The 288,358-nt window shown below is 41.7% G+C and overlaps 3 protein-coding genes, 1 non-coding gene and 1 pseudogene across 4 annotated transcripts; 4 read left to right on the top strand and 1 right to left on the bottom strand.

The window, feature by feature from the left end:
* Nucleotides 1–30,638: 30,638 nt before the first annotated feature.
* TRNAK-UUU (transfer RNA lysine (anticodon UUU)) lies at nucleotides 30,639–30,711 on the top strand. The gene has a single exon. It is a non-coding gene; the product is annotated as a tRNA-Lys (tRNA).
* An 82,756-nt stretch (nucleotides 30,712–113,467) lies between these two features.
* On the top strand, nucleotides 113,468–114,343 carry LOC138988310 (tropomyosin alpha-3 chain pseudogene; annotated as a pseudogene).
* A 35,424-nt stretch (nucleotides 114,344–149,767) lies between these two features.
* Nucleotides 149,768–227,543, top strand: IGFBP7 (insulin like growth factor binding protein 7). The gene is made up of 5 exons (XM_005899056.3): nucleotides 149,768–150,314; nucleotides 214,800–214,909; nucleotides 224,753–224,869; nucleotides 225,809–225,935; nucleotides 227,282–227,543. Exons 1-5 carry the CDS (start codon nucleotides 149,840–149,842, stop codon nucleotides 227,299–227,301), a joined length of 849 nt encoding a protein of 282 aa, XP_005899118.2. The 5' UTR covers nucleotides 149,768–149,839; the 3' UTR covers nucleotides 227,302–227,543.
* POLR2B (RNA polymerase II subunit B) lies at nucleotides 227,463–273,216 on the bottom strand. Its single transcript, XM_005899033.2, has 25 exons — nucleotides 273,063–273,216; nucleotides 269,721–269,793; nucleotides 265,902–266,052; nucleotides 261,096–261,208; nucleotides 260,750–260,969; nucleotides 260,231–260,389; nucleotides 255,559–255,723; nucleotides 253,613–253,809; nucleotides 253,343–253,462; nucleotides 252,388–252,574; nucleotides 249,241–249,384; nucleotides 248,863–249,002; nucleotides 248,652–248,763; nucleotides 245,145–245,299; nucleotides 243,800–243,998; nucleotides 243,338–243,506; nucleotides 236,774–236,870; nucleotides 235,716–235,810; nucleotides 234,365–234,615; nucleotides 234,195–234,284; nucleotides 233,616–233,723; nucleotides 232,099–232,212; nucleotides 231,528–231,688; nucleotides 228,222–228,417; nucleotides 227,463–227,709 (listed from the first exon to the last, which is right to left on the bottom strand). The coding sequence occupies exons 1-25, from the start codon at nucleotides 273,079–273,081 to the stop codon at nucleotides 227,620–227,622; spliced, it is 3,525 nt and encodes a 1,174-aa protein (XP_005899095.1). The 5' UTR covers nucleotides 273,082–273,216; the 3' UTR covers nucleotides 227,463–227,619.
* A 562-nt stretch (nucleotides 273,217–273,778) lies between these two features.
* Nucleotides 273,779–286,103, top strand: LOC102278245 (nitric oxide-associated protein 1). The gene is made up of 7 exons (XM_005899032.2): nucleotides 273,779–275,173; nucleotides 276,090–276,254; nucleotides 276,875–277,080; nucleotides 279,674–279,805; nucleotides 280,800–280,916; nucleotides 283,432–283,552; nucleotides 283,829–286,103. Exons 1-7 carry the CDS (start codon nucleotides 273,916–273,918, stop codon nucleotides 284,023–284,025), a joined length of 2,196 nt encoding a protein of 731 aa, XP_005899094.2. The 5' UTR covers nucleotides 273,779–273,915; the 3' UTR covers nucleotides 284,026–286,103.
* The last annotated feature ends 2,255 nt before the right edge of the window (nucleotides 286,104–288,358 follow it).

Below are 288,358 nucleotides of genomic sequence, written 5' to 3'. Positions count from 1 at the left end.
CTGAAATAAAGGAAGGCTCTCTCTTGCTCTGCTTTTTGCTCCATTAATGGGTGATGTGTCTGGTTTCAGTTTGTTTCTTCCCAAGGCAAGAATACACTGCCACAATAGTCAGGCAGGATACGTTTGGTTCCCAGCCAGCATCTTGTACCTGGAATCTACTCCTCTCTACACCTCAGAAATCTGTCTTCCTAGATAAGCTAGACTCTTTCTTTGTGGTAAATTCTCTCTCAAATTTCTACCCCATCCCCACAACACCTTTCTTGAGATATGGCTTCAGTTTATACACACATAAGTACATTTAACATACCAAATGGGTCTGAACCAAACTGCGGTAAATGCTAAAGGGTTTGGAGGCTCCTCACCTACCATGGGGGCTTCCCAGGTGATGGTGACACAGTGGTAAAGAACCCGCCTGCCAATGCAGGAAACACAGCAGACGTGAGTTCAATCCCTGGGTCAGCAAGATGCCCTGGAGGAGGAAATGGCAACCCATTCCAGTATTCTTGCCTGAGAAATCCCATGAACAGAGAAGCCTGGCGGGCTACAGTCCATGGGGTCGCAGAGTCAAACACAACTGAGCATGCGTGCACACACCTGCCATGAGTATAATAAATACACTGTGGAGCCTGGTGAGGAACGAAAGAAAGTGGTTTTTCAGCTCTATACATATATGAATATTCATTTAACAAACTTACATGGAAACTACCTTTGGCCCTGTTCTAAGGCTCTTATATATATATATTAACTCATGCAATCCTAAAAGAGCCTTATGAGGTAATTAGGCCCATCCAACACATGAGAAAACTGGGGCACATGGAGATTTGGTGCCTCAAAATCACATGAGAAGTGAGTTTTGAGGATGCTCTGGCTCTGAGGCCTTGACCTTAATCATTATTCACATGGCCCCTCAGACCAGGCTGGTTCCCCACTCCAGTGTGACAGTGATAATATTCCACTGGGGGAGAAGTCAAGATGCAAGAATAATAATAAGTGAAAAGTCTACATTCCTTGGTTTCCTTTTCTCCATTTCACACAGGTAAATGGCCATGGCTAGAAAATCTTACTTCCCCAAGAACCTGAAAAGCTGTAGGTATCTGAATAAACCCATACTGATGGCACCACATATTACATACTTTAGGCCATTCTCCTTATACTGGATTTCCCCTTAGCCCCTCTATTCTCACTCCAGTACCCCAGCAGTCCTTGGGGGAGGCTTAAGTGGGTCAGGTAGGGACACAGCACTGGCCTAAGCTCTGCCTGCTGCCTCTGGCCTTATCTGTGACAAAGCAGCCATTGCATGGTGTGACACAATTCTCAGAGGTTGCCGGAGGCAGCTGCAAGCTTGGCTAGAGTTAAACACATTTCGTTAAGCAGGCGATGAGTCCTCCAGAGCCTGGGGACTGCCTGCACAGCCAACATACTGACACTATTCAAGTGGTTTCCTTCTGTCCTGGTCTCTGTAGCCCATGCTACGTATACCAGGAGTTCACGCTGTTAACTTGAAGTTCTATTACCATAATGCTATGAAGGCTTACAGTTCAATTCAGCAACTTTTTTTATATTGACTAAGAAGAGGATAGTGGAAGAGACAAAAGGCAGCAGCATTAACATTTATTGAGTATCTACTGTATAGAAGGTCCTGACAGGAAATTTCAAATATGTTATCTCAGTTAACCTTACAATATTATGCAGTATTACAACCATTTTTAGATAAGGAAATGAAGAGAAGACAGGAAAGTGATGTAATTAAGATCTCATAAAGAAAAAGATAGATGACTATGGGTATGGAGAGGCCTTTTAGATACAGCACCAAAGGCCCAATCCATGAAGGAAATAATTGATGGGCTGGGCTTCATTAAAATTAAAATTTCTACTTTGCAAAAGATGGTATGAAGAGAATGAGATCAAGAAGAGTCCTAGGGGAAGTATAAGTGTAGAGGCCCTAGAAATGAGTTAGCCCAGTGTTCTAACAGACATCCAGAAGACCAGGAATTGCAATAGAGTGGGAGAGAGGGAGAGCAGTGCATATGAGACAGAGAAACTGTCAGGACTGACTCATGTAAGGTCTTATGGAGCACAGCCATGTCCAGGTGTACTGTGTAAAGGAAGAATTTCATTATCATGTTTAGGATAGGGTTTATATTTATTTTTCCACCCCAGTTTGTCCATTTTTATATCTAAACTTAGGTAAAAAGTACAAATGATCAAAAGAGAGAGAGAAATGAGAGGACAAGTCACAGAGCAAGAAAAAATGTTTACAAAATATTTATTTGTTACATCTAATAAAGGACTGCTCTCCAAAATATACAAAGGACTCTTAAAACTCAACAGTAAGAAAACAAACATCTTGGTTGTAAAAAATGGGAGAAAGATCTGAACAAACACCTCATCAAAGAAGATACACAGATTATATGAAAAGATGTTCCACATCATTTCTCATGCGGGAAAGGCAAACTGAAACAACAAGGAGATACAACTGTGCTCCATCGCTCAGTCATGCCTGACTCCTTGCGACCCCATAGACTGTAGCCCTCCAGGCTCCTCTGTCCATGGAATCTTCTAGACAAGAATACTGGAGTGGGTTACAATTTCCTACTCCAGGGGATCTTCCCAACCCAGGGATCAAACCCACATCTCCTGAATCTTCTGCATTGGCAGGCAGGTTCTTCACCACGGCATCACCTGGGAAGCCCAAGATACCACTACACACCTGTTAGTTAATGGCCAACATCCAGAACACTGGCAACACCAAATGCTGGTACAGATGGGGAGAAACAGGAATTCTCACTCATTGCAGGTGGGAATGTAAAATGGTGTAGTCACTTTGGAAGACAGTTCAGCAGTTTCTTACAAAATTAAGCATAGTTACAAAAAAAAAACTCATAGAAGGAAACTAGGTAAAGAATATGCTGGAACACTACATATCTTTGCAAATTTTCTATAAATCTAAAAATATTCTAAAATTAAAAGTTTGTTAAACTAAAAAATATAAATATAAATATGCTCAGACTAGCCTGTCAGGCTCCTCTGTTCACGGAATTCTCTAGGCCAGAATATTGGAGTGGGTAGCCATTCCTTTCTCCAGGGATCTCTCCAACTCAGGGATCAAACTCAGGTCTCCCACATTGAAGGAAGATTCTTTACCATCTGAGCCATCAGGGAAGACCAACTCTTACCATCAGATCAGATCAGATTAGATCAGTCACTCAGTCATGTCCGACTCTTTGCGACCCCATGAATCGCAGCATGCCAGGCCTCCCTGTCCATCACCAACTCCCGGAGTTCACTCAGACTCAAGTCCATCGAGTCAGTGATGCCATCCAGCCATCTCATCCTCTGTTGTCCCCTTCTCCTCCTGCCCCCAATCCCTCCCAGCATCAGAGTCTTTTCCAATGAGTCAACTCTTCGCATGAGGTGGCCAAAGTACTGGAGTTTCAGCTTTAGCATCATTCCTTCCAAAGAAATCCCAGGGCTGATCTCCTTTAGAATGGACTGGTTGGATCTCCTTGCAGTCCAAGGGACTCTCAAGAGTCTTCTCCAGCACCACAGTTCAAAAGCATCACTACTTCGGCACTCAGCCTTCTTCACAGTCCAACTCTCACATCCATACATGACCACTGGAAAAACCATAGCCTTGACTAGACAAACCTTTGTTGGCAAAGTAATGTCTCTGCTTTTGAATATGCTATCGAGGTTGGTCATAACTTTCCTTCCAAGGAGTAAGTGTCTTTTAATTTCATGGCTGCAGTCACCATCTGTAGTGATTTTGGAGCCCACAAAAATAAAGTCTGACACTGTTTCCACTGTTTCCCCATCTATTTCCCATGAAGTGGTGGGACCGGATACCATGATCTTCGTTTTCTGAATGTTGAGCTTTAAGCCAACTTTTTCACTCTCCACTTTCACTTTCATCAAGAGGCTTTTGAGTTCCTCTTCACTTTCTGCCATAAGGGTGGTGTCATTTGCATATCTGAGGTTATTGATATTTCTTCTGGCAATCTTGATTCCAGTTTGTGTTTCTTCCAGTCCAGCGTCATGATGTACTCTGCATATAAGTTAAATAAACAGGGCGACAATATACAGCCTTGACTAACTCCTTTTCCTACTTGGAACCAGTCTGTTGTTCCATGTCCAGTTCTAACTGTTGCTTCCTGACCTGCATACAAATTTCTCAAGAGGCAGATCAGGTGGTCTGGTATTCCCATCTCTTTCAGAATTTTCCACAGTTTATTGTGATCCACACAGTCAAAGGCTTTGGCATAGTCAATAAAGCAGAAATAGATGTTTTTCTGGAACTCTCTTGCTTTTTCCATGATCCAGCAGATGTTGGCATTTTGATCTCTGGTTCCTCTACCTTTTCTAAAACCAGCTTGAACATCAGGAAGTTCACGGTTCACATATTGCTGAAGCCTGGCTTGGAGAATTTTGAGCATTACTTTACTAGCGTGTGAGATGAGTACAACTGTGTGGTAGTTTGAGCATTCTTTGGCATTGCCTTTCTTTGGGATTGGAATGAAAACTGACATTTTCCAGTCCTGTGGCCACTGCTGAGTTTTCCAAATTTGCTGGCGTATTGAGTGCAGCACTTTCACAGCATCATCTTTCAGGATTTGGAATAGCTCAACTGGAATTCCATCACCTCCACTAGCTTTGTTCGTAGTGATGCTTTCTAAGGCCCACTTGACTTCACATTCCAGGATGTCTGGCTCTAGGTCAGTGATCACACCATCGTGTTTATCTGGGTTGTGAAGATGTTTTTTGTACAGTTCTTCTGTGTATTCTTGCCATCTCTTCTTAATATCTTCTGCTTCTGTTAGGTCCATACCATTTCTGTCCTTTACCGAGCTCATCTTTGCATGAAATGTTCCTTTGGTATCTCTGATTTTCTTGAAGAGATCCCTAGTCTTTCCCATTCTGTTGTTTTCCTCTATTTCTTTGCTTTGATTGCTGAAGAAGGCTTCTTATCTCTTCTTGCTATTCTTTGGAACTCTGCATTCAGATGTTTATAGCTTTCCTTTTCTCCCTTGCTTTTTGCTTCTCTTCTTTTCACAGCTATTTGTAAGGCCTCCCCAGACAGCCATTTTGCTTTTTTGCATTTCTTTTCTATGGGAATGGTCTTGATCCCTGTCTCCTGTACAATGTCACAAACCTCGTTCCATAGTTCATCAGGCACTCTATCTATCAGATCTAGGCCCTTAAATCTATTTCTCACTTCCACTGTATAATCATAAGGGATTTGATTTAGGTCATACGTGAATGGTCTAGTGGTTTTCCCTACTTTCTTCAATTTAAGTCTGAATTTGGCAATAAGGAGTTCATGGTCTGAGCCACAGTCAGCTCCTGGTCTTGTTTTTGCTGACTGTATGATCCAGCAATTGTGATTCTTGGTATTTATCCATAGGAGTTGAAAACTTATGTCCACATAAAAACTATACACAGACATTTATAGCAACTTTATTCATAATTCCCCAAACTTAGATGGGCAAGATGGTAGATGAGTGGATAAAGAAACTGTGGTCTATCCAGATAATGGAATATTATTCAGCATTATTATTATGTTATTCAGCATAACATATTATTAAAAATAAATGTTATCAAACCATGAAAAGACAGAGGAAACTTAAGTGCATATTACTAAGTGAAAGAAGCCAATCTGAAAAGACTACATACTGCTTAATTTCAATGATATGACATTCTGGAAAAGGTAACGCTTTGGTGACAAAGATTAGTGGTTCCTAAGGATGGGACGGTGAGAGAGGGATGCATACGTCCACCAAAAAGAATTTTCAACGCAATGAAATTATTCTGTATGATATGTTAAAATAATATGTATCTGTTATTACACAGCTCAAAACTATGAATGGCCTCATGGAGGAGATCCCTATTGCCCAGCATGAACACCCACCTTGAACAGTTCAATGAATGAGAAACATACAAACCTCTATTGTGTTTGAACTCATTGTGTATTTTGTGTCTACTTGTCACAGGAGCTTGTGTTACCTGAATACAGATAGCATATTCAGGCAAAGATTCAGATGTATTCAGGGAAATATACTGGGAGTTAACTGGAATCCTAAACAGTGGCTTGGAGAAGGAAATGGCAACCCACTCCAGTACTCTTGCCTGGAGAATTCCGTGGACAGAGGAACCCGGTGGGCTGCTGTCCATGGGGTCGCACAGAGTCAAACATGACTGAAGCGATTTAGCAAATGGTGGCTAGGTTGAGGTAGGTCACATTAAAGAGCTGAGTTTCCTTCTGTTAGCAGCAAATCAAAGCAAATCCATACTCTGACAAAATTAAACAGTATGCAGGTACAATATATTTTGAAGACTACCCATATGAGCATGTGACATTCAAAACTGAACTTTGGACATTCACATGAGTATCTTCTTATACCATCAGTCTTTTATTTTGCAAAGAAGTAAGCCTCTTGAAATGATGTCCATGCTTCAAGTTTTGCACTTGCCATTCCATTAGTGAGCACTCACTGGTTCATTAATGTGTGTTAGTTTCAGTTCCACTGACAAATGCTGTAATTAGCCCCTGACAATGGAAAAGGACACCCAAGTCAGGAATACAGAAGTGCTCCTACTCTAAGAAAAACTGAAGAACAAACAAAAACAAAGATTGCAGCTGGCATTATGCTATCAGAGAAAACGGAATGTTATCAAAGATATTACTAGGCTCTTTCAGGCATACTTTTCCCCAGGCCAGAAATGTGGAACACAGCCCAAGAAAGATTGGAGATAACAAGTATATAAAAGCAATACTGAAGGAAGGAACAAAACAGAAATTAACTTGAAGCAGAAAGCAAGCACTTAGTGCAACCTCGCTTTTCTGAATCAACAGTTTCTCTCTAAAGGCAACCTGCAAGATAAATGTTGGACATGGTCAGAAATTGTAATAGGGTTAGAAGAAGCAAAGGAAAAAAACTGTCTTTCAATTGAGAAGAAGCATGAGATAGATTTTGAGAACCCAGATTTTACTAGACTCCAAGGGAAGTTGGAGTCTAGGACTTCCCTGTAGCTCAAACGGTAAAGAATCTGCCTGCAATGCAGGAGACCAGGGTTCAGTCCCTGGGTCGGGAAGATCCTCTGGAGAAGGGTATGACAATCCACTCCAGTATTCTTGCCTGGAGAATCCCATGAACAGAGGAGCCTGGGGGGCTACAGTCCATGGGGTCGCAAAGAGTCGGACACAACTGAGCAACTAACACACACAAGGGAAGTTAGCATGAGAAGAGAAAAAAACAGGAATAAAAGTTAGAGTGAAGGCAAATAAGGAGATTCAAAGACAGAATGAGCTAACAGAAAAATGGAACATTCAGTCTGTGGCTACACCTAACTCCTGGGAAACCTAAGAGATGTAAGCCAACGGTGTGCCCCAGAAGAAAACATGAGTTTTCACAACCAAGTGTGATCCTCAGTCATTATGTTCCTCTGTGATTCTATCACTTTGCAAATGCAAAATTCAGTTGTCTCTGAATGAAACTGTCTATCCTCTTTTTTCTATTTTAGAGTGTAGACAGATTGGCATTCTTCAACATATAGCTATTGAGTAAACAGGTGTAGCTAGCAATACCAGACTTTCAGAATTAGAAAGAATGCATAAGACTTGATCCCAGCTCAGAAGGACCTCATTGTGGAAAGACTGTGCTGTGGTGTGGATAATAAGCAAACAAAATGACATCCAGGGAAACTAGTATTATAATTTTTATTTTTATTACATGTAATTTAGATTGTTATCAGCCTTGTTGAGCTGAGTTTCTGTAACAAAGGACAGAAATATATGGGCTTAAACAAGATAGAGCTTTATTTCTCTGTCACATGACAGTTTGTATCAGTCAGCATGGTGGCACTCCAGCAGGAAAGGGAAAAAGAAAGGGTGGGACAAGCTTCTTTCCTTGTAAAGGAGTGATCTTAATTTATATGTATTACTTCCTCTCACATCCCATTGGCCAGACCAATTCATGTGACTAAACCTAGCTACAAAAAAGGCTGGGAATTGTGGTCTTCTGCTGAACAGCTGCGTAAAGCAGCAGAAAAATTCTATTTGTGATGAAAAAGAGGGGGAAAATCAAATAGATACTGGAGACCAACACTTGTTAACTTCCAAAAAAAGAAAATCAATATAAGTTCCCATTCATAAATTGAAATTTTAATACTAATAACTTACTAGGCTGGTAGAAAATCACAGCCATGTTTATGGCTTCATAAAGAATGAGAGCCTCAAATTCAGCTCTGTGAGAAATGGACTGTAGAAATACTGTCACAGAAGAAAAGTACACCATCCAGAGCAATTGTTCCCAGTATCCCTGAATGTCAGGATCACCTGTAGAAATTATTGCTAAATATCAGTGTCCAAGTTCTAGACATTTTGAATCTGGATGGGATTTGGGGTCTGAATTTTTTTTACATCCACAGGAGTGAGTAGCATGCACTCTCAGGATCAAAGCCAAAAATAAAGAGAAATTCAAAGATAAATGCTCAAAGTCTTCTAAAATCTTAAACTGAAAAATGGATTTTTTTAAGTATAGATGATTTACAATATCTCAGGTATACAGTAAAATGATTGTTATACATATTATTTTTCCCAGTAGGTCCTTATTGCTTATCTATTTTATGTACCTGTAAATACTAAATTTCAAACTTATCCCCCCTGCTCAACTTGGTAACCATGGGCTTCTCTGGTAGCTCAGCTAATAAAGAATCCACCTGCAATTCGGGAGACCTAGGTTTGACCCCTGGGTTGAGAAGATCCCCTGGAGAAGGAAACGGCTACCCACTCCAGTATTCTGGCCTGGAGAAATCCATGGACTGTATCTATGGGGTCGCAAAGAGTTGGACGTGATTAAGTGACTTTCACTTTCTCTTGGTAGCCATAAGTTTGTTTTCTATGTCTCTGAGTCTATATCTGATTCATAAATTCATTAGTACCAATTTTTAGATTCCACGTATAAATTATATCATAGAGTATTTGTCTTTCTCTTTTTTACTTACTTCACTTAGGATGATAATCTCCAGGTCCATTCATGTTACTGAAAATGGCATTATTTCATTCTTTTTTATGGCTGAGTAACATTCCATTGTGTGTGTTACACACATATACACACACACATATCATCTTTATCCACTCATCCATTGATGGACACTTAGGCTGCTTTCTTTTTTAATTTAATCAGATGTGATTTTACTTTATTTTTAAATTTAATTTCATATTGGAGTATAGTTGATTAACAATGTTCTACTAGTTTCAGTACTTTCAGGTGTATAGCAAAGTGATTCAGTTATACATACATATGCATTTATTCTCTTTTCCAATTTTTTTCCCATTTAGGTTATTACAGAATATTGAGCAGAATTCACTGTGCTATTCAGTTGATCTTTGTTGGTTACCCATTAATATTTTAAATATAGAAATGTCTACATGTCAATCCCAAACTCCCAATCTATCCCTCCCCCTATACCCTTCCCTCCTAGTAACAAAATATTAATTCTCTAATCTGTGAGTCTGTTTCTATTTTTTAAGTTCATTTTTATCATTTTTTTTTTAGATTCTGCATTTTTTTTTAGATTTAAGTGATAACAAATGATATCTGTCTTTCTCTATCTGACTTACTACTTCACTTAGTATGATAATTGGAGAAGGCAATGGCAACCCACTCTGGTACTTTTGCCTGGAAAATCCCATGGACAGAGGAGCCTGGTAGGCTGCAGTCCATGGGATCGTGAAGAGTTGGACACGACTGAGTGACTTCACTTTCACTTTTCACTTTCATGCACTGGAGAAGGAAATGGCAACCCACTCCAGTGTTCTTGCCTGGAGAATCCGAGGGACGGCGGAGCCTGGTGGGCTGCCGTCTGTGGGGTCGCACAGAGTTAGACACGACTGAAGCAACTTAGTAGTAGTATGATAATATCCAAGTTCATTCAAGTTGCTGCAAATGGTATTATTTCATTTTTATGGCTAACATTCCAGTGTGTGTGTGTGTGTGTAAATACACACACATCATATCTTTATCCATTCATCTTTTGATGAACATTTAGGTTGCTTCCACATCTTGGCTATTGTAAGTGCTGCAGTGAACATTGGGGTGCATATATCTTTTCAAGTGAGTTTCCTCCAGATATATGCCCAGGAGTAGGTTTTGCTGGATCATACAGTAACTTTATTTTTAGTTTTGTAAGGGACTGCAAGGAGATCCAACCAGTCCATCCTAAGGGAGATCAGTCCTGTTCATTGGAAGGACTAATGCTGAAGCTGAAACTCCAATACTTTGGCCACCACATGCAAAGAGTTGACTCATTGGAAAAGACCCTGATGCTGCGAGGGATTGGGGACAGGAGAAGAAGGGACGACAGAGGATGAGATGGCTGGATGGCATCACCGACTCGATGGACATGAGTTTGAGTGAACTCCGAGAGTTGGTGATGGACAGAGAGGCCTGGCATGCTGTGATTCATGGGGTCGCAAAAAATCAGACATGACTGAGCAACTGAACTGAACTGAACTGAACTGAAGGGACCTCCATACTGTTTGCCACAGTGGCTACACCAATTTGCATTCCCACCAACAGTTTAGGAGAGGGATTTCCTTTTCTTCACACCCGCCCCAGCATTTATTATTTGTAGACTTTCTGATGATCACCAATTTTGAGGTGTGAGGTGATACCTCACTATGGTTTTAATTTGCATTTCTCTAATTATGACACCACACTTATGGCAGAAAGTGAAGAGGAACTAAAAAGCCTCTTGATGAAGGTGAAAGAGGAGAGTGAAAAAGTTGACTTAAAACTCAACATTCAGAAAACGAAGATCATGGCATCTGGTCCCATCACTTCATGGGATATAGATGGGGAAACAGTGGAAACAGTGTCAGACTTTATTTTTGGGGGCTCCAAATGCAGCCATGAAATTAAAAGATGCTTACTCCTTGGAAGAAAAGTTATGACCAACCTCGATAGCATATTCAAAAGCAGAGACGTTACTTTGCCAACAAAGGTCCGTCTAGTCAAGGCTATGGTTTTTCCAGTGGTCATGTATGGATGTGAGAATTGGACTGTGAAGAAAGCTGAGCGCTGAAGAATTGATGTTTTTGAACTGTGGTGTTGGAGAAGACTCTTGAGAGTCCCTTGGACTGCAAGGAAATCCAACCAGTCCATTCTGAAGATCAGCCCTGGGATTTATTTAGAAGGAATGATACTAAAGCTGAAACTCCAGTACTTTGGCCATCTCATGCGAAGAGTTGACTCATTGGAAAAGACTCTGATGCTGGGAGGGATTAGGGACATGAGGAGAAGGGGACAACAGAGGATGAGATGGCTGGATGGCATCACTGACTCGATGGATGTGAGTCTGAGTGAACTCCAGGAGTTGGTGATGGCCAGGGAGGACTGGTGTGCTGTGATTCATTGGGTTGCAAAGAGTCGGACACAACTGAGCGACTGAAGTGAACGGAACTGAACTGAACTGAATAATGAGTGGAGTGAAAAAGTTGGCTTAAAGCTCAACATTCAGAAAACGAAGATCATGGCATCTGGTCCCATCACTTCATGGCAAATAGATGGGGAAACAGTGGAAACAGTGTCAGACTTTATTTTGGGGGGCTCCAAAATCAGTGCAGATGGTGACTGCAGCCATGAAATTAAAAGATGCTTACTCCTTGGAAGGAAATTTATGACCAACCTAGACAGCATATTCAAAAGCAAGAGACATTACTTTGCCAAGAAAGGTCCATCTACACAAGGCTATGGTTTTTCCAGTAGTCATGTATGGATGTGAGAGTTGGACTGTGAAGAAAGCTGAGCGCTGAAGAATTGATGCTTTTGAACTGTGGTGTTGGAGAAGACTCTTGAGATTCCCTTGGACTGCAAGGAGACCCAACCAGTCCATTCTAATGGAGATCAATCCTGGGTGTTCTTTGGAAGGACTGATGCTGAAGCTGAAACTCCAATAATTTGGCCACCTCATGCAAAGAGTTGACTCATTGGAAAAGACTCAGATGCTGGGAAGGATTGGGGGCAGGAGGAGAAGGGGATGACAGAGGATGAGATGGCTGGATGGCATCACGGACTCGATGGACGTGAGTTTGAGTGAACTCCAGGAGTTGGTGACGGACAGGGAGGCCTGGCGTGCTGCAATTCATGGGGTCACAAAAAGTCGGACACAACCGAGCAACTGAACTGAACTGAACTGAATAATGAGTGATGTTGAGTATCTTTTCATGCACCTGTTAGCCATCTGTATGTCTTCTTTTGAGAAATGTCTATTTAGGTCTTCTGCTCATTTTCTGATTGGGTTGTTTGTTTTTTTGATACCGAGCTGTATGAGCTATCTGTATATTTTGGAAATTAATCCCTTGCTGGTCGCATCATTTGCAAATATTTTCTCCCATTCAGTAGGTTGTTTTTTCACTTTGTTCATGGTGAAAAGATTGACTTTTAAATAAATAAATATTGTGGGACTTTGCTGAGCAAGCTCAATCAAAAGGATTTTAGATTATGAAAGATTAATTATCAAAGTATACAACAGGGTTGTCTCCTGTTTCTGCCACTGACAGGCCTTGGGCAAGTTCCTAAAGCATTCTGAGCTTTATTTCCCTCATCTGTAACATGAGAACTTCAGCCAGAATGATTGCTTGCAGCTTCTATGATCCCACAGATTTTCACTTCCTGCTGGCCAGTTCTCTTCATTCACCAACATATTTTGAGTAACACCAAAATAAAGTTAAAATCATTAACATTCAACACATATTTACTGTGCTAGCTCTGCTAAGAATAAAAAGAGAACAAAGATAAATGCAGCCTGGCCTTCTTTCTCATTTGTGGACCTTACAAGGTAACAACTGCAAAAGATTGTACAGGGCTTTATACAGCATTGTTCAGAAGACTACTGATGGCCACCTTTGGGTGGTAGGAATATACACAGGTATCTGTCTCTCTCTGTCTTTCTCTCTCTGTCTTCTCTTTCATACATCTCACCCTCTTCTCCCCTCTCCCCATGTCTAAAAGTCTATTCCCTATGTTTGTTTCTCCACTGTTGCCTTGTACATAAATTCTTCAGTACCATTTTTCTCGATTCTGTATATATGCATTAGAATACGATATTTATCTTTCTCTTTCTGACCTACTTCACTCTGCATGACAGGTTCTAGGTTCATCCACTTCATTAGAACTGACTCACAGGCATTCCTTTTTATGGCTGAGTAATATTCCATCATGTATATGTACCACAACTTCTTTACCCATTCATCTGTCAATGGACATCTAGATTGCTTCTATGTTCTAGCTATTGTAAATAGTGCCACAATGAACAATGGGATACTTGTATCTTTTTCAATTTTGCTTTCCTCAGGGTATGTGCCTAGGAGTCGGATTGGTGGGTCATAGAGTGGTTTTATTCCTAGTTTTTTTAAGGAATCTCCATACTGTCTTCCATAGTGGCTGTATCAATTTACATTCCCACCAACAGTGCAAGAGCATTCTCTTTTCTCAACACCCTCTCCAGCATTTGCTTATAGACTTTTGATGACAGCCATTCTGACCAGTATGAGGGGATAGCTCATTTCTCTAATAATGAGCGATGCTGAGCATCTCTCTATGTGTTTGTTACCCATCTGTATGTCTTCCTTGGAGAAATGTCTGTTTAAGTCTTTGCCCACTTTTTGATTGGGTTGTTTGTTTTTCTGGTGTTGAGTTGTATGAGCTGCTTGTATATTTTGGAAATTAATCCTTTGTCAGTTGTTTCATTTGCTATTATTTTCTCCCATTCTGAGAGTTGTCTTTTCGCCTTGCTTATAGTTTCCTTTGCTGTGCAAAAACTTTTAAGTTTAATCAGCTCCCACTTGTTTACTTTTGTTTTTATTTCCATTACTGTAGTAGGTGAGTCATAGAGGATTTTGCTTTGATTTATGTCATCAAGTGTTCTGCCTGTTTTCCTCTAAGAGTTTTGTTGTTTCTGGTCTTACATTTAGGTCTTTCATCCATTTTGAGTTTATCTTTGTGTATGGTGTTAGGAAGTGTTCTAATTTCATTCTTTTACATGTCTTTGTCCAGTTTTCCCAGCACCATTTATTAAAGAGACTGTCTTTGCCCCATTGTATATGCTTGCCTCCTTTGTCAAAAATAAGGTACCCATAGGTGCATGGGTTTATTTCTGGGCTTTCTGTCTTGTTCCATTGGTCTGTATTTCTGTTTTTGTGCCAGTACCATACTGTCTTGTTTACTGTAGCTTTGTAGCATAATCTGAAGTCAGGAAGATTGATTCCTCCAGCGCCATTCTTCTTTCTCAACATACTTTGGCTATTCAGGGTCTTTTGTGTTTCCATATGAATTGTGAAATTTTTTGTTCTAGTTCTGTGAAAAATGCCATTGGTAATTTGATAGGAATCACATTGAAGCTGTAGATTGCATTTGGCAGTATGGTCATTTTCACAATATTAATTCTTCCTACCCAGGAACATGGAATATCTCTCCATCTGTTTATGTCATCTTTGATTTCTTTCATTAGTGTCTTATAATTTTCTGTGTACAGTTCTTTTATCTCCTTATGTAAGTTTATTCCTAGATATTTAATTGTTTTTGTTGCAATGGTGAATGGGATTGATTCCTTAATTTCCCTTTCTAATTTATCATTGTTAGTATATAGAAATGCAAGTGATTTCTGTGTATTGATTTTGTATCCTGCAACTTTGCTAAATTCACTGATTAGCTCTAGTAATCAGTAGATACCTAATGATAGCTAGTAGATAGCTCTGATACTATCTTTAGGGTTTTCTATGTCCAGTATCATGTCATCTGCAAACAGTGAGAGCTTTACTTCTTTTCCGATCTGGATTCCTTTTATTTCTTTTCTTCTCTGACTGCTGTAGCTAGGACTTCCAGAACTATGTTGAATAATATTGGTGAAAGTGGACACCCTTGTCTTGTTCCTGACCTTAGGGGGAATGCTTTCAGTTTTTTATCATTGAGAATAATGTTTGCTGTAGGCGTATCATATATGGCCTTTACTATGTTGAGGTAGGTTCCTTCTATGCCCATTTTTTGAAGAGTTTTGATCATAATCATGGGTGCTGAATTTTGTCAAAGGCTTTTCGTTGAAAGCCCTTTAGAAATTATCTTGAAATATATTTTCAACTTCCTGCTCTCTTTTGCAACAGAGATATCAAAAGTAAGCAAAATGTAGGCAAAGAGATACTTAAAGCTAAGAGAACTTGTGCAAAGGCTGAGTCTCCCTTCCATTTCCGTAGCTTTCAGGAAAGGAAATGTAGGTCCAATAGAAATGCCGTTGTGTGTGTATGCTTGTGTGTGTGTGAACACACACGCATGTACATCTTTCATAGAACAAAGGGGCAACAAAAAGAATGAGTGCAAATAAAAGACAATGAAGAAGGAACAATGAAAAAAGAAAAATAACTCTGCTCAAAAACAATTAGCTCCTTTTTCTATAAGCCAAACAGCCTTGGTAATTGAGGTTTCACAAGCAAGTCCTACAGTATTTTCTCAGTTTTCTCTGGTAACCTCCACCTTGCTGTGGATATTAAATGCTGCGAGGCTAACTACTGTTTGTTTCCTGGATACAAAGGACATTGCATTCTCTCTGAGTGATTCTGGGCTTCTCCTAAGCCTGGCAAACACCCTCCCCCGATCAGCAGGCAATTGTTCTGCTAGAGGAGAAGGACTATAGGAGGGATTTTTCAAAAGACCAGAGAAGCCAAAAGCTCTGGAATGTGTGGTGTGATTATTATTTTCCCAGATGCTTCCCTTTCCTTCCTATGTTTTGTTTAGGTTCAGGTATTTTTCATTTCCTAGAACACACAGAGAAGAAGAAAGAGAAAGATAGCCAAGAACAGGACAGGCAGTGGGGCCAGCTGACACTAGATTGCCAATGTGGCTAGCATGACACCATGTAAACGTTTTTGTATTTCATTTCTGAAAAGGGCTCACTGTGAACTCTATTGTAAACATTAACCTCGGAAACTCCTATGACTTATTAATACACTTTATCGATGCTTATTTATTATTAAGTTGTAGCATTAACCATGGGACTTACTGTTAAGGCATTGCTCTTCAATCAATATCTAGTAGAACCTCCATTTTTCATTACCTAGTAAGTTCTTCTAACAGTATTCTCCCTGGTGACCCTATAGATCAAAGAAAGGGAGGGGGGAGTAGTTATGTTTACTGCTATACTGAGTAGTAGTCTACAGCATTTTAATGGCTGCTGTAAAAATATGTTGAACATCTATATATGAAAATGTAATATCCACATATATCAAAGCTAAGCAGGAACACTATTAAATGTTTAACATTATTGTGTTCAGAGTAGAAGTGTTTTGACCCTTTCACAAAAAATTTAGTATGACATGTATACAGGAAAGCATTAATGTTTACATTTCATCTAAAGCAGTGATTCTGAACTGAGGATGATTTTGGTCCCCAGGGAACATCTGGCAATGTCTGGAGACAGTTTTGATTGTCACAACTCAGAGGCAGGGGTGTGGGCAACTGGTATCTATGCATAGAGGCCAGGGGTGTTATTAAACATCCTACAATACACAGGACAGGCCTCCCACAACAAGCACTATCTGGCCCACATGTCAGTAGTGCAGGGTTGACATACATATTTTCAAGGTACCTTCCTGAAGCACTTAAAGTGGGAGAGAAAATGGGGAACTTTTTTCCAAAACCCCAGTTTGTTGAAGAACATTGATGCCCACCCCTACACCTGGGCACCACAGTTTTCCCACTCCACATCATTTGTGTATTCCCAGGCCAGAACAACCTGGCTGCAGAGTGGAAGAGTAGTGTTCTTCCATATATAAAACAGTGTTCTACAGCTCTACAACAAGGCTTCTCATCACTGGGTGTGGGGAGGCAAGAGCCAGAGATATCTGCTAAGCTTTTTCAAAATACCGCCTCCCACCAGTTCAAATGTGTCTCTTAGTTTGGGGGGAGTGAGGGATATGTGGTCATCAACACACATCCCCAGCACCATGCAAAGTAAACATAAAATAGGATTTGTAGGAAGATGACTGATAAGTAGAGAAAAAGCAGCATGCATAAGATCACCAAGCACTCATTACCTTACTGACTTGATGAGACTGGATGCACACAGTAAGCAAATCAGTCCAGAGGGATCCACATATTTACACTGAAAGTGAAAGTGTAAGTCGCTCAGTCTACCCGACTCTTTGCGACCCCATGGACCATACAGTCCATAGAATTCTCCAGGTCAGAATACTGGAGTAGGTAGCCTTTCCCTACTCCAGGGGATCATCCCAACCCAAGGATCAAACCCAGGTCTCCCACATTGCAGGCAGATTCTTTACCAGCTGAGCCACCAGAGAAGCCCAAAAATACTGGAATGGGTAGCCTGTCCCTTCTCTAGCAGATCTTCCCGACCTAGAATCAAACTGGGGTCTCCTGCATTGCAGGCGGATTCTTTACCAACTGAGCTATCAAGGAAGCCCTTACTTACACAGAGGGAATAGCTAACTGCAGGGAGTTCTTGCTTCCAGAAATGATAGGGAGACTCCAGAGCACAGCCCTGTTCTTCCGATGAGTGACTCAGGGCTACAGAGCCAGCTCTCTACTAAGCTAAAAAGAAAGACAACAAGCCTCCAGAGATATTTAGATTGGTATCTCCTTGGGAAGGGAATGGAATGGAATGAAGTGGGCAGGAGAAATCACAATGCATTGCACACAGTAAAAGCACACATTAGTTTCTGAAACTTACATTTTGATCATGTAGGCGCATGTGCCTGGAAAATGGTTTTTGCTGCTAAAGTTGCTGCTGTTGTTACTTTGGTTCTGCTCCCTCACTGATCAGTCTCTTTCATTTATACAAGTACTTTGATGTTAGACACCAATGGACATAGATCAAGGAAATGCCCAAATTTCTGTTCAGGACTTTGGCCCAGTGTTTATTTCAGCCTTACAACTGCTGCTGCCGCTTCACTTCACTCACTACTATTGAGACTGTGATTCCTTCAGGGAAGCTTCGAGAGACTTCTTTATGAATACTTGAGGCACTACTGGGCTCACTCCAGGACAGAAGTTTACATGATTCATGAGAGTTGTGCCTGCAGTTGACAAAGACAAGGCAAACTGCACAAGAGCAACTCATCTCTTACCTAACTTTACGTGACCATTTGACAATGCAGGCAGCTATCATGGAATTCAGCATCATGAAAAAATAAATAAATAGAATTTTTTAAATGTAGGTGCACCAGAGAAGTCAAGACAAATATTTAAAGAACAGTTATACCCAAAAGTAATGTCAATGTGATAGCGACCAGGTGATAAAAATAAAATAGGTACAACATCTTTTAGCCAAGTTTAGAAATAGTCCCTTCAAGCACCAGACCATTTTCATGTTCAAGAGGATACACTAAAGAGTGGTTTTCTCCAATAGAAACCTGGAAGAGTTTGTTATGCTCCTGAAAAAATGATTGTTGTATGGTGCTTGATGTTGCTGAATAATGAAGATGCTAGCTATTTCTCTAGTGCTATTAGAAAGCATCACATTACACAGATAAAAGTTGTATAACTACACTAGGTCAGTGCAAAAGATATGATATTGTTTGGAATGATAGTTGTATCCTTAGAATGCATTCTACTGGCATGATAAAAATGAGTCTGTCTCAGAAGGCCGGTATGCTGCCTGAGCCAGAATGCCCAACCACATAACCCATCTAGGCTTTCGTACTTTTGCTGTTGATAAAGTCATGAGCCCATTGCCTGCTCGTTCAACACAACTGCCCATTCTCCAACCAAATGTATGGTTTAATTTTAATTTAATTTTATCCCCAAAGCCCATGTCTTCTCTCCTGCAAGCTGTAGATTTTTGCATCTCCCTCCACCCCAAGCTTCTGTCCCTTCATTTTTTATCAGGCAACGTCCTCTCCATCGTTTAAAGTCCATTTCAAATGTCATCTTTCAGTGAAAATTTTTATGGTCCCACTCCATCCATACTAGACAGGATCATTCCATGTAAACCTCGGTAATGCCTGGTCTGAACAGTTTCTGTGACATTATTCCCTGACTTGCCTTCACGTATTTTATTTACTTATCAATATTTATTTTTCCTCTATCTTAGAGAATTTTAAGGCATTTTATGTCTTAATCCTCTGTGTACTCCCTGCAATATCTGGCATTATGCTTTGCACTTGAAAATGCTCAATACCTGTGGCTCCACTGATCAATAACACTTGCCTTTTGACAGTTTGGGACTTGATAGTCATCCTTTTATCATCTCTGTACTTCCTTTCTCACACCTGCTCATAGGAATCAGCACACAGTGACCTCAGCTATGCCTTGAAAATACTAAAAGATCAGAAGTTAGAAATTTGACGTTCTTTGTAAAAAGTTGCTGTGCCTCTGTCTCCCTAGGTCTTATGAGATTCAAGATCTCAAAGTCCTCAGTATTGATATAATGTCCAAGTCTGGGGTTAGGTGAACTCCCCAGTATCATATATAAGGCAGAACTTAAACTAAAATCTAACATGAGGATGAGACCTATTTTTGTTCAGTGATGTTGTCATAGATATGGTTAGCTTTTCTCTTTAGGGATCTTGAGCTGATTCATTCCAGGAATGTGATTTTTAAGTATGAGCCTAAGAATATTAATTTGCCAAAATAATAATATTTAAAAGAAATTTTTCATTTACTTGTACAGCCAGCATGCTTGACCTTGACCCAAAGTTTCAACGATGAATATATCAGAGTTTACTACGTACAAGCCTATGCTTGCCTGTGACAAAATCCCTCCAGGTTCTATTGGTTCTATCAAAAACATCCAAAGAAAAATGAAGTTCAAGTAGAAACCTTTTGCTGATTTTATTCTCAGTAGAACTCAACCACAAACCGAAGTCACTGATAAATAATGTTTCGAATGAAGAGAAAATAATGAATCAATAACATGACTGGAAAATTCTGGAAATGGATCAGAGTTTTGAAAAATCTTCACAGCAGATTTTCTTCCAGGGCACAATCGCAGCATCCAAATGCATTTATTATTGGCTCACTGCGATTTCTGTGGAGCAGAAATTGAGCAAGGTCCTTCCTGTCCACTTTCATTTGTCATGTGGTTGGCTGTTATTTCACATTCTCTTATTTAAGCACAACCTAAAATCTCTCTTCTTCACACTAAATTAAGAGACTTTCATATCCTATGATTTGCTGACTTTGTAGCTTCCTTATACCTGAAAGTTAGGATGACCTTTTGCCCTAAGATTGTTTTCACTAAAGGTGTTTACCAAGTCTCAGTTTCTTTATGATACCTGTGTGTGTCATTCTCCATTAAGGTGATTACCATGTAGGTGAGCATTACATAGATCTACACAACGTTTCTCCAATGTCATAGGTTCAATAACAAAATCTTGGTGATTGTAATTAATTATAATAAAGACCATTGGAGCTATTGAACACAAACTCCTACAGGCCTATACAGCCAAACAAAAGCAACTACTTTTTCTGAATTTAGTGGTAAATTCAGAGCCTTGAATGCACAAAATCAAGAAAATTTCAATAAAGGGAGATTCATCTTTTCATATTTCTGTAGGTAATAAGAAGTCATATCTAAGATTTGCTGCATAACAAAAGCACCTTTAGTCAACCTATGTACTAGTCTAGGCAGATCTTTAGGGGAAAGTCCATGCAAAGCAGAATGCCAAAGGGTTATTTAAAGTGTATGAAAAAAATGCAGATTATAAGGAAAATCTTTTTAGTTTTGGAAATGATAAAGTCTGAGTACGAAATAACATGAGCAGCTTCTAACAGCATGACGAAATGTAAATTCTGGTTGAAATAGTTATTGTCCTTTCAAAGGGATCATCTTGGGAGACTAAACATATTCCAACCACACTGCTTTTGTTCCCAAAATGTCATGTTTTAAAAGGGTTTCAGGGGTACTTTCTGTAATCCTCATCCTTTTAAGTTGGGCTTGATTTTTGGAAACAATCTGCAACAACAGGCAAATTCTAGGGTGCCCCATGACCTCATCCCCTCTGTGTTCGTAGGGTGATCCCCTCCCCTCAAGTGTGGGCAGGGTTTGTGACTCACTCCTAGCAATAGAATATGGTAAAGGTAGCAGTGTATACAAAACTGCATGCCCATGATTATATTACCTGAGGCCGTAACCCATCTGGTTAGTAGACACTGTCTCCTTTGCTGGCTTTGAGGAGCAAGTCATCATGTTGAAAAAGTCTATACTGTAAGAAGCTGAAGGTGGCTTACAACTGACAGCCGGGCAGAAATTGAAGCCCCGAGTCAACATTCTGGAAGGAACTGAATGCTGCCAACCACCATGTGAACTTGGACATAAACCCTTCCCGGCCAAGCTTTCAGATGAGATCACAGCCCTGGCTAATAGTCTGCAACCTTGCAGAGGCGCCAACTATGCCATGCCCACATTGCTGACCCATGCTGCTGCTGCTGCTGCTGCTGCTAAGTTGCTTCAGTCGTGTCCGACTCTGTACGACCCCATAGACGGCAGCCCACCAGGCTCCTCTGTCCCTAGGATTCTCCAGGCAAGAACACTGGAGTGGGTTGCCATTTCCTTCTCCAATGCATGGAAGTGAAAAGTGAAAGTGAAGTCGCTCAGTTGTGTCCGACTCTTCACAACCCCATGGACTGCAGCCCACCAGGCTCCTCCGTCCATGGGATTTTCCAGGCAAGAGTACTGGAGTGGGTTGCCATTGCCCTCTCCGTCATGACCCATATAAACTGTGAAATAATAAGTGTGTGTTGTTTTAAGATGCTAAGCTTGTGACACTATTATTATACCACAGAAAATAACTAATACACAAACTTCGATTGTTCTGACCCAGGATTAGCCAATATGCTTTTTATCCCAGCTATCATTCTCAAATCTTGTCCTCTTAATTATCTTTTGTTTACCTTGCTTTCCCACCTATTCACTCCTAACAAAATCAAAAGCTCCCCTGAAAGGGAAGTACTTTCAAATCCACCTAATTCTTTACAGGTTAGATTAATAGCATATAGTATTTATAGGACATTTATTATGTTTCAGGCACTGGCCTAAGCACTATACATAAACTATTCGTCCACACAATCCTATTAGGTAGAAATTCTTATGATTCTTATGATTCTAAAAGATAGAAATGGAGTGAAATAATTTTCCTAAGGCCAGAAAGCTAGAAAATAGTAGAGTTGTGAAGCTAACTCAAGCAGTCAACTTCCAGAGCCTACACAATTAATACATATCTTATAAAAGATCTCTGCAAGCATTATCTCATTTAATCCAAACAAGGGCCCCACAGAGGAGCTATTCTAGTGACCAGATTTACAGATGAAGAAACTAGGCTCTGAGAGTTTAAGAGATAAAGTCTCTTAACTTGTTAGTGGTCAAGTAGAGGCTAAAAGAACCAAAGTTTTGTTGATGCCCTAATCCAGTGCTCTTTCTTACCACAAGAACACCAGCCAGTTGTTGCTCTGCAGTCCTGAGGCTGATTTCTTGTGAGCAGGTCTGGTAATGTGAGTACAGCAATAACCAAAAGAAAAGCTCTGAAGCTGTTTTGAATGAAGGCACCATCATCAAGACACTTAAGAATAAACACACCCAAGGGTTCTATTGTGAAGATAACACTCATCTCCAGGCAATATTTTTATGATCACAAAATTAAAATTGTATTACTTTAGAGTCATACCTCATGAACAGACACAAAACTAAGACATTAAATATAAGGCACATAACTGTGAAACTATGAAAGGAGGAGTGTTAGCCATGGACAGAGGAGCCTGGCAGGCTACAGTCCATAGGGTCTCAAAGAGTCAGACACAACTGAAGCGACTTAGCACATACACAGAGAAGATCAATATTTCTCAAAGTATGTTCCTGGGGACACCAACCCCACAAGATGTTAAAAAGTGTTCTGTGGGAAAAAATATATAGGGGGATGCAGGGATAGTCGAATAAGTTTATGCTATTTGCAGCCCTCTAAGAGGCTTCCCTCGGAGAAGGCAATGGCAACCCACTCCAGTACTCTCGCCTGGAAAATCCCATGGACGGAGGGGCCTGGTAGGCTGCAGTCCATGGGGTCGCTAGGAGTCGGACATGACTGAGCGACTTCACTTTCACTTTTCACTTTCATGCATTGGAGAAGGAAATGGCAACCCACTCCAGTGTTCTTGCCTGGAGAATCCCAGGGACAGGGGAGCCTGATGGGCCGCCATCTATGGGGTCGCACAGAGTCGGATACGACTGAAGCGACTTAGCAGCAGCAGCAGTAAGAGGCTTCCCTGGTGGCTCAGAGGTTAAAGCATCCGCCTGCAATGCAGGAGACCCAGGTTCAATCCCTGGGTCGGGAAGGTCCCCTGGAGAAGGAAATGGTAACCCACTCCAGTATTCTTGCCTGGAGAATCCCATGGATGGAGAAGCCTTGTAGGCTACAGTCCACCAGGTCGCAAAGAGTCAGACACGACTAAGCGACTTCACTCTTCACTCACTCAAGAGGCTTATGGTCCACATTAGAACTTAGAGGCTCTGAGAAGTCCTGCACTAAAGAAATCTATGAACCTCTGCTGAACCCAGTAGCTTCAAAACTTTTTAACTACATAATCTTTTTTCCTGAGAACACTTATTAATGTCTGCTAGGACTCTCATTTCTACCTGGGAAATTCTGTGAATTTACTTCAAGGTTAATTTTCATTTCACAGGAGGTTAAAAATGAAGTTTGACCTATAAAGTGAGTTAGAGGTAGTTTGTTTAAATTATAAAGAACTTAGGAGGCAATGGCAAATGTCCCCAAGAGCACACATTTTCTTCGGGCTCCCAATCCATTAATTTTAGTTGCCCATTATCTGTTCATTCTTCTCAAGGTACCTTGAGTTGATGATTTTTGATGAATCTGAGAATATAAAATAACATTTACAGATAATCAACCCATTTCCAGAACACAACTTCTGGGTATAACCATTTATTCTACCAGTTTGCTTCAAGTAATCCCACATTTGCCACACAGCAAGACAAAAAGGTAAATACATTACATTTCTATTACACGAGGAGTCTGTGAAGTTTCCCCCATGCCATTTCCTTATTTCAGCTAAAATAACTATGTTCAAAGGGCATATTAATCCTATTGACCTTTTCAAAACTCCTGAGCGAGATCTCACCTTTTTTATTTTTCTTTTTCTCCATATTAAAGTGCTTGATAGAATTCCCTCGCCCAAGTCATTTTCATAGTCTGTAAAGTGGAGACAATAACTTGGAGGCTTAATGATTCACGTCAGTTTTCTTTCTCAAGTCACTGCCCACACAGCCAAGTGATTAGTATCAGATAAAACAAGGATGCCTTCAGGAAAATTGTGGGTGCTGCTGTAGAACCGTTCTTTAGCTCTATGAGTCATTCTAGCTTTGGTCTCAACTTTAGGTAAATTGTTTAACTTTTCTTAGGCTTTGTGTTTTAACCCTCTGTTTTCTCATCTATAAAATGGACTTATAATAGCTCCCAGAGTTGTTGAGAGGAGTAAATGCGATAGAGTATAGGAAATACCAATCAGTTCATCTATTCAAAGAAGTATTCTTACGCCTGACACTCTGCTTTTAGGGATGCTCTACTGCCGGGGTCCAGCCCCGGTGGATCCAGGGAATTCGAAGTGGGGACGGCGTCGGCGAGGATCAGGAAACAACTGTTTAATTAAATGTTAATTAGGGATATATAGAGTGGTTAAATAAGGATAGCTCAGTGAGAAAATTTAGTGGAGAAAAGAGGCTGAATAACTTGGCTTACGTGGAAAGCTAATAAAATTCCAAAATAAGGAATTTGCATCACCTATGTGGGCCTCAGGCGTCCTCCCGTTCTCCCGAAGGAGAGGAGACACTAAGGCCTCTCTGGTCAGATCTTAGAAGCCCAGGCAAAATTAGTAGGCTTGACGAGCCTCTGTGCCCCAGATAGAAATTCAGCCAGAAGGTGAGAGAAAGAACAACATGGGGAGACCAAGTTTCAGTGAACAAAAGCCCGCACTTTATTTTCCAAAGTAGTTTTTATACCTTAAGTTGTGCATAGGGGATAATGGGGGAAGGGGTACAGTCAGCAGTAAGCCAGGCTTTCTTCCTGCAAACTTATCATAAGCAAAAGTTTAGGTGATTTACATCATCTTCTGGCCCAGAGGCCTGTTAATATTTTAAGACCCTTTCTTCAGAAAACTTATTTTTCTCTAAAGGTGATTAGTCAGGTGCCACCCTCCAAAAAAGCATTAGATACAGTTGCATTCCTATAGGGCAAAGGTGTGGTGGGCTGTAACAAGAAAAAGAATTAACTCAAGGGTCCAAGGTTACAAACATTAAAGCTATTACTTACATTCCTATACACCAATTATATTAATCAATACACTGCCAGGGACACAGTAGGTAAGGGATATGGAAACTTAGCAGCAAACATTGGCCCAACAAGTGAAAAACCCTTCACCAATACAATTTCTAATCAATCTTTTAACTGCTCAAAGGAATCTGTATTTAGACAGTTTAGAACATCTCGTGCCTCTCACGGTTGTGAACTAAAACACGCTTGTCACGCCCAGGAACTTTATTAACTGGAGCTGTAATTGAACTCTTTTTCAGACAGAGGTGGTGGGGGACAGCCCCTCGTAAAGTCAGAGGTGTAGGTGAGAGCACAAAGCAGTAAAGTAGGCAGACTCTGGTTTGGGGGTAGATGCTCGAGAATTTCCAGGGGAACTCCTGAGGCTCGATCCCGCCTTTGCGTACGCCGAGCCTCCTTCCTCATGACCTTTGCCACGGGCGGAGTTCTTCACGCTGGCTCCCAGCACTCTACGCTTAATGCTTATAATAAAACTCCTACGGTAGCTCCCCTTTATAAAAGGGGAAACAGGAAAAGTTAAGAATTTTGTTCACAATCACCAAGCTGATATATGGAGAACCATGGATTTGAGCTCTTTTCTATTTGATTGTTCTTTCCATTGCACCACACTGATGCCCAACAAACAAATTTGCCAAGATGCTGAAGGGGAAAAAAAAACAAAAACAAAACAACTTAGTCAAACCTGACCCTAGGCAAAGCTGTGATGTAATAAGCAAAATTGATCTCCTCTATTCTTGATGCCCACATCTAGGGAACAGAGTCTTCACATTGCCCCTGTAAGCCCTGGGATTTTCCCACAATGCTTCACTAGGACTACCTACCCAGACAGTAGCCAAGCTTCCAGAGCAGTGCTCCTGTATAGCTGGTCCATCAGCTGTTTGTTAGCAGACAATGACGAAATGAGAGGTTTGTACTTGAACGAATGTGAATTATGTTGCTTCCTTCAATTAGAAAAGTCACAATATCAAAAACCAAATCATTTTAATTAAAAAGAGTGTTTAGTGGTCCTGCAAGCTACTAATCACATTATAAACCAGGGGCAGTCCCCAGACTACTCTTTGAGTAGCAGTGTTCTAGAACATGCCCAGCTTCCTCTTCTCTCTCTTCCCTCAATAGAACGTAACTATATATGCTCATTTCCCATAAGTTCTACTCTTCTCAATGACTAACCTAAAAAAATAATTCATGTAAAGGTTCTGGTGTTGCTTATGGTTAATGCTTGCTGTCTCTAGAGAAAATTTTTATTATTTAAAATGGATCTACTATAGACATTCCTTAACACAGAGAATCATTCAGCAGTGGGGATCTTAGGTTCCAAGCAAGGGTGTGAGAAACAAATATTAGGGAGATACATGGTAATTCAGGTGCTACTTAAGCCACATCAAACTGGCCCACAAGTGTGTGTGCAAGCAGACATGTGTGTGACCTGTGGTAGTGTGGTAAGGCATGGAGCGACTACAGTGATGTGAGGGTCAGGGAAAGAAGCTGCTTGTTCTTAAGTCAAAATATCTCCTCTGAGTTTGCCAAGGACAGGCAGGATGAATTTAAACCTCACTTCTCTATCAGAGTCAGATGTGTTTTCTCCCTCCTCTTCCCTACTCTCGGTACTGAGGGAGGCTACGCATCCAGGGTGCCAAGAAGAGTGCCTGGCACATAGTAGGCGCTCAATAAACATACTAGTCCCTCAGCAAACATCCACTTGGCACTTATTTTGTGCCAAGCACTATTCATACAACTGAGAACGAAACACATAAAGACCCTGGTCCTCATGATGCTCACATTGAAGTGGGAGAGACATCAAATACAGGAGGAAAGAAAGTAAGGAAGAGCCTTTGAGACGCCTGAGTCAGGGCAAAAGGAGGACAGAGTATACTAAATGTGCCTAGCCTAAAACGTGTTTTTTCTCTTGCTGCTGCTGCTGCTGCTAAGTCACTTCAGTCATGTCCAACTCTGTGTGACCCCATAGATGGCAGCCCACCAGGCTCCCCCATCCCTGGGATTCTCCAGGCAAGAATACTGGAGTGGGTTGCCATTTCCTTCTCCAATGCGTGAAAGTGAAGTCGCTCAGTCGTGTCCAACTCTTCGTGACCCCATGAACTGCAGCCTACCAGGCTCCTCCGTCTATGGGATTTTCCAGGCAAGGGTACTGGAGTGGGGTGCCATTGCCTTCTCCGGTTTTTTTTTTTCTCTTGACCATATTCAAATGTTATGGTACCATGATACTTTCACAGCAGGCCTGAGTTTGGATATTTAAATTACTCCAAGAGACAGTTGGACTGTGTTTAAGGAAAAATTTTCTTTCTGGGATAGATTATCAAGGAAAGGTACAAATTCCATTCCCTGAGTTCTCAAGACAAAAATAACCTTCAAAATGAGTGTTCTGAATCCAACCCTTACTAGGAACCATTTGTAGAAGAAAGAATACTGGACAATAAAACTGAGTCCCTGCTGTGCCATTTAGAAGCTGGGTGAGTTTGACCAAGTCACCCCACCTCTATAATCCTCACTGTCTTCATCTGTGGAAAGAGAAGGGAACATTCGATGACCTCTGGGTTGTCTTTCAACCTTGCGATATCAGTGACACTAAATTCTTTCAGTCTCTTCAAGTTCGCTTCTTCCATATTTTCATTATCATAGGTTTTCACTGGAAAAAAATAGGCTACCTCACTTCTGAAAATGCAGTGTTATACTCAAGATCTTTTAAAAAGTATACCCCATTGCTAGGACTACAATTGTACAGAATGTAAGAGAGACAGAGAAAGAAAGAAAGAGAGAACCCTCAATAGCATCATCATGTCTGTATTTGCCAGGAAGCTTTCAATGTGGCTCTTACTATCATACACGGCATTTCCCACACTGTCATCATACAAGTAAACCAATCTTTATACAGTCCATACTGCTGAAAAGCCATGTATAACCCAATTTGGGTCACTGAAAGCACATCGCAGGGCTTCCTAGGTGGTGCTCATGGTAAAGAACCCGCCTTCCAAGGCAGGAGACACAAGAGACACAGGTTCGATCCCTGGGTTGGAAAGATCTCCTAGAGAAGGAAATGGCAACCCACTCCAGTATTCTTGCCTGGAGAGTCCCATAGACAGAGGAGCCTGGCAGTGTGTTTGTGGTGGCGGTGGGGAGGAGTGTATGTTTCAGTCCATGGGGTCGCAGAGTCAGACACGGCTGAAGCGACGGAGAGCAGACACACAAAGCACATTGCAAGTATGCTAGAAAAACTGCTATCAAAAGAAAACTATTTTATCATCTTTTGCAGTGTAAATAATCACACATGGTTCATTTTTTGTGACAATCTGGGTTTGTATGAATTTAAGCTTAAAATTATAGCCAATATTTACCAAAGACCCACTCTGTGCCAGGCTTTATGCCAAAAGGTAATAGAGTATTGCGTCTAATACTAAAAATATAATTTTGAAATTAGTGTTATGATTATCACCATTTTATAATGGGGGAAAATGCAGCTCAGAATAGCTAAGTAATTGATACAAACTCATGTAACCAGCAGGAAGGAGAACTAGAAGGCAAAACTACATATATCAGATCCAAGAGCCTAAGTTCTTAACCATTACTCTACTGTGCCCATGAAAACTGAGGCAAGGGTTTACCTTGGGCACATGTGGAATCTTGGGTCTCACTTTATCTTGTGGCTTCTATTTTCTTAGTGCCAAAGTCCTTACACCCATTTCTCAGCTACAAAACTTTGTTTCCACATCTGGCAAATGGGAAGGAGTCTCCAGGCATAGATGCTGCTCTCAGAAACCCAGGTCGGTGAGCAGAGATAAGTCATAGCAGGCTCAGAGAGGAGTGGCTAGACCACAAGAAGGCTCAAAGCCATATTATCTGGGGATAGTTGGAAGAGGTGGGCAGGATTGGAACGGAGAGGAAAAACCTCAGGGAACCATGCTATTAATTTAACATAGTCTTTTCACAGTTCAGTGGTCTCATTTGAGGAAGTCAGTTCAGCCAGAAGCAGCAGAATCTTGGAACATTCAGCCACACAGATACATCTTTAAAATATAGGAAGAAACAAAATGTGATCTGTACCACAATGCCACTTATTTAAATTAAAAATCTATTACAAAAGAACAATGCCTGATTTATAAGAAGTCACACAAACAGAAGGATACATATCCCACATATTAGAAAGCTTGCCTATGGGGAGCAAAGTGGAAGTGTGAAAGTGAAAGTCGCTCAGTCATGTCCGACTCTTTGCAACCCCAAGGAATAGTCCATGAAATTCCCCAGGCCAAAATACTGGAGTGAGTGGCCTTTCCCTTCTCCAGGGGATCTTCCCAACCCAGGGATCAAACCCAGGTCTCCCACATTGCAGGCAGATTCTTTACCAGCTGAGCCACAAGGGAAGCATGGGGAGCAAAGTGGCGTGTCAAAGGATAGATTTGTCCTATTTTATTTTAGTCTGAATATATGACGAAGGATGACGTGTGTTAAAAACACACACACACACACACACACACACACACACACACACTCCAGGGATAGAGTTAATCAGCAAGTCAAACTTCAAAAGCACTATTCAAAATATGTCCAGGACCCAAACACTTCCATATCTCCCCTCATCCAAAACACTATCATCTCTGGTCTGAACTATGGCCAACAACCTCCAAATTGCTCCAAGTCCACCCCTTTCACTGTATAGTCTCTTTGCAGAGCAAATCTTCTAAAACATAAGTCAGATCATATTAGTCTCTAGCTCAACCCCCTCCAGTGACTCCCCATCTTATCTGGAGTAAAATCCAGTATCCTTACAATGACCCACAAGGCCCCACATGACCTGGCTCCCATTTCCTTTCTAACCTCACATTCCACCACTGTCCCCTTTGTATTCCCCACTCCAACCACACTGGTCTTGTTGCTACTCCATGAACACATCAAGCACACCTCTACCTCAGGACCCTGGCACTTACTCTTTCTATTGCCTGAAATGTTCTTTCCCCAGAGATACTCACATGGATTATTCAGTACTTCACTTGAAAGTCACTTGTCAGTGATGCCCTTCTTGACCATCCTAGTTAAAACTGCAAGTGCCCACCCTTGTACTATCTTCCTTTCTTACTTATCTCCTGTCATGCTTTTCATTTTATGTGCTTTTATTCACTCTCACCCTTCCACAGAAAGCAAGCTTTAAGAGTACAGGATCTCTGTCTCTTCTGTTCATTGCTATATCTTCAGAATATAAACAATATCTAGCACCTGGAGCATGGTATGCACTCCATAAATATGTTTGAAAGGATTTTTGTTCAACATAAAAAACTTCCCACATGGGAATTCTCTGATAGTTCAGTGGTTAGAACCTTGTGCTTTTACTGCCAAGGGCCCAGGTTCAATCCCTGGTCGGGGAACTTACTCTCCAAGCATGTACCTGGAACAGGGGAAAAAAAAAAAAAACTGCCTATATATCCATTCATAGATAAAGTGAAATACCTCAGGAGATAATGAGCTCCTCATCCCTGGAGTTATTCCAGTGAGGCTTAGTGACCTTTTGGTAGAGATACAAAAGAAAGGCCTGGAAAGGGGAACAGCAACCCACTCCAGTATTCTTGCTTAGAGAATTCCACAGACAAAGGAGCCTGGTGGGCTACAGTCCACAGGCCTGCAAAGAGTTGGACACAACTGAGCAACTAACACATACACATATACACACACACACACACCCCCCCCCCAAAGAAAGGACTCAAGCTCTAGGTTCTAGGTATTTGGGCTAGATACTAATCCAAGCTCCTGCCAACCCTGAATGAAATACCATTGTTCTGTGAATCCTCACAAAGACGCTTAAGAAACCAGGGTCATATTTCCAGTTCCCTATCCCTAGTGAATTAAACACCACTAGTTTGGGTTTTTGTTTTCTTTCCTTTGGTTTCATTTTTAATGTAAATCTTTTAAACCCCATGAGTCCATTTGGTAACATTTTCTCCTGAATACAAAAAAAGCTGCATACATCTAATTGCAAATGAGAAATTTCAGGACAAGCCAGTGTTATCAAATAACTGTATTATCCGAAAAAACTCATCATCTCACGTAATTTAAATTCTTGCCCTTTGCTCCTTTGTGTATATTTTTGCATTTAAGAAATCTGCTTAAAATTAGTTCAATTCTTCCCTTTGGGGTAGATTTTTAAACAAAAACATGGGAGGATTAAAAACAGGAAGAAAATGACTGATAGCTGAGATTTTTTTCTATAGTCTCTGATTCCTGTATGATAAGAAGGTAGGAAGCATGTGTGAAAAGACTAAAAAGAGAGAGCGAAAGAAGGCATGTTCTAGGGTCCACACAAATTAGTGATGTCTTCCCTCCAGGGAAGAAAACACTTTGATTGTATTTTTTATAGAGATGAGAAAACTATAGGATCCAAGTCTCTTCTAAATGTGGGCTAAAGTAAAATCAAGGTATTTCCTGTACTACCTCTGTCCTCAGGTAGAAGATGTGATTCTTTAGTTGCATGAATAGTCCAGGGGTCCTACGGGTAACTGGGTGAAGACAACGAGCACAATCCTCTGCTCTACAAAGAGAAAACTCTGAAGCTGACCTGGAGACTTAGAGCAAAGAAGGTGTTTTGCCCCTGTGTGCACTTGCCTCAGCACAGAGATTGGGGACCCACGGGAATATCCAACTACAACATGCTATTCCATCTGAGATGGAGGGGCAGACCTATCCCACTCCTCTATAAACAAAGTTTTGAGTTTGTGAGTTTTCAGGTAACACACACTCTCTTCCCTGTTGCCAATATGTAGTCTGTTTTGGAAAGGAGTCCCCAAATGGACCACAACAAAGAACAGGCACCAATAATTACCACTATTCACCACTCCCTGCCAGTACAGGGATAGCTTAAGTGATCTTTTAAGGAAATTCCCCAACATTGGGCTGAAAAGTATCTATAAGGTCACCATTCCTTTTCCTGACATTTTATCTTTCATGCTACCCACACCGACTTGAACCCTGATAATGGAGCAGTTCTTCATTCTACAGAACATATGCTTTATTATAGAAATTGACACTCTAAGAAAAAATGTTTAGTAGTCATTCAGTAGTACATTCTGAGCACTTTCTACATGCCTAGCACTATGATCAGTACAGAGATGGAAGACTGATGGCCAGGGGAATGAGGGAAGGCAGATACAATAAAGGCAGATTTCTTCACACTTACATGAAGTTCACAATCCATCAGGCAGACAAGACTATCATCATAAAATAATTAAAGAGTAACATAATATGGTGCTGCTACTGCTGCTGCTGCTAAGTCGCTTCAGTCGTGTCCGACTCTGTGCGACCCCATAGACGGCAGCCCACCAGGCTCCCCCATCCCTGGGATTCTCCAGGCAAGAACACTGGAGTGGATTGCCACTTCCTTCTCCAATGCATGAAAGTGAAAAGTGAAAGTGAAGTCGCTCAGTCGTGCCCGACTCCTAGCGACCCCATGAACTGCAGCCTACCAGGCTCCTCCCTCCATGGGATTTTCCAGGCAAGAGTACTGGAGTGGGGTGCCATTGCCTTCTCCAAATATGGTGCTTCATGCCATTAAAAACAACAAGCAGAGTTAGCACTGGATTCTGAGACAAGATTCTGTGTGGTTTAACTGGACTGGGCTCTGAATGATAGAAGAAACAGAGAAGCTAGTGGGGTCAGGTTCTAGATAAGCCTGGCCAAAATCAACTAAACAACAGTCTGTCCCTCCACTGGTCCCCCTTCCACAGTGCAGCCACAGGGTGTAGTAGGGGCCCCAAATAACCTCAGGAGGGACCAGGCCACAGGTTTCTGTCCCACTTTAATGTTCCCTCTTTGGATTGTTCAGCATGTGGAATCCAATTCTCAGAAAACACACAATTAAAATAATGCGGTTAAGTCAATAAATTTTTCCTTTTCTATTGACCCAGATGATTCTATGCACATATTTGTGATTGGCTTCCCTCCAAAGGGAGAATTTTAAATGGGAACCAATTGGCAAGAAATTTTGAAAGCAGGTACAAGATCAGGGCCAAAAGGCTGGGTCCCAGAGAAGCAGGAAGGAGTTACCGCTTACATTCAGACAGAAGGAATCAGTTCTCCAAGCAGGGTGCAGCCCCAGCCTGGGAGTGACAATCTCCTATTAAAGGTCTTAGGATTCTCCCTCAGTGTGACCGTCAGGCCCCAGGAGACAGGCCCCGGCTGTTTGACGTCAGGCACGTGAATTACTGTCTACGGAGAATGGGGTAATCCTACCTACCTCCAGGAATGTGGTTGTTAGAGACAATACAGACAAAGGCACATTACAGGGCCAAGGACAGAACTTACTCGAATGGCGCTTATTATTACCATTGCTAATAACTATTTTATTATCACCCTTCCTCTCCATCAAAGCTTTTTCTTTTTTTTCCCTACACTCAAATAACTAAAAAGTAAATGCTCAGATCCCCACAGGGTTTTCTTCTCCTGTTAGTGCTGTGGGTCATCCTGGTTTAATCAGTCCTTTTAAAGAATCACCAGCCATTCTTCCGGCTGACATTTTAATCAGGTTTTCCCAAGAATCCCAAAGGAGGGAGGAAATGGAATTGCAGTGAAAAAAAAATCCACTTTTCTGTATTTGCCAGTAAATTATAACTTCACAGCCACTTCAGAAAAAAGAACAAAAGACACATGGCAGAACATTTTTCTGGTTGAAAAAAAAAACTGACAGCAGAAGAACCAAATTCCTTGCAGTATTAACAGTGAAGGGGGAGAGGGGCCAGGCAGGGACAGGGAACAGATACGGCTCAGCAGAACCACTTCCTCAGTTACTCTAATGCCATGCCCAAAGTGTTCACAGGACACCTCTATAGGGTCAAAATGCCTCCTTCTCTCTACAGATCCTCACAAAGAGTAAAAAGGAGAACACCTTTAAGGACCCAAAATAGAAGGTAATATTGAAACAATCCATTTAGGACTTTGTGCTTTGGTGCTGACTCCTCTTCTGTGGTTTAGTGTTTCTCTTTGAGAGACTTTTCCCATCCCTGTACATCAGGACTCCCCTGCAACAGCTCTGTTCCCTAAGTTGGTCCTAAGATAGATATCTGTTCTTTGGACGTGAGCCAGTCTGGCTGCAAGGGCAGAGGTGGCAGAACAGAAGTCAGACAACCTGAGTTTGCATACTGGCTCAACACTGCCATACTCTGTGTCCTTAGGAGAGTTACTTAACCTCTCTGAATCCACTGTCACCTTGTCTATAAAACAGAGATATCAATATTACCTCCCATTCAGGCTACATGGAGATTAAATGGAGTGACGCATGTAAAGAGCTCAGCACACTTAATAAATGTTTGGTGGTAAGAAGGAGGAGAGGCAAAAAGAGATAAGCAAGGGCTCTAACATTCTGATGGTACCTGCTGGCTCCCATCCTCCTCCTCCCTCTCCTACACCATGTCCTTTGCACTCACTGACTGGGGCTGGAAATCACAATCTGTAAGTAACAACTGCCACTTATATTAGTTTGCCAGGGCTGCCCCATCAAAGTACCAGGAACTGGGTGGTTTAAACAACAGAAATTTATTGTCTCATAGTTCCAGAAGTGGAAGGTCTGAGCAAGGTGAGGGCAAAGTTGGATCGTGCTGAGGGCTGTGAGAGAGATCTGTGCCATGCCTCTCACTGGCTTCTGGTGTTTTGCTGGCCATCTCTGGCATTCCCTGGCTTGTAGAAGCATTGCCCTGATCTCTGCTTTCACCTTCACTTGGCACTCTCCCTGTATGTACATGTCTGTGTCCAAATTTCCCCTTTTCATAAGGACAACAGTCATATTGAATTAAGATCCATTCTAATGACCTCATCTTAACTGATTACACGTGCAGTGACTCTATTTTCAAATAAGGTCACATTCTGCAGTCCTGGGGGTTAGTTCTTCATCCTAAGAATTGAAGTGGCAGAAGTAGGGACACAATTCAACCCATAAGATCACTAAGCCATGTGACCCAGGACAAGTCACTTGTACCTCTAGTTCCCCGGACCTCTGGTTCCTCAGGGTCGGTGCACTCCCACATGCTCTTGGGCCTTGCCAATGTGGGGCAAGAAGCCAGAACTTCAGCTGTTTGAAGGCTTTCCCCAGCAGCCAAAGTTATTCTGCCTCTGCCACACAAAGCGGAAGTTCCTGAGAATGAATCTTCCCCAGGAGAGGTCCTTAGCCAGTCCAAGACGCACATGAGCTGGTGTTTGCATACCCACTTTTTATTGATTGCCCGCCCTTTCCCATCTCACTCTCCCATTTCCTTACTGAGGTTTCTTCACCTCCCAAATAAACTATTGATACCAAATACTAGTCTTGGGTAGGCTTCTGAGAAAACCAGCTGAGACCAGCATTAGTTACTGTGATTATTAAATAAATAATTTAGAAGAGAACCTAGTTAGTGCCTCATAGTTATGGGCTATTATTATTCTTACCATCAACATTGTTTTAAATAGCATAGCTAGGCCACGCTGCACCAGTCCCAAGCAGCAAAGCCATCAGACAGGGCTGTTTTACTCCCAAGCCTACCTTGGCACATGGGTAAATGGGAAGGCAGCAGGAGCTTGCTCTTCTGCATCTGATGTGACTGTCCTCTCACTAGGGAGACACAGGAACCAGCAAGACCTCTCAGCAGTTCATTTTCCCTTACGGATGAGAACAGAGATCACTGAGGCTTCGGCCGCATAGCTGATCAGCGGAGAGGCAATGAAGTGTAGCATTCAAGATCATGCGCTCTGACCTAAACAGGCCTGAATTTCAGTGATGGTTCTGCCACTTTCTAGCAGCGTGATCTTGAGGAAGTTCTTGATCTCTCAAGCCTCAGCTTCCACCTCTGGAAAAATGGGCATAATGATAGTTGGTCTCAAGGACTGAATAAGGTAAAGCATGCACAGATAATAGTAGGAGCTCAATAAAGGTTAATTATTACTCTTACTCATCTGTTCATTCTTTTTTATACTGTAGATACGGGTCTGGGCATTTCTATGACATCTTCCTCTTCCACTAGGCCTTCTCATGTCACCTTTACTCCTCTCCTACATGCCTGACATATAGTAGCCACTCAACGAATGCTCCAAATTGTGAATGAATAAATGAATGATGCAAGGAAGACTTAAGCTATTATTCATTTCTAACATTCTGTCAGTTCCAGAAAGGATTTGAGGAAGTTGACGATTTAATTATATGAGTTAGAGTTTATCTGTTCTGACAACCACCACAGAAGGTAAAACATACAAAACTTCCAAAGAGCCCAAGCCTGGAAGCATTAATTAACTAATGCTAACTCTTCCTGCCTGAGCAAAGGCCTCAGGCTAATAACATTCTGAAATCGCTTAAAAGCAGTTAGTCACAAAACTGGGGTATACCAGGAATCCACTGGGAGCTTTAATAACATTACACCTGAGTCCTTTATGTCAGGAAGAAACTCAAGAGACCATTCACAGACTGAAGCAAGATGGGGAAAAAAGCCTCACTCAGCAAATGACATGCCATTAAATTAGCGTGTGTGTATGGTACTCAGGAAAGCAGTAATTGAGTCAACAAAGAATCAGAGTGGATAAACAGGCCAAAATGTGGGAGGGGGTAAAAACTGCCAGTTCCCAAGGAAATACAGGATGAGACAAGTTGGGATATGTGAGTCACTATATCACTGTATCTTAAGTACACTGCACACTGAAAAAATGGCAGTAGTAATATTATGATGATGTGATGGGAGTGCTAGTCAGGTAATAAAAACAGTGGCGAGAGTAGTGTGTGTTTACTATTTCCAAAGCATCGTTTTAACACCTTATTTGTACCTAATCTTCATTCAGTCATCAAACAGTCCCACAAGCTATTCCGTAATAATCCCCATTCTGCATTTAAGGGACCTGAGGCACAGAGAGGTTCTGAAACTTATTTTTCATGAATTATCTCATTTAAACTTCACCACACTGCTTTGAGGGGATCAGCATTATTTGTCCCCATTTTACAGATGAGAAAACTGAAACACAAAAAGGTTAATAATTTGACCAAGATCCCACATCTAGGAAACACTAAACCAGGGTTCACAGCCATCAACTGACCCCAGAGCCAGTTACTAATAGGTTAGTTACTACATGAAATATATTTAAATTCACCACAAGGAATATCATGGAGTTTGGTTGTATATTTATAGTATATTAACAGCAAACCCTTATATAGAATCCACTGTGTGAGCCAGGAACTGCTTTCAATAGTTATCCTTATGACAGCCCTCTGGAGCAGCCCGTTTTATGGATAAGAAAACTGAAGCTGAGCAGAAAAGGGCCTGGCACAGAGTCACACAGTAAAGAGTGGAGCCAGAGCATTTGAAGTGTTTGTTTCTAAACCACTCTGTTCCCCTGCCTAAGGATGATGTGTGGAGGCTGTGGTGAACTGAATGGTGATGGAACATGATAAAAAAGAAATCAGCGACAGCAGTGGATTTCTTTCCAAAGCTTCATCTTATCACAGAGGGGTCTTCACCTCATCATTATGTTTCAATGCCAGTAATTCCTTTTAAAACTGTTATTCTAACCTGAGAAAATATCTTGCTCCCAAAAAAAGAGAAAACATACAAATAGAAGCTCAATGCTATACTCCAGACCAGGAAAAGCCGCAGAGAACTTGCTGCAGCCCGGACACCTGTCCCCTCTGCCCTAAGCAGCAAAGGCCTCCACTGTCCAGCAGGTGGGCAGCGGCATCACGACTGTTGATGCTGCCCACGAGGGACTGGGACTGCTGTTCCACTGTGTCCTGCCTGCCTCTGGAGAACAAGCCGTGACTTTCATTTTTCCTATACCTTGCCGTTTCTTTTCTGTAAACACTATCATGAGAAGAGACCCATACAGCGATAAAGCTGGAAGACACAGGCCTGTTTAAAATGTCTTTTGTACCCACAGAATGTGAATATGCCTGCCACTGCTAACTGTGCTGAGAGGAGGCCTTTCTGAGCAGGGAGCACTGATTGTTCCTGCTAAAACATATCCATCTGCAGAGCATGTTGCAGAGAGGCAGTCACAAAAGAGGAAACAAAATGGCTGGAAAGGGTTGGTCTCCCTTTTCATTCATGTTCTAAGCTCCAGGAAGGCCCAGATGCCCCAGCAGTGGTGTCTGTCCCACAAGGTCTCTGTCTGTTTTTCCCATACAGTGACCCATGCTTCCCCTTCCCATCAGCGATTCCTACCTACTAAATCTGCTGGGAAGGTCTTGCATAGAGTATGCCTGGGGTCCTCAGTTGAAAGGAGCAGTACAAGGTCCAGATTTGGATGCCTTTACACGCCTCATTCGGGATCCCACACCAACCTGTGTTTACCTCATCTCAATACACATCAGTCACACTGTATTGAAATGGCAATGGAACATGGTGGTGTTTCTCACCCAATAGGCAGTAATAGCTCTGTGATCAGAAAATAGGTTTCTGTGGAACTCGGCACCATATCTAGCTGATAGAAGCACTCAATAAATACAATGACTCAGGAGGCAGCTTGTAAGGTTAGCACTAGCCCCAGCTAATGTTAAAGGCAAAAAAGTCAGAAAGATAAATATAAATATCATATACTGACACATATATATGGAAGCTGAAGAGAAGGCACTGATGAATTCACTTTCAGGACAAAAATGGAGAAACAGACATAAAGAACAGACCTATGGATGGTGGGAGGAGAGGAGGGAGAAGGTGAGTTATATGGAAAGAATAAGATAGAAATTCACAAGACCATATGTAAAATAGACAACCAATGGGAATTTGCTGTATGACTCAGGGAACTCAAACAGGGGCTCTGCGATAGGCAGAAGGGTGGGATGGGGCGGGAGATGGGAGGGAGGTCCGAGAGGGGACATGAGTGAACTTATGACTGATTCTTGTTGATGAATGACAGAAAACCACAAAATTCTGTAAAGCAATTATCCTTCAATTAAAATTTTTAAAACACACACACACAAAAGGGGGCTTCTTTTCATCATCATGAGTGATGGCTTCACTGCACTAGACATTTTGAAGATGGACTGTCTCATTTACACTCAAAAGCAACCTTATGTAATTATGTTATATATGTAATGTATGTATGTATGTTATGTAATAACATAAATATCCTTATTTTACATATGAGCAAATGGAGGCTCAGAAGGGTTAAGTAACTTGCCCAAGATCACACAGTGAGTTAGTGGTACAAGCTGGGATTTGAAACCAAGAAATTTGATTCCAGTTTGCATGAAATTAAACACACTCTTCCACATATCCCCTTAAGATACAAGTTCCATTTTCACTCTCTCCCTTCTTCACCTCACCCCACCAGAGCCCGCACAGCCCACCCACCCAACTTATCATTAACTTTACTTAGGTAAAAGGCTGGAGTCAGCACCCTTAGAGTCAGCACTCTGAACCTGGATCCAGATCTTATATTCTAGAGCAGACCAGACAGGCCTAGGTTAGAACATCTCCATCCTGAGACTCCATCTCTGAGATGGAGGAAGAAGCCCCTCTTTTAAAAGCATATGCTCCAGCCACCTTTCAGGGAAAGTATGCTCACACTCTCCATTCTTTAATCAAAGAATAAAATTTGCCTTTGCTTCTGAACCAAACTCAGGCTTGTTCTACTGGTGCCAGAGACACTGGGCAGAAAGACCCTCGTTGGGGCTCCACTCGAAAGGCTCGGTTACTCTCTCTGCCAACATGAGAGGAAGGTGGTGTCAGGATCCAACAACTCTCATTTAGATAACGGAGATAAATTGCTTTTGTTCACTTGTTTTTTGTATCCAATAAAAAAGAGTGAAAAAGGAAACTTCCTTTCTCTCCAACAAAGAGAGACACAGAGACAGAGACTGAAGGACAGAAAAAGAGAAAGATAGCAGAGAGATGGCACATAGGCAGTGAGACAGGAACCAGGAAACACAGACTGAGAGAGAATCAGAGACAAGGAGACAGAGGGCTAAAGATAGAGACAAAATCAGAGAGGGGAGCCAGGGAGAAAACTCAAAGCCAAGACATGTTTCACGTCTGCTCCATGGAGGCAACAGGTAAACTGCCTTCCAAATTGAGCGCCAACCTGATTTTAATAACTTAAATTCTCTCTTCCCCCAACTGGCTGACCTTGAACCCCCTCCTTGGTAGCAGGCCCTCTCCTGCACCAGTCCTCAATGCACATCAATTACATAATCACTCAGATGTGTATGGGGTGGGAGGGAGTCTTATTTAGAAGAACCATGCTGCCAATGAAGAAGCCGTTCTGGTTGCACAACAGCACGTGCTTGTGCACCTGGCTTGTGATTTGGCATTTTTCCATCTGGGTCTCCTGGAGTATTCACAGCTCAGCATCTTACCTTCGCTGCTGTTAACAGCCCCTGAGCCCAAAAAAAAGTGCTGGTCATCTTGGAGTTCACTGATGGGCTTGAGGTTAGACTGCTCCAAGGTAAATTAGAGACAAGTGCCCAAACATTCCAGCCAATGCTCAGGTGAGGTGAGGACTACCAACCTCCCACAGGCCCAAGAACGACAAGCCCAGTTCTGAGTAGTAACAGTGATGTTTTCTTCTGCCTGAAGGACAAAGGATAGGGCCCACATCTGTGGTGGGAACATTTAGTCCTCAGCCCAGATCCTAACAACCTGATGACTGACTCTTCCAGCAACCTAGCTCCTGGCTGCTGCTGATCACCTCAAAGACTGCTCATTCAGGCACCCTCTTCATATCCATTGTTGTTGCTGTTGTTTAGATGCTAAATCACATCCAGCCCCTTGGACTGTAGTCCCCCTTGGACTGTAGCCCGCCAGGCTCCTCTGTCCATGGGATTTCCCAGGCAGGAAAATAGGAGTGGGTTGCCATTTCCTTCCCCAGAGGATATTCCCAACCCAGGGATCAAATCCACATCTCCTGCATTGGCAGGTGGGTTCTTTACCACTGAGTCACCAGGGAAGCTCCTTTATATCCATTGCTGATATGTTTCTCACTTCCTAGATGGAAGTAAATAGCCACTTGCCTTATACTTGTCCCTTGCATTGCAGTTTCCCTGTCACAGACATCTCATCCTCACAACCTCCTGATAGAGTGATAAAGATAAGGTTCAGAGGAGCATTTAGACTGCTACTTACTACTCAGAAAGCACCTACTTTATCAGGTATGTCTGAGGCCACTACAAAGCCACCTCATATAGGCCTCTGATTCTAGCTGCAAGGAAGTTATTACTTACTCCCAGTTGAGAAACACTGAAACTGAGACTCAACAAGTCTTTAACAGAGAGCCATGGCTGGGATGGAAACCGTTGAGCCCACACTAGGGCATATCCACAGATCTCTCTACATTCACCTTGACAAGACTTCAGAAGTAGATTTATAAAGAAAAAAATCTCATAGAGGATAGACCAGCCTTGTCCTGCCAATTAGAGTTTGGAAAACAAAGTTCTAGAGCTAGGAACAATCACTTTGACTTGCCACTTCCCCTCTCTGTGCACTCAATAAAACCAAAGTGCAGGCTCGTTATAGAAGAGGCTTCTAAGAAATCCAAACCTTACTTGTAGTAGTATCCTTGCTACAAATTACTTTCCTAAGTGAAACTAGACTCGAGTGGTTTGTTCTGCCCCATTATAGTCATCCAGTCAGTGTAAGTGTTTGTGTGATTTTTTTGTTCAAAGTTCCAAAAACAACCCGAGGAGATAATAAAATACCATCCTCTTTATTAAAGTGTGAGAGTCCCTAAAGCTGAATACTGCAAATTGTGGTGTTTGATTGCCCTAAATGAAAATGTTTAAAGATAGAGAATTCCCTTGGTTCTAACCTTCAAGGAGCAAACCATGCCCACAGGCAACCAGTCTAACACATTCTCCCTCTGCTAAATTCCACATTCTGCAAAAATTCTCTCTTCTCCCTACTTCAGTGCAGAAAGCAATCAATACGGAAATACCAGGTTCATCCTAAGGGATCCCGATTGCAAAACAAAAAGTCAAAACAGTTCAGTACCAAAACTTAAATGGTTGACCTCTTATTCTCTGTGTGGCATCCTCTTTGAGATATTCATATATGTTGGTTTTCAAAGTGAAAGCTTGTTCTAATGAACCATGGATTGTGTTATGAGAGCCTGGTATAAGGTAAGGCCTTGGTAACCAAATGTGGAATCTTTGCTACAGGAACCTTTAGGAAGGACAGGTTAGGTGTATAGCACCCTCGGACAAGACCATCACCTCCTTACAACACCTAAAATACAATGATGACCCTACATGTACTATTCCCCCTCTTCAGTGATTCAATGTTTATCCTTCAGGTTGAAGTTAAGAAAGTGCTCCATACTATCTCCAGAATTCACTGGAAGAAAGCCACTGTAAAACAACCATAATAAATCAAATTGCTCATCAGTCCCACTTCCCTTCCTATCACTGTTACAGGATGTCCCAAGAAAACAGGGAAATGAAAAAAGACCAATTAATGTGACACCACTTAACATGGAGGGCAAATTTGAAGAGTAAACCAAGGTGGGCAGGGAGAGCTTGATTAGATTAAAAAATGGAAGTGTGTATTAAGAGAACATGTGCATATCATATTTAACACAATGAAGCTTCTAAACATCTTTATATGTCTTTTTTTAATTTTTTTTACATATTAAGTCAATGTGGAAGAGTTTCCATTTTTTTCCCCCAAATAATTGAATGACTACTCAATTTCAGATCCATCACTTCCCTTCTGTCCTATAAAGAATGGTCATAAAGAGGTCTGTTTTTGCAAAAATATTAAAGGTTTCTTCAGGTATCTCTTGAGTCTCTATTTTCTTTTGATATTCATATCATTCTCTTTTAAGGCATTGTTTTAGTTGTTATGTCTGCATTACAAATTACCCCCAAAACTTAGTACCTTAAAATAACACCTAGCTTCTTCACCAGAGAAGTCAATGGCACCCCACTCCAGTACTTTGCCTAGAAAATCCCATGGATGGAGGAGCCTGGTGGGCTGCAGTCCATGGGGTTGCTAAGAGTCAGACACGACTGAGCGACTTCACTTTCACTTTTCACTTTCATGCATTGGAGAAGGAAATGGCAACCCGTTCCAGTGTTCTTGCCTGGAGAATCCCAGGGACGGGGGAGCCTGGTGGACTGCCGTCTATGGGGTCAGGTCGCAGAGTCGGACACGACTGAAGCAACTTAGCAGCAGCAGCAGCAGCTTGTTCACAAATGGGCGATTTATGTAGAGTTCAGTGGGAAGAGCTTGTCACTCTTCACCTGTCATCAGCTGGAGCCGTCTAGGGGCCGAGATCATCTGCCAGCGTGCTCATTCATATGTGTGGCACGTGGCCTGGAAACACTCGGCTGGAGGCCAAAACAGCAAGGGCTCCTCAGGTTTTTTTCTCACTCACCCTGATCTCACCACATGTCTTTGTAGCACAGTGGCTTCAGACAGCTGAATTATATACATGAAACCTCAAGGTCCCTAAAAGAAGGCAGAAGCCATATCATTTTTCATAACCTAGCCTGGGAAGTGACACAGCCTCTCTTCTGCCTCACTATATTCCTTAGGCAAACCTCTAAAGCCAGCCCATTTTCAAGGGGAGAAGATTTAGGCTCTACCTTTTTAAGAAGCATGTCAAAGAATTTGTGAACATGCTTTTAAATTACCGAAACCATCTCTCATGTCTTCCTTGTTGATTTTCTATTCTGATTGCAGCCTGGTTCAATTCTGTTAGGTCTATATGTCATTGGTTCTGTGTAAATTTGATATGTTGGATCCATGAAGGCTGGGATTTTTATCTGATTTATTCAGGGCTAGTCTGCAATACCTAGTACCTGCTACGTGGGAGGTGCCCAATAAATATTTGCTGACTTGACAGTTCTGCAATATCAGTTTTGTTACCTTCATAAAATCCTGCATTCTTTATGAGATTTGCAACTTTACCCTGCAACTGTTTTTTTATATATATAATATCGTCTGAAGTTAACAACTTAAGGCAATCAACAAGAGACTAGTTTAAAATGATGTTAATAAGATGAGCAGAGATAGAAGCTAGTATTACCCAAGGAAGGTCATGTACACACTGCTATATTTTAAATGGATAACCAACAAAAATCTACTGTAGAGCACTTGGAACTCTGCTCGGTGCTATATGGCAGCTGGATGGGAGGAGGGTTTGGGAGAGAATGCATACATTCATACGTATGGTTGAGTCCCTTCACTGTTCACCTGAAACTATCACAATGTTGTTAATCAGCTATACCCCGATACAAAATGTTTTTGGTGTTAAAAAATAAAAATAAAATTTTTAAAAAGAAGCTAATATTACCCAAGGATATTGAAATGGGATTAATATTATAAGCAGTCACTTCATTTGTAGGGGAGCAAAAGGAGCTCTGTCTCATGCAGGAAAGCTGGTAACTGCAAAGGCCCAGGTAATGAAGACTTAAATAACAAGGACTCCCAGATTACCTTTGAGCAAATCAAAATCTCTCCCAGCTTCAGGTTTTTCAGTTTTTCAGTTTTTAGCTTATCTTTATGATTTTAGAACTTGGACTATTAGGCCTGGGCCATAGATATAGATATTTAGCATCATGATGACAAATTTATAATTAATAACACTGGATAGCACATTCTCTGATTTCAAACTATATAACAAAGCTATAACAATCAAAACAACATGGTACTGGCAGACTCATACATCAGTGAAATCACATAGAGAACCCAGAAATAAACCCATATAAACATGGTCAATTAATTTATAACAAAGGAGCCAAGAACATACAATATTCTTTTCAATAAATGATGTTGGGGAACCTAAACAACCACAAGCAAAAGAACAAAATTAGACCACTATTTTACACCATATTTTTCCAGTAATCATGTACAGATGTGAGAGTTGGACCATAAAGAAGGCTGAGCACCAAAGAATTGATGCTTTCCAACTGTGCTGCTGGAGAAGACTCTTGAGAGTCCCTTGGACTGGAAGGAGATCAAACCTGTCAATCCTAAAGGAAATCAACCCTGAATATTCATTGGAAGGACTGATGCTGAAGCTGAAGCTCCAATCTTTTGGCCACCTGATGCAAAAAGCCAACTCATTGGAAAAGACCCTGATGCTGGGAAAGATTGAGGGCAAATGGAGAAGAAGGCAGCAGAGGATGAAATGGTAGGATAGCATCACTGACTCAGTGGACGAGAGTCTGAGCAAACTCCGGGAGATAGTGAAGGACAAGAAACTGTGGCATGCTGCAGTTCATGGGATCACAAAGAGTTGGACACAACTGGACAACAACAAATTTTACATTATGCACAAAAATTAACTCAAAATGGATTAAAGATTTGAATGTAAGATCTGAAACCATAAACTTTTAGAAGAAAATAGAGGCAATAAGTTCATTGACATCAGTCTTGGCATTGACTTTTTGGATCTGACACCAAATGCAAAAATAAACAAGTGGGACTATATAAAATTAAAAGCTTCTGCATAGCAAAGAAAACCATCAACAAAATGAAAAGGCAATTTACTGAATGGGAGAAAATATCTGCAAATAATATAACTGATAAGGAATTATACCCAAAATATATAAAGAATTAATTCAACTCAATAGCAAAAAAAAAAAAACAATTTAAAGATATGCAGAGATTCTGAATAGACAGTTTTCAGAGAAGACATACAGATGGCAAACTGGTACATGGAAAGATGCTCAACATCGCCAATCATCAGGGAAATGCAAATAAAAACCACAATGAGCAAAACTACAATGTGGTATCACCTCACATCTGTCAGAATGCCCATCATCAAAAGTCTATAAACAATAAATGCTGGAGAGGGTGTAAATAAAAGGGAACATTTCTATACTGTTAGTAGGAGTGCTGATTGGTTACTATGTGCTAATTACTATGGAGAACATAATGGAGTTTCCTTTAAAAAGTAGAAATAGGCTACCGTATGACCCAGCAACCCCACTCTTGAACATATATCTGGAGAAAGCCATAATCCAAAAAGAAACATGCACCCTATTGCATAACTGCAGCACTATTTACAGTAGCCAAGATATGGAAGCAACGTAAATGTCCATCAACAGAGGAATGGATAGAGAAGGTGTGGTACATATAAACAATGGAATATTACTCAGCCATAAAAAGAAGAAATAATGCCATTTGCAGCCACATGGATGGACCTAAAGATCATACTAAGTGAAGTAAGTCACACAGAGAAAGACAAATATCATAAGATATCACTTATATGTGAAATCTAAAAGATGATACAAATGAAATTATTTACAAAACAGAAACAGATTCACAGATGTCAAAAACTTCTGGTTACAAAAGGGAAAATGGGGGCAGGAGGAATAAATTAGGACTTTGAGGTTAACAGATATATACTACTATAATAGAAGAGATAATCAACAAGGACCTGCTGTATAGCACAGAGAACTCTACCCAATATTGTGTAATAACCTATATGGGAAAAGAGTCTGAAAAAGAATAGATATGTGTATAACTAAATCATTTTGCTGAAACTAACACAACATTGTAAACCAACTATATTCCAATATAAAATAAAAATTTTTTAATAAAAATTAAAAAAATAAAGTTAGTATATTAATCACCCACATACACACAATAAATCCACAATGCAGTATCACTTCATGTGTGTGTGTGTGTGTGTGTATTAGTTGCTCAGTTGTGTCCAACCCTTTGTGACCCCACAGAATGTAGCCCGCCAGGCTCCTCTGTCCATGGGATTCTCCAGGTAAGAATACTGGAGTGGATTTCCATTCCTTTCTCCAGAGGATCTTCCCGATCCAGGGATCAAACTCTGGTCTTCTGCATTGCAGGCAGATTCTTTACCATTTGAGCTACAACTTGTTATAATTGTTATTACCAAAAAAGCAAATAGTGGTTCAGACGGTAATACCCACTCCAGAATTTTTGCCTGGAGAATCCCCATAAGCAGAGGAGCCTGGTGGGCTACAGCTGCTGCTGCTGCTGCTGCTAAGTCGCTTCAGTCATGCCCGACTCTGTGTGACCCCAGAGATGGTAGCCCACCAGGCTCCTGCATCCCTGGGATTCTCCAGGCAAGAACACTGGAGTGGGTTGCCATTGCCTTCTCCAATGCATGAAAGTGAAAAGTCAAAGTGAAGTTGCTCAGTCGTGTCCGACTCTTAGCAACCCCATGGACTGCAGCCTACCAGGCTCCTCCATCCATGGGATTCTCCAGGCAAGAGTACTGGAGTGGGGTGCCATTGCCTTCTCCGGGTGGGCTACAGCATGAGGTCACAGAGAGTCAGTCACGACTGAGTGACTAAGCACAGACAAGTAATAACAAACACTGGTGAGGATGTGGTGAAAAGGGAACCCTTGTGTACCTCTGGTGAGAATGTAAATTGATGCAACCAATATCAAAAGCAGTATGGAGGTTCCTCAAAATATTTTAAATTGAACTATCTTATGACCAGCAACTCCACTTCTGTATTTATTCAAGGAAAATTAAAACACCAATTTGAAAAGATATATGCACTTCCATGTTCACTGTAGCATTATTTATAATAGCCAAGACATAGAAAACTAAACATCCATTGATGAATGGATAAAGAAAATGTGGTATTAGTATGTATGTGTGTATACATATATATGGGTACACGTGTATAGATGCGGGGGGTGTGTGTGTGTGTGTGTGAGATGGAATATTATCCAGTCATTAAAAAAACTGAAATTGTGCCATTTCTGACAACATGAAAAAACCTGGAGAGCACTATGCTGAGTGAAATAAGTCAGATAGAAAAAGATAAATACAATACAATCTCATTTACATATGGACCCAAACCAACAACAACATATGGAATATGGAATCAAAACCAACAACAACAACAACAACAAATCTCATTGATATGGAGAACAGATTGGTGGTTGCCTGAAGTGAGACGGGGGTGGGGGGTTGTCAATGAAATGGATGAAAGGGATCAAAAAGTACACATTTTCAGTTATAAAATGTTTAAGTCATGAGACTGTGGTATACAGCTTGGTGACTGTAGTTAATAATACTATTAATATATTGAATATTTGAAAGTTACCTAGCTAGAGGATCCTGAAAGTTTTCACCACATGGGGAAAATTTTTGTAATGAAGTATGGCAATAGATGTTAACTGGACTTGTTGGGGTAATCATTTTGCAATGTATATATGCAAAATGAAATATAAATATGGAAACATTACACTAAATCCCTAAAAATAATGTCAATTATAACTTGATTTTTAGAAATTTTTTTTATTTTTAGAAATTTTAATAAATACGGATGTTTAAAATAGTTATCTACTACTTACTATGCTATCACACATTATGCTTTTTATGTATTTCTCATATAATCTTTGTAGCAAGTCTTTTGATATCGGTGTTATTATTTCTATTCTTCCAATGCTCAAATAAGCTACAGACTTCCTCTGATGTTATGGAAACAGGACCAAACTCAAGACTAACAACAGAATGTATTCTGATAACACAATTGCCTTCTCACTTCCCATTTCCGCACTGCAGAATGATTATTTCAGGCCTGGCTGTGAAACTAGTCAGACTGGAATAGGGAGCCGATAGAAAGGGTCTGTCTCAGGCCTCAGCAAAGGACATTAAATTACAAGAAATGCAGCATATTATAATATTATAAGGCTACATTACAGATTACATTGCAGCTTTATAGACAGCTTTCTGTAGATCTTCTCTTTCCTGGTTTCTCAACAGATTTTCTGAATAACTCTAATTCAAAATCTCTTCTCAATTAACTAGAGTCCTTTTTTTCCTGGATGGTTGAGTCACTTCTTCCATTCTATTCTGAGATTACACAGAAATAAGTGTTTGACTCATTTTTAAGTAGTGTGTTTAGAATGCCATATTTAAAAAACAAGCTAGAAATTAGAGATAACAAGGGTCTTTGTCCCCTAAAGCTGATCCCCAAAAGCTCAAAATAGTTCAGACATTATCTAATTCACTGTCACAACAAAGCTGCCATTATCTTTTCCATTTTGTACATGGAGAAACTGAAATAAGAAAATTATAGCCTGACTTTGACACTGTTAAGAGGTGCTTCTATTAACCCTCTTGCAGGAGGTAGCTAGGGGAAGCCTGGAAAGGAGCCTGACTCGCAGTACTGTAGACTGGTTTTCACGCCAACTTTATCAAACACGACTCAAAACTGGGAAGGTAAAAGGATGGCTAGGTGAGCCAGACCCTCTTCAAGCAGAGGAGCTCAGCTTTACATAGATTTTTATCAGCTTTATAGATCAGGGTTTTGAGAAGGATTTTCTTAAGGGATCAACTTTTTAAAATCTGATAAACATTGCCATTGATCTGGCAATATTTAGGTTGTGCCACCTTAAAAAAAAGTTTAATTATATTCAGTGGTTATTCAAAAGCCCAATTGATTATATGTGCGTGCTCAGTCCTGTCCAACTCTTTGCAACCCCATGGACTGTAGTCCACCAGGCTCCTCTGTCCACATGATTTCCTAAGAATACTAGAGCGGGTTGCCATTTTCTTCTCCAGGGGAGCTTCCCAACCCAGGTATCAAACCCGCATATCCTGCTTGACAGGCAGATTCTTTACCACTGAGCTTCCAGGGAGGCCCTCAAAATCCCAAAAGTAATCATTAATGGCAAACCTGAGCTTTTCCTATGTGCCCACCCCTACGGTAAGCACATGACAAGCATTAACTTATTGCATTGTGGTAAATTACCATTTTACAGATAAGGAAATTGAAGCTTAGAAAAGATAAGCAACTTGCCCAAGATCATCAAGCTGGTGAATGGTGGAACCAAGATAAAACCAATCAGCCTACACTCCCTTTTTTCCTTAGAGGCTATAGGCAGGCTGCTGGGGTGCCAATCCTACATCTGCCAAGGTCCAAAGCCACAGCGACTCAAAACACACCATTTCTTTGTTGCAGGGTCACCTGTCCCAGCAGGGCCTGGCAGCAGCCAGGGCCCACAAGTCATCCCAGGAGACCATCACTACCAATACCTGGCCCCTCTCCACTGCTGAACAGCCACAGAGCATTGCTCTCTCTTTCTGATCCAGCCCAAGTGCCAGCACACTATGATGGGGCAGGGTTCTTCGCCAAGCCCCTCAGTTAGGAATGCTTTCTTCTGGGGGCCTGGTGTAAGTAGGTGAAATGTGGGATTTCCCACAAAGAGAAGCAGAGCATGATGGAGCCTCCAGGGTACACTTTGTGGCTACAGGAGATGATATGGAAAGCATGGCTGAGTCCAGACATGGAAGCACGAAGAAGATGGTAGTGGATAAAGTAAAGGTGGGAAAACAAGGGCCGAGGTACTGCCACCTACTCTTGCCAGACACAGCCTGATCTCGCAGGATCTCGTGGGAGTTGAGCAGGGGTGAGCCGGAGAGAGCTGGAATGAGAAATACTGTTATCAGAGGTCCCTTGTCCTGGACTTGTCAGTAAGGATTATGGCTCATGCTACCTCAGGCACACCCCAAGCCTCACAATTTCCCACTCTGCCAGCCACCCGTAATCCAGTCAGTTCACAGTGCTTGCAGCTCACCCCAAGGGCTAATTTGGGTATGGGACACCAAGCATACTCCTCTTGCCCTATGGAGGTACAGGGGCAGGACTGCCTGTGCTCTGGTTTGGGTAGTGACCTATGCAAATGCAGCCACGAGTTCATAGGCCTGTGGGCAGCCCAGGGCAGGGGCTATGGGTGGGGACTATGAAGGAGCCATCAGATCAGATCAGTCGCTCAGTCGTGTCCGACTCTTTGAGACCCCATGAATCGCAGCATTCCAGGCCTCCCTGTCCCTCACCAACTCCCAGAGTTCACTCAGACTCACATCCATCAAGTCAGTGGTGCCATCCAGCCATCTCATCCTCTGTCATCCCCTTCTCCTCCTGCCCCCAATCCCTCCCAGCATCAGTCTTTTCCAATGAGTCAACTCTTCGCATGAGGTGGCCAAAGTACTGGAGTTTCAGCTTTAGCATCATTCCTTCCAAAGAAATCCCAGGGCTGATCTCCTTCAGAATGGACTGGCTTGATCTCCTTGCAGTCCAAGGGACTCTCAAGAGTCTTCTCCAACACAACAGTTCAAAACCATCAATTCTTCAGCGCTCAGCCTTCTTCACAGTCCAACTCTCACATCCATACATGACTAATGGAAAAACCATAGCCTTGACTAGATGAACCTTTGTTGGCAAAGTAATGTCTCTGCTATCTAGGTTGGTCATAACTTTCCTTCCAAGGAGTAAGCATCTTTTAATTTCATGGCTGCAGTCACCATCTGCAGTGATTTTGGAGCCCAGAAAAATAAAGTCTGACACTGTTTCCACTGTTTCCCCATCTATTTCCCATGAAGTGGTGGGACCGGATGCCATGATCTTCGTTTTCTGAATGTTGAGCTTTAAGCCAACTTTTTCACTCTTCTCTTTCACTTTCATCAAGAGGCTCTTTAGTTCTCCTTCACTTTCTGCCATAAGGGTGGTGTCATCTGCATATCTGAGGTTATTGATATTTCTCCCAACAATCTTGATTCCAGCCTGTGTTTCTTCCAGTCCAGCGTTTCTCATGATGTACTCTGCATATAAGTTAAATAAACAGGGTGACAATATACAGCCTTGACTAACTCCTTTTCCTACTTGGAACCAGTCTGTTGTTCCATGTCCAGTTCTAACTGTTGCTTCCTGACCTGCATACAAATTTCTCAAGAGGCAGATCAGGTGGTCTGGTATTCCCATCTCTTTCAGAATTTTCCACAGTTTATTGTGATCCACGCAGTCCAAGGCTTTGGCATAGTCAATAAAGCAGAAATAGATGTTTTTCTGGAACTCCCTTGTTTTTTCCATGATCCAGCGGATGTTGGCAATTTGATCTCTGGTTCCTCTGCCTTTTCTAAAACCAGCTTGAACATCAGGAAGTTCACGGTTCACATATTGCTGAAGCCTGGCTTGGAGAATTTTGAGCATTACTTTACTAGCGTGCGAGATGAGTGCAATTGTGCGGTAGTTTGAGCATTCTTTGGCATTGCCTTTCTTTGGGATTGGAATGAAAACTGACCTTTTCCAGTCCTGTGGCCACTGCTGAGTTTTCCAAATTTGCTGGCATATTGAGTGCAGCACTTTCACAGCATCATCTTTCAGGATTTGGAATAGCCAATGTAAGGCCAAAAGGCAGCAATGGGGCCAAGGTCTAAAGGGGCAGCAACCCAAAACAGACCTTGCTGTTAACCATTCTGATACCCGGTCTGTAACCCAGTTAGAGACCTCAATCCAGTCCTGAAGTCCCTGTTAAAGATGGATAGAACTAGCTACTTGTACTCCTTACAAAGACTGCAGAACCAACAAAAGCAAAAGCAAGGTGTTATATAACAAAGAGGGATTCCCAGGTGGCGCTAGTGGTAAAGAACCCACCTGCCAATGCAGAAGAGAGACCTGAGCTTGATCTCTGGGCCGGGAAGATCTCCTGGAATAAGAAATAGCAACCCACTCCAGGATTCTTGCCAGGAGAATGCCATAGATAGTGGAGCCTGGTGAGCTACAGCCTATAAGGTTGCAAAAGAGTCGGACACGACTGAAGCGACTTAGCACACCATATAATAAAGAATTTGTCCTGAGTTCCTGGAGGGATGCCTCTAAATACTTGGAATTTCCAGAGTAATAGGATTGTCTTCATTATTCTTAGTGGATCCTGATAGTTTATGCTAACAAGATCACTGAAGGGGAACCCTATATAGTTTAAGCTAATGATAGGACTCAGGAGAGGGGCCAGCTACACCTAAAATACCAACCATTTGATTAGAGGATTGGGGCTTTGAACCATAGTGCTATCTGGCTCTCTGGGAAAGAGAGCCAGAGACTGAATTCTTCATTTTGACCAATAATTCAGTGAATCATGTCTACATGAGGAAGCCCCAATAAAAACTCCAGACACAGAAGCTCCAATGAGTTTCTCTGGTTAGCAGTACCCTGTGTATGTTGTTACACACTGATGACTCTGGGAGAAAGATGCATCCTGACTCGGGGGAAGCAGAAACCTCATGCTGTGCATCTCTTCTGGCTGGTTCTGATTTTATCCTTTTTCTTATAATAAATTGGTAATTTTAAATACAGCACTTTCCTGCGTTCTATGAGTCATTACAGCAAATCATCCAAACTAGTGAGCACCGCAAATTTGTAACCAATTGGTCATAAGTAAGTATGGCCTGGGAACCCCTCAGCCTGTGACTGGTGTCTGAAATAGGGAAGTCTTGTGAAGAACTGTGCCCTTAACCTGTGAAGTGTGGCCTAAGTCTGAGCAATTAGTATCAAAAGTCATTGCTCAAGGCTATGTGGAAACTCCTATATTCATCTCTCCAATTGGCTAAAAAAATATTTTCAGGATTCAGAATCAACTATCACATACACGGCTTTCATGAGCAACAGTATTTTCAGGCTGTTGCTTCTATGTCCATGTTTTGTTATTCCACTTGTCCATGCAATCTCACTATAACCTAAGACTCAGAGTTCATTCAGGATAATGTTGAACCACAGCAGCTGCTTTAAGACCCTCACCAGATGGGAATCTCTGCTCATTGTCTCTGTGAGTTTTCTTCCCTTACATTTTTATTCTTTTTGCACTGCCACTGTGAAACAATTTAAGATTTTCTAAGATTTTATTCCTCTTTGGAATAAAAAGGGAATCTAATATTCTTTTGCACTGTTCTACAGACTTGTAGCTGGCTACAAGTCTGGACTCAGGCTTTAAAAATACTAAGTGAGTAACTTCACAGGTGGCTCAGTGGTTTAAAAAAAAAAAAAATCCACCAGGCAATGCACGAGACACAGGAGACACAGATTCAATCCCTGGGTCAGGAAGATCCCCTGGAAAAGGGCACAGCAACCCACTGCAGTATTCTTGCCTGGAGAATCCCATGGACAGAGGAGCCTGGTGCGCTGCAGTTCATGAGGTCACAAACAGTTGGACATGACTGAGCAACTGAGCACGCACACACAAGTATATTTATTAGAGGAGAAGATACAGCATAGAATAGTTCAATGAGTGATTTACTGTAAGATTTGAATTATTCAAAGGACAGGGGATAGAATCTCAAAATTATAGGGTTAATGACACTCATAAAGAACTAAGTAACAAACTTGGGAGCTATAAAAGTCCTCAGAGATTATCTAGTGCAAGACCTTCCTTTTGGATGTTAGTGAGACTCATTGTGGTGACCATGTCACAATATATACAAACATCGAATCATGATGATGTGCACCTAAAGCTAGTGTGATACTATGTGTCAGTTATACCTCAATGTTTAACAAAAATATTTTGCAGGTAAAGAAAGTAAGACCCAGAAAGGTTACCATGAAATGTCTTCCCCTAAAATACAAACTAAGGATTCTGAAGACAGTATTTTCTTGAAATGTATCTCATTTTTAGAAGTCAAACTTGCTGAAATTCTTTTCTCCAAAGCAGAAAATTCAAACCATCAAGATGCTATCTTATTCACAACACAATTTTTTAAATTACTGTTAATAGTAGAATGATCTCATAATTATGTTACGATTTAATGCAGGAATCTTCTGGGTTTTTGGAAAGAAGAGTCTCAGTTTTTACTTCTGTGAGAGCTATTCTCTTTTTAGGAGAGTAAGGGAGTGAAAATCAGGTATCTTACATCCTCTTTCTAGAGCTACAGAGAGTTTCTATACCTTCTTTCTGAATTATTCTTAGTTTTTCAGTTATAAAATTAGATGATATAAAACATGGCTTCTTTTCATAGTAGATGTATTTCTGAGAGTGTTTCAGTAATGTCCTTAATCCAGCAAGGGACTTTGCAATTTAAAGAAATCCTAATGTGAATTCTTTTATAAAACTAAAAAGAAAAAGTTCCCTAATGTAAATAACCTCCCCACACTTTTTCTATTTTGTTACTGATTTCTGTATGTAGAAGGTTTTATTAATGAGGTTCCCCTGAATCTTCTTCTTATCTTTCACTTATTCTGGGATGACATGCGAAGAAGGCAAAGGAATGAGGCAAAGTGTTTGGATATCCTCACAAAAAGTCACCTGATTCAGGCAGAGCAGGCAAAAATGCAAAGGTTTCATCTCCTTTATCCTGAACTAGCAAAGCTGTTTTTCAAGATTCAGTCAGAACAAATAGAAGCAAATAGCTTGCAAATGTTTAATACATGATCGAGTGCACCCCACAATTTCACCCAAACACCTAATGTGTAATTCCAGTAGACTATGAGAGACAAGCATCAATCAACATTCAGGCTACCTCATCCTTTCCAAGGTGAAAGAACTAAAACAACTGTATTATCTGTATGACTATCACTCCAGTTTTATCTGAAGCTGCGTTCCACTCTGACCATCAGAGAAGCAATGACATAGTTTTACTGCTGCTCTTATTAAATATTATTACTGTGCTGCAAGCTTGATGGTCGAGAGAGGAGAAAAAGGAGGCAGCTTCATTGCCCAAAGGAGATCTAGTAATCAGATGGTCTGCAGCCTGAAGAGGACATCAATCTTGTGAATCCAATTCTAACAACACACTTTAGCAGCTTACTGTATGGTCTCAGTATAAAACGTTGAGAGTATTAAGGCAATTGCTAACCTAAAAACTATGTGTTTGAGAAAGAGAACAAAAGGGAGGGCTGTAGAAATTGAGGACAGTGTTAAGAATACTAATTGAGATTTTTTAAAAAAACAGCACTGAGAAAATATCCTGGACTCACCATCAGATTTTTTTTTTCTCCCATTATAGTCCTTTGTCTTTTTCTTTTTTTTGATGGCAGTATAGCATCCAATCTGCCCCCTTCCTGTCCTGATTTTGAGGAATACCTACCTCTCACCTCCTTGAGCATTCTCTTAAAGGGTTCCCAGAAGCTCTTACAGAGGAAGCTATGGAGGCTCCATCCTTCCTCTCCCCACCCACTTAGTGGGCAGTGCCAGCTAATAGTCAAGGCTCAGCATGTCAGATGTTGTCACCCATCTGAACTCTAAGTGAAGGAAAACTAAAGGGTTGGTTAAATGTACTCATGGCAGCAACATGTCACAATGATGATACGGCCAGATTCCCATGCTTCTCAACTCTCTAGTTCACGTTCATTTTCCAAATATGGTCTCCCAACCTTCACTATGCTTTCCATATGTCCCTTCTTTGCTTTAGAGTCAGAGCTGATCTCTGTTAAATGCAACCCAAACTGATAGCTATCATTGTGGGTTTTACATGAATGTGAAAATGAGGCCCAGAATGGGAAGACAGCCTAAGGGAAAAAAACTATGCCTTCCAAAAAGTTCATTATTATTCTAGGTTCCTATTTTATGTCTTGTAATAATATGAGAAAGACATACAGAAAATGAATAATACCCTTTCTCTCATATGTTTATCATTGCCACTCAATGTGAGGCATTTTTCTATTGTTACCTGTCCCTCTGATGGGGTGAATTCCCAGTAGTAACTGGGAAAGTGAAATGATTGGTAACATGGTACAGACCTTTCAGTAATCCCATCCCTGCAAATGAGCCCAATAGATATCCCTTAGGACTGAAGTAGAAACAAAGTAAGAAATCCAACAAGGGATTCAAAGTTTTGAGACCAAAAGAAGAGTAGGCTTTTTACCCTAACAGGAAGCTGAACTAGAGTGATGACCTTCCTAAGAAGGATCCTTCAACTATAGAGGCTCCAGAACTTTAAGGGAAAGCAAACCCAGACGTTGCCCTAACCCCAAAGAGTAAAGAAGCTTAAATGTCACTGAAAGCCACAAATGAACAAGGAAAGGGGAGAGAGCACTAGATGGCCTATATTCCAGGAAGAGACTGTGAAACCACAGAAAGAAGAGCCTCCTGCATTCAGGAAAGACTTGCCTGAGTGACTACACAGACGAAGGAGAGCCTAACCACAAAGGGAATAGTGATAGGGCTCACGTGCAGAATTAAATGCTCAGAAGTAAGTCTCAGCAATGCCAACAAGAAACTATCCGCTTAGTCTGCTTTAGATCATCTGTACTCTGAAAAACACATCTCCATGTTGCATATATTTTAGGGTGCATGTATGTAGTTATTTGGGGGTTAGTGTTGATTGTTTTCCATTTATGTCCTGCTAAAATATCCCATCCCACTTGTCCTTGCTGAATTAAGAGGGAAGGATCTCTGGAAGAACTACCATACTCAACTTGACCTTGGAATAAAGGAATACTAAGAACTGTGACTGGGCTTCCCTGGTGGTCAGCAGTAAAGAAACTGCCTGCCAGTGCAAGAAACACAGGTTCAATCCCTGGATCGGGAAGATCCCTTGGGGAAGGAAATGGCAACCCACTCCAGTACTCTTGCCTGGGAAATCTCTTGGAAAAGGAGCCTGGCAACTACAGTCCATGGGGTCACAAGAGTCGAACACGAACACTTAGAGACTAATCACCAACAGCAAGAACTCTAATCATCAGTACTTGCTGACTCTTCAAGCCAAAGAAAATACACACACATACACATACACATATACACACACACACACACACACACACACACACACACACGGACACATGCAAACCAGAAGGGCTGTAGCCAGATCAGTTCTCACTGAAGCCAAACTGGCAAATGAAATTTGAGCTCACAGAAAGCTTGAGTCATTACAACCAGTCCATAGGAAATATACAGAAAATGAGTGCCAGTGGCTCTGTAAGAACACATCTTCAAGGCGGTGCATCTACAAGGACATCTGAAGGGACTCAGCTCTGCAAAACAATGAAGTCCCCAGCTGGGGGCATAGAGCACTCTAATTAAGAACATAGGCCAAGGAGTCAACCAGACCTGAGTATGCCACCCACCTGGGTGACCTCCACATGTTACTTAATAAATAAACTAAGGGTAATAACATCCTGGTAGAGTAAGGGTAATAACTTCCACTTTGAAGGGCTACTTTGAGATTAAACAAGATATATGTTTTATAGACTGCACGTTTGTGTCTCAAAAAAATTCATGTCAAAACCCTAATTCTCAATGTGATGGTATTAGGAGGTGGGGCCTTTGGGAGGTAATTAGGTTTAGAGAAGGTCATGAAAGTAGAGCTCCCATGATGAGATAAATGTCTTTATAAGAAAAGACAGAGGTTAAGGCTCACTCTCTCCACCACATAAGAATATAATGAGAAGGCAGCTATTTGAAAACCAGGAGGAGAGTCTTCACCAGACACTGAATCTGCTGGGACCCTGATGTTGAACCTCCCACCTTTCAGAACTGGGAGAAATACATTTCCACTGTTTAAGCCACCCAATATGGTATGTGATTACAGCAGACTGAACTAAGTATATAAAGCTTTTTGTACAGTTTCTGGTATATAGTAAATGTTTATAAAAATAAGAAAAGTATACAAATAAGAACACAGATAATAAAAATAAATGAAGCCACTGACTAGCCAAGTCTGGATTTCAATGAGGTTCAGAAAAGATTTCACTTACACCACTAATCTAATTCCAGAAAACAGCTGGAAACAAGAACGAGGATGAACCCACTTTTTGAATATACTTATCTGCAGTCTTTATCTTGAAGAAGCGGAAGCAGCAGCTGCTAGCATCGCCACAACAAGCCAGGCAGTTGACGAGTACTGAGGAGGCTCTGTCAGGGGAACAGCAACTCTCCAGCCAGCCTCATGTGGGAAATCAGGAGGACAGATTTTCTTAGGTGGTTTTCTCATTCATTCTGATTTCTGCTTGGCTAGAAAGACTACATAAGCTGTTTGTCTCAAATGAATGCTCCAGTAGATAAAACACCAAAAGGGGTTTGGGGAAACATAACAAAATAAGCACTGCCACACTGGCTTAGACAAGGTGTCTGACAATAGCACCAAGAGACATTTTGTAGGAAAGAGTGGTAACTTCCTCCATAATCACAGCCTCACAAGCTTAGAAGCAACTCCTAAATGTCCTTAAATTCCTCTTAAGGCTCTGTCACCCACAACTTTACTTAAACCCTCCTTGACTTTCACACTGACATTTCCAGCTAATATGTGCATGGGGCAATGAGTTTCTTTATTTAACTGACTTTTATTCCTATGTTTTGTTCTTCTTGATTGCAACCTTGACTCACTCTATAACCTGAAGCAAGTCCCCAGTCTGATTCTGTCTTAATATCTCCATCTATAAAATGGAAAAATAAGGGTGGCTCCTTGCAAGGTCACAAATAAAAGGAGGAAAGATTCCTAGAGCCACATTTGTCTTTGCTATGAGCTCCGCAAAGGAAGAAAGGGGCTCAGACCAAACGCTTAAGTTTCATTTTCTATGCTAATTCATATTAACCCCACAAGACTCAAAAAATGGAATAATGGAAGAGAGAAGTGAAAGAAACAAGGGAACTAGAGAATATCTTGGGTTCAGATTGAAGTGTAAGCCATTGAACCAACAAAATTGTGTGTCTATCACTGAAAGCTCTTAGGACTAGATTATTCACCTGGAGTATAATACTTCAGAATATACTACTACTGAATGGTCATCTATACACAAAAATGTGTGGTGAAAATAAGAAGGAAAATGGCAATTTTTTTCCCTTTTGAGCTAGAGAAAATCCAAAGACAAGTAATGTTGAATTATCAAAGTAGGGAGAATCAATAATAGGCTACATGTATACACCTAAATCACCCAGATCACATTGAAATTTGACAAGAAATTTGTATTATCATATATCAAATTGGTTCTAGACATGAGTTACTTTAATCACCCTTTTATGTCAGGTAGGAGTAATTATTAGGAGATTTAATATGTTCTATTCAGGAGGAAGAACTATGAGAAAGCACAGTTATAGAGAAGTTAACATGCTAGGCAGAACAGAGTGAGCAATTAAATAACACAGTGGTCTCTCCCATGCTTCCTTATTAAAGACAAAAGAAATCTTTAATAAAGCAATGTGGTCGCTTCCAGAAAGCCAAAATGCATCCAGTGTGAAACATTTGTATGTAACCAAGTTATCTTAGTTTCTTTGGAATTGAATTCTAGAATTTATTGAGAAAATAATAATTAAAAGTAAATATCTTCTAAATAATATATTATAGTCTTATGATGCTCATATTTGTTAACTAGGTAAAGAGGCAAAATTTTGCTGCTAGAAGAACATATATTATAGCTAAGGTAGTTATTCTATTTGTTATAATGCTGAAAAATGTTTTTAATTAAGTGATATCAATATAAGTGCAAATAGAATTCTTTGGGGCCATTTCCCCTTATAAAGAGGTTCTAAATATTAAATGAAGGAAAATGCAAACTACCTTAGTTTGTCCATCTTAAAGATGAAAGTTGTATGACCTTGTGTCAAGGGAATGGAGTGTAGATTAATTAGCTAATTAGGTCTTTGTTGTATCCAGTGCTTCGGAAGGCAAAGTGTGCCTGAGGCCCTGGCTCAAGCCAACCATTTTATCTGAAACACCAAGACATTTAAGTCAGCACAAGGTACTGTCACCAGATCAGGGCAAACAAACGAATAAACCATAATTAAAGATGTGGTTTAGTGCCTGGAGAAGCAGAGGAACTTGCTCCTTGCTGGTGTTGTGGCCTCATCAAGTCACTTGATGCCTATGGGACTCCATTTCCTAATGAGGAAAATGAGAGGGGTTGACCTTCAAGGAGTTTTTCAACACTAAAATTTTATGGCACACAATTTCTAATACCTAAGCATGCATGCTAAGTCACTTCAGTCGTGTCTGACTCTATGCGACCCTATGGACTGTAGCCTGCCAGGCTCCTCTGTGGGATTCTCCAAACGAGAGTACTGGAGTAGGTTGCCATTTCCTTCTCCAGGGGATCTTTCTGACTCGGGGATTGAACCCACATCTCTTACATCTCTGCATTGGCAGGCAGGTTCTTTACCACTACCACCACCTCAGAAGCCCCTTATTACCTAAGAGAAGCAAACAAATCACTCTCCACATGAAAGAAAGGTGCCAGCTTATAGAGAATGGTACCATATTGTATGCCATGCTATGTGAGGTGAAGGTGAAGTGTCCAGAAGTCCTCCCACCATTGAGCTGCCGTCCACTTGCAGACAGTAACAGACCTGGGGAGCCCAGGAAAATCCATAAAGGCTGAGAACCTAGTGGCAAATTGCCTAGATCTCCAGCAAGATAGATCTCAAAGTAGAACCTCCTCATCAATTTCTTCTTGACCTCTGTGACTCTGTTTCCAATCTTTCTGCAGATAACTGAGTTGCCTCTTTGGTTTATAACACTCATAATGTCTCCTGTTCTTCACTCACAAATGACATGTTATGATACTTTCATTCTTCCTCTTGTTCATTCATTCATTCACTGGTCTAGGACTTTTTGAGCACCCATGATGGGCACCTGTCTTCACCAGGTCTTGATCTCCTTTGACTAGAATGCTGCGTATGTAAAAGCAGCATGTGGGTCTGCTGGGGCCAGCAGCGTCTTTTCTGGAGTTAGACTGAGTTCAAAACCCAGCTCTCCCACTTACTGTGTTACCCTGAACATGTGCTTCAACTTCCTTGTGCCTCAGTGCTCTCATTTGTTCTTGTTTGTGATTAATAGTAGGAACCACCTCACAAAATTTTGTGGAGGGCGAAAGAAGTCAATCTGTGTTTAGTGCCTCAAAAAGCACTTGAAAAGATCCGATAGGTACTCAATACAGATTAGTTCTTATTATCTCCACACTATCTGCATTCGTCTGAGATCACCAGCCCTCTGGCTGAGGTGCTGATGACATTTGAAACAGTGCCTTTTATTTAAAACATGATATTTCATGGCTGTGGAGTTGTTTGTCCACTTCAAAGGGCCATTGGGATGGATCTGAGGAGCATTTGTCACTGACAAGGATTAGTGAAGCAAGCAGAATTGCTACCTCAGAGAGCTCAGGGCAGTGATAGCCACTTTGTCCATGCCTGAGCAGCAGCAAAAAGATGGCAACAGCCCCAAAAATGAACCAGACAAGAAAGTATTGCCAGGCAAAAAGCCAGGAGGACCTGAGAATTTGCTCTAGTCACCCTTTTTTGAAGGCACAGAAGTTGGTGTTGCATATTTATTATGATGGAAGCATTTGCCATGCCTGGACGTTGACAATAGTGGTAGTGATAGTAATAATTATTGTAGTAGCAGTAGTAGAATCTGAAATAATAGTGATAATAGCAAGGGCATTCAATGGTAATAGAAATATAAGTAACTGTGATAGTGGTAGTAATAGTAGCAGTGGTATAGTAATCATAGTGGTGGTAGCAGCAGTGGGGTATTGTTATCATAACAGTGGTGATAACCATGGTGGGATTAATAGCAGCCAGAATACCAGCTGTAGAGTACCAGCTACACTTTTACAGCTCTATTCAAAGCACTTTACATTTATTAATTCAGTTCACAACTACCCTATGAAGTAGGGATTATTACAAGTGTCCATTTTACAATGGTCCCTACAACATTTTGAATTATTTCAGTCTAACTGATACCAAACTTGATTATGCTAGTTCCAACAATATCTCAGTAAGACTACGATCCTTTTATCTCAATGCCTCCAGATCTCACTCACTGAAACCTCCTCCCTACTTGAGTAAACTGAAGCCCCGGGACATCTGCACCCTTGTAGCTGCTTCTGCTTGGAAAGACATTCATTATGCAATGTGAAATTACTTGCTTGCTTTCAATAGAGGCATCTCTTGCCCAAAAAAAAAAAAAAAAAATAGTGTGGGGAAGGTGGTACCCTCTGATGATGGGTACTTTATAAAGCAGTTGGTTAGAGTGCCAGAAGGACCAGAAGGGTAGGGGACGTTGTCCCTCACCTCCCTCCTGGGGAAGCAGTCATCACACCTTCTCAGTGTCAGAGAGCCCTGTCCTCGACTTTCTGTCACACATACCTTCACATCTGACTTGTTCTTTCCCTTCAATGAATTAAGAAGTCTCTAGAAAAGTTATTGCAAGCAGTGCTTAAGAGTCTGATATACTGGTGTGCAAATACCAGCTCCCTTACCACCTGAATGGCTCTCCCAGACTCAGTTTCCTCCTCTGTAAAATGAAAGTAATTATTACCCCATAGAGCTGTTGTAAGAAATGAGACAGAAGGCACATTAGGAGGCTGACCCAGCACTCGGCCCATATTAAGCCTCAGTAACCATCAATGGCAACCCACTCCAGTGTTTTTGTCTGGAGAATCCCGGGGACAGCGGAGCCTGGTGGGGTCTCACAGAGACGGACACGACTGAAGCAACTTAGCAGAAACAGCAATCATCATCCATTACTGTTACTGTGGTTACTGCCATCATTCTTTTCCTTCAAACCACTAAATGCATTATTGTTATGAATAAATATCCAAGTAGTTCTCCCTCTGCCAAATCTTATTTAACTGCGCCACCCAAATAATTCAGAAAATAAAATTTCAGGTTTGTGGTATCAGGGAATCATCCAGATCTCCACTTCTCAACTCCTCAGGAGAGCTTCCGTGGTGGCTCAAACAGTAAAGAATCTGCTTACAATGCAGGAGACCAGGGTTCAATCCCTGGGTCCAAAGATCCCCTGGAGAAGGAAATGGCAACCCACCCCAGTATTCTTGCCTGGAGAATCACATGGACAGAGGAGGCTAGTGGGCCGCAGTCCATGGGGTCACAAAGAGTCGGACATGACTGAGCAACTAACAGTTTCAGTTTCCACTCCTCAAACTTGCTGTTCAGTTCAGTCGCTCAGTCGTGTCCGACTCTTTGAGACCCCACGAATTGCAGCACGCCAGGCCTCCCTGTCCATCACCAACTCCCGGAGTTCACTCGGACTCACGTCCATCGAGTCAGTGATGCCATTCAGCCATCTCATCCTCTGTCGTCCCCTTCTCCTCCTGCCCCCAATCCCTCCCAGCATCAGTCTTTTCTAATGAGTCAACTCTTCACATGAGGTGGCCAAAGTACTGGAGTTTCAGCTTCAGCATCATTCCTTCCAAAGAAATCCCAGAGCTGATCTCCTTCAGAATGGACTGGCTGGATCTCCTTGCAGTCCAAGGGACTCTCAAGAGTCTTCTCCAACACCACAGTTCAAAAGCATCAATTCTTCAGCGCTCAGCCTTCTTCACAGTCCAACTCTCACATCCATACATGACCACTGGAAAAACCATAGCCTTGACTAGACGGACCTTTGTTGGCAAAGTAATGTCTCTGTTTTTGAATATGCTATCTAGGTTGGTCATAACTTTCCTTCCAAGGAGTAAGCATCTTTTAATTTCATGGCTGCAATCACCATCTGCAGTGATTTTGGAGCCCAAAAAAATAAAGTCTGACACTGTTTCCACTGTTTCCCCATCTATTTCCCATGAAGTGATGGGACCGGATGCCATGATCTTCGTTTTCTGAATGTTGAACTTTAAGCCAGCTTTTTCACTCTCCTCTTTCATTAGTCCCCTATTGCTGCTATAACAAATGACCAAAAATGTAATGACTTAGAACAATTCAAAGTTATTACCTTACAGGTCTGGAAATCAGAAGATTAAAATGGGTGGTCAGGAGGCTCTAGAAGAAAATATGTTTCTTAATCTAGAAAAATGGTATAGATGACCTAAATTGCAAATCAGAAATAGAGACACAGACATAGAAAACAAATATATAGGTAACAAGGAGGGAAAGGTGGGGTGGGAGAAATTGGGAGATTGGGATTGGCACATATATACTTTAGATATCATATATAAAATAGATAACTAATGAGAACATACTGCATAGCTCAGGGAGCTATGCTAAATGCACTGTGGTGACTTGAATGGGAAGGAAATCCAAAAGGGAGAAAATATATGTATATATATGGCTGATTCATTTTGCTATACAGTAGGAAGTAACACAATGTTGTAAAACTATACTCCAAAAAAATTAACTTAAAAAGAAAATATGTTTCTTGCCCTTTTCAGCATCTAGAGGCTGCCCACCATCCTGGGCTCACAGCCTCACATCACTCCAGTCTCTGCTACCATAGTCACACGCAGCTTTTTTGAATCCCCTACCTTCCTCTTTCCCTTACAAAGACCTGTGTGATTCCACTGGGTCCACCCTAGATAAATCAAGAGAATTTCCCCAACTTAAGATCCTTGCCTTAATCACCTCTGCAAGACCCACTCTGCCTTATAAAGTTAGCATTTTCACAGGTTCCAGGAGTTAGGATGGGGCTACCTTGGAGGGACCATTATTCTACATACCACGGAGGACTAAGCATGGAAGACACCGAGTTGTCTCTGCAGAGTTCCCCACTCCTTAGTCAGTGTTTACACATTCGGTCTGATCCTCAATGTTACCTAACTTCTCTGAGGGTCAGTTTCCATGTATGTCAAAGAGGAATGCCCACCCTGTATGTTACCAGGTTATCTGGGGAATAACACATGCAGTTGGCTTGTAAAATGTTTAGCAAGTTTTAGATAAAAAATGCTACATAAAATGAACAAATCATAATTTAACTGCCTCACAAGTCAATTAATAGACTCAAACTGCTTTGAGATCCTTGGATAAAAGGCATTCTTCTGATGCCAAGTATATGTTGGTGTTGTGCCTTTGTCCTCACTTGCAGCCATATATCAAAAGCACACTTTAGTTCATTTCTTCTCTTTGAGATAAACGATCTAATTTTCTACCCCTGTGGTTTTCCTGAATGTCTCCCTCCCCCAAAGCCTTCCAGTGAGAGCAGAGTAGCTCATTTTCTTTGCCGGGTGTTCTGTGGGTGGATGGATATGGCCTCTTTGACTAGTCTCTTTCTCTCCCTTTGTTCTTTCGCCTCCTCTGACTTGGTTTTCTGCTGGGTAGTTGTGACTTTGCCACCTCTCTTTTGAGCCTCATCAAGGGCTGCTCTGTCCTGATACATAAGTTTCTTTCTAGTTTCACAGTCTCCTGGGGAAATGGAGTCCATGTGGGTTGTTCACCTGCTGAGTCTTAACTCATACACATGCCATATTTTTTTATTCTAGTTACAGGGATCATGCAGCGATTGTACTTCCATGGACTCCCATATGAAAATGGAAAAGAAGCCACTGTGTGTCCTTCATCATCCCTTATGCATTGCCTTTGCTGACTGCAGGTGGGCAGAGATATATACCTCATATACCCGGGAAAGAAGGTACAGGTGACTCCACCTTTGATGTCGACCTGCCCCAGAAACCAAGACCTGCAGAGAAGCAAACCTCCATTTACTTTAAAAAAAAAAAAAAGTTGCATCACATTTTTTAATGTCTAAAAAGACACAATTGCATTTAGAATAATGTGATGTTCCCCTTTATCTCCTTCCCAGGAAAAATAGTTATGTGGATGTATCAGTCACCATTTAGATAGTTCAGACAGAGGAAATTTAATACAAAAAATTGACAACAGTAATAAAAAACAGTGACTAAGGGGAAAGTGGCATTACCTAGAGATTGGCAATTGCAGAAAGTAGCCATTACTCCCGTAGTTGGAGGAGTGAGAGTGAATGTGATGTCACCCAGAGTCCATCAGCACACATTCCCTGCTGAGGTTGCACCCAATGGCTGTGCCATTACATTAGTTATGTATTGCTATTGTGTAAAAACTTACCTCAAAATGTAATGGCTTGAAACAATACACATTTACTATCTCACAGTTTCTGTGGGTCAGGAATCTAACATGGGTTAGCTGAGTCCTTTCTCTACTCCAGGGTTTCTTTAGAAAATATCAAGGTGTCAGGTTATACTCATCTGAAGTTTCAAATGAAGAAGGATACACTTTCAGGCGAGCTTCCCAAGCGGCTCAGTGGTAAAGAATCAACCTGCCAAGCAGGAGACACGTGTTCGATCCCTGGGTCAGGGAGATTCCCCTGGAGAAGGAAATGGCAACCCACTCCAATATTCTTGCCTGGAAAATCCCATGGACAGAGGAGCCTGGCAGGCTACAGTCCATAGGGTCCCAAAAGAGTCAGACCCTACTTAGTGACTAAACAACACCACCACCACTTTCAGCCTCATGTGGATATCAGCAGGATTCAGTTCCTTATAGGCTGATGGACCTCAGTTCCTTGCTGGCCATTGGTCAGAGCTCACCTCAGTTCCTCGCCATGTGGGTCTCATAAACAGGGTGGCTTGCTTCATAAAAGTATGAAAGCTGAGGGACTTCCCTGGTGGTCCGGTGGTTAAGAATCAGTGCTTCCACTGCGAAGGGCATGGGCTCTATTCCTGGTCATCAGGAAACTAAAATCCTATATGCCATGCAATGTGGCCAAAAAAAAAATCATTCAAGCTGAGAAGACAACAGAGCAACAGAGAGAGTCTTCTAGGAAGACAGCAGTAGTCAAAATCTTTTGCAACAAATCACAGAAGTGGTATCCCTCAACACTTCAATACTGGTCAGCAGCAAGTGACTTTAGGGGAGAAGATTACACAAGGCCATGAATACTGAAGCAAGAGGCCACTTTGGAGGATCTTGATCCCGGCTGCTTAGCAAGGAATCCAGGAGCCCAGGCTCCTAATGATGATGCTAAAATCACTCCAATGCTATGGGAGCTCCAGCATGGCACCACCCACTGCTACCACCATCACAGCCAAATGGTCTTTCCTTCCTACGACTTTCCAATCTCCCACACATGCTTAGATTGACAAACCCTACCTAGAGTCCAGCTACCAACGGAGTCTAGAAGAGTTTTCAGCAGCTTGCAATTTGAAGGAGAGGAAATAAGGACAGGAATAGGACAAACAACAGACAATAACCAGCATAATAGGAAAAAGTTGTTTCCAGTCATGTCCTGACTCTCTACCTTCTCCTGGTCGTCAAAGCTTAGCTCTGTTCCCTGTCCTTCTCTGCTCAGAACTCTCACTTTTGCCAAGTAGCATTGGATAATAGCAGTAAGTTTTTAAGGTGATTCAGTTCAACAAAGTCTATTACCAGGATGCTATGTTTCAAGCATGCTAGGGGCTAAGAGATGCAAAGACAAAAAATAAATAGTTCCTGCCCTTGAAGAGTATGCAGTTATGCCAGGGACACAGATGTCTATAAAACAAAGTGATAAGTGCTACACTACTGGGACATTCTGACAGAGTGATTGACAAACCATTCAGATCTGTCCGATTGGCTGCAGGTTATCTGCACTCTTGGTTCTTGCCGGAGGAAAAAATGCAACCTTGAACTCTCAGTCATAAAATCCTTATCAAGTACACTTACGATAAATAATTTATGGAAGTTTACCTAAAAGACAAACAGCTTATCTATTACTTTAGATAGCCTAAAATTTACTATTTATGTACATAGAAGCATAATTCAGTTTGAAGAAAAATCTATGAAGAACTAAACCATGAGCCACAGTCTTGTTTTCATACCTCAATGAAGCAGCTTTTACTTGATTGTGCTTTGATGTCTCATCGTCTGTCAAGATTGAGCAACATTTTTTGCTGACTGGAGTTAAATTCACAACCAGTGTAGGCATGTTGAAACTGTCCTCCTCTACATCACACTGCACTCATTTTCTTAGGACCTCATGGAGAAGTTCTCAGATCTCAGATTCAGGAAGTGCTTTTTCAGAACAGCTCATTTGTTTTTGTCTTACAGACACAGAAAAATTCTATAATTCATTGTGTTTCCATTTTTGCTTTAGCTGCCAGGAGCTTAGGTCCAATTCTGCAGTCCTCTTGAACAACTGTACCAGAGTGGGTGGCAGGCATTTATTTTGCTGTTCTTGTTTCCCCTTGACCCCAAGTTCTCCTTTATCCTTTTGTAGGTATGTTGCCAATCTATCTCAAATTCTCTACAGACTGAGTTTCATGTTAATTACAAATAAATTGTACAGGTATATGTAAGGTGCTGTTTCTACTTAGGAAGAATGATCAAGAAAATCATAGGAAGAAGTGATACTTGATCTAAGCCTTGGAAAATTATCCCAGGCCAAGAGAATAATATGAGCAAAGGACTTAGAGGCATAAAGATGCACATGGGTCTATAAGACCAGATATAGAAGAAGGGAGGGAATAATACTTACATGTTTCTTTTTCCTAGGAATGTATTATCCCTCCCAGTGAGGAGCACACTTAGCCTATTGAAATGCATCTTTAAACTCATGGGTCCTTTAGGAGTGACTCTACTGAGAGTGGTTTCTATCAAGAGAAAAAAAATGTATTTTTTTAATCAAGTAAGCATTTTTTACTTATTTATTCAAATTACAAGGACTTTCCAAACTGTCCAGAGATTGGCTAACCTAGACACTGCCACAGCCTGTCCCTGAGTGGGCATAGTCATGCTAAAACCAGAAAACCCATCCTCCGAAGTCCAGGTCACAGCCTTCAGCTCCTGCAAAGTCATCTCTCACCCCACCTTAGCCTGTAGTAAGGGCAAAAAGAGCTCCAGAGGATCTCTTTGGAGGACAGAAGATTTTAGACATGCAGGGTAAGGGGCTGCTGTGTTGTTCGCTATCCAGAAAACTTTAAGGAACTTATTTTCCCCTTGCTAGTCCTCATTTCCTCCTTTCAATTCAGATGTCTGAGACCCTATGTTTTTAGCTGATCTCATTATTCTATAATAACACTGCCTATCATGACAACCTGTGATATTCATTGATTTTTCCAATCTATAAACTATCTACATACATCACTATAGACTCCCAGTAGCTAGAGATGACTTTAAAAATGAGTCATTCACCATGCTTCAGGCAGGAAATTAAGGCTTGTAATGTTGAGATATGAATAATTTTAGTACCTTTCATTACTTTGATTTCTTTTTTTCTGGTAAACACTACAATTATTTAGGCAGCTAAAAATGTCATGTTAAAATGTCAGTAAATACAGTAACAAATCTAACTGTTAAGTGAGTCCCCCACTAAGGCATCAGGCAAACAGCAATTTGCAGGAATCACATGTGAAAAACAGGGGGCTATTTGAGGATTTGGGGCGATTTCCAGTCTGAAAAGTAGCCTATTTAAGAAGAAAGAACCATCTCCAGGAAGGCATTAATAGGGCAATGGTTTTTTGTTAGTTAAGTAAATTTCAAGGTTTTAAGTATTGCCTTTTAGAAGTACCAAAGAAGGAAAATGGGGTTAGGTCTAATTGTGGTTTTACCATTAGCTTTAATGGAGAGCTTTACACCAGCCTGGGAGCCAAAATGAGGGAATGTGTCATGTGGGGACCACATAGGGTATTCAGAAGGAAATATGTCTATTATGCCCAAGAGAGTCTGGTGCTGGCTAAAGGAGCATCCCTCTGAATGCAAGCAAAGCCCTGGCCTGGAAAAGCATTGGCAGCAAAAAAGGAAACTAATGCCTTCCATGCACAAGCAAGAAATAACAAAAGAGCTCTGCCATGAGACTTCTAGCTCTGAGGTGCTCACATACACATCATTATTACTCCCACCTCACCTAGCCCAGACTGCCCCTCCCACCACACCTTTATCCCACCACCTCCAACCATCATCTGTGCCCATGACATTGAACTAAGTACTCAGTAACTATCTCCAGATGGTCTTAAGACTTTGTCTTCCCTTATAGATTTATGTGTTCAGATTAGGTCTTTCTAGGTTATATGCTCTGAGATTAGTGCAATTTTCACTGGGCAACTAGCTATGTATAACCATTGTCTTGACTTTCCCCAGGTAACTTAGACTGAGAATGTAAATACTGAGAACATTTATTTTTTTCAAACCTACCTAAAAGGCTAAATTTCTCAACATATGAAAAACTTTCATAGTTCATAAAAAAATTCCCAACAGTTTTTGGAAAAGCAAATATATGAAGAGATATTCAACTGAAAAAGAAATACAAGAATCTTTAAAACATGAGAGGGTGTTCAACTCTCTCAAAATGAAAGGAAAACAAGTTAGAACAATGAAACACTGTTTTTTTTGCCTGGTAGAAAACACTGGGGGTTTTTTTGCCTGTTTTTTAACCTGGTAGAAAAAGATTAGAAATTTTATTATATACATATACACATATATATATGAACACAGTGAAGTTGCTCAGTCATGTCCGACTCTTTGCGATCCCATGGACTGTAGCCTATCAGGCTCCTCCATCCATGGGATTTTCCAGGCAAGAGTACTGGAGTGGGTTGCCATTCCCTTCTCCAGGGGATCTTCCTAGTCCAGGGATCAAACCCAGGTCCCCTTCATTGCAGGCAGACGCTTTACCATCTGAGCTACCAGGGAAGCCCCTATATATATATGTATATATATGTGTATATATATATATAGAGAGAGAGAGAGAGTAAGGCAGAGAGGAAACCAGAAGTTTCATGAATTATTGATAGAAATATACTTGTTATAATCCCACTGTAGGGCAATTAGGTATAATAACTATTGAATTTCAAATCCATATATACTTTGACCCTTTACTTTCACATTTAAAAATTTATCCTTCAAAACTGCTATATTACATGAAAGTAAAAATAGGTTGCTAGGATACTTAGTGGAATATCATCATAATAACAAAATCAGAAGCTGCCAGGCTCCTCTGTCCACGGAATTCTTCTGGCAAGAACGTGGAGTGGGTAGGCATTCCCTCCTCCAGGTGATCTTCCCATCTAGGAATCAAACCTGCATTGCAGGCAGATTCTTTACCATCTGAGCCACCAGGGAAGCCCTAGCAAAAACAGCATACACCACAAATGACAACCAACATTTGGAAACCTCCAAATGTCCAAGATTCTACCCAGTTATTAAAAGGAATGAGGTAGATCTCTTCCAAAAGACATCCAATGTAGGTTGTTATGTGAAAAAAAAGGCTTGACAATGTCACAAACAACACCCTGTTATTTGTCCCCAGTACAAAGACCACCTCTAACTTTGTCATGTATGAATGTGAGAGTTGGACTATAAAGAAAGCTGAGAGCAGAAGAATTGATGCTTTTGAACTGTGGTGTTGGGAGAAGACTCGTGAGAGTCCCTTGGACTGCAAGGAGATCCAACCAGTCCATCTTAAAGGATATCAGTCCTGGATGTTCATTCATAGGACTGATGTTGAAGCTGAAACTCCAATACTTTGGCCACATGATGCGAAGAGCTGACTCATTTGAAAAGACCCTGATGGTGGGAAAGATTGAGGGCAGGAGGAGAAGGGGATGACAGATGAGATGGTTGGATGACATCACCGACTCAATGGACATGGGTTTGGGTGAACTCCGGGAGTTGGTGATGGACAGGGAGGCCTGGCGTGCTGCAGTTCATGGGGTTGCAAAGAGTTGGACACGACTGAGCAAATGAACTGAACTGAACTTTGGGCTCAGAACTCTTTGATGCAGTTGAAGAATCCCACCTCCAGGCAGCATGTCAAGGCAGTACAGATAATATCTGGATATTTGCTAAAGATTAAAGAGCAAGTAAAACTCCTCAGGAAAGTATCTATCTCTTGGTGTCCTCAAATTTCCATCTTACTGTGCTGAAAATATACCAAAGTCTAATTTTTCCCAGAGAGATAAGACTGCCTAAATTTGGCAGGCCCTACAACAGTGTCTTATTTCCATAATAAAAAATTAAGATAAGCTTCAATGAAATTAAATTAAACATAGAAATCTAACTAATGTGTTAGTATAGATAAACAACAAAACACTAATTATGAATAGTTTTCCAATACATTTAAGTAAAGATAGTTTAAAGCAACTGTCTTTCACAAAACTTCAACTCTTTCCTCTCATTGCATAGTAAAAAATTTTCCCTTGCTTTAAGAAAAAGCTTGAACTTTCCTTCACTAAAATTCAGATAGCTTGTCCATAGTCCCCCTGGGTACTAGCTTAGGGCAGCAGCTCTCAGAGTTTATTGATTTGTTGCTAGCAAATTGGAAGGTTAAAGGTGTGACTTCCCTGTGTTGCTAGTTGGTGATCAGGTCTCACTGGGGTCTCTCAAATGGGAGAATTGCTTCCCGCTAATCTCAGGCAGCTGCACTGCATCCACATCCATTTCCTCACTCATCTTAAACAGAATGAATACAGAGAAAGATTATGTTTCATTCTTCCACTGCATCTACATAAAACCCAACTGCGGTCCCTTTCTGATCAGCAAGATGTTACCTTGGCAACTACTTTGTACAGCTCTTACTCCTCCCTCCTTTGAAGCTCATCATTTGTGTAAAAGTTGTTTTGCCTCCTAATGACTAAGACAAAACATTAGGCAGCCTCACTGGTTCCCTGGTTCTTCCAGATAAATGTTATAAAATTGGCAGCTCAGGGGCCAAATTCAATATGTGGGCATGTTTGACCAAACAAAAATTTTGGTTTTGTTTGTAGTTTTTCTTTTAATGTAAGCCAAGATGTACAAACCAGAAGATTTGACATGAAAATCCAAATTTCCAGTTCTCTTTAAAATATTTAGACTTGAAAACCCTGGGCCCACGTTCTCAATGATCAGCGGTAGCTGAGTATTTTGCTTCACTCTTCTCAGCTCACTTCCCTTGATTAGACCACCTAGTAGGCATGTGGGTTGTGACCCCTGTTCTAGGATACACTCTCTTTAAACAATGAAAATATATAGAACTGAACAAAAGTTATTTCAAAGCAAAGATGTTTCTCCTCAAAATTCAGTGGAATTTCAAACTCACCTAATGTCTTCCCAACTGCACAAATTTTTCTAAATTTATTCTTAACTTTCAGTCACCATTCCTAACTAAAGCCAGCTCCTAATTAAAAACTGAGGTAATAACTCACATCTAATGATCAGCTAGGGTGGCAGTGAAGTCAGTAAAGAAGGCAGTGGTCCTCAAACTGCAGCATGTATTAGAATCGCCTGGAAAGTTTGTTAAAGCACAGATTTCTAGATCTGAGTTTCTGGTTCAGTAGATCTAGAATGGTGTGTGAGAATATGCATTTCTAACAAGTCCCAATGATGCAGATATTCCTGATCTGGTGACCATACTTTGAGCATCACCAAGTTCTCATGAATCAAATATATCTGTAAACGTATAGTGGCCAAACACAATAAAAGTTTATTTCTCTTTCACTAAACAATCCAAAGCAAAATTTCTTTCATTCAGTGTTCAGGGACTCAAGTTGCCGGAGCCAGCCGGCAAAGTCGATCAGGTCCCGAGAACGTGCACGGCGGGGCTAAGAAAGAAACTAAAGCAAGAGACTACAAAGATGGGGTCGAGAGGTTCAGACACGTCACCACGAAGGGACGCAGTCTGACACCAACTTTATTCAACATCTCATATTTATACAGAAAAGCGTGAGAGAGACAAAACAGTTGACCTTTTTTTCTTGGTTAGCCTATACATCTTACAAACAGTCACAAGAAATCTTGAGAGCATGGGAATGGCTCCCTGTTATTATTTCTTACACCAGATAACATTTTTCTGTGCGTGAGAAGTTTGCACAGAACTCCAGGTGCCTGCAGTAAATAAGCGCCTAATCTCTGGGGTGGCGGGACAGAGAGCTATGTTTGCAAGCAAACCCTCACTGAGGCAGCTCCCAGAGCTGTGTCCTTCGGACAAAGGACCCCGTTCTCACGGGCAGCTCCCCGCACAAGTTACTTTAACCTTTTACATCTCTACTGCCCACTAGGACCATCTATACAGATAGAAAGGGGAAAGATATCCAGAAACCAAAACACTTTCTAAAAGCTTTGGCATAGAAGTGTTACATATCCCTTCCACTCACATCTCATTGGTGAAAACTAATCACATGGTCATATCTAGATGCGTAAGATGCTGAGAAATATGGTCCCTGGCAGGACAGTCACTTCCTAATTCCACAAACTAGAAAGGAGACCACATTTTGTTGTGGACATCTCCACTGCAGCAGCCATAAATATGGCTTGCTCTTCCTCTGCTAACTTCCTTCCCCATTACCAGAAGGCTCTTCTCCCTTCCTGTTGTCCAGCCAAACCTCAACATCCTTCTGGTTATATTTCACTTCCACCAGAATTCCAAATAAAAAAAGTTCCAGTCTTTTATCTTGGTAAGTAGGTAAAGTAACTTTCTTCCGAAGAGCTTATTGTTTCCTTGAGGATATTTATTATCATCATTATAACTTTAAAGAACAATGTTCATTCTTCTCCAGTTAATCAAAGGGAAATATAAGCTGTTTGCATTTTGAATGTTTTTGATGAAAGACTTGAGTCAAGTATCACATCAAATTATCTTTCCAAATAAACAGACAAAGGAAAAATGCCATGAAAAGTGCCCAAAATAATTAATAATGCAACATTATAACCTACCTACACTCCTTGTGGTGAATTAATTTTTCTGAAGTCATCACTAACTCCTGGGAGCTGGAGTGAGTTATAGAGGTGATCTGTGAGCTTCTAAAATCAATTAAAACCAAATAAAAATAAAACTATGAAAATAAAATGAGGAGAGGCTCCTTTACTGTTGCAAGTAGCACAAAACTGAGCACAGACTTAAGCAAAAACAGAATTTATTGTTTCACTTAAGATGAAAAGTCCAGAGGCATACTAAGCTTCAGTCACGGTTGAAAGCTGAGCTCAAGCTATATCATCAGGACTGTTTCTCTCCATCTCTCAGCTTCATGACTCTCCATCTCTCAACTTCATGACAAAGTGGAATGGAAGCAATGGTTGTAACTCTTATACTCTCTTAGGTGTCCAGCAGAGAAGATCAAGAGTTCCTCAATGAGGAAAACATCACTGCATTGCATTGGATCCGATTGGGCCATATGTTCACCTTGAAACTTATTATAGCCAGGGGGAACTAACTGTGGGTCTCATGTATGAAATCAGTTTCACGTAATCCAAATTATGAGATGGAGAAGGTGGTTCTAAATAGGGGAATTAGGGTATAGATGCTGTTGGGCTTGGAGAAGTCTCAATACCCCACACTTGGAACTAATTGAAGGATCCAGGAGCTAGGTAGAGAGCTACAAAAATATCACCTTTATGATACGTCTTCATATCTGTTAACCAAGTTGGCTTGCTAACTCCTGAATTAGATGGACCTGCCGCATCATAGACATTCATTCTCCCACTGCGGACTGCTCTTGTCAGATTTATGGCATGGAGCAGCAGAGAATGCTCTCTGCAAATTGTAGATGATGAAGAAAAATACAGAGAAGAGGGCTGAGTTTAATGTGCCTGGTCACTGTACCAAAACTCATCCATTGGGTAAGTCACGCTTTCTTCCTTGGAGCAAAGGGAGAAAGTGGGCACAGGGGGTAAAGAAGCTTGGATTATTACTCTGAAGAAGTTCCTACACACAACAATGGGGGAATGAGGAGTAAATGTCTCCTCCCAATATTTAACAAGAGTGAATGAATGGTGATAGCAAAAAGAGATGTCCACTACCAAAAAAAAAAAAGGACTTATTCTTAAAAACACAGAGCGAAATATATACATCCAGATGGTTAGATTCCTAAACCTTTTTAGTTATAAAAGGATATTAATCCCACCTGCTATGGAAGCACCATAATACCCTTTAGATACTGTTCTTCACAATTGTTGTTATCTCTTATCTGATTTGGTGTTTATCTATAGATGAAAGTTAGTCAAGTATAAAAAGTGGACTTTACGTTGATGCCCTGGGACAAAGCAGGAATAAGAAACCGGAAAAATATGGTTGAAAACTTGAGAAAGTGATTCAAATAAGATCAAGATGAGATTCATATTAACCTGGATGTGATCCTAGAATATAAGATCCATGAAAACAGGCTCCTTGTCTGACCTGCTCACCACTGTATGTTTTCCCAGTATCTAGAATGGGGTTTCTGGCATTCAGCAGGTGCTCAATACACACTTGTGGAATGCGTGAACTGGCAAAGAGAATGATCTCAGGGGTGACTGTGTTTTGAATAGGAGGAAAACAGAATCTTGTTAGGGGTTATAGTGGCCATGAAAAAAGCAGTATCAGTTTGGATCTAAGACTCTATTTAACTAAAAGGATCCTACTACAATGCAAGCTAAGAATTACTGAGTTGAACTAGAACAGTGCAAGAATCATAGGAGCCAAAAAAATATCTGAAATTAAATGACAGAGGTCTTAGAAATAATCCTAATATATTACTTCTGACAATGGCTGCACATCTGAATCACCTGGGGAACTCTAAAAATTCCAATACCCAGGCCTCACTTGCAAAGATTCTGATCTACGCATCCATAATTTTCAATATTTCTCAGATGAATCTGACATGGGGGCGGGGGGGGTGTCAGAGCTGAGGACTACTGGTCTACCACTACCCTATCATCTTACAGAAGAGGGTGAGCTTGAAAGGTAAAAAGATTCAGAATGTACCTCGATAGCCAAAGTTTAGATATACTTTAAAATCATAAATAGGAAATAAAATGTTCTTAATGTCAATCCTCATCCATTCTGAAATCTCTGAATCTCCCAAAATATTACCAGAACCAACTATTTTTGTATGTAGAAAAGGACCATCATTCCAGCCCAGTTCTTGTCCTAGAAGCCATGGGAGGCATTGACAAGTTTTTCAAGAGTGCATGTCATGATGAAAAGGTGGTTTCCAGAGACAGACCTGGCTAGGGTGGAAGGATGAATTCAAAGGAACAGATATAAAGACCAGGAAGTCATGCAGTTATCCAGGAATGCATGAGCCCTTGGTCATGAGATGGAGATTGTGAACATGAGCAACACCATGGAAAGCTATCAACAAGGCTACAGGACTGATGGCCTAGGAAAATACAGGGTGAAAGTGAAGTGAAAGTGTTAGTTCTCATTAGTGTCTAACTCTTTGCAACAACCCCATGAACTGTATAGCCCACTAGGCTCCTCTGTCCATGGAATTCTCCAGGGAAGAATACTGGAGTGGGTAACCATTCCCTCCTCCAGAAGATCTTCCCCACCCAGGGATCACATCCATGTCTCCTGCATTGCAGGCAATCCTTTACCCTCTGAGCCACCAGGGAAGCCCAAATACAGGGTGAGCCGGAGCCCAAAGCAACTGCAGGTCCAAGACGTTGACTTCATCCAGCTTTGCATCCTAAATGCTTGCCTGACCAGTAACTACCAAAGCCCCTTTGAAGGAGGGGAAAGAAGGGAATAAGGGAAGAGAGTACAAAGCCCTGGTGGGGCCCAAATCTACTTCATTTTGTCTGCCCAGGGTGCCATGCAGTTTTGTGAACAGAAAGTAGAGAGAAGGGACAATGATGGTTATCTCAAGAGAAGCCACTTCCTGGTCACTTGTGTCCAGAACACTGGGGCCCTCAGGGAGAGGGGTTTGGTGGACCTTGACCTGATTTATCACCATGTTTTAAAAATTAAGCACGCTAGCTGAGTTAACCTATCCACCTCAGACAAGACTCCCTCAAAAGTATTTTGCAAACCATCACCCAACCGGTGAAAATTTTGTTTTCAAAATTTCTCTTACGGGATCTGACTGTCCCTCCCACCCCTGAGGGGCTGTGGAGTGTGCTGCCTGTATTTACAGACGTGCCTACCTAGCAGCCTCATTTTACAGAGGCAGAAATCACTCCAAAAGGAAATGATGCCTTTGTGGAGGAACTTGTGTTAAGTGTTCGTTCCTAAAGCACAGGAAGGGTGGGGGTCTAAGTAACTAGCCCCAAGCCGACGCTGGTAGGGCTGGGTCCTGAAAGGAAGCGATGCAATTCCCAGCAGCCCCTCCCCCGCCCACCCCCGCCCCAGAGGTTACCAGGGCCCCCCTAAATCCTCCGGTAATGGGGCTTTCGGAACTTTCCCTGAGGAGAGCCTGCCAACGGCTAATAGATACCACTGTCGGGAAGGCTTTTATGCTGCGCAGCTTACTTTTTCCTTTCCGCAGTTTCAGCTCGTTGCTCCTAATTACCTCCCTTTGGACCGCCCGGCTGGCGTAGGGGATCAGAGCCTGGCCTGCCTCAGCACCTCTCCGCCCGGAAAGGTTCTTCCTTCAGAATGGCCCACTTAAAATGCAGCCCCTCGCAACCGCGCTCCAACTCAGTGACAGGTCTCGGGAGTTGGCCGGCTTTCCCGTGACCCTCTGACTTGCTTGGAGCGTCCTAGTGGTTAAACCCCGGAGCCCCCGCAGGTGAGAATACACCATCATCTCCTCCCTCCTTCTCTGCCCACCTGGGCTTCCTCACCTTGTCGGTTCCTACAACAGCTGAGGCACGGCTGATGGGGGCAGAGCTCTCCTGCCTCCACCCAGGAGCCCCAGCATGATGTATTCTCTCTTCTACAAGAAAGGTGTGAGGGCTGTGCCCTGCAATGAACACGGACTTGATGTATACAGTCAGCATTACAACCCCAGGCTGCAAACCAGGGGGGGTTCTCATTCAATTCCCTCAACCCTCCTGTGCCTTTTAACTAACTTTGAAATTCCTCACCCCGCTGCAGGTGCCTCCACGCTGTTTCCAAGAAGTAGAGCTCAACATAGATTTATTTGGTAACCATTGCAGGAATTTCAAAAAATGAGAACCAGAGGAAGAAGCCAGACCTGAGGTAATTAAGATGATTTGTTTCACACGATTCAGGTGAGCACAAAGGGACTCCTGAACACAGAGAATAGAAGATCAAAGAGATGACGATCAGAAGGTGGGAGCCCAGCCCCCACTGCCAAACAAAAACCCCTCTCCGTGTTTTTAGCTTCTGCCAGAGATCAGACAGGAAGATCATTTTTTTAAAAACTCGTGCTTTCAGTTGTTGGCTTCCAGAAGAAAAAATTCAAATGTACGTGCCATATTTACAAGGTCACAGATCTCCTGACTCGAGATCATTTATCTGTGGAAAGCAGCCCACTATTCAAGCCCCAGGAATCCCACCGCAAGAATGAATGTTCCTTAGAAAGCACCAGGCCTTCGCAGGCTTGTTGACGGCTCTGGAAAATCCTCTCCAGTGCTGGGATCTCCTCCTTCCCACGGCACCCAGCCAGCCATGGGAAATGAAGAGGGGGGTCAAGCAGGAGAGGAGCAGAGCCCACAGGGGTGCGTGTGAGCTCTTAAAAAAAATTAATTGAGGCATGTGGAATATTCAATCTTCTTTGAGGCATGAGGGATCTAGTTCCCAAACCGAGGATCGAACCTGGGCCCCTCTGTACTGGGAGTGCAGAGTCCATAGCCACTGGACCAGGGAAGTCCCTGAGGGAGCACCTTTTAGGCCCACAGCATAGTATTTGGCCATGTCTTTCTCCTTTGCTACAATATTGATCATCAAGAATAAAACATCATGTTCTTTTCCAACACTTGGATATACCTCAGACCTTCTGATCTTTTTCCATAACAAATAGATTCCTCTATCTTCCCAGTTAACTAGCCTGATGGCCTCCAGCTGACCTGAAGCAGCCCCACCTCTCCTCCTAGGTCATATTTTGCCCAGAGTCCCTCACAGGCCCTGGGAAGTTAGGCTTGTTTGGATCTTCTTAACACAAAGACAGATCTAGAATTGAAACCCTGGGCTCTGGCAAAATGAAAACAGAAGCCTTTTTCATCTTTGTGGTTATTGTTTCTCATCCCTTTTCCATCAAGTGACTTCAAGATCCCTTCCACTCCTGAAATAAAATTCTTACCTCCTGTAGAGATGACTTTAAATGCGTGATACAGAGTGTTAGACAGGGTGAATACTAAGCTTAGTATTTAGTACCCCGTGAGTACCATTCTGATAATTGATTTTAAAATGGAGAAACTAAAGACAGGGAGGTTAAACACTTGCACCCAATCACAGAATTAGCAAGTGGGGGATAAGGGTTTTCCACTGCCTCTGTGAATAAGTACCTGAATTCCTTCAATACCTTAAGACTACATTTATCAGAAGCTTCCTAGCTATAATGGAGACTCAACTGACTGAGCAGTGGGACGCCCAGGAGGTAGTGTTTTCCAATGAGGTTTTGACAGAATTGATTGAAATTGAATGAGTGTTCCTTTGCCTGGGAGGCTTCCTGGTGCTTTGAATAGGGCTTTTTCACAGGAGGCTGCTGCCTGCTTACTCCAGGCCCCAGAGGGCCTGCACACCATTGGTCAAACACTGTTGGAGGTATTGACCAGGCTTGCGGAAATAAACAAATTCTCTTGTTCAGCAGTATCCCACCCGTAATGCACTGTCTTATCCCCTCGTTGTATGCGGAAGGTCCTTAACATTCCTTCTCCATTCAACCATCTCAGAAATTTAAGAGTCCCCAGTCATTCTGCCCTAATCCAGAAAAGCCCTACAGAGCCCACATTGATGTCTCAGCTCCAAAGGGCAGGGTTATCTTGGATCTTTCTTCCCTGAGCTAGACTTAAACGGAGTTGTTCCCTGTGATAGAAGGAGATGGCACAGACAATACAGCCGTTTCTGTGCTGTACCAGTGCTTCTCAGGCTTCTACAAACACACAAATCACCAGGGAGCTTGTTAAAATGCGGATCCTCTTGCAGCAAGTCTGGGGGCCTGTTGTTGAGTCACTAAGTCGTGTATGACTCTTTGCAACCTCATGGACTGTAGCCCTCCAGGCTCCTCTGTCCATGGGATTCTCCAGGCAATAATACTGGAGTGAGTTGCCATTTCCTTCTCCGGAGGATCTTCCCAACCCAGGGATCGAACCTGGGTCTCCTGAATTAGCAGGCAGATTCTTTACCACTGAGCCACCACCAGGGAAGCCCCTGAGGGCCTGAGGTGCTACATTTCTGACAAGCCTGCAGGGGGTGCCCTGCCTCGGTCCTGAACCTATGAGTGACCAAAATTATTTATGCTTATCTCTCCTCCAGTGTGAAGCCCTCAGTGTTGCATTTTGACAAAGACGTTCAGTGGAGACAAGAGGCCACAGCTTCACCTTACCTCTCTGAGTAGGAGGAGGGATTTCCTCAGAAGCAAAGACGTCAGTCTCCTTGAATGAGCCCTTCAGACCATCCGAAGAGGAAATTCCTCACCCTCTGCTGGACTGGAGCAGAGTTTCAAAAGAATAGCAAGGAGAGATAAGAAAGCCTTCCTCAGCGATCAATGCAAAGAAATAGAGGAAAACAGTAAGATGGGAAAGACTAGAGATCTCTTCAAGAAAATTAGAGATACCAAGGGAACATTTCATGCAAAGATGGGCTCAGTAAAGGACAGAAATGGTAGGGACCTAACAGAAGCAGAAGATATTAAGAAGAGGAGGCAGGAATACACAGAAGGACTGTACAAAAAAGATCTTCACGACCAAGATAATCACGATGGTGTGATCACTCACCTAGAGCCAGACATCCTAGAATGTGAAGCCAAGTGAGCCTTAGGAAGCATCACTATGAACAAAGCTAGTAGAGGTGATGGAATTCCAGTTGAGCTATTTCAAATCCTGAAAGATGATGCTGTGAAAGTGCTGCACTCAAGATGTCAGCAAATTTGGAAAACTCAGCAGTTGTCACAGGACTGGAAAAGGTCAGTTTTCATTTCAATCCCTAAGAAAGGCAATGCCAAAGAATGCTCAAACTACCACACAATTGCACTTATCTCACACACTAGTAAAGTAATGCTCAAAATTTTCCAAGCCAGGTTTCAGCAATACGTGAACCGTGAACTTCCAGATGTTCAAGCTGGTTTTAGAAAAGGTAGAGGAACCAGAGATCAAATTGCCAACACCCACTGGATCATTGAAAAAGCAAGAGAGTTCCAGAAAAACATCTATTTCTGCTGTATTGACTATGCCAAAGCCTTTGATTGTGTGGATCACAATAAACTGTGGAAATTTGCCTCAAGACAGTGAAATTCCTCACCATCTGCAAACCAAGGCCTGAGTGATGATCAGGGTCCAGCCCACTCCGCACAGCAGGCCCGCATATGAGGCCACAACAGGAAGGAAAATGAACTCTGCCTTGTAACCACACCTGCATGCAGTCCCTTTGGTGGCCAGGCTGATTCAATTGTGTATCCTAGGTATTAAAAGGAGAGTCAGATGTTTCCTTCAGAACTGGAACAGTAATAATGGGGCTTCCCAGGTGGTGCTAGTGGTAAAGAACTCACCTGCCAATGCAAGAGATGTAAGAGACTTGGGCTCGATCCCTGGGTTGGGAGTATCCTCTGGAGGAGGGCATGGCTACCCATTCCAGTACTCTTGCCTGGAGAATCCCATGAAAGAGGAGTCTGGCAGGTTATGGTCCATGTGGTTGTGAAGAGTCAGATACGACTGAAGCAACTTAGCACACATGCAGTAATAATGAATCAACACCCTGAAACCAGCTTGGTGGGACCTCAGAAACTGGCTACACAGGGACTTCCTGGTGGTTCAGTGTCTAAGACTGCATGCTCCCAATGCATGAGGCCCGGGTTTGATCCCTGGTCCAGGAACTAGATCCCACATGCTACAACAAAGTTGTAGAGTTCACACTGTCACAACTAAAAACCTCACATGCTGCAATTACATAAGACCCAACACAGCCAAATAAATATTATTTTAGAAAGAAAAGGAATTAGCTTAGAGACATCCAAGAGAAAGATAAAGCTTGAGGAGTAAGAGCTGCATCTTTAAGTCTCAGCTGCAATTCTTACATGCAGATTTCCCCTTCCATTGCCAAATACAGAAAATCTAGGTTTGCTCATTAAGGAAGAGAGAATATTAAAGACAGAGACATTACTTTTCCAACAAAGGTCCACCTAGTCAAATTATGGTTTTTCTAATAGTCATGTATGGATGTGAGAGTTGGACTATAAAGAAAGCTGAGCACCAAAGAATTTATGCTTTTGAACTGTGGTGTTGGAGAAGACTCTTGAGAGTCTTCTCTCAAGAAGGAGATCAAACTGCAAGGAGATCAAACCAGTCAGTCCTAAAGGAAATCAGTCCTGAATATTCACTGGAAGTACTGATGCTGAAACTCCAATACTTTGGCCACCTGATGGGAAGAACTGACTCCTTGGGAAAGACCCTGATGCTGGGAAAGATTGAAGGCAGGAGGAAAAGGGGACGACAGAGAATGAGATGGTTGGACGGCATCACCAACTCGATGGACGTGAGTTTGAGCAAGCTCTGGGAGTTGGTGATGGACAGGGAAGCCTGGCGTGCTGCAGTCCATGAGATCGCATAGAGTCAGACACAACTTAGCCACTGAAATGAACTGAAGAGAGAATAAGGATCATGAAGCTTTAAAAAATAATATAAGTCTCAAAAACTCTGTTCTTCAATGCTGCTGGTAGACATAAGATATGCTGGTATTGTGCCTAAAGACAGGATGACACAATTCAAGAACGGGTGACGGGGAGTCAGCTCAAGAAGCCTGATGTAGCACCCCTAGTGGAGAAGAGTAGCATTCATGGTCCCTGCTTCTGATTAGCTAAGGGACTTGACCATTGGGATTCCTTGGAAGGTCATTTCTCTAAAAAGGAATCAACCCAAGCTCTGATCTTCCCTAATAACATAACTACTTGATGCACATTTTGAAACTAAATAATGCTATTGTTTATTAAATAATTCCGGTTCCAAAGGGAAAGAGGCCATGGCCAGATCAGCCTTGAGCAAGCATCCCAGGGCCCGGGCAGACTTTGAAGGAACAAGCATATTGAGACATTACTTGAAGCTCAGAAACAGTAGGTGCCTGCGCCCTCTAAGTGGCTCATGTGTTACCAATCTGACAAGTCTCATTGATTTAAATGGCTGGAGCACTGCTTGGATTTTAATCTCCTTCACCTTTATACAAAGGAGGTCGCTGTTTAAATGCTTTTACTTAATAATGTAAACACCTGTCACATGCCAGGGCAAAGCCATTAAGGAAAAGGATTATTTAAAGCAACGCTCCTGAATACCACATTGCTATTATTGTCTTATCCTCCATTGCCAGGGTCTGAGCAGGGCTTCTTTCTTAAGCTAGGAGGCAATAGCTGAGTCACCTAGTGCTCTGTCCCCCAGAGAGGTCTGCAGAGGTTCCTCTAAAATGCAGATGGAAGAGGCATCTGCTCACATATTGTCATGTAAAGGACCCCCAATATCCGACCTGCCAAGACTCAGCAAAGTAGTGTCTATCGAAGTCTCCTGTTAAAATGGAAAACTCTTTCCATAAGGAGTACTTGGCCACTATCCTGGAGCCATCAATACAAGGCACACAAACTAAACTCTTCACAGGTATCATCTCTTTTATACCTGCGACAACCCTAAGATTTAGCGCTAGCATTATCTCCACAATCTGATGTACAGAACGGTTAAGTAACTTTCTCAAGGACACACAGAATTTAGCAGGAATACAATCAAAATCTAAGGCTGACTTCACAATGTGCTCTATTAGTTTACTACATAAACTGGTAAGAGGAAAGCCTAGAGGAATGGTGCAGAAGAGAGTCAGTGAGAAAGAGCTAGAACCTGGAGGACTACTGGGGAGGAAGGCCTGAGGATGTACTCTAAGGCCTGGACTGCGGACTTCTGAACAGAACACTGTATTGGCATCAGAGGCCAAGAGTTAAAAGCAGAAGAGCGAAGGACCCTTAAGACATTCAAGAAGATGCCAGAAGATGTGAGAGCACTACCTAGAGCCTAGCTTGGAGGGAGGCCTCCCCCTGCTCCCTACTCCCACTGTTCCTTTACCCACACTGCCTCATCCAGGTAGCACACCTGAGGCCTCAGCATAAGCCCCTCCTCTCCATACCTGTCTACATCTTCTGCAAGCTCATCAAGCTGCTGGTCTTAGCAAAAGCCAGGTCAGCCTGTGCCCTGCTTTGTGGTCAATCCACTCAAGGCAGCTGTTCTCTTGCTCTCTATTCAGATCTTGCTTGGCTAGTGCCTTTTTCATCTACACTTTACTCGCATGCCTGACCTTGCTATGAACTTGCACCAGGTCCCAGCTATTGATTGCTCTTATCAAAGGGGTTGGCAGGGGTGTTCCCTTCTGCTGGTTTTCCTGGTAATCAATGAGCCAACCAGATGTCAGTTCCTCCTATAACTGGCAATCTCCCGGTCCCCCTGAGAGTGAAGACTGCTGCCCTCTCCTGCCCACGGTCTGCCTCACATGGTGGGGTGTCGCTCCAGGACCTTGCTTCAAACACATAAGCTTCCCCATACATTAGATCAGTGATGTTTCTGTCACTGACTCTGGGCTCCTTCTTCAGTCTCGAAGCTGAGCGAGTACAGGACTTGTAGGCTTGCAGGTTGCAGCCCACCCCCTGACAACAGTACCCAAAGCCCTGATATCATCTAACTAACTGTAGACTAGACACACTGGCCCTGGGGAGGAGGGCACACTCCTGGGACAGCACAGGCCCCAACAATCACAGGACTTCATCCAAGCTACTGATCAGATATTGGTCTCCTTCACAAACTCATTTTGGCAAAAAAAGCCAATCTGGCTTAGTCTCAGCAATTGAATTCAGCAGTGCTTTGCAGGGAAAAAAAAAAAAAAAAAACCTTGAATCAATACAGAACAAGAAGAGAGAAAATGATTCATTCATTCATTCAATAAATATTTATGGAGCATCTTTCTGGTAGAACCTGCCTGGTAAAGAATCCGCCTGCAATGCAGGAGACCCTGGTTCGATTACTGGGTCAGGAAGATCCCCTGGAGAAGGGAATGGCTACCCACTCCAGAATTGGGGCCTGGAGAATTCCATGGACTGTATAGTCCATGGGGTCGCAAAGAGCCAGACATGACTGAGTGACTTTCACCATAAAGCAGGCACTGCCCTTGGTACTGTGGGCAAAACAGAGAATAGAGGCATCATTGACCCTCCCCACCTAGAAGGTTCAGTCATATAGGGGACAGGAAGGAAATCCGTAAAGAGGGAAAATATAATGTTATGTTTGGAGAGAACGTAATCTTGTTTCTCCAAGAGTGGTGCCCAAACCAGCAGCAGCAGCATCACCCAAGAATTTGTTAAAACAGCTCCTCACATCCCTCCCCAGACCTACTGAATCAAACACTTTGGCATGAGCTCCAGCAATCTGTGTTTTAACAAGCTTGCCAGGGAACTCTGATTTGTGCTTAAAGGTTTAAGAACCACCTGGTTGGAAAGTAAGGTGGGGAGGAGAGCATCTTTAGAGAAGATGATCAGGAGAGACCTTTCTGACATTCAAACAGAGACTGAAGAGATGAAGAGAAACATGCCATGCAAAAGCCAAGAGACAAGAAAATTCCAGGCACAGGGTACAGCAGATGCAAAGTCCCTGAAGTAGGGGAGAATTTACTATAGTCAAAGAACAGAAAGGAGAAAAGTATGACCAGAGCATAATTATTGAGGGGAAGCTAGGGAGAACAGGGGCTTGATTGATCAAGGAATCAGAGACCTCAGTAAGGAGCAGGAATTATGAACTGACTTGAATGTTCTAAAGAAAGAAATATGCTCCTTTGAGAGCATGTAACACATGAATCTGACTTCAATTAAGGTCAAGGAGGGATTCCCAGAGGTAATGATGTTTGAGACAAGATATCAACAGTAAGACCGACCCTGATGCTGGGAAAGATTGAAGGCAAAAGGAGAAGAGGGTAGCAGAAAATGAAATGGTTAGATAGCATCACTGACTATGCTATGTCAGTGATTCATGTCAATGGACATGAATTTGAGCAAACTCCAGGAGATAGTGGAGGACAGGGAAACCTGGCGTGCTGCAGCCCATGGGGCTGCAAAGAGTCATACATGACTTAGCAATTCAACAAGGACCTCAACAATAAGTACAATAACAAAGGAGGCGGAGGAACCGTCATTTGCAAAGGCTCTGAGACAGGAGCAAGCATGACACTGTCAGGAAAAATGATGATGAAAGACTTGAAGATAGGCAAAAAATGATTACTGGATATTCTGTCTAGCATACCCTTCCTGGTTATCTGTGCCTTTTATTATTGTTGGCCTGTCTTACAACCATTGCAAGTTGTATAAAACTGATAGTAATGTCCATAGAAATGCAAACTAATTTAGTCCAATGGAATGCAATTAATTGTTGCTCTATGAATATGGCTAGTTTTACATTTATTAAAAATTTCATTTCAGTATTTTGTGATGTGTGTGTGTTTGTACTGAGATCTTTTTTGAGCCAGTAGTGACATCTTACTGGTTCTCTCATTAATCGATGAGAGAAAAAGTCTTTGACATATGTTTATTATATGTTTGTATGAGTTACGATTTTACCTTTTTAAGAAATTACTTTTAACAATTATATTGTTGTTGTTGTTTTCAGCCACTAAGTTGTGTCCAACTCTTTGCGACTCCATGAATTGCAGCGCACCAGGCTTCCCTGCCTTTCACTATGTGTCAGAGCTTGCTCAAACTCATATCCATTGAGTCGGTGATGCCATCCAACCATCTCATTCTCTGTCGTCCCCTTTTCCTCCTGTCCTCAATCTTCTCCAGCCTCAGGGTCTTTTCCAGTGAGCCAGCTCTTAGCATCAGGTGGCCAAAGTAGTGGAGCTTCAACTTCATCATTAGTTCTTCCAATGAATAAATATTTGAAGTTGATTTCTTTTAGGACTGACAGGTTTGATCTCCTTGCTGTCCAAGGGACTCTCAAGAGTCTTCTCCAGCACTAGTTCAAAAGTACCATTTCTTTGGTGCTCAGACTTATTTACGGTCCAACTCTCACATCCATACATGACTAGTGGAAAAAACATAGCTTTGACTATACAGACCTTTGTCAGCAAGAAAGTGCAAAAAGCTAGTGTGGTAGTGGGTTACCAGCTAACAAGATATGCAGTTAAGATTGAATTCAGATAAACAAGAATGTTTTTATTTAAATATGTCCCAAATATCACATGGAACATATTCCCAGTTTTTAAAAAAATCAATGTTTATTAAAAATTCAAACTTAACTGGCCATCTGTATTTTCATTTGCTAAATCCTACAGTCCATGGGTGGGAAGTTGGGAAGCTGACCATGCTGCCCCCTCAGCCCCCATCTGCTCCCAGGGTCAGGAATAGAAAGAAGCACCTTTCTCTGTCTTTGACTTCTGCTCAGTTGCATCAGTGCACCTCCTCACCAAATTTCAGAGCAAAATTTTACTTAGTGCTTTCCAAAAACAGCTTAAATCGTCCCCCTCATATAGGAGCAGGTGCAGAGGGCTTTCCCCACTAACACTGCTTCCAGGCTCGGACTTGTTGAGTTCCAGTACTCTCGGAAAAGTTGCTGTCTTACTTTCCACCAACCTCTAAAAGCCTTCCTTTCTGCCCTACGAGAGTGTGTAAGATGCTGTATACTCTGGGGACAAAAGAGAAAAAAAGGGCTAGTTCCATGGAATACACACTGTAGGATTTGATAATGTCTCAGATCTCACACACCCTCGTCCCCATCCAAAATTGCCCACCTCTTCCCCAGTGAGGCCTCCCAGCTTCAGGCTGAAGCTCTTCCATATTCAAGCCATCTATTAAAATGCAAATATCCCTGCTTGAAAACATCCTAACATCCGCTAACATGTTAGCAGAAATGGACTGACAGGACATGTTACACAAGCCAAGCACTTGATGAAAGGCAGAATAGCAGCCTGGAAAGGGGTGCTGGGGGCCAGGAAGGAGGGAGACCCCAAGGGAGGAGAAAGCTATTCCAAATATGCAGGAAACCCAGAGTCACATTTTAGACCTCAGGCCAATCTTGCAGGCAAAGCCAGTAATATAAAATCCAGGAAAAGTCATTTTCAATTTGAGGCCAAATGCTCTTGTTATTTTATCTGCCTTTCCCTACAATGTGATATAGGATACCCCCAAAAGGAATATTTTCATGGTAATATATTTTTGACTCAGTGGGCATCCCCACAGGCTTGCAATAGAAAGACACCTGCAAAATGTATAAACCCCCTGCCACAGGCAGTTCCCATCACCAGCAGGACTCTGATCACATCCTCCTGAGCCTCGAGCCCCGTTAGGTCTCAGAGGAATTATTATCACTTTCCAAACACAGGGGACAATGAACCGGCCTGGCTCTTCCTGGAATGTAGGAGTGGGAGCCTGGCAGACAGATTCTCTCCAGATTGAATAAATGCTGGGGGGCCTGAGGGCGGGGGGGAGGTTCACAGTCCCCGGGAAGCATCCGTCCCTTTTTAAGCAATGGCTGTGCACACCGACTTTGGCTCCCAACCTCTGTGATATTTCTCCCTTATAAATTGGACAGCACAGCATGCGGTCAAGGAGCCATTACAAGCCCTCTCAGACTAGATTTTTTTTTCCCAGGGACTTAATTTCTTAAAATGTTGGAGCCATCGTTCTCTTGGAAAGTAGGACAGTCTCTCTTTGAGCCTGCCAGACAAAAACAAAACTAAACAAAACAAAAAAAGCAAAGTCTCCGAAAGGATCACTGGCAGGCAGGCTTCCTTCGCAGCACCTGGAGGCCCCTCCCTCCCAAGCTGAGGCTGTGAGATCTCTCTAATGAGAACAGATGGCTCTCGTCGGGAGATGGGCTCCATGTTCTGTGTCTCCCGTGTCCTCTTTCTGAAACGAGATTTTGGCAGATCTTTTTTTTTTTTTTAACCGAGAATTGGAGCCCATTGTTTAAGTGGTAACCTAGATGAGTGCCAGGGAAGTGGGATGTTAATACACACTAATACGTTTGCAGCTAACTTTGGAAAGTTCAAAACACTTCCTAATGGAAAAGGTGAAGTCTTCAAAAGGCCTCGCTTCTGGGATGGAGGCAAAGGGCGCCATGAGCACCCGGAAGGAGGTGACGATTGTAGGTATTGGCAGAGAGGAAACGGCACCCTTGTCAGCCCCGACCCTGTGACTTCAGCTACCTATTGCCACCCCAGGACTGGGGCGTGGGACAGTCCCAGGGCAGAGATTCCACACAGGGGTCAGGAAGGTCATTCCAGGTTGAAGAGGCCAGGCCGAACCTGGTGACTTCCATTGACTCCACGCCCACCCCACCCCTCCAGGTGGGTAGGAATCACCTGCCTGAGTGTGGTCGCTGTTTCTCATCCTCTAGGGCTGGGCAACTGAGTCTGGGGTGACCTCAGAGACACCCCCTTCCCAGAGGTATCCACAGAAGGAAGGCAAAGAGAGGGTTACGTTTCAACAGCAGGAAACTCCTGAATTTTAAACTCTGCTTTTCACAAAAGTTGTTTCATTGTTATCACACTCTCCAAATTTAAATTACCTCTATTTTCAGGTCTCAGGAACTCATTAAGAGAGAAAGGAGAGATTTTCAAGGTGAGAAACGAGAAATGATGAGGGGAAGAGGGTACCCTGTGGAGCAGACTGAAAAAAGAAAATTGTTTCTGGAGTTAGCTGCCGTGGAGGTGTGTGAAAAGGAAAGAGTAACAGCACCAGGTGAGTGGACGGAGAAGGGGAAAGGCAGTGAGTTTGAGCCATGAGCTTTGATCAGGTCACAGGTCCAAATCAAGTTCTAGGAAGAAATTTTTCAGTAATGGTCTTTATTTTCTTTAACGATTTTTTCAAAAGATACGCCTTTGGCTGTGCCAGGTCTTAGTTGCAGCACAGGGGATCTTTTTAGTCTGGCATGCAAACTCTTGGCAGGGTCATGTGGAATCTAATTCCCTCAGGATCGAACCCAGACGCCCTGCATTTGGAGTGCAGAATCTTCCCTCAATGGTGTCTTAAAATACTAACATGAATGTAGATGCTGATATGATGCTGTTTTCTGTGCCTGTGAGCCATGTTTGCAAAAGATGGGGATTCAACACTCAGAATTCTAGGTTTTTTATCTTTTAAAAAATAATAATAAAAGCAAAAAACAAGAGTCATCAGAGAAATGATAGTCAATCAGTGAGGCCCTGCCACCTCCCCAGAGTACATCGTCAACAAAGGCTGAAATCCTTGTGCCCTTTACTGTTCTTGTATCAGCTGAGGTGTAAGCGTGTGCATTTCTCAATAATTTTTAAAGGCTGTGTTTGTGCGTGTGGACATATACTTACATATAAACATGGTCAAACATAAATACACTTACTGTTAACAATGGCTGTCTCCGGATGAAAGTTATGGGTGATCTTTAATTTCCTTTACATTTTTCTAAGTGACTATACAACTGTATCTTTTCTAATCAAAGGAAAAGAAGATCGAATGTAATTTTTATTTTATAATATTTGTACAGGAAGTCCTCTCCACTAATCATTTCTTTGTAAAGGGACCCCAAAATGTCCACTCATACCTACCCCCAAGCCTCAGATCTGTGTTATTGATAGAACTCGGGCCCCACCTGCATTATTATTATCATCAATCCCATTGTCCTTCAAAATTTTTCTTTCCAAGGACTCTTAGAATATCTATGGTATATTCATAGGGTGGAATCTTGTCTTAGTCATTTCCATACAGCCAGTGAATCACAAGCATAGTGCCCAACATAAAGTAACTGCTCAATCAGTGTTCATAAATTAGATAAATCACCAACCTTTTATTCTCCAAGTCAGATTATCACATTTATTCCTTAGTCCATGTTACATTGTTGTTCTTATTGTTTAGTCACCAAGTCATGTCCGACTCTGTACAACCCCATGGATTGTAGCCCTCCAGACTCCTTTGTCCATGGGATTTTCCAGGCAAGAATACTGGAATGGGTTGCCATCTCCTTCTCCAGGGAACCTTCCTGACCCAGGGATTGACCCCACATCTCCCGCTTTGCTGGCAAATTCTTTCCCACTGAGCTACCTGGGGAAGCCCATTGTATTAATTATATCAAGAGAAATGCACAGCAGCAATGCACAGCACTGTCTTGTTCCTCTTCTGATGTTTCCAGGAGTGCACTTGGCACCTACATCCTATGAATCATCACATCCACACTGCCATATTCATTCCCCCTCATGTCACTCAGCAAAGACATGAAGGCCAAAAAAAAAGTCCCAGGTCATCAAGCCCTTGGTGAAGCTGGACAGATTCAAGAGGAAAACTGCATGTCTGGTCTCTTGACCACCTGGGCCATCTCAGTCTCAGCTTAACAATGGGCATGGGGGATCTGATCAGGGTTCTTGGCTAGGGTCACCTGCCCCCTGGGCATCCACTTAACATAAAGTGACAATTCAGAATCCCCATCAGGATCGCCAGGAAGCCATCCAGTCCACTGTATATTCACAAAGTGCCAGGACATGGGAAGATAAAGAGGACCAATTGCTGCCATGTAGCTCTTCCAGCCGTTGGGCATGTGAAGGACAAGATGATGGCATGATGCCAAATAGCTGCTACTGGGTGAGCTGATGTGAAAGAACCAAGAAAAACATGATCAGGCAAAGCCCACCAGCTTATATCACTGTTGGAAACACCCATACCTTTTGACTCATTAACACTATTCCAAGAAATTTATTCTACAGAAATACTTCATATGTACAAAAGTATTTGTAAAAAATATTGATCACAACAACATTTGCTTTGAAAGAAATCACAATTTTAATGTCAAGTAATGGGAAACTGGACATAATATGAAATATTATCAAGGAATAACTGCTACTGCTAACTCACTTCAGTCGTGTCCGACTCTGTGCAACCCCATAGATGGCAGCCCACCAGACTCCCCCATCCCTGGGATTCTCCAGGCAAGAACACTGGAGTGGGTTGCCATTTCCTTCTCCAATGTATGAAAGTGAAAAGTGAAAGGGAAGTCACTCAGTCGTGTCCAACTCTTCGCAACCCCATGGACTTCAGCCCACCAGGCTCCTCCATCCATGGGATTCTCCAGGCAAGAGTACTGGAGTGGGGTGCCATTGAGACCAGCTAACCCTCATATAGCACTCATACAACATATATGCCAGGATCTAAGTATGTTACATTGTTAGCTCATTTAGTCCTCCAAGTATTCTATGAGGAAGGTTACTGTTACTAACCTCACTTTACAGGCAAAGAAACAGTAGCACAGAGCAGTTAAGTCTCCCCGGATCCAGCAGTTAAGTTCCCATCATGACTCAGCTAAAATGTGAAGAATCCAGGATTGATTCAGGAGGGAAATGGTATGGATCTAAAGTCCACACTATTAACAACACATCATACGATACCAAAATGTGAACAGGATCCAAAGTCAGCTCCAAGGCCAGTCTAATAGACAACCACCAGCAAGAATGAGTCCAATTGTAATGTCCCAGGATAGAAAGATAAATGCAACATATCTTTCATTTAAGTGAAAAAAGAAAATTGCAGAACAATCTACACATTCCCACTGTCACTTTTTAGAAATCTAGACAAAAATAAATGCATAGACAAAACACCTGAAGATTCTCACCAGATTTCCAACAGTTTGTTACCTCTGGGAAAAAGGACTAGAAGGGAACGTGAGGAGACCAGGGGAACTGTCACAATCTATCTTAGACCCTCGCGTGTATTTGAATTTTGTGAGCATGTATTCCTTTGATAATTTTGAAAGGAGAAGAAAATCAATAAAGAAAAAAGAGTTGCCCAGGGAGAGCCTGTCCAATAAACCGCCTGTGTGAGGAAAGTGGGTTTAGGGGATCTGCCCTCCAGTATAGGGGCTTCTTCCACAACATGGCAGAGTCACAGGGGCACAACCTAAGTCTGTGGGTCCCAAGCAGAAGTGCTGTTGGTCGGGCCTGCCATGGGTCATGGATCTGATTTCAGATCCGGTTTGCCTAGCAACTGCTTGGTGTATAGGATGGTATGCTTTAGCAGGAGGAGCGCTGAGTTCAGGGTCACAGGGCCTGGGCTGGAATCCAGCTGAGCTCTGTGGGCCTTGGTGCAGCTTGTGTAAACTATGTATAATAATATCCAGTTCACAGTGTTGCTCTGAGGTTACATGGGAAGCCGTGCTGGTGTCAGCCTCGGGGTCCATGATTTCCTAGGCAGGCCATTGATGTCATGAAAGATGACTAAATGGGTCACAGAACTGGACCCCGACCTCCTGACCCCTCACTCAATGTTCTTTCCATTAAGCCCCAATGTCCTGTTTGCCCAGGTCCTTGCTTGGATAGGAGGCACAATGTGACATGGTCAGCCCAAACTTGGAGCTGCGTTCAAGATGCCCTTGAATTTGTGTTTATTGAGCCTCTAACTTGTGTTTACATTGAAGATTTTCTTGAAAGGAGTTATATCACGGAAACACAATTCCCAGGCTGAGGACTACGTTTTAGAAACCTTAAAGATTACTAGTGAACCCTACAGGGCACCTCATGGCCAAGCCTCTTTGGTTGTCCCACTACGCCATGAGGCACATACGGACCGATCTGTCTCAGTCTCCTTGTCTACAAACAGGAGGATAAATAATCTCTGCCTCCTTTCTAACATAAAGAAGGAAACGGCAACCCACTCCAGTGTTCTTGCCTGGAGGATTCCATGGACAGGGGAGCCTGGTGGACTGTGGTCCATGGGGCTGCAGAGAGTCAGACACAACTGAGCAACTGAGCACCTTTCTAACAAGATTGTTGAGAGGCTCAAATGACATGATGGAGATTAACATCTATGGCAGAGACTGCCAGCTGCCCACCACTATCCATTCCCATCTGTTTCCTTGGCAATAATACCCCAAATTCCAGCTAAACACACACTGCCCACTCAGAGACTACAGTTTCCAGGCTTCTCTGCAGCTAGGCGTGGCCAAGCAACCAACTACTGGCCAAGGCAACTTAAAGAGAATAGATATTTTCAGAGCACACCTTTAAAAAGGAGTCATTTGCCCTACTTTCTCCTCTTCTTTCTGCACATTGGAAGTTGGATATGATGGTGGTGGGTCATCTTTTACCCTAGAGGATAATGGATGAACAAAACAGAAGATGTACAATCTCGTGAAGCAGAACTGCCTACCACCCCTGGCCCACCTACCAGCTCACATTTCCATGGGAGAAAGAAATAATCCTCTTATACTATTAAATCCACTGTTATTTTATTCTCTGATATAGTAACTGAGCCAGTATCTTAATTATTGCAACATCCTTTGAATACATAAGCCGTTATGCCAAGACGTGATATTGTTCTTATTGTTAATTACATCTGCTATCTTGATTTGACAACTGGAGTTGTCACAAAGCAGTCACCTTCTTACTCACAGGACTACAATTTCTGCCTCTGCAGGTCTCGAAGGCTGCACAACAAGACATTCAGATGTCTTGCATTCACATGTGAGAGTTGCTCCTAGCTCCCCTCTGGCGCAGTTCCTTCTGTTTCTATAGCAAGCCCCCAGTAACTTTTTCTTAAAAAATGAAACTTTCAGTTGAGCACTTGCAAGGCTGGCAAATACCAGGTCACAGCTCCTGTAATAACTGGCCTCACATGTGTTGTTTTCCCCAACCTGACTTGGAGCAAGCAGAGATCATCACTTTACTTCTAAATAGCCATCAACCAAGCAGTTGGAAAGGTTACTCATGGGTTGGGTTTGGGTTTTTGTTGTATTTTTATTTTTTGGTTTTGTTTTGTTTAATGCACAGAGAGATACACCCTGCCATGTCTGCCTCAGAGAAAGAATGCAGGGGAAATACCTAAAAGGCAATTTAATCCAGGATGTTTACTTCTCCTATCTCATTTCTCATCATACCATCTTGCATTCTATGACCAGCCATCTGGAAATACATGTAATTTCCAAACTGACGTGCTATTCTGCACCTTGAGACTTGTACTCTTTACCATCCCCTCAAGTTCAGTTCAATTCAGTTCAGTTGCTCAGTCGCATCTGACTCTGCGACCCCATGGACTGCAGCACACCAAGCTTCCCCATCCGTCACCAACTCCTGGAGCTTACTCAAACTCAAGTCCATCGAGTCAGTGATGCCATCCAACCATCTCATTCTCTGTCATCCCTTTCTCCTCCCCCCTTCAATCTTTCCCAGCATCAGGGTCTTTTCCAATGAGTCAGTTCTTCACATCAGGTGGCCAAAGTATTGGAGTTTCAGCTTCAACATCAGTCCTTCCAATGAATATTCAGGGCTGATTTCCTTTAGGATGGACTGGTTGGATCTCCTTGCAGTCCAAAGGACTCTCAAGAGTCTTCTCCAACACCACAGTTCAAAAGCATCAATTCTAATGCACTCAGCTTTCTTTAGAGTCCAACTCTCACATCTATACATGACTACTGGAAAAACCATAGCTAGACGGACCTTTGTTGGCAAAGTAATGTCTCAGCTTTTTAATATGCTGTCTAGGTTGGTCATAACTCTTCTTCCAAGGAACAAGTGTCTTTTAATTTCATGGCTGCAGTCACCATCTGCAGTGATTTTGGAGCCCCCAAAAATAAAGTCTGTCAGTGTTTCTCCATCTATTTGCCATGAAGTGATGGGACCAGATGTCATGATCTTAGTTTTCTGAACATTGAATTTTAAGCCAACTTTTTCACTCTCCTCTTTCACTTTCATCAAGAGGCTCTTTAGTTCTTCTTTGCTTTCTGCCGTAAGTGTGGTGCCATCTGCATATCTGAGGTTACTGATATTTCTCCTGGCAATCTCGATTCCATCTTGTGCTTCATCCAGTCCAGCATTTTTCATGATGTACTCTGCATATAAGTTAAATAAGTAGGGTGGCAATATATAGCCTTGACGTACTCCTTTCCCTGTTTGGAACCAGTCTGTTGGTCCATGTCCAGTTCTAACTGTTGCTTCTTGACCTGCACACCTCCTGATTTCTCAGGAGGCAGTTCAGGTGGTCTGGTATTCCCATCCCCTCAAACTGACCTGCTTCATCCTATACATCCTCTGGCCTCAGTGTGAACTTCCAACAAGCCTTTTCCAAACCTCCAAGACTAGGTCAAGGCAGCCAATTTCACTGATTGCTCTGTATTAGAATCGCCTCCTTACTTGGTGTCTCCACCTGGACTATAAGCATCTGTAAGGTAGGGATTGTGTCCTATCCACCTCTGTATCCAGTGCCGGCTCTGGCACAAAGTGGACACTCAACAGACACTGGCAGAATGAATGAAGGCATCGTGCCCCCAACAAAGTTCTTAGTAGTTCTTGCTCCACACCCAGAGACAGCAGGCCCTGGTAAGTAATAACGTGGCACACGGATAGGACTATATTGTGTCTCCTACAATGTCCACACAGGTTGAATTGCAGATACCCAGGGAAGTCTGGCTCAAGGCCGGAAGCTTTGGAAACAAACCTTGCCCTACTGGATACAGTGTTAAGGATCAGGAAAACTTTCCCAGCCAGACTGAAAGACTCTGGGTCCACATCTGCCTGTTAGCATAGTTTAAAAGGGATTTCTCCCTTAACACAAAGGGTTTCCCACCTATACTCCAGCAGTAGTGGTATACCAAGGCAGTGGCCCTGTTAGAGATTTACTCTGGCATGTGTAAGCATCACGCTGTAGTTCTTGCTGACTGTGCTGCAACTAGTTGCCGGATGGTTAAGCATTGTTAACAAGAGATGTTTCAGTGGGTGGTGGGTTTGCAAATGTGCTACTTTAATGGCTATTCATATTAGCTCTGTGTTAAAAGGTCCCAGGTTATGTCTCCATCTAGTCTGGTGTTTATTTAGTGCTCAGCGTTAGAATGAGTAATAAGCCCCTTAGCTTTGTGACAGATTGTTCTTTAAACACCAGACTCATTGGTAACTCTGCCCTTGAGTTCCTGCTAAGCAGAGAAGATTCCCAGGGAGGAACTCCTCAGCCCCACGGGAGTTTGTGAAATGTGAAATTGGAGGTCGATGGCAGCGTAAACAAATCTGAAAATAGTTCTTGTGAAAAATCTTTTGCTCTGCAGTGTAGAACCCATCTCTGCTAAAACTGGTTGAGACCCTCCATGGGCCCCGGATCCCTGCCCCTGAGACTAGCAGGAGGTGAAAGAGATGTGGAGTTAGCACCTGCAGCTGACTTAGAAACACCAAATTTGGATACAAGTAATTTGTCACAGGATTTTTTTTTAATCTTGGGGTTTGTTTTCCTACACCTCTGAAATGACAGAAATAGATAAGATACTGTGCCCTTTATTAATGGAGAAAACAAAGCATAGAAAAATCAACAACCTGTTCCCACGTGGGAGGTGCTGCCTCCCACATGTAAGTCAGTAACAACACTTAGGGTTGGGCCTAGGTCGGAGCCTAGAACATGAATGACCACTTGCTCATGGGCCTGACACAGTGCCCAGCACATGACGTTTGAAGGTGAAGGTGAAAGTTTTAGTCACTCGGCCAACTTAGCAACCCCATGGAGCATAGCACACCAGGCTCCTCTTTCCATGGAATTCTCCAGGCAAGAATACTGGAGTAGATAACCATTCTCTTCTCCAGGGAACCTTCCCAACCCAGGGATCGAACTTGGGTCTCTTGCATTGCAGGCAGATTCTTTGCCATCTGAGCCACCAGGGAAGAGCCTTGTGATGTGTAGACATATAATAAATGTTTATGGAGTCAATGAATGAATGAAATCAACTAAACTAACATCTCTCAAATTTGAGCAATATGAGGGACTTCTTTTGCAGAAATAATAGTCTCTTGACCCCAGAGATTGTTTACAAAACCCTAATTTAAATAACATAGCTCATTCTTATTTGAACATGTCTCTCAGTAGCAAATTATCATTGTAAAAAAATATAATTTCAATCCTTATAACTGATAAAAATATTTTTATTATTGAAAGAGAAACAATGCTTTAAAGTTCTCATAGAATTCATGTACCTTAGATAATGCCAGTAAATCTTATTTGGAGAAAGACTGGACTAGACTCTGAGCCCTTGCAGGGCAAGTCTGAGTGCTATCCGGCAAGAATCCTCAGTGCCTTGACCTGACAACCTTTCTCCCACTATTTGAGAGGGATGATAAGGAAATGACTGTGGCCACCCTCCCACCCTAACCAGGAAGGACAGCTCGAGAGGCCAGCCAGGGAGTGGTGAGCACCACCGGAGAGTTCTAGAGAATGATGGTTGGATGCACTGCAGCTCAGCAGAGCTCCAGTCCAGCGAGGGCTCAGAGAAGGTGTCCCAGGGGAGGTGGAATGCTAACTGGGCCTGGGGACATGAAGACAACTTGGTGTCATACAGAGGAAGGAGGAGGGCTCTAGACATGAAGAAAGAGGTGTCTTTTCCTTTCCTGCTTCCTCTTAAATTGGAGTTGCCACCAAAGACAGGCCCTGAGGACATGTATCAGAGGTCTGTCCAAATTTCAAGAACTGGATGGGTTTTAGTGATGCTCAGCCAGGCAGGACACACTAGAAAGATCATTAAAAATTTAAAGAAATTCTCTTCCTCAATGAAAATAGCATCCCAGAGAGCTGGAAGAAAATTATTCTTTTCTACCACTCTTTGTCTCCTTTCTCCCCACTTCTTAGTATGAAAACTAGTTTAGGCCACCCAGATCTTGTTCTCAAAATACGAAGTGTGTCTTCTAAGAGGCTCTGAAATTTGCCTGTCTGTCTTTTCATACATGTCTTAACCCACCGTCCCACCACACACCTGCCCGGTGGGTCCTTGAGGTCAACTACTGTGTCTATTTCATGTTTATTTCCATATCCTACTACTGAATCATAACATGTTGGCTTAAAGAATATCGTTTGCCCAAATAAATGCCCAGACTTCTCCTATTACCCTAGCATTTATCCAGCATCAAATTCTACTTCTAGCAAAGGAGCTGATCAATCCAGCCACATTTCAGTTCTAACTAACACCACTTAGTATGCTGTCCTTCCTAGTGGCATTTGAAATACCATGTAGGTAGAATTTTTTTGTATGTTCACAAACAGATCTGGGAGAGAGTTCAAAGCTAAAGACGTGTTTTGTTTTTTTTTTTTTTTTTGGTTTCTAAGCAAAGAGGTATATCTTTTTAAGGCTGGCTTTGAAGCCACCTCTTATCAAAAAGATAAAGTGAGATTCTGGCATACCTAGAGGAGGATAGTAAAGTTTGTCCTGTGATAACAGATATGAGCTACCAAGAGCTGCCTCAAAAAAATGAAAGAAAGAAACTACAGTCCACATCCTAGCTACACTTATTAAGATGAGATTTAACCAAAGACTAAAAATCTTAAATGGTAGATAATAAGGTCAAGTCAAGTTACTATTTTCAGCTCAGAACAGATGACAAGACAGGAGGACATATATGGAAATTAAAAGAAAAGGGATTCAGAATGGATCAGAAGGTTACCAAAAATAATCAATGGCTGAAATGACTTTCTGGATTCATTCACTTGTGCTGAAAATATTGGGTCATTGAAAAAGTAATGAGATGATATTCTTGGGAAATGGAATAGTTAAAATGAATGAGTCCAGATGGGCCCAATGACTTTAATCATTCTGAAGAGAAACACTTGCTGGGACACTCTCTCGCAAACCAAGCTGAAATTTCATTCTAGAAAGACAACTGCGTAGAAGAGAACAGGACTTCACTTTCTACATTCCGTGGGTAGCTACAGCTTCTTCAGAGTTATAACAGTATTCAGTATCAAGGGATCTTTATGAGTAGTGCCTCCTACCAAATCTTAACAAGAGAAACAGACAAGACAGACACTAACATATGGAGCCTTGGAGTTTGATCTCAGCCAGGCTTCCATCCTAAGTTGAAATCTCCAAGTTCATACCTGTTACAAATCTTCCAATGCATGATTCCAGGACCAGGACAAATCAGGGAGAGTCTAATGTGCTACTGTATCGTTCTCTCTCTTTTTTTTTTTTTTCAGCTTTTCTACTATGGGAAGTTCTGTTAGACAGCTGGAATTGTTTCTGATGAGTCTGGCCTCCCTAGTTTCCCCTTGGGATCTAGTATGTCATTTGGAGCTACACCACATATGTCTACATGGTTACCCAGAAAACATTTAAAGGCAGAGCAAACCAAGCTTTCTCTTTTCCAAGTTAAATATCCCCATTTCCTTCATATGACATGTTTTCTAGACTCTGCCTTCCTGGCCACCATCCTTGGAAAAACTCCAAATGTTCAGTCATGTACATACACACACACACATGCACACTCATATCCTAGAGCAGAGGGTCTCTGAACATGTGTCCCCAGATGAAGCTGAGAATGTGACAACTACCTCCTTTGATCTAGAAAGACCTATTACATTAATACAGCCAAACAACATTAGTAGTAACTACCATTCATTGTAGCCCATCACATGTCATATACTGAGCTAGTCTCTATGTATATAATTTTTTTCTAATCAGAATTACAGCCAGTTTTACTATTCCCATTTTAAGGATGAAAAAAAATTGAAACTCAGACAGCAAGTAACTTACTCAGGTTCACAGAACTAGAAAATAATTAAGCAATGACTCAAATCCAGCTCTGTTTGACTCCGATGCTGTCAGTCTCTCTGTCGCTGCCTAATATTTTCTTAATGACTACCTCCCTGTTTTTTCATTAGAACTTCTGGTCAACTACAATCTCCAGACGTCTTTGACCTTCACCTATTTTAAGGATTTGCACCCAGCAGGAAGTCAGTTACTTTGTAAGCTACTGGCATTCATTGCAAGACACGCTAGGAGAAGGAAGCTGGGCCCAGCCTGGGAGGGCTGCAGGGCTGTATGGCCTCAGAACAGGCCATCAACCATCCAAACTCTGATCCATACATCACCAACACAGCCTATTTCCACAGGTCTCAGAAAGACCTGGGGGGAGACCAGAGCAGAGACACAGCTTCAAAGGTATAGAATATTAACTATGAGAACGTCAAGCCAACTCAAGGTCCCACACAGTAATCTACCTCCAGCAGAGCCTTAGTGAAAGTCACTCAGTTGTGTCCAACTCTTTGTGATCCTCTGGGCTATACTGTAGCCCGCCAGGTACAGGATACTGTACAGGCTCCTCTGATAGGCTCCATGTCCCTCCTCCATGGGATCCTCCAGACAAGGATACTGGAGTGGGTTGCCATGCCCTCCTCCAGGGGATCTTCCCAACCCATGGATTGAACCTAGGTCTCCCACATTGCAGGTGGATTCTTTACTATCTGAGCCACCAGGGGTGCCCAAGAACACTGGAGTGGGTAACCAATCACTTCTCCAGGGGAACTTCCCAACCCAGGGATGGAACTGGGGTCTCCTGCATTGCAGGCAGATTCTTTACCAACTGAGATACCAGGAAGCCAACAGAGACTTGGAGAACAGTGTAAAAGCCACAAGGAGGATAAAGCAGGGCTTTGTCCATCTGGCTCAGGCCCCATGATCTAAAAAGGGATGAACAACAAGAAATCTCTAAGATCTAAACAGAAAGAGGTTAGGCCCAAGTTTGTAAAGCCTGACCTCTTGGGCAGTAAAGGGTTAACCCAGAAGGCTTGGGAGCCCAAACTCTGCACTTTGCAAAGGAAGGCAGGGCCTTGAGCAGCTCTGGGCGATAACCCGTAATCTATTGGAACATCCTGCCTGAGAAGACTGTCTTGTATACCAGAGGCAGGGGGCCAAGACAGATAATTTATGCTACTGTGATATCTGGGAAATGCTTATTTTGGTTCATCTGGGCCACACTCTATCATTTTGACCTCTGGGGAGGCCAGAGACTGAGTAGCTAAGGCCAATCACTACATGCCTACAAGACTGACCCCTCATGCAAACCCTACATGCTGTGCGCTCTTCTTAGCTGCTCAGTCATGTCCAACTCTTTGCAACCTATGGACTGTCACCTACCAGGTTCCTCTGTCCATGGGGATTCTCCAGAATACTGGAATGGGTCACCATGCCCTCCTCCAGGGGATCTTTCCAACCCAGGGATCGAACCCAGGTCTCCCACATTGCAGGCAGATTCTTTACTGCCTGAGCCACCAGGGAAGCCCCAAACCCTACATACCGAGATTCAATTTGGCAACCTTCATGTGTGCCAGCAGGCATCATTGCTGGGGGAATTGTGTAACTCCACTTCCAGGGTAGGGCCACCTGGAAGCTCATGCTTGGTTCCTCCTGGACTCCACTCGATATCCCCTTTGCCAGTTTTAATCTGCATCCTTTCACTATAGTGAACCACAACTGTGAAAGCAGAAAGCAGCTTTTCTGAGGTCTGTGAGTGCTTCTAGGAAATTGTGAAGCCAGAGGCTAACCTTATGGACCTCACACAGACATCCCAATGGCAGACTTTGTGAGGGGGTGGCTGTGATCAGCAGCCTTGTTGAAAGGCTTAGAACTCAGACGTAGACCCCAACACAAAGACTAATTCTAAACCTCCCTCTTGGTGACCATATGGAACCTTATGTAACAGTCCCAGTGGCCTCTCACTGGTAGCTGGGGAGAGGCATATCTGCCTACAGAAAACAGGGTTGTAACTTGCCATAAATGGGGTGGATCCAGGACAGGGGCAAACATTCACACAGATATCCCCATCTGGTCTTCTTCTGTGTGACTGCTTTTTTAAATAAGTTTGTTAGCAGGATCTATGGTTCTAATTGTGCAAGCAATACATATTCATTATTGAAAATCTGGAAAACATAACAAAATATACTAAAAAAAAAAAAAAATAGCCCACTGGAATCCCACATCCCAGAGGTAAGCATGGCTAATACTGTGGTACAGTTTTTTCCAGTCAATTTCTTTTTCATGAATATGCAGCAGTGTTCCTGATGAGACAGAATCTTTAAAAATTTTTTCGTTTGCAAGAAAATCTGCAAGTTAAAAGTTGCCAGCCACTTCCATGTCTAACAAGTCATCTGGGGACACATTTTTGTTCTGGAAACCATCACACGGGCAGTTTCTTTCAGTTTTGCGGATGTAAGGCAGAGACCTACCAACCAGAAGCAAGAATGCCAGTCACAGGCAATGCTTTCCTTAACAAAGGCTGTCCATCAAGTGCCCCGTTACTAAGGCCAGCACTGGGGATTCAGTGAGCCAATTTGAGAGAGCCCAGAAGCTTCCTAGGAGGAAAGGAATCAAGACTCCCAACAACTTCTCCTGAGGTTCACTTGTTTTCAAATGTCTCTGATGAGTTCAACAGGTCTCATGCAAGAGCCTGGACTAGTGAATTCTCAGCGTGGAGGGGAGGTGATTTCACGCAGCACGAGGCCAACCCGGAAGGCCTCTACTGCAGTAGTCCCTGAGGCACCAAGGGCAAGTCTGGGGAAAACGTGTACAAGGGTAAAGTAGGAAACTGAAGCACTGGGAGCCCAGGCCATTGTGCACACAGAACATGAGGAGACACACGCTCCTCCTAGAACCATGAGAACCACGCCCTGACCAGTGGTGACAGCAGGGCCCAAGGAGGTGATGGCCGGCTGCTTCCACCAGACCCCAGTGCTGGGAGCAGCAGACGCAGGCCGTGGTGGGCCAGTCTTATTCTCCCAGGTTGTCTGCACAAGGCAAGTGGGAGCATCACTGATTCTTAATAAACTGAACAGAGGAGCCTTCAGCATCTCACAGGATGGGGATCACTGGGAAAGGGAAAGGAATTTTCATGTGCAGTGAGACGGGGCCTCTCCTTAGCTCACTGGCGACATGTGACCACGTGTATATCCCAAGCTGACTAAGCAGAAGATCCAAACTACAGACAAACACAAATGCACATAATGTGTAACAAAATAAGATTAAACTGCATAATGTAGACTTTTTTCCCCACTTAGCATTATATACTGAAAATTTGCGGATGACATTAAGCATATTTTAAAATGTAATATTAATAGGCAATAATATAACGTAGCGGAGAAGGCAATGGCACCCTACTCCAGTACTCTTGCCTGGAAAATCCCATGGATGGAGGAGCATAGCATTTACCATGTGAGGCAGTATTAGTAAGCCTATATTTCACCATGAGGTAGTATTAGTAACCCTATATTCTAAACAGAAGGCTTCCCTGGTGGCTCAGATAGTAAAGAATTTGCCTGCAATGTGGGAGACCTGGATTCAATTGCTGGGTTGGGAAGATACCCTGTAGAAGGGAATGGCAACCCGCTCTAGTATTCTTGCCTGGAGAATTCTATGGACAGAGGAGCCTGGCAAGCTACAATCCAATGGGTCACAAAGAGTCGGACACGACTGAGCGACTCACACACACACACACACACACACATATACACATTCTAGAAAGAGGCATACAGAGACAATGTAATTTGTTAATAATGGCTAGTAAATGGAGAAGTGGGGATTTGGACCCAATTTTGAATACACAGGATATTTGATCATTTTCCAATAGTTGGATACTTCATTTTCCCTATTTTTTCACTTAATATTTTTACAAATATGGAGACATAAATATCCTTGACCATAAACATCCCTGAACATAAATCTTTGAAAATCAACTTAAATGTTGGTCAATCAACTTAAATGTTGAAAATCAACTTAAAATGTTACCCTAAATATACAACTTCACATTTATTGAATTCTTTCACTTTTTCGGAGGGGCCATGCTATGTGGCATGCAGGATCTTAGTTCCCCATGCCCTGCTTATGCTCCTGTAGCACTTCGTACATAATTCTACTTCAGACTGTTCACCCTGTGTTATATTTAGGTGTATGTGTGATCTCTGAAGGAATCTGAGCTCCTTAGGTTGATGACCATGTCTTAATCACCTCTGTGTCCCCAGAAACACCTCAGTTCCTGACATAAAACAAGTATTTAACAAATGCTTCATATCACTGTGTCCTTGGGTATTATTCCATTCTGCAAATCTTGTGACCCTTTCAAACACATTACTTTTGGAGCCATAGCTGACCAACTCCAAACTAAGATCCAGTGATATGTGAGATGCAGAGAGTCTCAGTAACCGAGGTGGTAACTTCTGGTGGGGGGCGGGGGACGGGGTGGGGGAAGGGGGCTTGAGTCTCTCTGCTTCCTCTCGGCTTCTGTCAGTCCCCCAGGGATGCCCACTCAGTGCTGCTGGTCCTCTCTGCAGCCTATCTTTTCTTTCTTTGCTTTTCCCACCTCCACTTATTGAAATAGCCGTAATTCTGGACTGGCTCAAAGTGAAGAGGCCACTGAAAGGATACAGGAAAACCTTCAGGACCCAAGGGCAGAGAGCACTGCTGGGTTTCTTGAGAAACTGGAAATGAAGATATTCTGGGACATTCCCCTCTTTCTTCCTCCCTTGATTCAGCTGGCTGCCTCTCTTCACTCATCTTTCACATACCCCTGCCCCAATTTAGGTGACTTTTCAGCTCAGCTCTCCATCTTCTGACTGCTGCTGCTGCTGCTGCTAAGTCGCTTCAGTCATGTCCGACTCTGTGCAACCCCATAGACGGCAGCCCACCAGGCTCCCCCGTCCCTGGAATTTTCCAGGCAAGAACACTGGAGTGGGTTGCCATTTCCTTCTCCAATGCATGAAAGTGAAAAGTGAAAGTGAAGTTGTGCAGTCGTGTCCGACTCCTAGTGACACCATGGACTGCAGCCCACCAGGCTCTTCCGTCCATGGGATTTTTCAGGCAAGAGTACTGGAGTGGGTTGTCATTGCCTTCTCCATCTTCTGACTAGACCAGCCTTTTCAGTATTCCAGTCCCAAAATCACAAGAGAAGACTCGGATCATCCCACTGCCACCCCAGTTCTGTAGCTTCGGGTCAGGCATCCTGCCCAGCTCCAGTCATCCAGGGCTGGGATGGAGACTAGGATCACGTGGCTGGATGTGCTTCCCACATCGCAGGGGTGAAGGATGCGGCACAGCAAGAAGGAGCGGTTATTCAGTCACTCCATCTCCAGCTCAGCACTGGGTAAGGACATTTTCCAATCTTGGACAAGCCTTGAAAGAGAAACCCCAGCTGTTTGGGTGAAGCGTTGTCAGCTCAAAGCATTGCTAAACAAGATACAAAGGCTGCCCACCACCCTCAGTGTAACAGCCCAAAGACTACGTGTTAAACGTATTTTCCAAGCAGCCCCTGTTGGCCTGGCAAAATGAAGAAATGGGTCCATAGCTCAGAAGGGGAATTTGAGCAGGACATAAAAACATGACTGTCATCAGGATTCAGTTCAGTTCAGTCACTCAGCGTGTCTGACCCTTTGTGACCCCATGAATTGCAGCACACCAGGCCTCCCTGTCCATCACCAACTCCCGGAGTTCACTCAAACTCATGTCCATCAAGTCGGTGATGCCATCCAGCCATCTCATCCTCTGTCGTCCCCTTCTCCTGCCCCCAATCCCTCCCAGCATCAGAGTCTTTTCTAATGAGTCAACTCTTCGCATGAGGTGGCCAAAGTACTGGAGTTTCAGCTTTAGCATCATTCCTTCCAAAGAACACCCAGGGCTGATCTCCTTTAGAATGGACTGGCTGGATCTCCTTGCAGTCCAAGGGACTCTCAAGAGTCTTCTCCAACACCACAGTTCAAAAGCATCAGTTCTTCGGCGCTCAGCCTTCTTCACAGTCCAACTCTCACATCCATACATGACCACTGGAAAAACCATAGCCTTGACTAGACAAACCTTTGTTGGCAAAGTAATGTCTCTGCTTTTGAATATGCTAAGTTGGTCATAACTTTCCTTCCAAGGAGTAAGCGTCTTTTAATTTCATGGCTGCAATCACCATCTGCAGTGATTTTGGAGCCCCCAAAAATCAAGTCTGACACTGTTTCCATAGTGATCAACAAATGCTTGTGGTTGTTGAGAAGGTGGTGGTGGGTTTTGGCTCCAGGCACATAATACGTAATCAGGTTCTCAGGGAAGGTGGGGAGAGTGAAAGTGAAAGTCGCTCAGTCTTGTCTGACTCTTTGTGACCCCATGGACTATACTACGGTCCATGGAATTCTCCAGGCCAGAATACTAGAGTGGGTAGCCTTTCCCTTCTCCAGGGGATCTTCCCAACCCAGGGATCGAACCCAGGTCTCCCACATTGCAGGTGGATTCTTTACCAGTTGAGCCACCAGGGAAGTTGAGAAGGTGCCAAAGATAGAATTCCGGGACCAGGGACATTTAAAGGGTTGGCAAAGGAAAGCAAATTTCTGAGAATAGAGAAAGGAACCGCCAGAGTGCTGGAAGTGAGATAGATCTTGGAGGCAGGGAGAAGGTGCCAATTCTAGGGAGATGCAAAAATTAAGGATGAGCTTCTGAGAAGTGGAGGGGAGTAGGTGGAAGAGTGGTGAGGGGCACTGAGGAAGTTGGCCAACCTAAAGCTTGGTGGTGGGGGGAGGGTGTCTGGAGAGACTCAGGTAGACACCAGCGAGGAGCTTAGCGTCACAAAGATTCTCTCCCTCCCTTCTGCCTGAGGTTTACTCGAAGATGTTTAGATGTATAGAACAGTCTTTTGGACTCTGTGGGAGAGGGAGAGGGTGGGGTGATTTGGGAGAATGGCATTGAAATATGTATAATATCATATATGAAACGAGTCGCCAGTCCAGGTTTGATGCACGATACTGGATGCTTGGGGCTGGTACACTGGGACGACCCAGAGGGATGGTATGAGGAGGCAGGAGGGAGGAGGGTTCAGGATGGGGAACACATGTATATCTGTGGCGGATTCATTTTGATATATGCAAAACCAATACAATATTGTAAAGTTAAATAAAATTAAATTAAAAAATAAAAATAAAAGGTGATAGGATTCAGCACGATTGAGAAGCAAGTTGGGCGGGGCGGGGGTGGGGGGATGGGCGGAAGGAGATTTCTGAGGATAAGGAACCCAGAGCACCCCTGAAGGAGCCCACAGAGCCGGGAATAGGAACTGGCAGCCTTCACCGGCAGCTGCGGGACCCAAGGTCAAGCCGAGGACGCGGGCGGCGCGGGACCAGCCGGCCTCTGTCCCGGCCGGGCTCCTGCGCAGCACGTGACGTCGGTGCCCTCTAGCGGCGGTAGTCGGAATCGTAGGGCACGCGGAGTCCCTGCCGGCGAGAGAAACCGGACCCCAGCGGCTTGGGGACACGAGGGTCGCCGAGGATAAAGTTCACGGCACAAAAGGAGTTGGGGAGGAAAGCATTTCGATAGGGTACGTTTATCCGCCTTTCCTGCACTTGTGTGTGTTAGGGGGCGGAGGGAGGGGTAGCGATCTGGGCCAATTAGTCAGCCAAAGCAACGGTTGTGCCTGAAGCCACAAAAACACCTGAGTGAAACCCATGCTGTGGATTCAGATCTATTGTGGCCCGCCAGGAACCGACCAACTGTAGATGGTGCGGCACAGCGAGCCTCCGGGAGTCTGGAGGAGTTGTTACTTGCGTCGCGCGGCCAAACACTGAGAAGACGGGGACGGGGAAAGTGGGGCCGGTGCATAGGAGAGGGGCCATCGGCTGCACAATGCTGCCATCTACCGGGAAAGTCTGGGAATGCTCGGCCAGCCCGGGGCCAGAGGGCAGGAAGGGCCACGGGGGCGGTGAGGGGGCGCGGCGCGGGGAGGGGGGGCCGCAGTTAAATGCCAAGGGAGGCGCGTCTGGCTCTACAGTCGCACCGGGGTCTGTTTTTAGGGAGCGGTTTTCAGGCTCAGCAACACTAAAACAACCGCTCACAAAGCAACTCGGGAAAATATGCAGGTGTTTTGTGTTTGAGGGTCATAGGTTTTGGATTTCTCATCTTTCAGTTCAATCGCTAAGTCGTGTCCGACTCTTTGTGACCCCATGAACCGCAGCACGCCAGGACTCCCTGTCCATCACCCACTCCCGAAGTCCACCCAAATCCATGTCCATTGAGTCAGTGATGCCATCCAACCATCTCATCCTCTGTCGTCTCCTTCTCCTGCCCTCAATCTTTCCCAGCATCAGGGTCTTTTCCAATGAGTCAGATCTTCACATCAGGTGGCCAAAGTATTGGAGTTTCAGCTTCCACATCAGTCCTTCCAAATGAACACCCAGGACTGATCTCCTTTAGGATGAACTGGTTGGGTCTCCTTGCAGCCCAAGGGTCTCTCAAGAGTCTTCTCCAACACCACAGTTCAAAAGCATCAATTCTTCCATGCTCAGCTTTCTTTAGAGTCCAACTCTCACATCCATACATGACCACTGGAAAAACCATAGCCAAAACCATAGACGGGCCTTTGTTGACAAAGTAATGTCTCTGCTTTTTAATATGCTAACTAGTTTGGTCATAACTTTCCTTCCAAGGAGTAAGCGTCTTTTAATTTCATGACTAAAATCACCATCTGCAGTGATTTTGGAGCCCAGAAAAATAAAGTCAGCCACTGTTTCTACTGTTTCCCCATCTATTTCCCATGAAGTGATGGGACCAGATGTCATGATCTTAGTTTTCTGAATGTTGAGCTTTAAGCCAAATTTTTCACTCTCCACTTTCACTTTCATCAAGAGACTCTTTAGTTCTTCTTCACTTTCTGCCATAAGGGGGGTGTCATCTGCATATCTGAGGTTAGTGATATTTCTCCTGGCAATCTTGATTCCAGCTTGTGCTTCCTCCAGCCCAGCATTTCTCATGATGTACTCTGCATATAAGATAAATAAGCAGGGTGACAGTATACAACCTTGATGTACTCCTTTTCCTACTTGGAACCAGTCTGTTGTTCCATGTCCAGTTCTAACGTTGCTTCCTGACCTGCATACAGATTTCTCAAGAGGCAGGTCAGGTGGTCTAGTATTCCCATCTCTTGAAGAATTTTCCACAGTTGATTGTGATCCACACAGTCAAAGGCTTTGGCATAGTCAATAAAGCAGAAATAGATGTTTTTCTGGAACTCTCTTGCTTTTTCCATGATCCAGCGGATGTTGGCAATTTGATCTCTGGTTCCTCTGCCTTTTCTAAAACCAGCTTGAACATCTGGAAATTCACAGTTCATGTGTTGTTGAAGCCTGGTTTGGAGAATTTTGAGCATCACTTTACTAGCGTGTGAGATGAGTGCAACTGTGCGGTAGTTTGAGCATTCTTTGGCATTGCCTTTCTTTGGGATTGGAATGAAAACTGACCTTTTCCAGTCCTGTGGCCGCTGCTGAGTTTTCCAAATTTGCTGGCATATTGAGTGCAGCACATTCACAGCATCATCTTCCAGGATTTGAAATAGCTCAACTGGAATTCCATCACCTCCACTAGCTTTGTTCATAGTGATGCTTCCTAAGGCCCACTTGACTTCACATTCCAGGATGTCTGGCTCTGGATGAGTGATCACACCATCGTGATTATCTTGGTTGTGAAGATCTTTTTTGTACAGTTCTTCTGTGTATTCTTGCCACCTCTTCTTAATATCTTCTGCTTCCGTTAGGTCCATACCATTTCTGTCCTTTATCGAGCCCATCTTTCATGAAATGTTCCCTTGGTATCTCTAATCTTCTTAAAGAGATCTCTAGTCTTTCCCATTCTGTTGTTTTCCTCCCTTTCTTTGCACTGAATACTGAGGAAGGCTTTCTTATCTCTTCTTGCTATTCTTTGGAACTCTGCTTTAAACATCAACAAAGAGGCTTCTAGGAACAGAAGCGCTCCCATTGGCCAAATGAGATAAAATCTCCAAAAAGTGTAGGAAACAAAAGACAGATGGGTCTCTGGGTCTGGAATGGCATAGGCGACGGTTTTACGGGCCAAGATCATTCTCACGCAGCCTTACAAATCTGGGAAGTGCACGGAAAGAGGGTTGGGGGATTAAGTCTGTTAGTTCTCTGGGTTCAGTTTTTTCATCTGTAACATGGCAGTAAAGTTGGTCTCGCAGGAATGCCTGGAGGATCAGATATGCTGATCCTTGAGAAGAGCGTGGAAAGTATAAAACAGGTCCTCACTAGGTGCGAAAAACAAAAATTCTTATTCCAAATCAAATATGACTGAGCAAGGTGTCCCACATCCAGCAGTTGCTAGGAAGGAGGAAAGAGAATGAGTATCTCTATTGCATTTTCCCAGATATTGTTTTCAATAAAACCCGACTTTCCTAAATGGTTCTCAGATACCATCCCTAGGGATTTCGAAAGGAAAAATTAAATCACTTAAATAGAAAGCTTGTCTGTTCCTGGAGAGATTGCAATGAGGTCATTCGGTTTTTGGAGTTGTACTTGTTAAGTCCAAATGTGTGTGTCTTATTTTTCATAGCTAAACAGAACAAATGCCTAGCACTTTTTGCAGTGAGAATGATTTTCTCCATACTGCATAAGAGAAAACTGAGCCTCATAGAGGTTAATTTGCCCAAGGTCATGAAGCAAGTAAGCAATGGGTGTAAAACTCACAGTAGGGGAAGAAAGAATCAATAAACTTTGAACAAAGTTGGCCGTGGGCATAGGCAGGATAAGGGCCCATCCATAACATCTTTTTGAATGCAATATGATGACTTCCCTGACTTAAAAAAGCACTTTCTATGCCTGCTTACAGAGAAAATGTTACCATTAGACAGTAATTCCTCAGGTTTAAGACATTTTTGTTCCCTTTTTTAAAAAGCAAATTCTCCTGAGAATGGTAATGACTATAAGCTTCTTTAGTCATTTTACCTAAGTAAGAAAAAGTTTATTATATTCATCCCCAGAGAGCAGCTTTTGATAAAGACTTGGATGGAAAGCATGTAGAGTCTAAATGCTTGCAGGGAATAAAAAAGAAAAGGGGTATAGAAAGGGAGGCAGGTTGCCCAAAATTGTCTATTTCACTGTTTTACCTAGAGTTTTGGCTTTGTTGATAGGATATGTTTTTGACGCCAAAACATCACATACTGAAAAAGATCAGAGTTGAAGGGCTCACATTTCCTGACTTCAAAACTTATTTTCAAGCTACAGTAATCATGGCATAAGTTTATTATGGGAAAAGGGATTGACATATAGATTAATGGAATAAAACTGGAGTCAGAAATAAACCTTAGAGTCGTGTCGGACTCTGTGCGACCCCATAAACTGCAGCCCACCATTCCTAAGTATCCCAAGCTTCCTACTGTCAGCCTCGACTGCGCATGCTCTTCCCCTAGTGTGGGCCACAAGTTCAACCCTGCAGGAACCAAGGGTGAGAAGCGGCTGCAACGCCGAGCGGAGGAGGCAGGAACCCGAAGGCAAGCAGGAGCTGGATGGGGACCATGGCCGGGACCACTGTCATGGCCGCAGTCGCCGTCACTGAGGCAATGAAGTGCAAGATCCAGGTTCTGCAGCAGCAGGCCGATGATGCATAGGAGAGGGCCAAGCGCCTCCAGCAGAAAGTGGAGGGAGAAAGATGGGCCCGAGAACAGGCTGAGGCTGAAGTGGTCTCCTTAAACCGTAGGATCCAGCTGGTTGAAGAGGAGCTGAACCGAGCTCAAGAGCGCCTGGCCACTGCGCTGCAAAAGCTGGAGGAAGCTGAGAAAGCTGCTGATGAGAGCGAGAGAGTTATGAAGGTTATTGAAAACCAAGCCTTAAAAGATGAAGAAAAAATGGAACTCCAGGAAATCCAACTCAAAGAAGCTAAGCACATTGCAGAAGAGGCACACAGGAAGTATGAAGAGGTGGCTCGCAAGTTGGTGATTATTGAGGGAGACTTGGAGCGCACAGAGGAGCGAGCGGAGCTGGCAGAGTCCCGTTGCCGAAAGATGGGTGAGCAAATCAGACTGATGGACCAGCACCTGAAGTGTCTGAGTGCTGCTGAAGAAAAGTACTCTCAAAAGGAAGACAAATATGAGGAAGAGATAAAGATTCTTACCGATAAACTCAAGGAGGCAGAGACTCGTGCTGAGTTTGCTGAGAGATCAGTAGCCAAGCTGGAAAAGACAATTGATGATTTGGAAGATAAACTGAAATGCACCAAAGAGGAGGACCTCTGTACACAAAGGATGCTGAACCAGACTCTGCTTGACCTGAATAAAATGTAGAGCACCCCAGCCCCGCCCTGCCGCTGCTCCTCCCTCTCACCCCGACTCCGACTCCACTGGGGCCAGCCTGCCCGAAGCTGACCTTTAAACGGAGGGCTGATCTTTAACTGGAAGGCTGCTTTCTCCTTTCGCCACCTCTCCCGCCCCTACTCCTGTGTCCTTTTCGCCAAACAGTCTCTGCCTCTCCCAGAGATTCCAGTTGGGCTAGAGGCTGAGCACCTTTTGGGAACAACGTTTAAGGAATGTGAGCACAATGCAAAGTGTCTTTAAAAGCATGTTGTGATGTACACATTTTGTAATTACCTTTTTGTTCTTGATGTTACAACCATTTGTAAAAAAACATTCCAGATAATTCCGTAGAACTGAAGCAGCAGTCTAATCCCTTTCTCACTTTTGGAAGGTAACATTTCAGCTTAATGCATATTGCCTTCTCCAGAGAGAAAGGGAAAAGGTTTGGGCCTGCCTTACTGAGAGCCTAGCAGCCCAGAGAAAGGCTCCATTTGGGGAAACCTCATTGCCCTGTAAAAAGTACCTGCCAAAGCAGAAAGATGATTCCAGAAGGAGTTAGCCAAAAAAAAAAAAAAAAAAAAAGTGCTGTTCAGGTTTTCAGCTTTACGGTATCTTTGGACAACTTTTTTTTTTTTTTTTTTTCATCAGAAGTGACCAAACAATTAAGATGGTAAAACCTCTGAGACCAAATCCTTGTCCCAGCTCTACCCTGTTCCCAACTGCTCACAGAATGGATCATGTGCCCCTTATATTGAAGTGACCACTTATTTGCTCTCCTGCCTCCTTGAAAGAAAGGAAAGAAAATTATGTTTTGCCACTGATTTAGCCATATGAAACTCATCTCATCACCCTTTTCTGGGTCTGAAGCTGCTGTCTCTAAAAGTGCCATCTCACTGTGCTTTGTATCGGTTAGTGCTGGAGAAATCTTGAAAAGCGTATGTACAAAACTTGTAAATTTTTATATTTTGGAACTTTGCTTCTTTGGGGTTGAGGCAAACTGGTCACCCCTCTGCCTGTGAGAGCTCTCTACAGTCTGTGGGCTAGCAGTGTGCTGATCTTTTAAAGTTTCTTTCCCTACCCAATCCCCCTTTTTTGATGAGGTTTCAGTGAGGTCTGTTAGGGGTGCATCCTGCAGCTTAATTGGCTTAAAATGTTCTCTCCTTTGGTGTGGTCTCTTTGGGGACCAATTGGGAGAAAAAAAACCAATAGTGTAACTGTTTTGATACTGAAAATTGATAAATGTCTTTTTGAAATAACCAGTCCCTCCAAAATAAATAAATCCAATATGACAAAAAAAAAAAAAGAAATAAACCTTAACACTATGGTCAACTGATTTTTGACCAAGATAAAAACAGATAAATTGGACTTAAAATTTGAAACTGGTACTTCAAAGGACGCTGTCAAGAAAGTGAAAAGATGCCTTATAAAATGGGATAAAGTATTTGCAAATCAAATATCTGATAAGGAAATTGTATCTAGAATATATAAGGAGCTCATATACGTCAATAATTTGGAAGACTACCCAATGTTAAAATGGGCTAAGAATTTGACTAGATGTTTCTCCAAAGAAGATATAAAAATGGCCAATAATCATATGGAAAAGTCATCAGTGTCATTAGCCATCAGAGAACCCACCTCACCCCCGGCCAGATGTGTGTGAAGAAGCCTGTGGATGATTCCAGCCCCAGCCATCCAAGTCTTCCCACTCAGATATGGTGGAGCAGACAAGCTGCTCCTGCGTGTGTCGTCCAAATCCCTAACCCACAGGACCCAGGCACGTACAGCACAGCCGCTCTTCAGGGTGGTGCGCAGAACAGTTCTAACGAAGCGCTCAGGCTCTGACCCTCTGTCACCTGATTTACTGGGACAAAGGAACAAGAGAACATAGGAACCTCCCCATGAAAAGTATTCACCATGGCAGCAGAAACCACTAATTGGACACCTGTTGTATGCTAGACTGGTGTTGGTGCTTTCTGTACTTTATCATTCATCCTCCTGGGAACCCACCTAGTACACAGTATGAGCCCCATCGTACAGACAAGAAAGCTGGGGTCTGGTAACTCTGAATGACTTGCCCAGGGTCGCACAGACAGTAGAGAGCCAGGACTGACATCCACGCTAATCTGACCACACGGCAGCCAAACCCCACGTGCTTATATCCACAGTGTGGTACCCACCCCCGACCCACTCCCAGGCTCTCCACCAGGAATGCAAGGCATTTCTAAAACTGCAAACGTGGTATTGAGTTATATAAAGAAGGATGACATTTTTGTTTCACTGTCAAAACTTCATAAAACATGCATGATGCCAAGTGGCAGAAGTGTTCAAGGTGTTCATTTTCGCTCATTCATCTTATCAAAAGACATTTAAATAATAAAAAGGAAATGAGGGGAACAGAAAAACAGAGCAGACCTCCCCTGCCTGGGGTAGAGAGTGGTAAAGGCACAGGAAGAACCTATCCACTCTGGCCCAGACTTAAGGTAGAGACTTGGCTGCTCCTGTCCTGCCCTATGGACACACGGAGGTGGCCAGACTAGGGGAGATGACCCAGTGGGCCAGGATGCTCTGGGGAAAAGCCAGAGCCCAGGGTAACCCTGAAGATGGTGGAATAGACTATGCCCCTAGATATTCCGTATCAGCTCACCACATGCCACATCCCTAAGCAGTTATATAATTATCCAGTATGTACATTGTTTAGTGTCTGGATTCGTCAGGATTTTCCAGAGAGAGAGAAAGAGATTTATTACAGAGAGTTGGCACATATGACTATGGAAGCTAAAAAAAGTCTCAATATTCGCAGCCAGCAAGCTGAAAACCCAAGAGAGCAAAAGGTATAAATTCCAGTACAAGTCCAAAGACAGGAACAGACTGCTGTCCATCTCGAGGGGTCGCTGCTGAAATTCCTTCTCACTCAGCCCTTTTGTTCTGTTCAGACCTTCCAATGATTGGATGAGGCCCACCCACAATGGGGGTGGCAATCTGCTTTACCCAGTCTACAGATTCGAATGTTAATCACATCCCAAAACACCCAGAATAATGTTAGACTAAATATCTCGGCAGCCCATGGACCAGGTCTTTTGACACATAACACTAACCATCATAACATCCATTGCCCCACCACTATAAGCTCCCTGAGCCCAGAGACAATTTTTTCTTGTTCTCAACATAGTTCCAGAACCTGGCATAATAGTTCATCAATAAGAAGATGTTACCTACATTATCTGTTGAGTGAATAATCCCAGGAGACTTCTTCATTGACATTAACATTGACATTGACATTGCCAAGACCCCTGTGAACATCTGATTATAACCGTGTGTGTTTGTGTGTGTGTGTGTGTGTGTGCGCGCGCATGTTCAGTTATGTCCAGCTTTTTGCGATCCCATGGACTGTAGCCCACAAGGCTCCTCTGTCCACAGGATTCCCCAGGCAAGAATACTGGAACGGGTTGCCATGCCCTCCTCCAGGGGATCTTCCCGACCCACAGATCAAACCCGTGTCTCCTGCATTGGCAGGTGGATTCTTTCCACTGAGCCACCTGGGAAGCCCCAACCATGCATACCTGAGTATAAAGTAACACCATGCTGTGGACTACTTCATAAATTTCAAGGTCCAAAGCAGATGATGAACTCAGTAACAACCACTAACTGTGATATCAAATGAAGAAGTAGGAGCTAAAGATAGAGTAAAGGCATTCAGGGATGGGGGTGAATCTGGAGTAATCCAATAAAAATGTAATGTGGATGTATGGTTAGGTCCCTTCACTGTTCACCTCAAACTGCCACAACATTGTTTGTTAATTGGCTATACCCAATACAAAAAAAAAGTTTCAAAAAATTTAAAAAAGAAATGTAATGTGAACCACTTGGGTATTCTAAATTTTCAAGTAGCCACAATTCTAAAAATAAGAAGAACCAAGTGAAATTAATTGTAATATTTCATATTGTTATAAATACAAAGTATAGTTTTTAAATATAATTATTGCACTCAGTTTACCTAAAATATCATTTTGGCATAGAATCCATCTAGAAATCGTGAAGGAGCTAGTTTTCCTTCTTCTTTGATACTGAGCCTTTAAAATCACGCAGCATGTCTCAATTTGGATGAGCCACATTTCAAGGGCTTAGTGTCCACATGTGCTGGTGGCCAGCAAGTGCAGAGCACAGCAGATGTCTGACCACTCACATGTGAGGATGACAACATCCTCTGAAGCCCTGGGTATTTAGTCAGCCTGACTTGAGTCTCCATGGGGTTAGATGTCCATGTCCCCACGTATTCTCTGATTGGAGTAAAATCAGAAGCAGAGTCACCACAGACCTAAAGGCTGTGGAGACAGATGGGGCCAAAACTCAGGACCTGCCCCATGGCTCATGATCAGTGAGACCTGGGGCGAGTCACTCAACCTCTCCAAGTGCCCGTGTCCTCGCAAATGACGTGGAGCATTGCTGCAAGAATCAAGTTTCAACAACCCAAACCTCATACTCCTCTTCCTGCACAAGGCATGGCAGGATTCCAGGCTAACCTCCCCAAACATGGAACTAAATGGGGGTTCCTGCTGTTGGCTTCTTGCACGGAATCTCTAAGGACTGACTTATAAAAGAAGAAAACTATAATAAGCAGCAATGTGGATGCACCTTGAGGACATTATGCAAAGTGACATAAGCCCAGACACAGAAAGACAAGCGCTGCATGTTTCCACTTACATGAGATATCCAAAACAGGTTCATAAACTCGAAGCCTGGAATGATAGTGACAGATGTAGAGTTATTAACCAACTGGCATAAAGTTTCAGTTAAATAAGATGAGTAAGCTTTAGAGGGGCTTCCCAAGTGGCGCTAATGGTAAAGACCCTGCCTGCCAATGCAGGAGACATAAGAGAAAGAGGTTCAGTCCCTGGGTTGGGAAGATCCCCTGGAGGAGGGCATTACAACCCACTCCAGTATTCTTGCCTGGAGAATCCCATGGACAGAGGAGCCTGGCAGGCTATGGTCCATAAGGTCACAAAGAGTTGGACATGACTGTGTGACTTAGCACGCATGCACACAAGCTCTAGAGACCTGCTGCACAACATTGCACCTCTAACCAACAATAATGTACGCATTTCCGATTTGTTAAGGAGATGGATCTCATGTTAAGTGTTTTTACCAAAGCAAAAATGTTTTTAAAAAGAATGGCCAAGGCTTGAAATGGTTTTTGAAAGGGACTTCCCACTTCCCTAGGACTCCCCTAGTCCCCTTCGTGGGACTCCTGAAGGAAGCTAGTGGGGGCACGAGAGGCCCCCACTGGGTGGATTTCATGGTTGCCCTCCATGGAGGGAGCTGGTGGTCTCTTCCAGCCCCTTACATGGGCTTCTAGTCCAGATGCAGGAGATTCCATGTAGAGCACGTCAATCGCCAGAAGACAGAGTCAGTGGCCCTCTCTGTCACGTGGCCAAGTGGTGCACACGTGCTCCCTCTCTGCCGTCTTTAGAGTGATCCAGGGGTTCAGAGAGAAGCAGACCAGAACACCCATAAATGTGGGTGTCTCCACGGAGTGATGCCCAAATCAGAAGAAGACAGGCACCAATCCAGCTAGGGGCCCTCCCAGCTGTTTCCCACCCTCTGCCCATAATCAGGCTTCCTGTTGCCCACACATTTTCAAATTTCCAACAAGAGCAACTTCTGCATGCCAAAGGCATTAGAAATCTACCATCTTCTCCTAGCCTCTATATTGTACATTGGCTTCCCAGCACCCTTGACATTCACCTCCTCCCAAATGTTATCACAACCATGTTCCCATTCTTGATCCATCAGCCTCTTTATCTCTTGGAGAGGTAACAGAGGGAAAAGAAACCAGCCCAAATGGCTTTTTTGGCGGCCCACAGTGTTCTTGGAAATCTGTTAGCAAGGCATGCAAGCCTCCTCCCTGTTGTTAGTACCAGCTGGCGGGCCATGGGCCCACAGTGCATTCACCAGCATCTGTGCTGTTCTATTCAGCAGAATAGAGCTGGCTGGTTTTCCTCTCTACCAAAGTAAAAGAGGAGTCATGAGTAACTGGCAAATTATCTGAATGAGACTTTTTAAAAATATTTTAAACTTCCTGCTTACATAGAACTGTACAGACAACAGCTGAAGCACACACATTTCAGGGGATCTGTGGGCTCTCAGGACTATGGGGGGGAATGGGAGTTCCAGAAGGAGCAGGTGGAAGAGAAGCAGACAAATGGAGGATGGAAAGAAGATGGGAAAAAGCGAAAAAAAAGAGGGATGGTTCCAGTGGTCAGAGAAGGCATTTTGTTGGGTGCCTACCTGGTAGGTGTGAAGATAAGCACCCCCAACCCAGCCTTAAGGGAGGGCCTGGCTACTCTGCTCCAGGATTGTGGCCAGGAAACAACTCCAGATGTTAGCTCAGGGCTTGCCTCTGATGAAGGAGCGGCCTTGCCCCAGGGTGCGCCTTTCTCAAGGCAGCCTCGTCGGGTGGCTGAGTGAGGCAGGGATGCAGAGAGCTAGCCAACTCAGCCCCTCATGGGGCCACTCTGATGGGCAGGAGTCACTCTGGGTCTCTGGGGGCCTGCCCTGCAGCCCAGCTCTCCCTGTGCCCAGGCCTGCCTCCTCCCCTTGCCACTCACAGGAGAGGAGCCCTAGAGAGGTCATGTACCCCAGACTCCATCTCAGCATCTGCTTCTGAAAAACCCAGTCTGCAGTTGCTAGATTTGATAATGCCTCCTCTTGATCTGTACTATTGTGTGAAAGAGGATGATAGAGTAGATAGATAGAGATAGATAGAGAAAATAGATAATTTCCCTGTTACAAGTGAGGACAGCCAGGCTCTAGGAGGTTTGGTAACTTGCCCATGGGTCACAAGCTGGCAGAACTGGGGTTGAACTCACCTGATCCAGCACCAGTATATGCTACCGCCAGGGGCTTGCAGATGAGAAGACCCTCCAGATTAATTCTGATGACCTACAGCACACCAGAGGGCTTCTCAGGTGGCTTAACACACAATTAAGCCCATCAGGAACATGCCTGCCAATGCAGGAGGACTTAAGAGACGCAGTTTCAATCCCTGGGTGGGGAAGATCTCCTGGAGGTGGGCATGACAACCCACTCCAGTATTCTTGCCTGGAGAATCCCATGGACAGAGGAGCCTAGTGGGCCACAGTCCACAGGGTCACAAGGAGTCAGACAGGGCTGAAGCAACTTAGCACGCACACACGCACGGTGCACCAGAAAGTCTGGGAAGGAGTGAGCCCCTTTAAAGGAAGAGCAGAGGTGGGAGAAAAACTTCAGACTCACCATTGGGAGAGATTTCAGGGTTTCTTAGATGGTCCCCTGTACCCAAAATACTCCTCCCACCTGGCCAAGTGCTAACTACAGTCCCTAAATTGGAGAGGAAAAATTCATACATAATCCTGAGAAGAGTACTGAATTTACATAAATATATTTGTATGGCTAGGTCTGCAGGCCCCCAGGCACCCCTTTCTGTGCCCCTTACTGTCATTTTCTGCTTTGCCTCCTATTCCTATCCTGTCCTTAAGAGAAGTGAGCTGATAAATGAACTCCTTCAGAATGACATGCAAACGTGTGTACATTTTGCAGGATAACTCAGGGAGCAGTGAGTGCCTAATCCAAGCACAGGGACTCTAGGTTGGGAAGATATTTTAAAGCAAGAGGATCATGAGATTTGCTTTCACTTAATAGGTTTGCGTTTGCAAGTCCAACACTCCTACAGCTGTTTATTTCTCCCTTCTTATGTTGCCCATAATTGAGATAAGGTAGATAATGGTCCTTTAGTAATTGTCTGGTGGTAAAAATCGCTCTTCTTTACCTGGGCCTGGTTAACATAGGTATTTTCTAAAAGCCAAAATAGAATTTTTCATTAAGCTGCATCATTAAGTACTAGTCTCTAAAACATAACACACAATTAAGGGAAGATTTTTTCATAAAAATAAATAAAATCATTTGAAATCTAATTTTGTTAGTCCTTTCAGTAATTCTTAATCTAAGCATATCTCCCCGTGGGCCGGATGACTGTCACCCCGACTCTCTCACCCTAAACCCTGTGACAATGCACTAATAGACATCTGAGTTTCATCACCCTTGATGCTGGCAAGTCTCTGAATCCAGTGAAGGCATCCAGAATATGCCACCCCCCAAATATGCCAACATAAAGATTGTTTTGAGCTAAAGGCAATTGAGAGTCATTGGATGCAGAAAGTTTTATGCCTTCCTCCTACCCATTTACAAGCAGAGCACACATTTCCCTTCGTGAAGATATCCCCCTTCCCATCCCATACCAGGAAGGGACGAGCATTCTCATCACACTGAGAAGAGTTTGCAGAAACAGACCTTACTAAATAACCTGGGTCTTCCATTAGTCCCCCGGTATGTTTCCTGGGCGCTTCCCCATGATTTGCATCCCTTGAAGCCCAAACCCACTTTCCTTTGTTAAAATGGCATATAAGCTCCCTAGTCTCACTATGTCTTTGAGTTTCACTTCTTTTCTCTGAACTTGTGTGCAAATAAAATATTCGTAAGATTATACTATTCTCTCCTGCCAGTTGGTCTTTTGTTAGTTTAATTTGCATACTCCAGATACTGAACTTAAGAGGCTAGGGGAAAGTCTTTCCTCCCCAACACCAGCTACAACCTTTTATTCCAAGCCAGAGAGGCTTTTGATTACTATTGAGTTTCTCTATCATGAGGCTCAAGATTCATTTTACTGAACAGTGCAAACTCCTTGTTCTCTGCTCTGAAGGCAAACATTTTCTAGATAACCTGGCTACTGAAAGGGCAAATTTGCAAACCCCTGGGACTTCTCTAGGAGTGGAAACCTTGGAGACACATGAAGAAAGGGCAAGCCTAGAAGTCAAAAGATTTGGGTTCTTTGCTAACTCTGCTCTATGACCTTGGCACTAACCAACCTGGGGCTCAATTTCCTTGCAGAGGGGATGCAGGAAAGGGAGAAGACGGGAGTTGATTCTAACCCCAATTCTTCTGCTTACTCTCAGAGTCACCTTGAGCCAGCCCCTCACCTCTCCAAGTTTTAAACTAAGAGAAAGGGAAGGTACCTAGAGCGGTGATTCCCAAAGTGTCAGAACTACTAAATGGCCAGAACCACTAAATCAGAGTCTCTAGGATGCATCCCAAAAATCTATTCTAACAGAATTTCCAGATGATTCTCCCTCAAATATGAGAACCACTGGCCTAAATAATCTGGTCTCTTCCAGATTAAAAACCTTAAACTCGAGTCAGACAGAGAAAGACAAATATTATATGATATCACTTACATGTGAAATCTAGAAAATACAACAAGTGAGAGAATATAACAAAAAAGAAAGCATACTCACAGAAATAAGGAACAAACTAGGGACAGCCAGTGTGAGGGGGAAAGGAGCAATATATCCTTGAAGATGTATTGTACAACATGGGGAATATAACCAATATTTTATAATAATTGTAAATGGAAAGTAACCTTTAAAAACTGTATAAAAAATTTTAAATTTTTTAAGTGTTTAAATAATCTGGGGGAGGATAAATACCTCAAATTCTTTTTGCTCCAACCTTAGGGTATCTCTTTCTCTCAAAACAAAACAAATGAAAAAATGAACACCTGCTCCAAACTTCTCTCCTCTATGCAGATGACTAACTTCAAGGGACTTAAAATAAAATTTGCATTCAGTCATTTCCATAGCAACCTTAACAAAACCATTATGATGCTTTTGTTCTTTAATACATCTGCTCCTTTCTTTTACAGCAACTTTTGTTCCTTTCCCAGTTATAAAGCCAATCTTATCTAAGGATAGCTCTTAAAAACATTTCAGTGTACATAATTACAGTCCCAGCCAGCAGTGCAAAGAATGTCATTTAAATCATACCACGGCATTGATCCTCTATGCCAGCTCTTCTGAAAGCCAGCTCTCAGGATGGAACACACTCTATAAACTTCTAAATCCAGATGAGAGAGTCTGTCTCCATAAGTAGGACTCCATACACCTTTATTGATTTCACAGTCCACCTATTGGCCCTACTTCCAGAAATAGCTGCCAACTCTAATTGGTCAGCCATCTTGTCCCACCCTCAGGTCACGATGTTCTGGTGAGCTGAGTACACTTCCAGCTCCAGGTTTGGCCAGTAAAAGCCTTCATGACCCTGGACACTCTCACTGATTCACAGATGGGCACGTGACCCATTAAAGCCAAAGAGACATTGACTAAAACTTCAGGGATAGAAATGTGTGATATTCCTCACTACACCAGAAGCTGAAATGATGAAGCTGTTTTAATTCCATGAAGGGAAACTTGCCTGAGGAAGTAGAGCTGTGAGGCCAGGAGAGAGAAACTGATGCCAGATGACATCATTTTCGAGCCTGTATCGAACCATGCCCGAAACCAGATTTCCTCTCAACCTTTGGTACAAGGTCCATTAAATTTTCTTTCTCCACTTTGGATTGATTTTTCTATCACATGACACCAAAACTATCTTAATGGGTAACAGAGCATATATCATTACAGCTTTCGTTAGGTAACTTGTCAATATCTATTAAAAAAAATTCTGTGCAATAACTTATTCTAGCAAGTCTAATTCCAAAAATATCAGAAATGCTCTCACAAGTATGAACATGTGTATATGTATAATCCTGAAGTCCACTGAAGCATTGTCACAGCAAAGAGTTGGAAACAGCCTGCTGTCATTCAATAGAAACCTGCTTTATTTTAGGCATTTATGATGTTAATGAAGACTAAAACAACCCTGATGATAGGGTCAAGGACTCTTGGAGTTCAAAGGCATCTTAAATCAAGTATTCCACATCCATCTCCTGAGAGACACAAATTCTGAAGCCCACAGAGGTAAAGTGACTTGACTAGTGTCACTCAAGCTGAAGCACTGATGCTTCACTGAGCACTGAAGAAGTGATTTTTCAAACTGTGGTGCTAGAGAAGACTCTTGAGAGTCCCTTGGACAGCAAGGAGACCAAACCAGTCAATCATAAAGGAAATCAACCCTGAATATTCATTGGAAGGACTGATGCTGAAGCTGAAGCGCCAATATTTTGGCCACTGATGCAAAGAGTCGATTCATTGAAAAAGACCCTGAGGCTGGGAAAGACTGAAGGCAGGAGGAGGAGGGGGCGACAGAGGATGAGATGGTTGGATGGCATCATTGACTCAATGGATGTGAGTCTGAGCAAACTCCAGGAGATAGAGAAGGACAGGGAGGCCTGGCATGCTGCAGTCCATGGGGTTACAAAGAGTCAGACACAACTGAGTGACTGAACAACAAACTGTCACTTGAGCTAATTCTTCAAAGAGCCAGGACAAGACCCTTTTTCTTCTGGCAGCCATTCATCCTCTATGTCACACTGGGTCTGAAATTCTAACCATGTTGGTCATTGTTAGACAATGGCTCGTGTCTGGCTTTTCACTGTAAAATCAATACCCTCAAATGCAAAAGTTAAATCAACATTACACTCAGTATCAGCGATAACAAATTAAGCTGCTTCAAGCTAGCAAAAATAGCTTGTTCCCTAAGGGCAACTTTTCTTTCCTTCTCTTCCCCTTCACTTCTCCCAAAACTCATACTGATGCTGGACACACCAATAGAAATAGCAGTTCAGAAAACTGCAGCAACTCAATGCCAATCCAAGCAAAGCCCTATTCTCAGTCACAGTAATAAAAGCGGTTCAGAATGCTGAGCATTCGAGTCACAAAAGATATGATTTCTGCCTGAGATTGTCCGATAACAGAAATGAATGATGGTTCTTTGCCTGAAAATACATATTGATTGTTGGCTGTGATTTTCACCATGGATAATGCGCAAGTCACCATCCTTCAAATGTGTGTGAGTTGAAGTTGCTGTTGCCTATTGCTCGCAGGATGATTTGCAGCAAGAGACAAGACAAGGCAGGAGAAATTTCTACATCCAGGTCAGGCTGGATGCTCTGCAGCCAATTTTCCATCCTGGATTGTTTGACCTTCCCTTTAAAGGTCCCAATTTATCACAGGCAAAGGGCAGATTGATTGTCTGCATTTGACCAAGATAAAGGCATCTTCATATTCTTTAAACTTTTGTAGAACTGAGTTCCTCAGAAGTCACCCCATATTCCAGGCCCAGCCACCATTTACCAACTTAAATCTCTGATGTCCTGACCTACCACAGGTTGTACACAGTTTCTGCTTGACTGAGAATGGGACCAAATGGAAGACAGCATATATATCAGGTGTCATCACCTCCCCCCTCCCCGGGCCAGACCAAACTTCATCCTTGCTGCTCAAATGCACCAATCGTTTTTATCACTTTCTGATGAATTAAGAATTACTGGCTAATTTGGCTACCAGAATAATTGTAAATGCTTCAGAAGATAGTTAGGCCAAAAGCAGATGAGAATGGTCTGTCTGTCTGAGCATCAGCCCCATTCTGTTCACAATCCTAGGACATCGGAGTCCAATGAGCTCAGGGATTTTAAGAATGAAGTTTCTCACAGGATGGAGTTCAAGGGCTCCTAATGTTTACCCTTAAAACCCTTCCCCGGGAGCCTATTGGACCTAAAACTTTACCATTAAAAATGTGCTTCATTACAGTTCAGTCAAACTGGGTTTCCTCGATGGCCCCTATGAAATTCTAGTACCACGGGGAGGGCTAAATATCACCTTAGCAGAGATGTCCTCCAAATAGGCACTGGGCACAAGGCTTTATGAGAATATGAAACATCCCAATTGGGGACAGACCCCAGAACAGGAAGAGAGTCTCAAAAAAGAAATGCAGGAAGACCCTGCAGATACCTACTCTCCAGGGTCAGTGCAGTAAAACACCAATGGTTCATAAAGAAAATCCGTCCCAGTGGAAGGTTCTGTGGACAGAAGTAAAACGCCACAGGACATTGCTGGAGCCTCACTAAGTCTGCGAAGAGGTTTTTCATGCCTTCCCAGTCTTGTAGCTCATTTCATGGAGTGTTTCCAGGTACCTAATGAAGGAGACAGGACCGGGGGCAGACAGACTTGAAGTATGGAGGACAGAAAGAGGAGAAACATACCATACCAGTCAATATCTTCCAGTGTCGGTGAAAACATTTTTAGTGCTTTATATAGTCAGCAAGACAAATCAGTTGACATCACTTTCTTTTTTTAAAAGTGTAAAATACTGCTGTTAGAGCAGCACACACACACCAAAAAGATCCCTTTAGATATATCAATGCTTAATCATTGTTGTCAGCTCTTACTTTGTCTAACTAATGACTTAATCATCTTTCTCTTTCCCCCAAGTAAGAGCAGAGTCGGTTCCCCCGATTCAATGGAAACTTAGATGAAGCGAGTATTCAAGGCCTCTTTATTATCTCTTTTCAGCAAGGTCTCTATGACAGAAACCACTCTACACTAAATGGATCCAATAATTGCCCCAAGCTTCCAAATTCACTTTTCTTTTATAGATAGAGGTGGTGCCGAATGTGTAGGCACTTCCATCGCACCTACTTCATATGTATCTATTTTACTCCTCCAGTTTCTATTACTAATCAGTTCTGCAGCCTCACATATTCTCAGTTAGCACAGCAAAACTCTAGAGCCCAGCCTTCTCAGAAAAAGAGGGAGGAAGAGGGGAAACCTGTTATTACCGACACATTAATATTTTTGGTGTCACCAATTCTATCATATCTGGTTTTTTTCTAAATTTTTTAATAAACATATTTCTTTTTTTCCAATAAAGCTCAGAGTGTCTTTAAAATGTACCTTAAGACAGTGGTGCCCAGATTTTAGAATTTTACAGACACGTACAATTTTACTGAAAATCCTGAGAACTAACACAGGGTTAATAATTTTATATTTAGCCTCCCAAAAGATTTATTTAATCTGCTATCCTCACTATTTCATAAAAGGAAGAATTTTTTAACAACTATACAAGTAGGGTAGATATCCCATGATGAAAAAAAATGGTTTGTATTATTAATTAATTTGGCTTTGCAAAAACTCACTGCAGGGTGAATCATGTTTTCTCTTACCACTTGCCATGTAGTATGGACTTTTTTGGGGTCCAGGGCTGCTCTGAGCACTGGGATTTGGGGACCACCAGCTGAGAAGTGGTGGAAAGTACAAGAATGAAGTTGGTGCAGATTAGAAGCAATTTAACAGCAGCAGCAGTAGCAGAGAGTATAGAGAAAGAGATGAAGATTAGGAACCATCAGACAATGACCAAACAGAGCAGCTTCAGGGCAGGAGGAGAAAGTTGGTTGTGGGTCTTCTGGCTCCCACTTCAACCAGAGAGACCTTACTCTCATTCTACACATATGAGGATTCCACCTGGTCAGGCTACTCGAGGACAGATGGGCTCTCTGGTCTGGTGAATGGTTCATGCCAATTCTTTAAATATTGAGTGAAAGTATATAGTCAGAGTAAAAAGAAATGAACTGACTTCTGTTGATAAAAATTATATATATTTTTTATGTTCGGAACAACAGATGACCCCATATACTTATCATTAACATAATACTTCAACTTATTTGCAGCTGTCTTTCTTTGCACTGATTTTCCATTATTCCTAATTGCTAAAGTATTATGCCCTCAGACCCAGCCCTCAGACTCACTGGGATAAAAGCAGCTTATGTGGCTTTTTCAGTGAGCTTTTATCCTGTTTTGTTTTGTCATTCTGTTAATAAAACGTTCTATTTTTCTGAAATGTTTGTTTCTTATTTAGGATGCAAATCTGGATGTAGCCAAGTCAGTCATATTTTAGGAGACATTCAAGGGCTTAAAATTCATGTGATAAAATAAAGCATTTGTCCTCAGTAAGCAGGACTCAGCGACATGTCGTTGGGTTTCAGAATTTTGGCCAGTTGCTGGCTGGCCAGCCAGGCTTGGTGGGGGCCGAGTGAACTTCATGTGCGCTGAGGTCACAAAAACAAAATTGGCCATCACCATCCAAAAGTATTTTTTGTGCTTTTGTTTTTGTTTCCACATGAAGGCCTCTACTTCACTAGGATTAGGAACAATGAACATTTTGAAGCTTCTGAAGATAACAGCAAGTGGAAACCTGAGTTTAAAAGTACCCTATTTCTGATTTATTCCAGAATCCATTATAGTTGCCTCCCTAGGAAGTAGCTCAGCTGACCTGCTCCCTAATCCAGCTCTATAAAATTCACATGAATAAAGGGTTTGACTTTTAAGTTTAACAACCACGAAAGCATAGGCGTGCACATCAGAGCCCACCAGAGGGTGACAGAACGCGGTTGTAAAATGAAGAGTATTTTAAAGTCTCACAGGGTTATTGACTACCAACCTCTGTGTCTCTGATGAGAACCTCATCCAGCCCAAGCTGATAGCAATTGCTTTCCCTCTGAGGTCAGCTTTGATTACTGCCAGGTGTGGAAGGGAAAGAAGCAATGAAGGGAAGAAGACACCAGGCGATGGCTGACAGTGTTTCCTCTCTCTTCCCCAGGGAAGTGAAGAGAAACAAGACTCTTCTCTGCCTACCCCCACCTTCCCCACCTTGTTGCCGGCCAAAGTAGCCCCTGTGGAAAAAACATGCAGAAGCAGCAGTTTCTTCCCTTCCCTCGAAAATCCGCACCCATTGTTTGTGCTGATGCAGACATTTCATTTGATGTGCAGAGACAATCCCACCCAGAAGTAAGAATCAAGCCCAAATTCCTCTCCCACATCTTGAGGAGCAGCCTGGCTCCGTCTCCCCCACCTCCCCACTGGCAGCATAGCCCCGTGAACGAAAGATCTAGGTGGGTAGGACCTGGCACTCACTGGAGCTGCCCTCTGAAGCTCATCCAATAATCCACTCCACTGGATGCAGGAGGTATGGAGATAATGACTATTTCCTGAACATCGTGCTGTTTAAACAGCCCCACTGCAGTGTTTCGAGAAATTCAGGATGTTTTTGCATCCCAGGTGCTGCTGGAGCTGCCCAGCTAAGCTAAACACAGTGCACAGGCATTGAGAACAGGTGGTGGCTGGCCAGATTGCTGGCAGTCAGGATGGCGGCAATTGTTTTTCTTGTTCCAGCAGTTGGCAGAGGAAGGCATGCTTCAGTACAATCAGTAGCTTTCCACTTTCAAAAAGGAATGTTTTCCTGGACACTAGAGCATGAAGACACGCTCTACACTGCTCAAAAGCCCTTTCAGAGACAGAGCAAAGTCCAAAACTGCAGACTGCCATCCAGAATCTTCCTCCATTTATCCCTGTTCTTAGTTGAAGCATTTTGGCTTGCAGAATGGGAGGCCCAGTATAGCTAGCTCAAAAGAGGGTGTGTGTATGTGTGTGTGTGTGTGAACTACTTTCCTGCTTGTGGCCATGGGTCCTCTGCCCACTTGCTTCTGTCACCTTCTTGGAAAGGCCTTCCTTGACCCCAGCATATGGTGATATCTATCTCACCCAATTATACTCCATCAGATGACCCTGTTTTATCATTCCATTTCCTTTATCACTGCAATGTATCAAATATTTGTGTCTGCTCTCCCCAACACAACTCGTACGTTGAAACTGAATCCCCACTGTGATGTTATTTAGGGTAGGGCCTTTGGTAATTGGACCATGAGGGTGGATCCCTCATGAATGGGATTAGTGCCCTTAGAAGACAAGGCCAAAGAGATACATAGCCCTCTTTTCACCATATGAGGGGATAGCTAAAAGAGAGCTGTCTGCAAATCAAGAAGCAGGTCCTCACCAGAACCTGACCACTACTCTGGCACTCTAATCTTAGACTCCAGCCTCTGGAACTGAGAAAAACAAGGTTCTGTAGTTTATAAACCGCTCAGTCTATGGTACTTAGTTATAGCAGCCCAAACTGACTAGGACAATGACCACTGACATTTTCTTATTTGTTTGGCTGTTTCCCCACTTAACATAAGCTTGATGAGGACAGGACTTTCTCATGTGCATTGCTGTAGCTTAGGCCCTAAAACAGCATGAGGGGGTAGCACTCTGTAAACTCATGGTCTTTCATACCCAGCGCCCTCTGCTGTGAAATCTCTGTGATCATTGGTTCAAATTCCCAAGGGAGATCATCCGCTTGGTGCTCTAGCCAACCAATGGATTTGTGCCTTTAATTCTGATATCTGCCCTTGGTCCAATCAGCCAGGTCATAGAGGAGGGGTCAGAAATCGCCCTTCCCAAAAGAATGGGAGGTGCTGGGTCTCTAGAGGGATCTCTGGATGGAGAAGATACTGAAACCTGTCTCAGAGGGGGCTGGACACTTTGCAGTTACCTCCTACTACACACGTATGTACACAAGTGTGTGTGCAACCCATTCTCCATCCCATTCACACGGGCCAAGTACCGTGCAGACACCTGGCTCAAACTACACACTCAAAAATTTTTGTTAAGAAACATTTTTTGTTTGGTCACTCTGTATCCCCTGCTTCCAGATCTTGCCTCAAGCTGTTCCCTCTCTACTAGAAAGGCCTGCCCCAACTAGCCCCACCCCACTATCGGTCTGTAGATGCTATAGCCTCACTACAGAATTCACTGAGATTTCACTTCTTTTCTGGATTCTGCAATTCTAAGTTAGTCACTCCCCCCCCCACCCCCACCCCCTCACCGCCCAAAGGACCACCTTGTTTTAACTTCTATTTGGGACTTACTCCAGGCTTCCTTCTAAGAGAAAGACAAGAATCAGGTAATAAAATGCCACACAAAGCCCCCTAAGTTGGTAACCCAAAGACTCACAGTAAGCTAGAGATGAAATGTGACATCCAAGCCAGGTGCAAGAAGATGCACCATGAGTGTGTTCTTGGAGAGGGCACGGATTCCTAAGAGGCTACGGGAGATTGCTGCAGCAGCTCGTAGGACATGGACAGAGGCAGCGAGCTGCTGCTGCTGTTTAGTCACTCAGTTGTGGCCAGCTCTTTACAAACCCAAAGTGTAGCCCACCAGGCTCCTCTGTCCATGAGATTTCCCAGGCAAGAATACTGGAGTGGGTTGTCGTGCCCTCCTCCAAGGGATCTTCAAGGGTGACATAGATTAATTGTGCATTTAACAACCAGGATAAGCCCAGCCTTTACCCAAATGCAGGTGTCACTAAGCCACTCCCCTGAGACCAATGATGAATGTCACCTTGAGTACTTTTGAAAGCTACCCAAGTCCAGACTCCAATCTAGATACTGACTTAACTGCTCTGAGATAGGGCGTGGTCATGGAGAAGCACTGGCCTGAATCCGTGTCAAAACACCTATCATAAGAGAAAGACAAGGGCTTTGCTTCCGAATCATGAATTCCAACTCCACCATTTACCAGCTTTGCCATCTTTGGCAAGTCACTTAAAATCTCTAAGCCTCCATATAGGTAAGATGGTGCTAATAGTTCCTGTCTCATTTGATTATTGTAAGGATTAAAGAAAACACATTTAAAATTCCTAGAGCATAATGGGCCCTTCATGAAATGGTGAGTACAAGTATTATTACTGCCTCCCCCAATCTGTTGCAGATTGATACTTAACACTGTATGGTTTAAACACGTAAGGCAATGTTCCCTACATGACGAAATATTAGTGCTTTAAAGGCAGTTTTGTTTCTGTGTAGCCCACCTCAGCCCAGGCATATAGGAAAACTGTTTGTCAGGCTAGATGCACACTTTTCTGAAAATTAACATCGTCCAGAATCTGCCTTTTCATTGAGGTGATATGCCCTTAATACATAACATTTGTGTCAGCAACTCCAGACCAGGCCACAGCTATTCTGCCACAAAGCAACTGACGTGGATGTCAGTGACTGCTCTTGAATAAGAGTGCTGTGCCCACAGAAAGCGACAGGCAGCACTATGGGAACGGACCGTGAGCGTGGGCCAGGCGCCTATTGCATTTAACAGGCACATTTGTATATGAGGGGAAACCCATTGCCATGAATCAAAGGTAAGGAGAAATATCCTTCTTGTTTTTTCACCAGCAGAATAACAATATTCAGTTCCCAGGTTCCATTCAAGAAATGCTTCCTGGCTTCTTCACTGTACTTGATCCTCTTGCCACCTCAGACTGGCACTAAACCTAGAACTCAATCACACGAACTGAGACTTGCAAATTCCAGCCTGACTCTGGACCACTTTGTGTGTAGAATATGTTGTCATAGTCTGAACCATCAAAGAGAATGTTTTAATCAGGATAATTATTTGTGGACTTCATTTAGACTTATGGAAATGATGAGCCTGAACTCCCAATTAATTTTTTTTTCACTTGTTTATTTATTGCTTACACAGTGAGGCTTGTTTGTAGAATCTTAGTTCCCCAACCAGGGATTGAACGTTGGCAGTGAAAGCACAGAGTCCTAATCACTGGACCACAAGGAAATCCCCTAGACTCCCACTTTCTCTTTTTTTAATTATGAAAATATGATACCACATTTACAAGAGACTTGGAAAATATAGAACAAGGTTACATATAGTTCCATTATATAGGACAATTATTTTTTAAGTACATTAAGATTTTTAGTTGGAGTTTTACTATCAAACTCTCAAAAGTTAGTAGAATACACAGAGAAGTAGGATATAGTGGGCTTCTCAGGTGGCACTAATGGTAAAGAACCCACCTGCCAGTGCAGGAGACATAAGAGATGCAGTTTCAGTCTTTGGGTCGGAAAGATCCCCTGGAAGAGGGCATGGCAACCCACTCCAGTATTCTTGCCTGGAGAATCCCATAGACAGAGGACCTGGCAAGGTACAGTCCATAGAGTCACAAAGAGTCGGACATGGCTGAAGAGCCTGAGCATGCACACACACAGAAGGATATAGTAGATTTGAAAAGCACTATGAACCAATTCAACATAGTTAAGATTTATACAGTTTTCACACAACAGTAGTATACAAATTCTATTCAAGTTCTAGACTATAAACTAGGAGACACTTATATCCAGGGATATAAGACCAGGTGCAAAAATGTGATGGTCTAAAAGTATCATAGACGCCCATTTTAAAATGCAAGATGTGGGAGGAAATTCCAATGTGAGACTCAATCAATTAAGTTACAACAAACTATTGCAAAAGGCAAGCAAAAAAAAATCTATGATAACAAAAATTAGGACCCCAATCAGCCCCTAACCGATCAATTGACCAATTGATTTTTCTCAACTGTGAACTTAGCCAGCGCTTGGTTATAATCATCAATAGTAGGCTCAGCAAACTACAGCCCATGGGTCAAAGCCCGGACTCACTGCCTGTTTCTGTGAATAAGGGTTTATTGGAACACAGCCACATTCATTTGTTTACCTATCATCTCTGGCTGTGTTCATGCTACAACAACAGATCTGTATAGTTTCAAGATCATACTGCCCACAAAGCTGAAAATATTTCCTAGGGCGTGCGTGCTAAGTTGCTTCAGTCATGTCTGACTCCTTGCTACCCTATGGGCTGTAGCCTGCCACGATCCTCTGTCCATCGGGATGCTCTAGGCAAGAATACTGAAGTGGGTTACCATGTCCTCCTCCAAGGAATCTTCCTGCCTCCAGGGTCAAACCTGCATCTCTTACCTCTCCTGTTCTAGCTGGTGGGTTCTTTACCACTAATGCCACCTGGGAAGCCCTACTTCCTATGCAGCCCTTAACCAAAAAGTTTACCAAGTCTGCTCTTCACAAGCATGGCATAATGTCATTTCCCCACCCAAAATTCTTAGGTTAGACATGATATCTTAAGTAAAAATATATTAAAATATGTGCTTGAAGATTTATGCTTTATATGGAGTACATCAAATAGCAATAACGTATTTATATGTTACATATTAGCTGAGAAAAATTACTAAGTAAAACTACCTTATACCACTAAGTATTTTTATATAGGTAGGAGTTATGATAACAGTAAAGATTTCACTTCAGTCTTTATTAGTAATTACTAAGTGGTTAATTATTTTCACCTATCAAGGCAACTTGGAAAAGAAATATAGTTCGTATTATTTCTGTCTTAGTTTTTCCACAGATTAAATGTAAGGAAATGGAACTGGTATGTTTAATTCAACTCAGCACTTTCTAACAAGGATGAAATAGTGTCAATTATATGCACTGCAGTTGTTTTAAAGCAAACTGAAACATAAAATATACTCAATTTAATTAAAGCATAAAAATAAAATGAGGTATCAATAGTAAAAGAGTAAGAACAGCAGTATTGGTATGGTAATCTTATTTATGCATCTGGATTTACTGCATCCAAAACTGTGTGGGTTTTAAACAGTCATTAATGGGAATCTGGCTAAAATAGAGCAACGAAGAAGGGGGGAAAACAATTTAAATAAGCGACATTTTTCTTTTTTGCATTTAACCATCTTCTAAAGAAGGGGCTATTAAAATTTTAAATCAGTTTTTAATCAAAGTTTAGTGGTACAATATTTAATTGAAAACAACACCAGATGTTCTTGATCAAAACATCTTTCATAATGGCTAAATCAAGGTCTGAGAAGTTATTTAATGAGATAATTATCAGTCTGTGAATACAGCAGCAATTTCTTTTTTGCCTCTAACACTAAAAACACACAGGTTTGAAGGTTAGCCCTGGTTCTGTTGACTGCTGTCTGCTTCTCATGGCTCTTCCTGTGTGGTCCAAACCAAGATGGGCACTTGGAACATCAAACCTCAAAGTCCAAAACCAACAGATGAGTCCCGGGAATCAGTGCCCTGGGAGACTGGCACCCTCTTTGAACCAATGGAAAAATTCCATTGATAAGACAAAGCACAAGCAACAAACTGCAAAGCTCACAAGTACATAAAAGTAATAAAGGGAAACCACAGAAGCTTGGCTTCAATGAAGAGTTAATTTGAGAAAACAACACTTGATTACTGTTATAGGCAGAATTCTAAACTGACCATCGAAGATTTCCCACCTAAATCTCCAGGACTATAAATATAATAAGATATCATGTCCCTGATTATATTATCTGGCAAGAGATTTTACAGATATAATTTAATTATTTCCAAACAATTGGCTTTGAGTTAATCAAAAGGAGACTGTTCGGATGAGCCTAGTGCAACCACATGAGCCCTTTAAAGGCAGAGAGTATTCTGTGATTAATGGCAGAAGAGCAAGTCAGAGAGATTTGAAGCACTAGAGGGATTTGACAAGTACTGGCTTTGAAGATGGAAAAAGCCACAGGCAAGGACCAGAAAGCTGACCACCCAACAACCAGCAAGAAAGTGGGGACTTTAGTCCTACAACCACAGGAACTAGATTCTGCCACAACCTGAATGATTTTAGATTCTTGCCCTGAATTCTCCATATAAGAACCCAAACCAACCCATACTCATTTCAGCCTAGGCAGAGAACCCAATCAATCATGCAAGCTGCTAAACTTGTGTTAATTTGTTAGGCAACAACAGAAAGCTAATACAACCACCACCCCCTCCATTATTCAGGACAGAATGACAGGACCTGTCCAAAGTATCTACTAGCTTTTCTCATCAAGGTTCTGCTTCATCAAATTCCTAAGACACCATCCCCCCAACACCCACTATAAAATTAACAATGTTTCCTCTCTCTGGAAGAGAAGATGGAACTGAGTCTCTACGAATATTGAGCAAGTTGATCTCAGATATGCAATCACCTTTTCCAAAAAGGCAAATAGTGCAACAGGTGGAACATGTACTGCTTCTCTGATTCCTGGGAGACATCTGTCCACAGAGTTGTGTCCATTTACTGTTCAATGCTGCTACTACAGAGCAGAGGTGGACTTATCTATGAAAGGGCTTCCAATGAAGTAATTAAGTTCAAATTGGATGTTGGCACTAATCATCACTTCTGCCACACAGGAGATAATAAAAAAGGATAAAAACAGCCCCACCCCAACCCCTTTGAATCAGCCTCTGTTTGTGAGCAGAACTCTCTGTGTCCACGCTGCCCTTAAAAGTGAAGGACTAGAGCTATTTAGCCTTGTGGGGAAAAAAGGTATCTCACCAGTAGGGGGCTGAAATCAATGTGGGGAATATTCAAATGCCATTTCCTACTCTTTGAGAATTAAAGAGCAATAGGAAAGCCCTTTGGAGAAGGCGATGGCACCCCACTCCAGTACTCTTGCCTGGAAAATCCCATGGGCGGAGGAGCCTGGTGGGCTGCAATCCATGAGGTCGCTAAGAGTCAGACACGACTGAGCAACTTCACTTTGACTTTTCACTTTCATGCATTGGAGAAGGAAATGGCAACCTACTCCAGTATTCTTGCCTGGAGAATCCCAGGGATGGGGGAGCCTGGTGGGCTGCCGTCTATAGGGTCGCACAGAGTCGGACACGACTGAAGTGACTTAGCAGCAGCAGCAGGAAAGCCCTTTGATGCCTTGGAACCTTGGCCTTTTTGTTTCTTTTAAAAGAATGAGGAAGGAGGATCCACAAACTTCAGTAGGTCCTAAAGCAGCAACCCTGAAGAACTCCATGGGCATGGAGGAAGCAGTGCTTTCCAAGAAATGCAGACTATTCTCCAGAGGACTTTCCATTAGCAGTGGATCAGCCTGTAAGTCTTGCAAGTCAGGCTAAGAAGACCAGCCCTACACAAATGAGTTTTCATCTTGTCCCAGGCACCATTTTATTAGCGTTCATGTAAGGTTGTGTTTTTCTGTTGGCTTGTTGTGTTTTTTTTGTTTGTTTGTTTGTTTGTTTTAATGGGGAGGTCCTTGTAAAACTGTTAAAACATCTTCAAACTTAAGTCTCAAACCTCAGGTATCACTAATGTCCTAAATGTGGCTTACAAAGCCATTTAGCCCTAAGGGCTACCAACAGAGCTATCCACCCACCCTCCTCAGTACCCCGAGTCCCTCCATAAAACACCGGAGGAGTCAAATGCAGAAGCAAAGAAACAGGAAAACGAAGCTGTGTTCACATAACTTCCCCCAACCTAGTGAGAGGAAAAGGTCCGACAATATTTTATTCCATCAGTTTTGAAAAAATCATTGATTTAGTAACCTTTTGAAAACAGCAAGGAATGTACAGGAAATGACTGAAAAATAACATTTATTGGTGGTTAGTTAGATCCCAAGGACTGTTCTAAGTGTTCCATGTGTATTAGTTCACTTGATGTCCCTACAACCTCATGTAAGTGCTACTCTTATCCTCACGTTATAGATGAAAAATCTGAAGCACAGAGAGGTTAAGTTACTTACTCAAGATCATACAGTTAGATATGACTGGAATAAGAGAAGAAAGGAGCCCCCTCAGACACACACACACATACACACACAGTCTAAAGAATGTATGGTGACTGAGATGTCTTTGACAACAGAGAGCTCACCGGTGGAAGGTATATAGAGCAGCCATTCATTCCTGCATTCACTCACACATGCATGCATGCTCCTATTAGGCTGACTGCTAGAGCATTCGTAGTAAATCAGTTTTTAAAACAAGTCAACATCCTTGAGATTGCACAGTCTGTTGGTTGGATACAGGGCAATGAAGCTAAGGGGTAGAATATGGCCAGGAGAGGCCACTCCACCAGACCTGAGGGTTAGAGGATGTTCTTCTCATGGAGACCAATGTCTGAGCTGAGACCCAAGGGAGAGGCAAGGAGGCTCTAGGGGATCAGAGCAGAATGCCTTAACCTTTTGAGAATGGTTTTCACACACCCACCCATCCCCCCTGCCCCAAGCCCTGAATGTCTTAAAAATAAACTCCAAAAGAAAAGAAGATTCTGACAAGCAAATTCCAGTCAGAGTTTATTTTTCCTCCTACCCTCAAAGCCCCCATGGAAAGAGAAAATCCTTGGTAAAGGCAGGATGGGTGGATTGGGAAAGCCTGGAAGCTGGGATGTGATGTGCTTACTGAAAGGAAGGAAGCCCCTGGGGGCAAACCAACTCAGAGGATGTGGGGGGACACAGCCTGAGGTGTAGACATGTATGTGGAGAATATGATACACATAGATGACAAGTAGTTCAAGTGAGCTCTCAGAAGGAAGGGACTGAACTTGTGGAGTGGAGAACACAGATAGCATATGGGCAGGCGGGCATCAGACAGGCCTGCCAACAAACCGTGGGAGTTCAGACATGGCTGGGGTTCAGAAAGACCACTCCCTGAAGGGAAACAGGCAAAGGAGGCAGACAGAGAAAGCAGGGTCGTGGGAAGGAGATGAACGTTCAGTTTCTCCAGGGAACTACATAAAGCAGAAATAGCACATGAGAAGTCTAGAGAAGATGGTATGTCCAAGAAACCAGAAGCCTTTCGGTTTGGCGAATCAGGGGGATCAAAGGAGAAGGGTGGAGGGATGCAACTGGAGGACAGGTTTTAAGTACCTTATAAAGAAAACTGTCAGGAAATTCCCTGGTGGTTCAGTGGTCAGGACTCCACACTTCCACACTACAGGAGGTAAGGGTTCAATCCTTGTGGGGAAAGAAAGAAAGAAAATTGTAAGAAGTATTGCATTTTTTCTATCAACTGGGGTTGGTAAATCAACAGTATTTATTTGAGAATAAAACCTCGACTAACCAGAGCTGCCTCAAGAGAACCCAGGTAAAGAATTTTATATGTTCTAAATGGTTGATGCAGCTATACCTGCTGCTGCTGCTGCTAAGTCACTTCAGTCGTGTCCGACTCTGTGTGACCCCATAGACGGCAGCCCACCAGGCTCCCCCATCCCTGGGATTCTCCAGGAAAGAACACTGGAGTGGGTTGCCATTTCCTTCTCCAATGCATGAAGTGAAAAGTGAAAGCGAAGGTACTCTGTCGTGTCCGACTCTTAGCGACCCCACAGACTTCAGCCCACCAGGCTCCAAGTACGCCAAGAGTACTGGAGTGGGGTGCCATTGCCTTCTCTGGAGAAGAGCTCTAAATCAGTCCCCAAAGAGCTCTTCTTGCAAATGCAAGTGCAATAGAATCACATTAAGAATGTGACCCAGTGGGGCTTTCCTGGTGGAGAAACAAGTTCCATCCCTGATCCAGGAAGATTCCACATGTCGAAGAGCAACTAAGCCTGTGCGCCTCTCCACAACTACTAAGCTTGTTCTCTAGAGACTGGTAGCTGCAACTACATGCCACATGTAGTTCACTGGTAGCTGAACCCACATGCCACAACCACTGAAGCCCAAGAGCCCCAGACCCTGTGCTCTGCATCAAGAGAAGCCATCACAATGAGAAGCCCACACTGCAACGAAGACTCAGCAAAGCCATAAATAATTTTTAAAAAAGAATGTGACCCAAAAAGATTTAGCAAGATGGTTTCTGAGAGGCACATGAAGGTGTCACTTTCCCACAGTAAGTCAATTTCCTGGGTTCTGGAATGGCCATCACCTCACTGCCATGGCTAAAGAGGTGGAAGGTTTTCCCACACCTACGTCATTGCCACTACAAAGCCCCTCCTGCCACTCACTGCACACCTATCAGGACAACTCAGCAGCTCTACTTCCCACCCCTGAGCCGGGTCAGCCCTCCACTAGAGCTCCCTGCTATGTGCTAACCTGCCAGGTGGATTCCTGAGACCTGGGACCACACACAGTGACTTCACTGAAGGCCGAGGAGTTCCTTTCTCTTGAAGTCATATCCTCTCTCCCCTCTCTTGACTATCTCATCCCCAAATTACATTTTTTGCAGTAGGATCACTGGGAAACCCCTGAAAGCTTTGACTTCCATGCCAATTCCCCCACCCCTGAAAGCTTTGACTTTCAAGCCAACCCACCATGGGCTTTCAGGATAGTTTCGAGCACAAAATTTTCACCCTTGAACCTTGGAGAAAACTTTAAAATGTTACTTCTCAAGAAGGCATCAGGAATATACTCAAATGACCTGAGATAATTCCACTCAACAAGAATCAAAAAGAAGAAGGTCTTACACTTTTCCAGGATTCCCTCTGTTCTGGCCCATCACGATGTCTCTTGAAAAGCAAGCATTTATATTAAACTATGAGGAAGTACTAATGCGGGAAATGGCTAGGCATGAAGGGATTTGAATTTGAAATTTGATAGTTATGGAGTTTGAAGATACTGGAATTAGCTTGTTATTCCCCTAAGAGGCAGACATCCCAGCGAGGTAGCTCCATGGCAGGAATATAATAAAGCAACAATCATGTCCTTTGGGTAATCAGCTTTTCAAAAAGTCAATCTTTAGCATCACTGAAAGGAATGTTGCTATTCTAATCCTTTAACAAGCTTAGGAAAAAACCAGCATCAGTGAAAGAAAATGTGTTACTCAACTTCTTAACATTGTAGCTGATGATCTGTTCAGAAGGGAAAGGATCCAGGCACTCAGGATAAACATCATCACAAATTTTCAAAGACACCCATGTAACCCCTTCAATTGTACTCACAGTGAAGTTTGTGAATGAACCCTTATCCCCTGAAAATGATTTTTCCCTCCTGGTTCCACATTCTGCCACACCACTTACCTTGAGGAGCCATTTTTTACTTGTCATTCTTCTACTTTGCCAAGGTGAATTATGGAATCAGGCAACTGGAAGATTAATGTGAGGGCACTGCATCATTTACCACCAAATGATCATATCATTTCCCCCACAACAAAAAAGGATGGAGCCTAATTACGGAATAACCCAAAGAGATTTCTTCCTACTTGTTGTCACAAAAAGCAATGCTCTCTAACTTATTTTATACAGGAATTAAAATGTAAAAGTATACATCAATTCAAAGTTAAGGTGTAAAATAATGAATTTTAAGCCAGGAAATGAAACTCCTGGAGGTTTCAGATCCTCACGTGATATATCTACTACAGTAAGCCGGTAAATGAGGCTCCAGAACTTAAACCGACATTTTCTTTGCAACTCTGTATATTTGGAAGTTGGCTTATTATTCAGTGACTTTCTTAAATCTTGAAAGACTGTCAAATAACAGAGCTGAATACAAACAAGAGCATCTTCCTCGATGATCTTTTAGAGTTCTCGGTTATCTCTGTGCCCCTGATGACCTACGATCAGGGCTAACAGCACACTCGCGTCAGCTAGCTTTCAATGACCTCTAGAGAACTCCTCCGAGTTCTGTCTCTAATATTGAATTTTATAGGCTATTATCGCCTTTTCAATTATATCATTAGCTATTTCCCTGCATAGTGACAGGTCTTTTAAGAGGTCAGATATAGAAAGCTGATAAGAAATCAGTTTCTGTCCTTTATTAAACAATAAGATTTTATCATTGAGAGACTTCACATACAGAGAAAACAAACTTCAAGGGCTGACTCTTAGTCGGGGCCCTGAAGCACCCCTAGAGTAATGTGATATAATTATTAGAGAACTTCTCTCGCTTCCCTTTCTAGAACTGTCCAAAAAGGACAAACCTGCTTTTGTAAAGAATTAGCATGGCCAGGAACTTCCCTGAGAATCTGCTTTGCAATGCAGGGGATGCAGGTTCAATCCCTGGTTGGGGAACTAAGATCCCACATGCATTGGTGCAAATAAGCCAGTGCACTACAACTGCTGAGCACATACACCGCAACTAGAGAGTCCGTGCACTTCAAAGAAAGATCCCACAGGCCGCAACTAAGACTCGATATGACCAAATTAACTAATTAATTTAAAAAGAATCAACATGTCCAAAATCAGTGACCTCTAGAGAGTCCTCCAAGTTCTGTCTCTAATACTGAATTTTATAGGCTATTCAGTACAGTTCAGCCACTCAGCCGTGTCCGGCTTTTTGTGACCCCATGGATTGCAGCATGCCAGGCTTCTGATCCATCATCAGCTCCCAGAGTTTGCTCAAACTCATGTCCATTGAGTTGGTGATGCCATCCAACCATCTCATTCTCTGTCGTCCCCTTCTCCTCCGGCCTTCAATCTTTCCCAGCATCAGGGTCTTTTCCAATAAGTCAGTTCTTTGCATCAGATGGCCAAATTATTGGAGCTTCAGCTTCATATAGGCTATTAACACCTATAAATGGCTGTCTCCTTCCCCCAACACAAACCTGCTTCCACAGCAGCTATTGTCTCATCTTCCATGCAAGAAATGTCGAGGTTTCTCTTGAGTTGCTTCCCAGTCAGAAGCTTCCTGAGGCCTGATAGACTCTACCTCTTAAAGATCCCTCAACCATCCCTTCCTCTCTACTTAGGAGGACCATATGTTCCTGGTGTCCAGGACGATCTTGATTTATGCCTGTTGTCCAGTGTAATTATGAACAGTGCCCGCCTTGTGCTCACAAATGTGTCCAGGAAGGATTAGAAATGGTATGGTCCATTCCCTGCAGTCCCACGGCCCGGACTTGCTCCAAGCTCTCATTGATTTCTGCCTGGATGGCAGTAGTAGTTGGCAGTAGTGGGTGGTTGAGGCTGTCCAACTGATCTTCCCTTTCATCCATTTACTTTCCAAGCTTTTTAGTTGAGTGCCAATTCTGAACCAGACAGTGTTGGCACCAGAGCAAACTTCCCTGTAAGGCTTTGCACACTGCACAAGGGTGCCCAGCCCAGGGAACAAGTGAGGATAAAGTTCAGCCTTCCCTCCACCTGCCAGGCCATGCACCTTGGTGGAGCTAGGTCCTCTTCTCAGGAGCAGGATGTTCCTTGTTCTTGGTGCCAGATGCTTACCAATCTTGTACCCTCAGTCCTGCAGCTGCTCATTTGGGGTGCTGTTTTGTAATTCACAGGAAGCCACAGCATAGGCTTCAGGGAGCCTCTGCACTGTGGACATTACATTCTTTCTTCAAGTCCATCTCCATGTGAATCCATTTCCCTCCTACACTGCAAACCTGATCTTGCCTCTTCCCTGCATCCTTCAGCAACTCACTGTCAGCTAGAAGTCACAATTCAAAGTCCTGGGCATGATCTGCAAAGTCCTAGGTCATCCAACATCTCCCCTCTTTCCAGACTCATTTCCCCCCATTTTTCCCAATACACACCTTCCTTCAGCTGTGCTGGACATTTTCTGGTTGCTGAAATGTACTAAAATGGTTTCCACTGCCTTCATTCCTTTTTATGTGCTGTTTATCTGGGCTAGGATGGTCACCCATATCCCACCCCCCACCTGAAAATCTTACTGATGATGATGAAGAAGGAGGAAGGAGAGGGGGAAAAGTGAGATGATGATGAAGATGATAATTACTATAACAGACTGTTGAATAGAACAACTTTTCTCTTGCCTGAAAATGACACTAAGATCCATAACCCAAAATAATGTGTCCTCACATTCTGAAAAAGGGCCACCAAGAACTGGAGCAGACTATTCCTCGAATTTTTCCTAAATAGCCCTACCTCAATCAACTCCAGCAGCACACTAACCCCCACTCTATACAAGGATGTTGTGGGATAAAAGCCTATTGGAGGATGCAAGGGGCTTCTCCTCTCCCATGCCTCTCCCCGCCCCCACCCAAAGAAGCCAAGTAAGGAGAGTGGGAAGCCAATGTATTTGTGATTATTGCAATACAGGGAGACAAACATTCCATTTTCCAATTAGACATTTGGTGAGAAGGATGGGCACAGAGAAACACAGCAGGGTAGGCTGCATGGCACCGTGGGTTTTCTACAAATGCCACTGAAGTTTTCCAGCCAGAGAAGTCTCAAAGATGCCCAACCAAGAAGGATGCTTGCCAGGTATGAGGACCCATCAGTGAAGGGTATTAGATTGTACTATGGATTGGGGCTAAAGCTCAGCTGGTAAAGAATCTGCCTGCAATGCAGGAAACCCTGGTTCAATTCCTGGGTCAGGAAGTTCCCCTGGAGAAGGGGTAGGCTACCCACTTCAGTATTCTTGGGCTTCTCTGGTGGCTCAGATGGTAAAGAATCTGCCTGCAATGCGGAAGACCTGGGTTCAATCCCTGAGTTGGGAAGATGCTTCGAGGGAGAGCATGGCAACCCACTCCAGTATCCTTGCCTAGAGAAACTCTATTGACAGAGGAGCCTGGTGGGCTACTGTTTATGGGGTCACAAAGAATCAGACACAACTGAGCCACTACACATACATGGATTGGGATGGAGAAATTTTTGCTGAAGTTGGATAGAAGAGAAGGGGCTAAAAGGAGATAGCTCATGTGTCACTGCCTTTCATCTAAAAACCACCAGGAAAATACCTGTAGTCAAGTAAGGTGGGTTTATTACTCATCATAGCAAAACAGAATAGACTCCATACAGAACTGCTGGGAGTTCCAGTAAGAGGGAGTTAGAAAGAAACTATTATGGGATTTGGGGTTGGTTGGGAAAGGTTCAAAGAAGCTGGAGCTTGCCCTAGATAGAAATAATTCAGTGACTGAGTATCTCAATATATCATATCTATAAGGAAGGAAGACGAGCAATATAAAGCTATAATTGGTAAAGTAGCAGTCTTGTTCAGTGAAGAGATGAAGGTTCTTGGTATTTTATGGGTGGCAACTTGTCTGAAGTGGGGAAGATCTTACCCTTATGACTCTCACAGGAAACCAACCCTGCTGGCACCTTGATCTTGGACTGCCAGCCTCCAAAACTGTGAAAATAATCAGCCTCTGTGGTACAAACCACACAGTCTGTGGTACTGTGTTATGATAGCCATAGCAAACTAACACAGGCCTATAACAAGTAAACAGACTGAAATAATAACCAAAGACTTCCAATGAAGAAAAAGCCCAGGTCCAGATGGCTTCACTGAATTTTTAGTTCAGTTGCTCAGTCGTGTCTGACTCTGTGACCCCATGGACTGCAGCACGCCAGGCCTCTCTGTCCATCACCAACTCCCAGAGTTTACTCAAACTCATGTCCATTGAGTTGGTGATCCCATCCAACCATCTCATCCTCTGTCATCCCCCTCTCCTCCCATTTGCAGTATTTCCCAGCATCAGTGTCTTTTCAAATGGAGTCAGCTGTGGCCAAAGTATTGGAGTTTCAGCTTGAACATCAGTCCTTGCAGTGAACACCCAGGACTGATTTTCTTTAGGACAGAATGGTTGGATCTCCTTGCAGTCCAAGGGACTCTCGAGAGTCTTCTCCAACACAACAGTTCAAAAGCATCAATTCTTCGGTGCTCAGCCTTCTTCACAGTCCAACTCTCACATCCATACATGACCACTGGAAAAACCATAGCCTTGACTAGATGGACCTTTATTGACAAAGTAATGTCTCTGCTTTTTAATATGCTATCTAGGTTTGTCATAACTTTCCTTCCAAGGAGTAAGCATCTTTCTATCTCATGGCTGCAGTCACCATCTGTAGTGATTTCGGAGCCCAGAAAAATAAAGTCAGCCACTGTTTCCACTGTTTCTCCATCTATTTGCCATGAAGTGATGGGACAGATGCCATGATCTTCGTTTTCTGAATGTTGAGCTTTAAGCCAACTTTTTCACTCTCCTCTTTCACTTTCATCAAGAGGCTCTTTAGTTCTCCTTCACTTTCTGCCATAAGGGTGGTGTCATCTGCATATTTGAGGTTATTGATATTTCTCCCGGCAATCTTGATTCCAGCTTATGCTTCTTCCAGCCCAGCGTTTCTCATGATGTACTCTGCATATAAGTTAAATAAGCAGGGTGACAGTATACAGCCTTGATGTACTCCTTTTCCTATTTGGAACCAGTCTGTTGTTCCATGTCCAGTTCTAACTGTTGCTTCCTGACCTGTATACAGGTTTCTCAAGAGGCAGGTCAGGTGGTCTGGTATTCCCATCTCTTTCAGAATTTTTCACAGTTTATTGTGATCCACACAGTCAAAGGCTCTGGCATAGTCAATAAAGCAGAAATAGATGTATTTCTGGAACTCTCTTGCTTTTTCCATGATCCAGCGGATGTTGGCAATTTGATCTCTGATTCCTCTGCCTTTTCTAAAACCAGCTTGAACATCTGGAAGTTCACAGTTCACGTATTGTTGAAGTCTGGCTTGGAGAATTTTGAGCATTACTTTACTAGCATGTGAGATGAGTGCAACTGTGTGGTAGTTTGAGCATTCTTTGGCATTGCCTTTCTTTGGGAAGTCTTTCAGTGAATTTTACTTACCATTTAAAGAAGAATTGTACCAATTCTTCACAAACTTCCAAAAAAAGCAGAAGATAAAGAAATACTTTCTGATTCATCCTACAAAAACCACTATTATCCAGATATCAAAACCAAAGACATCACACAAAAAGAAAATTATAATCCAATATCTCCTATGAAAACAGATGCAAAAATCCTCAGCAAAATATTAGCAAATCTCACCTAGAAACATAAAAAAAAGGGGGCTATATATCATGGCCAAGTGAAATTTATTCCAGGAAGGCAATTTTGGTTCAACATTCAAAAATCAATTAAGGTAATACATTATATCATAGAATAAAATACATCTTTATTGATCATTTCAATAGATGCAAAAAAAGCATTTGACAAAATGCAATACCTTTTCATGATAAAAGCACTCCACATATTGGAAATAGAAGGCAATTTCCTCAATGTAACAAGAACATCTATGAAAACATAGATGTTTAACATCTTACTTAATGGCAAAAGACTGAAAGCTTTCCCTCTGAGATCAGGAACTAGGAAAGGATGCCTACTCTCAACACTTCTATTATATAATATTATATATAATATATATACATATATTATTTATTTATATATATATATATAATGTAATGCTAGAGGTTCTAACCAGGGCATTTAGGCAGGAAAAAGAGATACAGGGCATCCAGATGAAACAGGAAGAAGGAAAATTCTTCTATTTGCAGAGAACATATCTCGTCTACATATCTAGGCTTTTCGTCTCACCAGAACTGAAGCTGAATGGGAAACAGTATCTTTCTTCTTGAAAGGCAGGAGTTGTCAAGTTTCTTTGTAAGACTCCCCTTTCCTGCCTTTTCTCCTTCTTCTGAATAACCACATCGCTCTATTTTCAAGTCCTCCAGATTGGTGTCATCACACAGAGCCAAGGCACTCCCTTCAGTGATAAAAACCCTGCTTGCCCTTCCACTTGCTGGGCAATGAGGTCCCCCCATCGAAGAGACACTACTGTGCCATGCGTTTGTGTTCTTACTGCTGACTCCACTCAGCTTGTGAAAAACCCTGTGAGGTACAGCCCTGAGTGGTGCAGCTGCTGTCAGTGCCTTCCCCTACTCCCGAGACCCTCCCTACACAAAACTTTATACAGTCTGAGGGCAGATGAATCTGATCACAGAGCCCACCCTGCCCAGAGCCAACTTGATAATCAATACATTTATTGGCTGTCTTCCCTCCTGCTCACCTCCTCCTGCCTCTGCCCCCTCCCCTCAGCTGATGCATCCTGACCTCAGGTAAACGACTTGCACAGGAATCTTTGTCTCAGGTTCTGGAGACCTGAAAACTACAATAGTCACAGCGGGTCATGAAGTCAATTTAGTAGACCTTGACCAGGGAATTCATAAAATTGAAATAGAACAGGCAGTATCAGAGTGCCCTGTCTGCATTTGGTTCAATTTGGGACAGTAGACTGGGTCGTGTAAACTCTATAACTGGGGGACAAACGTAAGAACACTTATGAAAAATCTGCTCTAAAGACTTTTCATTGTTTTATAAACAATTTTCTTGTCAACATAGACCTTTAAAAGAAAAAAAAATGCTTTTTTTAGAAATATGTTAGAAAAATAGCACTTTTCTAGAATATGCTAAGGAGAAGCCAGAAAATAAGAGCTAAGTTTTCCCGATAGGAGGGCCCTTGATATTTTATTCTCTGAATTTTGTGACTAATTTTCAAAAAAAAAAATATATATATACAATAATTATCCAAGGAAGCCTCTGGTGAGAGTGACATCTAGAGACTGCTGGTGGTATGGTGACCCGCACACTGAGTTAGCAATCCTAACCCTTGGATTTATGCTAAGAAAAAAGAATTCAAAGAATTCAAATGCAGTGTGTAGAAGGACACACACGGCAGTGCTTACGTTTCATAAACATGGAAACAACTTAAAAGTCTGCTTAATAAGAGGGATTCATGGAGCCCTTTCTCTCAGAAAAAAGCTTTGAAGTTTAATTTCCAGAGTACTTTTCAGGAAGACTGAGGGGGGAGTTGTCAGTCGTTTATATAAAAATAAAAACCTCAACAGAATGGTGAAAATTGGGGCGCTCTAGCGGCCTCAGTGGCCGCACCCCGCCCCCCCCCCCACGCCCTCAAGTTGTGCTCAGGCCTCCAGAGGGGTTTGGTGGCAGTCCAGCACCACATATTATAAATTGAGGACACAACCAGCTCTCGCATGGGTTCCACTACTCACACATAAAACTTGACATGAGAAAGCACAGGGGGGAGCAGGAAGTTATGAGGTTCCAGAAAGAGAAGCGGTTGGCAACAATTTGTCCTTTAAGCTCGGCACCCAAGACTACACCGGGCTTGTGGCCAACCGGGACACAAAATCTCCAAGTGGGGTTTGGAAAACGAATTGTTCTTAAAAGAGCTTCGCAAACTGCAGAACGATCACTACTCAGGTCTCCCAGACCCACAAGAATATAATGGATTACACAGGAGACCATCTCAAAGTTGTTATGAAGCAATATAAATATTCGGACTACGAGAGCCGAGGAACAAGGCTGTGAGGGAGCTGTTTTCACTAAGGGCGATTCCCCAAGGATGGGGTGCACGCAGCCCTGGGGAGCAGGGGGCCGAGCAGGACCCGGCGGGGCGCGCTCGGAGCTAAAACCCAAAGCCAAGGGGCGTGAGACCGAGCATCCCCGGGCCCGCGACGTCCCGCCCGGCCCCGCCAGCAGGGGCGCGCCCGAGCCCCGCGGTTCCGGGCGGGGCGGCGCGGGCCAGGCGGCCCCGCTCTCGCCGCCCCGGGGTGTGGTTCCCGCGGCCGGGTTTAAAGCGCTGGCCTGCGGGGTCCAGCTCACTCGCGCTCCAGCTGCCGCCTCCGCGCCCCGCCATGGAGCGGCCGCCGCTGCCCGCCCTGCTCCTCGGCGCCGCCGGGCTGCTGCTCCTGCTCCTGCCCCTCTCCTCTTCCTCCTCTTCGGACGCCTGCGGCCCCTGCGAGCCGGCCGCCTGCCCGCCCCTGCCCCCGCGGGGCTGCCAGCTGGGCGAGACCCGCGACGCGTGCGGCTGCTGCCCGGTGTGCGCCCGCGGCGAGGGCGAGCCGTGCGGGGGCGGCGGCGCCGGCAGGGGGCACTGCGCGCCGGGCATGGAGTGCGTGAAGAGCCGCAAGAGGCGGAAGGGTAAAGCCGGGGCAGCAGCAGGCGGCCCGGTTGTGAGCGGCGTGTGTGTGTGCAAGAGCCGCTACCCCGTGTGCGGCAGCGACGGTGTCACCTACTCCAGCGGCTGCCAGCTGCGCGCCGCCAGCCTCAGGGCCGAGAGCCGCGGGGAGAAGGCCATCACCCAGGTCAGCAAGGGCACCTGCGAGCAAGGTGGGCACCTGCGCTTTCCCCTTGGATCCCGCCCCGCCCCGCTGAGAGAGCCGGGCGCCCCCTCGCGGCGCAGAGCCGGCAGGGCGTCTGCGGCCTGCGCGCCCGGCTGATTCCCGCGGCTCCTCCCGTGGGCATCCCAGGAGACAAGAGCTGGGGGAGTTGGCGGTCGTGGGATGCCGGGAGGGAGTGATGGGCGATGCCTCCTCTTCTTTTTTTTTTTTTTTTCCGTGTGTGTGTGTGTGATTTTATTTTGAGAGTTCGGTGCGTGCGCCAAGAAAGTGAGGACTCGTGGAGCGAACGAATATATAGAAAAGATTTCCCGATACCATAGACTCTCCCGTCCCCAAAGCCCACCCAGCTCATACTAACAACTGGCAAATCGATTCACGAAAGCTGCCCCCACTCTTTGCGGAACCCAGAAATACATTTTCGCCTCTTTCTTTCTTGGCTTGAGTGTCTAGATAGAGATGAAGGCAAGAGATAGGGAAAAGGAGTTTGACAATGAAATACAGAATAAGGACTTTCAGAGAGAAGTTGTCTCGTGTTTGATGGACTAGATTGTAAGAATTTTAAAAATTAGATTTCATGATTTCTTAATGTCAAGGGAAATAATTCACTTACTGGACTTTACAGATTCTCAAACAGTAATTTAAACTACCTAGTTATTTGTGGGGAGAAAAAAAATACCTCTTTAAAGATGTCGTATATATTATGAACCTTATAACCATTTTGTTTTTCTTTCTTATTCCTTCTTTTCTTTCTTTCTTCTTCTTCTTCTTTTTTTTTTTTTTTAATAATTTGTCCCCAGGATGCACTTTTCAGCAGGAATGCCTTTGAGGTTATGTTTGGTCGTTTATTTTATTCCAGACAAGTCCAAGCTTGCCGTAAATGAAAGGGGAAAATAAAGAGAGTCTGGACTTGCAAAATAAAAGGAGGGGGCTTTTAATTCTCAAGTCTGAAATAACATTTTCCATAGAAAGCAGTTTCAGGGGAAAGTTAGAAATCCAACTTTGGCAGCCCCATTCCTGGTCCCAGCCAAGGCAGAGAAAGGGAGAGAGGAGGCTGTTCTCCTGAAATGACAGAAGCAGTTGGTCCTTTAACACAGCTCAGACTTTCTCCAAGCTCCCAACCAGTTATTTTGTTAGAGTTTTTCCCAGAAGTCCAAATGGCAAATAGGTCATATGTCACTGATTGAAAGCTTTAAATAGTGTAACCAACTTGCTGTTAACTATTTATATTATCATCACCTTAAACTTAGAAAAACCACAATGCAAAGTAATCCACATGATATTCCAACAGAAGCAGTCATTTGTTCCTTTGGATCTAACTTATCAGTCATACCATGAAAAGAGAAATGTGCATAGTTGAAGAATTCATTCCAAATATTGACATTTTTCTTACACATTCCAAGGGGAATTTTTCCCCACAGTCTCCAAATCAGTGGAATTTGCCTTATCAGAGCAGAAGGTTAGCTTGGAGATTATTTGAGTATTATGGTCACTTCTAGCCTGTAGCTAGTTTTATTCATCTTCCCTCGTTGCTATTTACATCTCTAAACACTCACACAGTGCAATTATAAAACATTGAGACTGATAGTCATGTAGAAGTAGTCATGTAACCTCATTATCATGTAAACCGAGATCCTCAGCATCTCTCCAATGTCATGAGGTTACAGACCTAGTTTTCCTTTATGTTTGGGAAAATGTTAGGAGAAATAGCTTCTGAAACTGGAAACTTTGTCATAAATTAGTTTTTTTCCCCCAATCTAAATTTAGAGTTAAGGAGTCTAGTGCCTGAGACCATTTTATAGAAAAAAGCCAGGGAGAGCAGAAAAGAATGTGAGGTCCACCAGAGTACGTTTCCACAGCAGAGATGAATGGGACTAAAGCCAGATCTAATTTATTTCTCCTGATTCCTGAATGTGTTTTGACACATCACAGAAGCAAACCCATCAGAGTGCCTTTAACCTCTGTGCCATTTAGTACTGGGACTTTGCAATGAATAGAAATGCATTTTCTAGGTTCTTCCAGTCTAGAAAGGGTTCTTCTTCTACCCTCAGAAGAAACTCAAGTTATGCATCCTCAAGTATTGAGATGGAGAGGGCATCACTGTTTGTCTCACTTAACCTGCATTTACTGAGACCATGTGGCAGGTGTCGGCACTCTTGCTAGATGCTGTACAGTTGAAGATGAACAAAAGAAGTCTGGTCTTGCTGATTAACAAAGTATCCATATGAGTTACAAACCTGTCACCCAGAGCACTTTCCCTGGAGCCCAGGAGAACCCCAATCTAAAAGGTAGTGACCTAGTAATCTCACCTAAGACTGTCATCATGAATTTAGTGCCATTAGATCTTATTGAGGTCCCTGAAGTCATGAGTAACTAGAAGAGATTTGAAAATTCAGTTTAATTAAAAGTTAATAGAGGGACTTCCCTAGTGGTCCAGTGGCTAAGACTCTGTGCTCCCAATGCAGAGGGCCTGGGTTCGATCCCTGGTCAGGGAACTAGATCCCAGTTCAGTTCAGTTCAGTAGTGTCCGACTCTTTGCAACCCCATGGACTGCAGCACACCAGGCCTCCCTGTCCATCACCAACTCCCAGAGTTTACCCAAACCCATGTCCATTGAGTCGGTGATGCCACCCAACCATCTCATCCTCTGTCATCCCCTTCTCTTCCTGCCCTCAATCTTTCCCAGCATCAGGGTCTTTTCAGATGAGTCAGCTCTTCACATCAGGTGGCCGAAGTATTGGAGTTTCAGCTTCAACATCAGTCCTATGAATGAACACCCAGGACTGATCTCCTTTAGGATGGACTGGTTGCTGCAAATAAAAGTCCACATGCCACAACCAAGACTTGGTACAGCCAAACAAATAAAAATAAATTTTTTAAAAAGTTAATAGAAATGCCAAGATATGTAATAAAATCTCACAGGGAAGAACACCATGCCTCTTTATTCTGGGTCTTGGTTACTCCTTTTGTGCATAATCCTTTATATCTGAGTTACTTTGCAATCCCTTGGTCCTTGTGTCTCATTCCCTCTTCTCCCTCAGAATTAATTTTTTACTTGTAGAATCAGAATTCATTCTTAAAAGACTCTTTCTTGCTAGTACCTTTGTTGTTTGCTATTATTCCGTTGTTAAGTCACGTTTCCGACTCTTTGTGACCCCATGGACTTCAGCACACTAGACTCCACTGTCCTCCACCATCTCCTGGAGTTTGCTCAAATTCATGTCCCTTGAGTCAGTGATGCCATCCAACCAGCTCATTCCCTGCTGCCTCCTTTTCCTTTTGCCTTCAATCTTTTCCAGCATCAGGTCTTTTTCCCATGAGTCAGCTCTTCAAATCAGATGACCAAAGTACTGGAACTTCAGCTTCAGCATCAGTCCTTCCAATGAATATTCAGGGTTGATTTCCTTTAGGATTGACTGATTTGGTCTCTTTTCTAAGAGACTCTCAGGAGTCTTCAGCACTACAATTTGGAAGCATCAATTCTTTGGCACTCAGCCTTCTTTATGGTCCACCTCTCACATCTGTACATGACTACTGGAAAAATCATAGTTTTGACTATACAGACCTTTGTTGACAAAGTGATGTCTCTGCTTTTATATACACTCTCTACGTTTGTCATAGCTTTCCTTCCAAGGAGTAAGTGTCTTTTAGTTTCATGACTGGCAGTCACCATCTGCAGTGATTTTGGAGCCCTAGAAAATAAAATCTGTCACTGCTTCCACTTTTTCCCCATCTATTTGCCATGAAGTGATAGGATCGAATGCCATGATGTTATGCCATGAATTTTATGAATGTTGAATTTCAAGCCACCTTTTTACTCTCATCTTTCAACCTCATCAAGAGGCTATTTGGTTCCTCTTCACTTTATGCCATCAGGGTAGTATCATCTACATAACTGAGGTTGTTGATATTTCTCCCGGCAATCTTGATTGCAGTTTGTGATTCATCCAGCCCAGCCCTTCACATGATGGATTTTGCATATAGGCTTCCCTGGTGGCTCAGACGGTAAAGAATCTGCCTGCAATGCAGGAGAACCAGGTTTGATTCCTGGGTTGGGAAGATCCCCTGGAGAAGGGAATGGCAACCCACTCCAGTATTCTTGGCTGAAAATTCCATAGACAGAGAAACCTGGTGGGCTACAGATCACAGGATCGCAAAGAGTTGGACATAACTGAGCAACTCCAAATAAATAAGTAATACTTTGCATATAAGTTAAATAAGCAGGGTGACAATATACAGCCTTGTCATACTCCTTTCCCAATTTTGAAATTGTTCCATTGTTCCATGTCCAGTTCTAATTCTGTTACTTTTTGACCTGCATAGAGGTTTCTCAGGGGCCAGGTAAGGTGGTCTGGTACACCCATCTCCAAGAATTTTCCAGTTTGTTGAGATCCACACAGTCAAAGACTTTAGCATAATCAATGAAGCAGAAGTAGATGTTCTTCCCTTGCTTTCTCCATGATCCAACAAGTGTTGGCAATTTGGTCTATGGTTCTTCTGCTTTTTCTAAACCCAGCTTGTACATCTGGAATTTCTCAGTTCACGTACTGCTGAAACCTAGCTTGAAGGATTTTGAGCACAACTTTGCTAGCAGGTGAAATAAGCAAATGGCTCAGACAGTAAAGAATCTGCATGCAATGTAGGAGACTACTGTTCGATCCCTTGGTCAAGAAGATCCCCTGGAGAAGGGAATGGCTTCCCACTCCAATATTCTTGCCTAGAGAATTCCATGGACAGAGGAGCCCTGGCAGACTACAGTCCATGTGGTCACAGAGTCAGACTATACTGAGTGACTAGCACTTTCACTTGAACATTCTTTGGCATTGCCCTTCTTTGGGATTGGAATGAAAACTGACCTTTATAGTCCTGTGGCCATTGCTGAGTTTTCTCAATTTGCTGACATATTGAGTGCAGCACATTAACAGCATCATCTTGAAGGATTTTGAATAGCTCAGCTAGTACCTCTAGGACCAAGTTAAAACTACCTAGCACTTCACAATAACTCTCTTATTTTGATTTTGGCCTCTTCTCTCCAACCACCTTTATGGTCCAGCCACAGTAATTGTTTGCTCTTAGCTGTTGTTCACAGTCACACCTTCACTTATCTTTCCACTCTTGGAACTCTTAGCCTTCAAGGATCAGCTGGTATCATTGTCTTTATGAAACCCCTTGTCTCTCCCCTCCCCTCCTTACCCCTCATAATTATGTTCTTGTCCTTCTTCAGCTCTGTGTAGGCTTCCAGGCATCTTTTTTATTTTTTAATGTTCTGAGTCTGTCTATATACTCTGTGGGAGGTGGAGGATGTTACTTTACTTTTTACTGGGGTAACATTGGCTTATAACATTAGATACATTTCAAGTATACAACATTATATTTCTACTTCTATATACCCAGCAGGGTGCTCACCGCCAAAACTTTTGTTTCCATCTGTCTCCATACAGTTGACCCCCTTTACTCATTTTGCTGTCTACCCCACCCCACCCACACTGGTCATCACTGCTCTGTTCTCTATAGCTACCTGTTTGTTTTTGTTTGGCTTGGTTTGTTCATTTATTTTGGGTCTTGGGTTGTTTTTTTTTTTTTAATTACACATAGAAGTGAAATCATACAGTATTTGTCTTTTTCCTTCTGACTTACTTCACTTAGCACTGTACCCTCAAGATCCATTCCATGTTGTCACCAATGATAAGATTTAATCTTTTTTATGGCTGAGTAATATTCCATTGTGTGTGTATATATATATGTGTGTGTGTGTGTGTGTGTGTGTACCACATCTTTATCCATTCATGTGTCTCTGGGCACTTAACACTGTTTCCCTATCTTGGCTATTGTACCTTTGTAAATAATTCTATGATAAACTTAAGGTGCGTATATCTTTTCAGACTTTGTTGTTCAGTTGCTAAGTTGTATCTGACTCTTTGCGGTTCCATGGACTGCAGTATTCCAGGCTCCTCTGTTCTCTGCTATCCCCCAGAATTTGCTCAAATTCATGTCCGTTGAGTTGGTGATGCTATCTAACCATCTCCTCTATCTTTTCAAATTAGTGTTTTTGTATTCTTGGGGTAAGTAGCCAGAAGTGGGATAACTGTATCATATGGTAGTTCTATTATTAATTTTTTGAGGAATATCCATATGGTTTTCCATAGTTTCTGCACCAATTTACATTCCCACCAACAGTGTACAAAGGTTCCCTTTTCTGCACATCCTCACCAACACTTGTTATTTCTTGCCTTTTTGGTAACAGCCATTCTGACAGGCAAGAGGTGGTACTTGATTGTGGTTATGATGTGCATTTCCCTAACAATTAGTGATGCTGAACATCTTTTCATGTGCCTATTGGCCCTCTGCATGTCTTCTTGGGGAAAATACCTATTCAGCTCCTCTGCTTTCTAGCTAGTATTTATTGCACATGTACTGTGTGTATGTGAGCACAAGGCATTCTAGCAGAATAGTTAAGATGCTGAGCTCCAGAACCAGACTCCCAGGTGTAAATCTTAACTCTGCCACTTACTTAGCTTTGAGCATGATCCTTGACCTCTTTGGGCCTTGGTTCCTCACCTGTAATATAAGAATTACAATCATACCTATCTCATAGAACTGTTGTGAAGATTCAGTAAGATGATCCATAGAAAGCACTCAATGAATATCCATTGTTTTCATTTTTCAACTTGAAAACAAGCTCTATGAGGGAAGGGGAATTTCACTCCCTGTTCTCTCCTCAAGGGCCTAAATCAGTCCCTGGCATTAGTAAATGCTTTGAATATATGTTGAATGAATGAATATATGAATTTTTAGGTGCTCTTTCTAGTCTCAGGGTAAGCAGCCTTGAATAAGATAGACAAGATCCCTCTCTCATGGCATCTATCATAAACTTTAAACACAAACAAGTAAACAGGTAGTTTCACATAGTATGTACTGTGAAGAATGTACACAAGGGAAATAGCATAGAAACTAGGGGTGGATGAGCAGCTTTAAGTGGGGGTGGGCCAAGCCATGCTGAGGGCCCTTGTGAGGATTTCAGCAATGGAGCAGAGCTCCTGGGAGAAGAAGGAGCTCTTCTAGTTAGTATAGCACCTTCCACTGCCTGAAAAGGGCTCTTTGAATGTGTCTTCCCCACTAGACTGGGAGCATCTTAAAAGAGGGACTCCATCTTGACAACTCCCCCTCCCCAACAACCACAAGTTGGTTCTCTATGTTACTGAGTCTATTTCTGTTTCATAGATAAGTTTGCACCATATTATAGATTTCACATATAAGTGATATCATATGTCTTTTCTCTCTCTCATTTAATACATAAGATAATCTCTAGTTGCATCCATGTTGCTGCAAATGGCATTATTCCGTTCTTTTTTATGGCTTAGTAGTATTCAGTTGTATACATGTACCATGTCTTCTTTTGAGGCTTCCTAGGTATCTCGGTCTCCAGTACTCTTGCCTGGAAAATCGCTGAGTCGGACATGACTGAGCGACTTCACTTTCACTTTTCACTTTCATGCATTGAAGAAGGAAATGACAACCCACTCCAGTGTTCTTGCCTGGAGAATCCTAGGGACAGAGGAGCCTGGTGCGCTGCTGTCTATGGGGTCGCACAGAGTCAGACATGACTGAAGCGACTTAGCAGCAGCAGCAGCAGCAGCAGCAGGTAGCTCAGTGGTAAAGAATCCACCTGCCAACACAGGAGAAACTGGTTCGATCGCTGGATTGGGAAGATCCCCTGGAGGAGGAAATGGCAACCCACTCTAGTATTCTTGCCTGGGAAATCCCATGAACTGAGGAGCCCAGCGGGCTGCAGTCCATGGAGTAACAAAGAGTCAGACATGACTGAGTGACTGAGCATGGACCATATATCCTTTATCCTTCCATATGTCAATGGACTCTTAGGTTTCTTCATGTTTTGGCTATTGTAAATAGTGCAGCAATGAATATTGAGGTGCATATATCTATTGAATTATGATTTTCTCTAGATGTTTGCCCAAGAGTGGGATTCCTAGATCATATGGTAGCTCTATTTTTCATTTTTTAAGAAATTTTCATACTGTTTTCCATGGTGTCTCTAACAGTTTATATTCCACTAACAGTGTAAGAGGGTTCCCTTTTCTCCACATACTCTCCATCATGTATTGTCTGTAGACTTTTTGATGATGACCATTCTGACTGGTGTGAGGTAGTACCTCACTGTCATTTTGATTTACGTTTCTCTAATAGCATTGTCGAGCATCATGTGCCTATTGGCCGTCTGTATGTATTCTTTGGAAAAATGTCTGTTTAGGTCTTCTGTTCATTTTTTGATTGAGTCCTTTTTTTGTTGTTGTTAAGTTGTATGAGCTGTGTGTATATTTTGGAAATTGAACTCTTGTTAGTTGCAACACTTGCAAATATTTTCTCCCATTCCATATGTTGCTTTAAGATTCTTTTAGAGGGAAGTAATCCAAAGAACAAGTTACTGTTTCTTCATGGTTTAGGAATTAGTTATTAAATGGAAGGTGCCTGACCTACTGTTCTGCAATTCTTCAGGAGACAAATTAACAGGCTTGGAATTAAATAGCCACGAGGCACTTTTCGATTACACACAAGTAAGAACTTGCAGTAAAAGCTGTTGAATCCTGTAATGTGCTCTGGTGGGAGTCAGGAGAATTCTGTTTCAAAGATTCTTTTTTATGAAACCAAGAGATAACCTAAGGGAGGAGGGGAAGTGTCTGGGAGATGATGTTATAAGGTTATGAAAGGTCTTTTAAGACGTTTTACATTCTAGACATATGAGATGGAGTGACTGAGCTGAGAAGACATTTATTTAATGCCCTTAAATACGCTCTCCCATCTTTCTCTAGAGCTTGCCCTCTGGGTTTGTCATAGATTTGCCTTCTAGAAGAAACTGCCTTATAAGGCTCTCTTTTGTGTAGTTTAGTGACAGAACTCCCTTGAATAGAATCCAAGGCCAGCCAGCCTTCCCTCGTTCTGAATTCCTCCCCCAGTGGATAAGATTATGGTGCTTCCTTTACTTTAAGCTGCTTCACAAATGATCTCACCTCGTCTGTGTTTTTAACTGTAAGACAGATAACATTTTGTTTTTAGCCAACTGTTTGGGGGGAAAAAAAAAGAACCTTGAAATATTATCAAAAGAACTTTTACGCCAGGGAGCATATGAGTGTAACCTTTTTTTGTAATTTAGATCCAGGAGTAGCACTGTTAAAAAGCTTTGAGATGAAGAAGACTTTGGAAGAAGATTTAGGAATATGTAAATGAATGAGCCTGGTTATGTTAGGAAATTTTAAAGTTTTCCCAGTGAGTCCTTTACTCTTTATGAGTGGCATAGGAGAATGGGAAGGACTATAGAAACACCCAAGGGAAACTTTGCCAAGCCTGGTCTGTGTGGCTCTTTCAGGCTGATTTAAGACCACCACCCCACCAGTATCCCATCGCCTCCATGAAGCCTCTGAGACAAAGTGAGGAGGTCAGGAAAAAGAAAAAAGGTTGATTGCGGGGGGAGGGGGGGGGAGTGTTTATTTATGACTTAAAATTAATGTGTAAAATAGTTGAATTTCGTTTTGTCCCAAGTTAGATTAATGGCAAATGATCTGATGCCTTTGAAAACACTAACTTGGGCTCCTCTGGTGGGCTAGTGGTTGGGAATCCACCTGCCAATGCAGGGGACACAGTTTCAATCCCTGGTCCGGATGCCCAAATCCCACATGCCATGGACAACTTAGCCTGTGTGCCACAACTACTGAAGCCCGCACATCTAGAGCCTGTGCTCTGCAACAAGAGAAGTCACCGCAATGAGAAGTCCTTGCGTTGCAACAAAGAGTAGCCGCCACTCACTGCAACTCAAGAAAGCACGCAGACAGCAGCAAAGACCCAGGGCAGCCAAAAATAACTTATTAAATAAAGGAACTCAGAGGAAATGGACATGGATTCCCAAGGCTCGAGAAATTTCTTCTTATTCTAAATAGTACTTTTAAAATATTTAACTTGTTGAGTTTGACTTAACCATCCTGCAAAGGAAAGCAGGGCGAGGTTAATCAGAAATAGCTGAAGCCTAGCAAGAACCCTGCCCTCTCAGTGCCTCCACCAAGCCATGGGTTACAGAGAGAGGAGTCATGCATGAAATTGCCTGGGTCTAAAAGCAGGTCCAGGTTGCAAAGTCTGAAAGGTAAGAAAGGTTCAGACCAGGTAAAACAGACCTAGTAACCCAGGGTTGACAAAGCCCCATTCAGATGCTATGAAGTTACTTACAGAAGAGTGTTGGCAAGGCAAGGAGAGCTGACATGTTCAGAGTAGAGTTTACCACTATGAAAAAGCAACCCCCTCAAAAACCTCAGAATAACATTATATGTATATAAATTAAGATATAAATTATATATACTTAAATTAGTATATATAAATTAAGATATATTATTATATATAAATTGCATAAATGAAGGCACAGTGTATTCTCCCTACTTCACAGAATTATCACAAAGGTCAGATTATAGAATGGACATGAAATCATTCTGTAATACTGTGCAGCACCAAAAAATGTAAGGAATCATTATTGACTACTCTGTAAACTCCTTTGGGCCAAAACTCTACAGAGTGCCTTGTAGGGTGTGATAATGATAACTGGTGTTTGTGTAATGCTTTACTGAGGGTTTCCGTGGATGTTTCCTCGGAAACCACACAATAGCCTTGGAAGGTAAGGGGAGCTATTATCCCAGCTTCCAAATAAGGGAACTGAAGGTCAGCTGTCACACAGCCAGTAACTAGCAGTTCTAGGACATAAATCTAGGTATTCTTCTGCAGCTGAAACACTTCTGAAAAAGTGTTGCTGCTGCTGCTAAGTCGCTTCAGTCGTGTCCAACTCTGCGCGACCCCATAGACGGCAGCCCACCAGGCTCCCCCATCCCTGGGATTCTCCAGGCAAGAACATTGGAGTGGGTTGCCATTGCCTTCTCTGAAGGCAGGAGTTTGATTCACAAAAGTCAAACTCCTGGGTGTGAAAAAGTGTTAGGAAGACCTTAATGAATTTATCTTACTTCTCTTTTCCTTTTGATGAGTTAACAAAAGAGATATAAGATACATTCCTGTCTAAACTGCTCTGAAAGAGCTTTTTCAATAGCATTAAAGAAATTCTGTATGATAACAGAATTGATGTCATGGTTCAACTGGCTTTTTGTGGTAGTGTGGTGCAACTTGTAATAAATATGTTACATTCAGCGAAAGATGGTATGCCTTCTATGAATGGATGTTTCCAAGGGGACTTTGTACAGGTCCCTGAGTGCCCAGTCTAGAGTTGGCCCTTCGAGGGTCAGATTGCAAATCTAAGAGCAAGCCTCTTTAGTTGCAACCAGGAGGCTCTTTCTTAACCACTGGACTACCAGGGAGATTCCTCAACCAAGAGGCTCTTAAAGGTCCAGTATGCTAGAGGCAGCTGGCATGAAGATTCTCCCAAGCAGGACCTCTAGGTAGATACCGTTTGTGTGTGGTGTTTGGTCATTGGCCAGGCCTTTCTGGTAACTCTGAGTAGGGTATAGGAGAAGATCCCCAAGAAGACTGCCCACACACTCAAGTGTGGACTTTCATCTGAGGTTTCAGCCCTGAGTGCTGACTGAGGCCTGCCCCTCCAGCACAGAACCATCAATATTCCTGGCTGGGATAATAATATTTACTCCACATCTGAGCAGTAGTTCATCATACATAGGTCCGTATACTCTCTTTAGGGAATTTGCATTTTTAGGGACTGGAGTGTATTTTTTGTCAGTCAAGTGACAACTTGCCAAAGAAGAAAAATCCATGTAGGAGTTTGAGGATTCAATTAAGTCTAATCCATTGTGACTTCCTGACAAAGAAAAAAAGAGAGAGCACTCTAATAGTCTTAACAGGCATAAACGCAGCTGACTCCAATCACTCTGTTCTTTCATGTTGTTTTTCTTGAGGAGGGGATGACTCCAGCTTTTTGGGAATCTTGTCTTTTTCCCTGAGTGAGAGAAGCTCAAAGACATCTCATTTACATCCGGGCAGATTAGCAGGCCGGCGGTCAAGTGGCTGAATTGAGAAAGCTTCAGATCTAACATCTGTTCAGCAATTTTTTGGCCTGACCCCAAGCATGGGAGAAAAATTTTTATCAAGAAGTAGATCTCCTGGCACCTTCAGAAGGTTTTGAAAGAGACCACACAGAAATGAGGCTTTAGGAATCTGTCGGAACAGACCAAGCCTGAAGGATGCAAAGCCTGCTTCTTCTCCGTGGGAGCTTTCAGAACTTCCTGTTCAGGGAACAGAAATCCAAGAGTGAATTTCAATAGCAGCTGTAGCAATTACACTGCAGCCCTGGCTTCCAAAGAACCCCCCTCAGGAAGCTGTGGAGCCTGTGATCCTGAATGAAGGGCTTGGGTGGCAGCGCAGCCCTGAGTGAGAGGAGTCGGAGCGAGGGACCCTTGCAGTGAGGCCGCTTATTAGAGATGCTCAGCCCAGCTGGAGAGGCCAGGCCAGGGCAGAGATCAGGATGCTGCCTGAGTTTTGACAGGTCAGGACTGTGGAGCCGAAGGCCCCTCTCTGCTCAGGTGTGTCTCAGATCAGAGCTGCAGAGCAGAAGGCAGAAGGTGATCCAGCTTGGCTCTTGCTGTACCACTAAGCCTGTGGTTCATGAGAAGATAACTATCAGGGCCGGGGCAGGCCTGTTCAGGACCCAGCCGTGATGTGGGCAAGTTAGCAGCCCCCTCCTGCAGTCCTGCCCCATCTAAGGCTTCTTTCCTTTCACCTGCTCTGCCTGGCCTGTCGTTACAGACTGCTCTTTTTTCCTGTTTGATGGAGTGCAAAGAAAGGGGGTTTTCTTTCTCCACCTCTCAACCCTTTCTTAGCTACAGAGCCTGGCCAGCAACTTTATAAATGGTGAGCTCTGCTCCGTCTTCTCCCTCAACTCCATCCCCAGACTCATGAGCCATCTCCTGGCTTCTCGCAGAAGACGGTGAATAAGCAAACACTTGACATCCACCCCTAGAGGCAGCCAGCTCAGCCCATGTCATGCGAGAGATGGCTGTCCCCTCTTGTCTTAACACTCCTTCGGGAGGAAGCTTTCTCAATGTTTTAGGAGCCTAATCCATTCCATGCATCAGCCCCAAACCCTGTGACCCATCTCAGGTCCAGTCCAGGGTATAGGAGAGACAAGCACACCCCCTGGTGACCATGGGTTTAACAGATCCCCAAGGAAGGCAATGGCACCCCACTCCAGTACTCTTGCCTGGAAAATCCCACGGACGGAGGAGCCTGGTGGGCTACAGTCCACAGGGTCGCTAAGAGTCGGACACGACTGAGCGACTTCACTTTCACTTTTCACTTTCATGCATTGGAGAAGGAAATGGCAACCCACTCCAGTGTTCTTGCCTGGAGAATTCCAGGGACGGAGGAGCCTGGTGGGCTGCCATCTATGGGGTCGCACAGAGTCGGACACGACTGAAGCGACTTAGCAGCAGCAGCAGCAGCAAGGTTGACCCCAGATCTGACCCTTGTCTTCAACTCTTGTGACTGTGCTGGTCGCACAGAAGCCAAAACATGACTGGTTATTTGTAAGGAAATATAGCAGAGTGGTCAAGAGTGTGAACTTGGGACTCAGACCACCTGAGGCAAAGTCCTCTCTGCCACTTAACTGTGTGACTCTAACCTCCTCAATTCAGAGTTTTCTTACTTTCAAAACAAACATAATAATAACGTCTGCCACTTGGGGTTCTTGGGAGCTTAAGTGAGATTCATGGAAAGCCCTGGTACCTGGCATGTAGTAAAATCTCATTAAATACAGTTTCATTTTAATTTTTACTGGTATTAGCATCATAAACCCTGGTATGAGTTAGTTTATAAGTGCCTTGACTGTAGCATGTGATGTCTCATTTTAACCAATCCAGACTATCTTCAAGTGAGATCTGAAACCAGTGTTTAGATCTCTGCAAACAAAAAGGCAGGATAATGTTCTTATAAACAAATCCCTGGAAACGTCCATCGGGCTTTTGTCCTTGTTCTTCAAGGATTCCAGGGCAGGGAGTCCAAATGCAGACAATCACATGGGAACCCCCCGGATGCTGGCCCAAGGATTCACTTTGTTTTCACAGCATGGAATATTTCCATGTTCCAGCTCAGGTCACACACAGTATTTTCTAATAACATCTTTTATGCATAGAGGACTTTTTGGATTCAGGAGACACTCAAATTCAGTAATTACTGGTCTGTTTTTTCCCTGCACATATAGGAAATGTTGCGCGGTTTTGTTGGTTGGTTCATTGTTTAGAAATGGAGGTACTGTCTCCAAAGAGGAGGGTGAACCAGAATCACAGAGATTGGCAGAGGAAAAGTACGATCAGTATCCATTATGTACATATTGGGTGTTATCCTTGACGTTTAGAGACTCATTGATAGAAATAATAAAATCTTTTGCTTGTGATTCATGTATCTCTGCTTTGGCTTTCACATGTAGCCTTGGCAGGAGCTCATTTTAAAAAAATGAACTGTTTAACTATCAATGGGCACATTTAGCCTCAGGAAGGTACCCACTTAGGTTGGTTCTTTGTATCCATCTGAAAAGTGATAACATCCACCTCCCAGTATAGAGGGGAGAGCACAAGAAATGAGGGTGTGGAGAAAAGATTTAAGAAGCTGCATAACTTTTCGGATTCCCCAAGCATTAGTCATTTTGAATAACAAGCTGACAGAACACTGGGACTAATGCCTCTCCATGCAGTAGGTACACCGTCACCTTCTACAGTGGTAGTTCTGGACCTTGGCTGGACACCAGATCACCTAGGGAATTTTATAAAATGCTGATGCCTGAGTTCCAGTGCCAAGATTCTGGTTTCACTGGTTTTCTTGTTATCTGGGCAGCGAGCCTTTTAAAAGCTTCCCAGATGATTTTAAGGTCCAGGCTAGGTTCAGAACCAAGGTCCTAAAAAGACTTACTGTGTCTTTGAGGGAGCATCATTTCCTTGGGATAATTATAATAACAAGAGGCCAATTATGCTCAATTTATCCAGCTTCTAGTGTTTTACAGCAGAGATGACTTTTCAGGCTATCTGATACATGGTAGGAAGCGAAAGCCCTAGAAAAAATGGTCACTGGATACAGCACAAGCAGGCTGATGCTTTGGTGGCTTTTTATCTCCTTGACTATTTCAGTGCCGTAATCTGAATCTACAGAATGAAAATATTTCTACATCCATCAGTATTGTTGGTAGTAATGAAAGTTTGAGTACCACGGTGCTTTAGGTATTCACCTAAATCTGTACAATGCAGTCTTTCAGTCATGTCACTAGAACCTAAGTTCCATGAGCTCAGTGCTTTTTGTAATCTGTTTTGTTGAATTCTCAGTGGTATTAGACTGCAAAGTCACAGTGGGAGACCAGGATCAAGAAGGTGGAATGTTGTCTTGTTTGACCTCAGCTGGGGCCTCACAGTTTTTGCCACTCTGTGCAGGTCCAAGGATGATCTTATTTGCGGGGAGGGGGAGTTATAAATAGATTTTAGCAAGTAGGTGGATTTGCACATACAGCACTCACAAATAATGATGACCAACACTGTTGGGAAGGGTCAGATCAGTGATAAGCATTAGGGAACTGCCAGGGTTTTTGAAATCAGAGCACACGTAGGGGTTATGCCTCCTTTGCTTAGTTCTGGTGCCTAGAGGTGCTTGTTTAACAGGCGCTTAGAAGATTCTTCTTGGACTCTTGACCCAGGTTAACAAACACATGTGCTGTCCCTGCGCCCCCGCGGCCAGTCTCTAGTTTTGCCCTGCACCCCCCTGCAAGCAGGACTCCCATTCCACAGGCACTGATGCAAAGTGCAGATTTTACTAAATCTTCACAGGGTGCACGAAGGCCCTCCCAATTCTCCCTCCAGCCTTCCCACCAGCTGACCTCCCTCATACCCTTCCTCCCCTCACACAGAGCCAAGCTCAGGGTATCATCCCTCACTTCGCCTGCAGCCAGGCCTCTCCCCGCTCTCCAGGTTTATGCTTAGCAGTTAAACTCTACCCTGGCCTAACTGAGCTCACCCATCACTTAGCTCAGGAAACAAAGGTTGCCTGACCTTCACTGTCATCAGAAGTGGAAAATTATAATGATTTCCCTGTCAGTCATGTCAAGTGCCTGCTTTTTGTAAATGCTGTGCAAAGAGCCATCACAAGGAAATTTGCAGTGAGGATAAAGATAATGCCCTTTCTGTAAGGAGCTCACAAACCTGTGGTCCAGTTGGTGGTTTGTGAAGTGTGGCAAGGCAGAAGTGGAGTTAGGCTAAAACAAAAAAGCTCCTTGTAAATCTGGTCAGTAAGAATGCATGGGAGCAAAGGATACACACACATATATGTACTCATCTCAACTCTTTATCATTGGAAGTATATATTTTCTGTGCAATTCATACTGGAGGGAAAAGATGAGCAAAGCTACATTCATGTTTGTGGCCTAAGAATATATCCTAACTACAGACCTAAGGGCTTGTAAATAATATACTAGGCCTAAAGATATAGTATAAACTTAGTTATTACTTTGCCTAAAGTGACATTCTGGAGAGATGAGTGAATTTTGTTTTCATCGGCTCAGAATGGAAGAATAGAATATTGATCCAAAAGAATCTTTAAGATGGTGTTTAAATACTTCGGTAATGCTAAGAAAAAATATGCAGTAAATTCACCTTGGCCTGGCAATGTGTAAAAGCTAAGTTTTAAACAGGTGCAATGACCTATTGAGACCAGGAGGATATATTTTGCAGTTGTTTAGCTTTTTGGACAAACCACAGTGGGTTATAAATTCTAGACTTACATAGCCTTGTTAATTAAATTAATTTAAGCTGTGTGTTCCGGAAATGTTAATTCCCAGAATTAAATTTAATTTTCAATAAAGATCTTTTTTGTTATTTAAGAAAAACATTAAATAAAATTGTAGAATTCATTGAAATCATTAATGTTTTTATTCTACCAAGTTCATATTTTATTTTATTCTAGTGTTTTTCTAGGCATATGTTATATAACCATTTTGACAGTATTTTTTACATCTTGTTTTTATTTATAATTATTTTCCATATGTTTAAAATGTTTTATAAATATATATGATGTTGCATAAGCATTTGAATGAGCCATAATATATTCCAGTTTTCCTCTATCAAAAATAAACTTTAAACTCACATCTTTGGATTTATAGATCTTATTTCTTCTGCATTGTTTCTTTAGAATAGATCCCAAATTAGACTTACTTATTCAAAGGTGTGAAGATTCTTTTAAAATGTTGATATATGTTGATATTGATGGATTTGTTTAAAAATTAGTCTCTCCAAAATAATTTAAACACATTTTCTGAAAACAAAAAGCCAAAAGCAAAACATTTTAATATGCCATTGAAATTACTTTTTAATTATCTTCAGATTTGGATTATACTTGTGACTGTCCCTCTCTGATGGCCTAGAGACCATTGAGAGTTGTTCCTTAAGCCCAGTTCCTATTTATGAGATTTGTAATGACTGGCCAAAAACCCAAGGGCCCTAGTTTGCATCCAAGACTTCCAGGCATTGAGAGTAGATCAGATCAGTTAGAACTCTTCTTCCATCACTGAACCGGGGTTTATAAAAAGTCCGTGCAGCCCTGCCAGGGTAGCTTAAAAATGTTGCAGTGGCAGCCATCTATGTGAGATGTAAACAGTAAAAAAACTGTGAAATTTGGAAGGTTTGTCTTTAGTATTTTTTCACAAAAGAAAAAAAATAGCCTTCACAACTCTGACTACATACAAATACACATATAGTTGATTCTTAGCATCTCTTTAAATACAAGTTCTGTGCATAATACTGAGACCATGGTTTGACCCCTGTTTTGTTTCAGGGTGAGATACACTGTTACTCTCCACCTCTCCGGGAGAGCCTATGGCCTGCTCCACTTCATAAAACTGGAAAAGGACCTACTTACAACATTTTACTACACGTGTCCTTGGAGCTCTCCTTGGGTTCTTAGAGATTGGCAAAGCCTCATTTCTTTTTTCCTTAAATCCTTTAATCTCCAGTACATTCAGCAACAATAGTCCTCTGTTAGGCAATTATTCCAGCTAAGAGAGTAACTAAACATGTGTAGAAAATATATTTATAAAATGGAGAGGCTGTGTGTAATTGTTCTGGTGGAATTTCTCCCATATTTGGGAGAGAGGAATACTAACAAGACCTTAACATAGTGCAGTACAGTTTATAAGAATTTTCACATACGTGCACACATATAACACCTTTTTAATCCCCACCAGAACCCTGTGGTGTGTTGTCCTCACATTATATATTAGGCAACCATGATTCAGTTTGAGTGCCCAAGCAGAGCCTAATTAAGTGGGAAGGGTTTCAGGTGAGCTGTTGTGTCGATGGACACACATGTGTACCCACATTTAAAGCCACAGGAAGCTAAAATTGAGTTTCAGAGACAGCTAAACATAAGAAATACTTCATTCCAGTTCTTAATCTGTGAATTTCAGTTTCCATTCTTAAACTTGTGTCTCCTTTAAACTGCCTGTATTGCTAATATGCTACGGTTCCACAATTTTCAGTTACTCTGATTATTACTAAAGTATAGAAATGCATATACTTGTGCTTGTTCTGTTAAACCATATATGTGTTTTTGAAGAACACTCTCCAGAGATCCTAAAGCTGTTGCTTTAGTAAATAACTGAAATTCAAGGTTTGGCAGTAGCATCTGTCTAATATAGCATGATATAATTGTTCCCCAAGTGCTTGTGATTAACTTGGTTAATTACAGGTGATCCAGTTCCCAAAGCAAGCACACTGCCTGGATCCGTAGGCTTTGCTCAGTGAAGTAACCAACCAATGTGCCATTCAGTGTTCTGAAGAAAATCCAAAATAAGTTAGAAAAGGTAACCAGGTAAATCTCTGCTTTCACATGTTTTCTAAAAAAATAAAACCAATATCACTGAAGAGCATAAGAACAAATTAAATTTCTAATGAGTTGAATAAAATTGAGTCTCAGAGAGTTTTCATATTTTTTTCTTGTGTTGCATGCATTCATGTGCATCTGCTTCATATCTCTGTGGAATGTGACCCACTGAGAGATCCCTAAAACCAACGGAGTGCATTGTAAGAACTAGAAGATCTTGACCTCTGACACTGCCCCAAAAAAGTGGGAAATGGTAGATGCTTCATGGAAGCGTGACATTTATCTCAGACTGAAGAAATTCTTAAGCAGAGGTGAACACTTGTCAGCGATTTTCAGAATCAGTCATGTAATTGAGTGTGCATTATATTTCAGTTTGTAAATACTTTTAGGTTATGTGTAACCTGATGTGAAAGTGCCATTCTATGCCAATTCCTGCAATGTTTAAGGAGATGCTTGGAGTTGGGGAAGAGGGGAAGAAGAAGGATAACACAAAAGGGCAACAGTTGGTCCATCAGTAAGGAATGTGTTCAGCTGGGAGTAACAGAGAACCTGGCTACAGCGGCTCCCTTAGAAGGGGTGGAGTTGCCTGCGGAACAGAGAGTCCGGATGTAGACAGCTCTTGGTGTGGGTTTAACAACTCAACAATAACAGCATGGAGGACCCAGGTTCAGTCTTTGTGCTCTGCCATCCTTTGTGTGTGGTTTTTGACTTCATGCTTGATGGTCACAAGGAGGCTACAGTACCTCCGATCACTGAGTCCTCATCCAAGGCAGTGCCTGTCATCTCATTTTACCAAATGAGCAAAGGGTTCCCATACCCTCTCCTCTCAGCAAACGTCTATTTCATTGGCTGAAAATGGGTCACTTGACTACCTCTAGCAGCAAGAGAGACTGAGGAGGGTGGCGATTAGGGCCTACCTGAAGTGTCTGACATAGCTGGGCAGCAGTTTTTAGTCTTAGACTTCAGAAACAGTTGCTGGAGTCACACTTAAGGGATGACTTCAGTGTTTGAGAGTCCATAGACCCCATCAGATTTCACTGAACAGTAATCAATCACCAGTCACTATTGAGAATCAGGTGATAAAACATATCATGACTGGGAAAAAAAAAAAGAGCTTTCTAGAAAAATGTCATTCCCAAAATTCAGTGGGAAGAGGGAAGAAGTCGTATATGAAAGGTGCCAAAGAGCTTCATAGAGACCATTTTGAAAGAAACGATATTTTACTCCTTAAGTCTCTAACAGAAATGATGGCTAACACATTTGTGAGTTAGTGCTTTATTTGCTTTAATATGTGGAACTAACATAACGTTAGTAGGTCAATTAAACTTTAATTAAAAATAATAATAAATTTAAAAAGAGGATATGACTATATGGTATTAAGAATAAAAAAGACAGGGTAAAACTTATGATAAATTTTTATAAAATTATTTTAAAAATTTTAAATAAGAAACTAACCTGAGAAGAAAACAGTGCTGATTATACATTGACTAAATGTGTGATTATATTACTTAACCTCCCAGGCCTGTCCATTTCCTCACTGTGAAGTGACACTATCAAGGCCTGTATTCAAGAGTTGGAGTCAAGGGAAAGAAGTGAGGTAATGGATTTGAAGGCTTTTTGTAAAGCCCTATATGAATGCAAGATTGTATTCCCTTTGATCTCACCAATTACTATAACAACAACTCTCAAATATGCCCAATTAACTACCTTGTGTACATCTGTGTCAAATGTCTACTTTTTAATAGGCCACCCCGTGTATACCTTCCCTTCAAATCACTACCAGCAAATAGGGCCTGGGAGCTGCTTATTTTATAATGTCAGCCTGAACCAAAGGTAATTAGTAAGGAAATCTGCCACAACAAACTCATACACAGCAAAATATCAGGTACTTCAAAATCGGCATCCATGTGAGCTAGTCTCTCCTTTCCCCGCCCTCCGTTAGTTGGGTAATCAAGAGTTGGCAGCGCTCTCCCCCCTAGGAGCTTGTGTTGCATATTGGCCTGGAAAGGCATCAGTCCAGATAAAGATGGCAACTTTTATGTTAACCATCAATCACTTTAATGAGTACAAGAAAGCATCCTATCACCCTGCCAAAAGGAACAGGAATTAAGAATGACTCCTTCATCAGTTAAGTATAGGAGTGTTTTCTTTCTATCAGGTGCTACCCTGGCACTGTGGGTATGGAACACAGGCTCCAGTCTCCAAGAGTTAGGATTTAATAGCAGGGTGGTGGCAGCAACAGAGTTTGTTGATCTCTCTGAATTCAATCCCCTCAGAAAAACAGCCAGGAGAAGGATGGTTGCCAGGAGCTGGGGGAAAGGAGGAATAGGGAGCTGTTGAGTGGCTATAGATACAGTTTCAGTTTTGCAAGATGAAAAGAGTTCTGAGGATCTATTGTGCAACAATATGAATGTGCCTAACCCTATGAACTATATGCTCAAACATTGCTAAGATGGTAAATTTTATGATGTGTATTTTACCAGGGCTTCCCTGGTGGCTCAGACGGTAAAGCGTCTGCAATGCAGGAGATCCGGGTTTGATCCCTGGGTCAGGAAGATCCCCTGGAGAAGGAAATGGCAACCCACACCAGTACTCTTGCCTGGAAAATTCCATGGACAGAGGAGCCTTGTAAGCTACAGTCCATGGGATCCTAAAGAGTCGGACATGACTGAGCGACTTCACTTTACTGTTTTTCAAAAGTAAAAATAAAGCCACTAGATAACCAAAATCAAAACCCCCTGGACAACACTTAACCACACAAAAGGTAGCAAGCTAGCCCTGTAAAGTAAGTGGGTTAAAGCAAGCCATCTCTGCTGGAAGACCTGCATGATGTCAGCAGCTTTGTAGATGGAAGCAGAGGAAAATAATGAGGTGATGACAGACCTGATAACAAGAAAATTTCAGAATAGCCAACAAGCACTCGCTCCTGGAAAGTGTGATGCACCCAGTCCATTAGTCGGTGAGTGCAAGGGAACCGTGGAAGGCCCTGTGGAGCTGAGCGGTCTGAGCCCCATGAATTCTCACAACTGACCGGCTAGGGCTCCCTTCCAGGACAAGGTCCTTCACCCAGGAGAAATTTCTGGAAGTAGAATCAAAAGTGAGCAGGAAAGTAGAACAGTAGAGAGGAAGGAAAGACAGAGCCAGTTGGGGAGTGATTTAGGTCCTTGTGATTGCAAGACAACTCAACAACAACTGGAGAAAAGGAAGAGGTTTAAATATGGTTTCTTGACCAATATATCAAAATGATCTTTGAATTATGGCAGGATATAGAAGGAATAAGGTATGATTTCTATCTTTAAGGTTCCTGGACTATAATAAAGTATAGTCAACCACATTCAATCCTGTGACATAATTTTATTGTCTAAGTAGAATTATTCTCAAGAAGCACCTGGGTTGCTTGTGAAGTTATTCTCCTGGGGCTCAACTCAGCACCAATTACATAAAAATTTTAAAAATTTTCCAGTGGAGAGGTAAAAAAGAGCTGAAGAGAGAAATATAACAGGAAATCACAAAAAGCAAATTATCTTTATTTTTTGGTTAATTATTTATGAATTCATTTGGTTATTTCTATGTGCTATTAAAGATAGAATTAACCAAATTAATTAACAATTAATTGCTTGCATGCTCAGTCACTCAGTTGTGTCCAATTCTTTGCAACCCCATGGACTCTAGCCAACCAGGCTCCTCTGTCCATGGAATTCTCCAGGCAAGAATACTGGAGTGGGTTGCTATGCCCTTCTACCGGGGATCTTTCCAACCAAGGGATTGAACCCAGGTCTCCTGCACTGGCAGGCAGATTCCTACCACTGAACAGCCTGGGAAGCCCTCCTTTAGGTTACTTGCTTTCAGTGCTGCTACCTCAAAAACATGCATCTCCTTGCTTTTGACATTGTTGCCTGTGGTTGAATACTTTTAAAAACAACATCTACTAATTGAGAAGGGTTCATTTCAAATAATCTCATTTCTGTAATTTTGTAATCTCTGGGGTGCTTTGCCTGATGAAGGTCTTATTTATCATCCTTACATTCTCCCGGGTCTCAGGGTCTCTATCTGTGTAGCATGTATAAGCTTGATGAAGCCTTTCTAGAAACTCTGATGGATCCTCAGTTGGTTTCTGTTTTATCTTCTGAATTTTGTCTAGGCTCTTTTGTCTAGATAACCTGTTGGGTTTTCTCTCAGACCTCCACACCATAAGGTGGTAAGTCCTCTGACTCCTTTTTCTCCTGATGCCATAGTGTAAATGCTTCTATATATAGTATCTCATCTCTTTTTGCTATTCTTTTGCCAAACATTTCTAACTGCGAGATCACATAATAGTTGAGTGAGCCATTCAAGGGCCACTGCTCTTAAGCAAAGATATTTTAATAGCACATAAAGTGATAGGGTGTATTCCTGTATTAATGTAGAATTTGTATGTGGTAGGAAGTAGGGTAAAGCATTTGACCCTGAACTCCAAATAGGAAAAAAAAAATTTTTGAACAAAAAATTCCAGCTGGATTAAAGGATTAATTGCAAAAAATTAAAAGTAATAAAACTATTCTGATAACCCAGAAATCATAAAGGAGAGGATTGACAGATCTGGCTACATAAAAGTTTTAAGCTTATGTATTCTTCAGTCATTTTTATTGAGAACCGACTATGTGCTGGGCACTATTTAAGATGCTGAAGGTATAGCGGTGTACTAAAAAACCAGCTCAGTGCTCTCAATGAGCTTACAGGCTACATGATAACCAGTACCACAAATAAATGGGGCTTCTCTGCTGGCTCAGCAGTAACAAATTTGTCTTCAATGCCTGAGATGTGGGTTTGATCCCTGGGTCAGAAAGATCGCTTGAAGAAGGAAATGGCAACACACCCCAGTATTCTTGCCTGGGAAATTGCACAGACAGAGGAGGCTGGCAGGCTGCTGTCCTTGGAGTCACAAGAGTCGAACACAACTTAGCCACTAAACCACCACGACCACCACCACAAATAAATGGTGGTGAAAAAAACAAAAACAAAGCTGAAAGACGTTTGTAGCATGGAGGAATTATTTGCAAAATAGATGACAAAGAGTAAATATCTGTAATAAACAAGAGTTCACATACAATGATTTTTTTTAAAAACCCAAATATGAATAAGCAAAAGTTATAGTGAATTAAAATGAACAACTGCCAGTGGCCAATAAACCTGTGAAGAGTTGCCCTGATAAGCTGCTGTACTTCACAAGTGGTCCTGAAAATGCAGTTAGAACTACAGTGACGTACAGCGTTTCCCCCTTCAACTGGGCCTAATGTTTAAAAATTCCTACCTCCCACTGCTGGGAAATATGTGAGGAAATGAGCACTCTGGATTAGTATCACCAAAGACAAGAATCCCTAACAACTTTTTTGAATGTAATCTAAGAAAGTCTATGAAAACTAAGCATTCTCACACCCTTTGACCCAGAAAGCACTTTTCTTGGTGCCTATCCCACAGAAACAAAAGGACTAATACATAAGGACATATGTGTAAGAATATTTATTGTATCATAGTTTGTATACAGAAAAAAAAATGGAAACATCCTGAATGCTCTTAAAGAACTACACCCATGTTATGGATCATTTTGTAGTTATTGAAAAGAATGAAGTTGTTTTATGTATATTGACCTAATAAATCATCATATGATACACTGATTGTTCACTGACAACAGACAATGTGTCAGCTAAATATGAAAATTTTAATTAAAAAAATAAACTGAAAAAATATGTGGATGTATGAACTGTTAACATAGGTTACTGTGTTAGTCGCTCAGTCATGTCCGACTCTTTGTAACACCATGGACTGTAGCCCAGGAGGCTCCTCTGTCCATGGGATTTCCCAGGCGAGAATACTGGAGTGGATTGCCATTTCCTCCTCCAACAGGTTACTGTGGTGTTAGGATTATCATGAGATTAAAGTAGACAATTTACTGTCTCTTTATGTACTGTGTATTGTTTTAATTGTTACAATGAGCATGGACTTCTTTTTTTATCATCTTGAAAAACAATTTATTCCATGATGTTTTGGAGAATGGAATTTTAATTAGTGGTGGAGGTTGCAGGAAGGCTGATTTTAGTTCACTTAAGGGAAAACTTTCTAATAACAACGGTGATGTAGCAATGGATTTGAAAGCCTTGGGGGAGGGTCTCTGGAAGTTTTCCTGCAGAGAACCATAAACTGGTAGAGAGCAGACTTTTGTATCCAGTTTGAGGGTTGGATTAAATGACTCAAGATTACTTCCAACCCCAACAGTTTGGTTTTTTTTTTTAAATTTTTTTGGTCCGTGCTGCACAACATATGGGATATTAGTTCCTCATCAAGGGATTGAACCCGTACCCCCAGGAGTGGAAGCTCAGAGTCCCCACCACTGAACCACCAGAGAAGCTCCCCCAACCTCAAAAGTTTTATAATAGCTTAGTATTATATAGTGAGATTTATAATCATTTTTGTTAAAGGTCTTTTTACTGAGATATAATTGACATACAATATTATATTAGTTTCAGGTGTACAACATAATGCTTCAGTATTTGTATATATCGTGAAATGGCTACCACAAAAAGTCTAGTTAACATCCATCATCACACATAGTCATACTTTTCTTTTGTGATGAGAACTTTTAAGATCTACTCTTTCAGCAACTTTCAAATATAGTATTATCAATGTAGTCACCATGCTGTACATTATTACATCCTTGTGACTTATTTATTTTGTAACTAGAAATTTTTGTACCTTTTGTGCCCTTCACCACCCCCCTACCTCTAGTAACCACACTTTGTTCTCTGTATCTATGAGTTCCGTTTTTGTTTGTCTTAAATTCTACATACAGGTGAGATCATAGTGGTATTTGTCTTTCTCTGTCTGACTTATTTCACCTAGCATAATGCCTTCAAGATCCATCCCTGTTGTTGCAAGGCAAAACTTCCTTTTTACAGCTGAGTATTATTCCTTTGTGGGCTTCTCAGGTGGCACAGTGGTAAACAGTCCACCTGCCAATGCAGGAGACACAAGAAACAAGGGTTCGATCCCTGGGTCGGGAAGATCCCCTGGGTCAGGAATAGGAAATGGCAACCCACTCCAGTATTCTTGCCTGGAGAATTCCATGGACAGAGGACCCTGGCAGCTACACTTCATGGGTTCACAAAGAGTTGGACATGTCTGAGCACGCACATGTACAGGATTATTCCATTGTGTGTGTACACCACATCTTCTTTATCCATTCATCCATCAGTGGACTTTAGGTTACTTCCATGTCTTGGCTAGTGTAAATAATGCTGCAGTGAACATAGGAGTGCATATATTTTCAAGTTAGTGTTTTTGCTTCCTTCAGACAAATACCCAGATGTGGAATTGCTGAATCATATGGTAGTTCTATTTTTAATATTTTGAGGAACTTTCATACGTTTTTCCATAGTGGCTGCGCCAATTTACATTGCCACCAGCAGTGCACAAGGGTTCCCTTTTCTCCATGTCCTCACCAACACTTGTTATTTCTTGTGTTTTGATAGTAGCCATTCTAACAGGTGTGAGGTGTTATCTCATTGTGGTTTTGGTTTGCATTTCCCTGATGATTAGTGATACTGAGCACCTTTTCGTGTATCTGTTGGCCATCTGTATGTCTTCTTTGGGAAAAAATGTCTATTCAGATCATCTGCCTATTCAATCAGATTTTGTGGGGGTTTTTTTTTGCTATTGAATATGAATTCTTTATATATTTTGGCTATTAACCCCTTATGAGATAATATGGTTTGCAAATATTTTCTCTCATTTGGTAGGTTACCTTTTCATTTTGTTGATCATTTCCTTTGCTGTGCAAAAGCTTTTTAATTTGAGGTGGTCTCACTTGTTTTTGTTGTCAGATTTGAAAAATCACTGCCAAAATCAGTGTCAAGGAGTTTACTCACTATGTTTTTTCTCCGAGCTTTATGGTACCAGGTCTTACTTTCAAGTCTTTTATTCATTTTGAGATAATTTGTGTGTGTTTGGTATAATATGGTGGTCCAGATTCATTCTTTTGATGTGGCTCTCCAGTTTTCCCAACATAGCTATTAAAGAGACTATTCTTTTCCATTGTAAATTCTTGGCTCTTTTGTCATAAGTTAATTAACCATAAGTGTTTGGGCTATTTCTGGGCTCTCTATTCTGTTCCATTGATCTGTGTGTCTGTTTTTATGCCAATACCATACTCTTTTGATTACTATAGCTTTGTAATATAGTTTGAAGTCAGGACACATGATGCCTCCAGCTTCCTTCTTCTTTCTCAAGATTTCTTTGGATATTCAGGGTCTTTTGTGCTTCTATACAAGTTTTAGGAAATTTTTCTATTTCTATGAAAAATACCATTTTGATGAGATTACATTGACTCTTAAGATTGCTTTGGATAGTATAGACATTTTAACAATATTAATGCTTCCAACCCATGAGCAATAGATGCCTTTCTTTTATTTGTATTTTCTTCAGTTCCTTTCATTAGTGTCTAATAGTTTTCAGTGTGTGGATCTTTCCCCTCAGCTAAATATATTCCTAAGAATTTTATTCTTTTCAATGTTGTTGTAAATGTGACTGCTTTTCTTAATTTCTCTTTCTGATAGTTTATTGTTGGCATATAGAAATGCAACTGATTTTTTTATATTTACTTTGCACTCTATAATTTCACTGAATATTTTTATTAGTTCAAACAGTTTTTTGGTAGAGTTTTTAGGTTTTCTCTATGTAACATTATGTCATCTGCAAAAATGGCAGTGTTACTGCTTCCTTTTTAATTTGGATGCTTTTATTTTTTTTGCCTAATTGCTCTGGATAGGACTACCAATGCCATGTTGAATACAAATGGCAAGAGAGGGTATCTTTGTCTGGTTCATAATCTTTGAGGAAAAGCATTTATCTTTTCACCATTGAGTATGTTAGCTATGGGCTGATCATATGTGGCCTTCATTATGTTAAGGTATGTTCCATGTATAGCCACTTTGTTGAGAGTCTTTATCGTAAGTAATGTTGATGAGCATGTACTTTGTGTTTTGTTAAATACCAACAAAATTTTTAAAAATACTATACCGTTACAGCATTGGTGTTCCCTTTGTAACATGATAAAAGCTGCTAAAGTTGTGAAGGTATTTTCTTTCCCTTCTTTTAATTACTGAAAAAAACTAATTAAAGTGTAGAGTCATAGATCTAGAATGGTTCTCAAGTGATATTTTAGTTCACCATTAACTATCCACTACCCACTTCTCTGTATCATCCCCGTCTATGAGATTGCAAACATGACAGCTCCAAACCATGTGTCCTGGAAGAGTCCTCTTGGACAGCAGTTTAAGATCCATACTGGTCTAGAGGGAGAAATTCCAGGGTGTCCTTTGCAAACCCATATTGTTCTCAGGAAAGTCTTTCTTATTGTGACTGATGTCCTTTGGACTGAAGCTTATTCCTATTTTCTCAACTTTAGATATTAGAGGCAAAAATCAGAAATTATTCTTGGCCCCCAAAGGACCTCCAAGATAATTGCTTCAAACCTCTCATTTTAAAGATGCAAAAACTGAGGACAAGTGGAATGTGTAACCTGCCTCTGGTGAGAACTGGTACCAAAACTCACTTATCATACCTGCCAGACCAGTGCACTTTCTACTGCTCTAGTCATAACTGTCTCTCACACACACCAGCATCACCTAGTTTATTCTACATACAATGCCCGTCAGCTACAGGGTCTGATAGATACATACTACTTAAAAAACTTCTGAGGCAGAAACTAATTTATCAATATTGAAGAACAAAAAAGTCAAAGCGGTTTGCCTTCCTACTCCAAAGTAGGAGTGTTTTGGAGCAAGAATAAAACTCTTGAGTTTTTCATTTTGTGCTGAGGACCTAGAACCTCCACTGGTTCCAGGCTCTATGCTAGAGCTTTGTTTTAAAATCAAGGTCCCCCAGGATTTTTTTTTTTCATACCTATTCAAAACTGAAGCCCTGACACCATCAGGAAACTCAGGTTCTTTGCTCAGATTCTGCTTGTGTTTGGGCTAAGTGAAAAGCCCTGGTTGAGAATGGGTGCTTCCAACACCAAATGGTTTCTGCAGAAAGTCCAAGTATTTCTCCTGGCCTGATAGGAGGTTTACACCACACACCAAGAAGGATGTGACTAATACTAAATGTGACTTCAGAGACTCCGCAAGTCGAGACAACTTCTGATAAACATTTAAACAGAGGTCAAGAATGTTTTCCTTTCTGAGGGGAAACTATGCAGTCTATGGTGTGAGTGGGAGGGAGCAGAGGGGAATAAATCCAAACAGCAGCTTCCTCCCTCCATAATTCTTAAGCATTTTAACAGCAGCCATTTTTAACAGCCTACCAGGCTTTTATACTTAGAACCCATACCTGGGTGCTTGCCAAAAAAAGGAGAGGAATGGGATCTGTGAAGATCAGACAACTCCAGAGTGATTACCAGGGAAGTTTAGAGCTAAGTGAGGCAATTAGGTCAAGTTTCGCTGGTTCCCACCCAGAGGCCAGGAGTGCTCCAAGACATCCTCTTAAGGCACAATGTAAGTACCCCAGTTGGGATGCTCACTTCCTATGCTGACAAAAGGGGGAAGCTCTGTAGAGGAAATTGGCCTTGCCTCTCATAGGAGGAAAGGTGAGATGGACCAGATGGCACCTCTCAGCATCCTCAGCCCACCCAAGGAATTCTGGGAATGCTGGCCCAGGACAGGGAGGAGACATTGAAAGAGCATGGAGCCAGCATAGATGTCCCCTTCATGGGGGAAAGAAAGCAGCACGGTTTCTGTGACCCAGAACACTTTCATTGGTAGTGCTGATCTAACGGCTTGAACACTTTCATGCCCATGGGTCGTTTGGGTGTGTGTTGGCAGGAGGAGATGTGGGTAAAGATTGATATTCTCTCTCCATAATACTAGATAAAAAGTAAGAAGAGTAAACATTACTCAGCAAGCTCCCTCTAAAGTGGGAGGAAGGGAGTTCAGTATTGGAAGAAAAGACATTGATGTTAACTTTGGTGAAAACCTTCATGTCTCTGAAATCAAGGTTCTTTTGAATATGTCAGCTTCGGTTATTTCAGCCATTGTGCCTGTGGCCAGGAGCACCAAGAACCAACGGAAGTAGAGTGCAATTGTGTCAGTTCCTCTTTGCTGAATTTTAAAGATGTGGAGGAAAGATCTCATTTTGAGAATTCCCATACTCAATTTTAGACATTTCTTGGTGTTCTGGCAGAGAGAGAACTTTACTTGAAAAAGTCTTCAGAAAGCACATTCACTTGTTTATTGGCTTGTTCCTTCACGTAGTCATTCATTCATTCAAGTGCCCTGCAAGCCCTGTGGTGGGAGGTTCATGTCAAAGGGCCATTACTCAGAAAACTGGGAATCATGATCAGGACGCAAGTTCTGGAGTTAAACCTACTGTAGACTCCTGGCCCTGGTACTGACTGGTAGGCTCTATGCGAGTTATTTACCTCTCAGAGCCTCTGATTTCTCACCTGAAAATGGGGCTAATGAACGTTCGATTCTTGTAAGAGTTTCCTGAAATAATATGGGAAAGCTTGCACAATGCCTGGCGTATATTAAGCTCAGTAAATGGTGGTAGAGGCAGTATTAGTAGCGATGGTAAGAATAATAGTTTTTATTATTACTGATTATCATCATTATTAATGAGACCTCTAGCACAGGAGTGCGAGAGCAAAGCAGAAGTGATAGGTTTCAGCAGGGGAGAGATTGTCGGACCGGAGACCTTGGGAAAATTTCATAGAAAACTCGACTTGTGGGCTTTCTTTCCCTTGAGCCCTATTATAATTTTCAATCACATCTTAGTGGAGAAATTGGGAAATTCCTTTCTCTTTGCATTCCATTTTCTGTTACATTCCTGAAGACTGATGCTTTGGTGCAGAATTCAACTGAAGACTGCATCCCAGCATTCGCATTGATGTTAGAGTGCTGTGGTAATTATTCTGTCAGTTATTTGACTTTTAAAGTGTGCTTACCTTGAAGAACCTCTGCAAAGGAGAACCATGTTAATGTGTAACATGGAGATAAGCAGGGTGCTGCTCCTTTTTTTCTACTTTTTTCCCTGGCTGTTCAACTGGAAAACTGAAATGGTTCTATTTGCATCTCATAGAGCCTTGTGGAAAGGTGGTGGGGAAAGAGCTTTTACTAATGAAGTACAGCAGAATGTGAATTTTAGCAACACAAAATGCAAGGGATCACCTGCAATTTGTTTTCATTTTAAGAGAAAAAAAAGGAAATCACAAGACAGTGTAATACCTTGGTTGAAAAAGTGACTAGAAGTCCGCAGAGAGGATACTCTTGTGCTGAATCAAGTAGCTGTGTACTTCTGTTGTAGATGGAATGGGTGGCCCCTACTTGTATGGAGAGCAAGGTCATTTTTCTAAAAGAGAGGGCATTAGCCATCAGTGCTGGAGGAAACACGTGGAACAAGAGGAAACGAACAGCTGCAGCCAGAGGCATGGAGTCAGTTGATCCAGGAGGATTGGGTTCCCTGTGGGTGGGGAGCCAGCAATGCCCCAGTGGCAGCTCCCAGGCCAGCAGGGGTGGGGTGGTGGAACTGGTCCTCTCAAGTCCTGACAGCTTTATTGGGAACTTTTCATTGTTAGAGCAACCCCCTCGTCATCATCTAAGTGCATTTCTGAGATGCCTGACTGTGCTCAGGGCTCTGTTAAGCTCAGGGTTAGCCAGCCCTCCAGGGACCTGGTATGTATCACTAGCAGAGGAACTTGGTAGAGTCAAGTTTTTTTTAACCCTAAACCCAGAAGTGAATGGGAATGCATATTTATATCACTGGTCCATCAAGGGTAAGAGTGTTCTGTGGGAAGGGAGGGAGAGAAATTGATAATTAGGAATGACGCTCTGGGGTGTAAAGCTGGAAGGTCTACGATGGAGACTGAAAGCACGCACTGGATCTTGTACCACTGTTTCATCAGCTGCAGCACACAGTTGACCAGTTGACTGTATTTGGTTGGTCCATATGTTGGGGCAGAGTTTTAGGTTATTTATAAGATAATATGGGATGCTGGCTAGGAACCTACGTTCTAGAACCAAATTGCCTGGTTTTGAATCCCGGCTCTTCCATTTTAAGCCTCGTGACTTTAGGCAAATCACTCAACTTTCCTGTGCCTCGGTTGTCTGCTCTGTAAGACGGGAGACAGCCCCAACCTCAAGGAGTGGTTGAGAAGGTTAAGTTAGTCACACATCTGAATGCCCATGGTGCAGTCAATGAATGGGCCTACATAGTGTTGTTAATGCCACGGATGGGGATGTGAGGGGCACGACTGAGTTGAGAGGGGAAACAGTTAACATGAAATGGGTTAATAATAGAATATGGTGGTTAGACACTATGAAAGTCATTTGGTCCAGCTTCCTCCTTAACCAGGAAAACAAATCCTATCCCACTTTAAGATAACTATTTTGAAATCATAAATAACAGTGGCCATTTATTGAGTGCTTATTGTGTGCCAGAAAGCAAGGAAGCCCTGTGCTTGTAACACAGAAATCCCATGAGACCTGGGTACTTATTATTACCCCATTTTGTAGGTGACAAAACTGAGGCTCAAAATGTTAGATAACTTACCCAACATCACCTAGATCTGCCTGAATCCAGAGATTATGTTCATAACACAGCAGTTCTGTTCCCTTTGCTTTCAATTTTCTATCACTTTCCCAAGACTAATGCTTTGGGACAGAATTCAACTGAAGGGATTCATCCCAGCATTTGCATTGGACTTGGAGGGTCAGGGTCATTGTTCTGTCGACTCTTTGACTTTTTAAAGTAGTCTTTCCTTGGAGAATCTCTGCAAAGGCAGGACTGATTATTGTGTTCTAAGTTCTCTTTGCGGAGAAGGCAATGGCAACCCACTCCAGTACTCTTGCCTGGAAAATCCCATGGATGGAGGAGCCTGGTGGGCTGCAGTCCATGGGGTCGCTGAGGGTCAGACACGACTGAGCGACTTCATTTTCACTTTTCACTTTCATGCACTGGAGAAGGAAATGGCAACCCACTCCAGTGTTCTTGCCTGGAGAATCCCAGGGATAGGGGAGCCTGGTGGGCTGCCGTCTATGGGGTCGCACAGAGTCGGACACGACTGAAGTGACTTAGCAGCAGCAAGTTCTCTTTGAAGCAGATATTTAATATCCATGAATACATGTGTCCTTTGGTTTTTGCTCCATATAAATCAGGGCACCATATTTTGAAAAATACTTTCATTGTATTAAACTTGAATAAATTATTTCCCAGTGCTATGTTAACTGTTTCAAAGAAATGATAATATCAGATAATAAGAAAGTTTCCTTTGGAATCAGTTCATCGTTTGACTGGATTTGATTGCAATTGTGAATAAAATTAAGAGTTCATCTCTGGCAACTCAGCCATTGTTCATCCATGCATGAATGCACTTTAAGCAAGTCTGTTTATTCTTAGAGATCTTTAACTGCTGATGAACGCTTTGTTACCTTGACCTTAAATATGTGATGTGTCTTTGATCTTAGTGCTTCCTTCAGGAGTAACTGAAATCAGGATTTCTCATGGCATCCCTTCAGATGTTAGAAGATATTTGACAGGTAGTCCCCCACCCCCGGCATCTCTTCTTTAAGCTAAATACCCACATCATCTTCTGTGTTGGTTTTCAGACCCCACACCAGTCTTTGATGGGTGGCTTCCACTCTTAACCTCTTGAACAAGACCCAGGGCTGCAGGACTGGCCAGAACAGAACACACTGCAGTACCGAACACACTGGAGCCATAGGGTCGGTCATGCAATTGCAGACCCAGACACTGACCTCCAGCCTCCCAGACTCACTGATGTCATTCTGGGCTCCATGGTTAAATTATAAAGGCAAGGTGATACGGGCTCAGTGGCAAAGAATCCACCTGCCAACGCAGGAGACACTGTTCTATTCCTGGGTCAGGAAGATCCCCTGGAGGAGGAAATGGCAACCCACTCCAGTATTCTTGCCTGGAGAATCCCATGGACAGAGAAGCCTGGCGGGCCACAGTCCATGGGGTTGCAAAGAGTCAAACATGACTGAGCACACATGCAAGTGATAAGCAGCAGCCAACAGAATGATTTCCCCCAAACACTTTCTGAGTGGTCCATGGCAGAGGCTGAGTGTCATTGCTATTGTTTGTATTTCAAATGAGAGTTCCTACTATGCTGGTCTAACAGAGAGATGCTTGGTACTCAAGATTTGTTCCTAAATTCTCAGGCACAAGTTCTAAAAATGAAGAGCTATTCCTTCTTTTCATACAAGGGGACATTTGTTGACATGTTTATCACAGGTCCATGTTACAAATAGACAGGGATGCGTGGAAAGGAGATGTTGAAAGGTGGGTCCAGAGATCACCAGGCAGCTCCTTTTGACCTCACCCCTATGCTGCTCTGCTTGGTGTCCACCCTTTTTCTCAGATGTGAAATTGTTGAGCTTTATTTTTTCCACTTGTCAAATTCTCTTCAGCTTTTTAACTGCTGTGTTGAATTCTTTTCCTTAAAGGCATTTGATTATTTTTTTAATGTTTTTGCTTCACTGAAGCTTAGTGTGCTTTTTATGGTTTTATAGTTACCTTGCAGAAATCTCATTAGAAAAGCACTTTAATATATTACTTGGCAACGAGACGTCTGACAGTGTTCTAGTTCATTAGTTAGGAAACCTCCCCAAGCTTGGAGGGATGGACATTCCTCTGTGAACTGGGAGGCTCTGATCTCTCCTGCAGGGGCCAGGATTTATTTTAATGCCTTTGAGGGGGAAGGGGAAGAGGTACGCTAAATCTGGCAAAATAAAAATAACACTGATTAAGAAAACAATGAAACATCCTTGAAAACGAACTGCACTTCAGTTAATATTATTCTATGGTACCTCCTGAGTCCTTTGAAGACAGTGCTTCGTTTTTTTTAGAAAATGGGTCTCTTTCTGTGGCAAGAGCCTAGTTAAACAGACTCACACCAGATCACAGATTACATCAAAATGATCCTAATGAGGATAGACTTTTCAAAGCGATATTCATTTTACCATGAATAAATGGATTCAAGTCTTATTCGTGGGTTTTTAATTTTCAACTTCGAATTTGCAAACTATCAAATTCCTTCAAAGCTATGGTGTGCAGAGAAGGCTCTAAGTAATAGAATTGCTTTATTTTTTAAAGAAAGATGCCCTTTAGCAAAGCACTAGGCTTTGAAATGTGATCAGTCAAGGGTTCAACGGGCACGGATTTCCCCCACATGACACTGTTTCTTGTCAAGTTCCAACCAAATTTAATACCTTTCATACAAAAACGCTACCCCGAGGGCATCTGGTGCATTCAAAGTAGATAATGCTATATTGTTTTAACACAGATTATACCAAATGAAGTACAAGTTCCTAAAGCATGGCAATACTTAGGTGCTGGTGACTTTTTTTTTAGGAGCTGTATATTTTTTCTTTTAATTGAAAGACTTGATGCAAGCAGTCTGAAAAAAAAATGTTAAAAAAGAAAAAGAGGGCTCAGTTATTAGAATGGTATATAGAGAGCAGAAGGCAAGTGGTTATATGAAAGGAGGGCCTCCTTCAATTTCAAGAGATAAAGGGAAAGGAATGGAGCGTTTGGGCAATAGTGATGTTAAGCCCCTGAAGTCAGGCTGGAGAGGAAACTGGAGCATCCTGAACATTGACAGACATAAACGAGAGAAGCCAGTGGCGCTTTTAGACATGTCTGATTGACAGGCAGAACCCAGATACCAGTAATGGCTCACTTTCACCTTTTAATACCTTCCAAGGTAGATAGAAGAGAGGAATGGAAAGGCAGAGACAATAAAAATGGTTTAGTTTTGGGTGTGAGGTATGTTTTCCAAAGAGGAAAGCAGGGAAGGCCATTCGGACATCTGCACGCTCAGACCAGGACCTGCTGTGTGAGCCGCTGGCCTGGGCAGGTTACTTAGTCCCGATCACCCCCCACTCCCATCCCCGAGGCCCACCCCCGCTCTCCTGTGTTGCCTCATCTCCATGCATTAGGGTCACAGAGGCTCCCAACCACCTTCAAAGCACTGTGCTGTGGGGCAGGTAAGATAACACACTTTAGAAAGCTCTCCACAAGTGGGCAGCGACGTGGGCGATATTGGAGGCAATGGTTATGACTGTGGTGGCGTATCCAGCCTGACGGAAAACCTTGCCAGTTCCCTTGCCGCTGTGCAAGCTTATAGGGCTGCCCAGGAGGCCCATCCCACTGCCCCTGCAGATCCAGAGACCTGGTAATCCCAGACAGTCTGAGGCTTTCTTTATAGCCACCTCTCTTCCTGAAGGAAGGGTTCACAATCCTCAGAGAAAAACTCTTCAAGACAGGTTCTCCTCAGTTGAGTCCAACTCTTTGCAACCCCATGTACGTAGCCCACCAGGCTCCTCTGTCCGTGTGATTTCCCAGGCAAGAATACTAGAGTGGGTTGCCATTTCCTTCTCCAGGGGATCGTCCCAGCCCAGGGATTGAACCTGCATCTCTTGAGTCTCCTCCTGTATTACAGGCAGATTCTTGACCACTGAGCCAACAGGGAAGCACCACATGTTCTATAATTCCATTTTTCAAACTGAAGTATAGTTGATTTACAGTATTGTGTTAGTTTTAGGTGTGCATCACAGTGATTCCCATATAGGTTATTATAAAACATGTAGTTCCCTGTGCTATTCAGTAGGTTCTTATTGGTTATCTATTTTATATATGGCAGTGTATAAACATATGATTCCATTTGTATGGAATATCTAGAATAGGTAAGTCTGCAGAGACTGAAAGTAGATTTGTGTTACCAAGAAATGATGGGGATAAGGAATAAACTTGGTGTGGGGTTTCTTTTGGGGATGATGAAAATATTCTAAAATTCTATTGTAATGATGGCTGCATAACTCTAAATACACTGAAAATCACTGAATGATACACTTAAAACAGGTGAATTGAATGGTGTGTAAATTACATCTCAATAAAGCTGTTAACAAAGAATATATAGGCACACCTCAGAGATACTGCAAGTTTGGTTCCAGACCACCACAGTAAGCAAATATTTCAATATATTAAAAAAAAAAGGACAAGTCCTCCTAAACAGACTCAAAGTTTTGAAACCCAGTGTGGACCTGCCTTCCTGAGTACCTAGATATCCTCCATGCCAAGCACAGTCGGCCCTCCGTATCCACAGATTTTTGCATTCTCAGATTCCAAGAGCTGCCTGTATTCACTGTATTGTATCATTCCATGTAAGGGACTTGAACATCTGTGGATTTTGATATCCACAGGACTCCTGGTACCAACCCCCAATGGGTACTGAGGGAGGGCCATGTGCATTACAGCAGCGTGGCTCCCTTAGACCTGCCATGATATTGACTGAGGCCAGCCCTTTCTGCTGGGCTGGGCACCAGGATTATGGGCTGGGAGGATACCCCTGTGCCTGCTATTGGGGGACTCTGCCCAATGAGTGACCACCCAGTAAAAACCAAGGGAGGCTGTCTTACCTTGTGTGTGTTGGAACCCACCAGTGTTGGAATCTGCGGATGCTTAATCTAAGCCTGAATGATCAAGAACCAGGGACAGCGCCAGATGGAAAGCGAACATCCGCTGGTCAGCACAGATGGCGGAGGGAAATAGACCTGCTGATGTGAGAGGCACAGCAGGCCTCCTGCTGGCCAGTTCTTCTCTCCTTGCCCACGTAGAACTCGCCTGATTTAATGAGACCTTTGTGTACTCAGTGGCAGCTTGGGATGTAGTGTTTGACTAGAAGAGGCTTTCCAAAGGCTGTAGCAGGAGGAACATTCTTTTTTTTTTTTTTTTAATTTTACAATATTGTATTCGTTTTGCCAAATATCGAATTGAATCCACCACAGGTATACATGTGTTCCTTATCCTGAACCCTCCTCCCTCCTCCCTCCCCATACCATCCCTCTGGGTCGTCCCAGTGCACCAGCCCCAAGCATCCAGTATCGTGCATCGAACCTGGACTGGCAACTCGTTTCATACATGATATTATACATGTTTCCATGCCATTCTCCCAAATCTTCCCACCCTCTCCCTCTCCCACAGAGTCCATAAGACTGTTCTATACATCAGTGTCTCTTTTGCTGTCTCGTATACAGGTTTATTGTTACCATCTTTCTAAATTCCATATATATGCGTTACTATACTGTATTGGTGTTTTTCTTTCTGGCTTACTTCACTCTGTATAATAGGCTCCAGTTTCATCCACCTCATTAGAACTGATTCAAATGTATTCTTTTTAATGGCTGAGTAATACTCCATTGTGTATATGTACCACAACTTTCTTATCCATTCATCTGCTGATGGACATCTAGGTTGCTTCCATGTCCTGGCTATTATAAACAGTGCTGCGATGAACATTGGGGTACACGTGTCTCTTTCCCTTCTGGTTTCCTCAGTGTGTATGCCCAGCAGTGGGATTGCTGGATCATAAGGCAGTTCTATTTCCAGTTTCTTAAGGAATCTCCACACTGTTCTCCATAGTGGCTATACTAGTTTGCATTCCCACCAACAGTGTAAGAGGGTTCCCTTTTCTCCACACCCTCTCCAGCATTTATTGCTTGGGGGGAACATTCTTTGTAAACTTCAAGCTAGTGTTTCAGACCCCAGATGTATAGATGGCACCGTCAGCAGGACCTAGAGTTCTGTACTGATCGGCATCACTTTTGGGTCAAATATATTTGTGCTGCATCTTGTACCCATTCATACACTTCGTCCAGCCAGGTTTCACTGCCACCATATGCAAATAGACTGAGGGGCTTCATTAACCAGGCAAGCCTGGTGTGTTCAAAGCAGAAGAAATAGAATGTAGTGTAAAATGAAGACATGTAAGGAGAGCCCATATGCAGAAAAATTGGCCTTTTCAGTTAGCAGTTTTATTTCAATAAAATTGTTTTTTTCTGGCCACATAGCATGGTTTGAGGGTTTGTACCCCAACTAGGGTTTGAATCCACACCCTTGGGAGTGAAAGCCCCGAGTTCTAAACACTGGGCTGCCAAGGAAGTCCCCTCAATAAATTATTTAATACATTCTGTTGTACCATTTAACACTGATCTTCAAGATCAATTGCATTTATTTTTCAGGAGGAAATGATCTTAATCTAATAGAAAAATGCACTGAGCCCCTCTCCCCATCCCATGTTCATTGCTTATTACTCCTCCCTGCAGTTTGTGAGCTGGCTCAAGTGTTCTTAGGCATTCAGAAGACAAGCATTCTTATGTAAGCTTTTGGTGGTTCATTTTGCATAGTGTTGAGAATGATTGTGGTCTCATAGAGGTTCAGTACTGCAGTCAGAGATTGAGTGGCTTCCATCATTATAAATGTGGCCTGGGGCACCCACCTCATTTTAACTAGAGCTTAATGCAGAGGAGTGACTGGGGCCTGACTTCTTCCTCCCATAAACTAATCGTTTTAAATGATGTGCACGTCTTTCTGTGCCCAAAGGGATCCATTAAATGTGATTTTCAGTAGGAAATGTGCTTTTTCCAATTTGTTAGCCATAATGGAAATGCATAGATAAACAGAATTTGTGTGAATATAATAAGCTCATCAGACTTGGGAGGAGGGGACAGAATAGAGGAAACAAAGATAGAAAAAACTCTGTCAAACATGAAATGAGTGTCCCCTTGCTTTTCATTTTTATTTAAGTCAGCCTCCTCTTTATAAAATTAATTTCTTAATAAGACATTATACAGTGTTCTGAGTATTTTGAAGAGACAATGTCTTGCTCTGGGAGGACTTTTAGAAGAAAGAAAACTCACCTAAGATTCCCGCAGGAGATCTAAAGAGAACTCCTGGTGCTGAAGCCTTCTGATGGCCGGCTTCCTGTCTGGGTTTTGTTGTGAGGAACATAAACAACCTGAAGAGAGAGAGCCCAGTAACTGGAGGTTCCCCTGTGGCCCAGCCTCGGGTTCCTCCCCAGCTTCTGCTCACTAACCATCTTTTTCCTCTCTTCTAATGAATATTCATGAAATAACTGAATATTCATTGGAAGGACTGATGCTGCAGCTGAAGCTCCAATACTTCGGATATCTCATGGAAAGAGGTGACTCATTGGAAAAGACCCTGATGTTGGGAAAGATTGAAGGCAAAAGGATAAGGGTCCAGCAGAGGATGAGATGGTTAGCTGGTATCACCCAATGGACTTGAACTTGAGAAAACTCTAGGAGATAGTAGAGGACAGGGAAGCCTGGTGTGCTGCAGTCCATGGGGTCACAAAGAGTCAGACACGACTGGGCAACTGAACAACAAGAATTCTCTTCTACTCTGTCCAGCCTCACAGATGGCCCAAGAGACTCAGAGAAGCCTTAATGCTTGTACATTAATATGAGTTTTCCTCCTGGACAAGTCAATGTGTCTCATGGTAACATTCTGTCCTGAAATAATACAGTAAGTCATCTACATATGAACAAGTTTCACAGTTCCAGAGAGCACTTGTAAATCCAATTTGTTCATAAGTCCAAAAAGTTAGCCTAGGTACCCAACTAACACAATGGGCTATATAGTGCTGTACTGTAATAGGTTTATAATACTTTTCACACAAATAATACATTAAGAAACACAAAAAATAAAACATTTTTAATCTTAAGGTACAATGCATTGAAAAGTATAGATGACAGCCACCACACAGGGACTTGTTGGCATCTTTGAAAGCTCACAACTTGAGGGTTCGTATGTAGGGAACTTACTGTACAAGGAGAGGATATAACAGTCTTCTTCACCCTGACCCCTGGGAGCATCCCTCACAGAAGCCACCCACCCTGAACCCTCTGATATGTCTGAGTAAGAGGTTCAGAACACGTCTCTAGTCTTGGCCAGAAAGGCCTCCTTAGAGCTTTGGCTTTTCTCTCATGTCCTTCAGACTGATCTTGCACCCCAACTGAAAAGCTTCACAGAATCAGCTTTTGATGTTTAAAAAGAAAAGTAGCAAGCTAAGGAATGACTAAAGAGAAAGCACACTCCAGACATTAGTCAACTTTGAGAGCATTCGTATATATTCTAAAATTAATGTGTCCCTTTCTCCTTGTCTGTTTAACACCCAGTTTCCTTTCACTTCCTCCCTACCTTCCACTAACCCCATTCCTGGTTCATCTGGCAACGATAATCAGCCCTTTGTGTACTGTTTCCTCTCTTTTGATATTTTCTTTCCTTTTTATGGAAAATGGTATAACAGAATCTTGCTATCTATATGTTCCTCATTTTTGACACCTCAATCATGTCTTAATGAATAGAAAGTATTTCAGTCTTATTTTTCTCTTCCATCACTGATGTATTAATAGGCTCCTCTCATCTGGGCATTAGCTCATTGCTTATCTGAGTCTTCACTGGCTTCTGTTTTGCCTTGATCTCTTGGGCATTGTGTCTACAGGTCTTGGCTCTTGTGGAGAATTAGATAGTGAACTGGTGATAGCAATCCTTTAGAATTTCGCATTTCAAACACTCAGATGTTTTTAAAGACCACTTCTGAAACCTCAACATATCTTCAGATCCATGATTTCCAAACTTCTGGGAATTGCAGAATCCTATCCTTATGTCTGGTTTGAATGAGATACCCCTCCTTATCCACCCTGTGAATCCTGCAGGAAGAAGAGAGAAACATTTCTGTTTTTAATATAAAAACAAGTAAAACTTTTTTAGGCTTGAGGAGTTTTGGGGAGCATATGACACTCAATGGTGTGTTGAAAGAGGCATGGAGTGTTGCAAAAAAGGAATCACTAATAAATAGGTCTTTTTAACCTCACTGTTTCCTTTTTTTAAAAATTAAGGGCAAAAACACATAACATAAAATCTACCATCTTAACAAATGAAGTGTACGTACAGTATTGTTACATATGTGCACACTAGTGTACACATTTCTACAACTTCTTCATCTTGCAGGAACATTGAACAGCAACTCCTCACTTCCCCCCCTAACCCATGGCAACCACCTTTCTACTTTCTGCTTCTGTGAACTTGACTACTGTAGATCCTTCATGTCAGTGAAATCATGCAGCATTTGTCCTTCTGTGACTTATTTCATTTAGCATAGTGTCCTCAAGGTTCATCCATGTTGTAGTATATGGCAGTTTAATCTCCCTCACTATTTCCTAAAACAGAAATACAAGACTCTTAAGGAAAAGAAGTCGCTTATATTTCCTATGGGCTGTTTAAGGTTACAAATGCTCAGTTAAGGCTTATCTTTGGAGGATCCTAGGGAGATGTAAGGTGCAATATTTTTAATATAATGACAAAGGAACATAAAAGATTCTAGGATAGCATGTACAAAGAACAGTTCTTGAAAATACATAGTGTCATTATTACAATCATCTCCTTAGGACTGAGCCATAATGACCCCAAAGCAGTAAAATTTCTTCCATGCTGCTGCTGCTGCTGCTGCTAAGTCACTTCAGTCGTATCTGACTCTGTGCAACCCCATAGACAGCAGCCCACCCGGCTCCACCATCCCTGGGATTCTCCAGGCAAGAACACTGGAGTGGGTTGCCATTTCCTTCTCCAATGCATGAAAGTGAAAAGTGAAAGGGGAGTCGCTCAGTTGTGTCCGACTCTAGCGACCCCATGGACTGCAGCCCACCAGGCTCCTCCGTCCATGAGGTCTGGTCTGTATAAATATGAGTGGTTTTGCCCTAACCTTTGAGGAAAGGACTTTATGATAAAAACAAAACTAACAAAAAAAATCTCTTTCTCTAAAAAGAGATGATGAACAAGGGACAATTCTAGTTGATGGTTCAACTAAAAAGTTCAAAGATGTTGCATTCTAGTTATTTACTGCTACTCAATAAATTAGTCCAAAACTTGCAGCCTAAATAAAGCAACTATGAATATCTGTTATCTCATACAGTTTGTGTGGGTCAGAAATTTGGGACTGGCTTATCTAGGTGGTCTTTGGCTTGGGGGTCTCTCATGCAGTTGCAGTCAAGATGTCAGTGGGTACTACTCATCTGAAGGTTTGAGGTTGGAGGGTCTATTTCCAGCTTGCCTCACTCACTTGACTGTTGTCATGAGGACTTAGTTCCTCATCACATGGACATCTCTATTGCACTTCTTGAGCATCCTAACAACATGGAGGCTGACTTCCCCCAGAGCAAATGATCTAAAAAGAAGCAAGAAGGAAGCTGCAGTGCCCTTAATGACCTAGTCTCAGAATTCACACATTGTCTCTTCCATCACATTCTGTTTGTTAGAAGGGAGTCACTAAGTCTAGCTCACATTCAAGGGCAGCAGGATTTGGCTGCACCTAAAAGGGGAGTATTTGATAAGGAAATGGGAAAGTCATGTTGCAGAAGGGATGAACAGACCCAGACCAGATACTCTAGTGATGCCTGGGAGGCAAAGAGAAAGAGCATGTGGACATAACTCTCATCTGTGACTGGCATGGGGGCCAAGAGGGAGGGAGGGGAGACAGGGGAACAACTGGCCAGGCAACCAGAAAAGCGATAGAGGTAAAAGCGCAAGGATGGATGCTCCAGGCTAGCCCAGGAGCCTGGCACTCCTGGAAGGGGAGCACTTTTCACCAATCTCACTTTGCTGTTGCTGAACTCGAGCAGTGCTATTAGGCCTTCTTCACTAGAGATGCTTCTTCAGCTCAGCAAGGCACTGGCTCAGAAACCAGACTCCACATGGGAGGAGGGCTGACATCTTGATGCCATTTGCCTCTGGAGCTGCCCCTTTGAATGCGACCATCTGTTGGCATTTTCAGAATTCGCTGCCGTAGCAGCCCTTTTCTGTTTTCATTATGGAGTTGGATTCCAGGGATAGTCTTTGTTTTCTCCAAAGCTTCTTTCTGAAACCCAACTTTTGTTTACTTCCTAAATTGCCTTCCTAACCTCCTTAGACTGAGTTGATTTGTCTTGATGGATGAATCAGAGTCTTGAACTCCTCTCTTTGGCTCCAGCTCTCTTGGCAGAGAACATGGGAAGATAGTTTTTGCTTATGTGCATGTGTGGGGAAGACTTTTTTTCTTTGTTTTTCTGTCTCAACCACAAGCTGCGGGTGAGCCAGCACCTGGGACCTTGACCAGCCTCCATGCATGCGTGGGCTGAGGTCATCTGGGGAGGTCTACCCAGGACCATTTGCCACGTCCCAGAATCCCTGAGCAGATTGCACTTTGCCAAATCCAAGGCTCATGGGAATTGGGGGAATTACTTTTCTGGAGCCGGTTTTATCTTGTCCATGTTCCATTCATGCAAATTGGACATCCTCCCACAACTAAACTGTGTGCTGCCCTTCTGCTTGGGAAATGCAGCTGTTCATGCTTAATGCTTTTGCTCAGCGCCTTTCTAATCGCTCAGCTTCACACTGTTTAAACGGCGGCCAGCTGATTGAGAGCAGATAATGTTTTTTCTGATTATTAATAAAGTACAAGGAGATGAATTCAAACAGTTCTAGTTCCATTTCTGCCAGCATCCTGGCAATGATGAGTGAGTAGGCAAATGTTTAACCATCCCCTCCCCATCCCCAAGCCTCATCTATAAAGTGAGAATTTGGACAACATGGATCTTGGGGTCCTCCTACATCTAAGGTCACTGGCTATATGATAATTTAAGAATAAGGAAGTATTCATCAGGCAGGAGTTATTTATCACAAGAGAAGAATCTCAGTACTGTCTCCTGAGACTATTCTCCTGGAAGGCGCCTGTCTGTCAGCTGGAGCTTTTCCTCTGCATGTGGAATCAACAATTCTTCTTTCACGTTTGGAAACAGACTATTAAGTTGACCTTTTGTACTTAAAACCTCATATAAATGTTTTTAACATCTTTAGGGGACTGGGGTTTATGCTTTGCTGGTTGTTTCTTTTAAATCCATCTTTTCCAATATAATATTATTGCTTGTCAACACAGACTTGCACTTTTGTAGTTTTAAATAGTTGCTCCCAACTTCACTCTGGTTTCTCCTACTAAAAGTCTGACCAATGACCCTCAATTTTAAAATCTTGTAAATTGACTAATAAGGCAGCATTTTCCTAGAGGGTCAGCCTTTATCTTTGGTCTCCTGGGTTTTATCTAAATTTTAAATGAGATTACTACTTTAGTAGATATTTTTAACATATGATCCATGTAATGTAAGTGTAAAAATACGGCATCAGCAAGTCTGGCCATCTTATTGCTCTAGTTGAGTAGCTGGGTCAGGAACATAATAAGCAGGGCTCCTAAACATTGGCCTGTTTGTTCCTTTGAACAGCTGAGGACCAATGTTTGAATAGCCATAGTAATCAAAATCGCTGCCCACTGACACGCCTTTGTACAAATTCTGTGATAAAAGTAGTTATAGCCTCACAAAATCCACAACAAAGGAAGCCAATCTCTTGGAGTGCTTCCTAAAATCTTCCTAAAACTTTGAATTGGAAGTACAAAATCTGGTGTATATTTAGGTATTGGCATCAGTTCATTCAGCTACTCAGGTTTGTTAATCTACTTAGCTCCAGGCACTGGGATACAAAAAAGAACTAGAGAGAAGTTGGCCTGTCCTTACCAGCATTGATCCTACAGTATAGTGGGGTTCACAAACACAGTTACAGCCCTGAGAAGATGCTGTGATGAAGGTAAATAGGAGAACCAGAAGATGCTACATGACTGGCACATAATGCTCAGTCGCGTCTGACTCTGCAACCCCATGGACTGTAGCCCACCAGGCTTCTCTGTCCATGGAATTCTCCAGGCAAGAATACTGGAGTGGATTGCCATTCCCTTCTCCAGAGGGAATCTTCCTGACTCAGGGATTGAACCTGTGTCTCCTGCATTGCAGGCAGATTCTTTACCATTTGAGCTACAGGGAAGTCCTTTACAGAAGATTTTGGGATGATGGTAAATAGGAGAACCCAGAAGGAGGCCCGCATTCTAAGTGGGTCTGGGGAGGAGGATAGGAAAAGAAGGGTTAAGGGAGGTTTGTTATGCAAAAAGATAACTACACTGAGATCCAAAGACAAAGATGGAGAAGAATGGGAAAGGGAGAGAATTTTCCAGGAAAAGGAATGAAATGCACAAAGGCTTGGGGCCAGGGAGAGCAGGACATATTTGAGGAAGACAGAAGTTCATTAGGGGTCGAGCTCAGAGTTCAGGAGGGATGAGGCAAGAAATTAGGCTGAGAATGTACTCAGGGCCAGATCTTATTTATTCTGGATTTTATACTTTAGATAAATGTATCCTCTTTCTGGCCGTTAAAGTTTTTCTCAAGATAAGGATGTAAATCTGAAACATATCCAATCCCAAAGAGGAAATATTTTCACTAATATGGGAATCACTTGGTTCTGCCCAGGAATGTTTACTAACTGTTAACATTGACTTTTAAATTTTTCATAGGATCGCTGTCTATGTAAGGTGCTTTCTAAGAAGATGGCATCTTCTTAATGATTTGAGAAACAAAACATGAGGTGTATTTTCAAATACTGATGTTCATAATAAACATTCATTGAAACCATTCAAATCTAATGAAAAGTTCTGGAGTTCCCAGATTGCTTTGTTCTAATAAGACATGGGTGGGACTCTAAGCATGTGATCACAGTAGGGTTAACATCTACTCAGGATTCAGTATGTGTGGTGCTAAGTCGCTTCAGCCATGTCTGACTCTTGGAACTGTAGTCCACCAGGCTCCTCTGTCTGTGGGATTCTCCAGGCAAGAAGACTGGAGTGGGTTGCCATGCCCGGCTCCAGGGAGTCATCCCTGACCCAGGGATGGAGCCCAAGTCTCCTGCATCTCTTGCGTTGACTGGCAGGTTCTTTACCACTAGTACCACCTAGGAAGCCCCAGCATTCAGTATAAGGAGGATAATTCTCACCTATCTGGGGTTGCCAGTCCAAACTGCTTACCCAGAACAACTCGGAAAATACCTGTGAAATAGTTTAGGCCAGAATGTGAATGGTGAGCCGTGACCTCTGTTTGTGACCCTCATAATTGTGTAATCTTTTCTCCAAAATACATGAATGTTTTTATTCTCTTATTTTTCTTCATGATTTCCTTGGCTTGATACTAAAAACCTCTGCAATTATGTCTGGTCTCCAGTTCTCAAGATTTCTTTTCCTTCTCCCCAAACCCCTCATGTTGCACACTCAGTCGTGTCCAACTCTTTGTGACCCTGGACTACAGCCCACCAGGCTCCTCTGTCCATGAGATTTCCCAGGCAAGAAGACTGGAGTGGGTTGCCATTTCCTTCTCCAGGGTATCTTCCTATCCCAGGGATCAAACCTGTGACTCCTGAGTCTTCTGCATGGGCAGGCAGGTTCTTTACCACTGCACCACCTGGAAAGCCCCCATACCCCCATCTCTAACAGAACAAAGCAAGATAGAACATTTCACTCATCCTGGGTTATGTAGAGCAGCACCGCAGGAGCCGAGGAAAGCTCTGGGTTTGGACTTAGAAAACACAGATTCGTGTTCCAGGCATACCACTTCCAGGCTGTGGACTTAGCACAAAACAGTTAACCTTACTGAACCTTAGTGTCTTTATCTGTAAAGTGACTGGCTCAGCTCACAAGACTATGGGGAAAATCAAAATGAAGTAATGGATATAAAAACTCTGTGGGCTGAAAACCCTAATACCGATATAAAGCCACATTCCACCTCTTTGAGCAGGCTGATCCTTTCCTTGGAATTTCCTCACCAACTCCACCCACTAGCTTTAACTTTGAAAGCCCTTTTCCTCTTCCATGAATTCAGTTCTGACCTACTTGGTCAGAATGCTATGTATTTGGCTGTGTCAGGTCTTAGGTGCGTCATACGAGATCTTTCCTTGCAGCGCAAGGATTCTCTAGTTGTGGCACGCAGGCTCCTAGTTGCAGCAGGCGGGCTTAGTTGCTCCGAGGCACATGGGATCTTGGTTTGCCAACTAGGGATCGAACCTGCATCCCCTTCTTTGCAAGGTGGATTCTTAACCCCTGGACTACCAGGGAAGTCCCCAGATGCTTTTTATATTTATATCATAGGACTAGTCACACTCCTCCCATATTATAATTGCTTCTGTACTTGTATACTTGTCTATACTTCGTGTTTTGTACATCGGCATCAGGTAGGAGTCCAACCCCATCATCTTTTTTTTTTCTGACAACCCCATCATTTCTCCATCCCTCGTGTCACCCAGCACAGCACTTAGTTCATAGATCCACGCCATGCTTTTACCTGCTTAGTGCCATGCAATGCTGAAATTCGATTTAGTTTGTGTCATTGTGAATCTTTCTCAACTTTTATACCTTTTTCCACAGAGATTTTCCTTCAGTGAGTAAATTCTTCTAGGCAATAGTAGAAATAGTGTTCTCATTACAGAAAATGAATATTAATGATGAATAGATGACATTTGTCTTTCTTATTAGGGATTAAACCTCTGGGCAGTCCAGTTTTATAGCTGATGACTGATATGTTACAGAAAGATCCGTTCTTTAATCATCTGCGTATGTTATGACCTTGAGAAAGCTGTCCAGTGCTGACACTGTGGAGTATTTGTGGATTTGTTATTCCTCATTATTGTTGTATAGGTTAAAATGCTGCTTACTTATTTTTCAAAAAATTATTCAGAACTGTCTGTGAGTGGGATTAAGCTCTCTCAGCTCCAGAGATCATGCCCCTCAATTTCCACAGAGGCCAAGCTCCCATGGGTGTGTGAGTGGAGGCAGGTTACATGACATCATACTTGTCAACTTATCAAGCTGTCATACTTACAACATCATATTTGTCCCAGGGGTCTTGTCATGTTATCTATTTGAGTCTACTTTGACTTTTCTTCTCTTCAAGTGTCAGTTTAACTGATTTCCAAGCTCAGAGACCATCATCATTTCCCATGGACCAGACAAGTCTGGACTACTTCCCAGCTCTTCCCCTTGTTCACAAGCAAAGCAGGCTCCTTTACAAACCAGCTTCATCTTTGAAGCCCTCACCTTCCTAAAGGGGCCACACATTTGCTAAAGATTTCCTGAGAATATACCCAAAGGCAAGGACTGAGGAGGCAAAAAGCACAACTTCTACATCAGTTTCAGGAACCTCAAGAACATTTTCTCCCCCAAGTTTGTCAAGAATGAGTTTCCTACTTTTATGTATGGCTGCTCTGAAGAGGTGCCAAGTCTGAAATCCCAGCTGCTGCTCTGAGGAAATTATTTTTCTTCACTTAAACAAAAGAATAAAATTTCCAAGGCTGGAGCTGATGGCTGCTCTAGAAGGAACACCTGCAGAGGGAAAGGATGTTTCAACCACTGGCCCCATGGGTTTCCTTGCATGCAGTTGCTCCCAGTCCTCATAAAGATGCCATGTCTTCACCTTTAAAGCCCAGTTTACTACTGAATCCGTGAAAGCTTCTTCACCACCCCCCCTGCATTATAAAAGGAATTTATAACTCAAGGAAAACAAAACTCAAAAAAAGAGAAAATACCACTAATTATAGAAAAATAACCACTGTCTGAAAATAAATCAAAATGCCAAAGTAAAGCTGTCTGGTCCTAAAATACCAGTAAGAGGGCTTCCAGGTGGTGCTAGTGGTAAAGAACCCAACTGCCAATGCAGAAGACATAGAATCACAAGTTCAATCCTTGGGTCAGGAAGATCCCTTGAAGGAGGCATGGCAACCCACTCCAGTATTCCTGCCTGGAGAATCCCATGGACAGAGGAGCCTGGCAGGCTACAGTCCATGGAGTCACAAGGAGTCGGATACCACTGAAGTACAAGAGCAGCAAAGAGCCTTCTCATACCCCCAGGGACCCTCCTTCTAGGATAACTACTCACCCATGCGGTGACATAGCTTTCCTTTAACTGGTTTCCATTTTTCATAGCTCACACCCAGCAGGGTGGGCCCCAGGTCAGCCTCCACCAGATAAGAGCAAGCAAGACTTGCCTCACTAATGAAAATACAAAACCTTTATTCAAATCCCCCAGTTCCTATGGGAGAGGTTCTCATCCCCCGTGATCAGAGGGACATGCCCATTTCGTTGGTTTCCAGAGCTGTTTCCTGACACTCCTGAGGTTCCTTGAGCAATCCAGCCCTTCCCAGCTCAGGTAGTGTACGGCACCCACATGTAGCACCTTCTGTAACATGAATTTCCCCTCAGCACTCAGAAAGAAGGTCTTGCTATACTGGGAGCACACAGCATGTCCACAAAGCGAGTGCACAGTAGCAGATACCGTCCAAGTACTCGAGACACACCTGAGAAGAACTAGCCCACAGAGTGAGAGAAGTGTTCTGCTCCAGTCTAAGCCTGCAGGGCAGTGCTAGAAAAATGCAGAACGTGGGAGGAGTAACGCTCAATCCTCCGAGAAAGCTGGGAGGAAATCTGAGAACACTCAGCAAAGCAGAGATAAACAAAGAGTGAGACTTGGGGTAAATAACTGCGAGCTTTCAAGTGTGTGGAGCTCACAGAGGAGTGCAGACAATAACCAGAGGGCACCGGAGAAAGAGAGAAAAAACCCTGAGAAAGAGAAGGGAGGAGCTGTTAGGCACGGCTGATGAGTGTCTGGGGTTGTCAGCCCAGGAGGCAACTGTAACCACGAGCGCTCTAGAGGCCAGGGCCTGATGGGCACAGACTTCACCAAGTCAAAACCTGCCAGGCTCGGCTGGCACTGCACACCCCACGCCGTGTTCTGTGGCTGGGGGTGGGTATGGGACGGAGGGGTGCCTCCCTTGTGTTTTTTCTCGCCCTGGGCCCTGGCAAAGCCAAGCTGAACGTGTCTTAGCAGAGAGGTGACCTGACTCTAAATGGCCAAAGAGTCCAGATTCAGTGAGCTCTTTAGTGAGAATCACAAACTCGCACAGAGCCCCATCTCTGGTGTTGCCATTAAATGCAGGAGAGCGGCGGGGGCAGGGCTGGGGCTATGAGCCAAATGCTTTATTTTTAGGAAAATGGAAAACAGCACAGAAGGAGAACTGCTAAGATTCTGAGAGCAGGCAACTCCAAGCTCCTGACAAAGGAGGGGAAGTCAGACATGGCCCACCGTCCCCCCAGAGAACTAACGCAGGAATAGTAACACCAAGGAGCATGGTTATGGGATCTCTACATGCTTCACCCCTCCCAGTTCCGGGGACTGTCCTCTCTTCTCCTTGAATCTTGGCATCTTCCACTGTCCTCGGCCTCTCCCTAAGGAGACTTGGGAGCGATGTTTCTCCAAATCTCTCCTCCTCTCCTCCTCTCTTATTCTCCACTTCTGTGTCTTCAGCATCTGAGCATCTCCTGCTCTGCAGCCATGTTTTAGTTGAGTGGTTTTACCTGGGGAGTGGAAAAAAAATAATTCCAGGGCCAGGCTCCACGCCCAGACTGAGAAACTCTGGGAGTGCAGCCCAGGCCTGGGCTTGTCCAGTTAAACATTCCCCTAGGAGCCCAGTGAGAGGCCAGGCTTGGCAGGCACAGCAGCATAGGATCCTTCTTATAGGCCAGTTCCCGGGTGGCGGGGGCTTGCCCCTTTGGCTGTGTCTGACACCTGTTATTCCTGCAGACGCCCCTCTGTGAGATCTCTTCCAGCCTGCAGGACCTCCAGGGGCTGAACACATCTCCTCTTTTTGATAAGTCCTAATCTAAAGGGGGACCCTGCACTGTCAGTTCCCACAGGCTGCGTCCAGAGCCATCAGCCTGGACTGAGGGATTTCCTACCACATAAGTCTCCTCCTTGAACAAAGTGGAGTTGAGGGCTTACCTAGTTCTCCAGGAGCTAATGACTTTAGTCTTCTATGAAATACCCCAGCAGGAAACTCCCTGGAAGCCAGGCTATCCGGTGGACAAGAAACAGCAGGAGTGGCCCCATGGTGGTATCCTCCTAGGGCACCCTGGGAGCTCAGGTCTTAGCCTTCTTCAGCTTTCTAAAGTGTTCCAGGCAGTAGGCTTAGCCAGTCCAACACTCTTTGAAGTCGAAAGCCACCTGATAGTCCTTCATATCCTTCCCTCCAGGGGCAGAGGTTCAGGAACATCTCTTTTTTTGGATCTGCCCAGACTGCAGCGCTTGTCAGTCAGCTTAGGGCCTGTGGACAGAGACTAAGTTCTGGGGGGCAGGTAGCCTCCAGTTTCTGGAAGACTTCTTCTTGTAGCTCGCATCTCAGTTCAGGAAACACTTCTGATGCTTGACAATGCCAGGCACTGGGGGACAGGGAGGCAAAGATGAAGTATCCTGGGGGAACTCGCTCTCTGGGTTTCTAGAAAGCCCAGATTCAGGTGGCAATAAGTGCCCTCCTGTGGAAACTTCCCCACCCAGTTCTGTGCTGGTAGAATAGGAAAAACTGACCCAAAATTGTAATATGTTGGGTTGAAGGTGAGTCATAGTCCAAATAGGACAGGCCCATGAAATGCAGGGGAAAAATTTCCAAGGCTCCATTAGCATAAACAAGGTACACTTACATAACTTGAGAGTTTCCGTTCATAAAGGTACTCCGTATGAAGTCAGTTCTTCCTTGTGCTCAAACCAAATAAAAATTTAGCCTGCTCATTTAACTTGTGCAGACATCAGTCAGTCCATGGTCATACAGGCAGTCTAGCTATTTCAGCTTCTGTGGGAACTCTCCCGAGTACATGAGCTCACCCATGGGCAATGTTGCTGACACAGCCCCAGGTTAGCTCAGCCACCACATGGTTGCCTGAGCGATCTCTTCACCTTACACGTCTGAACTTGGCTTTGAATCTTTCATGGATTTATTTTACCTAATGCAGGACTCGTCCAAGGATAATCTCAGACTTCATGTGCCAGAATCACCCGTGCATGGGAATCTCAGCCTGGAGTCAGACCCTTAATCATTATTCTGTTCATTTTGTGTTGAGCTCTTCCGTGTTAGTGAAAAGAATAAGAAGACATCATCAAATAAGAGACTGGTTTGCAAGCAACAGATTGTAAGAAGCAACTTTCTGTTTATGTTCCGTGGTCAGTTCAAACCTGTGATAATTTTGAGACCTTGCAAGATTCAGTCATAGAGAGGCATCTGATACTATGTCTACTACAGGAAACATAGACTAAGAAGATTTTCAGCATCAAAGATTGGAACCAAAATGGGGTGTCTCACTAACCCAGAGGTAACTAGCTGTCAGACAGGAAATGCAATTCTCAGGATCTGTGTTTGCCATCTCTAGGGTGGTATCATACCAGACAGTCTGCACTCAGATGAACTGCCCCTGCAGGTAAGTGGCAGGTTGCTAAGCAGTGTCTTAGCTGTCTGCTGCTGCTGCTGCTACTGCTAAGTCGCTTCAGTCGTGTCCAACACTGTGCGACCCCATAGATGGAAGCCCACCAGGCTCCCCCATCCCTGGGATTCTCCAGGCAAGACCACTGGAGTGGGTTGCCATTTCCTTAGCTGTCCTGGGATGGTATGCAGTGAGAATGGGCCAGGTATCAGCAGTGAGCAGATGGAATGCCCTCCAGAGAAGCTGTCCAAGAAAGAGCCAGGAAAGCAGTTTTCCTTCTATACCAGGGAACCCACGGAGCCTTCCAGGGCTAAAGTGTAAAGTAGACCGTGTTTACCGTAGTACCACTGGTTCCCGTCTGTTTCCTTTCTCTCTGTGGCATTCATACCTCCTCATTGCCCAGGGTGATGCCTCAGATTCAGCTTCTCTTCATGGTGTCACAGCCCCCTCTTACAACTTTTAACTCATTCCCTCTTCCCGTATCCAGTCAGTTCCTGGCTAGTGTTGGTTCTTCCTGAATAATCTCTCAAGTCTGCCCCTTTCCTCTCTGTTCCCATTAGTTCAATTCAGTCTCTCAGACGTGTCCGACTTTTTGCGACCCTGTGGGCTTCAGCATGCCAGGCCTCCCTATCCATCACCAACTCCCGGAGTCCACCCAAACCCATGTCCATTGAGTCAGTGATGCCATCCAACTATCTTATCCTCTGTCGACCACTTCTCCTCCTGCCCTCAATCTTTCCCAGTATCAGGGTCTTTTTAAATGAGTCAGCTCTTCGAATCAGGTGGCCAAAGTATTGGAGTTGCAGCTTCAACAGCAGTCCCTCCAATGACCATTCAGGACTGATTTCCTTTAGGATGGAGTGATTGGATCTCCTTGCAGTCCAAGGGACTCTCAAGAGTCTCCTCCAACACCACAATTCAAAAGCATCAACGCTTCTGTGCTCAGCTTTCTTTATAGTCCAACTCTCACATCCATACAGGACCACTGGAAAAACCATAGCCTTGACTAGACAGACCTTTGTTGGCAAAGTAATGTCTCTACTTTTGAATATGCTGTCTAGTTTGGTCATAACTTTCCCTCCAAGGAGTAAACATCTTTTTATTTCATGGCTGCAGTCACCATCTGCAGTGATTTTGGAGCCCACAAAAATAAAGTCTGCCACTGTTTCCACTGTTTCTCCATCTATTTGCCATGAAATGATGGGTCCAGATGCCATGATCTTCATTTTCTGAATGTTGAGCTTTAAGCCAACTTTTTCACTCTCCTCTTTCACTTTCATCAAGAGGCTTTTTAGTTCCTCTTCACTTTCTGCCATAAGGGTGGTGTCATCTGCATATCTGAGGTTATTGATATTTCTCCTGGCAATCTTGATTCCAGCATGTGCTTCATCCAGCCCAGTGTTTCTCATAATGTACTCTGCAAATAAGTTAAATAAGCAGGGTGACAATATTCAGCCTTGATGTACCCCTTTTCCTTTTTGGAACCAGTCTGTTGTTCCATGTCCAGTTCTAACGTTGCTTCCTGACCTGCATACAGATTTCTCAAGAGGCAGGTCAGGTGGTCTGATATTCCCACCTCTTTCAGAATTTTCCACAGTTTATTGTGATCCACACAGTCAAAGGCTTTGGCTAGTCAATAAAGCAGAAATAGATGTTTTTCTGGAACTCTCTTGCTTTTCAATGATCCAGCAGATGTTGGCAATTTGATCTCTGGTTCCTCTGCCTTTTCTAAAACCAGCTTGAACATCTGGAAGTTCACAGTTCACATATTGTTGAAGCCTGGCTTGGAGAATTTTGAGCATTACTTTGCTAGCATGTGAGATGAGTACAGTTGTGTGGTAGTTTGAGCATTCCTTGGCATTGCCTTTCTTTGGGATTGGAATGAAAACTGACCTTTTCCAGTCCTGTGGCCACTGCTGAGTTTTCCAAATTTGCTGGCATATTGAGTACAGCAGATTCACAGCATCATCTTTCAGGATTTGAAAGAGCTCAACTGGAATTCCATCACCTCCACTAGCTTTGTTCGTAGTGATGCTTTCTAAGGTCCATTTGACTTCACATTCTAGGATGTCTGGCTCTAGGTGAATAATCACACCATCATGATTATCTGGGTCATGAAGATCTTTTTTGTACAGTTCTTCTGTGTATTCTTGCCACCTTTTCTTAATATCTTCTGCTTCTGTTAGGTCCATACCATTTCTGTCCTTTATTGAGCCCATCTTTGTATGAAATGTTCCCTTGGTATCTCTAATTTTCTTGAAGACATCTCTAGTCTTTCCCATTCTATTATTTTCCTCTATTTCTTTGCACTGATCATTGAGGAAGGCTTTCTTATCTCCCCTTGCTATTCTTTGGAACTCTGCATTCAGATGTTTATATCTTTCCTTTCCTCCTTTGCTTTTGGCTTCTCTTCTTTTCACAGCTGTTTGTAAAGACTCCTCAGACAGTCGTTTTGCTTTTTCGCATTTCTTTTTCTTGGGGATGATCTTGCTCCCTGTCTGCTGTACAGTGTCACAAACTGTAGTTCATAGCTCATCAGGCACTCTGTCTATCAGATCTAATCCCTTAAATCTATTTCTCACTTCCACTGTATAATCATTAGGGATTTGCTTTAGGTCATGCCTGAGTGATCTAGTGGTTTTCCCTGCTTTGGTCAATTTAAGTCTGAATTTGGCAATGAGTTCATGATCTGAGCCACAGTCAGCTCCTGGTCTTGTTTTCGCTGACTGTATAGAGCTTCTCCATCTTTGGCTGCAAAGAATATAATCAATCTGATTTTGGTGTTGACCATCTGGTGGTGTCCATGTGTAGAGTCTTCTCTTGTGTTGTTGGAAGAGGCTGTCTGCTATGACCATTGCATTCTCTTGGCAGAGCTCTATTAGCCTGTTCCCATTACTTCCACCTTGATTTACGCTCCTAATCCCTAACCCGTCCCAGTCCTGCTGTCAAGGCCTCTAAAGTCAACTCCCAAAACGCCACTTGAATCTCATCTCTCTGACATTCAAAGACACACTGGACCCCAAACCCCGCCCCCTCTGCCTTCCACTGTGCCCAGCACCCGATGCTCAGCTCTTCTACCTCACTCTTCCCCAGCCGGACTGGGCTGCTCACTATTCCATCAGCCAGTTTGTGTTTTCCTGCCTGCACACCTCTGCTCAGGCAGGTCTCTGAAAGTGAAAACCTTTCCTTGAGAGGAGGCTGACTCCTGAACTTTAGGGCCTGCTCAAATGCCAGCTCCTTTCCCAGCCACCCCCTGCCCCAGTCATGTGTCCTTTCGATTCTTTGAAGAAGCAATTTATATCAGCCTCAGTCATAAGAATTTGCTTTGAAATTAAAGCAATAACTAATACTGGGGCTTCCCTGGTGGCTCAGCTGGTAAAGAATCTGCCTGCAATGCGGGAGACCTGGGTTCAGTCCGTGGGTTGGGAAGATCACCTGAAGGAGGGCATGGTGACCCACTCTAGTATTCTTGCCTAGAGAACCCCCAGGGACAGAGGAGGCTGACAGGCTACCATCCGTGAGGTCACAAAGAATCTGATGCTACTGAGCGACCAAACACAGCACAGCAATGCTTACTGACCTAGCACATGCCAGGTCCTGTGCTAATTGCTGTATCTTGTTTGATCTTTCTGATAATCTAATGACTTGAGTATTATCCCATTTCACAGATGAATAAACTGAGAAATGTCGAATAACTTCTTCAGTGTCATGTAACTCAGAAGTGGTAGAGCAGAATTCCTGATTCCAAAGTCCATGCTGCAAGCTCATCACAGTCTATTGCCTCCCTAGCATTTTGATCTGTCTGTATGTGTTAAACATCTCCCATCTCATCTCAATACATTGTTATCTGAGGAAGAGGAATCATTTCTTATATACTCTTTCCCCAGCAGTGTTTGAGAGAGCCCCACCATGATAAGGGCTTCCCCAGTGGCTCAGCAGTAAAGAATCCACCTGCAGTGCAAGAGACACAGGAGACATGAGTTCCATCCCTGGGTCGGGTAGACCCCTGGAGAAGGAAATGGCTACTTACTCCAGTATTCTTGCTGGGAAATCCCATGGACAGAGGAGCCTGGCAGGCTGCAGTCCATGGGGTTGCAAAGAGTTGGACACGACTGAGCAACTGAACACAAGCATGAGCATCTTCACTCACACTAAAATGTAAACAACCAACTGGAGCATCCATAACCAGATGATTTTGCCTTAAACCGAAACCCTGAAATTACATCTGGGCTGTGCTGCTTGCAATATAGTACTTTGTTCCCCTGCCCTTGCACCCGTGAGACTGTGTGCCTGATTCCCCTACCTAGGGTCAGCTGCTGCATCACCCCACCTCCGAAAGTTCCCGAAATGACTTGCCTTGGCAGATGGCTCTGCCCTTTAATTAGCCATTCAGTTCCTGCTTCCCCTCATTTAATATCAGGAAGTGTCCATGTGTTTCATCCCCTTCCCCCTCTTGGACATAGTGCCTTCCTACTATTCTTTTCCCATTTTGTACTTTTGTTTGGTGCTTTTCCCTTCAGTGTGTTATCGGAATCCAATCTGGGGATTTTGCCAAGTTGTCTGAATATTTTATCTCCATATGTGGTATCTCACTTCGTTTTTAAACCCTCCTTTTTTGGTATGAATGCACATACTCTCTATGAGCTATTTTAGGACCCAGCATCATTAAGAGACAAGATTAGTGTGGTCTGCAAATCTACCATAACTTGAAGAAGTCTTCATACTTCACTCTCTTAGCCACATTAATCAATACTCAGTGAGAGTTATAATGTCAATGATATAACCCTGCATATTGTAGAAGTCCTGTTTTTGATGTGAGGATGACTGATGATCTTTCCCCACAGTAGATCTACCCTTCTCATTGGGACTTGCTTGACTAACATAGATTTAAATTATTTTGCATCCCTCATCATAGGCAAATTCATTGGTGAATGGACAATAGCCAGGAAGGAAGAGGAAGTCAAGTGGAAGATTAAAGAAAATCACAATGAATAATCTTCAAGCTGATAAATAAGAAGTGACTATAGCACCACTTTGGTTAGGTACTTTGGCAATGTGTACACTGGTGTATTTTCAAGATAATGGCTATCTTCTTAGTTCCATGTAACTAGTCATGTTATGTTCTGAGTTTTCTGCTGCCCTTTTCCCACTATATACAATCTTATCTGTCCCTCCTACCAATGAACAGGAAGTATATCTGATTCCAGAGTTTCTGGCTCAGTTATGATTCTATAAGGAGATTGGCATCTCTCAATTAGCCCTGCAGGGGAAAGCATTAGAGAACAACGATGCACTAAGCTGCATGGCACTAATTCTGAGTCCAGCAAGATTTCAAAGAATTAAGAGGGAACTGGAGCTGTAAAAAAAATTTCAATAGGGAGATGAACTTTCAGCCTTAGAGCTCCAAATAAAGAATAAGATATAGATAATAGATGAGAGGAAGGAGGACATTCCAAGTAAGCAAGTGCATCAGTATAAGCAAAGGTTCTAGAAGTAGCAATAAGCATGTAATGAGAGAGTGGGCATGAATGCTAGGAGCAGAGAATGAGTTTTGGTGAGAATAAGAAAGAAGGGTGAATTCGTAGGATAAACATCGGAGAGGTAATGGAAGAAATGAAGAAGGTAGTGAAGAGGAAAATGTGGTTGAATAGTATATCAACAAAATCGGACAAAAATTGACTATTAGGAAGAATTTGACTTTTGGCCATTTCCCAGGTTCAATGGAGTACATATATTTCGCTCCAAAACATGACCTTTCCTAACATCTTCTGTGCAGCTTTTTCAGAGTAATAAATTAGTTATCTTGGTAACCATGGATACCTTTATAATTAAAGCTCTCTTTTTCTTGATCACTGGGAGAATGAACTTTGTTATGAATCATGTACATTGCATTTAGGTAGATGAGGTGGTGCACTAGACTGGTTTGTGAGATACGAGAGCTCCCAGAACCAGGCAGTGGAACCTCAAAACTTCATGGATGTTAAAGATGCCATATGAATGTACTGTAGGGCACATTCATGATGGGTACATTCACTTCCAACCCAAAAGAAAATTCTCAGACCTGCCCCAGTTTCTTCTCTACAAATGGGTTAAGTGGCTTGTCTAAGGTCTCCTAGCTATAAGCGGTAGACGAGCATCCAGGGCCAAGCATTCTCTCCCCAAAAGAGCGCTGGGGGTTTTGTTTGTTATTTTAATGATAACATGGTGAGGGCACCTCAGGTCATGTCTAGGGAGTGTTTTGTGTTCTGTAAGAGACTAGGAAATTGTTCACATATTTCTCTTATAGTATTCCCATGCTTTTTATAGGACAACAAATTTTAACTCTCTCCTCTCTACTACAGCTTTGTATAAGATTGGCTTAAATGAATTGCTTGTCAAGTTAAAAGTTAATCCTATTTCAGGATCTTTTCCTCATGACATTTGTGTGTTTTGTGGGAACTGCCCTTCTTTAACTCTTCAGAATCAAACTGAAATATTCCAAATTTAAATCTGTCAACAGTTCTTCCTTTTCTGTATCTTTAGTGATTTCTCAGAACATTGCTATTTATAGCAGCAAGTAAACTGTAGTCTATCGCTCATTTGTCTAGAACTTAATTAAAAGTCTCTAAGTGGATATTTCCCTGGCAGTCCAGTGGTTAAGACTCCAAGCTTCCAGTGTACAGGCTGTGGGTTCAATCCCTAGCCGGGGAACGAAGATCACACATGTCACGTGGCACAGCCAGAAAAAAAAGTGTCTGAGGGAGAGAACACAGACTTAGGTGGACATTCCCTAGGAGGATCTGACTCTTTCCAGGTACTTTTAAGGTGACACTGACTCATTAAATTGAATTTTACTTTTCTTCCAAACTTAGAAATTTCTTCTTCCTTACAGCTTTAAGATCTGGGTCTTTCTGTATTTCATTTTCTCTTTCTTCTCCTTCTCCTCTGCCTCCTCCCTTCCTTCCTCCCTTCATTTTCTTCCTCTTTCCCTTCAAGGAATGATTAAAAGGAAGAGACCACCTAAGCTTACCAGGCAAGAATTATAAAAAATAAGGGAGCAATATAATAAATTTAGAGAGTTGAGAAAGATCAAATGAAATGGAAAAAGAACTAATTGAGTTGAGAAAGGTAAGAAAGAAACATGGTGTACCCTGGCTGGAGGCACTCATCTGGAACAGAAAAGTAGGGAGCGTTGGAAGTTAGGAAAGTCTTGGGATGGCTTTTTCCCTACTCCAGCCACCAGGCATCACTGCTACAGCTTGGTTGCTGCCTGGAGTTGTCCACAGTGGGGAAGGGGAGGAGAGACGCAGTGGGCAGTTATTCTGTACAGGATGTCTGCTAGACATATGTTTGAGTGGCTTGAAGTCTTTACTGGAACAAAGACAAAGATAAATAAATAACTGAACCTGAACCTATCCGGGTGTTTGTCCCTATATGTTTAAATAGTCTGTGACTCGTTTTAAATGGAATCCAAACACAGAGCAAGATTTAGATGGCAATTTTATTGCCCTTGGCTTGGCCTTGAGGACTGATTTTGAGCTTTCTGCCCGAAAATAAGCTCAGAATGAACTAGAAGTTCCTTTATCCTTAAAAACAGAAATAATTGTGGATCTGCTTTGGCCTTCCTGGGGAAAAAAGGCAACATGGAAAGAGTTAGAAGTTGTTTGGTAAAGAGTCATTGTGTCAGCTGCTCTGATGAGGTAGGACAGAACCTTCAGGAAATGAATTGCATGGTACACATGCAATTCGAGGTAATTCTGGCAGTGAAACTGCTTGTCAATGGAGTATGTGGGATGGTGGTTCTTTAGAGTGGGGGAGGGGTGCAGTGTTGGATCTGCCACCACATCAGCCCCAAATGTCTTCACCATCCTACACTTCCATACAAGTCACGTCCACCTGGTATCTCTGTGGGTCAACATTTGTTCAAGGATGTTTGAAATAGCAAGGGTTTTCATAAATGTTGTGCAGGGAACTGTTCCTAATGGTTCCTCCTTTGCCTCTCCACCCCATCAACTCAACAGGAGTCAGTGAGTAATACAGATTTTCATGGTATAGAATTCTTGTAGAATTCTAGGCATGGCCTGGTAGCAGAATTGACAAATTCTGGTCTGAATATTCACTCAGCCCATTCACCTGAGGTTGGATATATATTCAGAGTTGGGAGAGAGAGGGGGTGGGAACTCACAGCATGATTTGTCTTCATCTGAATGCGCTGGGGATGGCTCTTATTCAAAGTATTTCTGCGTAGGGCTTCCCTTGTGGCTCAACTGGTAAAGAATCTGCCAGCAATGCGGGAGACCTGGGTTCGATCCCTGGATTGGGAAGATATGCTGGAGAAGGAAAAGCTACCCTCTCCAGTATTCTGGCCTAGAGAATTCCATGGACTATATAGTCCATGGGGTCACAAAGAGTTGAACATAACTGAGCAACTTTCACTTTAAGATGTTTTTAAAGAATTTTTGCTCCTCCTGAAATGTTCTACCTCTTGGAATAAGGACAGAATTGAAGGGAGATGGATATAATGGATCTAGCCTCCATTCAGTGCTTTAGTTTTAATACAGTTATTTCTAAATCATACCATGGTTGTTGGTACAAGGATAAATGCAATGGAACTGAGTAGAGAGTCCAGAAATAGACTCATATATATATAAGCAATGATTTACTTCATAGGCACCACTTACCGTAGGAAAAATGACAGTCTTTTCAACAAATGATGCCAAAGCAGTTGGTTGTCTTTTAGGGAGGGGTGATGAACTTTTACCTCTACTTCCTACCATTAGTTCAGTTCAGTTCAGTCACTCAGTCGTGTCCGACTCTTTGCGACCCCATGAACCGCAGTACGCCAGGCCTCCCTGTCCATCACCAACTCCTGGAGTCCACTGAAACCCATGTCCATTGAGTCGGTGATGCCATCCAACCATCTCGTCCTCTGTCGTCCCCTTCTCCTCTTGCCCTCAATCTTTCCCAGCATCAGGGTCTTTTCAAATGAGTCAGCTCTTCACATCAGGTGGCCAAGAATTGGAGTTTCAGCTTCAACATCAGTCCTTCCAATGAACACCCAGGACTGACCTCCATTAGGATGGACCGATTGGATCTCCTTGCAGTCCAAGGGATTCTCAAGAGTCTTCTCCAACACCACAGTTCAAAAGCATTAACTCTTTGGCACTCAGCTTTCTTTATAGTCCAACTCTCACATCCTGACCACTGGAAAAACCATAGCCTTGACTAGACGAACCTTTGTTGGCAAAGTAATGTCTCTGCTTTTTAATATGCTGTCTAGGTTGGTCATAACTTTCCTTCCAAGGAGTAAGCATCTTTTAATTTCATGGCCGCAATCATCATCTGCAGTGATTTTGGAGCCCCCCAAAATAAAGTCTGACACTGTTTCCATTGTTTCCCCATCTATTTGCCAGGAAGTGATGTGACTGGATGCTATGATCTTAGTTTTCTGAAAGTTTTCTTAAAGTTGAGCTTTAAGCCAACTTTTTCACTTTCCTCTTTCACTTTCATCAAGAGGCTCTTTAGTTCTTCTTCACTTTCTGCCATAAGGGTGGTGTCATCTGCATATCTGAGGTTATTGCTATTTCTCCCAGCAATCTTGACCAGCTTGTGCTTCCTCCAGCCCAGCATTTCTCATGATGTACTCTGCATACAAGTTAAATAAGCAGGGTGACAATATACAGCCTTGACCAGTCTGTTGTTCCATGTCCAGTTCTAACTGTTGCTCCCTGACCTGCATACAGGTCTCTCAAGAGGCAGGTCAGGTGGTCTGGTACACAACAATTAATTCAAGATGGACCAAAACCTAAATATGAAAGGTAAACCTATGGAGCTTGTAGAAGAAAACAGGAGATCTTCATGGGCTTGGTCTGGGCCAAAAACAAAAAATCTAACAGAACACAAAAAGCATCAATCATAAACGAAATATTTGATACACTGGACTATATTAAAACTAAGGACATCTTAGTTTTAAAATTAGGCTGTTAGAGAATCCATAGCATGTCTTCAAGACATGTGACAGAAAATCAGGCTAGATTTCTTCCATGTGGGCTCCAGAAACTGCCTTGGCTAAGACCAATGACCCTGCTCCTTGCTCCATCTATAGAGAAGTGGCTGCAAGTTGAAATAAGTGGCTTGTTGCAAGGCTGAGGCACTCGAATCTCACAGGAATCTTGCATTCCTCATGTGGTTTTGCTACGTGAGAGGCAGCTTTGTTCCAGGTCCCCTCCAATCTCTGAACACTGGAGCATTCTTCTCAGAACACTCCCTTGAGATCCCCTGAGCTTTGAGGTTGTCCCGCCAAGTCTGTGTGGGAAGGACAGAGCCTCACGGGGCCCTCAGGCTTGAGCCAGATCCACTGTATGGTGTCCAAGTTCTTTGGGTCCCAGGGCCCTAGAGGGAGCCCAAGATGCAGTGAGGGGCCTTGTGTTGGTGAGGACAGACGAGGAAGCATCAGAAACAGAGCCAGCAGTACACACAAACGCAGCCCCACTGTACTCACCGTGTCCACGTTAGCCACAGAAAAGACTAAGACCCCTGGCCAAGAGACATTCTTCCTTTCAGACCTAGGCTTTAGAGGGAAGGAAGCAAGAAATATATTTAGAGCTTTCAAAACTATGTTTTGCCTATTCTTACAAAGGGAAAAAATAAAACTACCCTGAGGGATTTTTTAAAAATCAGCTTTCAGTACTTGAGATGAGTGGGAAAACTCTTACATGCTGTTGTCATTTCCTTTCTGTTTCAAGAAATTAATTGTGGGCTGGAAATAGCCTGTTGCAAGAGGGGAGACTTCGTGCCCTTTGAATGCAGATTATGCCAGAAAACTTTCCAGGCCCCAAGGGAAGGTTGTCCCTTTCCCAGGACTCTGATGCAAGATGTCCCTGCAGTTAGATTCTTTATTCAGCTCCAAGACCCAAAGCAGTGGACAGCTGAAATTCAGAGGGAATAATTAACTCATTCTTTGAAGAAATGGCCTCGAGCTTTGACTTTGGGCCAGGTTTGGTTCTGGAAGTACTGTACTGTCACCCCGGGATTACAGGCTCCTTCCCTCTAACGTGGACTCTCTCAGGCGCCTGGGGCTGTGCCCTGTGAATTAACAGTGGAGCGCATTTGCAAAAATCTTCTGAGACTTTTTTTTTCTTCCATTATCCAAAGAGTAAAGATTGGCTGTTGTCCCCGCCTCTCCAAACAGAAATACTAGTATATAAAAAGGAAAAACATTAAATATTTTGGGAGTTCACTATATTAATTGGAAAGTTGCAGATAAGCAAAACAGCTGGTAAGTTAAAACTCATTTAAGCGTGAATCACAGGAGAAGAAAATTTTGTAAGCAATAAATTTTTCTTCCTAATTGTTTTCTGACTGTCCAGATGTATGCATCACCGAAGTATAGCTTAAAATCCTGCTGGTGGCTGAGGGAAGCTAGTCTGGTCTTTGAAAGTAACTTCAGATAACCAACGGAGGGGACAGTCTCCCAAACAGAATCAAGTATTTACTTCTAGTAATACTTGCAGATTTCTAGCGTGCTGATGGATGTTAAAGACTGTTTAAAAACGTGGTTTGGCTTTGTGCCCCCTCCCATAGGTCCTTCCATCGTGACGCCCCCCAAGGACATCTGGAATGTCACTGGTGCCCAGGTGTATTTGAGCTGCGAGGTCATCGGAATCCCCACCCCTGTCCTCATCTGGAACAAGGTCAGTGGCAGAGACTTCAGGAAGACACCCTAGACTGACCAGTGAGTAGTTACACTGCATAGGAGAGTAATGGCCTGAAACCCTCAGCCTGTGAAGGCTTTCCCACAGTCTTCCAGACACCAGTCCTGTGTCTTATCAAATGACTTCTCTGACATCTGGAATAGTCCCTGTTGTGCTCTTGTTAGCAGTCCCCAAGCACCAAGCCTCATGGGCTGGAGGAACTGTGATGCTGGGCACACACCCCACCCTCTGAGTGCGTGTGTGTGTGGCCCAGTATAACATAGTGGTTAAGGTTGTGAGTTCCTTAGGTGGGCTGGCTGAGTTCTAAGTCAGGGTTTCTCGGCATCAGCACTACTGGCATTTTGAGCCAGATGGTTCTTTGTTGCCAGGGCTGCCCTGTGCACTGTAAGTAGTTTTGCAGCGTCCCTGGCTTCTACCCGCTAGATGCCAGGAGCATGTGTGCATTCTCGCATGTGTGCACACACACGCACACACACACACACACTCCACTGTGACAGTTAAAAATGCCTCCAGACATTATCAAATGTTCCCTGGGGAGGAGGTCACCCTAGACCTCAATTTTTCCACTGTGTGATGAACATAGCTTGGAATTCTTGTAAAGATTACATAGGAAGTCACCCAGCTAAATCACTGGTGCTCAGGAGCGATGTTAGCTACTCTTCCTGAAAATGTTTCCCTTTGAAGAGCGTTATCTTGTATATGAGTGTTACCTTCACATATGAAAGACAACAAATTTCTTGCCCGCCTGTAGAAGGGAAGAGAAAAGATTGGCCAAATCAGTTGATACTTTAACACTTCACAGTCATAACGTACATTACTTTACATTAGTGCTCTTATACTTTTGACTTGTTTAAACCTCACAGCAGTCTGTGGAGTATATATCATCAAGCTCATGCTAACAAAAGGGAAATATTGTTTCAGGTGAGAGGCGTAGCCAGAAGCCCCTTTGCAGCTGGTTTGCTTCTCCAGCAAGCTTTGAAATGGATGATGTCTGCCCTGATTATTTGATTTGCTTGGTGTCTGAACAGAGGAGCAACTTCTGGAACTCCAGGAGTGATTGTGGCTCCCATAGTCAGAACTCTTTCTGTTGCAAGTTGTAGAAACTCGCTTCACACTAGTTTAGGGAACAACAACAACAAAAACTGGGGTGGGGGAGAGGGCATCTGAGTCCAGGTGCCCAGTGGGGTCAGAACTCCAACTCTTGGCTCTTTGTTCTCAGTGTAGGGCATCTCATTTTCTCCTTGTGCTTCAGAAAGATTCCTCCTTGCTGTAGGCGACAATTGTCGCCAGCAACTCCAAAGACCTCAGAGGAAAGAGGGTATCCCCGTGCTACTTTGTAAAATTCCCACTGAAGGACTCTGACCCAGGTTGGGTCACCTGCTAACCGCTGGCTCCCCCGTGTGGCCAGATGGGTGTGGCGCCCTCATGGAGCCTTGTTGGAGCAGAACAAGGGTGACCCCAGAACCTGCCTGGGGTAGGGGTAGGCAGAGGTGTCAGAAGCTGTGCTACAAGCTGCCCTTTACAGCTGAAATTTCTCTAAACGGAGGGATGAAATTTTACCTCAGCAAACTACTTTTTTAAAGGGAAGGCAGGAGCAGTGAAGAGCATAAACTCAGCTGATGGATGTATTCCTCTTGGCCTTCAGTGAAAGCTGCTGGTGCTCCTTCATTGCTTATTTGGAGGTTTCTGGTTTGTTCCAGGGGGTGAAGAGGTAAAGAACAACTTTTTAAAAGAATTCCCGTAAAAAGCTCTGTGCAGCTCTCTAAGGATCACACATTGAGAAGCCAGGGTGACCCAGGTGTCATGAAAGATCTTGACAAGACCCAACATCATGACAGATCTTGGCGGAGAGGAGTTCAGTCCTTTGTCTACCCGTCCTTGCAGCTAACATACCCACACACAGGGAGCAAATTAGCCTCAGGAATCTTTTCCTTTAAACTTTGAGATCCTCTGGGATTGATCCCTTGGATCCCTTGAGGGCTTGTCAACTGGAGGAGTTCTGGGGGAGGGTGGGAATGGATGGAGTGGGAGCGAGGAGAAAGAAACAGAAAAAATTTTTTTTTCTATAGACCTTCCAAAACAAACAAAAACCCTACTTCTAGGTTCTGCTGATTTTCTTCTATCTTCATAATGTAATTTGCACATGCATGACCTAAAGCAGTGTTGTTCAAACTATAGACCATGACCCATCAGTGAGTCTTGAATTTAATGTAGAGATCACAACCAGTCTTTTCTTAAAGACTAAAAAGTAGAACAGAAAATACCTTAGGTAAAGGCACATTTAGTAAAGGTATTTCTTATTTATTTATGTGTGGTTACAGTCTTTGTTGCTGCACACAGGCTTTCTCTAGTTGCAGTGAGTCAGGGGTTACTCTTCGTTGAGATGCACAGGCTTCTTGGGGTAGCTTCTCTTGTTGGGGAGCACAGGTCCTAGGCGCACAGGCTCCAGTAGTTGCAGCACGCAGGCTCAGCACTTGTGGCACATGGATTGTAGTTGCTCTGAGGCATATGGGATCTTCCTGGATCACGGATCCAACCCATGTCCCCTGCATCGGCAGGTGGATTCTTATCCACTGTACCACCAGGGAAGTAAAGGTATTTCATAAAACTTTTCTTCTGTATATTCCAGATAGCAATGCAAAACATGTTCCTTACTATGGGCCATGTCAGAGCACTTTGAGAGTCACTGGCCTAAAGAATTAAACAGGCCATTTGTTTTCTCCTCCACTCCCCTTGTAACCAGCCTGTTACAGATTTATATTTAAGCCTATACAGATTTATATTTAAGATCACCTGTCAAATCCAATTTAAGCATGGAACTGCTTTTTGGACATAAATGAATCTTAGAATCCTCTCTTGTTAAACTGAGGTTCCAAGAAGGTAGTGTGTCTTTCTTGCTCAAAGATTCTTAGCAGCAGCAGAACTGACAGGATGACTGTTCTCTCTGAGACCCTCTGGCTACAGTGACAGTTCTGTGGCAGGCCCAGCCTGGTGAGTGGCCTGTGCTATTCTGACCAGTACCTATCGTGTGACCTTAACAAGCCCCATACATATATATTAAAAAAAAAAAAAAACTCCTGGGATTGGCATATATACTACTATGTATAAAATGGGCTTCCCTGGTGGTTCAGACCATGAAGAATCCACCTGCAGCGCAGGAGACCTGGATTCAATCCCTAGGTTGGGAAGATCCCCTGGAGGAGGGCATGGCAACCCACTCCAGTATTCTTTCCTGGAGAATCCCCATGGACAGAGGAGCCTGGCAGGCTACAGTCCATGGGGTCACAAAGAGTTGGACACGGCTGACGGACTAAGCACAGCACAGTATGTGTGAAATAGATAACTAACAAGACCCCACTGTATAGCACAGGGAATTCTACTCAGTGCTCAGTGGTGACCTAAATGGGAAGGCGATATTAAAAAGAGGGAATATATGTATACATATAGCTAATTCACTTTGCTGTACAGTGAAAAATAACAACATTGTAAAGCAAATGTTGTCATTGTGTTCGGCTCTGTGACCCCATGGACTACCGCCCGCCAGGCTTCCCTGTCCTCCACTGTCTCCTGGAGTTTGCTCTATAATGAGCAGCTATACTCCAATAAAAACTTTTTTATTAAAAAAAAAAAACAAAAGCCCCAGCCTACAAAGATTACAAGAGCCATATTTTGAAATGGGGACATGAACTGAAAAGGCTGTATTTACCTTAACTCTGGTAAGTCAGAGGGATGCTTACAGGGAAGGTGAGAGACCAGAATTCTTTCCAAACATTTAGATGTTTCCAAGATTAAGAGGCTTTCTATTCCATTCTTTTCCTGCCTGAACATTTTTTCAGATTAGGGCTCATGACCTCTAAGAATATTCTTTTTTCAGTTAAAAAAAAAAAAAGAGTGATTGTTAAAGGAGAAACGATCCAAAGATGTTCATAATGTCCTCCACCTCCATCCACTCCTTGAAATAACCAATATGAACTTTTTATCTTAAAGTGAAGAGGAACTAAAAAGCCTCTTGATGAAAGTGAAAGTGGAGAGTGAAAAAGTTGGCTTAAAGCTCAACATTCAGAAAACGAAGATCATGGCATCCGGTCCCACCACTTCATGGGAAATAGATGGGGAAACAGTGGAAACAGTGTCAGACTTTATTTTTCTGGGCTCCAAAATCACTACAGATGGTGACTGCAGCCATGAAATTAAAATACGCTTACTCCTTGGAAGGAAAGTTATGACCAACCTAGATAGCATATTCAAAAGCAGAGACATTACTTTGCCAACCAAGGTTCGTCTAGTCAAGGCTATGGTTTTTCCTGTGGTCATGTATGGATGTGAGAGTTGGACTGTGAAGAAGGCTGAGCGCCAAAGAATTGATGCTTTTGAACTGTGGTGTTGGAAAAGACTCTTGAGAGTCCCTTGGACTGCAAGGAGATCCAACCAGTCCATTCTGAAGGAGATCAGCCCTGGGATTTCTTTGAAAGGAATGATGCTAAAGCTGAAACTCCAGTACTTTGGCCACCTCATGCGAAGAGCTGACTCATTGGAAAAGACTCTGATGCTGGGAGGGATTGGGGGCAGGAGGAGAAGGGGACGACAGAGGATGAGATGGCTGGATGGCATCACTGACTCGATGGACGTGAGTCTGAGTGAACTCCGGGAGTTGGTGATGGACAGGGAGGCCTGGCGTGCTGCGATTCATGGGGTTGCAAAGAGTCGGACACGACTGAGTGACTGATCTGATCTGATATTCCTATTCATGTCCATATGTATACAAACACATATTCCTAGGGTATGGGTTGAAATGAGAATAAAGTTTGCAATTACTCTGAAATTGTTTTTTTCAAGAAATATTTCATAGGCATCCCTCCAGGCCTGCTTCTCAAGGACTATATAATATTCCAACTGTGGGTGTTCCATAGTTATTAAACACAATTTCTGTGTTTCCAACTTTTTATCACCTTAAATAAATATCACCTTAAATATTTGAGTATACATATCCTACATGCAACTGACTTTTTTTCCCTATAGGATAGATTCCCCCAAAGATACATGATTAGGTCAAAAGATTTATTTTAGTCTTAATAGACATTGTCAGAATATTTTCTTTTAAAAAACATTTTACCACCTGATTTTAATAATTATGAAAATGTTAAACCTGTTGGAGGCACTGTACCTTTTGAGAGAACTCCTTAGTACCCTCAATACAATAAACATTTCTTATCTGCAGTGTCTTATGCATTCTGCTAGTGTCATTGGTTCCTGTCTTCAAGGAATTCCGTCTGGTTTCTTTCCAAGTGAAGTATAGTTGATTTACAACGTTGTGTTAATTTCTGCTATACAGCAAAGTGATTCAGTTATAGATACATATTTTTTTTTACATTCTTTTCCATTACGGTTTATCATAGGGTACTGAATATTATTATCTGTGCTATACAGTAGGACCTTGCTGTTTATCCATTCAGTATGCATTAATAGCTTAACATCTGCTCATCCCAACTTCCCACTCCATACCTCCACAAACCCCTTCCCCTCTTTACATCCGCAAGTCTGTTCTCTCTGTCTGTCAGCCTCTTTCTGTTTTGTATTAATAGATGGGTTCATTTGTGCCATGTTGGATTCCACATGTGAATGGTACCATATGGTGTTTCTCTTTCTGCTTTACTTTACTTGGTATGACAATCTCTAGATCCATCCATGTTACTGCAGATGGCATTATTTTGTTCTTTTTATGGCTGAGTAGTATTCCACTGTATACAAGTCCACATCTTCTTTATCCATTCATCTGTCAATGGATATTTCGTTGTTTCCATCTCTTGGATATTGTGAATAATGCTATGAACACAGGGGTGCATGTATCTCTTTGGATTATAGTTTTGTTTGGATATATATCCAGGAGTGGGATTGCTGAATCACAAATTAAAATTCTAGTTTTCTGAGGAAACTGCATACTGTGTTCCATAGTGGCTGCACCAGCTAACATTCTCACCAACAGTGTAGGAGGGTTCCCTTTTCTCCACATCCTCTCCAGCATTTGTTATTTGTAGAGTTTTTAATGATGGCCACTCTGACTGGTGTGAGGTGATACCTACCATTGTAGTTCTGATTTGCATTTCTCTAATAATTAGTAATGTTGAGTATCTTTTCATGTGCCTATTACCATTTGTATTTCTTTGGAGAAATGTCTATTTAGGTCTTACCACTTTTCGATTGAATTGGGGTTTTTTTTGTTGTTGTTAAGTTGTACGAGCTGTTTGTATATATTTTAGTGTATGGGGAGAGGGTATATTCTAAATTCATTGATTTACGTGAGGCTATCCAACTTTCCCAGTACCACTTGTTGAGAAGACTGCTTTTCACATTGTGTATTTTTGCCTCCTTTGTCAAATAGTAACTAACCACGGGCGTGTGGGTTTATTTCTGTGCTGTTCCATTGATCCATGGCTGTTTTTGTGTCAGTATCATGCTGTTTTGATTACTGTAGCTTTGTAGTGTTGTCTGAAGCCTTGGAGGGTTATGCCTCCTGCTTTTTTCTTCAAGACTGCTTTGACAATTCTGGGCCTTTAATGGTTCCATATAAATTTGAGGATTACTTGTTCCAGTTCTGTGAAAAATAGGTAATTTTTCTGTCATGGGTAATATGATAGGGATTGCATTCAATCTGTAGATTGCTTTGAGTAGTATGGCCATTTTAACATTAAATTCTCCAGTCCAAGAACATGAGTTGAGTGAGTTAAAGTTGTTCAAACGTGTCTGACTCTTTTCCACCTCATGGACTATACAGCCTGCCAGGCTCCTCTGTCCATGGAGTTCTCCAGGCACAAATACTGGAGTGGGTAACCATTCCCTTCTCCAGGGGATCTTTCCATGTCCTTGAACCATCTTCAGTTTTCTTTATTGTTTTACAGTTCTCAGAATATGTCTTTCACATCCTTGCCCAGGTTAATTTCTAAGGGTTTTATTTTGGGGGATGCAATTTTGAAAGGCTTTTTTTTTTTTTTTTTTGCATTCTCTTTCAGTATTTCATTGTTAATGTCAAGAAATGTAACTGATTTCTGTATGTTATTCTTGTATCCCGCTGAATTCATTTATCAGTGCTAGTAGTTTTCTGGAATTGTTAGGGTTTTCTATATACAGAATCATGCCATCTGAATATAATGACAATTTTACCGCTTCCACTTGGATTATCTTTTTTCTTGTCTGATTGCTGTGGTGTCAGATTACTTTCTAAATTCATTGTAGCAGTTCACCCTCCCCCTCCGCAATGTATGGGTATCATTTCCCTGCATACTCACCAGCACTGAATATTACCCCTTTTTAGTTTTGTTAATGAGGAGTAGAAGTATCATTTCATTATTGCTTTTATTTCCTTGACTACATTGAAAATATTTTCATATTTAGATTTTCTTTTTATATGAGTTATCTGTTTGTAGCCTTTACTCTTTTTTCCACGGGGTTGATTCTTATTATCATTTTGTGGTTTTTTTGCACATTCGGGATAATGACCCTTTGTCATGTATTACAGATTCTTTTCCTAGACAACCATTTTGTCTTTTGTTTACAGTAGCTGTGGAGCTGAAAATTATTATAGTTATAGATTCTATTTCATCATAAAGTTCTGAAACTTCACCAGAAAGGCACAGCAAATATGTTCTAAGCTGCATAAAAGATCCCTGAAAGTCAGTGAATGCTTGAACATCAACCTGTAGGAATCAGACTAATGCATAATTCTGCAGTCATTGGCACTTTTTTCTTAGTTATTGCTTGTTACAGCTAAAATACAACTGGAGAGGGCTGAGATGACTTCCTGGGTCTCCCTCTCCTCTGGTTCTCCTCCTAGTTGAGTCTGTGGTGAGCAGTGACTTCTAGGCAGTTTTTTCTGCTGTACAAACCTCCAGTCCATACACATATGTAGAACTTTTGTCAGCCCAGCCTGCATCTTTTTCTCAAACTGAAAATGTATTTATCAACAAGTTCCCCTTACATAAGTAATGTGGTAAAGGAGTTTGCTGTATAAAAATTTTCCATGTAAAAATTCTTTGTACTTCTTTCTGTATGTTTTCTACATGGTATAAAACATTTACAATATGTTAAATATGAGTTCTGTTGAATATAGGTATTCATTTTCCAATCAAGTACTTAAAAGTTTCTTGGTACAGAGTGAGTCATTAATTGGCAGAGAACACTATTTACTGAGAGCTACATGAGCTGAGGAGAATCAGCTCAGTTGCCAAGATTCACTATTTGATGCAGTAGTATTTTTCTGCTTTGGTCACATACAAAATCCTTAAAGAATTCTGAATATCAAGACTAGAGACGTATTACTTTAACCACTGAATCAAATTAATACTTAAAACCATTATTTAAAACCATTTTTAAGTAACTGCTTCAAAATCTGCACTAGTATAAACCATTTATGCCAGCTACTTGGGGAAGAGAAGGGGAAAAGAAGCCTATTGAATTTATCTGCCTTTATAAAATTCATTTGAGAAAAATACAAAGATACCTAATTTTCTCTAATAGTGGCAAAATGGGGACTCTCAGGGGGAAAAAAGCAAACAGGTGAAAACCAGCCACTCCAGATCAGTAACGCCTAGGGTTTGTTTTTGTTTTTTTTAATAGAGTAGGAGTTAGCCTAGATTCCACATGGTGTACAGAGTGCCAAGCCCGGTGTCATGAAGCAGAAAAAATAAAAGGGTGGTTCTGATGCTGAGACAACAGCTTAGTAACTGTGTGGTGGCAATGGGCTCACAAGTAAGAGAAGCAACTCTGATGTAAAGTGTCCAAAAAAATTAGATACTATGGTCTAACTCAAGATTTGCTTAATTATAAGAGGAAAGGAAAACTACCTATTTGAGAATGTAAATCCATCTTTCTAATTACAAAGGTTAATAGCACTAAACATCAACCTAACTCTTATAGATGGCCTGGGATGGAAATAAACATTGCCTCGTGTATTCTTAGATATATATTTTTAAACCTACCGTTATCACAAGCCTTAAAATATTTATACTCTGTGTCTCAACAATTCTGCTTCTAGAAATTTATGCTAAATGCATATATATGGAGAGGTTATGGGTAAATTTTATTGTTTTGTGAATCTTTATATAATATTTTCAAAAGTTTATATAATGAACACGTATTAAAAGTTTGCCTTTTTAAATGAGGGGAGGAAAGTAGAAGTATTCACTAGTGGCCTCAAGCCAAGGAAACTGAGTTTTTTCTTCATCTTTCTGAACCTCATCATGACATGCACAGGTATACGCACCAAGTTTTGCTGTAAGAGAACAATGACAGCTTGTACTTGACAGGCATTTTTGCTCTCAGGCCTTTTAGTAAATCACTTGATGAACAAACCCTTAGCCCTCTGAACAAAGTGACGGTATTGGCTTTGGACTTATTTTCTATTGATGAGGCTGTTAGAGGAAGAGCTCCAGGAGTCGGGCTCTTACACAAGGTCCCAAGTATCAAACCTAAGGCGGTGACAGTTTGTCAAAATGGCATAGGGCACACAAGGCCCAACACTGACAAGCAGGATTTACAAGGGTGTGAGTGAATGATGGTAGCCAGTGGCAGGGAAGTATGAGTTTATATTCCCCAAGCATGCAAAAAAATACATTAATTTTAAATATACAAGCTTAGAGGAAGGAGTAAAAGAGAATGTATATTCTACGTAAGTATTTAGGAGAGAGTAACATGGAAACTGCTAGGCTTAATCCAGCTGGAAATTCTCATGTATACCCTGTGCAATTCTAGAAATACTGACCACTTCCAAGTTGATGATTCAGTGCAGAGAACTCAGACTATTCCCCTGCCTCCCCACTTTTTTTGCAGGTAAAAAGGGGTCACTATGGAGTTCAAAGAACAGAACTCTTGCCTGGTGACCGAGACAACCTGGCCATTCAGACCCGAGGTGGTCCAGAAAAGCATGAAGTTACTGGCTGGGTGCTGGTGAGTACCAAGAGCTGACAAATATTTCACTTAGAATTAAGACACAGCAAACCTGGTGAAGGTGCCTAATGTACTGCCAGGCTCAGAGTATTTGCCTGCTCTTCCACATCTCTATCGGAGAAGGCGATGGCACCCCACTCCAGTACTCTTGCCTGGAAAACCCCATGGACAGAGGAGCCTGGTGGGCTGCAGTCCATGGGGTCGCTAAGAGTTGGACACGACTGAGCGACTTCACTTTCATTCACTTTCATGCACTGGAGAAGGAAATGGCAACCCACTCCAGTGTTTTTGCCTGGAGAATCCCAGGGACAAGGGAGCCTGATGGGCTGCCGTCTATGGGGTCACACAGAGTCAGACACGACTGAAGTGACTTAGCAGCCACATCTCTTTAGAACAGTCTTACCACAGAGCAGCTGTTTCTCTTTCAGAGGAAACGTAAAAAAAAAAAACAAAAAAAAAAACAACAGCTGGAATTTATTAGGATGTTTTGGAAATAACCAAATAAATGAGAACCAATTTTTGCCCCCTAGGTGTTCAAAGCAAAAGGGAACTAAATGACCCAAGCATTATTTTTATCAGTTATTACTTTATTTTACTTGACCTTTGATAACCATGGACATGCAAGGCTAGTGTCCCTAGTTCTTAGATCACATACCTACACCAAGGTCTCCCTCAAACAAGGATATGTGCACCTAGCCTGTTTTTAACCTATGCAGTGATCTAAAGTTGTCCATGGCTTTTTCTCAGAGAAAGAATCCTCCTGGCAGAGCATTTGATAGCTACATAATTACTCCTAGCACAGGACTAGTACTATTTCTAGCAGTATCTTTGCCATGAACCCTCTTGGTCATGTTAGGAAACTTATGAAATGACTTAATTGAGGCCACTGGAAAAAGATGACCACCACAGAGAAACTGAAGATCTTTTTTTCTTTCACAGGTATCTCCTCTTAGTAAGGAAGATGCCGGAGAATATGAGTGCCATGCATCCAATTCCCAAGGACAGGCTTCAGCATCAGCAAAAATTACAGTGGTTGATGCCTTACATGAAATACCAGTGAAAAAAGGTAGGTAATATATCTCATAAGCATTTAAAAATGACTAGTGCTTTTGTTTGGGCTTTCCTATGGCTCAGGCAGTAAAAATTCTGCCTGCAATGTGGGAGACCTGGGTTTGATCCCTGGGTTGGGAAGATCCCCTGGAGAAGGGAATAGCAACCCATTCCAGTATTCTTGCCTGGAGAATCTCATGGACAGAGGAGCCTGGTGGGCTACAGTCCATGCGGTCGCAAAAGAGTCAGACACAACTGAGCGGCTAACATTTGTTTACTTAGTGCTTCTGTTTAATAAAGCACAGAACCAAGTATAAAAGTATCAGACAGCTCTTAATGAAATTCTGTTGATGTTAGGAATCCACAAGGGAACGGCATTAAGTATGTAATCAAAATTTAGAGTGCATGGCTCCAAAAGAACATTCAGTGGTTGATGGAATGCTATTACTATGACTTAGATGCTTTTACTTTATCTTACATGAAAGAGTCAAAACTCAAACCTGATTAGAATGGTTTATATTTCCCATAACTTTCTATCTTCACTGCATTTTCCTTGATGATGTGACTATTATATTAAATTCCAATTTAAAAGGAAATGATTTGTAGACAATTCTGGTCCTTCACTTTGAGCTTTTATAAGAAAAAACCTGAAAGAGTATATTGGCAGGTATTCAATTCTGTTCTGCCTCCATCCACTTCACTGTCAAAATCTTCCTCTTAAGCACCCATCCTGGCGGTATGAGAGTCATGCTACTTTCCATTTATATAGTTCTGTTAGACTGATGTCTGAACTGGTTTTTTTCTTAAGCTAAAAATAAAAACAAAATTTATTGTGAGCATTTGTAAAAACCATTCTATTGTGTGGACCACTCAGCTGTGGTATGAAAGGAAGAAATATAAAGTAAAGATGTGTTTGGTCAGATTCTTTTCAGCCAAGATGTGTAAAGCCAAGTGACGGAACGAACAGCAGTAGCTCAGAGGCATGTGTTTGAGCCTCAGCTCTGCCACTGATTATTCCACTTTCAATTCTGAATAAGAACTGGAAGACAAAGCAAAGTTCCTTAGTCTCTCTCTAGCTTATCTTGCTCATCTAAGAAATGTGCTTCTCCCAGTTCTATAATAAGGTCCCTCTCTTACAGATGGACCAGTACAAAAAAATCACCTTCCACATCTAAAAATCATATACAGGTAGTTCAAATTCAAAGAGCACTCCCACTGCCCACCATATCAAGTTATCCTCACACATTCTTTATCCCACATTTTAACATCTTCATTTATTGGGAAACACTACACTACCTCAAAATTAGAAAATAAAACCATATCCATATGTGTAACTAGTTTTTATCTTTTTTTTTTAAACAGGTGAAGGTGCTGAGCTGTAAACCTGCAGAATGTATTAGTCTGCATAGCTAAAAGTAGTCATGGGTAACTACAGCCTCCTGTTCTTGCCTAGTAACCAGTTTCTTTTCATCCAGTCCACTAACACTTTAGCTATATTCACTGATTTTACACAGTGAAATACGAAATTAAGATAACACACCAAGACTATCTACAAAAATTTATTGTCTATTTACAGAAGAAAAGCATGCGTATCATTAAAACAAATAAAATGTGTTTTCTCACAGCGCAGTACATTTTTGTTTAAAAAAAATTTTTGAAGCTGTATCACAGAAACAAGACACAAGGATTTTTTAAAAGAGCTAAACACTCATCATTCGAGGTGCAATACTCATGGACATGAGTTCCTGAAACAACAGTTTGCACGCATAAGGCATTCGAACCAAAGAGATCTGGGGAAGGAGAAAAAAGAGGTAATTAGCAAAGCTGTATTGAAGCAACCCCACTTCCCTACCCCAGGAAAAGTCAAAGACCTGGCACTAGAGGCGATGAACAAACGAGTGGGCTGCTAACACTCATCCTATCACCGTGGCCTATGGTGGCTCTTTCTCCTAACAGGCCTTGGTATTTTACCCTTTTTGTCAGACTTAATTTATATTCACCCTTCTCCATGAAAAGTTTTTAAAAAAAAAAACACACTCATTGTTTAAAATTCCTTGTACAAGACCTTATTATTTCCAAAAGATGAACAGCTTACAGAAATTACCACGCTAAAACTTAAATTAGTTTTTAGAAAAACAGAATTGATATCTTTTTCTTCATTTAAAACCAGGAATCTTACAGAAAAATGCTACCAAAATTGTGAAAACACCAATCTGTTCACCACACTAAATCTGCCTGGATGATGAGGCAAACATGGTTATATCCTGAATAGATAATAACTGCCAGGAATGTCTGTACATACCTGGGTTTTATTTCGGCAGCCCCTGCATTCGTATGTATGGGTCCTGGTGTTCGCAATTGCCATTATTCCACAAAGATTGCAAACGTGAACCTGATACGGATCTGACGCCTCAAACAACCTCTCCCTTAGAAACTGGGCTGCTCCATGCGCGATCTGACAGTCTCGTTCCATCTCTCCAAAACGCAAGCCACCATCACTATTACGGGAAGAAACAACAGGCTATTTCGTACTGGTTTTCTATTATCAATACCACTTTGACTAATGGCAAATATAAAAAGTAACATTAGTAAAGAATGGCGATGGCACCCCACTCCAGTACTCTTGCCTGGAGAACCCCATGGACGGAGGAGCCTGGTGGGCTGCAGTAAGAGTCAGACACGACTGAGCGACTTCACTTTCACTTTTCACTTTCTTGCATTGGAGAAGGAAATGGCAACCCACTCCAGTGTTCTTGCCTGGAGAATCCCAGGGACGGGGGAGCCTGGGGGGCTGCCGTCTATGGGGTCACACAGAGTCGGACACGACTGAAGCGACTTAGCAGTAAAGAATGAGAACTAGACTCCAATTTTTCTACTCTTGTCTTCTGTCAACATGGTTAGGAGGCTAAGAAGTCTACCAACTATTTGATGTGCACTAGAAGGTCCCCAAACAGAGTAAACACATTAATTTCTTAAGTATAGCATATACTTTTTCAAATAAAATACAATGACGTACAGAATAAAATCTTGTAACATTATCATTTAACTTATTCGAATTCATCTGTATGCTAAAAATGTAATAATAAAAGTTAATCTAAATAAAGTAGCTTCTCCACGAGTGAGACTCCCAAGCAATCAAACCTGAAACAATAAATGCACATTGGCACAAGTAATGGAAAGAACAGGTGAATCAGTCACAGGTTTCCCCAGCTTAGTAAGTGAAATGAAATGCATTGTTCTGATAGGCAGGCAAGTAGATGGTAATGGCTTCCTTAATATTCTTCTATATAAAAGATAAAGAATGGTTTCATGGGAATACACACACACACACACACACACACACACATATATATATATTAATAAAATACATATGATTAAAGAGCTTCTAATGATATTACCAAAAACAAAACACTTGGTCAGCTTTAGAGGATTCTAAGTAACTGACCCATCATTTTGAAAACTGGTAAATAAAAGCAAAGAATCAAGCATTTATCATGTCTTTTACTATATGAACTATGTCACCAGGTAACCAGATGATGAAACAAAATTTCTCTCTATGAAAGTATTCCAGCTAATAAATGAAGGAATGATAAAATTAGAATCTCATCAGTCTGCAATCACTATTTAATTAAAGGTTTTAGGTAATGAACATTAATGATCATTAATAGCTACTGAAGTCACAAAAGAAAAACAACCAGATATGGAAAGTATACAACTTTGAATACTGCCTTTTAAGTATTACTACTGAAGAACACAAACCCTTTACCTCATCAAGGCTCTAAATCCAATTAGCTATTTACAAGAAATAGGCACACACAGCCCAGGAATGCAATCAACAAAAATCCAGACTGTGAGAGGGAATTCCCTGGCAGTCCAGTGGTTAGGACTCAGCGCTTTCATTGCTGGCGCCTAGGTTCAACCTCTGGTTGGAGAACTAAGATCCCACAATTCAAAAAATCCAGTCTGTGAGAAACCCTCCATGACAAACAATCCAACAAATAAAGTGCAAGGAAAAAAAAAGTTAAAGGGTAACCCATAGATTAAGGAAAAAATACTTGAGACATATCAATCAACTACAAACCATGGGCCTTATTTGTATCCTAATTGAAACCAACAAACGTTTTTTAAAAACTATGCAACTGTCAAGAAAATCTAAACACTAGATATTTAATAATATTAAGGAGGTACGGTGATTGCTTTTATTACTTTCCTATCTTCTAAAGCAGGCGTTCTGAGAGTGTGGTCTGTGGACTCTTAAGGGTGAAAACTGTTTTTATAATAATACTAATGACACATTTGCTTCTTTCACTGTGTTGACATTTGCACTGACAGTTGCAAAAGTAACTGAATAAACTGCTGGAACCTGAACACATCAGGTGGGTAGAACCATACTTTACTAGCAATCATATTCTCCAGTGTATCTGAAGGGTGAGAAAACCAGTTTTATATAAAGAATGTCATTAATGAAGCAGTAAAAAAAATGATTAGTTTTATTCAACTTTGACTTTTTAACAGTCTGATAAAATGAGTTCTCATAAGGCACTTTAGTTGTATACTAAAGATGGTGGCCTTGAAGTGCCTGCACAATTCTGAACTAGTCACTTTTATCATGAAATATCTTTTATACCTGAAAAAACAGCTGACACCAATCATGTTAATTTGCCAACATTAGCACCAACTATGTTAATTCAGCCTTAAGATATTTGGCAGACATTTTTTTCACTCAAGGAAAACAATTTTAAATATTTGTTGTAAATGATTAAAAATCAGAGTTTCAATGAAAGAGGAGAATTTTAGAAAAAGAAAACCTCTATCCAACACTCTGAGCTTGATAACTTCCCAATACTTAAAAACTTTCTGATGACATGGTGGTGATATTCACAAATGTGAAATTTTTTTTTTTTTTGATATAATGAAATGTGTCAACATGTAAAAATCTACACAACTCAATGAAAATATTTTCCAAATAACCAATTATGAGACTACGAAACTACATAAGTATAAAAGATACACTCAAAGTATAAGACAGGCCAATGGATTTCAATATAAAAGATTCATTTAAGTGGTTCCAGATTCTACATCACAACTAACCTTTCAGAAAGGACAACTTGTCACTCTAGTGCAGCATCAAAAAAAAAAAAAAAAAATTCAGTCACCTGAAAATTACTAAAATATTTTTCCCCTTCAGCCATAAATCTGTGTGAGGTCACATAGTTAATTATAAAAAATGAAATCCTGCAATGGATTAAATGCAGAAGCAAACACAAGAATCAAGAATCCAGCTATCTTCTCACGAACCAGTTCATTAAGAAGATTTGCAAAAAGAAAAAAAAAAAGATTTGCAAAAAGATAAACCAATGTCACTTATCACTAAATTTATCCAGAAAATATTTTTCACTTAAAATGTTATTTATGTTAATATATAATGAATTTGTTACTGTTATTTTTTAAACCAAGTAATAAATATTTTAAACCTTTCTCGGTTTTAACTTCTAACATGATAAATATCAAAAGATACCAACTCCCACACAAAAGCCTTTTAGGATCCTGGACTCAAGAAATATGAGAACAATTCTTTTATATAAGATCAATGATGCAGCTCTCTTACCGAGATCTACCCTCCATCGGCTGTCTATTTAGAATCTGAATAGGTCCCCGAGCGCGAGAATGTATCTTATCATCCACCATATGCTTCAAACGCTGGTAGTAAGTAGGGCCAATAAAAATCTGTGATGTGATTTTTCGACCAGTGAATCCATTGTATAAGACCTGAAACAAGCAGATTTTTAAGTACAGACTTAAAAATTACTAAACAAGTTCAAAGAATATATGTACATATACTATACAATTCCATTTCTATACAAATCAAAACAGACTAAAATAATCTATGCTGTAAAAGGAGTAATTGCCTTGGGGTGGGGGTATGAAGGTAGTGACTGGAAGGAGACACGAGACAGCATCAGGCATAAAAGGATTCTGATCATTTTCTTTAAGGTCTGGGTGCCAGTCACACCTGTGTTCACTTGGTGAAAATTTATCAACCTGAGCATTTATGATTTATGTATATATCTGAAGTATGTGGTATACTTCAATGAAAGATTTATTTTTTTAAGAATGAAATAACACACATGCAAAAAAAGAATATACTTAACAAATAACCAGTGTAAAAGCAAACATACCTCATTTCCTCTGAGATGGTAGCCATAATCAGATAAAAGATTAGAAATCTTCTGCACATTAACAGCATCATTGAATGGAGTGGCATCACCAATTTCACCCTTGTTAGCTGATACCTTTAAAAAGAAAAGTAATGTTTAAAAGGTTGCTTCCCTCCAAGGCTGCTTTTAGAACTGTATGAAGTCACTTTGGAGTCTTCAGTTTCTAAGAGATTTAAGTTAAAAAATGTTTCCTGGAAGGTTAGCTTGAATCACTCTGTGGATAGATTGTGACTTAACCCTGTTTGAATATGAGGGAAAGCTGTCACCTTCCTTGAAAGCAACTTGAGCAAATCTTTAAAGGACCCTGACATTCAATGCTGAGGCTTTAATAAAATACACACCTATTTTATCCCAAGTTTATAATGGTGGCCTGAACAAGGCCCCTGTAAATAAATCAGCATTTATGACCAGACAAAAGATAATCTGGTCTTGGACTTCTATTTTTATACAGAAAACTTGTAAAGACTTAGGCCAACTAAGTCTACCCACCAAGAGAAGAAACTTGCCTTATCCCTATGGATAGCCATGCGGAATCATTGTTTCTTGGCTCAAGAAAGTCTGACAATAAAAGATACTAGCTAACAAAAAAAAAATAAAATAAAATAAAAGGTTGCTTCCTTCTGTCTCTCTTTAGAAGTCTATGTTAATACAAATACAGTCAGTTTAAAAAAAAAAAACACCTTTTTAAGAAAGGGAAGATTGGGGTCATGGAATTGGGGTCATCATGGTAAGGAGCATTCCAGCTCACTTCTACTCCTGGCTTCTGGATATCTTTGAATATGTCCGATTAACACTGTCACTGACTCACCTACTTGGTTGTTGCAAGAATTGAATTAAAATTGTACAAGAATGCAAAAAAAAAAGGGGGGGGGGAGATTTTGAACTTAAGGTTACAAATTAACTTATCTATCTATGTTATGGAAAGCTGTAACATAGGGTTCATTTTATTAGCATCTTACATAAAATAGAACAAACTACCTTTTAAGTCTTCAAATAGGAAGCTCTCTGTGAGACCACATACAAAAAGAATGAAACTCTCAAATATTTCCTATGATTCAAGGAAGATGACATTTTAATCCTTAAAACCAAGCCATCCATGTGTTAAGCTGTAGCTACTCTACCTTAATAAGATCCTTAAAAATAGAAAACCTCCACTGAAAGACACATGCATAGCTAATATTACAGCTATAAAACCATTAGGTTCACAATGAACTAACCACCACTTACAGAAAAAAACCAATCAAAAGAATAACCATATATTCAAAGACTGGATATAGTAAATTTTGCAAGAATTTTTAGTCGTAACTTTGCAAATTTTTGCAAAAAGACAGACAGACATAATCAAACCAATTAAAAGCAGGAAAGTAAGTGTCACACTGGCTTTTTCCACAGTACCCTGGCTCAGAATGAGAGAAATCACCTAACACTTTGGAAGAAACATCAATTTGAGACCTATATCTGTAAAGAAAATCTCTTACCTTCCCTTGAAGACATTCAATCAAGTGACCAATGGTCATACGAGAGGGGATGGCATGGGGATTTATGATGATATCAGGGGTGATACCTTCACAGGTGAAAGGCATATCCTATAAAGGAATTTTTTAAAAGACACTTGAAAAACTTAAATCTCTTAGCTACAGAACTAGAACTGATTCCCCTTCATCTGAACTTTTCTATGTCCTAAACTCTGTTCAACATAGTACGCATGCTAAGTTGCTTCAGTCGTGTCTGACTCTTTACGACTCTATGGACTGTAGCCTGCCAGGGTCCTCTGCCCATGGGACTCTCCAAGCAGGAATACTGAAGTGGGTTGCCATGCCCTCCTCCGGGGGATCTTCCCAACCCAGGGATCGAACCTGCAGCTCCTATGTCTCCTGCAGTGGCAGGCAGGTTCTTTACCACTAGCACCTGGGAAGCCCTCAATATAGATGTTCACCTACTTGTTCAGCACTACAACTGAAAGTCAAGCCTTTACTGCCTCTGGGCTCTTAAGTTAAAGCACATTTTAATAAAATGATCAATAAAACTGTGAGTCAGAGGTGATGAAAGATACCTACCTCCTGTCTATACTGAATACCACAAGTACCCTTTTGACCATGTCGACTAGCAAATTTGTCTCCAATCTGTGGAATTCTAACAGAGCGTACCTAAATTCACATAAAAATAACTTAGTTAGGTCATTCTGGTTTACTTTCTATAAACAACAATATGACAAAGCTATACTTACCCTTATTTTACAAAATTTATATCCTTCTTGGTTGAGAGTTACCATAACCTGATCCACAATGCCCGTCTCACTAGTCCTGAGAAAAGTGCTACAGTCTCTCTTTGTATAGCGTCTATTAGTGCCCTCCAATTCATCTTCATTTTCAGGCAAGGTGACTGTTTTGCCTATAATAACATCATCTCCTGATACACGAACTCCGGGAGCTATCAAACCATCATCATCCAGCTTGTCATAAATAGCATGTCTCATACCTGAGAAGAAAGAGAATTTTCTGAAATGGTAATACCATAAAGAAAAGTATTTAAAATGTCACATAATCCCTCTCTCAAAAAGATTAAAAAGCAAATATATACATCCCTTTTAACCAGAGAGAAGTTCACAGGAATATCTAACACATGTTACAGTAACATGCCCTTATTCCAAACATTACAAACAATTCTGAACTTTAAAAAAAGGCACTGGACTGAGTACTGGAAAATCAAGATTCTCCATTTGCTAAGTGACTTTGGATAAATGTGTTGCCATCTTTTGCTCCCTATATTACATGAGAAAGAGTTATCTATGTCCTCTATACAAAATCTCCCACAGAAAACTTGAAATCTAAACTGTAACCTTAACTCCACTGAAAATCAGTTCACTACTACACAGAAGCACCCACAGGAAATGTGAGTACAAAAACGTGTTACTTCATGCAATACTGTTAGAAGCCAAAACTGTAGCAGATATTCCTCCAGGACATCCCATCCATCCCAAAAGCTGTATATAGCTTTTAAATGTCTGTAAAAACAGTAACTAGAAAATAAATCTGAGTTTTTCAGAAGAAACAAAGTTGTAGACATTCTCTCACTATTTATCTGCTAAATATATACATATACTGTGGCCAGACAAACACTATGGTCACATCAGAATGTGAAGAGGGGAGGAAATTCCCATGAAAATACGTAAACTAAGGGACAGGACACGGTACAAGTGAGAATGAGGCTGGGTGTGTCCCATGCAATTATATGGCCTCTCTTCTTTCCTAAATCCTTTCCTCAATGCAGAATAGAAGAATAGACCTAACAGAATAAAAGGATAGAAGAATAGACCTAACAGAATAAAAGGATAGAAAAATAGACCTAACAGAATAAAAGGATAGAAGAACAGACCTAGCAGAATAGAAGGACTATAGTAAGCCCACTCCAGCTGTAAAGACTTCAGGCAAATATATCTATTTCCTTAAATATAAGCTCTAAGAATGACTAGCAAACATACTCCCACACTGCATAAAGGAGGGTGGGAAGACAAAACCCAGAAAAACTAATCAGGAGTTAACTTTGAATTCCATAATTTCACTGTCAGTATCACTTACCCTGGCAAGTTTCACGTGTAGGCTTCTCAAAAACTTCTTCTTGATCAAACCCTTTTTTAGATTCCTGTTCCTTGTATGATCGATAGAAAACAGACCTAAAAATACAGGGTTCTAAAGTGAACTTTATTTTCCTTTAATAATACAACTTAGAACATACCAATAATTTTTACTTAGTTGATATCTGGTAATTTTAACCACGGCAATTAAACTATGAATCTAGGACAGGAGTTAACTGTATGAAGGGTCAAACTTAAGTCCTAAGAGCTATTACACAGGTCACCCATGTAACATTTGATACTTAACACAGCTTGAACTATGAGAACAGGAATACTAAGTCCAACCCTCGACCAAAATAAGAATCCCTCCCATAATAGCCCTCAGAGATGGTCACCCAGGATCTGCCCCAGTGCTTCTACTGAGAAATTTATGATATTAAGCTATAATGTCCAACTCTGGTCTGATATCCTCTGACAACTATACAGAAAAAATCTATCCTCTCTTCTAAATTCTCAGTTTTTTAACCAATTTTCACATGCCATGGATTTGTGATTAATGTTCGACAATCAAACTGAATAACAGAAAATAAGACTGAAAAAGAAAAATACTATAATTTTAACAGTAGTTATTTAAGGGTCCTAAAACTTTTAGGTTTATCTTTACTTTTTAGAGCTGATTTCACCATTTTAACCCCTATACAGGCAACCATACAACAACCTATGTCTGACAGGTATCCACAAAGTTTTATGAATGGAGACAGATTACCTATCTTAACAGAAAAATTTCTCTGCTGTCAGATCAACATTTCTTCTTGCCTAACATTCAAAAAATTTGGACACACACGTCACACCTTTTTTTTTCTTTCTGGCTGTACCATGTGATACGTGGGATGTTAGTTCCCCAACCAGGGGAACCATGCCCTCTGCATTGGAGGTACAGAGTCTTAACCACTGGACGACCAGGGAAGTTCCCACATCTATTTTTAAAAAACTTTTTTAAAAAATTAAAATATTAATATTTCCACTATATCTGTATTTTGGAAACTGTTATAAATAGCTGACCTGAAAAAGCCACGGTCTACAGCTGAACGATTCATAATAACAGAGTCTTCTTGATTATATCCAGTGTATGATGCAATGGCTACAATTGAGTTGATACCTGTAGTATATTCAAACAGCAAACATTAAAGCATCACATGAGAAACAAAGAAAAATCACCTCTTTCTTTTAAATCTATCCTATTTAACTATATTTACCGCAAATGTTTTCACCATGGTAACTGTCAAAGTCTACTCCTCCTGGAAGAGCAATCTGTGAGAAAACTACTCTGATGGTTAAATGTTTAATATAAGCAAATCCTAATAGTAGTCACTCCCACTGTATCCACTTTCTAGTCAGTGATTATATACATGTAACCGTATATTTATAAAGTCCCTCCCCCAACCAGGTTTCATGGTTCTCACCAGAACCCTGTGCCATAAACAAGGCAAGTATTATTATTTGCCTTATTAGAAAGATCTAACAAAATAAGACTTATCCATGATCTCAAAGTTAATAAGCAATAGAATCAGGTTCCAGCTCTTGTCTCCTGACTTTAAGTTTGACCTGGTACTACCCTGTTCCTCTCTTCGCAGCCCTGCTCTGCTCCTAGATCCTCTCCCTATACTACAAAGAAAAGTGGTATTATCTTTTCTACCTCAATTTTATTTAGTTGCTACTGCCAAAACTATTTTTAATGAGACCTTAAGACTTAAAATATCAAGTATTGACAAACAAAACTGATAAACCTTTAGCCACACTCATCAAGAAAAAAAGGGTGAGGGCACAAATCAAAAATTAGATATGAAAACAGACAAGCTACAACTGACACTACACAAATATAAGGAGTCAGAAGAGATGACAACAAGTGACTATATGCCAATAACATGAACAACCTAGAAGAAACGGACAACTTCTTAGAAAAAGACGGAACCAGGGAGAACTAGAAAATACGAACAGACAAATCACAAGTACTAAAACTGAAACTGTGATTTAAAATTTCCAACAGACAAAAGAGTAGGACCAGATGGCTACAGAGGCAAACATTTAGAGAAGAATTAAGACCTATCCTCCTGAAACTATTCCAAAAAGTTGCAGAGAACAGAACACTCCTAAACTCATTCATTCTATGAGATCACCATGACCCTGATATCAAAACCAGAGAAAGATACCACAAAAAGAGAAAATTACAGGCCAGTATGCCTGATGAACACAGACACAAAAATCCTCAACAAAATATTAGCAAACTAAAGAAAAAACAAAACAAGAGTTACCACATAATCCAGCAATTTCACTCCTGGGCGTATATCCAGAAAAGATGAAAACGCGAATTCAGATGATACATGCACCCCAGTGTTCATAACTGCACTATTTATAATAGCTAAGGTACAGAAGCAACGTAAGTATCCATCACCACGGTCAAGCTGTATAATGCAGAGAAAGTACATAAAGATGCAGGATCCTCAAGGTAGGGGGGACCTGAAGATAGATGACATTTGCAGAAATCCCAGGGTCTTGGGAGATGTGATGTGCTCCTACTGCTATGGAAGCCAGCAAGAGGACTTACGTGACGTTTGTGATACATGGAATGGGCAAGACTTCCTTGCACATCCTCACGACATACAGTGCTACCCTATGGCCCTCCCTCTCGTCCAGGTGACAGAGCCTGTAGATGCTAAATGGTCTTGGCCCTTGTAGGGCTTTCCTCCTCTGCTGTGACAACCCCTGATAGCCCACACACGCTATATCTACTGCATCCCAGGAAGCAATCTCCTCCATCCTACAACCTTTATCCAAGGTACGCAGGCAAGTCTGAAAGATCAGATAAATTTAGCTAAAAGCAGTAAACTTCTGAATTTTATTTCTAATACTTTCTTCTTAGCTTAAAAGCCCCAAATCAAAAAACAGTGTAGTGAAGAGGAAAGAGAACAAAAAAGGAAAATGGAGGAAAGACCTATTTCTGGTCTTAAAAAAAAAAAAGCCAGAGTTTGCATTCTGGGTTTACAAAATAAGTTGTACAACTTTGGGCAAATAACCTTTCTGATCCTGTCTCCACATCTGTAAAACAGAGAAGATACAACCACCACTATTACTAATCAATTAACATTTATTTCTCCCTTATGAACTGGTAGGCACAAAGCCATGAGTTTTAAGTGGATATAACCATTTAATCATCACAAAAGCTTTGAGGCAGTTTGTAGGTGAAAAAACATCACAAAACTTTTATGACGCTTAGAAATAATATGTGTGAAGTACTTTGGATGGTATTTCACAAACTGCTCAAAATATACCAATAATTTTTAAAACATTATCTGTTATTCCAAAGACTATCAACATGTGAAATCTAGGATTACAATTCATCTGTCAGTCAGGCTGTCCCCACCCACTTCAAACCTCAGTTCAGCACTAAGGAAGCTCTAAGTACCCTGAGCCACTTTAAATCAAGGTGAACTTCTGTCACAAGGATCTCTGCTCCCAGAAGATACCATCCAAGGTAATAGTACCCTATAAAATAGGAATGATACTAATCAAAAGATCACTTAAGATAACCCAGTCTGCCCCTTTGCCTTAGAGATCAGAATCTGGTCAATGCAGCTGGCATATCAAGCAGGGACAGAGCTAATTATTTAGCCAGGAGGGTCAGGAGATTGGTTACATCGATGTGTATGAAGTTGCTCAGTCGTGTCCAACTCTTTGTGACCCCATGGACTGTTGCCTACCAGGCTCCTCTGTCCATGGAATTTTCCAGGCAATAGTACTGGAGTGGACTGCCATTACATCAACAGATGTAGCAAATAACTCAACATACTGGGGACAATGGGAGCCAGGTTTCTCACTGTCAGAGAATGGAGTTCTAAAACAAACACTACAGTGTTGTACTGGGAGATATGGTATAAACTCATAGTTCTTTAGTATATATAGATATAAAAATAGTTAAAAGTGAGAGGAGTATATGCATGCATATATTTTCCTAGCTCCAGCAGCTGAGAGGACCTAGAAATGATGACACTCTAATACCAAGGACCAAGCCTAGCACCCAGATTTTGGTTTCCACACACTATCCTTCACTAAAAGAAGAAATGGCCAAGTCCAAGTTTAGGGGAAGAAAGGCACAAGATGAAACAAAAGGTAAGGAAGTGCTTAAAGAATGATGAGGAGCTAATGGAGTCATCTTGAAGATGCTCTCACTGGAAAATCTGGGATTTCAGCATCAAAAAGGAAAGAATGATAAAATTAGAAGATCACCATTTGGCAACACTTACACAGTAAACTAATGTGAGATAAAAATGGGATATTTACATCCTCTCAAAGTATCTTCTAACAAAGACTTATTACTCACTTAATAAGACTGCTAGAAGACATATCAATAACCTCAGATATGCAGATGACACTGCCCTTATGGCAGAAAGTGAAGAGGAACTAAAGAGCCTCTTGATGAAAGTGAAAGAGAAGAGTGAAAAAGCTGGCTTAAAACTCAACATTCAGAAAACTAAGATCATGGCATCCAGTCCCATCACTTCATGGCAAATAGATGGGGAAACAATGGAAACAGTGACAGACTTTGTTGGGTTTTTTTTGGACTCCAAAATCACTGCAGATGGTGACTGCAGCCATGAAATTAAAAGACGCTAAGAAAAGCTATGACCAACTTAGTGTATTAAAAAGCAGAGACATTACTTTGCCAACAAAGGTCCGTCTAGTCAAAGCTATGGTTTTTCCAATAGTCATGTATGGATGTGAGAGTTGGACCATAAGGAAAGTTGAGCACTAAAGAATTGATGCTTTTGAACTGTGGTGTCGGAGAAGACTCTTGAGCGTTTCATGGACTGCGAGGAGATCCAATCAGTCCATCCTAAAGGAAATCAGTCCTGAATATTCATTGGAAGGACTGATGTTGAAGCTGAAACTCCAATACTTGGGCCACCTGATGCAAATAACTGACTCACTGGAAAAGACCCTAATGCTGGGAAAGATTGAAGGCAGGAGGAGAAGGGAACAACAGAGGATCAGATGGTTGGGTAGCATCACCAACTTGATGGACATGAGTTTGAGCAAGCTCCAGGAGTTCATGATAGGGAAGCCTGGCATGCTGCAGTCCATGGGGTCGCAGAGTAGGACATGACTGAGTGACTGAATCAAACTGAGCAAGTACAATACTTATATTTAATAAAATGTGGAGAAGCCTGACAGTCACTATCTTAATTACATAATAAAAATTAGAATCACTAACAATGGGACATAGAGACAGCATATGCCTCCTGACATGATGCCCTAAGAATGAAGCACCAGTTCTGTTAGCCCTGCCAAGAATTCATAACCTGAATATAAACCACAGGAAAAAACAGTCAAATTGAAATTGAGAGACAATGTATAAATTAACTTGACTGGACTCTTCAAAAATGTGAAGGTCATAAGAGACAAGGAAAGACCAAAGAACTGTTTCAGACTAAAGAGACATGCAGAATCCTGGATTAGACCTTAGACCCTAGACCCATAAAGGACATTATGAGGACAACTGGCAAAATCTGAATTTGGGGACTACTGATTAGATGGGGATCAGTGCTGACCCCCTGATGGTGACAGATGTGCTGTGCAGAATATCTTTGTTTTTAGAAAATATACACTGAAAAATTAAAGAGTGATGGGGCTTCCAGGCCTGCAACTTACTTTCAAAAGGTTTAGGAAGAAAAAGAAAGGGAAAGAACACTGCAAGTGTGGTAAAATGTGAACCCAGAAATCTGGATGGATAGTATACAGGAGTTCTTTTTAATAGTCTTGCAACTTTTCTGCAAGCTTTAAATTATCTCAAAATAAAGTTTTAAAATAGCTGACAAGATTAAGGCATGAAGCAGTAACAAAACTGAAAGGCACGTGGTCCCTACCAGCCATGCCCTTACCACTTCATATCAGTGCCAAAGGAACATTCTGTTTCAAATTCAATCCTTCACAATATTTCTTTTCTTCTCTAGCCATTAAGAAACTATCATCTAAATGTCAAGAAAACACCTGCACTGCAAACACAGACCAAAGATCCCGGCACACTGCAGACAGAGTAACAGATTCTGCTTTTCTAGTTTCTTTTTCTAGACAAGAGTAACCCCTTGTGGAGGACTCTTAAATCATTCTAAGCTGTGAGAATCTGCTATCAAAATGCTAGATCCCATATTACAGTAAATGATTTAAAGCCACTATTTACAAGGTACACTTTACTAAATAATGTTATCCACAGTCAAAGCCAAAATTGTGCTAATATGGTAAGACAACAACTGTGTGGAAGAACCATGCTGTCTCCTTTATATTCAACTCTCTTATACCCTTCAGACTTCTCTGCACTATTTCAAGAAACTGTTGTTCTGAAATCTCTTCCTGGAAATTCCAGGGTTTTCTCCTTATCAGATTCATTTCAAATCTCTTCTCCTCCTGATTTCTTTTCCCCAAGTTCTGGCTGTCTCTGACTTTATTCTCACTCTGAATTTTCCCTGAGCAATTTCAGTCATCTATAATTATCATTAACATAGCAAAAACTTCACAGCTCTTGATTTGACATTTCTTCTAACTGTATTTGCAACTCACTGTTGGAAGATCATTCCTGAGATGATGTGGCAGCAACTCAAAATCAATATGTCAAAAACTGAACTTGTTATCTTACCTCTAAAACCTCTTCTTTCAATCTAAAGAGAGTGGATGTACGTATAACTGACTCCCTGTGCTGTGCAGCAGAATATAACACAATACTGTACATCAACTATAATCCAATAAAACTTAATTTTAAAAATAGAACCTCTTCTTTCTTCTAACATGCTCCCAATATTATTAATAGTCTCTCTCTCTGCTAGATCACCCAAGCCGAGAAGACCAACAATATTTCCAATTCCTTTCTTCCCTCTCTTCATAATTTCACATCCAAACAGTAATCAAGTCCTATCAAATGTATTTCAACAGGTGTTTCAACCCCTTATACTTTTTCACTTCTTAGTAAGAACGGTACCAATTCTCACTTAGACCACTGCAAGAACCTCTAAGTTATCTCCCTACTTAATACCATATCTAACTCTATTTTTTAGGTGGCAGCCAGCATGACATCCAAAATAAACTTCCAACTGTAGTACTTCCATGTTCAAAAAGGCTAGACATTTTCATTCTCAAAATAAAATTCAACGCGCTGTTTCCATCTCATGAGATCAAGTACCATTCCCATGCATTTACACTCCATCCACACTAAACTAAGTACTGACAGTTGCCTTCATGCATCTAGGCCCTAGTTCAAACCATCTCTCAAATTCAATTACCCTTTCATCAACTTTACTCTGGGTCAAAATGCTACCTCCCCCATGAAATTGGCACTAGACTCCAATAGGAATCAATCATTTCTTTCACTCTGTGCTTCCAAAGGAATCTATATCTCCATCATAATACTTTCCACACATTTACCTTTTTATTTAATTGTGCTCATATTTTCCTGCCACAGTGTAAATTCTATGAGAACAGAGACTGTGTCATATGCATTTTATTAATCCTTCAAAGCACCCACAAAAATGCCTTAACCATGGCAGGATCTTACAAAATGTAGAACAAAACTGAACATACCTGCTGGCAGCTCTCTAAATCGTAGATACTCCATAGACCGTGTAGTCACAAGTGGTTTTTGAGGATAATACAGAACATGGGCCAACGTATCCATACGAACATGAAAGTTGGTGATATAAACCCCCATAGCCTGCTTACCCATAGCAGACTGGTATGTGTTTCTAGGGGACTAAAAGTAGAAATGAAAAGCACAATCAATGAAAATGTATTTACTTCTAAATAAACAGACTCTACAGGGTACTTCATAAACCAGAAATATGGTTGGTAAAGTTTCTACTTTTTCTGGAATAAGCAATTATGGCTATTAAGAGTCAAAAACAAGAATTATGCATATTAAATGCTGTAATCCATAGCCTTTACACTACAAGGCTTTTCTTTCAGAAGAAACTATAGACTAATTTCTAATTTTTATTTTACTTCCCCCCAATTCCTCACAAAGCATAGTTAAAAACTGGTACCAACCTGGTTATGATCAGGAAAAGGAATAATAGAGGCACAGACACCAAGAATCATTGATGGATGAATTTCACAGTGTGTATATGTGGAACAATAAGCTACTTCTTTCTCCTGTAAATCATCTGGGGTCATTGCAAGCATCACTGTTTCTTCTTCAAGAGTATCAATATATTCTACCACCCCACTGGCCACAAGATCCTGCCAACTAAAGAAGAATTCATTTAATTTCCTTACTTCCTCAACTATCTTAGTTAACTAGGCTTCCTACTTAATAAAGAGTATTCCTGTATCTGTATGTACTCTTATAGGAAGAGTCTTAAAATACATGTATTATTGTTAACAGTGGGGAAAAAAAAAGTTACTGAACAATACACATAAAGTATGGCTCTGTAACTACTATTAGTTTGTTTTTATCTGCTCTGATCTAAAGAACCTACTTGTGAGGCTAGGGGGTGAGTATATAAAAACAAAGAATAAGGTCTGGAGGAATATATACCCCAGTTGGTAACAGTACTTACTTTCGAAAAGGAAGGTGTGAACTGGAGGCTTTTATATATTTTATTACATCTATTTTTTGAATTTTTTTTACAACAAAACTATATACATTCATATATCACTAGTAATAAATTGTAAAAGATTTTTTAAATTAAATTTAGTATATTTTCATATTATGTTATATATTACTTCATCACATAGGTTATTTCTTTTTCTTTGGCCATACCACATGACATGTGGGATTCCAGTTCCCTGACCAGGGATCAAACCTGAGTCCCCTCCAAGCAGTGGAAGCTCAGAGTCCTATGTAGGTCATTTTTTATTAGTAGAGATAGTCTTTACCATGTCACAAAGACTTTTATTCTTAAATAAGACGATACAAGTCTCTTGAAAGAAAGTGTTAAGTCATTCAGTTGTATACAACTGATAACGACCCCCTGGACTGTAGCCTGCCAGGCTCCTCTGTCCATGGAATTCTCCAGGCAAGAATACTGGAGTGGATAGCCATTCCCTTCTCCAGGGTATCTTCCCAACCCAGGACTGAACCTGGTCTCCTGAATTACAGGCAGATTCTTTACCGTCTGAGCCACTAGGGAAGCCCCAAGTCTCTTACTTAAAAAAAATTAAGAACAACAAATGTAAAAAAAAGAACAACAAATGTAACTGCTTATGAGTTCAGAGTTTCTTTGTTTTTTGGGTCAAAGAAAATATTCTGGAATTAGATAGTGGCAATGGTTGTACTATCTTGTGACTATACTAAAAACCATTCAATGACATACTTTAAAATGTTTTATGTCATGTTAATTATATCTCATTTTAATTATATCTCATTTTTTTCCTAACTGCATGTTCTCACCTGTAATTGTTATATTCTCTCTCTTTCAATTGATCAATGTGTCTCTTCTTCAAAAGCAGCTTTTGTTTTTCCACAATTAGAAGTGGTCTACAAATACGGCCTGCATCTGTATAGATCCGAATCTCCCGCTCTCGAATATCTCTGATCATAGAAACCTACACATAAGAAGACAAAATAGTCTCATGAATTTATATCTTCTCTGTATCATTAAGGCTGAGATAAAATAACATTAATAAATTATCAGATAAAACTAACAGATCTTAGTTGATCATTGTTCAATATGCTAAAAACCTAGGTATAATTTAAAATTTTATAGAAGATAAATATTTAACCTTGATAATTATAGAGCTGAACAACATCTGGTAGTAATGTCATGCAAAATAAAATATGAATAAAATGTATTTTGGATATCAAAACACTAGTATGTGACAATTTCTTATTTTTGTCTCTGATAATTACATATACTTCACTGTGTAACCTTTCAATATCCAGCCCTGTGTCACTGCTTCAATCAAGCTTTCCCAATCGTAAGCCTGACTTCTCATGATAGTCTATCAGCAAATGGTTTAAAATCTATATGTCTAATACAGCAGTCACTAGCCACAGGTCACTACTAAGCACTTGAAATGTGACCATTCTAAAAGGAGATATGCTTTAAGTATAAACTACTTACTGAATTTCAATGATAAAATTTATCACTAATAATTTTCCATGGATTATATGTTGAAATTGTACTATTTTTGATGTATTAAGCTAAATAAAACACATTTATTTTCATCTATTTCTTTTTATCTTTTCTTTTTTCTGCCACACAACGTGTCTCATGGGATCTTAGTTCCCCGAGCAGGGGCTGAACTCATACCCTCGGCAGAAAAAGCACGTAGTCCTACCACTGGACCACCAGGAAATACCTTTTTTTTTTTCCCCTTAATTTTTTTAACATGACTACTACAAAAATTTAATTGTCTATGTAACTTACATTGCATTTCTACTGGATAGTGCTAGAAAATATATTCCTGGAAAATATCAAAAATATTTTGGAAAAATTTACAATAAAGAACATAATATTAAAAGCACTATAGAATTTGAAGTGCCAGTATCAAGAAGTAAACAAATAAAAATTTCCAGTGAATTTTCTAGATCTAATATATAATCTTAAAAGTCAACTAAGAAATGAATTGCTAATGAGTTGGGAAATGGAAAAATAGACTGGTATTTCTACATAAAAGTACTTTCAAAAAGTGAAATAACAACTGGATACTTTTATTAAAGAAAAGATTGGGTAGAGAATTCCCTGTTGGTCTGCGCTTTCACTGCTGGGGCCCAGGTTCAATACCTGGTGGGGGAACTAAGACCCACAAGCCACATAACGACGTAGCCATAGGAAAAAAAAAAAAGATTGGGTTTATTTTTAAAAAAAGTTTGGATTATTCAGTTTTAAAACAACAGCAAATCATTGAAGCTTAATCAAAAAACACTAAGTTCTCCCAAAGTATAAAGAGTCAAAAGCCAAGAAAAAGAAAATGTCCCACATTCTTAGCCCACTTCCCATCCTTAGAAAAAATCTGAGATTAAACTGTGTGTGTGAGCAAAAACACCAAGAACAGCATTCTCAAATGCTTTCCTTGAATCCTTAGAGAATTCCTAATAGAATATAAAATATTATATTACAATAACAGAATATAGCTCTTTTGTCTTAACAGAGAGACATAAACTGAGCTGTGTCTCCTCAAAGGCCAAACAGAATCTTGTATTCCAAAGGAAATAGGTGTTCTCGAGAAGACTACTGACAGGAAAGCCTAACAGGTCCAACACAAAGCTAAAGTTATAAATGGATAAGATGAGAACCTCTGGTTTTCAGAAAACATAAAGGAAAAGAAAAACTACTAGACTCCTAAAAAATATATACAATTCTCCTACTAAGAGGCTCCTAACAACATTCCCCAATAGGAGATTAAACAGCCCAGTTCAAGGACACAGGGCCGATTTACAGTTCAAACACTCACTCACTGTCAGACACTACATATCAGGCACCACACTCAGAACTGAAAATACAAAGTCATATTAAGACACATTCCTTGCCTCTGAGACGTTAACAGTATAGTGAGAGAAGCAGGCACATAAATCAATAGTTACTATCTGGTATATGCATTTTGTCATAACTTATTCAAGGAAAATATGCTATATATAGTCACAGAGATAGGTCTAAATCAGGGGTTCAGTGAAGAGCCCAACAGATCAAATCTGCCCTTACCTGCCATCTATTTTTTTGAAAAAATAGTTATATTGATTTGTGTACTGTCTACGGCTACTTTTCACTACAACAGCACAGCTGAATACACAACAGACACTGTAAGGTGAACAAAGACTAAAATATTTAATATCTGCTCCTTTAAAGAAAATGTTTGCCAACCTCTGATCTAAATCAAACTGGGGGGTCAGGTAAAGTATCCTGAAGAAGACAAGAGTTAATACTAGAGTTTTTCAGAATTAGTGAGATTTATCTTAGAAAAAAAAGTAAAAAACACCTTCTCCCTATTACCCGTTTTTGAGGAGGCATGGGACAGGGAGCACAATCATTTCAGATTGAGGGAAAAGGCCCATGGAAAGGTAAAGAGGCCTAAACAGCATGAAGAACTTAAATTTTATCCTAGAGACCACAGCAAACCTCAACAGAAACAAATGGCATTAACAAAATTCCCAATCATAAAAAACACAATGCTGGTTCTTGGGCTTTCTCTCTCTCTGCCCGCTGCCCTCAAGTAAAGCAAGCTGCTCCTGACTTCAAGCTCTGAACACCCCTGGCTCAAAACCCAGAGTCTGCCTGCTAGAGGAAGACTTGGAGCAGCCAAACCTTGATTCTCTGCTTTGCTAGGTAGACAGGTGGCCAGCTTAAGTGTGTTAGTTTCTCTCCAAATCCACTTTCACCCAGAAAGACCCAAAGGTGCAGATTTGGGAAAATAAAAAAAAAAGCCTGAGCCCAGCCCTCAATGTATTACACTGAAAGCAAAAGCCGTATTTTGGGGAGGAATAAAGTTCATTTGGTATTTTGATGATTAAAAAACAAAATCCTATACCCAGAGCACTCCAACATCCACCTAAACATGAAAGAATCTAATAGAAGTGTATCACATTTCAAGAATCAATCTCTGGATTCCAACAAAGGAAGTTATCAGAGATGATCATTCCTTCTTTAAAAGCACTGTCAGCTTCACAAAAAGATTCTCAAAAGAATACACTTTAAAATGTAATCTGAATTCCAAAATATAATTTAGTAATAAATTACATGTCAAAACTTTAGATGCATATATCTAAGGCATTAAAGTAAACAATACCTTATTATTAAATCTAACTCAAAACATTATCTAGACTTTTGACAACGCACTTTAAAATTCAAAGGACACCAGTTCAAGAAAGATATCAATGTAAAGACAACTTTCATTTAGCCTTATGCCTCGTTCAGAAATCCCAGAGATCATGTCCTCTTAAATAGTTAAAGATTCTTACTTCAGACACAATGATGTCCATCTGACGCCGCAACTTCCGGAGTGTGTTCATAAGTTGTTCAGGATCTTTATGTATTCCAACCCAACAGCCATTAACAAAAATCTTGGTTGCACTAAAATAGAAAACCAAAAGTATTTTGTACTTAGTAACTTTGTAATAAGCTATAACCAAAAATTAACAAGTTTCTTTTTTTAATTGCATCTATACACACTCAGCAATAGCTGCAGGAGAAATTTCTTCTAAATTTTCCATACTCCATTCTTCTAAAAATTCCAAAATTGGAGAAGGTTGAGATCCAACTGAAATATAAGCCATCAGGGCTAAATTCTTCACAAGTCCTACAGCATGGCCCTTGGAATAAATAAAGTACATATTACTCATACTGATTTAACATGCCTTGCAAAATTCTTTCCCACACTTCCCCTCCAATTTGATTTCAGAATATATTCTTACTTCCTAAAAATTATAATATTAGTTCTATACTATACTTAAATAATTAAATAAAATTAAAAGTTACTTATAAAAGTAATTATACTCTACATGATAATTCTTGTACTTTTTGTCTTAAACGTAAATTCTAATGTATTACCTCTGGGGTCTCAGCAGGACACACCATTCCCCATAATGTATTATGCAATTGTCTAGGTTTTGCTAGTTTGCCGTCTCTACCAATGGGAGAATTTAAACGACGCAGGTGAGAAAGAGTAGATGCAAAAGTCAGGCGATTTAATACCTAGAAAACAATAACAAATCTTTATAGAGCTTGGGCATTTCTGTTACACTATCGTATTTTTGGCAAATACTAAAATGAGGCAAAATCATATTTTTCACATATAATCCACTCAGTGTCCAACAGTTTCCATCCTTCCTTTCTCCAATCTGCCCTGGATAATTCTGTTCACTCTTGTAACTTAACTGACCCTTACAGCAAGGATGGCAAATGTATGACATATAGTTCTAACATGCCACATAAATGTTTTATGGCCTATCTCCAAACATTTGGATGGTAGTGGGGTTTTTTTAACTTGATTTGTTCTTCGTTGTATCCCAGTACCTAGAACAGTACTTAGCAAACATCAGCCACTAAGTGTTATATGCTACCAACTCTCATTCCTTAGACCATAGCAAACATCACTAACCCATCCCAGAACTTTTTCCAGGTTGAGGCCTCTGAACCCAACACAGAGATTCAATATTTACAGAACACTAAGCAAGGTAATACTTGTGTAAGTACGGTAATATTTAGAGAGATATAAAGTAATCAACACAATCTCAATGTACCTAATAACACATCACCTCTTTCCCCACACCTACAACAATCCATCCTCCTTCCTCTTCCTAAATCTCCTATCATGGTTAATGGTGTCACCCCTCCCTTTATCTCCCAACCTAGAAATCCCATATCATCTTTGTCTCTGACTTCCTCCTTTCATGCATCAATAAACATATCCTGTCAACTCTATTTCCCAACTTCCCGAAAAAACTAAACCGTCTATTCCCAATGTCACAGCAAAAAACCAGCTCCTCACCTCTTAACCTGTACTACTATCATTAGCTCCTAAGTCCCTGCAATGTCCTCTCCAATCTACTCTGCTCAGTTACCAGAATTATTAAAACACAGATATAGGTAAGTTCACATCACTCACTGAATTAAAAAATATTAGACAGTTCCCCACCAGCTAAAGGAGCATGACACTGAAGCTCTTTTCAATGAAGTCCCAGACAACCTTCCCCTACTATAGTCCTCAGAACTGCTGTACTCCATCCACACTGCCGAACACTTCTCACCTCCACAACTGCCACAGGATGGAATGCACTCCCCATTCTGCTCTGCTTGGTGAAATTCTACCACTTCTATAGAAGACATTTGATCACCTCCAAGAAGAACTGTTTTCTTTTCTCTGTTCTATAGAGTTTTCCATCATTCATCTAATCACAAACTTCCTAATATTTCTCAAATCTGACTCCACTCTCTACCTCCATAGAACTGTTCTACTGAAGGCTCTAACCATTTCTCACTGAGCCTGTTGCAACAATCTTTCTGCCACCAACTATGCCCTTCTCAAATCTTTTCTCCACAATGACATTTACTGTGAAGCTACCTAAAAAGCAAAAATGAATGCCCCTCTACAAGCTGTTCCCACGCTCCCCTCTCCAACCCCACATTTCTAACTCTCCCACTTTGATTTGAAAACACTAGAATGATCTAGCGGAGAAGGCAATGGCACCCCACTCTAGTACTCTTGCCTGGAAAATCCATGGACGGAGGAGCCTGGTGGGCTGCAGTCCATGGAGTCACTAGGAGTTGGGCACGACTGAGCAGCTTCACTTTCACTTTTCACTTTCATGCATTGGAGAAGGAAATGGCAACCCACTCTAGTGTTCTTGCCTGGAGAATCCCAGGGACGGGGGAGCCTGGTGGGCTGCCGTCTATTGGATACAACTGAAGTGACTTAGCAGCAGTAGCAGAATGATCTAGCTCCTCCCACATACATGAGCCCTTTTCTCCCTCTGTCCCTTTGTTCAGGATATTAAGAAATTTTCTCCAGTTTTCCTATGAGCTATCGGTTCTGCCCTCCTCCAAGGCTTGGGCTATTTCTCAACTACCCTTCAAGACCCAGCTCACATGCCACCTCCTAAAGAAAACATTTCTGTTCACACTCTCAGGCAGTGCTATATACCTTTCTCCAGCATCCCCACAGAGCAAGCATGCATAGCTCTCATTTAATACTCCCTGTACCATGCTGTAATATCTGTTTCCATCTATGAGTACATACTGTAAGCTACTAAAGATCAGGGATCATGTTTTATTCATTCTTTGCAGATCCAATGTGTAACAGAGCTATTGGCACATCTTAAAACCCAGGAACTGAACTCAACTGGCAGGATGGCATTTATCGTAATTCAGCTCAAGGCATAGTGAGATATATAAGGACAAATGTTTCCTCTAATAGATGGTGAGCTCCTTGAGGGCTGGAATCAACCTGTGAACCCAGCATCACAAACACCAACTAGAGTCAACAAATCCTTACTAAACTAAAAGAAACTAGAAATTTAATTGGGTTATGAGCATCCTTCCATAATTCTTAAGATACTTAGACTTCCAGGAATTAAGAGGTTAAAGTTCATGTCTGAATGCCAAATTAATCAGGTGATACTGGTATAGGCTTGTTTTAAAAAAAAAAAAAAAAAAGCAAATGAGGGGGAGATCCCTTCCATAAAGCTAAACATGTACATGGTAAGTTTTAAATCTCATATGAAAAGTAATTACAAAAAACAAATAAAAACACCTGGTGAGACATTTTTGTAAAATGTTTCCCCCATTAATCATTCTGAGAGTACCTACTGCAATCACTGTACATAAAACAGGGCAACATACAGAAATCAGTTTAGAAGTATTACATTACACAAAATAATTTATCCCCTGAGTATCAGTTTCTAATATGGAACTTTTAAGACAAAAATTTCATGAACATAGACTGTTTCACCTCCTAAGAACCTATGTGAATTTATTAAATATCTTGATGAGAGTCAAAACTTTAAAATCTCTTAGTAATGCTAACAGCTAACTTAAGAAAATTTTCACTTTCATAATTCAAAAGCCTCCAAGTGCTTTTATATCTAACCAAGAAAAAAAAAAAAAAAAAGGGAAAACAATTTACATTCAATAAATGAAGATTCTATTAGTTTCATAATGTTTTCTTACCAAACCTGTAGTCACAGTTGACATCCTTACCTGAGATACTCCAGCTCTGGCTTGATGAGCTTTCTTTTGGTCACCCCAGTTTCCAGTAGCTAAAGAGTATTTTAGGCCATCAGATATAATCCTTGTTTTAATTGCCAATTCCAAGTTAAAATCCTTTCCACGATCAATGAACTTCTGGGCATAGATCCGTACTTCTTTAAGCAAATTCTTAAACATTCTGCCCAATAAAACGTTTTAAACTTGTCAAGGTCTGTAATATGAATTCTTTAACAAGGACACTGTTGCCCACAAGGAGGCGAAAAGTGGTTGAGACGGGGGGGGGGGGTTATTCTTTTTTATATAAAAAGCACAGATGTACATACAGTACAAAAACATACACAAGCAAAGCAGTAAGGGAAAAAATAGTCGAAAGAGGGTGCTTAGTGGGGTGGTAAAAAACAAGGTTGAAAAACTCTAATCTACAACACAATAAATACAAGAACATGCACAAAACACTGCTAATATCATTTTTGTGCTAAATTGTCTACATAATTTTTACAAATAAGTTTTTCCAATTATAGAAATAGTATATGTTCATTATAGTAAATATAAAAACATATTAAGAATAAAATAAAAATCATGTATAACCTTAATTCTGACACAACCACTGCTTCCTCTCTAGCTTTTGTGTTTTTATAAACTGCAAAGCAGAACTAACAAAATTCCAATATCAGCACTCAGAAAGTCAATCAATAACTGAGCTTTCTCAAATGCTTTGCAATGGTGGAGAGGAATAAAGAAAATGTTAACAAGTGATAAACGTTCCCACAATCTTGAAATTCTCAGATATGAAGCAGAACTAAACTGCACAACTGGCAAAGAATGTAGCTAACTTCACATGTACCCATTATGCATGCCAAGATAGTTTTTTAGCACCTCCATGTGCCATAACCAATCTAAAGTGAAATTTATCTACTTGTAACAGTATCGTTCTATAATCTCTTACCCTCTAAATAAGAATGCAAGTAGTGGTCCAGCAAGGTCCAATCTTTTGTTTCCATAGTGATCTCTGTCATCTAATTCTCTTCTACCCAAAGCTGCTAGCAGCAACCTATGAACCATGTACCTTTAAAAAAGAAAAAGAGAAAGCACATGGTTTAGGCTTTCCTTTTTCAACATATATTAAAAACATCAATTTTGACATTTTCAGCTTTAAGGAAAACTTCATCTCAACCACATCTTGGCAAAGAACTTAAAACAATGAAATACGACATACCCCAAGAAATAAGCTTTCTTGGTCTCACAAAAATCACTGACGCCAACATGAGGGAGCATTTCTTTCTGTAATACTTCCTTGGCATATTTAATTCTTTTCTCTTTGGTAACACCAGGCTTTGCCCCTCTTGAACCAATGAAATTTAGTGCAACATTCTGTTCTTGGATGACAAAAGCTTCATCGAGTGATGGTTTAACCTATCCGTTAATTAAAATAAAATTATTTTTAAATTATCTTTAAGATAAGGCAACTGTCAACTTATAATATGTTAAATATCCCTATGAACCCCTAACTAAATACGCAAATATTGTTAGAAATTCAAGGAACCACAAAATCCTAGAACTTAAAAACATTATTGATCTAGGGACCTCTGAAAAAAATGATCAGCATGGACAATCATACTTTCCAGAAAAATACAAATAATTCCATTATAACAGAGCACAGTGGGTTTGTGTTTGTTTTTTTTTTTTTTACATTTTAATAAACAATAGCTTAAAAAAGTTCCTTTCAAATATCTAAAATCAATTTAGAGAAGTTTAACACTCAAACTAAGCTCAAATGAATAAATGTGTCATAATGCTGTCAGTCTTGGTTTAAGAGGTTTATCCTTTCTTTTAACTATCTAAATACTTATCTTTAAGTATTAAGAGGAAAAAAGTAACTACTGACAAAAGCTTAAAGTAAAATCTAAACAGAATCCATTTTGTCATGTAATCATATCAATAAATACTCTAATAACTAAAATGTACTTCACTTTCTAACTTTGTAACCAATGTTTAGCCTATATTTTACTTTATTTCTCTGCAGTCTTAAAGACTTTGGATAATTCAGGACAATTTTAAGAATATCAAGTACTCCTTAGACAAGGATGGTTGATGAGGAAATGCATATTTATCTAGACTCAACAAACCTTCCCATAAAAGTAGTAACTTCACAGTGGAAGAACTTAACAGCTGCTGCTGTGAAGCTGACATTACCAATGATGGGACAAAATGACATCATGTGACTCCTGACTTGATGCCCTGGGAAGCACACATTATGATCTCTAGATTTGTCCTGCCAAGAAATGGCGTAAATTGAATCTAATCATGAGGAAATATCAGAAAAATCCAACTTGAAGAGTATTCTATAAAATAAATGGCCTACCCGCTCCAAAAACTTCAGTGGTATGAAACAACAGAAAGAGACAGGGGAAGATTAAAAGAGACTAAGCAAACATTAAAAACAGCATGTAATGGATGAGTGACTGGATTTTGAACCAGGAAAAAAAATGCCATTAAGGACACTATCAATATCTCTGGCAAAAACTTGAATAAGATCTCCAGGTTAACAGTATATACTACAACAAAATACCAATTTTAAGAACTGCACTATGATTATGTGAGTAAATACCCTGATTCTTATGAAATATACACTCAAGTATTTAGGAATAAAGGGGCACGATGCCTAAGCTCACTTTCAAATGATCCAGAAAAAAACAATGTATATACACAGATAAAAAGAATCCTAAAACAAATGTGGCAAAAGTAACAGCTGCTAAATACAGGCACAGACTATATAGGAGTTATTTGTAACTTTTCTGTAAGTTTGAAATGGTTTAAAAATACAAGTTTTTTTTTTTTTTTTTTTAAGATATCAACTCTTCTTTTCCCCTTACTAAACTGCATCAGACTAGTGTGCCTTTATGATTTTCCTTATTACTATTTCTTCCTTATGCTGTCAATGAACTCTGGCTTCCTCTAGTTTTCAGGTCAATTTTACATAGAATTGTCAGGCAAAGAAGTCAAGGCAGGGCTGAAGGCTTTTGCTATACAGTAAATAGAATGGGGTTTACAACAGCTAAATTGATCTTCAGAGCAGCTTTCTTTTGTGTTTTAGGATTAGCAACAGTCGGTAACTTTAAATCTCTTGAAAAACACTATGAATACATTTTGCATGCACATTACCATTTCCATCATCTCTGGATCTTCAAAATCATAAATAATATGCTCTAAAATATCTCTGTCAGACACAAAACCTAACGCTCTAAACACAATAATGATGGGAACTTCTTGCTTGATATACGGTAGCGTTGCCACAATACGTTGACCAATAGCACTCTTTTTTGCACCCTAGGAAAAAAAATCATTAGAATATGAGAATACAGAGATTACAGCCATATATAAACATCATTAGAACCATTTCAAATAAATGTCCATTGTATGTATTTCAAAAAAAGCATGCCTCTCATACTCTAAGGACTGTCCTATGGCTGTTTTCAAAAACCACTGCAACAGGTTTACTTATTTGACAGACAGGCTGGTCATTCAGACCTGAGAGAATTTCCATTCTCTACTCTGTTTGCCAAGATTCTCTAGAATACCTCAAGACTGTATCTGGAAACTCTGGCCACAAAAGAATATAAACACAGACTACCCTTTGTCCTTTCCCCCAACCAAAAAAATTGGGAAGTTTGGAAGAAATAGATAAAGGGAAGCTAAGAGAGACAATAGACAGGCAAATGTGGGAAAAAGCTACGAACAGAACGAAAAATAAACTGAGAGTTGGTTGGTGAGCTATCTCCAAATATGAATGATTATTCAATATTAAAAAAGTCTCTTTCATATAGACTTCTCTTTTACAATTTCTCTCTTTAATTACATACAGAAATGAAATAAGTCACCACCCTTCACTGGCATACAAACACCTGGTTTCTCAATTTTAATCAAATTTCTTTCCTTTACTATCAAACTCTACCTTCTCATGGCCTCATAATCCTATATTATCATGGTCCATTTAATAACTATTGTTTTCTTCCTCCTACTTCAGGCCTCCTTCCTTAGAAACCTTATTTCATCTCATGAGTGTTCAGTAACAACTTTTCACAACTGATATCTAAATCTTCATCCTGGTCTTTTTCCTGTACCCACAACCCTCACAACTCCAATTGCCATTTGGCTGTTTCAACACTTATTCCACCTGTTTCATCATAGACGTTTTTCAAAATATGCAACACATTTAAAAAGAAGGCCTACACCATGTACTTCTCACATCACTACATTCTCTCTAAAAATCAATTCTTTGAAGTTCTCTATTTTATCTTGAACCTCAGGATAGAACAAGACAATCTTTTTTTTTTTTCATGGCTGCCTATAGGCTATTGACACTCATAACCACAGTGTTTCCACTTCAGGCAGACTGACTAGTCTTCTTTTGGGGCACACACACTTGAGGAGCTTAATAAGGTACAGGAAATTCAATGGCTGAGAATACTAATTTCAGTCTGTCAGCAACCCTCAAGGCCCAAGGCAAGTAACTAAACTCCATTTCCTAATTTGTAAAGTTAGAGAGGTGAGGGAAGGTTTCAGATTGTTATCAAATAGCTACTGTGGGACCTAACAGGCAAAACAGTGAAGCCCTGGGCAATGATTATACAAAGCTTGGTTGATGCAAAGAGTTGTGAGATACCAAGTGTCCGACACTTGGCCAGATTTGACTACAGAGCACGGCAAAAGCATACAGAGTATGGGAATGGGCAGGTGGCTACACCTTTTAGCCACAACTTCCAAGTTGACAAAATCACTATGAACAATTATCTGTGAATTTTAAAAAGTTAAAAACACTACATAGAGGGAGTTGCCCGCTAGTCCAGTGGTTAGGACTTAGCCCTTTCATTGCTGGGGCCTGGGTTCAATCCCTGGTTAGGGAACTAAGATCTTATAAGCCACAAGCCACAGTCAGAAAAAGCAGGAGCAAAATTCCCTAAAAAAAACTATACAGAAATATACATGTATATTGAAATGTCAACAAAATAAAGACCATACACCTAAACTGTTCATTTCATTCCCTTTAAAATGTTATCCTTTTAATTTTATTTCATGATTATAAGACAGAGACCTTATGTTTTTGCTTAGTGATTTTCAACTCTGGCTTCACATGAGAATATTCCAGGGAATTAAATAAAACAACATGGGTCCCCAAGCCCCATTCCTCAACTGAGTAAATGAAAATTCTGGAAAGAACCATAGAATCTTGAGTCATCCTCATGTTATATCAAACTTTATCACTAAATCTAGATGATTTTCCTTTCTCTGTCTCTGATTAAGTGATTTTGCCCATAGCTTCCATGATAATCTCCCTAATATACTGTGTTCCTTATACTTCTGGCCTCCATAATCCAGGCCAAACACTTATCAATTAAGAATCCACATCACAATCACCTGGGGATCTTTCTCAAACACTTGTAGCTGGGCTCCATTCTACCCCCAGTCACAAGAGAAAACCATCTTAATTCTTTAAAACACTTATTCTACATGGGATTTTTAACTTGAGGCCCTTAAACCTCTTTGTTCAAGTTCTTCTTTATAAAACATCAAAGTGACATTACACTCTGCAGAAGCGTTTATAAGAGCACAAGACTGGAAACCTAAACATCCATCACAAGTTCAGTTCAGTCGCTCAGTCGTGTCCGACTCTTTGAGACCCCGTGAACCGCAGCACGCCAGGCCTCCCTGTCCATCACAAGGGAATGGCTCAATAAATTATATTACATCCATACATGGAGTATCACATCTCAGAAATAATGAAAAACTGCTGATCTAAACTTGTTTTTAAAAGATACCAGCAAGGTGCAAACACTGTTTTTGAATTAAGACTATTTCTGAATGGTCTCATGAGAAATTATCAAAAGTAGCTGCTTCTGAGGAAAGAGATTTGGAGGTCAAAGGAAGACTACTTTTTGTACTTTTCTGAACCACTTTAATGTGCATATATGACTTACATTAAAAATTTTAACAAATAAAAATATACACGAAATTAGTTACAACAAATTTCCAGGAGAACCATGAAAATTAAATCAAGTAACCTAAGTAACATAGTTGGCACACAGCTATAGTCAAGAAATGCTATTGTTAGATTACATTATCGTAAGTAACATGCCTATGCTGGGTGGCTTCTTGATGGCGCTCAATGATCTCTGCCTCTGTTACTGCCTTGTGTGGTCCCCCTGGAGAATAGACTGTATGTGCTGAATTGCACCTAACAAAAAGAACATGGCAAAAACGAAAGGATGTTGCTTTTGAGATTAAGGCATAAAAGATGGCAATTTCCATGTTGTTCATATGCTCTATGGCTCTGCTCAATTACTGTGACAAGCAAGTTGCCATGTTGTCAGGGGCTATATGGAGGGGCACCACGTGGCAAGGAACTGAATCTTGCCAACAACCACAAAAATGAGCCTTATAATGACTGTGGCCCAAAAACCTTGATTGCAGCCTTGTGACCAGAGGACCCAGCTAATCCACATCCAGAAACTATGACATGATAAATGTTGCTACTGGAGTAATCTGTTACACAGCAATAAGTATTAATAAATAACAAAGTTGGATCATGGAAAAAGGAAGAGAGTTCCAGAAAAACATCTATTTCTGCTTTAGTGACTATGCCAAAGCCTTTGACTGTGTGGATCACAACAAATTGTGGAAAATTCTGAAAGAGATGGGAATATCAGACCACCTGACCTGCCTCTTGAGAAACCTGTATACAGGTCAGGAAGCAACAGTTAGAACTGGACATGGAACAGACTGGTTCCAAATAGGAAAAGGAGTATGTCAAGGCTGTATATTGTCACTCTGCTTATTTACCTTATATGCAGATTACATCATGAGAAATGCTGGGCGAGAGGAAGCACAAGCTGGAATCAAGATTGCCAGGAGAAATATCAATAACCTCAGATATGCAGATGACACCACCCTTATGGCAGAAAGTGAAGAGGAACTAAAAAGCCTCTTGATGAAAGTGAAAGAGGAGAGTGAAAAAGTTGGCTTAAAGCTCAACATTCAGAAAACAAAGATCATGGCATCTGGTCCCATCATTTCATGGGAAATAGATGGGGAAACAGTGGAAACAGTGTCAGACTTTATTTTTGGGGGCTCCAAAATCACTGCAGATGGTGACTGCAGCCACGAAATTAAAAGACATTTACTCCTTGGAAGGAAAGTTATGACCAACCTAGACAGTATATTCAAAAGCAGAGACATTACTTTGCCAACAAAGGTCCGTCTAGTCAAGGCTGTGGTTTTTCCAATGGTCATGTATGGCTGTGAGAGCTGGACTGTGAAGAAAGCTGAGCACCAAACAATTGATGCTTTTGAACTGTGGTGTTGGAGAAGACTCTTGAGAGTCCCTTGGACTGCAGGAGATCCAATCAGTCCATTCTAAAGGAGATCAGTCCTGGGTGTTCTTTAGAAGGAATGATGCTGAAGCTGAAACTCCAATACTTTGGCGACCTCATGCAAAGAGTTGATTCATTGGAAAAGACTCTGGTGCTGGGAGGGATTGGGGGCAGGAGGAGAAGGGGACGACAGAGGATGAGGTGGCTGGATGGCATCACTGATTCAAAGGACATGAGTTTGAGTGAACTCTGGGAGTTGGTGATGGACATGGAGGCCTGGCGTGCTGCAATTCATGGGGTCGCAAAGAGTCAGACACAACTGAGCGACTGAACTGAACTGAAAGTGCCTTTCATACAACACTGATAATATGTTCCAGAAAAACTTTTTGACAAAGCATGCAGCCTGGTAACTTACAGAACTAGATTAGAAGGAATAAACCCAAACAATATCATGTAATATTCCATACCTGTCCTCCTCTCGCCAGCATGCTAACCCAGATAGTGCTGGTGGGTCGAGAAGAATTCTCCAGACATGATCTACACTCTCCTGTGTAGGCATATTTGGAATCCTTTTTGGCAAACACATAGACTGTGTTTGTTGCCATTTTCTCTTGAGCAATCAGAACCTACATGGACAATAAAAGTTATAGCCATAAAACACACAAGGTCTTTGAATTACAAAGAACAGTGAAAGCTGCATCTTAATTTAATCTGACTGTACAAGCTCAATGAAATAACAGTTCTTAAACTTTACATATTCCATTTTGCATAAACACTTAACTGCAACATATTAAGCTCAAACTGTCGAAATTTCTAGTGTATATTATACATAGCTAAACAAAGTTTTGGTTTAATGTAAATTCAGCTGTCACCTGCCTAATAATTCAACTGCTACTTCCAGATTATTACACAAAATTTACTTTTTAATTTCAACTTTCATGAGCTTAATGATCATTTGTTATTTTTTATACATAATGCTATTATACCTTTTCTGATCCATTAATAATGAAGTAGCCACCAGGATCCAAGGGGCATTCATTTAACTCACAAAGATCACGATCAGTTAAGCCATTCAATAGGCAGTAAGTTGAACGCAACATAATTGGAATTTTTCCTATAAAAGTTTTCTGATGCTGCGTCTGAAGTTGTTCTTCACCTTCTTTAATGACTGTTTTTGTTATGTCAACATAAAGTGGAGCAGAGTACCTTTGAAAATAAAAGTAGATCACAAGTTAATAGTAAGGTATTTGCTAAAACTCTCAACTGGCCAAAATTTTATTTTCTGAATTTTATTTCAAAATTAGCTGCTGGAAAAGAAACATGGGTTCTTACGTGAGATTTCTTAATCTGGCCTCATTTGGCATCATTGGTGATGGAGCACCATCTCTTTCCCAATGGGTGGGCTTGGACAGGTAAATCTGTTCAAACTTCAGCAAATATCTTGGCTAAAATGAAAAAAACCATGGAAAAAAGTAAATAATTTTTTCCATAAAAAATTTAATGATTCAGTTTTAATCAACATTAATATTTTGAGTAGAAACAGCTCGACTGTAGAAAATGCCAAAGTTAATCCACCTTACTAAAATAGTGACTCTCCATAGTCACTATCCATATTCCATAGACATCAAGTTTTATACTTCATCACTCTCTTAAGGTGGAAGACAAAAGAGACTGTAAAGACTAAGCATATATCATATGCTCTGAATTCATGTCAAACAACTAAAATGGATTTGCATTAATGATCTGTACAGCTGCTTCATGTGCCCTCTCCTTAGCTGAGGTTAGGTTAACAAAGTTACCGGAAAACAAAGAAAAGATAAATTCATACAATTAGAAACGTGTTCTAAACTAATCGACAGGACATGGGAAAAAGTAAACCTAACTCTTCAATTACACATAACAGAAGATGTCAGCACCAGTCGCAGGGCAAAACGGAGGTGCTGATTTTGGAACCCTTCCTGTATACTGGTCAAAGACATCTTTATTCTGGACAATGAAGATCAACTTTTTGCCACGTACAATGACACCTATACCAGCATCAAGAAGCAAAAGGCCTTTGAGAAGAATATTTTCAACAAGACCCATAGGATTGACAGTGAAGCTGCCCTTTTAGAAAGCCTGAAAGTGGTATACAAAAGCTGTATCAATCTCTATTTCTGTATGATTGGCAGCTCCTATAAAAATGAGCTGAAGTTCATGGCTGTTTTGAACTGCTTCTTCAACTAATTGAGATCAGATGCTGAGGGAAAATGTAGAAAGCAAGCTCTGCTGGTGAACATTCTTCTCGGTTGTGGAAGAAATCATAGATGCAGGGGTGATTCGAGACAGTAATTCCCATAAAGTGGTACACCCGGTGGCATTAAGGAGCAGATCAAATATCAGGTGCTGCAGTCAGCCAAGAGATCCAGCAGTCACTCCAGTGAAGACCACCATTCCTGGCTTTTCAGTTCAGTTATGTCCGACTCTGCAACCCCATGAAGTGCAGCACGCCAGGCCTCCCTGTCCATCATCAACTCCCGGAGTCCACCCAAACCCATGTCCATTGAGTCGGTGATACCATCCAACCATCTCATCCTCTGTCGTCCCCCTCTCCTCCTGCCCTCAATCTTTCCCAGCATCAGGGTCTTTTCCAATGAGTCAGCTCTTCGCATCAGGTGGCCAAAGTATTGGAGTTTCAGCTTCAACATCAGTCCTTCCAATGAACACCCAGGACTGATCTCCTTTAGGATGGACTGGTTGGATCTCCTTGCAGTCCAAGGGATTCTCAAGAGTCTTCTCCAACACCACAGTTCAAAAGCATCAATTGTTTGGCGCTCAGCTTTCTTTATAATCCAACTCTCACATCCATACATGACCACTGGAAAAACCACAGCCTTGACTAGATGGACCTTCGTTGGCAAAGTAATGTCTCTGCTTTTTAATATACTGTCTACGATGGTCATAACTTTTCTTCCAAGGAGTAAGCATCTTTTAATTTCATGGCTGCAATCACCATCTGTGGTGATTTTAGAGCCCAGAAAAATAAAGTCTGACACTGTTTCCACTGTTTCCCCATCTATTTCCCATGAAATGATGGGACCAGATGCCGTGATCTTAGTTTTCTGAATGCTGAGCTGGCTCTTCACTTTCTCAAAAAATCCAAGAAGAGCTCCTGGGTGACTTCTCATCCAGTCCCTCAAGTGATGCTTGCAGGATCATCTTGGGGTCACAGGGATTAAGACTCCATCATGTCTGTAGGTGCCCCACCCTCACCCCAACCTGTACATGCTTCCCCTTCCTTCTCACTCCTCTCTGTCAGTACTGGAAGGAAAGCTCTGAGCACATCTGACACAGGGCAGGGGAAGCACCCTCTTTCTTCTTTGACTGGATTATGCTCCCACGCTCTCCTAGAGCCTGTATTTTCTCCTCCACTTCTGTGCCCTGTGATGCAACTAAACTTCAAAGCAGAAGAAGGAACGTGCTGAGGGCTTTCCTCCTTTTGCCTCTACACAGCCTTCATCCCAACAGCTAGGGGAGGGAGAGAGAATTCTTTTGTACAGAATAAGTGGGGATGGGGAGTGGCATTTCAAGTCTAGGTATTTTCCCCTATTTCTTCTTACTGCCCAGACCTCTAGTCTTGAAAAAAATACTGGGAACATAGGAAAGGACAGCATGGAAGCAGTGATTTAAATTTTATCGAAGACGGTCTACAAAATTCTATATTTCAAACACAGCTGAATTTTTTTTTTTACCCTGATCCTGGCTTTTCAATTCTCTGCCTTGGGTCTGTAAACTCTGCTGCTTAATGCTGTCCTCTTCTGCCTCAACCTAATCCAGGCAGTAGGTCTGGGCACCACCCATCCCGAGGTCACCAAGAGAGGTGCCCTTCTTCAGAAAACCTTTGGGATTAGAATTTCCCCAGGAAGATGAAGGATGGAACGCTCATTTTTGAGTTTCATCTCTCCCTTTGACCCAAAACTTCCCACAAAAATGTCTCAAGAAAACTTCCTGAGACTTAGCATTCTGCCCCATTCACTAACTGCCAATTCCCATGGGCAGATAACTGGGAATCCTTGAGGGGGCATTTCTGTGTAAGAGATGTATGGAATCAGTATGACAGCCACCTTCTTACAATACTGTGTGCAAAGAGGAATAAAAAGAAAACAACAACATAAAATCCTAATTACTATTCTACATAAAGAAATGAGAATTTCCAACCATGGGTGACTATAGCTTATTTCACAGTTAAAAAAAGAAAAGAAAGAAAAGAGAAAGAAAAATTTTCAATTAAATATCTGCTACCCAATAAAACAAGATCCATGAGAACTTTTCAGAGTTAAATGGATACAGAATTTCTCTCTAAATCAAACCTCAGAAAAGGAAAAGATGGAACTAAGCAGATCACTAAAGGAAAATCATTAATACCCAAGTTCCCCAAGCTGGAGTAGGCAAAGAGCAAAAAGAACTACTGGTGATAATGAAACAAAAGGAATTAAGTCATCCAACTACTCATTTCCACTATCACCTTAGTTTAGGGCATTATTATCTGAAACTTAAGCTATTTCAAAATTTGTATCTGACTCTAGTCTCTTGCCATTCCCAGTAAACACCATTTCCAAAGCAACCTTTTAAAAATAATGCTTTATATACATTCTTTGACAGTCTTTCCACAATTTCCTATGATAGCCAATGACATCCAAGCATATGAAAACCTAGTTCCATCTTATCTTCCACTATCGAAAAGAGATCAAGTCAAAAACAATATACTGACTACAGTGGTCCCTCCATTCCAACCACAAGCCAAATTCATGAAGGATCTTTTGCTGAAATGATTAAATATCTTTTCTCTACTATGACAAATGCCCTTCATGGTCCGCTTAACTCCCTCCCGTCTTTTTCACTAAGCTCTGATACCAAAGCTTGAGATCTCTTCCTTCCATAGTACTTATTTTGGAACTCTGAATATGCTATATTGTTCTCTCTCATTTTGAAAAGACCATATATAAAAAAATGCCATACATTAAAAAAAAACATTTTATACCTGTTTTTCCAACACAGTGCCAGAAGAGTCAATTATTTTTGTTCTTAAGAGCAAAGTCTATGGAGTATCTCCACCTAAACTTTTACCAGCCCTCATGAGACAAGCTACAGAGAAGAGGGACTGATCTGGCAGGAAATAATAATCTCTCCCTCTGTCTACTTCTACTTCTTTTCTACCTCGTTTTGGTTTTTAGTTTTCCCTGTCCCTCAAAACCGATCAAGCTGTCTCTCTACTCAAAAACTAGGAACATGCAATTCCCTGGTGGCTTAGTGGCTAGGATTCTGGGCTTTCCCTGCCATGGCCTGGGTTTGATCCCTGGTGGGGGAAATTGAGATCCCCCAACCCACGCAGCCAATAAACAAATAGTGCTTAAAAAAAAAAAAAAACAAAACTGGGGTGGGAAGAAAGTTCATGCGGGAGGGAAATATGTATACCTATGGCTGATTTATGTTGCTGTATGGCAGAAACCAACAACACTGTAAAGCAATTATCCTCCAATTAAAAATAAATTAAGAAAAAAAACTAGGGACAGTCATTGTTTTCGACTACATACACACTTCTTTACAATCACTCACTTAAAACTAGATTCTAAAATGATAGCCCTGCTATGATTTTAACAATGCTGAAAACATGCATGTGTTAAAAAAAAAAAAAAAAAAGACTACAAATGAATTTAGAAAATTTAAAAGAGCTGATATATTTGGGTGATTTTCCCTTATCTCTTATATTGATATAATAATGTATTTCATGCAACAAATAATCAAGGCGGAAGTTCTTCACCTACTTTTTCTTTCGATTCCTTACACTTGGAAAGACAAAAGGAGGATTTTCTGAAGTAATATGACTATTTCTGGCTTGCTTCTCTTAGTAGCTCATCATATCTCTTGAGATTCCTCTTCCTATTAAATACCTACTATCTGTATAAGAATTAACAGTTCTGCATTACTTGCAAAAATGCATCTCTCCATTAGTAAGAATAAATCAGGAGCTGATAGAAACTGTTTTAAGTACACTACAGAAAACACCTATTTTCTTTTTTAACCTTTAAGCCAGGTGAGAAAAGGATTGAAATTTTGAATCAATACATTTATGTTACTTTATTAAAGTAACCATCTTACCGGTTCTTCAACTTCTCCACTAGCATGCTGAGCTTCAGCTTGTAGGTCTATAGGTGGAGCATCTTCCACAATTCTTTGAACAGACATCTGAATAAACTCATCAAAAGAATCCAGCTGTTGTCTCACCAAACCTTTCTCATCAAAATAGGAACTGCGAAAACATGAGTTTACAATCAGTTACAACTCACTGATGTTTTCTAGCATACTTCCCCATTTTCATTATCATTAAATTCAACAAATATTAATCATGAAATAGAAATTACTCTTATCCATCACTATATAAAATACTATCATGTATCTAAAAAGGGGATGAGAGTAGGAACACTTTCTTTGTAGAACTTATTGTTAAGTCTGGGGAAATGAGACTTATACTTGTGGGTAAAATTACTAAAACACAACGTAAGAACTATAAGGAAGCTCTAACTTATAAATATCCCTTATAAACTTTATCCAATCTCTTTGAAACATTTCTTGAAACTAAAGAAAATGTATAGTCAAAGAGAAAAATGTTAACATGGATGGGCCATGAGAATATTACGCTAAGAGAAATAAATAAGAGAAAAACAGATAGCACATGATTTCACTCATATGTGGAATCTTAAAAAAAAAAAGGAAAAAACCCAAACCCAAAACAATAGACAAAAGAAAAAAACCTCACAGACATAGAGAACAGATAAGAGGTTACCAGAGAGAGAAGGCGGTTAGTGTTATAGGTGAAATGGGTGAAGGGAGTAAAACGTATAGTGATACAAATGATGGATGATAACTAGACTGTAGCAGTGATCCCTCTGTGGTATATTTAGATGTTGAACTATAACGCTGTACACCTGAAACTTATATAACAAAAAAAAAGCATGGAAAAAAAAAGATAAAAATAAGAACTTTAATTTTAATAAGAAAGATGATGATGTCAATGACTAAAATATAGCATGTTAAGAATTTCAATTTTAGGTTAAAGATTATCTTATTCTGTATATGTTAAAGGTAAAATGAGGCAAAGTCATTTAAGTGAAAATACTTAGCAAATGACTGATCATTAAAAATGGAGCAAGGTTGAGAGATCAGAGCTAGTGGTATAGACACAGAAATCAAACAGTGAAAGCCCTAATGAAGGACAGAGGTTCAAAAAGAAACAACTTACTATTTGTAAGAAGACTCTTTCCCCTCACCACCACACAGGAAGAGCTGCATAGCTGGACCTAGCTTCTGGCCCCTTTTGCTTATTAACTAGCTCCCTCATCTCACACCAATTTTCTGAGCACCATGCATAGCCCAACAGACCATCAGCTTCCCGATTCCACATCAGGAAATCATCTCACAGATTGCTGGCCAGCCTATAGATTCGCTGGCTTTGGGTCCCACCCTGATTCAGTCACCCGTGGCTACCAATATCAGAAGTTCTCTGTGGCAGAGAACACAGTGACAATCACCCATATGTAAGGTACAGCTTTAAGAATGATGGAGGCAGAGACTTCCTTGGTGGTCCAGTGGCTAAGACTCCATGCTCCCAATGCAGGGGCTAGTTTTGATCCACCATCAGGGAACTAGGTCCCACATGCCACAACTAACAGTTCGTGGGCCAAAATTAAAAATTCCCGCATGCCACAACTAAGACCTGGTACAGCCAAATAAATAAATAAAAGTAAGTACATATTTATAGAATTGTGAAGGTAATTTCCTTCAGTAGACACTGTGAGCTAACAGGAAAGAAATTTCTCACAACCATTTGGGTCAGCCATTGTATATAAGAGACACATAGAAGGCACTAGCTGTAAAAGTAAACAACAATGGTTTTATGGACAATTTACAATTAAAAATCTTTTTAAAAACTAAGGACAAGTTTCATCCTCCCAGAAAGCTGAACCATAGCTACTTTTCCCCAAATCATCAGAACAGTACCTCATTAGAATGCCACCCTTTAAACACCTATAGTTCTTATTTATGAGTAGTTCTTATTTATGGTATCTACTACTATGATGGGCTTCCCTGAATTCCCAGATTCAGTTGTGAAGAATCCACCTGCCAATGCAGGAGATGTCGGTTCATTCCCTTGATCAAAAAGATCCTCTGGAGAAGAAATGGCAAACCACTCCAGTATTCTTACCTGGGAAATCTCATGTATAGAAGGAACCTGGCAGGCTATAGTCCATGGGGTCACAAAAGAGTCAGACACAGTGACTAAATAACAACTACCATGACTGATGTACAAGAAGTCATCTTACTAAAGTCACTATGATATTAAGTATTATCACATTCACAAGCCTGGGAAGATCACTTGATATCAAATAGTGGAAAAACAAAACATCATCTCACCATAGTTAAAGTACCTATAAGCAATTAAAATGTAAAAATCAAACAACACTTTATTCTGTAAGAAACATTAAATGCATGGACTTATTAAATAGTGTATTTAATCCTTCAGCAATTTGCCACATAAGTTTACAACTATTTTTTTGGCTAAGATCAAAACATTCTTTCTCCCTGGCGATCACCAAATACAGGCATCCTCCAAACATCTAGCTGGTTACTGTTTCCTAGTAAAATGTCTCTTGGTGTTTAATACTAAAAATCACAGAAGATGTAAATGTCTCAGTATGAAGTTTATAGTCCACGTTTAATAGGAAAAACAAATACATACTTACATCCCATAAACTCAATACATTTTTAACAAAACAATCTTCAGCAAAGCTTCAGTTTTACTCCAAACACAACTAGCAGAATCTAGAAGCATGTATTCTTCAAAAGGGAAGAGGCTGAGGCATCATCATATTACCATATATAAAGCAACGGTCACTTTGGTAAGAGAGGAGAATTGTAGCATTTTACATCCTAACATAGCAAGAGGTGACTTAACTACTTAAAAGTTATTTTTCTTATCTATATGTAAGGCTTCCTGCTCAGTTTTATTAACAGTTTAATTACACTTAGACTTGGATGGGAATGTGGGTTGAAATACAACCTGTTATAACTTTATCGATTTAAAACAGTGAGAAAACCAAGGAATCAAATTAACAGCACCAATAATGTAACAAACAGGCATCATATGCCATCTGATATAATGCACTGAGAGCAGAACATCACTGTTACCAAAAGTAAGCACCTAACTATGAGCATCAGACAAACCCAAACTGAGGGGCAGTCTACAAAGTAATCAGCCTGTATTCTTCAAAAATGTCAAGGTCAAAAAAAAAAAAAAAAAGTGAGGCCATGGGACGCTTTGAAGAGATAGTGGGTTTCAGAACCGCCCCCCCAAAAAAAGAGGAAGACTAAGGAACTGTCCTAGGTTATAGGAGACAAAAGAATAAGTCATGAAAAAATGTAATATATGATCTTATGTTGGATCCAGGATCAGAAAATTTTTGTTTTGTTCCAAACAACTTTAGTGGGACACCAGCAAAATCTGGGTAAGGTCTCTAAGTTAAATAAGATTACTGTAAAAAAAAAAAAAAGATTACTGTATTAATTAATTTCCTTATTTTAACAACTTAGATTATGATTATATGAAAGAATATTCCTAGGTAAGTCACTAAGTCTCAAAAATTTCAGAAAAAAATGCAGACAGATAAAGAATAAGGCAAACATTGCATAAGGTTAACCTTTACGGAATCTAGGTGAAGTATATACATGAATTCTTGCATAATTTTCCTATAAATCAAAATACCTTGCAAATTAAAGTTAGATACTTAAATAAATAACAAGCCAGCACTCTTGAAGCCTATTCACAAAAAACATCTAATTTTCAAGCAAAGAATAAGCAGGAAATCACTGTATGGTTTACAGTGCCTTTTAAAACTTTTTCAGTTTGATCTAAAACATTACCTAATTACAATCCAGCAAGCCTCTTGCCATAAATCTGGGGTGATTTCATCATCATCTTCATCATATTGCATATCTGCAAAAAAAAAAAAAAAATCATTCTTACTTGCAATAAATACTACTAGCTCACATCTCACTCCTATCATGGGAGGTAGCAGAAACACATTTATCGGTACTAAATAAAAAGCAATTGCTTTACCCCATTTCTGTAAAATCTCAATCATTACTTGAATTGTAATGAAATAACGGATGAATGTATGTACATATACACGAGTCTATGTCACATAGGTATTCTCCCAATTCACAAAGAGGTCTCATGAGAAAGGTTCAGTACAAGTCATAGTCATAGGAATTTATAACTGTTCCATCCTCTCCAGAAAGCTCATGTAACTCTTATTAACAGCTAAATATATTATAATAACTAATAGCAAGCTGACAGTCCTCTGATCCAAAGTCAGAGATAAGGCTAAGACGTAGGAGTCAGCAAAGGATTCCAATAGCTGGGCAATATGTTAAGGTGCAGTGTCTATTACAGCAACATTTCATACATGGACAGGGATGACAGCCTCTATTTTCCAAAGGTGGCCACACTGTATCTTCCATTTTACATATTCTTTTATAAAGTGATTTTAACACTCCTATCATCAAGATATAAGGGCGGGGGAGGTTGGTCAATGCTTCTTCCCCTTGATTCTAGATAGGTTTTTGAATCTCCCATAACTAAAGAGAATACAGTTGAACCAATGTTACACAATTTTAGAAGCTTTAGATCAGGAAAAGCAATGCAATTCCACCTTGTTTGCTGAAATACTTACATTTGGAGCTGTGATTAAGAAGACCTACTACTCTAAGGCTGGTATACTTAAGTGAGAAAGCCTAAACAGAGAAGCCACTCAGAGATGTTCCAGTCAGCAATCCTAGTCCTTGAATTTTTCTAGGTTAGATGCCAGATGCACTGAAAGCAGAGTGTGAGTAAACACTCCAGATCACAATCCCCAGCTGTCAATACCCAGCCTTTGTGTCTGCCAACCACCAGCATCAGGCAACAGTCAAGCCATTCCTACTATGCTCTGCCCAAATTCCTAGCCCATTCAATTCAAAATAATTTCTAAGCAGCCAAATTTTGGGGTAGTCATGCAGCAACAGTCATGTGTGCAATGGGGCATTTGAAAAATCAGTGTGCACCGGTCCTAATATTAGTCTCATCTTTTTTTTTTTTTTTTTTAATTTTTTTCCAAGTGTGGGTTTATTTTGAAATTATGAAGATTTCTACATTATTTTTTATTACATACAATAAAGCAATGCTTAGCTTAAAGTAAAACTTTCACATTTAAAGTTTTTATTTTAAAAATATTTTTATTTTTATTTATTTATTTTAAATAAAACATCTTTTTATTTTAAAAGATATTTTTAAAATGTAAACACGTAAAAGCCACCAAAAAAGTTGATCATATCTTGCAGTATAGGTTTATCCTTAAATATTTACATATCAAATGCTGTTTAGAAAAGATTTAAAAACTGGCTAAAAATCATTTACAATTGGCAATGATTAAAATATCCTTGTCTCTGAAAAGGCGTATTAATGGCACATAATGAATTTACTGTCACAAGCACTTAACAGTTTAATAGGTATGTAGTTTTATCAGTATACAAAATGCTCTTAGATGATCAGTGCAGTTGTTCTGGAGTGATCGCTGTAACAGGAAAAGGCCAAAAACAGAACATCGACTTTCAAAAGGTCTTTTCAAACAGTCTCCTTCTTATCAAAGAGTTTTCAGCTCAGGAGAGAAGAACAGCATTTAATTACTGCACCCCTTGCATATGGGATGTATGACAAACTATTCCAGGTCATCGACAGGAGCTGCAATCTGCAGAATAATACAGCCAGTCCCTTCTCATGCCACCAAAGAGCAGCACACAGGTTGAGCACGAAACACAAAAGCATAACTGTTGCAAGCAATCTCATTGTTTCAAACATTTTCTTCAGTTGTTTCACAGGTCCCATTGAAAAGCATGTACTGGCTAAGGCAGCAGTATTTCCAAAGGTATAAAACACTGCAAAAATCTTTATGCCTCCAGGGAGACACAGCAATCCAGTTCCAAGGATGCAGAAGAAGATGCCACTGATGAAGGATATGGCAAACCACTTTAGCCTGGTGTTGAAACTAAGGGATGAGGCATCATGGACCTGCAGGGTCAGGCCCTGTTCCTCCTTGTCCTGGCGGAGTAAAAAAACTAAGGTATCTAAAACAGCTTAGAGATTTCTAGCTTTGATGACATACTAGATGTTATTATCACAAGCACACAGGAGAAGCTAATAAGGCTGGAAAAGGAGCCGTAATAATCAAGTTAGTTTTATATTTATTGATCATTTATCCCTTTTAACATTTTTCATGTCTTCTAGCTTGTGAGAAATGAGAATATATCACCTACTAAAAAATTAAGCTAAGATTTTTTTTGAATTTTTTTCGCAGATAGAAGAACAAGAATACAATGATACTAATAAATTTCTAGATCCAAGATAAAAATGAGACACAAGTTTCAACAGCAGACCTTAAGTTTCTGCTTCTATTTTCTCCATGAAGTAAGCAAAGGAACAGAAGAGTGAGGGGCAACCAGAAGGTTGGGAGCTAGAAGAAAATGAACTCTGAAAAAGGAGTTGTGGAGAATGGAAGAGGGAGCATTAAAAATATACAAAGAAAATACACTATTCATGACTAAGATTTCTACATGTAAAAAGAAAAAAAGACATAGCGTTCCTGTTCAGTAAAATGCATACCATTGAAAACTGTGTCATATCGTGGTAAGAGGAAATGTAAATATCACCTTTTAAGGTAATTTACTTAGGCATATAGCAACATGAAGAAATGCCAAACTGGATCAAACCCTGCCTCCCCCCCAACACACACACATATACAGAAACTATATTCTTTGTCCCCGGGGTATTACCAGAACCTAGCACAATGTTTGGCACAGGCCGTCGCTCAAAAACTATTCAACAAATCCACTATCTCTGGCCTTAACGTAAATTTGAAAAGGAGCTGTGCTTCAGACGAAATCAAAACAACTGTACCTGTCGTATGGTTCTGCAGGCTACTTTCAATACGGGAAGGGAGCGTCAGATTCAATCAAGAGAACAAAAGTCCCCCTGACCGAGATCATACAGGCTACGTTCCCTGCACCCTCCGCCTCTCAAAATCTCGGATCCGGCCTGGGGCTGTGGGGAAACGACTGGGGATGTGGTGGGGCAGGCCGGGGAGGGGGCCGCATTCCTTCATTCGTCCAACTCCCCACGTTTCGCCCCCGTAAATGTGTCGCCGAGGAGTGCCCTGACTGGTCACCTACCCTCGTCCGCGTCGTACATCTTGGCAAACGGTTCCCGAGCCCCTCAATCCAGAAATCACACACAGGAAGGCGCGTAGCCGCCACCGACCACCGCAAAGCGAGGCGAAGTAGTTTCCGTCTCCGGCGTACCCAGAATACTCTGCGTCCCACACGAAGCCCCGCCCATAAAGGCTCCAATTAAGGTCTGCGCCTGCGCGAAGGCCGGGGGAAAAAACGTGATTAAGGGTTAGTATTGCACATGCGCGGTTTGTGGGTTGAGGTTCCTTTTCTTTGAGTGGGAGGACCGCTGCTTACAGTCTCCGAGTTGGCTCCTGCCAATGAAGCTTTGTTTTCTAGTGTTGTTGCACAAATAATGGCACCAAAAAAAGAAAGAAGATTTAATAATAAAAGGTTTAATTTTCGCCGTTCTCTATTTTTTCAGTTCTAAAGATTTAAAAACACGAAGCTTTTAAGAAGGATTTGTGTACAACTATGCATCATATTTTTTAAATGTTTAAGAAATGTGATTTTAATGCTGTTGCACGAATAATGATACCCGAAAAAAGCCAAGAAGATGTATTAATAAAAGGTTTTAATTGTGGCTGTAAGTCTGCGACATTCTATTTTTAATTTTCCAGTTCAAAAGACAAACACGTAGCTTCTAACAATGTGACTTCTTAACAGCAGGTGGTGCCACGGACAGCGCGTTTGTTTAGCCTGAAAGTTAAACTCTCACTCACTAGCCTATTCGACCGATCTACGCTAATCTATGTCCCGGGTATCGCTTTAAGTAGGTTTCTGGGCCACAGAGCCTTCATCGCGAGAACTCACGAGATTAGACGTGGAAGGAGGAGCTTCGGTGCAACGCTGACGAATGACGGCTCTCTGGAACTCCTGGCCTGTCCCTGCTGTTTTACGCTCATCTGGGGCCACAGTGCGTGTGCGAAAAGGTGGCTCCGCCCTTTTGCCCACTCCTGCATTTCTCATGCTGCCCGCGCGCCTAGCTCGCAGGCTTCTCTGCGGCTTCTTGCGGGGACCCACTCCCATTGTAACGCGTAACGGCGTCCGGGAGACGCTCCTCGAGAGGAGATGCGCTACCGATTACTCCTCCCGACACTCAGCGGGCCTGGGACGTGGTCTTCCTCGTGGCGCGACAGCGACTGGGGGTAACCCAGGAGGGGCTGACCTGGAAGAGAGTTTTCTGTTCCCTGAGTATGTCCTGGATTCGGAGTCGGAAGCAACCCTCCAGGACCAGCTGCGGGAGCTGCAGCAGCGGCAGGAAGAGGAGGAGAGACGGATAGAGCAGCAGCGAGAGGAGAGGCGGCAGCAGAAGTTAGGCGCCGGCCGGCGGGTACACCAAGTGGTGGGGCACCCGGACCCAACGGTGCCGCCCAGCGGCCAGAACTGTTCTGGCTGCGGTGCGGAGCTGCACTGCCAGGACCCCGGCGTTCCCGGCTACCTGCCCAGCGAGAAGTTTAACAGCGCGGTGGCGGAGGAAGGGGGGCTGGAGCGGACTGTATGCCAGCGCTGCTGGCTGCTAGTGCATCACCGGCGCGCCCTGCGCCTTCAGGTGAGCCAGGGACAGTTCCTGGAGCTGGTGAGCGCCGCGCTGCGGCGGCCCGAGCCAGCTCTTGTACTGTACATGGTGGACCTACTGGATCTGCCCGACACCTTGCTGCCCCACCTGCCCGCCCTGGTGGGCCCCAAGCAACTGATCGTGCTGGGAAACAAGGTGGACCTGCTGCCCCAAGACATTCCCAACTACCGGCAGCGGCTCCGGGAGCGACTGTGGGACGAATGCATCGGCGCCGGGCTCCTGCCGCCCCGCGGCTACCGAAGAGCTCAACGTTCCAGTGGGGACCGGCCACGGGGTGGGGAGGACAACGCGAATCTTCCGTCGAAGTCCAGCACGGTGCTCAGAGACGTGCGGCTCATCAGCGCCAAGACAGGCTATGGAGTTGAGGAGTTGATCTCCGCGCTCCAGCGCTCCTGGCGCTACCGGGGCGACGTCTACCTGGTTGGCTCAACCAACGCTGGCAAGTCCACTCTTTTCAATACGCTTCTGGAGTCCGATTATTGCATCGCCAAGGGCGCTGAAGCTATCGACAGGGCCACCATCTCTCCTTGGCCTGGTGAGCGTCCTCTTCGTTTTCTGAAAAGCTGGTCGTCTGATCGTGATTCACTCTCCTAGTCATGTATTCTTCCTTAATGTCCATCAGGGGCTGGTGGGAGGCTTCCCTTTAAAAATTCTCTACCTACTTTGTTCACATTTCTCTTCCGTGGCAGCTTAGTGCTTGCAAATTCAGTATATGTTGTAGTAACTTTTCAATAGAAATAGAAATACTCAATGGAGTATTCCTATGTTCAAGCCACCGTTCTAAGCACTTCAGGTGAACCAGAGGACAATGTTTGCTCTCTTGAAGGTTTCCCTTGTAGCTTTAGTCATTTGTAAGTTTCTCCAGAAAGTCCTTTGATTTTTGTGGAGAAAAGCCTCCTTCCATCCCTCAGTCTTACTCTTCATATCTTGAGTTTACTCATGAGATTCTATAGGTTTAACATATGAATAATTCACTGATGCAATATGTTGTGTGGCTTCGCTGAAAATAAGTCAACTTTTATTTTCAGTCAAGAAACATCTGAAGTAATTACAGAATGAATCCTTCTGTGACCTGTTTTTATGTAACAGTTGGCAAAATGAACTACTTCATTTGTTCCTTTGAAACCAGTGTTTAACTTGGCTTGGTAAATTGTATTCTCTGTCTTGGACTTTGGGAGACTTATATACAGAAATGCTTTTATACCTGTTAGTAGTATGCAGAAGATGGAAAGAGATCAGGCCTATAGATTTGGCGTTCAGATCCTAGTTGAGCCTGTGAGCCAGTCTTTGAGCCTATTGCCTTATCTGTAAAGTAAGAATAATTTTGTAGAGGGTTGTCATGAAAGTTAAGAGAAATAATCACAGTCCTCAAGATGGTACAGGTCCTCTTAAATGTTTTATTCCATTTTCCTGTACAATGTTTATAACAGTGTATGTATTTGGTATTTCAGGTACTACATTAAACCTTCTGAAGTTTCCTATTTGTAACCCAACTCCTTACAGAATGTTTCAAAGGCAAAAAAGGCTTAAAAGAGATGCAACTGAAGCAGAAGAAGATCTTAGTCAACAAGAACAAAATAAACTGAATCTCTTAAAAAAGCATGGTTATTTAGTAGGTAAGTGTCTTCTATAGGAAAACTAGTGTAACTGTATGCTAAAATTTTTTGTTGAGCATCTTGAAATACAGCTCTCTAGGGCTAGCCAGTTTTTTATGGGAAGAGACACTCCCTCTTTTTAGAACATAGAGACCTTTTAGAGGCAAGGCTGCTGTTTGGAAGTCCAGAATTCATTGCACTGGGAAAATTGAGATGGTAGATACTTGAAGAAATCCAGGAAAGGAAATGTGAATAACTGCCTATCTGGCTACTGTTAGAAGTAGAACCATGTGCACTAAGATGCCAGCCCCCTCCTTGCAGACCATACAAGTTGTTGAACTGTAACAGCTTTAAATTGGATTGTCCCCCTTTCCTTAGTATCTCTTTCCAACCTTAATTTACGAAAAACTGATTTCCAACACTCTTCCCCTCCACCGAATGTGCACAGCCAGCCACACTCATTTCCTCATTACAAGAGTCTGACTCTGGCTGCATTTAGAAACAGAGAAAAAGTATCACTGTAGTCTCACTTCCTTCCAAACACCACAGTTAGTCTTAGTAACTTGTTTGAAGCAAACAGAAAAATTACGAGTCAAAAGCTTTAAAGGAGTGACTACTAACTTCAATATAACTTGTTCTAGGAAGGGTTGGAAGAACATTCTCATATTCAGAAGCACAGAAGGATAAAGCTGCCTTTGAATTTGATGCCGATTCATTTGCCTTTGATATGGGAAATGAACCTGTTCTGGCTGCAGATAAATCCACCAAACGAGTAGAACTGACCCCAGAAGATGTGAAAGATGCCCACTGGTTTTATGACACCCCTGGAATTACAAAGGAAAATTGTGTATGTATTTCATATCTTTTAGAAACATTAACTTTCAAGTGCAGGAGTACTATTTTAATCAGCAGATGAAAAAAAGACATCCTTTCATTTTAGACTCAGTTCTGATTCATTCATCAGACTGTTTCCTTGGTGAATCTATATGCCATTTGGTAGGCATCACTTCTGACAACCTGTTTCTATCTTTGTGATTTTTACCTTAGAGAAATATTTACAGAATCCTAGATTTTAAGGTTGGAAGAAATCATAAATGTCACTGCAGTTCAGCCACCTGTCCCATACTTGAATTCCCTCCATAACATATTCACCAAGAGGTGCACTCACTTTGAACTGAAGTAAGGAGGGACTCACCCTCAGCTAAAGCAGTGTCACCTCATGTCCCAAGGTCACCCATTTGATCTTTGACCTGCTCTTTATATTGAGCTGGGCAGTCTCCCTGTACATACTTTGTACTTATTGTTCCCCAAAGGTGTATGGAATAAATGTAATGCCTCGGTCCCTCTGCCAGACATTGAAATGTTTTAAAGTATAATGTCCTTTCTTTCTTACTCTACGCTTTTCTTCTCTGTCATTAATTCATCCTACGAACATGGGGACTGTGCTGACATAATCCAGATGATTTGTCTTCATTTCCTGGAGCTATTCTGAGAATAGGCTATAAACACATGACACTTTCCAGCATGAGTTCTAATTTGTTTTTGTTCTTGAAAAAGTGATACAAAGTACTAAATTTCTTAAGTAGGTGCCCCCTCAGATGAACCTAATTTAGAATAGGATCAACTCATTGTTTATGTCCAGCCTTTACTCCCTTAGCAATTCAGAACTTCACAGAGTAAAGAAAAAGCCAAGGAGTACAAGAATTTGGTAAGATTTAAATCAAAATCTGACTTTAAAAATTTGAGAAAGTAAAAAAAATTGGCTAAAAATCTTTTGCAAGCTTGTTTCTTAAAAATAAAAAGAAAATTTTTAAAAATGTAATATCTACGAAGATTTGAAAGAAAATAATGTAAGGGGTGGCAAGTAGTTTTCTTTAGTATTTGTGTTTGAAAAAGCACATGTAGGAAAGAAATATTTTAACACTTTTAGCAGAGACCCTAATACTTCCATTTCACAATAGAGTTCCTTGCTTCAGCTTAGGAAACTGGCTCCCACTACTATTGAACATTACTACTGCTATCACTTTAACTTTACCCACTCATCTTTAACTTTTAGGCTCAGTTAGGGCAATGACATGGAGAAGGCAATGGCACCCCACTCCAGTACTCTCGCCTGGAAACTCCCGTGGACGGAGGAGCCTGGTAGGCTGCAGTCCATGGGGTTGCTAAGAGTCGGACACGACTGAGCGACTTCACTTTCATGCATTGGAGAAGGAAATGGCAGCCCACTTCAGTGTTCTTGTCTGGAGAATCCCAGAGACAGGGGAGCCTGGTGCGCTGCCATCTATGGGGTCGCACAGAGTCGGACGCAACTGAAGCGACTTAGCAGCAACAGCAGGTCAGGGATAGCAATTCCTTTAGTCAGGTATACCCTCTTGTCAATTGGTCAAAAAGGCAAGAATTTGCTAACTACTATAGCCAGCACTGAGACCCTCAAGTTTTTAGATACAAAAGTTCTCTCAGGCAGTTTGATTCTCTGTCAGTTTATTGATATATTTATTTAATGCCTTGAACCAGTGTTTCCCAAACTAAAGCAAGGAACTCTGTTGTAAAATGGAAGTATGAGGGTCTTTGCTAAAAGGGTTAGAGTAATTCTCTCCTGCCAGGAGCTTTAAATGTGCTTTTCAAACACAAGTACTGAAGAAAACTACTTGCCACCCCCTTACATATTTTCGTTCAAGTCTCCCTAGATATTACTTTTTTTTTAAATTTTCTTCTTACTTTTCTTTAAGAAACAAGTCCACAAAAAGCCATTTTTTTACTTTCTCAAATTTTTTTAGTCAGATTTTGATTTTAGTCTCACCAGAATCTTGTACTTCCTGGCTTTTCTTTTCCATTTTCTCTAGTCTACTTAGGAATCTTCATCCTCAGAAGTCACAGGATCCATACCTTTGTGTTGTTGTTGTTGTTGTTGTTTTTGCTGAGTATTTGTAGGAAATAAGGAAAGTGAATACTGGAATTTAGCAAAGATTCTTCAAGCTTTTTACTTGAGCCTAGAATGGGGTGATCACTCTCACTTAATGCATGCATAGCTGCCACGAGGACAAAACACAGCACATTACCTTACCATTACCTGAGAATTGCTGCTCCCTAGAAGCCTTGACAAGAGAACATATTTTTCTATCCTGGAATTGAATCATCAATGTGTTCAGATCACACAAAATTTGATAGAATTCAGAGGATGCTGTTGTTTCATATACCTGTATACTGCCATTACTTAAGATTAAGTTGTGAAACAAGAGTAGAGCCAACTATAAATTGATTCCATGAGACAGAAAGAAGCTATGAATTTTATGTGCAGCAAATTCTGGAATACATACTTTGATGTATTGTGAAGCCTAGAATATATAATCATAACTTTTTATCTTACAGGTAAAGCACGATACAGCATATGTTCATTGAAAGTAATTCTCAAAAAAAATCTGCACTTTGCTTTACAGATTTTAAGTCTTCTAACAGAAAAAGAAGTAAATATTGTATTGCCAACACATTCCATTATTCCAAGAACTTTTATGCTAAAACCAGGAATGGTTCTATTTTTGGGTGCCTTAGGCCGCATAGATTTTCTGAAGGTAAGAAAAGTCTGTACCATTGAAAAATGACTTTATTTTTGGGATTTACTTTAAGCAAGCAGATATTATCAAGACTAGCAAAATGTTGATAACTAGGTCATGACTGTTGGGGTTGATATCCTTTTATGTCTGTGTTTTTAAATGTCTGTAATATAAACCTGGGATAATGAAATAGTGGGAAAAAGTCATAGGTCTTAAAAAAATTGTCTTCAAAAAACAGCTCAATGTCCCATACAGCTTGACATTAAAAAGATAGTTTCCCTCTCCTGTGGTATTATTTTCTGTGGAAATCAGAGGGCATACGTTTAGGGGCAGGGTTAATATGGCATTAAATTAATTCCACACTCTATATCCGATGACACGTACACTTTTATACATGTATTTTTTTGGTTTGGTATTCATTTACATAGCATCATTTAGAGATTTTAAAGCATCTATAGAACTGCTCCCCATTTTTGCCAAAGTGAGCAGAAAAATGGAAAATGAAAGATGGATATGCACACTCAGTGCAACCTGTGGCCATTGCCTTAGCACACATCTTGGGTTTCTGTTTGTTCATAATTTGTTGAAAATTTGGCCTTACATACTTGAAACATTACATACATTTTTAGAGACCATACAATATTAACATTTTAAACCAAATTTTATACAGGGACAATTAAAGCAGATGGTATATTCATTTGTTTTTCATAAAAATAGACATTTAAGTATCCACAAAGTGTATATAAGGTATCATAGGTTTATTACATGGGTGTAAGTGCATTGCTTCTGCCATGTTTTTCCTACCTTCCTCTTTTTTTTTTTGGCCACACCACATAGCATGCAGGACCTTGGTTCCCCGAACAGGGCTTGAACCCAGGCCACTGCAGTGGAAGCACAGAGCGCTCAGGACTGGACTGCCAGGGAATTCCCCAGATTTTTTAAATTGTACCTTGTAATGTGCTGGTTTTCTAAGTTTTCATTGTACAGATAAGTTCTTTCTTCCTTTCTTAAGGGAAATCAGTCAGCTTGGTTTACAGTTGTGGCTTCCAACTTCCTTCCTGTTCACATTACTTCATTGGACAAGGCAGATACTATGTATCAGAAGCACGCAGGTCATACGCTACTGAAGGTGAGCCAACATGATTTGATGGTTGAATAGTTAGGTTAATACACCCTGGTAGTCCCACAGCCCTGATAAAAAGCCTTTGTTGGACAGAAGCATCTTTGTTACATCATCAGCTAGCTCTCCCTGACCTTGTTCACCTTGAGGATTTTGGCTATAAAGTGAGACAGGCTCTGATAACAAAAGGGATATTGGATTGGACTGACCCCAGGATACTGACAGAGCTGGGTTTTCTCTGGGTGACACTGTCCAGTATGGTAGCCACATGTGGCTATTTCAATAAGTTAATTAAAATTAAATAAATTTTAAAATTTAGTTCTTTACTTGCACTAGCCACTTTTCAACTGCCCAGTGGTCACATCATTTCAAAAAGTTGCGCTGGATAATTTGAGTGAGGAGACATTGGATTTTCTCACAACTGGGTGATGCTCCTGGCATGTAGTGGGTGGAGGCCAGAGATGATGCTAAACATAATGCGTGCACAGGACAGCCCCTCACAACAGGGAATTATCTGGTCCACATGTGAGTAGTGCTGAGTTTAGAAGCCCTTGTCTGGGTAGAAAAGCTCTTCTCCCAGATTCTTAACCACAGATACTTAGAGACTATCGTATGTCTTCTCTCCTGCTTACTTGATCCTTCCTTTGACCTGTTAAGCAGTGTGTGAAAATTTCTCTGATCTTTCAGAAACAAAACTAAACTCAAGTGTCCCACTCCTTCCTCTTCTTTACAATCAAGCTGACTCCTGCTCCTCACCTCCCATCCTCTGCAGTCCCTGCTGTGCCCTTTTTGTGCCACTGAAATTATTCCAAGTTCTCTAGAAACTGAATGGGGCCTATTTATAGTTCTTTAACCAGACCTGAATACACACTGTTGGCTAGCCTGTAGTGTATGATGGTTAAGATCACTGGAGCTAGGCTGGGTTCAAATCCTACTCTGCTCCACCACTTAGTGAAGCTGTGTGACTTTAGGCGAGTTTCCTTTACCTCTGTCTGTTGTGACCACACCGTGAGGTTGTGGAGAAGATCCAGTGCCAGGGCACCGCTGTCACTGCTGTGTAAGTGTCTGTGGCGATGAGGAGGGGGTTGGGACATAGCTCCTGCAAAAATACCAGGTGCATCCAATGCAGATGTGATTTACATTAATGAACGCTCATACAACTAAAAATAGGTCAAAACGCACACCTGCCCTTCAACCAGGATAAAACCAACCTGACTTCAGAAGCAAATGCTTCTTTCTCTCTGGACTGAAAAAGCCAGAGTGAAATTAAGACTCCATTGAAATAACTGGCCTAAAGTTGATGCTCCAGACACATGTAGGATTTGAGGGGAAGGCTCCACCTTCATGCATCTGTGTAGTCTTCAGGGTGGACTCACTGATACTTCTCAAAGCGACACCAGGCTTCTCTCCCCTCGTAATACAGTTTCTTGGGCTGCTCTGTGCCTCTGCCTTGCCTTCTGGTTTTCATTCATCTCCCAAGTCAAAGTCAATCCTACCTCCTAATCATCACTGAGACCAGCCTCACAGTCCAAACTGTAGCCTGCTTTCTGAGATTATGAGGTATAATCTAGACTCCAGTTTTATTGTCTTCCTCCCACCCCCACCCCACTACAGCTGTAGTTCTCAACCAGGTTGACTCTTACCACAAGGCAACATTTGGCAAAGCCTGGAGACAGTTTTGGTTTTCACAACTTACTGGATGCCGAGTAGAGGCTGCTAAAAATTGTGCAATGCACAAGACAGCCTCCTCCAACAAAAAATTATTTGGCTCAAAAGGTCAATAGTGCTGAGGTTGATAAATCCTGCACTGTACAGGTTTTTCCAAAATATAAAGCAGGTCCCAATATTCTTTTTCATTTTTTTTCTTTCCTGCTTATGATTCCTTGTTAGTTCCACATTACTGAGAAGTCGAAACTGAAAGCCTCATCACTAATACACACACACAACACACTCAGCACAGTTAAACTACAATTCTCTGAACTCATCATCTTTTTTCCAATTTTTGTGTCTGTACGTTACTCAGAATACCTTTCAACACTGAGTAACTTTAATCTATTTTTCAAAATTCTGCTCATTAATGGTTTTATTTGACCAAGCCACATTCATTATTCCTTTCACAACCATAGTACTTAATAAATTGCCTCTCATTACGTATCTTACCTTTTATTTACTTGCTATTTCCACCTTCTGATCTCCTCAGGAGCAGGGACCATACTGTAACGTCTGTGTTTGTGTTCTTAGTGATAAACACAGAGAAATCCATTAATAAATAGGTAAATTATCCTCCTTTTATTTCCAATAATGGAAACACCTGTAAACATAGAGCTGATGTTAAACCATTATCCATGTACCCTTGGTTTCTAATGAGGCAGGGATTAACCTGTGTGTCCAGACAGGCCTGTTAGTTTAATGGTTTTATTTTTGATACCTGTACAATATTATCTTATCAGTGCCTTACTTAATATTAGAGTTATCAGGGGTTTCATTTGAATTTCCAAATAACTTTATCTCCTCCCAATGGAAGGTACCAGTGGGTGGAGAAGAAAGAATGGCAGGATTTCCTCCTCTTGTTGCTGAAGACATCACGTTAGATGAAGGACTTGGGGAATCTGAAGCAGTGGCTGACATCAAGTTCTCCTCTGCAGGTAATTTTACACCAAGCACAAGAGTTTATCATATTTTTATACAGATTTGCCTTAACTGACATAAGCCAAATATTTTAAGAAATACATGCTAGATTATCCATAAGATGCAACCTGCTCTGAAAATGAATCTGTACATTTTCACAAATGTATTGATGCTTTTTAAAAAAAATAGTGAGGCAGCAGTAGCCTCCCTGGGGTCTCCATCTGGAGCTGTGTTTGGTGTTTTTAATAGGATGGTTGCTAACACCGTCTGTGTTTTTTCATGTGCCTGCATAGGTTGGGTAGCAGTGACACCGCAGTTTAAGGACACACTGACCCTCCGAGGCTATACACCTCAAGGGACAGTCCTGACAGTCCGGCGCCCTCTCTTGCCACATATAGTTAACATCAAAGGAAAGCGCATCAAGGGAAGTGTGGCGTATAAAACCAAAAGGCCTCCTGCTGTTATGTACAATCTGCAGAAGAAAAGATAGATACGTGAAGCTGACCTGTTCACACTGAAGATGAACTATATAGAACATTCTGTGTGCATCGCACCACATTTTATTAAATACTGCTGTAATAAAGCCCCCTAACCCTTTTTAAACTACCAAGGACCGTGCCTCTTTTTAATGAACTGAGTTTGTAAACACGTTATTTTTTTTAGTAGGGTACATACATGTATGTATCTGTGATTCAAACATACCTAAAAGAGAGTTCTGCTACATTGTTTTCTCCCACTAGTATTTGAGACCAGATGGCACTTCTCATTTAGAAAAAAGCAGCTTAGCAGTTGGCTTAAGAGAAAATGGCAGAAAGTTAATTTCTCCAAAATATGCTATCTTAAATCAGAGAGGTGAGTAAGAGGCTGCACTTCACGTAGTCAGCCAAGTACCCAACTGGGGAACACACCATGGCTTCCATCTCTGGGTCTAAGGTGGTTGCTCAAGTTGTCATCCTTTCACAGCAATGGGAAGAAGAGAAGAGTGTGAAGAGCATGCAGCTACCGTACTGAAATGAAGGGAAGAGCTGGAAGTTGCCCACATCACAGTGTCCAGTGGTCAATGTTTCCATGGCCACACCCTGCCATGAGGAAGCTGGAGGATGTAAACGGAAATGCAGAGTCAGATTTTTATTACTTAGGGGAAGCAGCAGTGAAAGAAATCTTGAAAACAAGTAGAAATTTCCCTTACCTAATCTAAAAGTGCCTGAAAATCTTAGAAAAGGATTTATGTTATATCCTTTTGGAATCTGAGATCTATTCTGCAAGGATCAGAGCACTTCAACTATTTTATCAACATTTGTCTGTAAACACTGTACATAAAACATTACACCAGTCAGAAGTGTTTACCTTCAAGTATTTCTAGTCGATTGAGTGGCCCTATAGCTGTGGACAATGAATTGGCAAGTCAAGTCCCAGGTCCCATGATGAGATGAATGCTGTGAAGTTAATTGGCCTGAAACAGATCCCTGAACTTCCTGTAGACTTAGGGTTAGCATTAACTTTTTAATAGTCCTGTATTCTCTGACAACATATACACTCGAGCCCCCTCTCCCCTCTCACTAAGTAGGTCATTATAGGATAAATGGTCAGTATTTTAAAATGCAACTTGTAGGGCTTTTTGGTAGCTCAGTGATAAAGAATCTGCCTGCCAATGCAGGAAACACAGGTTCAATCCCTGATCCGGGAAATCCCACGTGCTGTGGAGCAACTAAGTCTGTGTGCCTCAACTACTGAGCCTGTGCTCTAGATACACTGTGCAGCAACTACTGAAGCCCACGCACCCTAGAGCCCGTGTTCCATAAGAGATGCCACCACAGTGAGACACCCATGCACTGCAACTAGAGAGTAGGCCCTGCTACCCCCAACTAGAGAAAAGCCAGCTTCACCAACAAAGACCCAGCACAGCCAAAAATAAAAAGTTTAAAAAACTACTTGTAAAAACCGTAGGTCTCACTTTCATTATGTTTCAAAGTGAATACTATTGGCATCTTGGGGAAAGTGGTTCTATATGTGTATCCTTCATCCCCAAATACCAAATGCCACTAGCAGCACCCCTGCCCCATTCCTCACTGTGACAGTGGAGAACCCTGACATTTCTAGACCCACCCTCTAGAGGGCGGTAGCTCCCCAAGTTAAGAAAATGGTAGCTGATTTCTAGTTTATTTTGGAGAAAATGAAATACTGTTTCATAAATTAAAACTGTGACCATTATATTTGTGTACTGTTTGCAGTTTGGAGCTTAGGCCTGAAATCTTTAGATTAAAAAGAATATGGTAAACGTGCACTTACGGAAAAATATAGAACCCAAAAACTGATGCTGTATTTACCCTGAAAACTTATGTATTTTAGAAAGCCGAACATTTCTCCCTCATCTTTTCTTTAGGCTTTCAGACGTCTCAACTAGCAGAGACTTCATTTTTAAATATTCAGAGTTAATATTCTCAGGATTCTCTTACCTCTAAAATTAAATGGTTATGTTTTCACTAAGGCATATCTAAAAATGTTCCAAGGTACTTTGCTAGCAGTTTTAAACAGTGCAATTTACTAAGTTTCAGTTTCCCTGGTTTTAATCTCTTTGGGTCTTCATTTTCTCATCTATAAAATGAGGGAATTACACTATATATTTCTCAGTCCTAACTTTATAGGATTCTCAGCAAAAACAGGCAGGGAAGCCAAGAAAGTGTGGTTACAAGACCTCAGATGAAAAAAGCCCTCTGAGCATAGACAGTAGAGACTGGTGCTAGGTTTTGTTATTAATTTACATCACATTCTGCCATCTTTGCTACTTTCTACTTCTGCATTCCAGTCCCCTATAATGAAAAGGATATATTTTTTGGGTGTTAGTTCTAAAAGGTCTTGTAGGTCTTCATACAGCTCAACTTCAGCTTCTTCAGCGTTACTGGTTGGGGCATAGACTTGGATTACTGTGATACTGAATGGAAAAGTAGGAAGTCAAAAAAAGTAGGAAGTCAAGAAACACCTGGAGTTAACAGGCAAATTTGGCCTTGGAATACGCAATGAAGCAGGGCAAAGCCTAATAGAGTTTTGCCAATAAAATGCACTATTCATAGCAAACACCCTCTTCCAACAACACAAGAGAAGACTCTACACATGGACATCACCAGATGGTCAATACTGAAATCAGATTATATTCTTTGCAACCAGATGGAGAAGCTCTATACAGTCAACAAGAAGACCAGGAGCTGACTGTGGCTCAGATCATGAACTCATTACCAAATTCAGACTTAAATTGAAGAAAGTAGGGAAAACCACTAGACCATTCAGGTATGACCTAAATCAAATCCCTTATGATTCTACAGTGGAAGTGAGAAATAGATTTAAGGGACTAGATCTGATAGATAGGGTGCCTGATGAACTATGGAATGAGGTTCATGACATTGTACAGGAGACAGGGATCAAGACCATCCCCATGGAAAAGAAATGCAAAACAGCAAACTGGCTGTCTGGGGAGGCCTTACAAATAACTGTGAAAAGAAGAAAAGCGAAGGAGAAAAGGAAAGATATAAGCATCTGAATGCAGAGTTCCAAAGAATAGCAAGAAGAGATAAGAAAGCCTTCCTCAGCGATCAATGCAAAGAAATAGAGGAAAACAACAGAATGGGAAAGACTAGAGATCTCTTCAAGAGAATTAGAGATACCAAGGGAACATTTCATGCAAAGATGGGCTCGATAAAGGATAGAAATGGTATGGACCTAACAGAAGCAGAAGATATTAAGAAGAGGTGGCAAGAATACACAGAAGAACTGTACAAAAAGATCTTTACGACCCAGATAATCACGATGGTGTGATCACTCATCTAGAGCCAGACATCCTGGAATGTGAAGTCAAGTGGGCCTTAGAAAGCATCACTACGAACAAAGCTAGTGGAGGTGATGGAATTCCAGTTGAGCTCTTTCAAATCCTAAAAGATGATGCTGTGAAAGTGCTGCACTCAATATGCCAGCAAATTTAGAAAACTCAGCAGTGGCCACAGGACTGGAAAAGGTCAGTTTTCATTCTAATCCCAAAGAAAGGCAATGCCAAAGAATGCTCAAACTACCGCACAATTGCACTCATCTCACATGCTAGTAAAGTAATGCTCAAAATTCTCCAAGCCAGGCTTCAGCAATACGTGAACTGTGAACTTCCTGATGTTCAAGCTGGTTTTAGAAAAGGCAGAGGAACCAGAGATCAAATTGCCAACATCCACTGGATCATGGAAAAAGCAACAGAGTTCCAGAAAAACATCTATTTCTGCTTTATTGACTATGCCAAAGCCTTTGACTGTATGGATCACAGTCAACTGTGGACAATTCTGAAAGAGATGGGAATACCAGACCACCTGACCTGCCTCTTGAGAAATCTGTATGCGGGTCAGGAAGCAACAGTTAGAACTGGACATGGAACAACAGACTGGTTCCAAATAGGAAAAGGAGTACGTCAAGGCTGTATACTGTCACCCTGTTTATTTAACTTATATGCAGAGTACATCATGAGAAATGCTGGGCTGGAAGAAGCACAAGCTAGAATCAAGATTGCCGGGAGAAATATCAATAACCTCAGATATGCAGATGACACCACCCTTATGGCAGAAAGTGAAGAGGAACTCAAAAGCCTCTTGATGAAAGTGAAAGAGAAGAGTGAAAAAGTTGGCTTAAAGCTCAACATTGAGAAAACGAAGATCATGGCATCCAGTCCCATCACTTCATGGGAAATAGATGGGGAAACAGTGTCAGACTTTATTTTTGGGGGCTCCAAAATCACTGCAGATGGTGACTGCAGCCATGAAATTAAAAGACGCTTACTCCTTGGAAGGAAAGTT

This window comes from Bos mutus, chromosome 6 (genome assembly GCF_027580195.1).
Source record: "Bos mutus isolate GX-2022 chromosome 6, NWIPB_WYAK_1.1, whole genome shotgun sequence".
NCBI classification, from domain to species: Eukaryota; Metazoa; Chordata; class Mammalia; order Artiodactyla; family Bovidae; genus Bos; species Bos mutus.
The sequence above is the reverse complement of the archived record's forward strand: the minus strand, read 5'-3'. Positions and strand labels throughout refer to the sequence as shown.

Bases quoted from the DNA above. Each gene is read 5' to 3' on its own strand.
- IGFBP7 (XM_005899056.3), top strand. From the start codon at position 149,840: ATGGAGCGGCCGCCGCTGCCCGCCCTGCTCCTCGGCGCCGCCGGGCTG. The intron at 224,870-225,808 runs GTGAGTACCAAG...TTTCTTTCACAG, and splicing joins AAGTTACTGGCTGGGTGCTG to GTATCTCCTCTTAGTAAGGA. The intron at 225,936-227,281 runs GTAGGTAATATA...TTTTTTAAACAG, and splicing joins TGAAATACCAGTGAAAAAAG to GTGAAGGTGCTGAGCTGTAA.
- POLR2B (XM_005899033.2), bottom strand. The intron at 255,724-260,230 runs GTATGGAATATT...TTTTTTTCCTAG, and splicing joins TGCTGGCGAGAGGAGGACAG to GGTGCAAAAAAGAGTGCTAT. The intron at 249,385-252,387 runs GTAAGGATGTCA...ATTGTTTTCTAG, and splicing joins CCAGAGCTGGAGTATCTCAG to GTATTAAATCGCCTGACTTT.
- LOC102278245 (XM_005899032.2), top strand. From the start codon at position 273,916: ATGACGGCTCTCTGGAACTCCTGGCCTGTCCCTGCTGTTTTACGCTCA. The intron at 276,255-276,874 runs GTAAGTGTCTTC...AACTTGTTCTAG, and splicing joins AAAGCATGGTTATTTAGTAG to GAAGGGTTGGAAGAACATTC. The intron at 277,081-279,673 runs GTATGTATTTCA...TTTGCTTTACAG, and splicing joins GAATTACAAAGGAAAATTGT to ATTTTAAGTCTTCTAACAGA.